We start from the raw sequence: 288,358 nt of genomic DNA on the forward strand, positions 1-288,358 counted from the left end.
AAAACCCATGGGTTGAGATAAGAACAGTTTAATAATTCATTAATGTACTACTAATATTACTAACAATGGTAATAACAAAAAGGGAAAAAACACAGAGAGAGTTAAAACTAAAAAATGACAAAGGTCAGTGACGTACAGGACAGTTGCTCACCACTAGCTGACCAATGCCCAGCTCATCCACAAGCAGCAATCGGTCCCTTCCAGACAAATCTCCAGTTTATATAGCGGGCATGACTCCCTCCCTGTTTGGAGGGAGTCAGTCAATGCTGGGCTCCAGAATGCTCATAGGCACTGCTGTGCTGAGAAACACCCTGCTGAAAAGCGATCAGTGCCCCTCAAAACCAGGGTTGACCTCCATGGACAACCTGGAAGCCAAATAAGACTTTGATAGTCTTAGTCTCATTAGCCTCACTAGTTTCTTCAGTGTCATTATTAATTTCAAAGCTTATGATACAATATCTACGATTAGAGGCAGGAACTTTAAACAGAATGGCTCTTCAAGTGTGCAAAGGGGACAGCTTATGACCTAGGCTCAAAAGGCAACCACATTCATGCTCAGGTGGGTGACTCCAACTCAGTCTTTTACAGGCAGATTGCTTAGGGAAAATGAGTTTCATTTCTGGCACTACTGTGTGGTGAGCACTCTTGTCAGTACACAGAACTAAATATGTCAGAAATCTTGTATGTCATCAAGATTCAAGGAGAGAATGTTTTACAGTGGCATCTTCCACATCACCAGTGGGAAGAAATAATTCCGTTCTAGCACAGGGTGCGTCACACAGCACACGCCTACATTTTATAGGCACGGGATGATGAACACCCACAGGAGCTAACTTTAAACCAACTGTATGAGCATAATAGCTTTGTGGGGGTTAGCATCATGGTCTATTTCTGCATTTCCAACGGCAGCAGGTAGGCTTCCCAGCCGGAGCTTGCTGTTACCATGGCTACATTGCCAGCCATCCCCAATCTAGTTAGTTTGAAGCTAATTTGGCTAAGCCTGCATTAGGCGCAGACATTTTAGTGGCTGCAGTGTGGACATATTCATAGAAATATGAAGGACTTTCAGAAAGATTGCAAAATAGCCATGTAATTTGTGTTTTAAATGTCTACTATAGCTATTGATGGAATGAGGACAGGTGCTGCGAGGTAGAGGGGTGAGCAACTTTCCTGAGTAAGGCAAAATGTGAGGGAGTGCTGCAAAGCAGCATAGATTGTTTCAGATCAATTTGATACAACAGTAGAGCCAAAACCGCAACAATGAGGATTTTATGTCTTTAAAACTGCATACTGCTTTCTGCATAGTGCATTGTTTATTTAAGTCTAGAGCTTCGTATGAAAAGAACTGATTTCTTTATGTCTGGCAGCACAGATAAGCTTAATTTTCCTTTTCTCAATTAATCATTTGTAGTTATAAAAAAAGGTAACATCATTATACAGAGCAGTTAAATTGTTAGACAATTAAGTTAAATTGTAGGCACAAAAAAATCTATTATTCAGTCTCTATCTGAATTTCTTTTTCTTTCCATGTTATCTTCTCTGATCCTGGAATTCATACAGTGAAGCATCAAGTAACAGTGTCCTATCATTCCCTTGCTCGCTACACGCCACATTTGTACTCATTTCAGCACTACGCTATCTCTGTAGCCTGAAAAATCACTTGACATTGCATATATTCAGGTTGCATTCCCTTGGAAATAAATAATTTATTGTTACCTACTCTATAAATATCTGCTGCACCAGCCACACAGTAACCATAATGGTAAGCTGCTTTAATTGAAGAAGAGACCAATGGTCTCAACTGTATTATAACGTCTCTTAATAGATTACCTTAACAGCTCTGACAGACTGCTTAAGAGTGAAATATTTTCAAATTAAGATTACTCGTAAGTGCATTTCCTTCAAAACGATTATACAGCCAGATTAATCTCTGTGGTCACGCTCATTGAAACTACCCCAAAAGGCAGTGTTATGACTTTGTCTTTAATGGGAAATAGGGCACTGAAGATGCTCTCTCTTTATCCACACATTTCCCGTTACCAAGAATTAATTGGAAGGCTTTGAAGAATGAAAGCTGCTTGGCAATGTTTCCAGGGGGTCCATTTTCTGTACGCTGCACTTACAGGAATAAATTCCCTTCCTCACTCAAAAGACAGAATGCTCACACACACCTTCTCAGCTAGAATTACTGTGAGACTGAAAAAAAGAGGAGGTGCCAAAACCCACCACAGAGCTGCTCCCAAAACCAGGTGTTAAACATGAGGTGAACCAGCATGAGGAAGTTAACGTGTGGATTTCTCCACACAGTACATTTCACACATCCTAACAGAGAATTAAATCATAGCAGCTGATACACTTTTCAAGTCACATCCATACTTATTGTGTAGCTTAAATCTGCAGATGCACTAAAGAAATGAATTAATTAAAGTCCATGGAAATTCCCGATGCAGTGTCTGAACATACTTTTAGAATTTTGAAATACAAAGATATCTAAATGCCCATAACACCATGAAAGAAAGGGAAGAACTGTTTGGATACTACCCCTCAGTCTTTAAGAGCCAAGAAAATACTGGGGCTTATGTTAAAGGTAGAGCGGAAATTTGTATCTCTAATATCAGTGAACAGAACAACTTAAAGTAAATGTCAACTGAAACACAGATGGTCTCTCCCTCGGAAACAGATTTTGCTGCCATGCAGTTTGTTCAGACATCATGACTAGTTAATCTAGTTACTAATGTGTTCTCCATGAGCCTCACCTTTGCTATTACTTGAATGTCTCAATTTATACGATTTTAAATTCATAATGCATGGCAAATTTCTATAGTTGCCCAGTGATTTTATGTCCATTGATTTTTAATTTATTAATATTATTTTTCTTTATATTATCACTATCAAGTAACATCCTATACTGCCTGTACAGTTTTATATTTGCACCTTGTTGTCAACAGGCAGAATTTTACAACTAGAGGGTGCTGGAGGACCATAATGTGGTATGGTGCGCAAAACTCTCAATGACCTTTAGTGGAGAGAAGGAAAGCAAAATAAATCAATTATTACTGCTCAGTAGGACAAGCTAATATATTCTGAGGTAATACAGATACTGCAATATTATCTAGTGTAAGTGAAAAGAAAATTAATACTTTACAGCTGACACTGTTCTATTTTAAATTTTGCTTCAAATTTGCTGTTAAACTTTGCTTCTGTCCTTAGGTTTTGTGCTGTAATGAACGAAAAGCCTTTATCTTAACAAGACACATTCCTTTTGCTTCCTTTTGTGTGAGTTGGAAAGCAATTACAGTATATTATTGATTAAATGTTTTATGATAAAACACAAAAGCCATCAAGTAAGCAGGAAAGCAAGAAGGAACAAAGATTAATTTAACAATAAAATCTATAATTGCGATTATACAGATAGAATGTGAACATTAATTACAGATAAACCATTTAATAAGAGTTCTAACAAGAAAATTATCTTCCAAAATTCATATAGTTTCCAGCACAGGGTAATTATTTTCTTGCCTTCCAGTATCGTAAGAAAAAATACAAGTATGAGAATAAATAATGTCTATAAATATAGCACTCTGATTGTATGTATAAAAATTACCCTCCCCTTTCTTCATCTCCGTGACTTAGCATTATTGCTTCTTACAGTCTCTTACAAGTCATCTTCAACAGAAACATTGAAACTTTGAACTAAACAGCAAAGATATCACTCCCCCCCGCCTTGTGCAACATGGCTCAGTAACATCTGGGATTTCCTTTCCATTTCCTCGGATCAGAAAGAAACCCAAAGAACAAATTGTGGCCACCTTGTAAAGTGACTCCCTAAAATCTCCATGAGAAAGTGGCCGGGAGGCTGCTGGAAAGCATGTGACCATAATTCCAAGAGCGAATCTCTTCAACCCAAACAAGAATCATTGCAGCCAGGCTGTTGATCACAAGGTGGCAGAGATTAGAAGAAAACCCTGGGCACATGCAGATCCTCCAGATGCCCAGTGAAGCAAGCATAGTGCGCTTCCCTCTTTTGACAGTTTCAGTTCTGACCTTCTGGTTGTGCAGGCTCACCATTTGTAGACAGCATTCACATGGTGGGCAATATCCAAATGATGCAACAGTCCACTTGTGCCCTGTATTGGCTCAACACATCCTGGATGAGCCAGAAATGCAGCACAAGTGGATTGTGTCTATGTAAAACACAATCCCACTATATAAGGGATTGTGCTATAGAAGGTTTCACACATTTCAGTCAATCCTTTCCTAGCCTATGAGGAGCCAATAATTCATATTTCCTATTATGAAATGCTGTCTTATTTTCAGATTTTAAGTAACTGTGGTGCCTCAGCTTAACAAGTGGAGACGTATTTTCCTATGGCACGCTTTCAAGGGTTGAGGCCCAGTCCTTTCCCGGTGAATACACACTGCTCGGATGTCCACATACAAGTAACTTTCTTTTGGCTGCATTTCACCTCATGACTCCCTTTACAAAGGCACGCACCCTGGCACCCACAGGACACCCCAGGTCCTGCCTTACACACCCCTGGGAGATCAAGTTTAGGTAGTCTCCACATCATAGGGTTTCCTCTGGAAAATGGAAAGCAGTCTCCTATCAGGATTGTTTCACGCATAGGACCGTATCGTTCAAAAAGTAGCAGCCAAATCAATGAGTTGGTGAGGCCAGCCACCAATTAACACATAGATACAGGGGCTCATAATATATTTGAGTCTCAGACCCTTAGACATCTGGACACATCTTCACTTCTGCTGGCTAGGTGTTTGTTTTGGTTATCTGTGCTACAACAGGCAAACAAAAAACATATAAATAATGGTAAAAATGAGATTTAATCTTGACAACAACTGATTTGTTTAAACTGAAAACTTTCAAAGGGATAAACAAAACAAATCAAGTAAGATGTATCCAACACAACAATAAAAAAATGGTGACATATATTGCAGGCTTGCCAGGCACTACAGAAGACGAGCCAGAGGCCAGAGTATTGTAGAAAAGGGTAACATAACCTGATGCTGAACTTCATGTTGTGATGTTTGTCCAAAACTCCTAATACCTTTAGTCTAGAAAGTAGCCTGTTTGGTTTTAACATATTGTGTCTAGTTTGTGTCTAAGGAAACAGAAGTCAAGATTTGGCCCAATGTTTTATTGTCAGCATATCCTCACACACTTAAGTGTGCCTGCGTGATGGATACAATTGTCTTTTCCTTTTTACCCCTAAATGAGCTGATTTTACAAAATTAGTAATTCTCTGACCTTTATTTTTCCACATAGACAAGATCAGCTTATTCAATGCTGCCTTCACTTACAAAGCCTAAATAATATGAATTACATTTTAGCTTTTCCTTCAACAGTGCCTTCTAAAATTATACAAGAACAGGATTTTTTTTTTGTTTCCCTCTGGAAGTCAGCAAAAAAGCTGTTAAATACTACATATACTAGAATACTGATTTTAGTAATACTCAACGTGCACATCAGTTTCATTTTCAGAAACACTTTAAATCTTTGTATGTTACTAATAACTGAAGAGCATTATTCAGCATTATAATGCAGTATGCGTTGTCCTTCATATATATTCCTAAAGCAGGATGTATGCTGTACATTTATATACAACGTTGGTCGGAGCACAGACATTGCAGTGTCATGCTTTCATTCAAATTTCAGATGCCATATGTTCAGTACAATCGCATGGCATCAAGATGCAACATATTGCTTTGAAAATGCAAATTATTTCACGCAGTGGCCTCCATGACTGGGAAGGGGTAATGAAATGGGATATATTTTACACATATGAAAAAATAAAGATTTATCATAAATATATGGACCAGTATATGACGTTGAAGAACAAGAAGCAAAAAGGGAACAGTGCTCTTGCATAAAGATCAATTCTCTTTGCTGCCGATGGAATGACAGGTTTGGGAGGAGGAGGCTTCTTGTTGTTCTTGGCTTGAGATTTCCCGAGCCCATTGTTGACTTCAATGGGCTTCCCGTAACAGTCATAATTCGACAATTCAAAATCCCTTGGCAAGCTTCCAACAATGCTGAAATCATTGGATCTCAGATCAGATTTCGAAGTGCAAACTTTTTTGCATCTGGTCTCACCAACCTATGAAATAAAGAGTGGGGGAATCATGATCTACTCACCATATTTCATTAACAAACTTAATGTAGCTACTAGAGAACACTGCAAACAAACATACAGGAAATTACTTGTTGATAGAGATACATTACATCAGCCTAATTTGCTGAATGGTTGCATTATAAAGTACTTAAGGATGATCAGTCAATCATATAAACTAATCCAAACATTCATAATTGTGTAATTTTTCATGCACAAGGTGCCTCATGCTGTGCAACCTGCTATAGTTAGACTCCTTCATTTTAAGGTGATAGAAAGGGGGAAAATACTTCTGTAGAGAGTATTCTTGGAAATCGGCCCTGTGCTGTTGAACCTGCAGGACAGATACTATTCAACACTTACATTTTTCTGGAAGCCACAGTAGGAATTTACCCCAAAGACCAGTGTTAGATGCAGTAATTGAAGTCTGTTCTGATTGTACATAGTAGCCAGCTCAATATCCTCTATCTGATCCTAGGGTCACAACCTTGCATGATGAGAAGGCACTTTCTTTGGACTTGCAGTCGTTGGTGCCTTTCTAGAGATAGGTAACAAGAATGCAACTCACTTCCCATGAGTACACTGAGGAATAGAGTAACTGGGAATTCTAAATCCAACAGATTCATACCTGTCTTTCAACAGCTCCGTCAGTGCTTTTGGGGATCAAGTACCTCTGTGCTATGAGGTAACCACAGGTGAATCACTCTTTTATAGACCAGACAACCATACTGGCACAGACAATGAACACTTAAAAGAAAAAAAGTATTTGGTGCCTTTCCACCTGAAGTGTTTTGGGGAAAAATAAAGTTCCTATACTCCCTTCCTTGGATTTTGTAAAGTTTATATTTCAGGTACAACAAATCACGCCCACACAGTTCAGGGAGCTTGAAGAGATTTGGAGTGCAAGACACTGTACTTTGTGACTTGGGCAAATCTCTCCCAAAGTTTCTTTTCAATTAGACTATACAGTAAAGCGGGGGGGGGGGGGGGGAATAGAGGGAAAAAAAAAAGAAAATGGGGAAGAAAAAAAGAATACAAGTTATGAAACTTAATTGCATTATTAATAATGCTGTTTGTTCACATATAATAACCTGAGAGTTAGTTGGAAAAAACAGTGGTTCACAGTGAGGTTATACACATGGGCAACTACCATTAGCATAAGTTTCACTAGGGCTACCTGAGGCACCAATTCATGGAAACTTGGTTCTTCCAAAAGCTGCCTGTCCCTCCTTCCCAGAAGCCTGTCTCTCCTCCACAATGCCCTCAGGCATCTTACTCTCAGCTCTCTCCACCTTTGGCTTTTTGCAGTCTCAGGCTGATAGTTTGGGCTATTTGCATCATCGCATTTTGTTACTAAAATAGTAATAATGAAGTACAATACCAGCCTTACAGAGGAATTAAAAACATTTGGGAGAATATTATTAGCTTCTCTGTGACAACTGAGAAAGTATCTTTGATGAAAAGAACTGAGGCAGCCAAGAAGAGACCTAAAATTCAACTGAAGCTTTTACTGTCACTGCTGACATTGCTGATTCTAGTGCAAGGTGGAAGAGAAGCACGGCACTATTCCCTCAGCAAAGACCGGATACACCTCCCCAGATTTGCCAGACTTACAGTTCTCAGGAAAACAGCACATTTCGAAACCAGTGCACTAAAACTGAGGTGCAGGTTACACAGCAAAACCAAGTTTACAGGTTATAAAAATAAAAACAAGATAGGTATTCCATGGTGGTAAGGCAAAACTATACATACAAAATCCCTGCAACTGTTTCCCAGTAATCAAAGTGCTGACAGCCTGGGACAGTGCTCAGTATTGGACCAGCAGTGGCAAACTGTCCAGTCAGGTGGTGACAGAGACATGTATGACCACGATTATGTGACCCTGGGTAACATGGGGGCTGTCAGTCAGTGATCCAAGAAGTTCATTTCAATTGGATCATACCCAATGATATGGCTAATAAAGACATAAAACAGAGCCTTGTGCAATGAAAGGATAACTTGCAGGACATGTTAGCTGAAGCGTCCCAGAGTGTTACAATTTTCCATGGTAAAAATGAGTAAGATTTAATATGGCCATTACAAGAACTAGAATCATGTATGAAATTATAAGACTCCTTTTGGATTTGCAAACTTGTAGTCCATTTCTCATACTGCCAGAGATGTATTTTAAAACTCAGTGACACTAATTGTAGTCTAAGCCATCTCATTTACAATACAGAATATTCCTGTTCCAACTGCAGTGTCTAGAGAGTGCTCCCCTGAAGGCAGCTGTAAGTCAGTTCTCATTCACTTTCAGGAGAGAGAATGGAGGGAGCTGCTTCTAGGTCACCTCTGCCTTATAAGCAGAGGACTGTTCTCAGTATGTTCACATAGAGCTCTGCTTAGTTTAGTACTGATTTATCAGGGTGACACAATTTCCCTTGTAAGAGCAACCTGGCCCACATTTTTCTTTAAGAAGTATGTGTTACTTTTAAAGATAATCCCATTTCCCTAGGTTTACAAATCTAATGCACCTCTATTATCTACATTCAGTTTCTGCCTACACGTATTGTTGAAACTTCTTTTCATACATCTCTTCAACTATTCAATTATTCTGTTGCTTTAATCTAAATTTGCTTCAGTTGACCTACAACTTTCCTGAAATAAAGTGAGATAATACATATTGATATATATAATCTGCTTTTTATTATTTCAGTAATATATATTAATATACTTTTTATTCATCCTGTCTTGGTTTGTGCTAGAAGTGTAACAATATTCCTGACACTTACCAAAGTCTACAGGAATACAGGAACCCTTTTGTGGAAAATGATACCCCAGGACTTTATTTTAGAGTACTATACTGAAGACTTGCAGAGAAAGTAAAACACTGTTAAATGTTTGACTTTATCTTGACACAGAACTTGGCCCTGGAAAATATTTGCTTTCATTTGCCTTATCCTGCCGCAGCATCACGACCCATGGGCCAGACCCAGCCCACAGGGTGCTTCTACCGGCTTTTCCCCTGTAGGGGATGAGGAGCAGCTGTTTGGGACAGGAAGGCTACTGGAATAGTGCAGCACACCCCCCATCCCTGATGGAACTGGGCAGCTGTTTTTTATCCCTCTGGTGCAGAGATGGGGGGGGGGGGGGGCAAGGAGGGCATGGGAAAGCAACATGGCTCTCGGGGCTTGGCCCCAAACACAGACCTAGTTCCTGTTTCTGCCAGGACCGGGCCACCTTGTCTAGGTTTATATGTTGGGCAGTACACTTGCCTTTCAATGAACAGCTCAAAATACCTACAAATGGCTTCTAGAAGCCAGGAGGCCCCTGCGATGATCCCTTCTCACCTTTTACAACATCCAGGCTGACCAGTGCTCACTGCCAAGATCAGCACCTGCTACTGCTGCTGCTGCAGAGCTGCAGTGTGATAAGAAGAGCTGCTTGTGCATGCAGACTGGCAGGAAGGGGGAACTAAGTCCCCATCACTGACTCTGCTGTTTCTGGTGCTCTTCTCACTCTCCACATTTACGGCCCAAACTAGTTACACTAGATTTTCCTTTAAAAACATCCAGGATGGAGAATTTTTTCCATGACCTTATTCCCCACAAACATATGTACCTTATTTCTAACCTGAATTTATTTGGCTTCAATTTCCAGTCACAAGGCATGACTATAGTTACTCTGATTAACTGCTGGTACTTACAGATGGTAACAAATCTAACCTTGATTTTGCATAACTCAGATGATGTAACCAGGCCAACATACGAAGCCAAGTCAAATGTTCTTAAGAGTTTTTTTACCTCCACGTCATTACCGCTGTCAACCTAATTCATGATATTTTAAGAAATTCTATTCAGTTTGATTAAATCAATAAACACAGATCAGCTTTAATTTCACTGACCCTTTTGAATCTATTAGCTAACATGGGGCTGAATTGTGAATAATATTAGTGATAACACTTATGAATACTAATTATTAGTCAGCCCTCTGTTAGCTATGCAATATTTTCCACTGATTGATGTCAGGCTTATAATTATTCAAGTAATGCCACTTAGCCTCTAAAAGTACTGGCACAAAGTTAGCTACTTGCTGTCTTCTGGAGCCCTCCCAGTTTTAGAGGATTTATTAAAAAATCAACATTAAGGTTTCACAGCACTCATGGACTAAGCTATTTAAAAAATCCTAGATGCAACTTAAGCTGAAATCTTGATTGTAAAATGTCTAACATTAATAGCTGCTGTTTAACATCCTCATTAGCTCCTGTCAATGAAAGCTATTTCATCATCTGATTGAATATATCTGGCTTTTCCCCAAACACAGAGCAGAATGTTTGTTCAACACTTTTTGCCTTTTCTGCTAATTCTTGATACTTACAATATCTCTATCTAGTATTGGACCAATAGTCCTGTTGCTGTTTTTTGTATTCTTCTTATACATACAAAGTAACTTCCTATTGCTCTCAGTTATGCTAACTATATATCCCTTTCGTTACCTACACCTATTATCTACACCTATTTTCTGGATTTTAACTTATATTAATTGCTATCAAAGAGAAATGCCTGAAGTTGAGTTAGTTTTCAGTCTTTGGGGAGTTTTTTTTCAGTTGTGCTGGGCTTTTTTGTTTTTTAATTAGTGTGGCTTCTCTTCTGGTCTGTATCTGCTTTAGATGTTGTTAGATAGCATCAGCATCACCAGCATAATTAATATCCTTTTGTTTAAATTCTTCCACCCAAAATAGAAAAAACAGTTCTCAAATTGGTGAAATCTGTCCTTTCACAGCACCAAAAATACCACGACTAGAATAAAACTGTTTTGTGCAAATAGAACAAAGATCTTTTTCAATGGACTGTTCATCCTGTGATCAAGCCCTCTTTATCCATAACAACAAAGTGTAATATAAAATGCATCATTTTGAAATCAAGAATTTCCAAGAGCAGATATGTATTGCCCATACTTTCGAGCAAAGCTTCAAAGACGCGATAGCACTGGCAGCCCTTCATGCTCAGCATGTGTCCTGCAGGCTGAAATGCCTCTCTACTGTAATGCAGCATTCTCTGTCCTACACAACACGTTTTCTCTGCCATAATCACCTTGTCTTTTGCACCCAAACTCCTTTTGGCATGCAGATTTGCCACTAGTGCTACCAGTTGTATGAATCTTCCATACAAGATGAAGGAGGAGTTTTCTAACAAACTCTTGTCATTAATCTTCCTTGCACTTGTTTTGTGCTCTTCTCTTGCTCTTGCCATAATGATAGGTGTGTATCATCAATAAAGTAACGATTGTTTAGCATTAGTGTATATTAAGACTAAGCACGTTTTCTGGGGCAGCTCAGCAGAAATCTATTATTCAATTTTTCTTGCAAATATTATTCAATATTCCTTGCAAAGTAGAGCACAAAAATATTTATACATAAAGCATCACAGAACCACAGCATGGCTAAGGTTGGCAGGGACCTTGAGATCATCTAGACCAACGCCCTGCTCAAAGCAGATTGCTCAGGGTCTTTTTACAGTCATGTTCTGAATTCTCTCCAGGGATGGATACGTGAGTCACTAGAGCAGAAAGCACCTACTCTGTACCTGAAATGCTGTCAGAAACTATTAAAATAGACTACATCCTGTGGTTTTGTATACAAAATAAAATATAAACTGGGTTTTTGATGTTTCTACAATAAAAATATGAGTCTGGAGTGCCACTAGAAGAGAAAAGACAGTATGGGAAGACTAGGTCACCACAGTTCACCACCAGTGGTCAGGTGCATTATAAATCAGTAGAGATGAACATAGCCCATGTCACATTTCAGTCTAGACATGGCTCTGACAAGGTAAGGCAAGCAATAAAACTACTTTTATTTTTCAAAAATAGCTGGGTTTATAGCTATTACCACCACTTGCATGGCACTATTCATCATCTGCCATCCTTTTAGCAATGTTCTCTCCAGTCAGCATCACATTATCTGTGGGGGACAGCTTCTATAAATGGGCTTGATGAAAATGTGACTTTTGAAATTGAGGGGTGCTGTTATAGTTAACAGTGCAATCTCCCCTTCTAATCACACCAACAGTGAAAGCAAAAATAAGCTGATTCATCTTCAAAACATTTCCCTTTTAGCTTGTTTTTCTCACCGTATGATGTTGCATTGCTAGGAAACACACACAAACTCCTACTGAGGATTCCCAATAAAACCCCAGTGCCAGCAGTTACCACCAGGTTGCATAATTTTCTCCTCTGATTGGAACAGCATCTCCTTGCAGCCGCTATGAGCTAAGGGAGCCAAGCTGTATTTTCTCATGGCTTTTTGCCTGTAAATATATAGCCATTGACAGTCCCAGAAAAACACATCAGAAGTGCTTACGTCGATTTTACTCTTCTTTCCTACAGATTCAGGGTGATCTTGCCAGATGGACCACTTTAATCAGACAGTCATAATGATAGAGCATCTGGGCTTAAAATGGCACTGACATTTTGAGGGGTTTTATTGGAGGGGGCATGAGTCATAAATCATGGATTCAGGGGTTTGGCGTATGCTGGCACTATGCAGCTTTTACGTCATGGAGCTGTGCATCCATAGAAGCTTTTCTCCATCTTTGGATCATTGGCAAATTTTTAGCATTGGTTTCATCTTTGCATCTTCACTGTGGCTGTTGGTGGCTATCAGTCATCATCACTGACATGGTGACAAAAAAGATTTCCACTGAAAACTTCCAGGTGAGCCCTTACAGGTTCTGTTACAGGGGATCTCTTCTCCTTATCTTCAATTATGAATGCCAACAAGCTTTTAATATTTAGGGTGTACAGAAAAGTTTACCCCTTTACCCAATTTCTTATCATAAAAAAACCAGCAATAGCTGCTTGTACTTTTAAGTATGATCACGTGTTTTTGTTATGGCTTGTTTTCATTAATAACAAACAGACCAGATGCTCTTTTTATCTTTCGTGAATGGAGCAAGCACATGAAAACAAATTGCTCCATGAGGGCTGGTGCTTGGGATGCCTGACAGACCCACTTGCTTCCCTGTGTTCCCTCTGATCCTTCCCAGACCTGGACTTTTCCACCCCAGCAACCCCTATGTACCTTACATACTGGCCCCTTCTCCAAATTTCCTGGAGAGACATCACTGCTGCAATACTGCATGGCTGCAAGAGGCAGCAAGAATTCAACTCGCTTCTCAGAGAACACTGGCAAACTGGCCTGGCATCAGGATTAGGGGCATCTTAAAGTGAAATAAAGTAATGTACCTTTTTAAGCTCAATTCCCCTCTAATAACTTATAGGTAACTATCAGCACTATTCATTTAATGTCTCATAGTAAGTAAGTGCTTCATTTAAACTGGAGAAACACTTATAAATGCAATTATTCATGCTCTGTTTTTTCTCACTCAGAGTTTTCTGCTTTCAGGTCTTTCCTGTTGGCTTTTCCATTGAGTCCCATCTGCTTTATACACTGTTTCAAGCCTAGTTATGGTGAAATTTACAGCTACACCCTCGGCAACTTTTGCTTTATCATCACCTCCTGTGTGGAAAGAGAACTTCCTCAAACATTTCTACAGGATGTACACTCCTTGTAGGAATGCAGTTCTAAGTTGTGCTTTCCTCCTAAAGCTATACCTTGGTTTGCCTAAGTATTTCCAGACATTTAGCACAGTATTTGCTCTCTCCTCACACACGATCCTACACAAGCCTGATGAGAAACAGCTTCTGAAGTTTTGGGACAGCACTCTGGCCTCTTTTTGTTTCATATTCTTTATGCCTTTCAAAAGACAGTTTTTTCCATTACCTGTTTCTTTAATGTTTCCCTCCCCTGCATACTTGCCATATGACAAACGCATTCTCTACTTGATCGTTACTAGGTCTGTATGGAAACAATCCAAATTTTGTGGGGCAGGACTAGTTCTGCATTAGGAGACAGAGCTACTGAAAGATTTAGATCTTTTCTGATTTAGGAGTTTAGTACAGGTTTCTCCAGGGCTGAGAACTTTGAAAGTACTCCTGCATGGTAGCTGGTTCAGAAAGAGGGTTTTCAGCTGGGCAGATTTATAGCATTCGTGTATCTAAAATCTATAAATATGAATAGATATATACAGTCCTACCACATCCCAATGTCAAATGATTCATCAGTCTGGGACTTTTTTTATTTCTTATGACCTTCCCAGAAATTACCAGCCCTTGGGTAGGCTGTATTTCAAAGCAGGTGGCTGGATCCAAACTGAATCACTAGCCATGAGGCAAAGTGACCACTCAGCCAGCTTTTAAAGCAATGAATACCTATTTCTAATATGTCTCAGTAAACAAATGTTTTGTAAGTCTCTGTATGAATATCGTCAGAAGCTACGCATGCCCATACAAATCCAACACAGACTATTGCTGCACAGATTATAGATATTGGAATGCTAAAGGTCTCTGATAACAAATTGGGAAACCCTGAAATGTGCATGTCAAACATGAGATGCTGGAGCTGACACTGCAAGATCTTGGAGGGGAAACACTGCAAGTTCTTGGAAGGCTGACTGAGGTCTGAATCCCCGGAACCTTCAGCCTACCACTAGATATCATTTATGGGGAACATTGCTTAGTTTCTGTGGACAGTAACTCCCCTTCCTGTAAGTCTTAAAATGCACTGTACACCAAACTTGAATTCTTGAAAAAAAAAGTATTAAAAGGATAGCATAGGCAATAAAAGCTATCATTTTATTCTTTTTAAGGCTACGACAATGACAAGCCCCTTAAAGGGTGTACGTGCTGAGGAGGGTCAGCAGTTTAGCAATTTGGGTTTGTTCACACTACTGAAAAAGTGTACTTCTTTTTTTTAATCTTGTTGTGGATCAAACTGAATTCTTACACTTGTTAATTACTTGAAATAGGAATAAACAGTCTTTATGCTGCTCTTCTGGACTGTTGCAGCTATTTTGTCCCAAGAAACACCTGAATTTGGGACCAGGAAATTGCTGAACACAAAAATATCACGTTTAGTTCAGTGGAAGCAAAACTTCTTTCTACTTAGTTCCCATATTGAGTGGGTTTGGGGAATTACTTGTGACATAAATCAAAGAAGTTATTGGGTTGCTCTAAATTGAGCCTGGTTGCCAGCCAAAACAGCTCCCCAGAGACTGCTACCAAGTGAGAATCATGGTAGTTAAGTGCATTGCTCTGCAATATCTTCAGCTCCTCTGGACTGGGGGTAATTAGTTATGAGGCAATGTCAGAATTATACTACAACAGGGTTTCTGCCATTCTGGCATAAACTACTCCCTCCTTAAAGAAATCTTAAGGTTACATTGTATGCTACCAATATTATTTCTTGGATCTGGTCTAATAGCTTTATTTTATACATAAAAAACACAAAACTATAAGCCAAATTAATATTTCACATATTGTAGCATAATGTGTTTTCTTCTGCAGCATAAATGTCAATTAAATATCACTTATGACCAAGGGCAGTTGGCTTGGGATGTCTGGTAACAATTTGAGCACAAAAAAGGGGTTTTACAACACCAGGAATTTGGCAACATGATGGAAAACTTTGGCCTAAGTGAACACGTACATCTCATCTTTATCCATATAAAGACATCTGACTAATTTGACCCTAAACTCTTTCTAACCCTAAACTACAGAAATGCAGGAACTGTTTGACAGACAAACAGACCTGTCTTTTGTTTACAAATGCCAAGACTTCTGGATCCCTGCTTCAGAGATGCTTGACATGCAATGCAGTGCAGCTGTGGCCATCCCCAGGGAAAGCAATGAGAGGGGGGAAAGCAATGAGAGGGGTGTTATTTGAGTATGCTCTCAGCAAATACTGTCCGAGAGTCCTGTCCTCTGAATAGTTACTGTTTGACAGCTGCTATTTATGATGAGAAGAACACCAACTGTAAATTGGCTTGCTACTGTATTTACCTGAAGCTCAGCAGCAACCACGGTGCTAGGATATTAAAAGGCAAATTTTTCATTTAGTACGTATGACCTCAAATTGCTAGGGACCAATTGGTCAGATTGCTGGCCATTAATTACCAGCATGTTTGTAATGTCTTGGCTACTTCCAAGATTAAGCACTATCTAAAACTGTTAAGACAGTATGTTCCTGGAATTGAATTAATAGTGGATAATGCTGATTTTGCATACACAGCTTCACAGCTCCTACCTGTAAAGTGCTGATGTGGACAGGAGTCCCTGTACCATTCACAGTGTTCTTCTTGGCTGTATTTCCACCCTTCCCTTCCGCTTGCTCTGCCTTGGCAATCTTTGCTTTTTCAGCTTCAATTCTCTTTGGATTGTTTAGCATTACCTGAACCACAGCATACTCCACCAGGGATGCAAACCCAAAGAGAAGGCAAACAATCAGCCAGACATCTAAGGCCTTCACATAAGACACTTTGGGAAGTTCAGCAGCAAGAGTGGTACATTCAGATGCCAAGCTGAGCACTGAGAAAATACCTATGAGAAAAAAAACAAAGTATTGATTAAAGAGAGCTTGCATTTACTGCCACTGGCTGTGCTCTCTGAAACAGACAATACTGAATGATGTTTCATAAAAGGAATGGGACTTCGCAATGTGGTTCGTGCAGCAGAAGTGTGAAGTGCACATGCCTTCAGTTAATGAACAAGTTAAACTGAATACTTAGGTAGGATTTGCAGTTAATAATGAATTATTAATAACGAGTACCTTCACTTTAAAAACAAAGAAACAAATAAATGACGCTAAATTGGTTGACGTGGCTTTCCTGTCCTGTCACACATCACACAGGTTTGACATGCGCCTTCCAAAGACTTATCTTACAACATGTATGTAAGTCTGGGAAGGTGGAAGAGAAACACATGATACTTAAACAAAAAGACTCCAAGTCCCTTAAATTACACTACTGCTGTCCTGGAAATCTGAACTGTGCTACAGCAGGAGTGACTCTCTGCATGACCTGTCCACAAATGTGCTATGAAAGCCTTAGATGAAAGAGAAGCTTTTGCTGAAGAGCAAAGCTGTAACAGCACATTAAAAGTCTGTGTTCTCGATTCACTGTGAAGATAAAAACACAGAGGTGACTGAGGGCCTACCATCATTCCCTACTGGAGCTTCAAGGATTTAGAGGAAGCTTTCTAGATACAGGGCATTTCAGGAAGCCCTTATCATGATAAAACAAACACATCTGCAAAGGCTGTTGAAAGGTCACACTCATCATCAAACTGGGTTTCAACAAATGTTTCTTCTAACAAGACTTCCAAATGTTCACATCACAAGAGACAAAATAGAAGCCTGATCTCACAAGAAGATTTCCCACAGGCTGCTATGAAATGGAAACAGTAGCAAGAACAGCTACATTTGGAAAAAGACAACTTCAGAAATGGCTGTAATGTGGGGAAAACTTAGTCCCATTTTGGTTTTCTGAAAGTTAATGATAAAAATCTTTAGTTATGAGTGGGCAGCTTCATGAAATGTAATTGATGTCTATAGAAAATGTTGGCAAAAGGAGATACTCAGTCTCAACTACGTTTCTTGTATTTCTGACATGCTATTCAAAGCCTGAAAAGTTTTTTAATTCATGGAAGATAATTTTCTTCAGATTCATTTTAAGTAACTGAGGATGTGAAAATGTTACTAATATTGAAAGTATCTGTACTGTCTTATAAAAGTATTCAATTCTAATTGATCATAAATAACACGTCATTCTATTGCTACTGTTTCCATTTGGATTTTAATGAGATTGGTATGTTACTTTATTTGATTTTGGGGTTGTTTTTTTTTTTGGTCCACTGGGATAACAGAATTGCCAGATGTGTTAGATCAGAATGACATGGCAAATACTGAACACAGACAATATTCGCTGTCCGCTCTGGCTTATGTTTCATGTACTGTATCTGAAGCATCCAAGTACACACATTCCCGTAAGGACAGAAAGCACAGAATAGTCCCCTTTTTAGAAAACTTATTTTCACTGACCAACACCAGCTGTCTGGGGATGAAAACTAATTATGGACCATAAGGATCTACAATAACAAGTACAAACAAGGCTGTACTGCCTCTTAACATATATATACCTCTGCTTATGCCTAGCTTGCTGTTCATTCCCTATCGGTGTACTGTATCAAGCACCATGTATCAAACACTGTATCAAGTCTAGCATGTCTATGCTAGACTTGAAAGGCAGCCTCTACCCTTACCCTGAATAACCAAATTATCCAATGATAAGGATTGGCTCAACATCTTGGATATTGTAATTTTTTCCCACTAATTTTAATAGTGTTCACTATCTTAATATGTGCGTATTATTATCATGCCTGGTGCTGAAAAAAATTGTACAATTACTTTGTAGAGCTTAAAATAGTAGACCTTACAGTCTTGGACTTAATCCTACAAAACTAATTTACAAATTCTACCAGCTGAGAAGATGTTAGTGGATCTTTCATCTATTTGCTCAGTAGAGCAATTGAGGTTGTGGTGACCTGATGCTAATTTCCACTTGTCTGGATTCCTAGGATGGAAAGTTTATTCTCAGAGTCTGAGAAACTTCTAAGTTTTCAAGGTAACAATGAAGGGAGATAGAAGTATAGAAATAGTCTATTAAGCAATTCTTTGCTGCCAGACCAGAGTTGGTACGGCCTCCGAGACCCTAGCACCAGAGTTGTAAGTCACACATCTGGCAGCAGCTGCACTAGATACCTATCTAACACAGTCCAAAGCTCAAGGCTCAAACATGAGTGAGAATGAACAAACAAACTGCAAGATTATTTATTAAAAATAAAAATAAAGGGACAAGAAATTCCCCCTTTTCGTCTCAGGAAGCTCTAAAGAGAAGGGACATACTTGCAAAGTAAAGGGAGCGTTAGCATTTCTAGGAAATATCTCTGCATTTTTGCCCCTAGTGTGGCATCCTTCTCAATGGAAAAGTTTAGCTTATCAGTGAGGTTAGTTAACTCCCAGCCTAAAACATGACTACAGAGAGCTACTATTTTAAAAATACTACCTAGGTTACATGTGGATAATATCTGGAAATGCCAGTCCAGCAAAGGATTTCAGCACAAGCTGCCAGATAAATAAATCTCCCATTTTTTGAATCCATCAAACTCTCTAGCCTCAGCACTACCTCTTGGCAGTGAATTCCACAGGTGAATTATGCACTGTATATGTATAAAAAATATTATCTGGTTTATATTACTGCTTTAAAAATGTCTGACTTCATCTCACTAATGGTATTGAAAAAAGTAATATTCTGTCTTCCTTATAACTTGATACCTCTAACATGTTATGCCATTAAACTTCATAAACTAAACCACAAAATCTCGTTAACCTTCTTCATACTACAGTTTTAGCATAAACCTTTATTTTTTCCTTTGAGACCCTACATTTGTTGCATTTTATAAAATGAAACGTCTAAAACTGAGGACAGGAGTGATGGGGGTGCCATGTCTGCTGCAGAGCTAGCTGTCCTTTCTACGTGGGGAATATATCACTGATCACTACTCCAGGCTTTCAGCTACCTGCTGTGCCCCTGCCTGCACCCTGGATTAATGCTCCACCCTTTAAGGCCACTGTGAGGGGACAGAAGTCTGACATCCACCCAGTCCTTACAGCTCCAGGGAAGATCTCACTCCACTTGGGGATCACAAAGCGGTGAGGGAAGGACAAGAATTTTTTAAATGGATGATAGCACACTTTCCAACTGAAAAGAACTTGTGAGTCTTCTGTTGGGCTCATTAAAAGGCAAAACACCAGCATTTAATTTGACAGAAGCATTTAGTGGTATCAGTCTTCATGTTGCTTAGCCACAGCTGTTCTTAGATATGTCGCTTGGCCAGATACCAGACCTTTGTGGACTTCCTTACCACCAGATGACCTAATTGGTTGTAATGATACAGGTATCAATAAAGCTTAGTAACTTATTTTGTTCCTACATAGACACAGGTTTTTCTTCAAACAAACATACACTCTTTTCCTAGAACACTGATCAGTCTACAAAAATATCTGCATACTGGCATTCAGAGTGTCTTGTATTCCTAAATCACCTGGAAACTTTTGGGATGCCTTGCCATGGGGAGTAGTAGCCCACTATATTTAAGTCTACATACAACTGCATTAAGATATTTGTAAGCAAATGAAGTAGCTTCTCGTCTGATGAGATCTGTATCTAGATATTGAGAGTGCAGTGGCCATTGGGAACACTTGGGATTAGGTCTCATTCACTTTACACACAACAACTGTTAATCTTGTTAAATTTCAAGGTCAACTCCCTCCAAGGATGTAGCGAGAATAGTTAGCTTGTTGCACGCCTGCAAACTGCAGAAACATAAATCTTACCCAGTGACAAGCTTAACAACTTGCGTTACTAAATAACAACTCATGATTAAAGCATGGTGAGATTTAGAGGTCTTGTCTTCTCTGGGAATTCAGGAAAAGCCACATAACCAGGCCAATGGTTAGTATTGTTGAAAATGTATTATTGCAGAAATGCTAATACAGAAAAGGAACCAATAAACACTTATAATAGATGACGCAAATAAACAATAAATAAGCATGCATGTTTAGTCACAAAGACATCCATGTTACATAAATCAGCACTATGCCTCATATAGATCTAATGTCTAACTAATAAGCCTGTCTGGTTGACTCCTGGAAGTACAGGATTATAAAAGCTCAGGGTTTTATCATATTGCAGCTCACTGTGTGAAAAGTATTTCCAGTTTGCATTTCTATCATCTTTCTAATTTAATGCATGCTACATTTTCGCCACACTTTCTTTTCCTTACACTGTGTTATGTTTCACATTCTAGAATGTACCCTTGCTACTTTTCAAGGTTACAGATTTCATTTGTTACTTGCTATCAAGTTAATACAGATTGTGACCCCTCCCCAGGTAACTGTTAATATCTGTAAAGGTCCACAGGGGGAAAAAAAAAAAAAAAAAAGGCAAAAAAAAGCAGGCTTGTGTTCTAAAATAGACCAATAGGAAAAAGATACAATAAACAAAATGGTTTTGTTACATTTAAGTAGAGCAAGGTAGCCAGCTGGGGCTCACAAGCCGCAAGTAGCACTCCAGTCACAGTTCTCCAGATTTTAAAACTGATGAGACTGTTTCATCTGCAAAGGACCTATAATGATCATCTAGTCCAACTGCCTGACCAATTCAGGGCTTACCATAAGCTGAAACATATTGTAAAGGGCATTGTCCATTTGCCTCTGAAATACTGACAGGCTTGGGGCATTGATGACCTCTCTAGGAAGCCTATTCTTGTGCTTGAGCACCCTCTTGGTAAAGAAATGCTTCCTAATGCCCAGTCTGAATCTCCCCTGGTGCAGCTTTCAGCCATTGACATGTGTCCTGTCACCATATACCAGGGAGAAGAGACACCTCCCTCTCCACTTCTCAGGAAGCTGTAGAGAGCAATGGGGTCACCCCTCAGCCTCCTTTTCTCCAAACTAGACAAGCCTAAAGTCCTTCTCATAGGACATGCCTTCTAGCCCTTTCACCAGCTTCCTCTGGATGCATTCAAGAACCTTCACGACTTTCTTAAACTGTGAGGGATTTATGGCTGTCATTTTATTTTGCCTGTCATACCACAGGAGGAAGAGGCATGGTAGATGACCTGAGACTGGCTCAGGCCAGGAGGTGTGTGGATGCTTTTCCAGGTAACAAAACTTGGCATCGTATCTGCTCCAGCTGGCTCTCAACACACCAATTTCAGCTACCAGATGATGTGGCAAGTCCTGACTCCAAGGGTCTCTGGTGCTTATTGACACACGTTCATGCAGTTGAGACTGCACAGGAGTCATGTCCTGTGGGGGTGCGGAGGTTAAAGTCTGGGTGAGATGTTTCTGAGGAAGACAGGTGGCTGGAGGGACTCTGAAACTGCATCACTGGGGTCTGACAAAAGGTGCGCTGAAACTCCTGGGACGTGGAAACGATTTGGAAAGTATGGACTTGGGGAGGTGGGATGCCAGGGAAAGGGGAGCATGGGGAGGCCAGAGCATGGGAAAGGGGAGGTCATGGCATGGGGAAAGGAATGCAAATAGGTGAAGTGTCAGGATGCAAGAGCCTGCCTCTGCATTTCATTGAACTCTTGGGGTCAGCAGGTTTGGCCACCCCAGAGCTGGAGAACCACGTATAATCCAATTAGTCAAGATAATATTGTTTTGATTAACTCTGTCCCCTACTATTTCATAATAAGTGAAGGGCCTGCCTACTGTGTTGTGCTCAGCAGCACAAGCACACAAGCCTGAAGCACTCTCATGAACTGAGTCTCTAATGAAATAAAACCAATCAGGTAACAAGGATGCTAATTCTTTTCCAGACATCACTCTGTTTCTATTTATCTTCAGAAACACTGCTTCAAGAAGTAGCTGTTTACACCCTTGCTCATTATCCTGCTTTCTAAGTCATTATTCAATTGTTCAAATTCCTATAACCTGCATATTGCCAAAGTGTCTGCAGCATCACCCATACATGGATGAGATGTTTTTATCTGGATTGAGAGGCGCAGAGACAGTGTGCTTATTACACAAGCACTGTAACCATTATCAAGTGAAGTCTTAGTGAGGAGGTGGATTTTACAGGACTAGAAATGAGGACGTTTCAGTGAAAGTGATGAGCAGATAATGGAAGTGAAGTTGCTTTCAGTGTCCAGTGTCATGTTGTCAAAGCAACTGAGAATGACTCAATGGCGTTAAAGTGGATTGTGACAGTATGCATAAACGCAGGTTACCCAGTGGGACTCTTGCAGCACTTGCATCAGGATTGATCCAAAATGACAGCCAGGACAGAACAACAATTAGCAGTGTAGGAGCATAAACACCCATCATGTAAAATCCAACTTGTCTTCTTAAAGTGAAGATTACTTCTACACAAGTGTAATAACCTTCAAAGAAATAAATGCATTAATGTTTAATGTGCTTTGCAGGTCAACCTCTTCCGATCCTTATCTTCCAGGCCTTTTTCTATGTAAGTTAAGAGCAAAAGTTCAATGACTTGATTTTCTTTATAATGGCAAAGGGTTCAATTTGGAAAAAAATGTTCAAAACACTGTAAAACATCTGTATAACCACCAAGTGTAGTCAGGCATATACTACTCTCTGTGCTCTGTAGGGCTCCCTCTGTCTTTTCACAGCACATCAGTAACAGGCAGTTAAAGTGACCCTCATCTTGATGTTGGCTTCAAGATGCAGTCCAGATAAAATAAATGGGGTCTGGCAGTCATACTAGCTGAAGCTCATCTGAAAAGCCTACTTAGCAGTAATTTGTGCAAAAGATGGAATTAAGAAATATTAGTGTAGAAAGTTCAGAATGGAAAGAGGTGATCTGAATGTGACTCTAAGCAGATACTCCCCCAGTACTGAAAGTTGGTATAGGAGACTTCTAAAATTGGTACAGTCTTTTAAAATTCAAAAAGACTTTAAAGACACTGTAAATTTTGAAAACAAGGAATACTGCCTCAAATCTTTTAAAATAAGGATTTAAAGCACACAAACATTTCCCAAGGTATCTGTTAAGATGAATTCAATAAAAAAAAAGCTGCAGACAATAGAGGTTTTACTGGAGGTAACAGACGGATCAGGAAGTGTGACAACCAAAAAACAAATTCTGTTCATATTTTTATTCAATTAGCAGAACTGGCATTGCAAAAACAATGTCATAAACTACTGTATCACAAGAAAAATACATTCCTGTGTTTTATTACAACTTCAAAATTCAGATAAGTCTATATCTGTAAATAAAGCTGGTGCAAAGCTGAGTTAGAAGATAGAATCTGTCTAAAATATATCTATTTCTCTTCTAAATTTTATCAACTAAGTGCCATAAAGTGACAAGTCATCTTAAAAGTGCTGTTTGGGCACACAATAGCAAAAAAAACCAAACTTAAGGAAACATTTCCTTGTGTAAAAGGCTATACCAAATGGTATTTTATAGTTAATTCTATTCTATTCAATGATCTTTTGTCTGATAAAGTTTCCCTCTATAATTTCTTAATAGTTTCCAGATACCTTTAGGTTTTATTTTCAAAATGAGGGATGATCTTCAAAATCATTATGTCTGCCTTAGACCAGAAATGCATTCTGTATGGCTTTGAATAATCATTCATCAGGCAGAGAACAGTATCTATTGCTCTCAAGGGCTTGCAAGGACCTATTTGCTTCTGTCCCACATATTGGTAAACAAATAGGCAATTTGCAAACTTAAATATTCAACTTTTTGCCACAAAAAGTCACTCCAAATTTGTTGACCCTCTTCCTTCTTAGGTAAGTATGATAAAATGTCAGTTGACGTAAACAGTCAGTAAAGATTAAGTACTTTGAAATTGGCAGGAATCTCTTCCATATGCTATAATTTTGAGTATTTGCTTCTTGATTACCTGACAAAATCCTTAGGAGAATTAATTTTAACTATGTGTGCAAAACCTGTAATATACCTTCAATGTAAGAACTTAGAGTAAATGAAACAACTGCTAACTACTCAAAAAAAACTCTAAAATACATCAGAGTACCAAAATATTCCATTCACATTAATGAAGAAATAATTCCAGTCTTGATTATGAGATTAACAAGGATATTCTTAATTTTTAAACAGAAAAGGATTTGCAATTATAGAATTAGGAAGGAAAACATTTTCAAATTTCATGTTGTTACTGCACTCCTCTGATGATTCTTTCATGTTCCTCCTTTAACGTTCAAATCACATACATACACACAACATGTGACCATTTTACTGAGTACGGTGTCATTTCAACTTGTGGTCAAAAGGTGCTTAAATTTGAGAGAACACTACTGATTTTCTTTCCTGCTTAATAGTAAAATGTAGAATTATTTTCTTTAAGGCTTCTAAAATGCCTAAAATACCTTCAGATTTTTTAGATATTTAATTTTAGATTTAGGGCAAAACTCAAAATGATCACAATTAACTTCCGTAACAAGAAGCAATTCTGAGTAAGTGTTTTGGTTTTCCCTCAAATACGAGGAAAAAGTAAGTTTTCCAACTTTCCTATTTGTATTAATTTTATTTGGGAATTGAAAGATCCATTCCTTTAATTTTTCACTACTTTGTAGCCTATTTCTTTCAGTGAATTCATTGTTTAATTAAGAATAAAATATTTCTTACTGATAAACAAGTTTCTGCAATATCCTAACCTAGATTTTAATGTAGTCATTGTCAGTTGGTTGTGTTTTCACAAATGCAAAACTTTCCTAATGAGAGACAATTTCTTATTATTTACAAATGGTATATCACCTGACATGCTGAACTACGGAGTTAGGATAAGAACTCACTCATTTTGCTGTCAAAAAACAAGCCTAATTTCAATTTTCATTATCCTTTTCAAGCTAAATCCCTTAACTCTGATATCTGCTAAGGTTACTTGAGATCTCTTCAGACTTGGGAAATAGTTTAGGAACAACTACAAGTAACAGACCCTAAACTTCAGCTGGATAGTAAATAAGAAACTTGGACAGCATCCTCAGAAGATGCAGCACTACAGCCATCTTCGTTGAGTTTTAATGGAAGATTTATTCATATGATGCAAAAGCACTGACTAAAATATATCCTGCTGCTTTCTGTTGTCGTAGAAATTCTTGCAGTTGCCACAATATGTGAGTAGTTTGGATATAATTATAGCAGGAATCAAAGTAGAAAATAAAAAGATATTTTTGAGATATTTTTTATTTCAAAATTAATGAGATAATATTTATGTCATTGAAAGCCAGAGTACAGAAATAGTTGGATAAATTTGTGCCCACACTCAGAAAATAATCATAGGATTAAATTAATACAGGGCTGAGGATTGTAAGCAGCTTTCTATAATGACAGACTTTCCACGACACTGAAGAGAAGAACCTGCAGGGTGAAGCACCTGAAGTTATACTTTATCGCTATCCACTTCTGCAATAAAAGTTGAACTAGAAAACCGAAATTATCTTACTTTACTTCAACTGGCATAATTCAGTGTGAATATCCTTTCAGAAAAGTTAGACACTCACAAGGTCTATTGGTATTGGGACTATATGGTATTGGTCTCTAGATATTGGGACTACAGAAACACCTTGGTGACAGTAAGAACACAAGACATGTAAGCAAAACCAAGGCAAACATTTAATCTCATCTTCAACCTAGATGATTCCATATTTTAATTAGTCTGCAGTAATCACATATGACAGTTACTATTATATGAACTACTTGTTAGTTAATCTATTTTATCACATGAAATGTAAGACAAGAACTGGAATATTAACCATTAACTATAAACAGTAATTGAAGAAAACTTCAAGTTTTTTACCAAGGTAATAATTTTTATTACCTACCTGTGCCTTTATAGTACTTGGTACAGTTACCATATTCAATATCCTCCTTTTTAATATCGAATTGAGGCAGAGCAATTTTCTCTAGCTGTACAGGATCTCCAGACTGCCAGATAAACCGTAAGTCATCAGTTGTGTAACCAACTACAAGAACAAAATAACAGTAGTTTAAAGAACTCTCTCAGAGCAAACTCTGCAAGGAAATCTAGCATAAAAGCATTATATTTCTTTCACTTTTATTTTCTATTTCCTATTAAAAAATTAAATACAAAAACTAAATAATCATCCACATTTTTTTAAATGTAGGCCTAAATTAGGACTTGGTGGGTGAAACTCTACATTATCTGCTATATTACACTGATTAAAAGGTGTTTGTTACAGTGCTTACTGTTTAAACAAAGAAAGCAAAGCTCTATTCTCTGCAGCTTTGAAGCCTCCCTATTCATTCAAACTCTACTTCAGCAAAGCATGAAAAATATACTGAACTTTAACAGCACTCACAAGTCCTAGTAACTTCAAAAGAATTTAACAACTCAATTACTGTGATGAATCTTTTTTTGTGTGTAAAACAACCTTTCTGCTTAATTGTTGAGATTAAAGGCCCTGGTTCATGAAAGCACTGCCATTCAGGAAATACTTGACCAGGAAATTAAGTAGATGTGTAGTCCCACTGAAATCAGTTCAGTGGCTTCACCATCTCCTGAGTATTGACAGACTTCATCATACATCTGAGTGTCTGAATCATGATATATAGAACACCACCAAGTTAAAGGCAGTGAAAGTTAGGCTCACAGTATTCAAGCATAAAGCAATATTGATTAAATAGGGATAAAATAATAATGATTTTACATGCCTTTTTTTTCTGCTACCTTCTGTTTATTAAGGATTAAATTAATTCAGAGATACTGTGGGTTAAATGGAAACAAATATGGGGAAACATGAAGAAGATGGAGTTGGAATGCATTTCAGTCTCTGACAGAAGAACCATTCTTTTCCCAGAGGCATTAGACAGTTGTGGGGGTTTAATCTTTGAAAAACAGCTGTGATGAAAAAAGGTGAAATGGTCATAAGCTTCTCTAAGATTCAGAAAAACTTAATAAAAATCACAATTTGTCAAAGCTCCATGAAGGAAAATAATGCAAAAAAAATAAAATCCGTTGTTTTAAAGCTTCATTCATAAAATCCGTCTCACCCCCTTACAACACACATCAAATCACAAGTCTGCCAAGATCTTTTATGATATCAATTACTGGACAGTGAAAATTTTGTCTATACGGAATGTGTAGAACTGGGGATCATAACTATAGATAAGAGAGAAGCCCAGCAAAAGCTGATGGTCTTTTTTGATTTGAAAATCTAGCAACTAGAAACAAAATATTGATTTGAAAATAGGTAAAATTAAACTGCCAATGGCTAACAGGGAAAGCACTGCTGGATCTGGAGGGTTCTTATTTTTGACAAAATTCTTCCTTTTGACAACTGAATTAAAAGGTAGAAGAAAATTTAGTGCACGTTGTGTTTCTAAAGGAAAAAATTCCTCCTGAATTTGAATATAGGATAGCAATTTAGCATGGAGAGAGACAGTTGTTAAACTGTCATTGTTAAATTAACATTTAAAAGTGTTTAAATAACAGTTATTGAGATTTTTTTGAGCAATTCTTCCATTAGTATTACTGCCTAATTCCAGTTTAACCCCAAACATATTTGTGTTTACTGTAAGAGTTTACTTCAGTTAACATATATATATATATTAGTGATGGGCTAAACTGCTACGGACATACTACGATTCTAGAGGTAAATGCTGGCAATCAAAAACTAAATTGTACAGCTCTGATATCATTATTATTACCCTTATTCCTACTGGGATGCCCTGCTCAGCTTTGATTAAATTTCCTCTTTCTTCTCATTTGTCTTGCCTTCCCTAACCTCCTTTTTCCCCACCAGAACTGGTGGATTTAACAACTCGACAAAGTTTTTGTATTATAGCAGGAATGGGCTGGAGCAAGCCACCTTCCTTCTCCCTGCTTCACATTTGTCCTTACTCAGGAAATCAGAATTGCCATGAAAGTGGGATTATCAGGGATCAGTGTTGGGAAAAGGCTGTACTTGTGCAGGCACCCTTCTACTTGGGTGCAAGAAAACAGATGGTTTTCAGAAACATTCTGGTTGCAACTTCCAGCATGGCATGAAGCCCTTCACAGACAAGATCTGGCTGCCCCTTTGTAAGATCAAATCACCTAGAGACCAGACTGGTAAAGGAGAGATACCTGACTACATCTACAATACATCTTGAAACCACTTTCAAAAGGTTTCATACTAAATGTTCTGAATGCATTGGCATCATATACTTTTCCTTCAGCACCATATCAAAAGAGTTTCAAACAATGCAATACGTTCTCAGTGCAAGGGGATAATAGAGAGCAGCACAAGTTGTGGAAGTTAAAACTACTTAGGGAAACCATGGATTCGTTTTCCCAAATGACGCGTGTTTCCATTTTACTAACTTTATTGTAAAAGTTTCTGTAAAAGTCATCAGTTGTCATTATGTTTGATAGCAAAAGCTAAAAACAGAGTGCATGGTGCCATAACCATAAAAGCCATTTTTGATAGGGAAATCTATGTTGGTAGGAACCAGTGAAGATTATTTTCAAGACTATTTTAATTTAAAATGTTGACACAAACAATACAGAATTGATCAATTTTTGTTTGATTCTCACACATTTTTAGAAGGCAACTGGTTTCATGCATAGACTGATTTACTTACAGCTTTCCAATTGCATCTTGCAGCGCTGTGTATCCATAGGAAACAAGGTCAAGTCCAAAGGGCATGATAGAGTAATAGACAATCTGAAAATACAGAAACAGAATTTAAAAACAGTGTGAGCTGCCATGCAAACAGTAGACAGCAGTAAGAAAACAAAATTCAGGTATTTGATTTTCAGCTTCTAAAATAGCAGAAAAAATTAAACTTATGATAAGTAACAGTTTAAAATTGAGCTACCTCTATTAGTCTGAGAATAAAATTTTATACAGACTTTTAAACATATAGTAGTTCACAAATCAGAGACCTACTAATACGTGACAAAAATACATATAGGTCATAAGAATAACCAAACCAAAGGTCCATACAAAAGAGAGTCCTGTCTCCAACAGTGGCCAGTGGCAGACTCTTGAAGAAGAATATGAGACTACAGCAATCAGGAATAATATTGTGCTAGATATCCAGCAGCCTACCAGAAGTTACATCTCATGGACTTCCTAAACTGGAAGTGATGCATCTCTATTTAAAGGACCTTGAAAAATTTTATTCCTGTCCAATAAGATGCTTTGCTTCCAGTTGCTTTTTGCTATCCATGTATGCTTTAATCACTCACCGCTTCCTGCAGCAAGGAGTGCCATGGCTAAGCTGCACGCACTCTATCATGACTAAGTAACCACCTCTTTCTTTGGCTGATGTAGAAATTCGAGTTCAAGTGATGTGCAAATTATATTATTTTGCTGAAGGCTTTACTTCAGATAGCCTACATACATTTCAAATTTCTAATACCTGCTATGCTATCAAATGACATGCTTTAAAACATCTTCATCTGATTTCTTTACACACATTTAATTTATTGTGGTACTGTTTACAAACTGTCATATAAATTGAAATATTAGTCATAAACTGTATTATATTACTAACGCAGCATATATATCTGATATCAATTCACTTAAAAGAGTAGAAATAGGTCAATAAAATACCTCATGCTGACTAGGACATCTCCATCCCGAAATATAAAAAGAAGGATATTTTCTTGTGTGACATCATGGAAGTTAGCATTCTTTTCATTTGCAAAGAATAAGTCTGGCTTCCAGAGGCATTTAAACATAGTTGGATCCACTGTCAGTGTATCTGAACCTCTCCAATCATTGGGAAGTTTGAGTCTGGGGTCATTCCACTTCTGTCTTAGAAAGATGTTGACTCTATAATCCTGACAGGAAGAATAAATAAATATTAGACTAGCTGAAGTCTAGCCAAAAACCCATGGAGAAAGAAAACCATTCTATCAGACTCTGAAGAGAAAAACAATTTATGCCCTGATATTTTCTACACAAAGATAATAATCGCTATTCAAACAACATTAATAAGTGCTAAGTTTAATAGGTTTTAGTACAGTTAGGTAGATTATGTCTCACTCATGTTTTGAATACAATTTTCTTTTTTTTAAAAGGACCAAATTGTCCCCCTGAATGATTTATGCATCCCTTTGACAGTAGCCCCCTTTTACCTAGGCATAGAGAAAAACATGCAGCAGGGCAGAGAGAGGCCATAGCTTGACTACATGAAATTGCTGCAGGCAGCAGGCATGATACCACTTCAATAAGGATATCCTGTGAGTGTAAATTCCATCTTATTCTCCATCTGGTTAAGTGGCACACTGATAGGAAAATATCACACTATAAAAGCAGAAAATAGACCAGGTAGATAGATAACAGGTTTTACAATACACACCCAGAATATGGCTTCAGACTTTGTAACAGCGATTTGGGACTCTTTTAGAAACCGAGGAAAACTGATACCAGTTTGCAACACAAGTACTGAGGCATCATGTATGAAAGCAGTAAAAGAATGGGCCTTAAACAGAGACAAAATCCAGGCTTCACACAGAGAAAACTTCCTTCCAGATTCTGCAGGACTCTTGCTCAAGGATGGACAGTAGCAGAGCCATGCTCAATGAGAACCTGATTTTGCCTTTGGGAATTGAAGTAGCATGTGTCTCAGGGCAAAATGATACCCACACGTGTTCTATCCTTAGTGAAAGCTCTGTGCACCCAAAGGAAAAATCTGACCCAGTATGTCAGTTATGATTTTTCAGTCTTACCTCTAAGTCTTTTTTCTTTTTACATTTACATTTAAGCCAGTGCCTCTTTTTAATGTATATATAAACAAGGCAGATTGCATACAGAAAAGGAATAAAGGTATTGCTGAAGTATTATTGTTAGGTATTTATTGTTGCAGGTATTTATTGTTGAAATAAAATAAGGAAAGTCCTACAAACAAACCAAAATTCTATGTGTAAGATAACTTCTATCTATCTGCAGTCTTCCTAGTTGTCTTCTATAGTGTGTTCTGTTCTTTTCCTTTTGTCAGGTACAAAGCATCCAGAGAAAGGGCTGTGTTCTTTACAGCACTGAAAACACTGCTGCTGCTATACATTTATATCAAAATGTTAGAAATCTGTGGGTGAAGGTTCTCAACATATGTTTTGTTTGTCAATGGGTTCTGCATATCAAGATAATTTTATAAAGTTGTTTATTTTACATGTCATTAACATGTTTATTTTACATGTTAATGTAACACGTTTATTTTACATGTCTTACACATTTTTCTGCTGATACAATGTGACTTCTCATCTGTTGCACTTACTACAATGTACACATTTACAGTCCAACACAAGTGCCATGTTGAGACAGGCATGCTAACTTCAACAGGAAGGCATTCACTTGTCTAAGACCTCATGCAGAACAACTTACCCTGTTGATTTACCCTGTTTCTCAGAATACAATGCCCACTTTCCCATGTCCAGTCCACCAGTCAGATCAGCCCAGGCATTACTTTATTACACTATACTGCTTAATATTTTTCCTACTGCATTGTAAGGAAAAGCAAAGCATCAAAACCAAGTAGAAAGAACTGAAGCAATATTTATTAATATGCATGGTTCTTAGAGACATGTTACTTGTTGGCAGTCTGGTTTTGAAAAAATATATGTAGTGTGACTCTTATTTATACAAAGTCCTATATTATCTTGTCAAAGTAAAGATGAAGCATAAAACGGTAGTTAATATGAAGTGACTTTGTACTGGAAGCCTCTCACAGCAAAGCTTCATAACAGGAGGGAATTCAGGTAATTATCTCGGAAAGTGTATTTTCAATTACATGTATATCATTGAAAATTTACTTTACTTGCTTCTTGCTGAAGTTCCCATTCCAAATGCACTTCTTGTCTCAGCTAAAACAATTACTTTAAACCTTATGAGATAAATACTGCATATTGTGCATGCTCACAAGCATGACATTATTCATCACACCAAAATTAATATCCCCATAAACAAATGCGTTACCCTAATTCTAAGAAAATAAGATGCCTTCTCAAAGCCATAGGCAAATGATAAGCAGTGTCCAGCACTTGCTTTCAGCTTACCCATTCAGAAGGAGATGTTTACATCACTGAAAAGCAGAATGCACTGGCAAAATAAGAATTGGAAGTAAGATCAGGTGGATGCTATTTTATTTTCTTCCATGCTCTATTACAAATGAACTTAAAATATACCAAACAATGGGATGTTGCAATATTTTAAGAACTTGAACTTTTCCAATTTAAGTCAATAGAAGAAAAATCCCCTTAACGTGAAATAGGTAGGTTCAGACCTACCTAAATGACTAGAGGCTTGTCATGGTTTAAACTCAGACACTCAGCTCACTACTCCCCCCCTTCCTCCCTCAGCTTCCAGAGGGATGGGGAGGAGAATCGAAAGAATGTAACTCCCACAGGTTGAGATAAGAACAGCCCAGTAACAAAGGTATAACATAAAACCACTACTGCTACCATCAATAATAATAATGAAAAGGGAAATAACAAGGAGAGAGAATACAACCACTCACCACCGATACTGCCAACCGATACCCAGCCCGCCCGAGCAGTGATATAGCCCTTCCGGGTAACTGTCCCCAGTTTATATACTGGGCATGATGTGCTGTGGTATGGAATACCTCTTTGGCTAGTTTGGGTCAGGTGTCCTGTCTCTGCTTCCTCCTGGCTTCCCCTCCTCCTTGGCAGAGCATGAGACTCACAAAGTCCTTGGTCAGAGTAAACATTACTGAGCAACAACTAAAAACATCGGTGTTATCAGTGCTGTTCCCAGTCCAAAAGTCAAAACCACAGCACTGCACCAGCTACTAAGAAGGAGAAAACTGACTGCTACTGCTGAAGCCAGGACAAGGCTTCTGACAGAGGGTACTTGGATAGGAAGGCTGCCACATACCTGAGACAACACAGAAAATGCAGAAGGAAGCAAAGAGATGTCAGGATACAAAACTGTGGCTAGCCAAAGATGTGCAGAAGGGCTTCTTCTTGAAGAACATGAACTAGTACAGCATCTGGCAGCAGTATAGACTAATATCTGGAATACATCTATTTTGAAAGATGTCTGCTACCAGTTCTCTCAAATTTGGGCAATGAATTTTAAGATTCAGAACGTACACTACAGTTAGGCTCAAGAGGGGCAGAAGTGATCTGTATGAAGCATATAGTCTTCTTCCTATGCATTTTACAAACATTCTTTGAATATTGCAGAATAACCAGCATTTTATAATAAAGGAGGGTCAAATAGCAATCAAAAAGCCTGAAACCAGGGGAGGGAATGAAGGAGGTATTCATCACATTAGAGCTAGGAGGACCTGGCAGATAAAAAGAATCAGAGAAGTATTCTACAGGGCTTTGTTTTCCCATTAAACTCCAACAGAAGGCAAGCTGTTTGCAGGGAGGTTGAAAGATGAGGCATTCTAGGAAGTGTTTCAAATTCAACCTACTAAACAGTGGACGTGCAGCCAGAACCACTCCTTGGGCCAGCAACTCAACATAGCCAATAGATCTCTCTCTGCAAACTGGAGCAAACAGGAAATCATGAAAGGTTTTTTCTACATGAACTGCACTCATTCAAAGAAAGGAAGCACAATAGTAGTCTTCAAATAAAGTAGAAAATGGCATTCTTAAGATTAAAATAAGGAAACCAAATTTTCCTTTATACACATAAATATTAAAAAGACCCTTCTGCAGGGTTTTAAAGTAAAGGAGAAGGAGGAATTGCTGTTTTGCCATTTGAGTCAGTGACAAAAGGTTACACTGAAATTACAAGCTTGAATATAGATTCTGTAGGCAGAGGGTCAGATCATCAACACAGCTAAAATACTGTAGCCCTGTGGATATTTATCCCAGAAAGGATTTATCCCCAGGAATCCTATACTAGTCATGCAGACTATCGCAGTTTGTAAATGTGACATAATCACCATATTATTCCACAAACCTACAGTCTAAAAAAACATCTGCAAAATCAGAAGAAGAGGATCCTAGACAAGCAATCTAATGAGCTAGAAGAAAACAAGTTAGTCAAGATAAAGGGAGCTTACTAGAAGGTAGCAGCTCTGGTGTAAGCTCTTCATTTTAGCTGTATAAATCCTTATTTTCTCCATAGTTAACTAATTTTTGTGTAGTTTTTCCAGGCAACTTGTCTGATAGGTGTGTGAAAACACCTCTGTTCTCTCAAGTATTTGATGACACAATATGAACATTACTTTTTCTAGACACAGAGCAAATATGTGCCCTTCAGTTTCCTCACAAGGTTTTGATTAACGCAGTACAGGCTTCTGGGCATAGGATCCACACTACAGGTCCTATCTTGCTTCAAACTAATATTATTTCAAACATGTCAATGCTTTCTTATAAAGAAATTCCTTTCTCTCCTAAAAACTAAGTAGGTCCTACCTCAGTGGGAGGTAATCTCTACTCTTTTTTTGTTGAGGATGAGCCAAGTGCATAGCTAAGAACGTAATCAGCATGGGGCCAGAAGCATAATAAGCAAAAACAAAAATAAATTGAAAATAAGTTTTTGGGATTCCTGAAATATGGGAGGAACCATCAGAACCAGCCACCATGATTCAAAGCAAGGAACACTGTGGGAGCCTGCTGACTAGTTAGAAGTTCCAGACATCAAATCCAGAGAAGGGTTTAAGAGTGGGGTAAAGGACATCTTGTTGTAGATATCTCCCTCTGCATTTCTTTTAACATCCTTCTGAACAACAGGAGGTCAGAATGCTGTGTTTTTTTCTCCCTGGCACTCTAAACATTCATTTGTTGGGCCTTCTACCACCATCTCACTTTCAATCACCTGGAACCGACAGATATTTTTCCCCACTGTTCCATCACCAAAAGAAGGAATCATCCCTTTAGCATGGCTCAACCTGGATGCTTTATCCCCACATAGAGTTTTTTGAAAATGTATGAATTCAGCTATTCCAGCCAGAAGTGACTACAGAGCTAAGAATCATCATGATGCTTCATCAATGGAAATACTTGGAAATACATGATTTCACAGATTTTGGTATCAGTAATGACAGAACTCCAAGTGGTTTAGTAGCTTCTGGTCTCTTTAGAGACTGTCAAGAAATCAATGTTCTTCATAATTCACACCAGCGCTGGAGACAGCCCCTCTCTTCGCCAACACTGAGGAACCTTTTTCAGTAGTTCTGTTGCTGCCTGCAAATGTCTCTCCTTTTTGAGTGCAAAAGGCCCTGCTGGTCCTTCACAGACTTGATGCCTCAGCTCCAGGAACCACTTTTCCTGTGATTCTGGAGGTGCAACATTTTTATAGTCTAAGGGACTTGATTCTCCTGTCTGGAGCCTTAGCCAGACATTAGACATACAATCTGGTGGCAAGTACCCGCCTAGCCTCAAGGCAGCAGTGGTTCCTGGATGTTGGCAGGACCCAATGCCTACTGAGGCAGGCAGGGTTTCCCAAGTGATAAAACGAAGAACAGATAGACTGTTTCTTTTGTCAGTTCTTCCTCTGATACACTGAGGCAGCCAAAAAGTAATCCAAACCTCACATGAACATGCTTAGCTATCATGGTGATCAGCTGGATGTAGAAGTCTAAATAAAAGCATACATTAAAGTAAGGATGCTGTCTGAAGTTTTGAAATACGGAGGAGAGCATGACTTCTCTTACAGAAGATCCTAGTAAACTTGTGAGTGACCATATCAGGAATTCACAGACAAGCATGCATACATTACTGTAGTGAGTATACCTAATTTTGAGGTGGGGAAGAACACCCCTTACATTCATGTTTTGTTACTGTTTGGATCTGGGTGAATTGTAAAAAAGCCTCTGTAAAAGTCACTTTTTAAAGCATGCAATAAATTTCAGAAACTTGAAAGGGCCATCTGGCCTAATATACCTGCCATCTTAGACACTTATCTCACTCCTACTTTCCTGCTCTTCCTCCTGCCCTTCTTTAAACTTTCGTCCCCTTTTACTTTTCAGAAATAAATCTCAGGGCATCTTCAGCATACTTACAGTCTTTGTTTTAATATCACTTCTCACTAATGCCATTAGTTGACTTGCTATCATTTGCAATCACATCTAAATCTTTATTTCATTCTTAGCTGAAGAAACAGAAATTTCTGGCCAAGCAGTTCAAAAGCTGTTTCAACCATCATGTATGTTTAGTGCTGAGCAGCTCCATAACGCTACTGAAATGTCATAGGGTATCATAAGCTGGTTCTGAATTTTAAGTGGGTATTTACTTCCACCAGCAACAAACAGTGTTTTATTATATATTAACTGTATTATGGTTCATTTCTTCTGTGCCATTATGAGTATGAATGCTGCCTTACTCACAGTATTTAAAAAGGCAGCTTGATTTTAAGAAAAGCCTCAGTGCTTTGGTTGCAGCAGATCACCAATGTTATTTCCAAATGGGATGCTGAGGGAGCACCTCAGAATTCCCACTCTGAGTGCATGCTCTGGCTGTAGCTTCCCACATGCTGGCAAGACATGGTGTACTCCCTTCGTTTTTGCACAAAAGAAAAGCCCTGATCAGGTCAGAACATCTTCAACAATCAAATGCAACTTTTTGGGCAATATTTTTTTGGTATTTATTGGAAATACTGTTGCAAAAAAGATCTTTGAGTCCCAAGACATTGGGAAGTGTTTCGCTGAAATTACTTCTTATTTTGAAATAGATTTATTTCCTAAAAAACAAAAATTATCAAAACTATACTGAGGATTATTTGGAGCTGCTATTGACATTCTGAAATTTTCTGGTGGAACTGGAAACACATTTTTAGAATGTTCATTCCTCGGTTTCTCTCTCTTACACAGTAAATAAACACAAGTAACAGTATCGTCGTTGATGGTCTACACCTGTACTCCTCGTCCTTCTATTCCTCCATTATTTACTTCTATCCTCAGAACTACATAAAACAGAGAACCTGTATACTTCAGCTTTATGCATATATGCTCTTTTTCTCTCATATACAGTCTCATTATTTTCTTTAGTAATACACTAAGCAACCTATATATTAACCGTCTGGAAGATTACCTAATTCGTACTACCAAATTCCCTGAACTTAATAACTTATGGAAATAAGTGCATTTCTTGCATCTTAGAAACCTTGCATGCCCTTTCATGTACATCAGATCCTAAAAGCTGTAACAATCTGTGGACAAATATAGAGTGAAATAGATTAGTAGGTTTATGGCATAAAGCACAATCAGTCACTAACCCCATTAACTCAGTTCTCAGGGTCTACAATCATAACAATCATTTCTACTTTACAATTCATAATCCTCAGTCTGAAATTTAATTTAATGAGAAAATCTCCATGTGTGTGATAATAATTTAATTTGCCTTACCATAGTTGTTTCTTGAATTGACCCAAAGCTGTTAATGAAGATGTTGACTGCAACATCGACTGGAATTCCTGAAAAAAAAAAAAAAGAAAGAAAGAAAAATAGAAAAAGATTTCTGGTGCACAGTCCAGTAAAGGTACGTTATCTTTCACTTAAAGCTCCTTTATACTGATATCACAATGTGAAATGTTTTTTTTTATAGGGTCATACAACTTTATCTTTTCAAGTTAGTATATACACAGTTTTCAAAAGCTATGGTATAATTTGTTTCCATCGAAAGCCAATAGAAATCACAGAAACTCTTCTCAACCTAGTGATAAGAAAACAGAAAAAAAAAACTTAGTCCAGAGTGCTAAACTTAAAGCGTATCACAGATCATAAATCTGAGTAATTTTCAAATTCCATGATTTTCTGTTACTACAGAATGCACAATCCACTATTATTTTTGCACACACGATAATGGATAGAGGCAATTCCCATTTCTAGCAGCAGACACTTATAACTGTCAAGATCAATCATCCCAAATTACCTGTTTATGATTTACGATGAGACGTTTACCTATATGGTAAGAGGTTACTTCTTTGTGCAAGTGAAATACATAACTATGAAGTATGAATACAGAGAAAGAAAAATTGTTTTGTTCAGCCTTCACAGCTATCTAGCCTTAGTGCAAGAGAGCTGGAAAGTTGCTCCATTTTACAATGGTTACCAATTAGCCAAGAAAAAGTTCCAGAAGCCAGCAGCTGTGAAGATACTAAAATGGCCTGGATTTTTTCCTCTTTTCCACAGCCAGGATTCCTGTAGTTGAAGAGGGATGGTGTGACAGCTGCTATATCTGCCCTCCATCACCCTGAGGGAACTGACTGGCAGTCATTTAATCTGGTGTTAACAGAGAGTTATCATGAAGCAAGGAGAAGTGGCCTGATGGTTGTGAGAACTAACTATGGCCCACTAGTTTTATTTAGCACCTATATATTGAGTGTCAGTATGTGCACTAGATGCATGTATCTGATCTCATTTACACTATTACAAATACTTAATTCAGTGGGTTTCTTCCTAATTTCAGCAACAAAAGAGATATAAGAATATATGAAGAATATTTTGACAGGGTAAGCAAAACAATACAAAGTAATATGTGCCTCATCTAATAGTTTGCTTGCCTGCATAAAATATTTTGGTGCACATTTAATACATAAATTCAACCTCGTTCTCTTGGGTCGCCAGAAGAGCATTAAGATAAAATTTCATTTTTTTCAGGTAAACCAGGTGTTGGGTTTTTTTTCTTTTAAATCAGACTAGTTATGTGTGATGTTTTTGATTATGAAATAAACATAATACTTTGTTTATTGCCTGATGCATGTAACAGAGCACCCACCACATCACTGGTAGCCAAGAGTGTATTATTATCTCTTCAAGATTTGAATAGGAAGTACCCACCAAGAAAATCAGTCATGTGTGGGGAACGTTTTAACACGAGCAAACCACTTGTCAGAAAATGTTCTTTTCCTTCCACTTCCCTGGAGTTAATGTTGAATGTCCTTCCTTTTCCTTCTGTCTTGATTCTTAAAGACTGCCAGCAGGGTTATCAAAAATACAAGGAAATTTGCAGCATGCTTTGCAATTACAAGCTGATCATGCTGAAGAATAGGTAAAGGCTGGATGTTTATTCTTTGTGACAAGGCTCTGTGCTGAAAACATAAATGATTCTACAGAGAATTAGAAATAAGACACTTGCTGGGAAGTGAGTCTAATACATTTAGAAAAGTTAGTTAAATACAACATCTGAAAACGGTCTCTTCAGAAGCCCAGTAAAAATTATGGATTACCAAATACTCCATACTATTAATACACGTTAAAATATCTCTTAATGCACACACAATTCAATGGAAGTTCTAAACCAAAAGGACTGATTTATGTAAACTGCAGTGTCTGTAATGTAAGAAAATGGCCTATGTCTTTTTCCAGCTGTAGGAGTTATTAGAGGCTTTGCAAGGAAGATGTAGTCCAATCTTCTCTGCATATGTAAGGAAATTAAATTTTCCTACACAGAAGATTCCTACAAGATCTGACTACCACAGAGATGTTTTAAGGGCAAAGAATGCATTTAAATTCTTTGAAACCTACTTGAAACCCCAAAGTGTGTAACCTGTATTATAATATATCTTTAAAGGATTTAGTAACCATATAGGTTCCAAAGAGTGATACTGCTGATCCCCATTTTTATAAAGCCATCTTAAATAATGCTGATAGTGAATATTTTTAGTTTTAAAATACTGAAAACTTGAGATACTACAAAAGTCTAACTAAAATGTAGGGATAAAAAGACATTTAAAAAACTCATTCTATAGAACCTAATTCTAATTTCAAAAAGTCTTTTATAAAATAATAGTAATAGTATTAGTAATAATAAAGAATCACATGCTATTATGATCATGAAATCCTAACATATTACCTTTCAGCTCATAAGGGTAAATATCTTCTGCAGTTTCACACTACCTAGGGGTACTTCCATTAAAAAGAAAAAAACACACTACCAAACAAAATCTACCAAACAAACTGAAATTTAGGTTGTGAATATTAGCACTGTATAAATATTCTACGTGTGAAAAGAGCAAAAGTTAAATTCCAAAAATTAAAACAAAGGCTAAAATATCTGACTAACCTTTGAAATTAGGCCTTATCCTGGGATCATAACTGAGCAATAGCCTATTCAAGATATTGCTGGTAGAATTAGCAGGTACTCTTGCAAGGTCTTCAGCTGATTGCTGGCTGTAACAAAAAGTGCATTAATTACTATTAAGACAGAAACAACTGCGTGCTTAAACTTAAGTCATTTTAAAGTCATGCCATAAATGCCATTTCACCAGCAAAATATGTTCAGTATTTTCAGGTTCCACACTGTTCAGTCTTCTTTTTGCTGTGATGCTTCCGTAGTTTTCCAGAAACTAAAAAATATGTGAAAGCTTTCCTTTATACTCTTAACTGTAAACGTGGAAGTAAATAAAGCAGAATTCATTAATTGTTCCCTTCTTTTCTAATGTAAGTATCCAGAGGAACATGATTTCTTCATCAGTAGAAAGCAGCCACCTGAACTATTTTTAGTGACTGTCAGATTAGGGCCATAAGCAAACTGACAGCCACTTTGCGGGTGCCAAGCCACACAGAGGCTTTTGGCAGTCTCCTGCTCTCCCACGCCAGCACCAGCTATTCCACTGAGAGCTGGAGCCATTGCAGACTCTCATTGTCAAGTGCTAATGAAAGCTTTGTTACAGAAAAGAAGGCCTTGGACTCCTCTGGTTTGCAGGGGGAATTTAAACATCTCTATTTACCTTGCCGTTATGGCGTTGGGTGTTAAATTAAACCCATCACTGAAATTGAAAAGAACCTTTGACAGGTAAATGTAGCTACAAGAGCAAAACAAAATTGAGTGTAATGTAAAGCAATAAGGGTGCATCAGTCCCCACCCCATGTATTTAAGCACCTAGCAGGTGGATAATATCATGTAAATAAACTTGTATGCTGTCTGTAAAACCTCCTCAGTGATGTTTTCCAATTTTGATTCTTGTCTTGTAATCACTTTCCCATCCATTTTATGATTACTCTGCTGACTTTCTGTCATGTAAAAGTAAGACAAACACCCCACAGAGACTTGTCATATGCATCGACAACATCACCTCTAGCAAACAAATGCATGAGCATATTTTTAAAAATTATCCTGGTTTTGAAAGGATCATTTTAAAAATGATCCTTCCTAAATGTTTTCCATAATCACTATCAGCTGCTGTTGCCTCCTTCACCCTGCTTAATTACTTTTGTTTTCATTGTTCTTTCCCCTATCAATGTCTGCTTGACAGACCTACAAGTTATTCTTTATGATATCTTGGTTCACTGCTAAGTTTTCTTCTCATCCTTCAGTTTCCTTCACGTCCTCTTGGATTTCTGCATTATCTAAACATTCATTCAAGGCTTTTGGAGTTTAAAATGAAAGTTGTATGAATGTATCACATCTCCTGATTTTAAGATGTCCAATTTATATTCTATGGGATAAAGCTCTAGAAGGCAGGGAGGGAATGCTGATTGATATTCATGGATCAGCCACTCAAAGCTTGTGTTGTGTCATAACAAGAAGGAGATGGAGCAAGAAGTCCAGGAGGCTTCCACAGATGGATAAGGAGTTGCTGAGGAAACTTAGAAGGGTAAAAGAAGCTTGTAGAAGGTGGAAGCAAGGACAGGCAGCCTGGGAAGAATACAGGGCCATTGTCCATGAATCTAGGAATCAGTCTGGAAAGCTAAGACCCAGACAGAATTGAGTTTGGCCAGGGATGTCAAAGATAACAGGAAGGGCTTCTCTAGGCATGTTACAAACATGGATTATACAAAGTTCATGAAATAGCAATGATGGGAATCTGAACTACAAGGATAATATGGACACATAAATTAAATACAGATGCTTGTAAAATGCAATGAGGAAAAGAGGAAAAAAGTCTGAGAAATTAAATGAGTGAACATCAACATCAAAGAGAAAGCCAAACACAGCTGACAGGTTTATTTGTCTCTTCAAGTAAGAGGAATAAAGTGGTAGTTTTGCGAGATCTGAGTCGCACTGCAGAAGTATGTTAACACAAATATCTGTTCAGGCTGTTTGTTCAAAGGTCACCCATGAATTAGACAAAGGAGACTTACTGCACTGGGAAGACAGTGATGGGAAGAACGTGTGGCAGCACTGCTTTCTGGTAAAGAACTTCACAGTCATATCTCCTGCAAGTTGTTGGGTAGTGTTTTGAATTTATACAAGTATAAGGTGCACACATTTATCCTCATTTATATAAGAACGAAGTGAATTACAATAACATTGTTAGGAGCTGGGAGAAGAAGAGAGAGTCAGTAAATGCTGCTTTCTAAAGGTGACTTTGAATGAAGCAATTGGAATAGTTACTGGAAAAAAAAGCTCTGCTGGGTATCAGTTATATTTTTATTTTTACAGCATGCTGTCATTGAGCTACCACCATTGAATAGCACTCATGCGACTAAAACATCGTCACAAGGACTGGATTTCCTTCAGAGAACCTTGCTGATCAAAATGCCTAAATGCCAGCTGCAAATCAATAAATCATACGTGTTTCGGTGAGTTAAGAGGTTACGTCACTTTCAGAGTGACAGATGAGCAGAATGACTTAAAAAACCAATGAAAGTTGCTTGGGGAAACAGGCTAGGATTATGTATGCCACTAAGACATTTACCCAAAGCCACTACTACCCCGCTTAATTGACCATTCTGGAATGAATTAACAATAGGCAAAAGTGTAGACTACAGAAGAGAAAAATAATTTGAGCCAAGACCTCCCTTCCTAAGAAAAGAAGTACCTCAATTTGCTGAAGGCTGTCTGATTCCAGTATAACAACACTCACACCAACTGAGAAGTTACCAATTTCTCTTACTTAACCTACAATTTTCACATTTGTGAAAAGCTGACAACTAGCCTAAGATTTCCCTTAGATTTCCACCAGCTGCAGCATGTGTTGTAATTTTAATACACTTATTTCAACTTGTGTTAAATGTATGTGGAGCTGCTGGAAAGCATTAAGAAATGCAGATGCAGTAGCAATCCTCACAGTAATTGATGAGTCCTAAGCAAGATATGGTGAATGCCAGAGGGAATGGTAACAGAATTCTCACAGCGAATTTAAAAGCAAGTAATTAACAATTGTGTTAATTGCCTTTTTTTTTCTGGGAAAAAAATAAAAATAGAAACTAAAAGAAACCAAACAGTATTCTCAAAAAAATCATTTGAAGTGTCCTCACTTCTACAGTGTTCTCAAAAGCCAGGAAAAAAACAAAGTACAGTTAGCCTTTTGGCATGACATCTCTGTGTGATATGACTGGCCTCTCTCCAGTCTTTGGGAGGCTACTTCTGATATCACTGATCAATAAAAGAATTACTTCAAATTCTGTATTTCATAGGATATGCAGTAAGGTACCCATTTCCTCTTCTACTGCAGCTCTACACATTTTACCACTGACCTTGACATGATTTACATTTTCAGTTGATGACAATGGGTAATTATTTTTTAATTCACTAATCAAAATCCAGCAGTTCATATAAGCAGATATGCAAGGCAAAAGGAAGCATATATTACACTTGGTTTGAAATTTATACAGCTATGTTACATTTATGTTAAGCAAATGTTTCAGAAGACATTATATCTCTGCAGGTTATCATGACATTTATTCTCCTGGAGTTCACTGAAGTTACAAGGGATCCTTATCGCATGCAGGGCTAAAGAAGGATGTTGGCAATAAAGACTATATACAATATTCTACACAAATGAGAAGGAAAACCTTTGCTGTTCTATTAATTCACCTAGTGCTCTGATCCCTAGTCTTAGGATCACATTATGCTAAAGAATCTCTAACTTTATAAAAGAACATGAGTGTATTTATTACTTATGGCATGACAATCAGGAAAAAAACAGTCATGTCACAGGGATGTATTCACACACTGTAGTCCAGACAGTCAGGTAGTGTGCTTGTTCTATTGCTTGTGCTTGCTTAGAAAGCATAGCTTGGATAACCTTAGCATTAAGCTTTGCCTTTGCATTGTTCTAGATTATTATGTGACAGATAAAAATAAATAATCCTACTCACAGTTATCTCAGGAGACTTTTCAGATATATGATGCTGAAAACAACAGATTTTAGTACACTTTATATAATCTATGTAATGGAAACTGACATTTTAGTCATACAATACAGCAGCGTATGTATAAGAATGGTAAAAATAAGCTTTGGGAATCACAGTATCTGTTATCTCAGCATATATTGCAAGTATAATTTCCCTGATGTAAACTATAAGTGCTCTTATTCGCAGGCATTTGATTTTTAGCGTGCAATAAGTCAAAGCATAAAAGCAGGTTAACACAAAATGACAAGATACTATGTAATTCTCCTTAGTGATCTCTTTGATCTCTAGTATGCTTAATAACTGCATTTTCAAACCATACTGGGTGACACATCTATTACTGGGAAGAATACTTACAATGTTTCCAATGCAAAGTGGTATCAGAACTATGGAACTCTAAGCAACTGTTTATGTGTCTACAAATGCAGTTGACATCCGAACACCTAAAATTAGATATGTAACTCTGGTATCTAAATTTGGAGGTAATGCACTGTGGTGAACAAAAAGATTCCTTCATAGCAGAATTTGAGACAGAAACCCAGACTGGGCAACCCAAATTGTGAACCCTGAACTGTAGGGCTGAAATATCTTTCATCTCCTGCCATAGCTAGACCAGAGAGCATAGTAGTCTCCTGATGTGGGCATGTACGGAACCTTCCTGAAGGTGGGTGGTGTGAATAGCTCAGTAGTGTCACTACTTCAGTTTTTGTCTATCAGAAACCTGTAAGTCCAGCTTTGGTTTCACATTTAACATTGCCAGTGTTAGAAATCTTAGAAGTGTTTATATAGCAAACTGAAGTGCCTTGTTATTCCCTAAGCTTCAGAAAAGCAAGCTGATTCATCTGCCCACCACAGAGATGACAGCCCCTGAATCAGTAGAACCTGGTTAGTATGGTACTTCATCCACCCTGACTTGTACTGCTCACAGCAAGCTCACAGCAGTGGTTCCACTTATTAAAATTAGCTCTGCCCCTGGTTTAGGCACCTCTGCATCCTACCGAAGTCACCACGTAAGTGACCCTTGTGCATAATGGGTGGCCTGCTGTGTCTCAATATCACACACAGACACAAAACACAATCAGCATCCAGATATTTAAGCAGAACCATGAACATTAAAAAAATTATTTATTTATCCACATCAGTTCCTTGTCCCAGTCTTTTTTTCCTACTGCAATGTAAGTACTAAGACAGTGCATGGATCTTTGTAAAATCTAACGACCTGTATGGTGGTATAAGTGGAGATGCAAGTGGAAAGTTTAAGTGGAGATACATTTTATATAATTTGTCTTTCAAAGATTCATTTGGGGAGCTTAGACTTAAGATTTTCCTTGGGTTTAGGTTTAGGGGGTTTAATAAATCCTGCAGCTCTAACTTGGTTTTTAGTGTGGAAGTCTGTAACTCTTCCAGAAGACTGCAGTGTCTCATCGCTTCAGTGTTCAGAATCGAGTAAAAGCTGTTCACTGAGACAGTGAATTACTGAACAAGAACCAGGCTACCACACTTAACTACTGTTTTACAAGAAAACTTCAGGTTTGCTTATACACTGTTATCTTTTACTCCCTATCACATTCAGCCACTCTGAAAACAAATTCCCGAACCCCCTCGAATCTGGCCCTATCTGTCTGGGATCATGGCTTTCCATGAGAGTTACATAATACAGAGTAATTAAACCATTGACCAACTGCTGCTACCATGGGGCAAAAGAATTTTTATAGGAACCAGACATGGGGTCTGCAATGTACTTCAGAACCACTGTGAGATGAAATTGCCTCCACAACCAAATTCAAGGTTTTCTGCCAACTTCATTCCGTCTTCTCCAACAAATTGTAGCAGCCCTCTCATCGCACTTACAAATTAAAATGTCCACAGACTATCAGCAGTGTCTTCTATGACATGGGAATGAAGACAGAGATGATTCCACTTTCCCAACATTTACATTTTGGGGATGATCACATATTACAGATAGAGAGGCCATGTATACCCAAATGCTTGATAAAATTTAAAAGCACTTGTTTATGGGAAGGTGGAGAGGATTCTCTTTGAACTTCTACTTTAGTCTTTATGGGAAGAAGGTGGCAGAAGCTGAAAGTTAACCAAGATAAATTTTAGGACAGACTTTCAAACAACTTTGTTTTTTCTCCAGTTCCACTGTCTTTTCTTGTTATTTTTTAAAAGAAGCTGTTTATTGAATGTTGGCATTTGTGACCTTTCTATACCTCTGCCCTGGCAGATGGCACAAGCCATGTTTTCTGGAGGGCTTAGAGGGCCATTTCACAGCTTCTGAAGTAGCTGATACGCTTCACTGAATACAAGCCAAAATATGATTTTGAATACCAGCTTGACAGGTAAAAAAGTATCTATAGCTATCATACAATATTTAGTTAATCATCTACATGGATATAAATCTCCGCGTGGACAAACGCTCAAAGATGAGAACGGACAAGAAGAGACACTATTTTAAAAGCAGAGTCTTGGTAACCAGACAAAAGAATGAGATTTAGTGATACAGGTTATCCTGCTTGACATTGTTGTAGTATTAGAGATACTCTGGGATCTTCAGAAATTAACACTGCGCAAGTGGACAGCTGAGTCATAGTCAAACTACAATTAATAGGGATAGTTGCAATTATGAGCACAGTCATAACTGATTTTGTTAGCTGTTGTTCAAATCTCTTACATCTCTATGTCTTCTATAACACTGTCATAACCAAACTTCCCTTTCCTTATAATTTAATTTGCCTAGAGAACTTGCAAGTATTTTTTTAGTAGAGACCTTCTGGGCTACTAAGGATTTTGGGGATAACATCATAAAATAACTGAAGTATTTACTATGATGTAACAAAAGGAAAAATGTTTACCAGCAGTGCTCTTGGAAACATTCACAGCTAAATGTCCAAGATTTTTACCAGAAACAGGTATTATGAGGAATTATGAGAAGTTAATAAGAAGTAACAGTGGGTGGGTAGTCTATGATCAAGTGACTAAATCCATTTGTCATATGGAAATCATCTGTATTCAGCATAGTGAATTTCAAAACAAGCTTTGTAAACAGAAGACTGCAATCCACAAAATTATTTTCTTGAAGAGGTAGACCTGTTTTCTTTATATTTTCCATGGAGACAAGAGAAGTGTTACACTAAAGCTTTATATTTTATTGCACTAACCATCTGTGGAAGACAGCTTCTCAGATTTACACTGCAGAACTCCCTATTATGAGATTTTAGGCCTAATATATCAATCTCTCTGTTAATCAACGAACATTCAGGACTCAGACATAATTATGTTTCATTTGGAAAGCCTGAGGTAAGAAGGAAAATGATCTGAATGTAGGATATGAAATCTTGCATCTGTTCTGAGAAAGCATTAAATCAAAGTACGAACCAAGTGCTTAAGCATCAACTTCGTGAAACCCCTCAATAATAAGCTGAGAAAAACAGTTTCAGAAATCAATGAAGCTATGATGGGCAATCAAGCCAAAATCACACAATGCACTGAGAAGTACAGTGTTATGAATAATCACAAGAGGTTTTGCTCCAAGATACCAAATAGAATTTCTCTAATTGAAGGAAGCAAATATCTATTTATGAGACAATAATGAACTTTTTATGGGGTTTCTAATCAGCTTGTTTTCAGCTTATTCTAATAGTATTTAATTCACGCCAGAGGGGAACATTTGGTGAAAGGCTTGTATTATGGAGTGCCATAAAGGAAAGTTCAAGTATGCTCGGTTTTCATACAAACAAATTTATTCTAAAGTCCCAAACCAGTCTTATAACCCTTCATTTCTTAGCATCAAACTAAAGAACTCAGGCAGTAACATCAGATTCAGTAAAAATCTTTCCTGGGAAGTTACTTGCATACATTTGTATTTCATTATAAAGCTTGTAAAGAGAATATTTTTCCTTATATAATTACTAGTGTGTTTTTTTGGGCTCTTGAGAAGGTAAAATTTAGCTCATCATAAGTTTTAAGGAAACAGAAGGCAATAATTTGTTACAATTAAGCTTTAAATTTTATTGCACCAATAACCAAATCAGATTAAAGGCAGATTAAGATTTTAACTTCTAATTATATGTTTTCATTAGGAAGTTGTACCATTCAATTTTATAAATAATGCAAAATCCTATTTATTGTTTTTAAAAATATACAATGCATTCTTCTAAAAGATTTCTTTCATAATTTGCTAGTAAATTTTTCATTCAACCACTTCCTTTGAGACCATTTTTTCTCAACCCCCATGGTGTCACTTCATTCCCAATCCACTGCATTGTGTTTTGGTTTGTTTCTGAGGAAAGAGTCCTTCCTACTTTTTTCCACAGGAAAAAATACATATTAAGAGCAGGCAGCCTATTGTATAATGCAGAGTGCCACCAAGTCAAGAAGTTTTGTGGAAGACTGTTAAAAATATGCTGATGGTTGAAAGTTTGCCATTGGTAGCCTGAGTCAAGAGGGCATTAGTTTCTCTGCAAGAGAGAACTGATTTTCATTGCTCATTCACATGAGACGTCTTCTAGATGCCAGCCACAAAAATAGCAGTCCCACAATCCTGCTATTACAAATGGTTGTCTCTCAAGCTGTGAACTTTAGCCAAGTAAGATACAGACAACCTTTCCATTATTCAGAAAATCCAACAGGGCTTATTGCTATGACAATTAATTCCAGCTAGCAATCCTTCACAAGTGATACATCAGGCGAATACGGGATTCCACTAATATTTTCACAGAAAGCTTCAACTGGTTGGTATGTAAAAGTATCATATCAGAAATTAGAGCATTTATTCAATGCTTTTCAAGTTTTTTGGTGACAAATGACATCATGTTTAATGGTTGTAATGTCAACTGGTGTCCAAAAGCATAAGGTACCTTAAGAGGTGCTTAAGAGAAAAATAAAAATTAAATCCAACCCTTTATCAATAAAAATGACATTAATTTTTTAAATTCTAATTAAGACCAGGTCAAGCAGACCATGTAAGACCTGGACTCAGTTCCCAGCTGTGTAAATCACTTTCTGAGGACTTCTGTGCTGACACCTGTCCTGGGAACTCTTGACATTTCTCTCCTAGCTACAAATCCTCATGGTAGCTCAGATCAAAAGCTAATTCAGAGCTCAACTTAACTAGTCAAAAGGGACAGAATGGGTAGGGGTCATTGTCATTATCACATTTGTATCTTAATGTACTCAAATCCAAAGATGGATCTCATTTTTAGGTTTGATATAAAAAAATGAAGCAAAATACTCACTGTTACTAGAAACTTTCTAAAAATGTTGGGTTAGAAATAAATATCACTGGCAATATTTAAAAAGAGCGAGAACTTAAAAAAGTATTATTCAGGCATTGCTTCCAGTCTATTCATGTTAAATAGCCAGTCTCATCTTTCACTCTTCTTCTTTTATGGTCAAAGAAGAAATGTGTTTTAAATTTGTCTAAACAAATTGTATCATTTCAGGCATAGCTCTATTCTACGCTTCTTGGCAACTTAGTATATTCCATCAATCTTTTCCTTGGATATTTACACCATAACACTATAAAGATCAGCAAGGCTGGCCAAGAAAATGACAAAGGCGGCACTCACAAATTGAACTTTTGCATTGTCCTATAGATCACAACCTAAGACGTGGTATGCATTAGAAAGATGGAGTATTTTTAACACCAAGTAATCATGGGTCTCCAGAATATGTTCTTGGTTCAGCTGGCCAATGACAGATTTTAATTTCTGCATTTTTACAGAGACATTGTTCCATAACAGCATGCTTTATAGCAACGATCAACCTTCCTTCATAAAAGTTACAGTGCTGTAAATCACTGATGGAAGATGCTGAAGTCCTTAGTTCTATTCAGTATGAATTAAGATCTGCAAGCCTTCTCTTACGGAACTAAGATAACCAGAAACTGCATTACGACAGTTTTGCATCTTCCTTGCTTTTCCCAGTACACCCGCAACACAATGCCAGGGAGCACAGCACTATGGAACCACACTACTATGACCCCATAAATAGCAAGACACTGGGTTGGATACTCCCCAAAGAAAGAAACTGTTTACTATGGCTTTGATATTTCCTTCTGTTAAAGCAGAGGACCTGCTGCAGCAGAAACACACTCACTGGGAGAACTTAACTACAATGCTGGTCAAACCCTCTTGCTTCCATCCCCACCCCAAGTGCCTTTCTTTCAGCAGAAAACATCACCTTCTACTTCAATTGCCAAGTAATTACCACTGTGAAAAAAATGGCAGGATCACCATCATACAAAAGCATAATAGAAACAAGGAACATACGATGGACATAGGTATTGCTTCTTTTTCCCCTTTCCTTTCTTTGAAGACTTCTCTTTGGAACAGACTTCTTCAACCCATAAGGAGAATGAGACGAAAAAGAAAACTGCTACTAAGAGCTTCATCTTGAAGATTAAGCTTCAGAGAAACCTTCAGTCTGTGGCAAAAGAGAAGGAAGAGGTTTATGTTAGTAGTGTTGGATATTTCAGATGGGATCACATACCCCCGAAAAGGAAGCAAATACACAAATGCTTTTGTTGTGTTTTGGTTTGGGTTTTATTTTTTTAGTTTGATCTTAGTTGCCTGGAGAGACACAGTCTGTTGAGGTGTACCTGTGATACGGAACCCACACTGGCAATTTTCTGACAGTCAAGCTTCCTAAAGTTGAGAGACTGACAGTGAGGAACAGGTTTAAAATGCAAGTTTGCTCCAGTTTGTTTAAGAAATAATCTGAAGGGGGCCTATAGGGATGCTGGGGAGGGACTGCTCATTAGGGACTGTAGTGATAGGACAAGGGGTAATGAGTTAAAACTTAAACAGAGGAAGTTTAGATTGGATATAAGGAGGAAATTCTTTACTGTTAGGGTGGTGAGGCACTGGAATGGGTTACCCAGGGAGGTTGTGAATGCGCCATCCCTGGGAGTGTTCAAGACCAGGCTGGACGAGGCCTTGGGTGACATGGTTTAGTGTGAGGTGTCTCTGCCCATGGCAGGGGGGGTTGGAACTTGATGATCTTGAGGTCCTTTCCAACTCTAACTATTCTATGATTCTATGATGTCCTTCAAAAGCTGTCTAACACTCCTCAGAAACTTGCAAACAGAATTCCTCACCAAAAATATCCTGTCTAACCTGCATTAAAGATGGTTAGTGATCATCTAACAAGGCAGGGAACTGCAAAGCCTCTATGATCTTGCACAGACAAAATAGCAATCATTTCAGTGCTGGCTATGAGAAAGGGTTGCAAATTTCATTTTACGTACAGAATTTAAACACAATTTACTACTTTGCACAAAGTGTTCTCGCTGCAGACCAACTTTGCAAGGGCCTTGCAAAGATGACTAAACAGAACCCCTGATACTGTGCTTTATTGCATTGTATTCAGTTCAATATTTTAACTTCTCACTGGCACAAAGCGCGTACCCCAGGGGCCAGGCACTGAATTTGTGCTGGGCCAGAGACAGCTCCACTGCTCCTGGTTGCAGACACACAATGCCTAGGCATTTCCCATTTGTTTCCCATCCTACAGGTAATTCCCAGGCATCTGCTTTGCCCAGCACAGACATCCCAGACTCCTCAGCTGCATTTCCCACTTTCATTTTAATTTTGTTTAATTCTTTCCAAGGAGCTGCCTCTCCCTCCTCCCCCCCCCCCCCCCCCACCTCCCGAGGGCACCGGGATGCTTCAGCGTCCCTGGGAGCCGCAGCCCCACACCCCCCCGGCAGGTAACGATCGCGGAGCTGCCCCCTCCGACCGCTACGCCTCGCCGGTTTCTTCTCCTCCCCAGCCCGGCTCCAGGCCTCCCACTGACCCCGGCACCACGGCAGGGAGCGGCCTCCGTGCTGCGGGCGCACCTTGGGAACAGCGGGCGGAGGACACGAGAGGGGCTCCCGAAGCGACTGGACGGGCCCGTTGCTCCCCTCAGGGCAGCAACCCCCTCTCCCCGCCGCCGTCCGTCACGGCCCCGCCGCCGCGGCACTGCCGGCGCTGGCCGAGGTGCTGACGGGGCCTCGGATGTGCCCGCCCGGTGGTAATGGGGCGGTCGGGCCGGCCCCTTACTCCTCCGCGGCCCCTTCCCCAGGGAAGACGGGCCCCGCACGCACCCGCAGCCCCGCCACCGCCACGGCCCAGCGCTCACCGACAGACGCTCAGCCGCGGCCTCCCCTTTTCCTCGCGATTAGGACCGATGGCGACCGGGGAACCGGCGGCGGGGCATGTCGCGGCCCGCGCGGAGCGAAAGCGTGGCTGCTCCGCTAGAGAACCGAACCCCTAGCTCCGGCGGTGCCCTCCGCGGCCAGTGAGCATGTGCGGTAGCCGCGGAGCTCTCCCAGTGAGCATGTCCCGGCAGCCCGCCCATAAACGGGAGCTGGGCGGGAGAGCGGTGGCGGGAGCGTCGGGGTGAGCACAGGGGCTGAGCACAAGGGGTCGGACTGGGTGCCGATGAGTACACACCTCCCTTCCCCTCCCCTCCCGTCGCCAGCGGTACCTGATGACCTCCTTCCTTACATCAGTTATTTGGCCTAAATATTGGACAGACAACATCCTACAGCAGAGTAGTCCTGTGCTAGCAAATGCCTACCCTGCCATTACAGTTCAAAGGCATCATCCCCATATGTTTCACATTTTTGTTAATGACCAAGTCACTGAAAGTCATGACCTTTCCAAGTGTTTATCTTCCAGACTTTATTTTGTGTCACTGTTAGTATACACTGCCAGAACTTTAGTCTGCAGTGTGATGAAAGAGCAGCATCACCTGAAGACCCCTTTATATTCTTCAGAATGGACCCAGTGATTGTAATACACCAACGTATGCTTCCTGTAACATCCTGTAATCCTCATCACGTTTCTTTGTGAAACTCTGTTTGGGGTTTCGACCATAATATAATGACAGATAAAAAGTGAGGAAAGCCACACTTTTAGCAAATGAGAAGGAAGTGGGCACAGGACCTGGTGCACATGCCGTAGCAGGTTGTAAGCAGTGTGTATATTCTGTAATACCCAAATGTTGAGTACCCCCATCTGTCCTCTGAGCAATGTTCCTGTTTTAGCTGAATTATAGACACGCACTGAAAATAATTCCATGCCCTTCAGAATTTGCTTCCATATGGTATACATATACTGCCATATACCTGCATACATGTGTACACATACGTGCATGCAGACACAAAAATCTATTGCCACGGGTCAGTTTAAGGCCACTGGTCTTTCACGACACAGTTTTCCAGCTCAAACACAGGAACTTGCAAATTAAACAAAGCAAAGTTGTTTCTTGAAACAGAAAGCAAAGCCCGGAGGCTTCCCATAACGCTGTCTCCCTGAAGGAAAAAAGGTAAGCTTACTCTTTTAAAAACTGTATGAAGATATCTCAGGAATAGAGAACAGGATGCTGTAGTTGTCCTAGAAGGACTGGCACAAACGTGTCTGAGAACACGTAGCCACTGATTGCCATTTCCATTTTTCTGCAGTTTTGTTGCGATACTGGTGATAAGGGCATGAAAAATAGACAGCAACATGCTTAAGAAATGTGGACAGGCGCGTCCCCTGTCTGTGTTAAGAAATCCTTAACGCAGCAGAACAGAACAAGCACCTGCAATGTGCCATGGTAGCAACAGCAGAGGAACAAATGACTGTCAGCACACCAGCAGCCTGAGCTACTGCAGCTGTCTTCATTCTGCTTCCTGCAGCCACCCAGCCTGGCTGCTTGGTGCCTTCTCCTGCACACAAAGTACCTACTTCCCTCCTTTGTGCTGTCTGCAAAGCCACCTGCATTTTCAAGTGCTCCCTGATGCAGCTCTGGTTGTAAACACCTAAGGATAAATGTGTATCTGTGGTAACTCAACAGGCCAGTGTATAAAATAGAAATGAATACCACACACCCCTCAGGTTCATATTAAATAAGAACATACAGCTAATATCTTTCTGTAATTAAAAAGTAAGATATATATGACAAAGACAAGAAAAGGGAGCTGCTTCGGTAAGATCTCTCTGTAGTATCTTTAGGTGTCTTTCACCTCACAAATACTGTTCAATAAATAGTTTGATAACACTTGATTTATTCTTCTTAAGTGCGCTTCAGTGGAATAGGTGTCAACTCTCAAGCCGGTGCTGGCAGTAAGGGGGGTTTGGGAAAAGTCCTCTTCAGACTTTCACCATGTAAAAGCTGGCCAAGGTCACAATCAGCTGTTTTCTTACCTTCAGCACCTTCTTGGCAGGCCAGCAGAGACAGAACAGCTGTGTTGCTCAAGCCACCCTGTCACTTTGCACTGCCAGAAGAGGCCAGAGTGCCACCATGCAGGACTTTGAAGGACAGCCCCCACACCATTCAGATGTGCAACTGTAGCACCAGCTGACCTAGCAGTGCCGTCCAAATGGGAAGGGATGGGGCAGAAAGCCTCCTATAAAAGCTTTGTACCAGAAAGCCATATGATAAGTTCTGGTTCTGCTGATTAATTTTGGTTGTATTTTGTATTTCAGAGATCCTACTGAATAGAAATAAGTAAATAAAATAGATTTTTTACTAGTAAGTGAATGTGTAAAGGTAGACACAGCTCGCTCTCAGCCCAAGTTGTATTTCAGACAACATGGGGGGGTCTTAAGCTATCTTTCCTCTGCTTTCAACTGCTGCTGTGCTCACCATTGGCAATATCTAACCATGTTCATTTGTTTGATTCTGGAATAATTCCCAGAAATTCCTGATCTTAGTTATTATATTGATCATTAGAAAATAGTTAAGTGAAGCATATGCAAAATATAACAAGACCTTTCCTAGTGATCAGCCCAGGGACATTAATCCTGTGTCTAGTTTACAGTAGCAGAACAAAGATATCTGGAGATCCACCTCTGCTGTTCAGTCACACAAGGGACACTTTGCAGCTGTATATGATAGAATTTCTTTGGGTTTATTGCTCTTTTTAGTCTATTTTCTTAAGGAATTGCTTTTGTGTAATAACATTCTGTATGTGTGAATGTTTCAAACAGCTTATTGAAAACTTGGTTATTTTGAAATGATTGATACCACATGTTAAAAGAAAGCAGCAGAGCGCTCACTCAGAGATACTGCATGTTTTGTAAAGAGAGCTGGCTGGGAGCACAGACTGAGCTAATGTTCCTGCAGAAGGAAGAACAGTGAGAGAGAAAGCAAGCAGACTGGCATGAGTGACTACTAGACAACAGAAAGACCACCTGTGAAAAAATAATTATAAATCCTTTAAATACAAATATATTTAATTCATAAAGCATCTGCTTTCCTAGGGGAGAAATTATGACCGAAACCCAGAACTTCTAATGTCAAATACCTGGCAAAACTTGATTAAAGCCTTTACTGAGCTTTTTTCAGGAAAATGAGAATGTATTTTTAAATTTCTATAGACACAAGACCCCATGCCTTAGCTTTAAGGGTAATTCAGTCCAAAAGCCAGGCAGCTACAAAACCCACATCGATTGGAAATCAGATTTCATTATTTTCAAAGCTTGCCAAAGTAGTTCTTATAAATTGAGTTGATTTAATTCACACAGTTGTAAAACACAATTTTAAATAGGAATTAATGATCTGCAACCTTTTTAAGTATAGATGTTTTTATTTTAACCACCTGTCACATCTTGATGGCTTTGGTGATCACCCAGAAGGGGTAGAGGTTTATAGGGCTCCTAAGACAGACTGATTTCTAAAGGATGCTGAAAGCTCTTTGCTATTCTTTGCTTTCCTACTATTGTAAAGAGGTATATATCCTCAGGTTGTTGTAGAATATAGGGACAAGATAGGTGTTTGGTATAAAATGTTTCTCCTTCTGTACCAGTGCCAGAACTGTGGAAGGTACCTGATTTTCTTCCTTCTGAAAAGACTAGTAATTTTCATTCTATTTTGAAATACAGAAACTTGAAGTAGAAACCCAGCAGTGTACAAAATAACAAACAGGTGAATCATCACATAAAGAAAATTATAGTCTGTCCTTCTTAATGTTCCAGTTCTTTCATCTCTCTCTTCTTTATGGATACTGAATGTGACAGATGATCCTTACAGGGTTTATCTGAATGCTGGCAAATTCAGACTCTTCTGCCTTAGTGGAGGCTCTAAAAGAAGACTTTTGAGAGACCTGCAAGCACAATGGAGTGTATAGTTTATTAAAATTACATGACAAAACAATTAGAAACATGTGATGGTAAGTATAATAAACCGGGGCTGTATTAGGCTTTATGTATCTGACAGATAACTAGCTTGTCAAAACAGTGATGGTATATATTGATCATAACGGGCATAATCATATTAATAGTGCCTGTACTTCACAGGAAGAAGTCACATGTTTTATCACCGTCATGGATGGGAAACTGGGATTGTGCAAGATACCCAAAACATATGTTCATGTCAGTCTTATGCATTTTACTACTGCATTTCCTATGTAGCTATGCCTTTGCTGACACATCTCTGTGTTCAAAACACTGTCCAGATGTGTGTATGACTTCAGGATTTTTTCCGCCTGCTCTCTGATTTCTAAAATTAAAGTACTGTAGCAATGACCCCAAAGCTGGAAAGGAGAACCAACAGAAAGGAGCGTAATCCTGTAATCCCTGAAAGGATTGACCAATATTGGAAGCAGAGGTATCCATGTCAGAGTACAGATATCCACATCTTGTATGGAAGGACCAAAGAGGGAGGTGTATGTGAGTCGTAGTTGATTCTATAGTTCTCTAATGTCATTGCCAAAGAGATTAAAATTTAATCCAAGGTCATTGGTGCCAGTAAGATTTGCATTGCTGATATCAGCAGGTGAAAAAGTCTATAAGAGGGTTTAACCTAAGAAAAACGGCCTCCAAAGTGATTAAATTCATAGTTCCTGTTGTTACGCTAATAAATCTAGGACCTGTTATTAATATTGCTTTGTGAAGTTCTGTATGTTCCTAAAAGATTGCTTAATCAGCCTGAGAAATATGCTGTCAAAAAGGGTGTTTTCTGATCTGAAACACCTGTCCTTGTGTTGGAGTATTTTAGTAGTGATGTTGAAGTGACTTTAAACTTTTGTTGCACCATGCAACACCCACAGTCAGCGTAGAGTCCTTGAAAAGAAGTTTTGAACACAATCATATGCCTATACTGGTGTTAAAAGGCTTATTAAACCTCTATTTAAAGTTACCCAGGTTTGTTTTCTACCAGTAAAATAATCTTTTGGAAAGTTCAGAAAGATTCTCACACCAGTTTTGGGATGAAAAAAAAAAATCATTAAAAAAAAAGATGCCTCTCATATGCACATTTAATCCATGTGCTCCCATTGAGCCCCTATGTTTCAATAAAACTGTATGACTGTGTAATTAATTGGCTGAACACAGTTTAGTGCCCACATAATTTCTTTTGTGGATTACATTGGCATTTAAGAATTGAGATACAAGTCAGTGGTGAAAAGGATTAGCCTGTCAGCTTCTAAGTTCTTAGAGGCAGTGTTTGTTCATGCATAAATGGTAGATATAAATGACTTGTGAAGAGTTAATGCATGATTAGTAATTGTTATCAACATGCTACAGGCATGAACTGCGTACCTCATAAATAACTGTACCACAGCTATGTATGTACAAATCAGTAAAGAATATAGCTGTAACTTTGAAAAGAACCAGAAAGACAGTTATTATAGAAATGTCATTCAACAACACTTTCTATACTTTCTGCAACAGAAACACTTTCTAAAGGCACTTATTGCATGTAAAGTGCTACGGAGGATTAAGTACCTGTCTTTCTTACATAATGAAACGAAGACACAGATGCCTTGTGCAAGTCAAGGCAATTCCAGCTAACAAGAGTTGTAAGTATGATTCAGGATTCCTCCTGGCTGACTGTGTTGGAAAGATACCTGTGTGTTCCCAAGGACAGAAGTTAAGGACAGCTTGCAATGTCACATGCAGATTTACTTTTCGCCCGCCATAGTGCACCCGTTCTGCCTAAATCACACTGCTGATGTGCTTTACTATAATAGCTGCTCTTTACTTAAATTCTTCTTGATTTGCACGCAGTCTGGGCAGCTGTTAGCTACCTGCTAGACATATGGTGCCAAAGGCCTGCAGGGCCAATTTCTTACAGCCCACAAGATGCTCAGTCACAGTCTTTGGAACACTTCCAGCACACTGTCATAGTGTTGTAAGGAATTGTGCCCATCCCTGGGCTCCAACTCCAAACAGAATTTGAACCCCAAAATTCTCCATGTGGCTGCTACCTAAAGAAAACAGATCCTTTCTGCCTTTCAAACAGCTATTTCGTCAGAATCTCAGTGTAAAGGCTTAGTTTGGTTCATAGTCTAAAAAATTGTATTCTCCTCATTTGTGCCATAATAAGTCATAACTTTAGGATCTCTACCTTCATCCAGATTTAACAATTCAGAAAAGCATTATAATAAATGAAGTTTTCAGGATAATGTCTGCTGACAACACCAGTGTGGAGGATCCTTGCAGGTTAAAGGATCTGCCTTAGAAGATGCTAAAAGGCGCTATTAAATTTGCCTTGAAATTAAAGTTCTGTTACTTTTCTTTCAGAAAACCCAAATAACTAGTGATGCCCAACTGCTCATTCTTTGGGTAAGGAGTGAAACAAAGACTACATGCTGTAGAAGAACAGTTATCTATACAGCAGTGGAAGTCCTGGAGAGTGAACACAATCAGCAAGAACAGGTGCCTGAAGCACAAAGGCAGGTATGTGACACACTATTTAAGGAGACATTTTTCAAGAACAGGGAATGTTGGAGAAAATTAGGGATTGAAGAATTACTGTTCTATGAACCCTCTTGACTGAACATACTTCTGAGAGGTTTGAATACAATTAAGCATGCAAGAAAGGCTGTGTCCTCCTAGTTTAAAAAACACACTTCAGAGTAATCATAATTATATACTTGGTGCCTAGTTATTACACAACGTGGCTTCTCAGAAATCATAATAGCAATTAATAATTTCCAAAGTAGAAACTTCCAAAAATATGTCAACCAGAAATCCCTGTAGAAGTCCCATTCTTCCTACAATGACAGCTTAATATGGAAACAAGTATTTTACACATTGTGCCTGAAATGTACAGTGTAAATTACATACCTTACATCAACATTAAGAATAAATCTAGCTCTGAAAGTTCAAGAAGTTGTGGTGAAAGCTCCTGTGCTGTTAATTCTTCCTTTTGGTTTTCATATCCCGCTGTAAACAGAGATGCCAGAGGTTTTAGCATTTGTGGTCATTCTTTATTAAAGAATGTACTGACCTTTTACTGCATCCTTAGCATAATTTTCTCTCTTCTAAGACATCATCCTTCCTGTCTTGAACTAGGAGAGACTCATACATGCTAATGGAGCTGACGTCAGTGCTGCTAGACAGAACTATTCTTTACCTGAAAACAACCTGGCTGTTGAAAAAATATTTTCTCTTTTTCAGTTTATATCAAATTATTGTTGTACTTTCACCTTTACACCAGTTAACTATGTACAATTTAGGCCAGTCAGCAGAGCCATTGCCTTCAGCAGAACTATTAATGTCCTTAAGTTTGATTTGAAATGCTTTGTTTCACTGAGGATCTGTATTTTATGTTAGTGCTTATCTTGAATGCAGTAGTTAAAATCACAGATCCTGCAGTCATTCTGAATATAGAACTCAATGGAAATGTTCCATTTTGAACATCTAAAGGGTTAGGAGAGGGATTTGCCTGCCCAGACAGATATATTGTGTCATAGTACCATTCTGGGGTTCTGTATGCAATATAATTGCAGCGCTCTTCACATGAAGACCACGCAGTCATTAAATATTTGATGAAGACTGTCAAATGACTGCATAAAAGCAGTCATGCTACTTCAAACCACTGGATCCTATAGCACAGCATTCTCTCTCGGGCAGTGGCCATAGGCAGATGCCTAGGGAAGAGCCTGAACAGAACCAGCAGATGTAATACTTTACCCAAATACTTTTCCAAACTTCAACTGTTTTTAACTCAGAGGGTTTCTTCATATCACTTTGAAAGTACATAGAACTTAGTTTACTACAACAAGGCACGTATCAAGGGCACTGCTGTACTGCCCTCCAAGACTAGAAAAAGAAGAATAAGGGGCAGCCTGGGTGCACAGAGGAACTGTCAGACTGCAGAGAAATAGTCTGAGAGTGGCCGTCTCGGCTGTCAAGTCTAGCATGATGGCTCAGCTCCAAGGACCGAATTCCTGTTGCTGTATGGCAGAAGAACTGGATAAATAAGAGCCATCAAGCCTGGGTTCTTTATGTCATTGCTTTCCCTTGGTTAGCAGAATACGTGCATAAGTATTTGCCCTATTGTGCACAGGAACACAATTCTTCCATTTTTTTCCTATTTTCCTTGTTTCAGAAAACCAAAAATCATTCAGGCTCACAAGCAGAAGTGATTTTCCAATCCTTATCCTAATCCTTCCCTGCTTCACCTGTGGTCTGCTCAATAACAGCTTGTGAAGAAAGGTCTTAGGATAGAACAGCTGTGTCTGGATCCAGGCATATATGCTTCCAGTGAAGATCTGTCTGAAGACAGGGCCTATTTCTGGTTTCAAGTCTAATGTCCAGGGACTGACTGTGAAGCTGCCCTGAGTACCTCTCAGACATCAGTCTCCAGAGGATACTTTCTTCTGTGGTATGGTGCGATACTGTCCTGGATTCAGCAGTAGCAGTCATTTTTCTCCTTCTTAATACCTCGTGCAGTGCTGTGGTTTTGACTTTCAGCCTGGGAATGATGCTGATAACACCGATGTTTTTAGCTGTTGCTCAGTAATGTTTACCCTGACCGAGGACCTTGTGAGTCTCATGCTCTGCCAGGGAGGAGGGGAAGCTGGGAGGAAGCAGAGACAGGACACCTGACCCAAACTAGCCAAAGGGGTATTCCACACTACAGCACGTCATACCCAGTATATAAACTGGGGGCAGTTACCCAGAAGGGCTGGATCACTGGTCAGGGTGGGCTGGGTATCGGTTGGCGGGTGGTGAGTGGTTGTATTCTCTTCCCTTGTTATTTCCCTTATCATTATTATTATTGGTGGTGGCAGCAGTTGTTTGTGTTATACCTTAGATACTGGACTGTTCTTATCTCAACCCATGGGAGTTACATAACGGCTTGCTGTTGTGTACACAACAGTTTGCTGTCCAGAACTGTTTCAAGGCTTTACATCCCTACATCTCAGGTACACATCCCCAGCTAGGCCCTGGTCTGTGTGACCCCACATTGTCTAGACCTTGTCTGCTACACAAATTGTCCTTCCTTTAGCCTTTGCTTCAGTTGCTGTGGTCTCACTTTATACCTCAGTTCCTATTATGGAGTTTCCCAGTCCAGCCTCTCAGCTCTAATCTAATCTTAATGACTACTGTCAGCCAGTCCAATCCCACTTTTCAATTCCTGCACAAGGGCCTGTACATTAATGCAGAGCATGTGGGAGATGTCAGGGCTCTTTCACCCATTGCCAGCATGGGGGACTCAGTTCCAAACTGCCTGGGTGGGCTCCTCAGTGAAGGCTCCACTGGAATTAAGGACCTCTAGATAAAACAGTTTTAGACAACTGGCATAAGGGAGATGAGTAACACCACTTAGGTTAGATGCTTAGGCTGGCAGATCTAACATATTTAGAGATCTTCCCAGTTGGATGGTGACTGAAGCTCACTGGGCATTAGGAATGCTGCCTAAGGGAGAGCAAACAAATTGTGGTGTTATGTTGAGCTAAGAGCAGATGATAAGAAGGTTAAATTAGCACTCATAAGGCTCAAACTAGACCACATTTCCTTGTTTGTTTATGCTGAGATAGATAACAAAGCCCAGTCCTACTAAAGTCAAATTATTTCACACGTACTTTATCCACTTACAGAGTAGGCTGGCTGCCCTGTCAAAGAAGGGTTGACTTGGTGTGTTTTGACAAGCCCATATTGTATGCTTCTTAGCACCTCATCTTTTAGGTGTATACAATTTGATGAAACTAATATGTAACACCCTTTCCCTTTTTGTAATTTCACATACTTCCTTTCCTTTCTTTTTATGATAGTTTAATAGAATTGAACCAGCATGTATATTTTTTCTCTAGAACTAGCCACTGATGTTTCCTGATGGTTCAGTCCAAATATGAGCTGCATTTGAACTTTGACAAAACACCCAAACTCAGCCCACACCTTGGCCTGGTCTGACCATGTGGCAGTTGTGTGGAAGGAGACCCAGCTATCCAAGGAAGCTCCAGCTCTTTCAACCCAGGCATCTTCCATCCAGACCTGCTGGGACACAGTGCTGCTGGCTGCTGACTTTTAGTAAGACATGATTCCTAGCTCTCAAAGTACAGCTTCTTTCCTCTGTCCCAGGGTACAGCCACACAAAGCTAAGCATTTTGACTTTGCCTTGGGACAGAGTTGCAACACTCAGATACCCCAGCAGTGAATTCAGCTCAGAAGTGAGGTCAGGTTTTGTCATGTCCTAAATGAACTTGAACACTGGTTGGGATCTGATTTAGACAGTAAAGAAAAAAAAGGGAAAATAACACCAAAACCATAAAAGCACAACAACAACAAATGGAACTACAAATATTTTTATATGCAAAAGTAGCACATAAAAATAAAAGAATAAAAGAAAAAAGGAAAAGAAAGAAAAAAAAGCAAAAAAAATCATCTTTCCAGAAATATAAATGGAGCCCCTATAGTTGCCCTTTTCTCCCTTGACTTCTGTGGCTGTCCACATCAATGGGAAGAGGCTCAGGCCCCTTTCAAACCTTTTTAATTTTTCTGAGGTGATCTAGCAATGAAGTTACCATCAGCGTTTTCTCTACTAAAATCTCCCCGGCACTTCTGTGAGACTCACCTTGCTTTCACTGCCTCAGTGAGCATGAATTCTTCAAAAGCCATTAAACTCTGTGACATAAGAACATTGTGTTGCTGGAGAAAAAAGTTAAAATCGTGCCTTTCCTGTAACATATCTGTCCATAGACTCCTGTCTCTTTAAGGAACTGAGGCATTTGCTTAAATCTGATGAAGTATCAATCTCCATTCATGGATTAGGCTGAGATTTGGGCTTCCCTCTTTGGCTGGTGCAAAGTGGAGACATTCTTTAGACATGCTCCTCTCTGGTACCTGAAGAGGCAATCCCATTTTAAGGGACACTAGGGTTGCATTGACATTAATGATTGGTGCAGAGCAAACCAGAAGGAACAAGGGTTTGATGTATTGTAGTTCTGTATGGTCCTAGGACTGTATATGGCCAAGTTTGTCTTTATCAAAAATTATAGTTGCCTAAACACCTGACGGTAGGCATGCACCATGCATGCATGAAGAGGTAATGCTGAAGTGAGGTGAGTTAGGGGCACTCCAATGAGTGCCTTCAACCTTGGTTCCACCAGGAGGGAAACCATTTCCCAGCACATCAGTCACATGCTCTGGCACATCCTCCAAGACTCCAATTGTAAGTGCAAGGGAAATTCAACCCCTCTGGTACTGTAGATCACAAGTGTACAGCTATTCTTCCCCCAGAGCAAAACAGTCATTCTGAGTTAACTTCACATTAGCCATTTAGTGACAGTAAAAGAGAATATCTGCTTTTCTGTTCATTTCTTCCCAGTCTATGGGATGGGAGTAATCTATTAGAAGTCTACCACAGCTAATGCTTTTCTCATTGGTTAGTGCAGCCACAGTGACCAATATGTTGGAAATGTAATCCAAGTCTCTGCAAATACTTTTCCTCTCAATTGATAACCAAGAGACACATCATAGTCCTGCAGCAGTGTTGCTCAGTAAGAAAAACATGACTGTGCAAAGGCACTAGCTTCATTTTGAATTAATTTTCAACAAGTTTATTTCTTTTGAGTTTGTATTGAAGTTGTGAAAATATGTTCTTTTGGTCTGCAAATGATTACACCCTTTCCAGCTTACACAGAAATTGTCACTACCCTGACGTGAAACTCTTTTTTCCTAATGGGCTCAATCCACTGTCAGTGAAATCAGCAAAGGGCATTTTTCATCAGTCTTAATGGGATCTGGACAAGGGCCTGTATTTCTAAAACCAAACACTGGGCTGATTCTGTATTCAGTTATACCCATATAAACTGGAAATCAGCCAGTTGGCAACTTCTTTTTTCTTTCGTTCTTTTTCTGTGCTTTGCAGCATCAAAAAAAAAAAAATTAAAAAAGAGAAAAATCCCACTTTATGAGGGTGGAAGGGGTACAAGAGCAGGATTACAAGGATGAAACTGCAATTCTGTCTTCAAATGATGTTACACTTGATAGCTTGGCTCAGCTCAAAAAGGAGATATGTAAATTATCCTGAGTTCAGCATCTTGAATAATTTGCAGCAGCCTTAGGGTTGATATGACTTAAATCCAGCTGCCCACATACTAAAAGAGGCTTTTCTATTGCTGACTTAGCTAAGTGTAGCAACACTCAGACTGTGCCTCTTACATGGCACCTATGTATGAGGCAGAGTGAATGTGAAGTAAAGCTAACACATCTGTTCTATTCACCCCTTGCCCTCGGGACTTTTCCTTCATTTATTTGGTTTGGCAAAGTAAAGAGATTTTTGCACAGTCCCTGGCATCTCCATGTATCTAAAGATACTATAACGCAATCCCTGAATTAGACAAACAGGTGGATTATGACAATGGCTTACACAGCAGACAGCTCTTAAAGCAAGAATGACAGTCTGTGTAGTTTTCAAATAATGTCACTATTCTACACAATTCTTCACACATAAAAATGACAGAAAACCTCTGTGGTTGAGAACACAGTGAGCACAGCCAATGAGCTCTCTCCAGCTACCTCAAAAAAACAGGGAAAAGATAGTCCAATGCCTGGTAAAATTTCCTTTGTCTTCAATTCTCTCCCAAAATTGCTTCACATCTTTAGGAAATGTTTAGTACTCATATTTTGTATTTAAAAAGCTTGATAATAAGTATCCCCACTTTATAAACTTTATAAGATTTAATCATTAGCAACAGACTGATAAAGTACGGTTCATCCTCTGAGGTCATCTTTGAAAAATGACGATTGCCATAAAAAAATACGACATCTCACAGGAAAAATAATGGCATTATGTATTGTTAAGTCTCTCCCATATATGAACATAAAGAGATCGGTTTTGACTGTCTCTTGCATAACTGTTTATACAATGAGGAATGATAAAAGGGTTTAAAGAAATGACCACTTACATGAAAAAGGATATGATAGAAATCACATGTAAAATGGAAACTGGCGTGGCAGGTGAGCAGACAGAGAAGAGCAGGCCTCCAAGACAGGCAGCAATGATTAATCCTGTAATCTTTTCACTTAGTAAAGAGACAGAAGGAAATATCTTCTTCCATCCTTAAAACGTATCTCCACTGACAGATTCTCCCCGTATTGTTCTGCATTTATTTGTTAAAGTGTTCTCGAAGTGCAATGTGTAAGTGCCTGTTTTCAAGCAGGGATAAATGAAATAAGACAAAAATAAGCCCCTAACTCTTCCCTCACCGCTCTGTTCCCTGCTGCTGAGCTAACAGGCAATCCTATTGGTTTCTGTGGGAGTTGTAAGCATACTAAAGCAATCAGAAACAGTATACACAGAGGAGATGACCTTTTCTTCACCACACTTCACAGCCCAACCAATCCCTCTGTGTGGACAACAAGAATGGATTTTATTAAAGAAAGCCAGGCCTGCTCAGGACACCGTTCACGTAACTCTACTGACAATACCTGCTCCTGCCATAGGGCCGGTGTGCAGCCCCTGTCCTCTGGATGGGTTCAGTTCAAACCTTCCAGGCTCCAGCAAATCCAGTTATGACATTTCTGAGACAACCCCAGCCACCTTTTAGCAATTTCCAAAGTGGGACTGCGCAAGAGGCTCTGATGAAATCCTTGCAAGAGGTCAGAGCATGTTTGACAAGGCTCCTGGAAGTATTTCTTTTAGTTGCGTTTCAAAGGATTTTAATGATGAAATAAGTTACAGAACAAACGGTTTGAAAAATCAGTTGTGGGATCCCCTCCTCTGGGTATGAATCACTAGTTAATTAAACCCTAAGGAATAAACACTGCATACCTTTCCCAGGAAGAGAATGAGAAAAAGTTTTGACAGAAGCACAGTTTATAAATACTTTTCAGTATACCTTCCTACAGGACTGCAGGCTGAGAAAGACATTTTCAGGCAGTTGTCATGATGGTGATAAGATATGTCATTGACCTTCAACATGGGAGTTTACCCATTCAAGTTACCAAATTTTCTGACTTCTGTCTTGAATGGAATTCAAGAGAAACCAGACCCCAATTAGAGATAAGTCCTACCCAGGCAGAAAGCATTATTGTTCAGGCTGTCATCCTGGCTGATGGATTTTCTCACTTGCAAGAGTTGTGTTTCATCAGCTAGTTAATTCTTCCAGTGATAATTCACTTTTTAATGGTGTTATAGTTTCTTTTGAGTCCTTAACTGTTTCTCCTTCATTTCTAACCTATTTCTTCTCCTTAAAATTAAAACCATTTTGCTTGCTATTAGAACCGACTTTCATTGCACATATCTAATGTACAGTACATATTAGACATTATATGTTGTATCAGTATATGTCTCACCTCTTTCTTATTTGGGATATAACACTTATCCTTTCCTCCTATTTAGACAAATCAATCCTCCTTACCTCTTCTCGTTTTCCACAGAAAAAAAAGAAAGTGATGAATGATGCAAGGTCCCACCAGTGACAGAACTTTTCCATATGGAAATACTATCTCATTCCAGTGCTTTCTAAGCTACAAGGTAACATTTTCAAAGGCACACAGAGAATTTTCTGTGCTTATAAGCTAAAAGAGTTTTTGAAAGATTACAGTGATGGACATTTCCTTATGAAGCCTAATTTTCGACTTAACATGACTTGATTTTCTTTATTCAAAAGCTTACAAATTCTGAAGAAAAGCTTCTACTGATATGGGAATTTAAAGTATCCTTTTGTCTGTAGCTTCCTGATTATCTTTAATTGAGATCACATACACAAATAATAAAATAATTGTTCAGTCCTTAAATTCTATACAAATTATTTTTAAAATAAATTTAAAAGAAAAACCCCAAGGTCACTTTTATCACACATGCATTTTAGAGATCCTCATTGGCATGAATCTTTGAATTTAAATTATTTGAAAGTACTAGATAAATTATAATCTCAGATTTCTGTTGTATTGGAGGCTGACTGACTTTGTAACCTTGATAAATAGCAGTGTGTGCTGAACAGCCCACTCTGGTATTAACTACTGGTCTTGGACTTGGTGCCAAGCAAAATCTTTAATCCAAGTTTAAATGTTGTGAGGAACTTCAGGGAAATTTTGCTCGGGAGTTCTTTATGAGCAAGTCCCAAAGGAACATCATGAAAGGAAAAGGATGTGAAAAAAATGAAAGGTCTTTGCCAAAATCCCGTCACTAGTGACTAAAATTGAGTATATTCCTGATATCCATGTACATGAGTACTCTGCACTTCCCCACTTTTAGTATTGAGCTCCTGCATCATTGTGCTTTCACAGCTAATTATTATTTACTTTCTGGGCCCTAAAACAAGCAATGACTTTAAAAGTGAAAATAAATCTCTCAGCCATGTTTTGCCCCTACACAAGAAACACCAGCCACATGAAGCTTCATGAAAGGTTACTATAAAAGCTAAAACCAAACAAGGATTACTCAAAAATGCAATTGCTCAATATACTCAGAACTGCCAGCAGCGGTTTCCTCTTTAGGCTACTGACTTCATAACCTTACCCAACCCTTCAGAAATTTCCTGGTCAACAAGACTTTTCGGAAGCTTTGTGAAGAAAAAAAAAACCCAACAAAACATTGCTTTTAATACATTTCCTTAAGACTGAATCACTTCACAAGAACTCAGACTAAACAATTGTAAAAGTTACTAAAAGTACCAGTTTATCCTTGTAGAGCAATAAAAGTAAACAAGCAGACAAGAAAGCTTGTTGGAAAACAACCTCTTTAAAATACCGACTAGAAGGAATATTCAGATATCTGCTGAATATCTTTTTTTCTGTATTGATAGAAAAAGTTTTGCAGTTCCTTTTCTTTTTTTTTTTATTTTAAGTAAGAGTTTCAGAGATACCAGTATAAAGCAGATGACAGGTTTCTGGCTGAAAGGGTTAATTCTTCATGAAAGTTTGGGTCATGGTTATTCCTTCTCTAATTAAGTATTATATTTACAATTGTGAATATTTAAACTTGTAAATATGATTCTCTATGTAAAAGCATAAAGTGCATTTTTAGAGTATTCAAATCAGAGAGGGAAAGTACTTTGTGAGAATACATTGGCTCTGCATTACTGCTGTTAGCATATTCCTGCATTTAGTGATGGTGGGATTACTTGCATAAACTAGTTCATACACACATATCAGTCTTAGCAGTACTGGACTATGTATCTATAACAGAGTCCCATCTCACTCCTAGTTATAGTTAGTGGTTAAAATTTCAGGGAGAGACAGAAATTAACAAAGCAGTGTCCAGAGGATTGATAAGGATTAGATGAGAAAGTTGAGCTCCTGTCTGAGTAAGTATGCTGCTGGATCTTTGTTTACATAGAAACTTGGACTGCTGCAATCTATTTTAGAATTTTAAGGCACATTATACAAATCATCTCATAATTTCAGACCTAGGTCTTATGAGATTTGCCTTGCGAGGTCTATATGGAAGAAGACACAGGAGTGTTCTGTTTCAAATGTTTAACTTCCTTTTACAAGTTTTCCCATTCTTCAGTGAAAACCAGCACCTCACACTGAAGTAACTCACAGGTTCTGCTTTCCAGATTTTAAAACCATAGACTCAACTGAAATTTGAATTATTTTTTTTTTAATTTATCTCATTACTTTTGCCATTAGAAATGCTTGCAACTCAAAATTTCTATGAGAGCATTATTTTCTTAAGCAGAGGCTTACAGACCTTCAGTCATGGAAGAGGCTTCCACCGTGCTGCATAGGCACATAATAGAAAATGCACCATCATATGGTACTTAAAATCTAATGGAGACTAAGCTTCTTTTTTTCTTTTTTCTGTTTTAGTAGGCTTTTGGAGGGATTGCAAAAGAGCCAATAACTCCCTTTGCATACTTTGTGAAGAACTGAGAGCACATGATGCAGAACTTCCTTCTCCAGAGAGTTACCTTTGAGGGTGCTGATGGAAGGCAGCATCAAGCCAGGCTTTGGCTCCCTCCTCAAAGTCAGATACAAGCACATAGCACATAGCACAAACAAGTGCTCCCAGTTGCTTTTATTTTTACTTTTTTTCTTTTGTTTTTTGTTTCAGTACTGGAGTTTACTACCTTTTTCTTTTTTTCCTTTTTTCACTTGAGAGCAAAATTAGGATGTTTCTAATCAAAGAAAATAGCAATTAACATAAACATAAGGTAAGATCCAAACAGCAGCTTTCAAACAGAACTGAAGTTAAATTTGTGCATTTATGTTAAAAATGCATGTCCTATTCTGACTCATGCTGGGTTTAACAGTTACAAATTGTTAGGTATGCTTAGAAGACTTCAAAGTAGATCACTTTAAGAAAGTCAGGTCTGGGACTCACTTTTTCTAGGATTTTCATTTTAAAAAATACTTGACATTGTGGTTTGAGAACACAAAGCAATTTCTTCCTGGTATTTCAAATGACAGACATAGCTAATCTCTCCTTCTGACTTCTCATTCCTCTCCCGACAGCAGGGATGGCTGCAGAGCCATCAACCCCCAGAGTGCTGATTGAGCTACAATAGGTGCTGCTCCTTAATACACACTGAAAAAGTCTTGTTTTTCTTTAAACTTTAAGGTCTTTTTCTTGCTGCTTGTGCTTTGATGAGCTATTGCAAGTTTCCTGTCTACCTGCAACAGGCAGTTGATTATAGCTTTTCCACCCATCCAAAGTATAATGAAATTCCTGCCCTGCAAAGCAGGGGTTGGGAGATGAAGGAAGAAAACAAGCTATTGTTTTCCTGCCTGGAAGTGGCTGTGGCCAAGAACAACACGGATTCTTCTGGTGCCACATCTGTCACCAGCAGTCCTGCTCCTGCCTAAGACACACTAACCGCCTTGTGCTTTGGTTTGGAACAGGGGAGTCCTCAACAAATAAATGAACAGATGAAGTCAGAGGGGCACCACTGGCTGCAGGAGGTCGGGAAGGGATCTCCTGGCAGAGCAGGCTGGACACAAACAGATGTTACTTAAACACAATTTTTCCAGAATCATTTTATCAAGACAGGGCATTGGCCCTGGCAGCCCTGGGGCATTTGATCAGTCAACGTTTCTATAAAAAAACATGCAATTTAATTTTAAATGTCATTTCATTCCAGGACTCAGTATCAGGTTGCTATCACACAGGTCTCTTCCTGTGAGAGAAGAGATTTTTTTCAAGGATGATTTCTGAATGCACAAGAAGCGAAAGAGGACAAAAAGTTCACTTAATCTCGAAAAGAACAGACCTGTGTTGAATAGCAAACCATGAATGAGGGGAGGACAAGGATGTTTTTTAACAGTCTGGACTGAATGGCAAGCCTTATTCTATAACCAGGTAGAATATTCCCTGCAAAACTTTTAATTAGCCATGAAATTTGTTTTCTGCAGTCTTACAATTCTCTGCTGCGGACCCAAGAATATTTGAGGAATTGAATTGCAAATAGTGACAGAGTACAATAAAACACTGCAACTAGAATAAAATATCTTCAAATATGGAAGAACAAATGCTGGTATCGAAGCTGAGGAGTGACAATCCTTCTCTCACTTTTGTAAAACAAACCTGTTCCTGCTGAGAGAATTTGAGTTCATAGGCTCGATGTTAGAAATGCAAGAAGACCTCATACTGATACACATCCTTCTCCATTTTCCTTCCAATTCAAGGGCATCACAAAAAGAACGGGTTTGGTTTCCTCAGCTGGAAATTCCTAGAACACATGCTTATTATCTGCCAAGCATCCTCCTTTTTCCTTTATTTGCCTTTTGGAATCTACTTTTGGGCAACTAGAAGCAAGACACTAAAGCTGAGAGCTGATACCAAACCCATTTATGGTTAGCACTGAGTTTGTCTCCATATGTGGTACCTGGCTACATAACTGTCCTCATAAGCATTCATTCTGCCTATGTTAAATTATCCTATAATGCAAAGTGACTTTTTACCAGGCAAAGTTAGAAAATAAGAAAGACATTAAGAACACAACTAGATTAAAACAACATGAAAGGCATTATGGAGATTGCCTATAAATATGCTCAAATTAGGTAAACTATCTGAAGAGTGTTACATCCCAGCAAAGTTTCTCTTTCCCAGTAGAACTGGTTTTCAGGTAAAATTCAGGCACGTCCTAAAGAGAAATAAAGGCATTTTCTGGTCATTTGAACATCTTGATCCAAGAAGGGAAAAAGAAAATCTGGCTGCCACCTCTGTTTCTGTTTGTGCTTTCGTTTTAAGTTTTGATACCAATTACATGTTACATATAACCTCATTCTTTCATGAATGGGTCAGTACATAGCTGCGATTGTGTTTTACAGCTTCCCCAGATACATAGAGTAACTCAGTATCACTTCATAATCAGGTATTTTGGCAAAATTAGGAGAGATTCAGACAGGATTTAAGAATGCTATAATCAGGGCCATTGCTGCGGGTGGAAAGGAAGGAAGTCTGGAGATATTTTTAACATAACATGCTAACTTCAAGTTGTTGTGAGTGCAATACTCTCACTGCAGTCATGTTTGACTCAGAACAGAATAGATTCAAAGTAATTTCCCTGGATACTGGTCAGTGCAATTAATACCCCCAAACAGAGAATCATCTAGTATTAGTTTCCAGAATACATTTTTCCTAGGCAGTTTTAAGGAGGTTCAAAGTGTTTAACTTGGAGAAGTGGGCTTATTTGAAGCTTACTTAAATTGACAAAGGTTGTGCAAATTGATATGGGCTAAAAAGCTGTGGGAACAGCTTTTCATTATTTCGCCAGCATTTATGCCACATTTCTCTGATGCAATTACAGTGTCTTTCTTTCCATTTTTTCAGGGTAAAAAAAATTCTATTCTTAACCTAGAGATGGAAATGAAACAAAACACAAAAAATATGTTAAAAAAAAAAATGTGCCTTGAAATCATAATTATGCCCATCCATAATCTCAAAGGGTCATATTTACAGTCATATAAAATTGGCACTGCCTAGTGTAAAGATGTGTTCCCAGGTGTAATCAGAATTAAAACATACATTTACTTTTCTGTCTGCATGTTAACCTGCTTAGTATAAGAGACCAACTTGAGAGAGTAAATTAGATTTTCCTCTGACAGCTATTCCATCCACAGAATTAGTTTAACAGTTTATTCATGCTTACCAACACTTCAAACTTGGAGATAATTCTGTTTCATTCTTTAATGATGATGTCTGGGCCAAAAATACCACTCAGCTCCAGTCCTTGCGGGATTTGGTGAGAGGTTGAATGGGGAAATTCCCATATTAGCAAACAGTTTGAACATCAAGGCACTGATATAGCACTTCACTGTTGTATTTTGGAACCCATTAAGGTGTCCAGTTCTAGAGAGTCCTCAAAATGTCAGAGCCATTCCCCTTAAGGGTACTGCCCTATAGCTGATGTACTAGAAACCTCCTGAGCTAGCAATACGAGCTCAGTCTGGAACGACGCTTTATTCTCAATATAGGAAGGAACCTATGGACATTCAATAGCACATTAGAAAGAGTCACTTATATATCCTCTACGTATCAGTCTAGTATACAGTAAATCTGAGGAAGTAATTTATTTTGCCTACATAGAAATGAATGTTTATGCCTGCATTTAAAATTTCCCAGGGGTTTTCAATTGCAGAGCATCAAAGAAAGATGCATGTAAACCAAGATTGTTTTGTGTGGGTTTGAGTTTTTGTTTAGTTTTTGTGAAGGAGCTAGAGGTGTCTTTTCTGTCCAAAATTAATTCTTAGTTCTTAGGAAATTCTTAGGAAGCCTCTGATGGAAAAAGGAGACAGATTTCTGCTACTTTGAGACAGCAGCAGGTTTGCTGAAAAATAAAATATGAGAATGTCAGACAGTATGCTTTTGGAAAGGCCATGTCTACCTTAGAAAGAGGTCATGTTAAAATCAACAAAACAAAGATTTACATCTTTAAAAAGCCGTCAGCACTCATTTTTCTCTCAATTTTGCTCCTCTTTATTTTTTTATTTTTAATTCTGAATAGTCCTGCAAGATTGTTGCAGATCAGGATGTAATTAATGTTAATGCTTTTCTTGTGACATCTCTAAAGACTCCTTTTCAGTATAAAACCAAAGGAGTATCATACTACTTTTCAATGTATAAATGTGAGAGGATCCTTTCCCTAGAGGAGCTAAAAGCAGAGTCAGTTCATATTAGTTATGATTCCATTCTGGCAAGAAGTTAGATCATTTCACTCTGGACGTCTCTTTCTAGCTCAAGTAATAAAGACAGGTCTGGAAATATGATCACCATCTCTTCTCTGAAATCTTTTAAATAACTTAGAAAAGGTCTCAGTGAGAGCAGGACAGGCAGAAAACATATTTCTAAAGTTCTATACGTAAAGTTTATGCTTGTAGCCTTATTGCTTAGAGCTCAGAGTCTAAGTGATGTGGTTACCAACATAAATGCATAGTATGTTATGACTGCTAAGTCACTTACTGATTTGTTTTTTCTGGCTACAGCACCAGAGAAACAACCTATAGGTTTTATGCATTTCATTTGCAGCTCTGTAATGATTTGCATCTCAGTCCCAAAGGCAATGCAAATAAAGAAAAAAGAAAAAAAAGCTGTCAAGAACAGCAGCTAAAGATAAGCATTAGTTCACAAAAATTAGTTTTGCCCCTACATATACCTCCTTTGCTTTTATTCTTTCAAAAATAAGAGTAAAGGTGTGTGTCAAGAACAGGTGTAGAAATGCGGGTTTTTAAAAAGGGTATGGAAGGCCAGTATCAAACCACAGCAGGGAAAAACATCCCTTCCTGAGAAGGAAGGCATACAAACTCAGGTATCAGGTCTGTTGACCTGCAGCAGAGGATCTGTGCCCATGTGTCTGAGATCACAAGGAAGTGTCCAGACCCTTAGGTCGCAGATTCCTGCAAAACCTGGTGTTTTGAAAAGCAGTCTCCATAAAACCCAGGCTTAGAATAGGAGACTTGCAGATCTGTGAAACAAAAGCAAAGACAAATGAAACCAAATACACCAAGGACAAGTCCAATGGGTCACCCTCTGCTCATTTGCATACCAAGGGTTACTCACATGGAGACAAGAGTAATAATCATAGACAGACATTAACCAGACCATGGAGCCTGTACTGTGTCAGAAAGATATAATTGCCAGTATTTGCACAAAACAGCCCAGTTCTACAGAATTTTGGCTTTTAAGCAAAACCTACTCTGTCAGAAGACTCCTGATGACCTATACGCATAACAAGGTTATTTGCAGCAGTCCCTAGCACCAGTGCTCCCACAGCCTTCCTCACTAGAAAGGTTTATTGCAGGATATATTTTATACAAAGTAAATTTCACAATTCTGAATCTTGAGGGTTCTCAAAGTGTTGAGAAGGTATTCAAAAAATACCAGAAAATGCTTGCAAAGTTGTTTAACATAAAAGTAAAGAAAAATGTACTCTGATTTATTTTTAAATCCTATTACACAATAGACAAGATCTTGAGCAGAACTAGAGAATAAGAGAATCAGGACTGATGAAAAGTAAGTACTCCACCAGTAATCTAGCATCTGGCCAGGAGGTAATGCCATTTCCAGGCTGAGCTTAGTCAAGAGACCGCATGTAGGTGCTAATGTGGAGCCCAAATTCTTACTAATCTTTCAGCTCCAAGTGTCTATGTAGCATTTTTATTTATTGACATACGGGGTAGGGTCATGTTTTACTAGCAAATACTGCAAAAGGTTTCTTTCTAAATGCAAATTACTTTTGGGATCTGCTTTTGACTCATACTGTAAGAAAAAGTGGGAAATTCCAATATTTTGTAACTTCAGTTTCATCCCAGTGACCTGCAACAAGAAATTTCAGAGAAGTTTCCTATTGGAAACTGTGTTTGTGGTGTTCAATAACAAGCTGCATCATGAGCCAGCTGCACCTATTTTTGTTCCCTGACTGAGCCTGTGTGTGGGACTAGGCTTTCAGAATGGTTGTTCAGAGGCAGAGGTGACAGAGTCTATTGCTCCTCATGCATCCACCTACTCATTTCCACGACGAGCAGAGTGTCTGGACCTTAATGCAGAGGTACGTCTGACCTCCTGCAGACTACAGCTGAAGATTAAGCCAAACTGGCACCAGTTTGTAGTGTAACCTGCCTGCATTTGTGAGATACAGCTTTCTGATTCCCTCTTTAAAGCCAAGATATTAACAGCTGTACTCAGGTTTTACGGCTGTATGGCACTTGAACACAGCCTGGCGAGATCTCCTTCAGAACTCTGGGCCATGGAAACCCAATACCTCTTTGAAAGTATCAGGGATACGTATTGCTATTGCCAGTCTGCCTGCCTGGCAAGCCCTGTAGGAACACGATTAGCTCTACCTACTTGTTTAAAGTTCAGTTCAGTGTATATGCTTTCATCAAAAAGTTAGAAAATTTGCTTAGTTTTGGTGAGAAAATATCAAATAAAAGTTAAATACCTAAATCATGTTTCTGCCTCCCTTCAAAGTAGCGGGTAAAAGACAATTTGGTCCCTCCGAAGGATTTCCTCAGCTTCTTTCAGTTCTCCCTGAAACACCTTTCCAGTAGCATAAGCAGTGAGTTTCTAGTTAGGCAGATGAGTTCATTATTGGCTTGGCTTTTTAAGAATGACTCTATCATGCAGCAGTTATGACACTACTTTTCCAGACTTTTGACTAACCCAGTTTTGCTTCTTATTAAATTGCAAGCACTTCAGGACTGACATTTGTTTTTTTTTTTTTTTGTTCTTCTATATTTGTAGTTATATATGGGTTTCAATGTAATAATCTGTTATACACTGCTGTGTTTGGGTTCGTTGTTTTTTTTGTTGTGTTTTGTTTTGTTGTTTGAGGGTTTATTTCCCAAACAAGAAGTATTCAAATATACCCTCTTGACCAGCAGTTTGGAGCTCCTGGAATATTAATTATGTGTAGCTCATTTCAAGATTCCAAGATATTGTTGTATCCATCCTAATTAAATCCATCCCACAAGTGGAACACAGTCTAGTAAGTGGAAAGAGGTTAAAGAGATAATTATCTATCCTACACTGTCTTAAACTAACTTTGGAGATGCGCTTCAACTGGATTTTTAATTAATATTTTCCTTAAGTGGTCTCTATTTCCTTAATGACTTTGGGTATGCGTTAGCAGAGTTTTCTGATGATGGAGCTGCGGGAAATTATTAAGAAAGGAAAGAATAGCTTATTATACATGAGGAATGATTTTGAGGCTGAGAAAAATAATAGTGAAATGGAAAATAGTATGAAACTTAAAGTCAGAGAAAAAATATTAATAAGAATTTCTGCTATGACCCTATTAGGATTAGGCCTATTAGAATTTGCAACACAGATGAGGTCTGAATACACTAGTGGTATGGAAGACTCACAGTTGATAAGGTTTCCAACTAGATTTAGTGTTTCAAACAGCGATGAAGAAGTATTAAAACAAGTGAAAATCTCATCTGGAATACTGTGGGCAATATTCCAGAAAAAAAAATTCTAACATACAGCCCTCAGGTAAGTGATGATGCAGAAGTCTCTTCTAGGTATACATTTCTGTGCTTCTTGGCAAACTTCACTGTGTAATTTCATTGTTTAATCCTCACTGAAAGCCTGTCCAGAAAGCAGGGAAAAACACATTTGGCCTTTTGACTTGAGGTAGGGAGCAGGGAACACTGATACTAAAATAACTCCTTATGTTCCTTATGCATCAGTTTCCCCATCTGAGAAACAACAAAGTTATTTTCCCAGTTTTGTAAACATAATTAAGCTAATTAAATACTCATCAGTCTGAATGATGAATTAAGCACACTTTGCTCTGCCTCTGCCCAATACCATGACTCATGATGCTGCCTAATACTACAACTGAAGAAGACAAAAACATCTAACTTTAATCTAGGGACTGGCAGCATTTAAACTTACTGCTGCCTCTTTTTATGAGCCTTTAAAATGCTTCAGATGCCTAAGGTACCTTTTCTATACAGAACCACACTGGACAGCAGATATTGCTGGGCTCCCAGGAGAAGAGTCAGACTAAGTGTTTCTCCAGCAAAACTGGAAAGTACCCAGGACATAGGATGGCTTTAGAGAATTCCCAGTCTATACTTACAATATGAGTCCTTGCCAATAAGAAACCATAGAAACTACTGAAACATCCAAAGCCTTTCCTGTTGAATACTTGTCACTATTAAAAGGATGCAAGATTACATGAGAGAAAACAATCAACCAACCACCCAAAACAAAACAGGAACATGATCCTACTATCTACTTGTTAGGGCACTGAAGAGAGAAAACAGAGCTGGAAAATCCTGGTTTGATGCTTGCAGTTTCCACTAACCTCTATAGCAAGAGATACGCAAGTAGGGGTTTAATACTCCCTTGTCCACAATAAGCAATGTTAACTAGACTGAAGGAGCCAGTGCTTTTTTCTTGTCCTCCAGTGAAACTGGGATTTGCTCCTAAACACTGATATCACTTTAATAGGTCATGTAGGGAACGTTTCTTGCTCATAGCCTCTCAGAAGAGGAGATGTGATTAGGCCACCATTGGCTTGAGAAGATAATTAAACCCAAATGTTCTGTTTGCTACGTACTCAAACCACTAAGCCATCAGTGGAGGGGGGTCTCTACAGGGAAAGCCAGCTAGGCACATCCTTTATGAGTGATTCATATGGTAGGAGGATACCTGATGTACCAGGGAGGGATCTTATATATGGAGACAAAGAGCCTCCAACTTGAATGATGCAGTGCCTGAAGAGTCCTTCAGTCTTCAGCTAGAAAGTATGATAGGATAATATCGTGAATAAATAGCCAATTCATGAATCATGTATATATCACTCTTTTTCTCAATTTTCCAGACATACTTTTGGAAATTTTCCAGTCACTGGAGAGTCTTTTTATCCCCAAATACCACAAAAGATTAAGATGATTGAGAAATCCTCTCTGCAAAGGGGGAGCTTATTTTTAGAAAAGCCTTCGGATGTCAGCTTTAATAAGTAGATGATGCCTGATCTTCATGGTCACATCGTGCTGCAACTTAAAATGGCCTGCTAATCTGAGAAAGTGTTATTTTTAGGAAAAGATTCATAACAGAATTGAGTATTGCAGTATCTTATTTAAATGTTCTGTCATCTGGTGGTCTTTACAGCTTGGAGTTAAGTTCAAAGGCTCCCCTGAATGATACAGGAGAAGAACTGCACATAGAATTTGGATTCTCAACAGTACGTGTTCTGAGAAATAAATTGCCATAGATAGCTCGAAGGTAAATCCACAGAGTCACATATGACTTCCTCTCTGCCTGCACATAGTATGCCAGATAGGTGTGTTTACAGCTGAAAATAAAAAGGAAGTCTTACTGGGGCCTAGAATCTCTCTGTTTTAACTGCACATACATTTAAATGATAGATGGAAGAGCAGTTGCGTCTGCTTTCTACTCAGTAACTCAGTGGTTACTACATGGAGATCCAGGTTCACTGTGTTTCTCAGCCTTATGGAGTTTGATCTATGCCTTCTTCTATAGAGCTTTAAATACTAGGCAAGGCTTTTTTGGCAAAGGAGTTTTTTTTTCTCATCAAGGTGGTCTTGAGAGGTGAACTCAAGTCTGTATTCTGGACTAAAGGGCTTCTGGGTATTGTGAGAAAGGACACCAAATTTGTTAATTGTCCACTCACTCTTTGAGTCCAAAGTAGCAAGATTCATAGTCAGCCATACAATCAGCCATACAGCCAAACTCAGGTCTGAAGGATTTCATTGAGTGTGTAGGATAACAGAGGTGGCTCATCATAATAAGCCTTCTATTAGCTGGTGAGACGGCTGTCTTTTGATGAGTACTCTTGATGAGGCACTCTTTTGATGAGTAGATCTTTAGTAGGAAGCTTCACTCTCCTAATTTGGATGGCTATTATGATTCCAATTAATTAAAATTTGCCAGCTGGTTTGTATTATATTCTGTTTGTAAATGTGCACTGGGACACATCCCGTCTTCATTTCACAGCGGTAAATAAATCAATACTAGCTTTTTAGTAGTGTCAGCGAAAGCAAGATTACTCTCTGACTCTTTCAAAGGTCAGATTTTAAATGTCATTATGTAGTACTGTTCCTCAGGGTTCTTACACATCTACTGAATCATGAAACTGAGCACTTATTCTGATACTGTTCTTGCCTTCAGCCCCTAAGGCTCCGAACAGCTCTACCTTCCATTCCTTATTGATTTTATATTCCAGTCTTTTAATCAACATGCTATGTTGTACCACATCATACACTCACATTTCTATGAGGCATTCTGCATTTGTTTACATATTACATAATATTTACACTATCACTTTCAGCAACTGTGTAATTTCAAGTAAAAAAAAAGAAGCCAAGTTCTATCTGCCATAAATTGTGCTGAATGATTTCAATTAATGGACGGAAATATAACCACCTTTAGTTCTCCATTAATTTATTAATTTATCACTTGCCTTTCCCAGTTTTTCAAACACCTCTGTTTGTCCAAGCTTTACCAAAAATTAACAAAAATATTGAAAATCCCTTGAGACAAATTTCTTGGGTTGGGCGCAAATCACTAAGACCTGCTTATATATAATCTCCATAGGAGATGCTGTATTAACACAGACTTCTCCATAATTGCAGAAGCATCTACTTTTCAGCTGACATGAGTATCAGGAGAATTTAATAGGCTGAAATTAAAGCATTTTGCAGCATAATTTTGATTACATAAACTAAAGTTACATTGAATGGACAAAATGTATGATTCTAAAATCCTGTTAGTGGAGCACTGTGTAGGAAAACCTAAACCAGAGCCAAAGAAGTCAGACACACAGACTGACAGGTACAGCCCTAAGCGCACAGCACTCTTCCCCAGATGAAAAGTCTCGATCTCAAGCAAAGTGCTGGCTGGACCCAATTCCATTGTTCCCATAAGTTTAGATAATTTATTAGCATGATGCTTAAAAGTCCCATGTTGATGTTCCAAACAAGCCGTTACCTCCCCACACAGTGCTGCCATGTACCATGTAGGACTATGGACTGCCCCACAATGGCACTATCATTGTAATCTTCAAACCAGGGATCCAGAGGAGCCTGCTGTGGAGAGGCATATGATTAGGCTGGTTTTAAGTTGAACTGGGCCAGAGGGACTGATACCTCCTGAAGGCAGATTGCAGCACTGCAAATATATACAAGCTAATATCCTAAAAGTAGCATGGGATGCTAGCACAACTTTGCACGCAATCAGTTAGCCCTTGGTTAATCCCCAAAGTGATTTCTCTGGAATGAAATTTTCCATTCTGCTTTCATTTTTGCAGCTGTTCCAGCAGTTCTTAGTGCATCGATGTTAGATGTCACATGGTAGTTCTTATACTTCACTTTCTGTCCCTGATATACCAGGGATGAGTGATGAGTGACTACAGAAAAGGGAATGTGTTGCTGGAAGGTTTTTTGTTTCCTTCTGGATGTTGCAACCAGCTATATATTAAAATGAACAAGTTCACATCTGCAAAGTGAGGTGTGAATGTTTATTTTATACAGTGAATACTTGACAGATTCCCAAGCTTATTAATTTCCAAAACATTATATAGTTTATTATATTGCTTATTTTGTTTGTATGGTGCCATTACAAGTTAGAACCTGATTTAATAACCTTGAAAATCAAAATAGTATTACTTAGCAGCTGTAAACATTGTTCCATGAGCAGATTCACCTAAAATAACTCATAATACTGCCCTAAGTTATAAATGCACTTTGTCCTGCAAAAGAAATGCACTTAGTATTAGATAAAACCCCTACAGATCAAAACTAACAACCTTGGAAAAAGAAATGGAACAGGTTTTCAAAAATCATTTAGAATTTTCTACTGTTTCAACATGAAGCAGCTATTCTTAATACCATAATATTCACATGAGAACTGATACAACAAATCTGACTTCAGTCTGATAACTGGATTAGCAGTTTTGAATTAGTCTGTGCAATGAATAACATTCTTCTTATCTATTCAATTAGCATTAAACTCTCTAAATTTCTTAAAATCATATATTAATCTCAACTAAAATTGCAGGTATTAAAAGTACATTTACAATGGCTGGGTGCTTGTCGTACAAGGACGTTTAACTGCCCATGGTTTGCAGAAAGAAAGAGCATGATGACTAAATTATCTCTCAGTGACTAAAGTAGTCCTAATTTGGATGAATTGCCCTCACAAACAGCTCTCTCATAAATACGAGCATCTAATAGCGCTGGCAGAATAAATATGATCCATGCCTATAAAACTGGTAGAAGAGATTATTACCTTAAAATAATAATTTGTCTCAAAATAATAGTCTCTACTCCAAAACCAGCAGTGATTTCTCTATCCATCAGCAGAATTCTGCTGCACTAAGCATATACACTAGGATAAAATGGATAGTCGACTGGCTGTCCTCTGTTGCCTTTATCAAAGTAAAATTCCTATTGTTTTCATAAGATATAAGACACTCATGGAAAAGCTATCACTATAGTCACTTATTAAAACTTAACCACACACAAAACTTTTCTTCTTGAAATATATGAAACATAACAAATGGGGTTACATGACAAATATTATTGTAGGCAATAATAAGTACACAGGCTTGCAGTTAAGAAGATGGGCGACAAAGAGTATCTCCTGAACACTGAAGAGGGAGATACAAACTAGACCACAAAAAAGGTGTTAGCTCAGTGTCTGTAGCTTTACCCAGCTCTCAGGATGACCTGCTTGATCATGGCCAGGTGTGGCACTCAAAACAGAGCTGTCATTATATCCTTCATCCAAAAAGATCAAAATTAATTAATCAGGCTGTAAACGGGACAGTTGAATTGAATGCAGAGAACCCACTGTTGAACTTTCTCATTAATTTCCAGTTACATAAAGGCCAGAGCACTCTTTATTAGCTTTTTTCTTTTTAATTTTATAATGAATATAATGGAATTAATATTTCTCAGTTCAGTGGTTCACAGGACTGAAATGTACTCAGCTACAGAGGATCAAGTCATATTTGCTTTCTTTAGGCACGAACAAGCTTACACATTCTATGTGTGTGATAACACTCCTCATGCAGAAGAGTTTTAGGCTCTCATCCAATAGTGTAGTGGGCAGGATTAGGAATCTGATCCTACAAATCCATTTAGATTAGCACCCTTTGTGCAGATTAAGAACTGTCATCTCAAAACTGGTTTACACTTTCAAAACGCGTCCCTGTAATAACATTCATATTTTGCATTGATTAAGGGCTTCTTCAGGTCCACCCCTATTCATGCAATTCATTCTGGGCATTGCTGATGTGCTTTCTGAATGGGAGCCTAATCCCGTGAGGTGCTGAGTTGCACCCGAAAAGACCATGTCACCCAAGGCTCTGTCCAACCTGGCCTTGAATGCTGCCAGGGATGGAGTATTCACAACTTCCTTGGGCAGCCCATTCCAGTGCCTCAGCACCCTCACAGTAAAGAACTTCTTCCTTATATCTAACCTGAACTTCCACTATTTAAGTTTAAACCCATTGCCCCTTGTCCTATCACTACAGTCCCTAATGAAGAGTCCATCCCCAGCATCCTTATAGGCTCCCTTCAGATACTGGAAGGCTGCTATGAGGTTTCCACACAGCCTTCTCTTCTCCAGCACTTTCAGCTCCTGGTTAAGTTGAAGACTGTTGACAGTGACCAGCAGGCTGAGGGAACACTGTGGAACAACAGTATCATGGTTTATGTCTACAAATCCACTCTAAATACCTAACTAGATATAGATTATTGTCTAAAAAGAACACGGTATTTTTTATAAATTCAAACATTAATGGAGTGGTATTCTTTTCAAAATAGATAGATTGTGACAGGGCACAACACATAATGGTATCAGAAACATAATATGAAATACGTACTTCAAAGAACTACTGTCAACCTGAGTACATTTTATGGGATGATCTGTGATCCAGATGGTAGTGAAACTGATTTCTTATTTTTTCACAGTGTTGAGGAATGAAATACTGTGATTTGATGCCAGTGTTTGATCAATAAAGAAAAATGTTGGCAATACTTCGGAATATTGTGCATTCTTAACTGGATGACGTGAACTCCAGTGATTAATAGTGGGACAGGCTTGAAAAATTACTGGAAAAAGCTTTAAAATTATTTTCCTTTGTAGTATATTTCCATTCAGTGGATTGGCAAGGAAATAACAATGAGAATTTACTGGTATGAATAATCTATCATTCGTACATTCTTTATACTCCTGTCCAACTGGCAGTCCTTGAGTCCCTTTTTAAGTTCACTGCAGCATTACCTGGATCTCTAGATATAAAAACTAATGTATGATTTGAAATATTAATAATAAAGTAGGTTTTTGACTATGTTCTTCTGCAGTGCTCTTCACTATCTCATATTATTCTAATTTATTTATAATCTGCAGAAATTCTACCTATATTTATGAAGAGGAATGGGCAGAAAGAATTTGGTAGAATCAAGCTCCTAAACCCTTGTCAATAACAATTTTTTCTCATAAAAAAAAAATCCTACAGAATCTATACCTACTTTTGAAACATATTAATAAATGAAGGGTTTAAATGAGATCTGTTTAAGATTTCTAAAAATATTAGAACTGTTGCTGTCTACTAAGCTGACTTTATATTTTCAAAGAGTTTTCCTATTTCTGATTTTGGAAAAACGCATGGGATGAAAGCCTCCAAGTTCCATCTTGAACCTTATTTCTGCCAAAATGATTCAGATAGTTCTGTGAATGATGAGTGACTCAGTGTTTATGATTTTCTATGCCCCCCATGTTAAATCTTTTTTCCAGATTTTTACTGACTCCAGGTTTTAGAAAGTGACATTAACTATTATGGTGAACATGTGCCTGCTGCTTTTTTATTTTACATAAATTACTCAAATTCAAGAAACTTGGAAAATTACAATTTGCACATGATCAGTAAAGTCTTAAATTTTACAGATCAGTTCCTTGGAAGCTCTTTGCCTCTTCTCTGGGAATGCTCCAGATGGCCTGAATAAAACTTTGGTGTGCTTCTGTAGATGATGCCAAGCCTATATTCAGCTGAATTGTTAGCATACATTCTCTCCAGTTGGCTCCATGCAATATGGAGCAGGGAAGCTGCCTCATTCAGAGGTAGATTTTGTCAATAACTAGATGTACGCACCATAGATTGAAATAAGAGAGACCCGGGAAAAACTTTATAACTAATGTGGCAGACAAGACAGTGGGTATGTTTACATTAGGGTTTTAGTCTGGATAAGAAGGACACTTTTTGCAGCACATCTCTTGCCATTGATTATCATCTCATAGTTCTCTTGCAGAATTTCATGCATACCGATAGAACTGAAGACATTATTGGTGATGTCATTCTGGTTAAAAAGCAGCCAGAAAACTTATCTGGCTTTTGACAGAAGCAAAACCATTGCACATGTAGTCATAAATAAGCTATTTGATGTGTACCTAAGCAAGCCTGTCATCAGGGCACAGTAGACCTTCATGCACCTACTCAAGTGTGTTCTTAAGAGCATATACATTTGAATACTGAGGGGCATCTGAACTGCGGTGTAAATCTTAGAGATTATAGGTGTGTTCTACATTGAATGAATACAGAAGAAAGTGAATGCCTTGAGAGAGTGCACGTGCATCCAGAGCACTCCTATATATGCCATGGAAAAATACTGACTTAAAGATGCGTAGTCCATGCAAAGTTTAGCAAACATGTTACAGGCCCTAAATGATTTAGCTACGTTCCTTTTTACATATTAACTTTGGAAGTTTATCAAGACCCCAGTGAGCTACCAGGTGCCAGAAGTAGCATTATTTTAAATAGTTTGGGAGACCTCTAGTGGGCCTCCTTCCTGTTATAGCTCTCACAACCTACCTAAAGTCAAGTTGCATTGGCATGTAGCTTGGACTATGTACATGTATGTAGTTGACAAAATAAATAGAATTATTAAATGTGACTGCTCTAAAGCAATGCTTGTATATAGAAATCACACAAAAGTACAGTAAGGACTTTGGTTCTCAAGTGTTTGAGTCAATTTGAAAACTTATTGTTTAAGCTATGCAATGTTGAGCAGAACAACATCAATACGATTAGAAGTCTACATTCAAAAGGTTATCTTCAGGTGTATTTATAAGTACCAAGTCTCATTTTAGATTTGAAAAACAGAAATGGCATTTTATTTAGAGTTGTAATTCAAGTGACCAAAGCATGTTCAGAGAACCTTCTTGTCCGGTTGTGTTTGCGCAGTCCACGCTGTATAAGCATCAACATAATTGAAGCCTTGTGAGACTTCTTCTTCATTATATTTTTGAATGTAAGATAGAAACAGGACCATAAATCTTCAACTTGTTTACAAATGCAGTATGAATGAATATTAAACCTGAAATACTAAAATTTAGTGCTACCTCATTTACAAGAGTACTTTCTAATGCAGGAATGAGTTTCTGGTCAATTCCATATGCAGCTTCTTCACATTAGTAAGATTACAAGAAATCATGTTTATTTGCACAAATGCCTGTTGTTTTGTGATCACGAGAGCTGAATAGGCTTTTCTAAAAGACAGTCAATGTTGCTAATCCAATTTCTGTTTTCATATTGATCACTTATCCATAAAGGATTTTGTGCAAACATAATACTTAATAACTGCTTAAGACATTGCCTGGTTAAAAATAACTCCATAATATCAACATAAGCATTTAACCCTGTTATACCAGCAACAAATTCACATCACTACACTGATATCAAGAGCACCTTGCACATTTGCCCAAGTGCCAGGATGAGCAGATATTTATTAGTTTTACACTACATGCTAAGGTTTGCAAAATACTTTTATTTCTTCACAAGGATTATACAGGTACATTCAGAACACATGAGAATATAAAAGTACATATGTATCAATTCCTTTTATTTCCCCATTCATACTAGGAAGTGAAACAAGCCATGAGGAGAGAACGGAATCTATCTTTTCCTAACACTGGTCTTAATCTTGCAAAGGTACATAAATGCCTACTAACTCTTGTGAGACATGAATTTGGCAGAAATAACTGCTTTTGTGGAGCTACACGTCTCCAGAAGCATTTCCCTTTGGTTGTCCATCATGCATAAAAATGGATTTATATCTCAGCCTTTTCCTGTTTTCCCCCAGATACTCTATTCCTCACCTCATTACACCTCATGAGAGGAGACATCATGTACAAAAAGGAAATATGCTTCCTTGCAGAACTTGTTTGGGATACCTACAGACCCCTGAAGACAGTCAAGATCTCTTGGTACCAGGTCAAATCATAAAGGCCAGTCTGTGGGGAATCTTTGTTTTTGTAAAGTGGTGAAGGGAGTAGGGCTAGAGTGTGTATAAACTGTCCACCTCTGTCAGTGCTCTGATGATGTGATTTTGACTTTGGTGAGAGGAGTTCTTTTTGTCCATGTAAGAGAAGTTTGTGGAAATCGTGTATGTATGTATATTTTAAGTTAATAATAATCACAGAGAAAGCCTTTTCATTTCAAGGACATTTATAGCTCAGGAGTACAAAAGCTATACCTCACCAGAGTAGGAAGTCTCTAGTGTCCTAACAGGTCACATTTCCACTGCATTCTCTGGTGGCTAGGTCTCAGTAACAATAAATTCCTGTGGGATACTCCAGATAATTCAAATTTTATTCAAGTACAATAAAAATTGCTTCAAAAAGTTCTAAATGAATATGATGAAAAAAACAGAGCTATAAACTGATCTGAAAATGTGTCAAATGAGCACGGGTATCCTACAAAGCGAAGTCACTGTCTCAAACTACTTGAAGATGGCAGTTAATGGAGAAGTCTCTTGCAATATTTAAATTAAAGAATATGTGATACACATCTTTATTACAGACTATATTACAAAACCTTTGGAAAGAAACATCTTTGACACACCATCAAAAAGACTATATAGTGTTAACTAAGTAGTGAGATGAGATACGGTGTGGTGACTGGTACAAAAGACAAAGACTGAAGAGCAATTCTCAGCACAGAGAAATGTTAGAAATACAAAGCTTTGTGTAGTTAAAAATATTTATTATGGGTGTAGAAAAGAATGTGAACGTTGTGGTAGCAAAATACAGGTAAGTCTTAACAACATCCAGAGAAACGTGTATCAGGCATTGGAGTCACCAGAAACTTAGAGTCATCAACACCACGGCCCCATGAGAAATTTGGTATTGGCAGTGCAATGTGCACTAGCAGGAATGATCTGAAGCACACAGACATTAGTTTGTCATAGTTATCTAACCATTCAGAATGTTTAAAAAATGGCAATACTTCTGTGGATCATTGAATAAGTAGATCAAATAAAAAGAGAAAGGCATGCATAAGAAATACAATAAAAGACAATATAAGACAATAAAATGTTGTCTCTTCACTATATATGTTAAGATTAGGCCTTCACTGGAATGTCATGTTCTGTTTGTCCCACCCCAAGTAAAAAGTAATGAAAATAGATGGGACTCTGAAAAACTTAGAGGTATAGAGATATTCACATTAAAAATATAGCAAAAATGCCTATCTGGGAAAGGGACGTGATAGAGCTATAACACAGGAATAGGTAGAGAAGTTAAGTCATTTATATTTACCTGTTTCCTAATTTAAACACATACATATATCTGGATGAAACTGGAGAGCCATTCAAAAATAGGCAAAGTTGGTGATAAATGCTTACCATAAATTTCAAAGAAGACAGGATGCTTGTAAGTATAAGGATTACTGCACACAAGATTTTGGATGGGAATAACAACAAAAGCATTTCTGAAAAGCAGTAGAGCCTTAATGATCAAAAATATATCCTGACCTTTTATTACAGGAGGTTTAGAATGAAAGCTTCCTCTCCTGGCACTGTTATTCCACATTCACCCACTATGGGGATTCTTGCATTTTCCTTTGAAAAGTGAAAGCAAGGATCATAGAATCATAGAATCATTTGGGCTGGAAAAGACCTGTAAGATCATCCAGTCCAACCGCTAACCTACCACTGCCAAGTCCACCACTAAACCATGTCCCTAAGTGCCACATCTACATGTCTTAAATACCTCCAGGGATGGTGACTCAAACACTTCCCTGGGCACCCTGTTCCAGTGCCTGACTGCATGAAGAAATATTTCCTAATATCCAATCTAAACTTCCCCTGGCACAACTTGAAGTCATTTCTTGTCCAGTCTCTTGCTACTTGTGAGAAAAGACTGACACCCACCACATCGCTACAACCTCCTTTCAGGTGGAGGCTGATAAGGTCCCACTTGACCTTCTTTTCTTTAGGTTAAACAACCCCAGTTCCTCCTCATCTGCTTCTCACAAAATGTGCTCTAGACCCTTCACCAGCTTTGTTGCCCTTCTTTAGACATGCTCCAGCACCTCCAGATGAAACATTGTCTGACGAAGCCTAGATTTTTAAAAGCTATGGGAGACATCAGATGCTTTACTTTTCATGTGCACAGTGAGAGACATTAGGTCCAGGTTTTTCAGAGGGAACTTGTCATCAATTCCCCAAAATACAAAGAATCCCATAAAATCTCAGACAGTGGAGGTTAAGTTATAGTACAATACTTCATTTATTTGATTAAAACCCTCCATGGCTCGTAATCAGCATTTATTTCTATTTTTATTTCTATTTCTTTTTTTTATTTCTATTTAAAAATAAAAACTGTGAAACCTGAAAAATAATAATCATGGCAACAATAATAAAAGTAAGCACATACTCTGCTTTGTGCAGTACATTTCTTCATGCTCTGTAAGGGAAGGGTTGCTATTTGTGGTATGCTCCAAGTCTGCCTTTCAGAAGACAGCCCAGCTTGGCTGGATAGCTTTCAGTTGCTACTAGAAATATGTCACTTATTAGGAACAGAGGGGATGTTTATCACTGTCTCAAGGGTTACTTTGGCTGAAGCAAAGAAACAGCTCAGTTATATAATGGAAAGAGCTGGGTCAAAGGATAAGAATTTTATGTAGTGTGTGCTCAGGACTCCAACAATGCAGGCTGGGTTTCTCTCTCGTGTATCTTGCACAGACAGTGAGTATGACAATGGCTATACAGGGTGATCTATCTAGTGCTTAGTTTTGTTACCCAGACCCATCACATAGTCATGGTTCAAACCCTCTTCCAAGTAACCTAGAAACACCAGCTCCAGTAGAGAAGCTTGAACACAGCACCATCTTAATTGGTGCTGAGTATCAGCTATCCTTTCAGTCCTCACCAGCATTAACAGGGGTATACTCCTTGCCATAAATTTGGTTGTGATTTCTGGTGAAACAGCAAAAATAAACCCAACCGTGCCTCCTTTATGGATACCACCTCACTGAGCACTGCACAGCATTTCAACAAGAGAGGGACAGTTATAAAAAGTTGAACCTGTGTTTCCATCTGTTCATATAAATGCTAGAGGTCTCATTTTAGGGTAGCCAAAAACCTACATCCAGAGCCTTTATAAAGCCTCCTCCCCGTGTTTTACTCCCCAGTGCCAAGGTCATGCTGCAGATGAAATGTTGAACTAAGCATCAAATTGTCAAGCACAAACCCAATTACCACGATAACAACCCAGAAAACAAATACCGGGAAGCCAGCATCACGTCTCACCCTAATTACCAAACCCAGCTGGCCCCGGACCACAGTGACCTCAGGTCCTCATCGGGTGGGGGGCGCTCCTTCGTGAGGCAGCCGGGGGCTGGGGCGGCTTTAAGCGGACTGCCTCAGCCCCCTGCGGGGAAGAAGCTCTGAGGCAGCCCACGTACCCTCACCCCAACACCTGCTGCGCCGCCATTTGGCCGTGAGACAGGGGGCAGCGGCCGTGCACTGCCCCGCTAGCCTCTTCTCCCCCCACCAACTTCCCGGGGTGTAAACAGCCGCGCCAGGTGCCGCCCTCGCCGCAAGGGGATCGCTGGCGGACGAGGAGAGCCAGGCGGCGCGGCCCGACTTGGCAGCACAGACCCGGAGTCGCGGGCGCGGAAGGTATTTCAGTGGGAGCGCGGCCTGCCCTCCCGCCAGCCCGCCCCGACGGCTGGCCCGCCCCTCTCCCCAGCGCCCTCCCTCGCCCCGCCGCCGGCTGACAGGTGCGCGCTCTTCCGCGGCAGCACCGGACCCGCGCCCCCTCGCCTGAGCCGGCCCCTCTGCGCGCCCCGCGCCCGCACCAGACCCGGCTCGGCCCCGGATTGTTTAGTCCTTGGGAAGCTGGTCTGGGTCCAGATTTTGCTTTGATCCTTCTTTATTTATTTTATTTTTTTTATTTCTTTTTGAGAGAGAAAAAAAAAAGTCAAAGAAAAACAAAACCTGGAGACACAGAAAAGGGCTCTAGGAAAAAGTTTTGGATGGGATTATGTGGAAACTACCCTGCAATTCTCTGCTGCCAGAGCAGGCTCAGTGCTGCCTTCTCCCCAGCGGCGCAGCCCGCGCCGGGCGCTGCTGAGAGACGCCCGGGCCTCGGTGCCGCGCCACCAGTGCCTGCAGTGCCGGAGCCCCTCGCCCCGCCGGCCCAATGCTCCTCCTCGGGCTGCTCCTGCTGACATCTGCCCTGGCCGGCCGGAGGCAGGGGGCCGCCGCGGAGTCCGACCTCAGCAGCAAGTTCGCCTTCTCCGGCGCCAAGGAGCAGAACGGTAAGGAGCAGCAGCTACAGCCGCTGCCGCTGCCGGCGGGTAGCCCGGGGCAGGGCTGGGGCAGGCGCCCGGCCGGCGCGGAGCGGAGCAGCGCAGCGCTGAGCTCTCTGGTTTGCGGTGCTGCCCGGCGCCGCGGAGAGAGCGCGGCCGCGGGAGGGGAAGCCGGCGAGCCGGGCAGAGCGACTGGGGCTCGGCAGCTGGGGAATCGCCCGCCGCCGTCAGGGGTGTGCTGTGGGTAAAAGGGCAGCGGTTCGCGGCCAGCAGGGAGCTCGGAGTCTCTCCTGCCGTCGGAGGTGCAAAATGACCCCCCACCGTCCTTCCCCCCCCCCAAGCAAGATCCCGCGCACCTTTGTACCCTAAATGCTTATCTGGGGGGGGGGTGTGGGGGGGTGTGGGGTGCGTGTGTGTCTGTGCTTGAATGAGTGGTATTTGTGCAGGCTGGAAACGAGCTAATCCTGCATAGGAAATGAGAATTACTTTCAACTTTCAAGTGTACCTGAAATGTTTAGAAAACTCTCAAATGCAAGTTCCCTTGGGCTGGATCTGTGCGGAGCTGGAGAAAGACTCCTTTCATACAGCAAGGGCAGCTTCGGGGTGTGTAATTTGCTTAGCCTCTGAACTGCATATGATTTACATTATTCAGATTTTTAAGCTCTTTTCCTCTTGATCTGCTATTATGAAGTAATTTTAAAGAATATTTTACAAACTGAAACGTTATATACTGCATGAAACCACACTTAGTGTAGAATATCTAAAATTAAGGCCGTTAGCATGCATTCATGGAAACCCTGGTGCTTAATGTATGGGGAGGGGTGGTTTGAAAAATTGAGTACTTTGCATGTCAGCTAGAGCAAGCTCTCTCCCTGGGCACAAACCAACACAAAAGGGCGAACTGGGAGCTCTCAAAACTCTCTGAACTGTAATGAAATAAAGCAGAAACACAGTTTTGAGGCTAATTCAATTCTCTCAACTTTGAACTTGGGACTCCCCAGATATAAGTATTCTACGTCATATCTTTTAATAGAAAGCAAAGTTTGAGACCACCACCAGTGCTTTGAATGGGTAGAATATGCAGTGCACTAGCAAATTTAGCAGGGGGAGATTAATACTGCTGTGGCCTGCTAATGTGATGATATATGGCACCTGTGGATTGCCAGAGCTGCTGATCAAAGAGCAGCATGGGGATCAATCTCTAATCAGAGCAACTGCGAAGGGCCAGAGGAAAGTGATCAAAAGGCTCGGAGACCCAGCTATTCTGACAGGAAACCAATCAGACTTTGTTCACAGTACAGGAAATTATCTGCTCTGTGTGAGAAATCACTCACTTTCTACCCCTTCCCTGCTTACCTGGCAGTTACAGGCTTTAGGGCACCAGTTTGAAACAAAATAGACTTGGCACTAATATACTGAAGTCTCATGCTGTTATGGTGCCTTCTGTTAAATTTGCATGGAGTGCATATGAAGCCAATTGACACACAGAGGATCACCATTGCTGTGGTTTAACTTCATCAGAACTGGAAAGAAACCTGCTATGCTGTCAGTCTGCCCTTGGAGATTTGTTACAGGGTCTGTTACAGCATAAGGCAGCTGGGCCCTGAAGGGCCTCCAGGGTCCAACAATGGGAAGCACAACAGTGTAAAAGGTAGATCGTATGGCACAGAAGCAAAACTGATGTAAGTAAGTATACGTGACAACACAGACTAGATTCTATTCACATTCTATCAGAAATGCAGCTGCCTTAGGTCAGGCTTCAACTGGTTTGTAGTGCAATTTGGCATGCTCCAAGACAGAGTCACTACATCTTAGAACAGATGCAAAGCCGGGAGAATTATATTTTTTAACATGCCCTGAAACTGTGTTCTGTGGTAGTTTACACTTACAACACTCCAGGAGGTTCTTATAGCTTACATGAAGTTTGCTTTCTAGTTGTTCAATTGCAAAACTTACTTTAAAAATTAGCACAAGTTTAGGTATAACTAAGTACCAACCCTTGACTTTTCTTAAATGATACTAATTATTTGGGGGATCAGTAACACTGGTCAAACCAGTTCTTACTTGATTTAATTAGGGTGATTTTTACACTCTGCTGCAATCTAAAGATTGTATAGCTTTTAGCTAGAGGCAGGTTAAAATTCTCTAGAGTATGAGAATGAGCTATTGCTGTTCACATGCCAAATAATCTTTGGTCAGGAGAAAGGGAGATTTTTCACTCACGCATTCTACAAATAAAAAAAAAAACCTGTCCTCTACTTGTAAAATTGCTAAATGGCCAAAATTTTTGCAGTAGAATGGATTAGTGTTACTCAGCTGCACACGTTGGTGCTGTAGCTATTGCTTCAAGGTGATACTGAAGATGTCTATGACCAGTTATTAAATCGATGGGACTGCTTGTGTTACAAAGGGTAAGCACGTGCTTAAGGATTTTTTCACCATAAATGATGTTTATTTATTAGCCAAGTGATTATTAACTTCAAAATTACAGTTTGTCTCGATTTATTTGCTAGATGTAGCCATAAGGAGTTCTCTTGTTTCTGGTGTATATGGAGTGTCATTTTAGGTGGCAATTTCCTAGTGTAAATATTTCTTTGTAACTGTAAATTAGTTATTCTTAGAACACAGTATTTTGCTGCCACCTCCTAGGAATTCAGTGTGATGGTTGTTGTGGGGCCAGTGTAGCTCCATTTAAAATCAGTTAAAACTACCTCCTTGTTTTTACTGGCCCTCTGTTACATTCAGATTTTTTTTAAGAACAGGTTGTATTTGTAACTCTGCTTGACAGTAAGGGGTTTTATGTGATTTCTTTGATAAATTCATATTAATGTTTTTGTTTTGTTCAACTGAGTAAATATTCATCTAGAGGATCAAAGAAGTTTGCGCAACAATTTATGGAAGCTGAAGTAACAGTAAATGGTTTGTGTAGTGATGGCTCCCATTTATCTGGGTAGATTTAATATCCACTATTCTTTGTCATGTTGAAAAGCAGATTATGCTTTGAAGGGTTTTTCATACTTAGGTGGCCTTATCAGTTCTGTTATGGCTGTCTGATGTACTCGCTACCATTTTTCCATACTGAAGTAGAGTCAAGAAAAATTCATCACTCCTTCTCTTTTGAGGAGAAAACTGTATCTCTTGCATATTGAATTTGATTACTTGTATGATTTACTTGTTTCTTTTTTCTATTATAGTTCTTGCTGGTTTTGAATCTACTTTTGACTGCTGGTTTTATATCTTCATCCTGTTTCTGTAGTTTGGGGAATTCCTGAGGGAGCTGTTGGTCAATGGAGTATTGTGAATGACAGTTCTAATGACTGGACTCTGGTGGTCTGAGCATGCCTGCTTATTTGATATTATTAGTTTAATTTAGATTTGATTACAACATGAAATGGCAAGAGAATCGAAGTCCTGTTTGCTTGGCTGTCTTAGGACAAGACATGATAAATTTTTAAAGTAATTTTGCTAAGCTGTCAGCTGTTCTGATTTCTGTGAGAAAGATGAGGATATCTTTACAGAAAATAACACAAAAAAACCCCTACTTTTGGGTGCAGTGAAGTGTATAGCTTATGTGGCATGTGCATTTAAATGGAGCAGTGCATGGCTTCAGAAAGTCAAGAAACTAAGGTCAGTTAGCAACTCACCAGGACCAAGCAGTTGAGAGAGGTTAACTTTCCTGTAGGCAGTTTCAAGTGTAAATGAGCAGTGGTAAATAGAGTTGCTGAAGTAAATTTTAGAAAACCAAAGCATTTACTTGATTTCTGTTAATCCTGCAGCACAGGTAATGTACTGGTGATGGTGTAGCTTTTGACAGATCTTTCTTTTAAGTTACTTGTGTATCTCAGGCTACCCTTGGGAAAAGTTGGTGACTACAGCTGGAACTGAAGTGAGTAGCTGAAGTGCCAGAGGAGGCTTCTCTCATCATGTTGGTGTGTGTGTGGCCTCAGCTCCTCCTCACAGCCACCAAGAGGATTTCCATGTTCATATATCTCCAGAGGAAGTTTCCAGATTATTCAGGGATGGGGACAGGAGAATTTCTGATTAAGGTCATTTGACTCAGGCTGAACACCTGAAAGAAGCTGTGGATATCCAAGTGATGCCGTGCATTGAATTCTTGCAGATAGGAATGTTGGTGCTTTTGCTTGAGTGCAGTCATTTGACTGCAAAATTATCTCTTATAAACCAGCATACTTCAAAGCAGTGGGAATAGATGCCACCTCTGCTCACTCTTCTTGAATTGATGAGTGCCACTACAGTCTGTTGACTGCTGCTGGGCAGCAGCAGTTTTCTTCATTTCGAGAAGATGAGGAAGTATAAAATACGAGCACGTGTTATCTGAAGGGAAACTTGATAGCAGTGCAATTTTTCTCAAGTTTAATCTACTTCTGTTTAGTCCAAGGCTTGTTTTGAAATGTTTTAAGGCCCTTTTCCTGGAAAGTGAAGAATTGCACCACATCCTCTTTCGACTTTAAGCAAAAGCTTGTGGCAAGTTAGAGAAGCTCTTCGACACTGTGATAAATAGCAGTGGAAGAGAGTTCTAAATTTATTTTTTCTGCCTTTGTAGTTGACTTCTGGCATATTGTGTGCTGTCATTCAGCAGAGTGCTGCTTGGGACTTTTCCTTAGTCCTGCTGCTTCCCTCAGTTTCTTCTGGTAGACAAAAGTCAGGGATTTAAAAGCACAGACCATTTGCAACTTGTCCCATGTAGTCATTTCATCCTTCCCATCCTTCCTGTATCTTTGTTAAGTATCTTTAGTGGAGTTTAAGGGAGAAACATGTAAAATCTTATTTTTGCCTTAACAGACTTTAAAGCTTTATGTCATGTTGGCCGGGGGTTTCTAGCTTGTCTTTCAGTCAGATACAGAGTTTTATAATGGAGAAGAAACACAGGGCATACCTTTAAACACTGACAGCTATACTGCCAAAGGGCTTATGTTTAACTTTGTCTTCACATAAACATAATGTCTTTTATATCTTAAAACTTTATCCAAACCTTTTAAATTTAATTATTATGTAGTCAACATGTAATAGCAAAGGACTGGTTTGCATCCTATAGCAGTGGCTGCTCATTATAGCAGAGTGGTTTGGGGAGGGGGGTTGTTGCTGTTGGGTAGCTGCTGCTTTTGTTTTTTGCTGTGTCTGGCAGTTCCTGATTACTAGAAAGAGGACACTCTGTGCAAGTCCACTTCCCATAGCTGGAAACAAGCCTCTTCAGTTGCTTTCTAGATAGTTCTTGGCTTTACCAGAGAACCGTGCCTTTGCTTTTTTAGTCACAAAGTGCGTGCCATGGAAACCTGGTGTGTAAGTGTCTTAGAAACTGGCCTTTTAGCTGAAACCTGTGGGACTTAGCAAAAGTTACACAACAGAAAATGAATAGAGCTAACATGCAGAAATGCAGTTGTTTTAGTAGTAGTAGTAGTAGTAGTTTTAGCACTTAGGTATCTATGAGTGCTTAGTTGTTTTGGAATTTCTGAGAAACTAATTGTACCTTAAAACTTACTCAACCCTGTTATTCCCTTTTGGGGAAAACTTTTGCAGCTTGTGTTTGAATGTGAAATGCTTTTATTTAAGTAGGTGAGTGAAAATGCATAATGTGTTATTGTGAAGCTAAAATCCAAATTTTTCTAGCGATTTCATTAAATTGTAGGATGTTATTTTAAAGTGGCAATGCCAGGAAAATTTATTCATGACTCCATCCATAGACATCCTAGCCTTGGGGTTCATCTGTCTTCTGATCTTCATTTCTTGACATCTTTCTGCTGAGATTTTATAAACATATCCTAAGTGTTACACTGGATTATTTGGGCTTAATTTCATCATCCTATAGCATACAAACCAGTTTTATGTGAAGATACCCATTTTACAAAGCATGTGTACCAAAGCATCTCTAGTCATTTTCATAACCTAATCAGTTTCTACAGTTGACTGGATGAGACAAGGCAGGACTCCAAACCCTCATGGACAGAGTGTAGGAACTACTAAAAAAACTTAATGTAAGCTAAAGGAGAGAGCCCCCTAATTCCCTGGTCTCTGCATTAGGGTTAGCAAGGACTTACTTTCTTCTGAGCTTAATTAGTTCTGTTCCAAATGCTACATCTTTGTTAAGCGTGTCCACAATTTGGACTTTGACGTTCGTCTTGCATAGCCGTGACCATACATTTACACTGGGCTTGTGGTCTGCTTGACTTCTTGTCACTGTGGATTCCTCTGAAGTGCTGCTAGTGTGTACCACTTGTCAACCCCTGTTAGTATGCTTTTACCTTCTCTGACTAGACTATCATGAGCTGGCTGCAACTCATGTTAAAAGAACTCATCAGCTGTTTAGTTAAGTCTCTTTGAGCCGCTGACTTATTATTTCCCTGTGTGGCTGTTCTCTTTCAAGCTGGGCTGATTTGAGGCTATACTTCCCTGCAGTTTAACTCTGCAGTGAAGATGTTCATGGTGCTGGTTGCTACTTTTTTTTTTTTTTTTTTTTTTTTCCCTCCTTGTTTCCATTTTCATATGCAGGTGTTTAGGGCTGGAGAAGGAGAATGTGAATTAACCTTCCATGTACTTCAGTCCAACATGATTCAGGCAGAAAAAGCATTTGCACATGAAGTAAGAAAGTGTTCAAAGGTTATTTATCATGTAGTGGCATCCTTTTATAGTAGTGAGACTTGAAGAGTTGCAGAGGAGTAACCAGTAACAGTTTCTTCCATGGCAGTGTGCCTTTTTGTGAATTAATCCTCATAAATTATTCATTAATCTTGCTCTTCACGGTGAATTTATTTAAGGTCTCATTATAAAACCAGACATTTTAAGGAGATTCTTTAGGATGAAGAGCATCTCTGTTCCTCTATTCCCTGAAAGCTCAAAACATGTAAATTTCTCGTGGAGTTTGTTAAAACTGATCAGTAACTATTGGAATAGTATGCAGGCATGGCTCAGTTTGATCACCGTTGCATGGGTTTCTTCACATGAAATGCAAGGTATACTCTGGTTCTGAATGTAAAGCCAGGTGAAGGTGGTGGCAGGAACGCTGAGGCTTTTCTCTGGTTACGCTCCTTGCACCCTAAGGCTGGAGGTAAAAATCTTTGTTTAGTACTGTGTTTTCAAGAACAGTGGTGCTAATTGGGTAACTATCCCTTTACAGTCTCTGTGACACTATAGTTTTACTAAAGGAAAGCATGGGAGGTTTTCCAAGCTTTCAGTTGTAGCTGGTGATAACTGAGTGCTGGATTAAAACTCCCTTATCACCCTTATGTGGCTTTTCTTGACATGTTCAGTCTGTCTGTCTCAGAAAAGGCAAAGAATGCCATGGGCAAAGTAAATAATGCTGCTTGTGTTTCCTGTACATCTAATTCCTTTTTGCAGTGCTTCTGCTGTAATATTCTTACCTTCTTACAGAATTTATTGCCAATTCATAGTAAGAATTGTGATGGCAGTTAGATGCTGCAGTTAATTAGGGAATTGGTCTGTAACTGATAAAGTGGGCTTCAAACCAGGTTCAGGCAGTAAAAGGTAAAGGAGTGGTGTTCTTCTCATAGTTTCCATATTCTAAATCTTTAAGCTGTTACTCAGTTTGGCACATATCAGCAAAGTTGTAATTTTCTGTGAAGAAGTCCATGTGTAAAATACCGGGAGTGTCATATTTGAAGAGTAGCTTACCTGGAAAAATGGTTTGGGAAGTTCTCTTAGCACATCTTCCAAGTCAATCCATAGCTGGTAATGTCTCTATGCTACCTTTTAAGCATGATTTGTATGAAAGCATGTGAAATGGGGGAAATGCCTTTGCTGGAAGAGGTACTGATTTGTGAAATAACGCATAATATCACTTGTTTTAATTGTTAGCTGTAGTCTTTTCCACATCATTCAGTTGTCTAGTCTTTTATTAAGTTGTCATTTGAGGAGCTTTGTTGGATGAGCCATTGCATGGTAGCAATGAACCCTTCTTCAAAACAGAAGCACAAGTCCTAGGAGCTCCACGTTCCTTCTCAGATTGACAGGAAACCAGCACTCATTTTATGCAATAGTTAAACATGAAAAAAAACATATGGCACAGGAAATTCTTTTGCTGTGTGTGAAGGTATGGCATTTCCAAACTGAAAGTGTTGTTCTGACTACTTCACCGGTAGTGGTGAGTTATATGAGGCCACTTCCATCTGCAGACAGTCTGTTTCACTTGCTTGTGGTTCTGGGGCTCATTCAAATGCTCTAAAACAAAATAAAAGCAATGGATGTAATAACTTCTTTATGGAAAAGTCATAAAAAGCTACAGGGCCGTGTAAACAAATTGGATCATTTACAAGATGTTTAAGTGATGGATATTCAGTCCAAATTCAAAGGTGTGGATTAGGTTTTACAGTCATCTTGACTGAATTTTACCCTCAACAAGACTTCCTTTTTCTGCTAGGAATGCCTTTGACACTACAGATGACAAATTCTCTGAAACTGTGTTTTCAAACATTTCAGTGCATTCAGGGTAAAAGCTGAGAAACAGGAGAACAATTCAGTAGTATAATTTGATCTTTTTCTAGGTGAATGAGAGGCCTTTCTTGATCCACATGGTTACACTGTAAAGCCATAGTGGAACTTTGTAGTATTCCCCAGGAAAATAAACTAAAAGAGTTTCCTTTCTGGATTCAAACATGCCTGAACTAATTACAAAGCAACCGTTTTGGCTCTCTGCTCTGTTCGTATAAATAGGTTTGCACAGAGCCACAGCAACTGTGATCCAAGTTAAACTGCACTAGAGGAACTAGTCAGAGAAACTTATGTCAGCTCTAATTGAAGCATTGAACATTATGGTGTGTCAACTCACAAGACCCTTGTGGCTCATTTCATCATTTGTCAGAGAGTACTGAAAAAGTGGAATGGAAAAGAGGATAACTTAATAATTCTGTCTGTTAAAATACATTCTGCAGGGTTATTTATGTGCTTCAATGTAAATGTAAGCTTACGTATAGACAATTTTTTTGAGTTTGGGGAAAGGGAGTTGGTGTTAGCTACTATGAGGTGCTTTTCTTCTCATGAGATTTGGTTATTCAGCTTTGCTATTACCAGTGCAATTTCAACTACCTTTCAAAACTCTTCATGCACTAAAATCCACAGATCATTTCAGAATGAAAATAACTGTACTCAGTGCAAGTTTGGAGTTAGTTTTAATGAACTGTACATGGGTAAGGCTACCTATTTGTATGTACAGTGCTAAATAATGAGCTGTTGACTCATCTTCTAGATGCTTGATACCATGCCTGTGAAAATAATAGCTGTTACTTGGAAAGCATTTCTGTGTAATAATAGTATTTGAAATATTATGTGTACATAAAGGCCTTCAGAAAGTGATTCAAGTGAGTGTTGCATTGTACAGTGTCAATGTAAAAGGTTTTTATGTATATTGTTGGCAAGCTGCATGTTAAAAATACGATTTGGGGAAGTGGTCTATCTTAAGATCTCAAGGCTTCAGTGTTGTACTACTGTTTGTTGCATAGGGAGATCCATACCTGCAAATATTTCTGTTGCTTGTGTAACTGTTATGTACCTGAAAGTGAAGTAAAGCCTTGTAATTGGCAGCCAAGAAGTAATGTGTCAACACCAAACATGATTTCTGGATGAGGAGATGAAATATTGCATATGACCTTACCTAAATGCTACTTCATGAAATACGGCTAAGGATTCTTGTGAGGGCTGCTTCCTTTTCTTTGTGTCATTCAAAAATACCCAGCCCTCAAAGCACTGCATATCTCTAGTCAGACTAGAGCCTAAAACTTGAAATGCTCTAAAAGTTTCTAAGCACTCTCTGTATTCCTTAACAGTACTTGCTGGTATAAGAATTCACAAAGTAGTTACCATTAGTGTTAATACAGCCTTGTAGCCATTCCTTCTGAAGTGTTTGTGAGGATCAGTGTATTAGTGCTAAGGGTCTTGGCCAGTAGAGTCTTTTCGGCAATCTTTACTTATTCTTGTAAGATTCTTTGTAAAAATTGGCATGAGATATTGAGAACAGCCATCTCTTTGGTTTCTTCATTGGGAATCTTTATTCTATACCTGTTCTCGGTGCCTGTGAGAAGTAGTATGTGAGTGGGTGTCCTAGGCTGAGTCCAGATAGCAGAGGGTTTTTGAGCTCATCAGCTTTCATCTCAGGAGAGACCATTGAGATCATCTTCAATCTTACCTAACACTTCAAGAGTGCCACACCTCAGTAAAGTGAGTGTACCAGTAAAGAGGGTTCTGTTACTTAAATATCTACCTGATCTGCAAAATTATCTTACTGCTTGTGGGGGAAAAGATGGTTTTGTGTGGTTGTCACGTAGAGATATAAACATGTTTCTAAAGCATGTTCTTGCCTTATCAGCAAGAATCTTGCAAAACTCTTGATTGGTCTCATTAATCAAGATGCATGGGAAGGTACTGTGCAATGATAATACCTAATTGAATAGCTGTAAGATATTTTTGTGCTGTTACTGCTTTTAAAGTAATTATATTATCAAAATTTGCACCTGGTTAGCTCTTTGCATTAGGGAAAGTAGTGGATGATGTACCCATAGCAGATCTAACATTGTCAGTTTTGTAGGATCTGTAGCTCCTCTTTGAGATAAAGTTTGAGAATCTACAACATTATCGTTAAGAATACTGTTTCAAGGTTGCATCAATGGCTTTGCCTAAAGCTGTTTTCCCTTGCACGTTATTAAAAAAAAAAAAAAAGCCAAATCTTGTTAGTGGTTCTGATTCATCTGAAATAGTTTAAAATATTTCACAATAGAATGGGGGTTTAGTTTTCTTATGGGCAATTTTAAGAGTACAGCATTTATTTCTAGCAGCAGTTGCTTAGTAGATGGTCTTTAATTACTCGAGATTCTACTTACGTGCACTTGTATGTGAGTTATTCTGACACTTTTATGTATGTGGATGTTTAGTGTATGTTTTGTTCTGGTTCTGTTTATTGAGGTATAATATTGGGATAGATTGACTGTTCAGGTTTTTTCCCTTTCAGGAAGTACTTGGTAACTGTGTTCAGTATTTGCATTACAGATGAGAACATGTTCTCTGTAGTTTCTTAAAACACACAAATGTTTTGAGTTGGCTTGGGCAAGCCATGGAGAATATTGGAGCTAAAACTGTTTTGACTGAATTAAAAGTGGGTTAGCAGAATGTTAAACGGGTTCCCAAATGTCCAATAAATGAAATAGCATATAGTTTAAGTACTAATCTTGTATGTATATATGAAGATCAGCTAAAGCTAGGTAACATGACAAATAATATTTACATTTCACTTTCATTTTCTTTTGTTTGGGAAGGAAGGACTCTTCCGTGCTTTTCTACATGTCAGATGTTCCTACATTCACTTAATTCCAGGCAACAGGGACTGCTGAACATGTGGATTGTAGCCCAACATACAGCTTGGATGTGGCTGATACACACCGCAGAGGGATAATGTCTGATCTGTGTGGCTGCAGCTGGTTCATGCCATCTGGTTTTGGAATGTGCATGTGCACCCAGATGTTGCCAGTGGATACAGAATAGAGTAGCTATTGATTTCTAAGTCCTGTCACCCCAGCCCTTCTTTGGGATCATAGAAGGCAACTCTGTAACAAGCTCTTTTCTTTTTTTGTTTGTTTGTTTGTTTGTTTTAAGTGACTGGTTTTACTGATGTGTTGCAGCACCCTTTATTTTTTGTTTGATATTACTGCCTTTACTGCATTCCCTTGGCTGGTTTAAGACTTCAGGGACAGCTACAGTGTAATGATGTTAGTTTTTAGTCACAAGTATCTGTTTTTTCAGTTGTATTTTCTCCTTTCTATCATCATTTTTCAGGATATCTATTGCTTTGAAGCTTGAAGTCTATCCTAAAGGCCTTTGTAAAATACTTAGTATTTGTGGTAATAGATTGCTCCTACTTCTACTTTAGCCAAATCCTTAATATAAAGGCAATTCTAAACTTGCTGCTTACTACAATGCATGCTGTTCTCTGTACTAGCAATTTGTTGTATTTACTGTTCCCTTATGCATGAATACTTCCTTATACATAATGTGTTACTAGCTCTGATCCCTAAACTTCCCCACTGACAGTACTTTGGATAGTTATAAAAGAGGCAAAGATATATTGAGGAGTTGTTCACTAAGGTATGCAAAAACTTTCACTGTGTATTCCGCAGTGAAATTCAGAGGAATTCCAGTGAAGTTGAGTTATGATTGGATATAGTTACAAGGAGAAAAATTGCGTGATACACATTTGCAAAATCAAGCTGTTGTCATTAACTGAAAACTTAGAAAAAAGAAATATCTAGCAAGATGACTACTTTTTTAGACTTCTGATTGTGTCTATAATATGTGAAATTAAGTTCAGAAGCTGTATTCATGTTTGCTACAGTGGTTGTGGCTGTCTAGCTATAAAAATAACTTGCTGCATGTGAATTGCTTTCTTACCTGAAGAAAATGAAATCAATAATGTTTCAAGTGTAATAAAGCTTATTTTTGGAAAGTAGTATTTGAAAGATAAAAGCTAATCATACATTTGTGTTTCAAGCATTATTTTCTTTTCTAGTTTTTCATTCAGTGCCTTTTCTCAGCTAAGGAATCCAAGCTGTATGTAGAATATCAAGAGTTCTACCACTTTTACTGTAAATCTTGACAGATATGGACAGATATGGAAATCTGTGCTGTAGAAAAATAATTTAATAAGAACTGTAAGAAAAAAAAGATGCTTCTTCCTTTCTGCCAAGAGATAAATGGTCTTTTCCACAGTTCACAGAATAGTTGAACAATGTTGGGTGTATTTTAGTATAAAGAAGTTGTATACATACAGAGGTAAAGACAGAAATATGAAAAGGAAATCAGTGTTGAAAGCCATCTGTGGAAAAAAAAAAGATGTTAGCACAGAAGTTATCTTTCTTTGTATCTTTTTTCTTTCTGTGGTAGAGGGCTGAATAAAAGGGCTCCAGCATAGTTACACTTCCTTTGATTACCAGATGTGGTTGCATTTTTTTTTTTTATTTTTATTTATTTAATTTTTATTCTGTTCTGCATGGGTATATTATTTGATAAGTACAGGGATTTTAAGATAGTTATAATCTAATTTTTACATCATACAAAGATACTGACAAGCGGAGTTTGGAAGACTTTCCACTGTAACAATCAGGACATGAAGCAAACAGTGAAGACTGCCATCTAGTTGTCATAACCACTACAATATACTGGCTTCATTTGTCCTGCAACATGCCTAAGAACTCTTTTTTGCGGTGCTGTTCCTCAAAGTACAGGATGTGTATGGCGGTACTGGTTGTTTAAACCAGTAGGTCTTGATTGTCATTCAGCTAAATTCTGGTAAGGCAAGCTTCTAATGCTTTGTTAACTATGTCCTGAGGCTGCTTTGTTACAAAGCGACATTGGTAAGTCATTGGCTTTTTATTGATGTTATCTTGTAATGATCAATGTGAGTGGAGGCTTTACTTTTTCAGAGAAAGGCATGAATACCTTGCCATTATCTCTTGCACTTCGTGTTAATCAGAGTTCACCTTCAGGGAGTGAAGAGAGAAACCAATACTTTCAGCTGTTTTTCATTCTAGAACATTCTTCAATGTCATATAAGCATTTATATGTCTAGCGAAGTACAGATAAAAGTAGCAGATTCATAGTTTTTTTTTTTGTTAGTACTGGATTATCAACTTAAGCAATTTCTGTTTTTCTCTGTTTTATCCTTGTGCACTGAAATCAATGTCAGACATAGCCTTTTGACTCGCTTTTGTGTGGCTAGCAAGTGTGGCTTAAAGAGAAAGCTTTTACTAATAATTTTCATTACTTTAACGAAAGCCTAATAACCCTAACCCTAATACTTTTAAAAAGCAAGATCAAAGTAGAAAAAAAAAAATTGTATATGTCTCTGAAAATTCTCAGTATACTTTCTTTCCTGGCACATTCTGATGTTGCCAGTAGGAACTCGATCCTTAAAGCACAGAGAGAACGTAACAAACTGTGTAGTGGCACCTTTGTGCCAAGATAGATTCAGTGTAGCCGTATTTTAGGTTGTTGGGTTGTGGGTTTTTTTTGTTTTTTTGGTGTTATACATCATACTGGTAAGCAGTAGTTTTGGTATACTTAAAAAAACCCTGTGAGGAACATAATGCCTTGATTCAGGAGTTGTGTTTACAGTTAAGGGTGCCTTTGTTCACAAACCATGGGGAGACATGGAAGTAAATAATTGCTGTTCGTAGGGCGCAGAGGCATTGATGAGGAGGTAAGTCAAGCTAACTGCCTGCGGAAAATGTTAACAGTAGCTCGTTTGTCAAAGTGAATGTTCAGTGTCCGTTGCATGGGTATCCTGATAGGCACAGTACTCTAGAGTTTCTGGATAGGTAGGCAGGCAATTCATCCAACTCCCTGTATTATATCTTGTGTCTTTTTCTGAAAGTGAACAAGGGTATCTATAGAAAGTTTTAAATTATGATCTCTCAAAAGAAGGACCAATTTAATCTTGACTTCATCTGTGATTGAAAGCTGTCTCCTGGTTGTGATGTACCAAATGAGTATAAAAGTCAGTGGGTGGTTTGGTTAAAGGAGTAGCGGAAAACAAATGCATTCCTGTGGTAAGATGATGGGAGAAGGGAATCGAAGTAGAAGAAATGCAAGGGGAGCCATTTTGCGGCTGTTGGAAAAACAATGACTTTAGCCTTAATGAATTCCTTGTTTTTGAGGTTTTTTTTGTGTGGGGATTTTGGTTTTTTAAAATAAACTGAGCCCTAGGGGAAACGGGTGTGATCCAGACAGTGGTTACCACATTGACTTTTTGAGTAGAAAGGTCATCAGCTTGCACCTGCCAAAAAGATGTTGGTCAGTAGTGGTTAGATATGTCTTCATGTATGGATGGGAAAAGCAGGAGGAAGAGGAGCTTTGGTAACTTCTCCGTTTGAACAGTCCTGGAGCCCCAGGAATCACCTTTCGCAGAAATAAAAGCTAAAGTGATCAACACAAGGCTTTGAGTGCTCACCTAGCATGTGCTTTCTGTCACAGAGAAGAGGGAATGATCTTGCATGTAGGTTCAGCTCTGAAAAACTGAACCAAAAAGCCCCAAAACAAAGTCGCATCAAAATCAAGTCAGTCCTTCCCTTCAAAGTCGCTTGATTACACAGAACACACAACAGGTATAATGGGATTATTTGCTCAAAGGACTTTTATAGCAAGCAATAGAGATTTTTTCCATGGAAGATACTGATGGTTTTCACCTAGGTAATGTAAATAGGTAATTTCTCTGCAGTGTACGGTTATTAAGATGTTGTCTTCTGCAGTTCCATAAGTACTGTATTGGAATAGAAGTGACAGAAGCAAGGCAGAAGTAATAATATTACACAAAATTTAAGAATGTTTTAAAGTAAACAAGATCCAACTTGAAGAATCTGCTTTCATTCTCTGACAATCATGTTTGTGTTTTAAGATGTGTGTCCTTGTCGTAAAATTCTTGCTGCTCTTTCCCTTCCAGAACCAGCATACTTGGTTCAATGATCCTGGTTTTTGTTGTTTGTTGTTTTTTTTTTTTCTTTTTTTCCCCCTCACTTCAAATGTCTTTTTAAGCATACCCATTCAAATAAGCAATATTACACTCAGATTATGTCCAGAAAATAATTCTCTAAATAGCTTCAGATACCTCATTATCTTTCTTACAGTGAAAAGTATTTTTATGTTGTTACTTTCTTGGGCTTGGTATGTTTCTGTTTTCTTTCCATAGTTTTCTCAAAAATACTTAATGAATTACTTAAAGACCTCATTTAAAAAGTTTAAAACCTTAATCTAATTGCAGAGGGTTACCTAATGATGTTAATGCCACCTCCAACAATTACTTTGTCACTCTTCATGCTGTAGCTGTGTAATGAGGCTTTAGGCAGTGTTCGCTTTCTTGAAGTACCTGCAGAAATCTTCCAGGATCATGAAATATATATTTTTTTTAATTGTTTCCTTGATGCAAAAATATTTTCAGGGACTTCAGTCAGTGGCAGTCTAACAGTAGAACAGTTCAGTTACATTTCTGAAGATCATGACATCATTCAGGTAGCAATAAAGCATGAGAAATTGAAAGTACAAGGTCTAGCTGTTAATCCTGTTCTGTTCTTGTAACTTACTTGAAATTAGGTTTAGCCACTGCTTGACTAGGTTATCAAAGAAATGTAAAGTGGTATATGGAGAGGATTTGGAGGCTGTTGTAGCCTTCCATCTGTATTGGTACTGAATGTGGCATAATGGTGCTTCTATAGTTTGTTGTTGTTTTATTTGCTCTTCCTTTTTTTAAATTACTCTCCCCTTACTTTTGCTGGAGGGTTGAGATGGTGACTGGGATCATCTCTCACTTGCTGCAGGAATAACACACTCCTGTGACCAAATTCAAATTGGAGGATTGCTCTTGCTCCCCATAAATTCTTTCTTAAACACTAAATTTTCTTGCTCTATAATAATATCTTTGCTTTAGAGAAGTTGCTAATTAACTGCTTCTTGAGTTTTGTTCCCCATTTTGATCTGTAGGAATGTAATTGCTGTTATTTTACCCAGCCTTGCAACTTTGGATATATTTTAGTATTGTTTGGGATATTTACATGAAATGTGTGACTGTCCATTTATTATGCTTCATTTTTAACTTGTGGAAACTGTAGGAAGAAAGCTGTAGCAATTGTGGCACTGGAGGTTGAGAGCACAGCAGAAATCTTAACAAAGAGAAGGAAATCAGAACAGTTATGGGTAGAACAATTACAAAGCTCACTCTCACGTGTCTCCTGCTGACCAGGAAAAATTACCAAGAATTACCAGATTACCTTCTAAATATGAAAATTTCTAAAGATGTAAAATTTAGGGTTAATTAGCTTATTAAATGTTAGGCTGAGGAGAAGTCAAGAAATACATTCTTGATGGTACTCAAAAGAAGTGCTTTGTATTTGAGATGAAACCATTTTATTAAAAGTAGGCAAAGAGAGGTAATTAACAATATGGAATAATATGTGCATTTTGAATATCATCAATGGTAATGAGGCCAAAAGGAAGAGATAAGGTTAAGTGTAATGCTCTGATCTACAGTACAGCAGATTAAAGAAAGCACTAGCAATGTAACCTGTGTGCCAAGGCAACTCTCTGAGAAATATCTAGAAGGTAATAGCAGCCATTCCTGGCCAAATGAAAGGTCTAGTTAGTTCAGTGTGCTGTGTCTTGACAGTACCTGTTAAAGAACATAATGATGATTATCCAAACTATTTTCCTGCCTTTAGTAGTAGTCAGATTTTTGTATTTTTTTTTTTTCAAGTGCAGGCAGAATTTTTTTGGGTTTGGTGGCCCAGTAGCTTTTTGATACTTTGTACAGTTTCTAGTGGTGTGAAAGTTTAACCACATAAGAGATGAGTATCTTCTGTTGGATGCTTTACATGTGTTATTGGATCATTTTATTCAGTATCATCTAGTTTTCTGGTGCCTATGATTTTTAGATTTGACCTGCTATTGTGAAGCTGCTCCAGTGTTTGAGTCTGCCACATTGTTCTGTTGTATAGTGTTTGTGAGGATGTCTATTGTAAATATGCACATATGTATGTGTGTAGGTATAGGAGAATGAATAAAAATGCACATGAAGTAGGTATCTTCTGGTATTCCAAGTATAAAAAAAGTATTGACAAGCAGTATTTGAGATACGAGAACACCATGGATTTATGCAGTGATGGTGATTTGTCTGGTTCGCTGTGCTTTTGCCACAGGTTCTTACTATTCAAGTTTTCCTTTTAGCAGTGTAATGCAGAGAGTTCTGCACATGGGAAAGACACTAAGAAGTTGCTTTTCTGTTGTGCTCAGATCTGAGAATGATGAGAAACACAGTGAGATGAAGCCATAAATTTCACAGGAGCAAGCTGTTTCAGTATTCAACTTGAAGTGTATCATTGTTCATACAAGTAAAAAATGTTGTCATTGAGGTGCTGATTATACAAATGCGAAGTAAACTTGCATAAGTGTTCTTTCCTAAGCATTAGGTTGTGGTGTCAAGTGGTGTTCTGTTTGTTTTGGCCTTGGTTTTCTTCCCATAGGCTTTTTTTTGTTTGTTTGTAAACCTTCAGGACCAGGATCTACTCCTGCATTAGGCTTCTGCCTAAGAGGAGCAGAGACTTTTTGTTTTATTTTAGCTCTCCCAAGGGGAGAGGGAAGGGGAACCCACCCTAGCAGTAAGCAGGTTCTTCAGTGTAGCCAATGATATTTAGATCTTGCAAAGGAATTGCTGGTCTCCCATCCTTTTCCATGCCATCTTTCTCACTTGAATTTTATTTGTAAGGTATTTTACCAGTAAGTTTAACAAGTAACTTTGTATCTTTGTGTATCTTGTGTGTGATAGTGATTGATTTATTTTTTTTTTCCCCTCTGCCCTCCTTTTAAAACAGAGTATGTTGTAGGGTTTCTTGGTTATTTTTACATGAAGAAAAACATAGCCTTCAGAGTACCAAATGCTTCACCTGGCTACCTTTTTAGTTTCCCTCAAGTCAGTGTTTGGATGCCATTCTGCATTTAAGAATGTGGTTTTTGACTGCAAGAATAAAAAAAAACCCTTGTTCTTTGAAATGTCTATGAAAGTGTCAACTTGTATGCCTCTGGCTTCTGTGCTCTGAAGTTCTGGTTATTGTGCATGCAGTCAATAACACTTAGTCAGTAATCCTCATTAACCTCTTCAGGTACAAATGAGAAGCACTAGGTAGTAGCAGCTACTTGTTTTCTGGTAGTATTCTTATAGTTTGCAGATCTAGAGTTAATGTTGATGACACGCCACTTTTATGTTTAAACTGTAGAATTGAAAGTCATCTTTAAGCTTACCTTGGGAAGTTATTTTGTTAAGCGTTTTTGTGTTTGAGATGACTAGGAAAAAATAACTTTCAAGGTTGCCTTCTGTGTTTAAAGATAGCCTAGCAGTTGAACTATTAGTTGTCTGTTTGTTTGGATTCTGAGAGGACAAATGAATTCTGTAGTCATGGTCAGCCTAATGCATGCTCTACTGAATTTTTCTTGTTTTTCCTCAGTAGTATTGGATGACTGTTAAGTAAACCCTGTAGTGATACAAGCCTCGTTCTTTGTGGACAGCATTAACAGCAGGGACCAGAGTCCCTGAGGATGGTGTCAGTGGCTCATCGCTTGCCAGTAGTTCTCATCTGCAGGAAACCCTTTCAGAGGGAAAAGGTGCTTGCTGCGAGATGTGTTTCTTGGTTGCTGGTGGATCCAGTACACGTCACGTGGGCCTTTTCTCCCAGTTTCTTGTCAATGCCTTAGAGGGCCTAAAGGTACTGAGGAAAGAAAGAAGGAAAATGTATGTTTGGTGCACAAACTGAAAAAAAATGCTTATAAGTATGTTCCATATTTTTCTTTATTTGGAGCATATTATGTGCCTATAGTCACTAAAATGACTAGACTTTTATGAAAACTTAGGCTGAAGTGATACCATGCTAGGTGAAATGTAATAGAAATCCCACATCGAGTTGCTGGTACTTCTTTTTCTGGCTCACTTTCAAATGTGCCTGTGAGCGCAAAGGAATGGCATGTATTTATACATTTGTAAATAAGATCCCACACATTTTCCGCTTGAGAACATGCACTCAGACCTTTTATGGTCAGGAAGGGGTGTTTCCCTCTGTCTGTGAGCTACCCAGAGAACCACAAGTTTCCAAGCATGCAGTTCAGAAACTTGAAGATAATGCTTTTGTAAACTTGAATTTAAATGAAGAAGTTTGGAGGATTGAAGGCAGAAAAAGTAATTTTTCTCTTTTTCCAGTAGGAATATACTTCAGGATAAACAAACAGGTTTTGAAGTCGATGTTTTTGCTAAACTGAATTTCCTCATTCAGCTTTTCTTCTAAAAATAACACTTAGATCAAGCTTTCATGACTGTGTTTCTTGCTTGCAAAATGACTGCTTATCAAGAGAGGTTCAGTTGATAACGGCTTATTAGGATATCCAGAATTTATCCAGAACACTTTCTGGATATTTAGTGTCAGTTGATTATAGTGGATCAATGTACTCTAGCAATAATATTCTTAGAATAATTGATTTTGTGCGTAAAAAACCCCAAACTAAAAACAATTAACAAAACCTCACCCAGGTGACTTCTGGAAATACTTCAAAAATAGTAGCTTTCAGGCCTATTTCGCTTATCAAAGAAACTTCTGATTCAATTTGATCTCCAGCCCCTGTCACTGCTGGTAAAAAGTACTGTTGTATTGAGTAGTGTAGAAGGCACAAATGCAATAGTTTGCTTGTGAATTAATTTAGCTGCAGAGAGTATAATGAATGTTATCTTTTATGTGAAACGGTGAGCTGGTTCAGAGAAGCTGTAGCATGCAGGACAAAATATGGCCAGGTGGGGTTTAATTTTCCACCAACTGTATCACTTCTGATAATCAGAGTTTTGAAGACTGCACATAATCTGAAGTAGGACAATTTGAAACATTGGGAATACACTAGGAAGAGCATTTTAAGCTATTATTTCCAGTACTTAAATCACGATGCACACAGTACTCCGCTCTGGCTTCTATACTGAAAGGTTTTAAATAGGTTTTCTTTAAACCAGTTGCTTGCTGTCTTCAGATTAAGCAGAAAAGGCTTTTATGCTTGCTGAAAAAGAAGAATGTCTGCAGGAAGAACAATCACTTGCTGGTTATGAAAGAGGATAGGTTTCAAAATTTTCATTTTGTTTCCCCAAAATACATCACACTGAAATATGAAGAGATTTGCTATTGAAAGGTTTTTCAATTTCTGGACTGATTAATTATTTCAAAATAAAATCACAGCACGGTGAGCATTAGAATAGCGGTATGTGTCATTATAAGTGACAAGAATATATTTTGGATTATAGTACTTTTATGTTCAAGGTAATTTTAAAGTGTTTGGGAACCTTTCTTTTTTCTGCTCGGAAAGCATGGATTGTATGTGATAGCCAGTTCACTTAGGCTGCTTTTGGTCATATAGTTCTGCAAATGCAAAATTGGTGCATCCTTCAATTTAGATCACAGAAGTCTAAACTTGAAGTCAGTGGATTTGGCTTAAAATTTCATGGTGAAATGTGTGTAAGTTCTCTGAAGCAGTCCCTACAAGTAGGAATTCAGACAATAATTAAGTCTACCTTGTAGGTGTTCTCGCACCATAGTAAGCTTTCCCTCCAAGATCATGTTCTTGCATTATCCAGCGTTTATGTAATCCTTGAAAACAGGTAGTAAAACAATTCTCATGATTTAGGTAGTAATTGTATTTATTAGTTCTTGCACAGGCAAACTCTAAAGTTTTGTGGTACTGTAGGTTTTTTATTTTTAAAAAGGAATAAAGAATTGGCTGTAAAATTAACTTTTTTGGGAAACATCACTGGGGGTTTACTGAACTGGGGGGGGGAAGGCAGTGGGGGCAGACAGGTGATGATATGACCAACAAGAATGATTATGCAAATCTATGCTGTTTATGCTTTACTTTCAGGTGAACCTGCCACTTGCTGTATTGTATTTACAAAGGAGTTGGTAACTTCTTTTCTTGCCTAATTTACATGTGTGGAAATCAGGAAGGTTTAATGAGTGAGAAAACAGTTATGTGATCATCTCTTGCATGAAGATGAGCCAAGAAGATGCCAAAGAAGTAAAAACCAGTGGCATAATAGACTTCCTAGAAGCTTTCTCAATTTAGCTCTTCGTTACTTTGTATAGGCCTAGAAATCCCACTGCCACTAGTTAATTAGCGGCATAATCCTGAACTTTACTCAGCCAGAGGCAAGCAAAGCTATTACTTAAGTGGAAATAGGTGAGTAGGATTAAAACAGAAAACTGGGCCTTAAGGGAATGAAGTGTATTCTTAGAACTCAGTTGTTGTCAGTTACTGTGTTTAATTATCTCTTGATTCACAGGGCATGCCATGTGCAATTGTCTGGAGTTACAAAGAGCTAGTCTGCAAATTTTTTTAGTTGAAGCTGCCTTTTTGTTGATGTTAGTCTAAAACATGTCTTCTGTGAAGTCTTACTCTATGAACCAGGACACCATTTTTCTATTTTCTTTTTTTAATAGTTTTCCTCTCTCTTGTCTCCTCGTATCAAATCAATTACCTTTTGTACTGTTTTCCATGGAACTAAAATTGTTATTGGTAGCCCATTGTAGGAGTTATTTTCTCTTCCGTGTTATTTTGTAGATGATGTTGGTTAATGTCACTGCTGAGGGCAGGAGGATGACCTAGGTGACTTCTCAGAGGTCTTACCCTTTCCTGTGATTACATATTAAATGTTCTCCCTAGTTAGCCATACACAGTATCATAGAGCTAATTAATGTGTTAAGTGAGACTCTCATCTGTGACTTACTAGATAGGAGGCAATACTCATATGTTGGATATAGTGAGAACTTTGATCCTGACCAGAAAGCTCTTGAGAGACACGCTGTGCTATAAGAAGCTGCTGCTCGTGTGCTTTGCTTTTAAATCAGGGTCAAAATGTTGTATATCTTGTGAGTTCAGATCTGTTTCTTCTGATGCAGTGAGTACTGATGTTTAAAATACGAAGGTTTGTTACAGGAAGGTGTTTTGAAATAGAAACGTGCATTATACCTGCATAGTCAAATATATCACAAATTGAGGATACAAAACAGTAATTTCAACCTGACTACCTGTGCAAAGTATTAGACTGCTTATTAAACTGGAGAGCTCTGCTGCATCTTATCTGTGCTTTTTTTTGGTTTTTTTATGGTCTGTCTGCATGTAGCATCAGTTGTTGCTCTGAACCACACATAAGTATGTTTGGACACTTAAAACCCACCTCTCACTTTGCGTGATAATGAAGCCGATGGCATCCTCTATTACCACTGAAGCTGAAAACATGGTATATAGAGAATAAAGGAACAAAACTCTGCATTAGCGAAGTCATCAATGAAAAGCTCTGAAGACAAAACCTTTCAAAGCCCTATTAAAAAATCCCATGGCTCTTTCCAGCCTTAGCTGATAGGAAGGCTATATATGTAAGCCTGGGATATTTGTGGGAGCTGTGGTTGTGGTGGCACCAAAGTGCTAAAGTTCAGTCTTTATTTTCAGATCTCTTCACCTTAAAAGCAGCAGGTCATTAGTTTTTATGTTCCATGGTGGTTGTTTTTTACCTGGAGTTAAGAGAAATAATTCTTAGCTCTCAGTTCCCTGAAATTTTTTGCACCATCAAAAAAGCTTAATGCAATTTTTGTGATGACCGTGTGTATAATTTTATTGTTCTTTCCAACAGCAATGTGAACTGCTTTTTAGTTCAGCTTCAGGATCATTTTAATGGTCTTTTTATTGTCATTGTTGCTAGCTATCACAAGTCTTGCTTTTGAGTCAGGAGAAGGCAATCCAAAACCTTCCTTAATAATGGGAAATATTTGCCATTTCACCTCCAATACAAAAGAATTCATGTTTGCTGAAAAGCTGGGTCCTTCTAAAGGTCAGAACTGTGGAGCTGTTGCATCCTTTGCTTTAACAACTCCTTTCAGTTTTGTCTGTTTAGAGTCAACCTTTCTTGCATTCCCAGAAGATAGCAATTGGTTTTGGGTTTTGTGCTGTGGGTGGGCTTTTGTGGTGTTTACTGTTTTTTACAGGATACAGAAAAACTGTATGAAAATAAAGTTTTAAAGCTTTTAGACAAAAAAAAAAGAAGTGGTTGTTTGGTTTTTTTTTTTCTGATGAAGTGGAGAATATGACACTGAGTTTGGGTGTTAGTAAATTATACTTGACTAAAGTAGATTTTATTGCCAATTTTATGTTTGTAATAGTATCCTCAGTTACTGCTCAAGTTCAGGGCCAAGGTTGTTAATGTATTAAAATTGTAAGAGTATTTTTGAACTGACATAATTCAAAGTTGAAGTAACTTATGGAGGCTTTTTCTTTGTCCTTCTTTGTTAAAGTGCATACACTGCACAGAATGTGCATGAGGAAAAGTGAAGTTTTGTTGTATTTAAGGGATTTGACCTTGTTTTGAAAGTGTACTTCAGTCTCTTGGTTTACCAGGGTTTTGCTCCTGTGGTTCTGGGCTGGGCACTTGTGGCATTTTTGAATATCATCTTTGCCATCATAAAATGATTGTTCTGCATTTGCCTTCTGAGACATAATCTAACCCTGGAAAAGAGCTAACATCTCTTGACACTCTTCCTATTAGCTGCTGACTACCTAAAAAAACTCAGGTCTTGGCTTCATCCAGAAGTACTGTGCTCCTGGCAAGCTGATGCTTTGTCATCTTGTGAGCTGCCTCCAAATGAGATATGTTCTTCTGCTGGACTTCCCAACTGGTCTTTAACTGGGAATTGGACTGTACTTTATTCACACTTACATAAATGTGCTCCCCATGAAACACAGTGGCAATGCCTCTTGCTTGCACTAAGGAAATCTATTCTTTCTTCAAGCTTAGTTTGTCATAGGAAAGGCCCAGGATTTTTCCTTTCTCTGAGGGATTTCAAGCCTTGTCTGACATTCCCAGAGAAAAGCTGAAGTGTGGCATTTAAGGATTCCTCCAGGAGTATGTCATTTGATGAACTTGGGCAGGTTCCTGGCTGAGTTGAATTGAACCAAGGCTTAAGAATTAAGTCCAGGTGGTTAGTTATGAGTCTGTTGCAGTAAGTGGGGTAGCAGAATTGCCCGTTTCTTTTCCATTCTGTGTCTTAAAAGAAATGAGTGCCTTTGGACCTTCAAAAGTAGACTTCGACTTGCCGATCCAAGTAGATCAGCTTTGAGCAGGGCACTGAGGCCTTTGGAAGAAGAGGAACTTCTTTCAAACCCCACCTACCTCCCTGCCCCTCCAGAAAAACCCCAACAAAACACCCTACCAAAAAAGCACATCTTCCTCCGCCAAAGTGTTTCATTTTCTTTCCAGGAGCATAATGCAGGTTTCCAGATTCCCTTGGAAACCATGAGCCCAATAATTAGGTATGGCAGAGCCCATGGGAATTTTTTTTTTTTTTTATTTCCTTTTGTATTTCTTACTGTGAAATTCTGATTATTTTTTTGTATGGTTCTTTTAAAAAATGGTAAATGTCTTCGTTTAAAAACAGCACAAAACCAAGAGATACTGAAACCCAAAGCACATGCACTTGTCTGGCATTATTGTGGATAAAATGAAAGTCTACACAATTTCATTTATATTGCTCTGTAAGTGAATGCTAATCTGTTGGAAGAGCCATCTGTAACAAGAAAAGTGCAGATCTGTGGAACATGGCTTTAAGATTATTTTCCAGAAGTTTGTGAAAATATACAGTAGGATTTATTGTATTTAAAATTTTAGACTTTCATAATTCACATTTCAGTATTAGTAGGTAGTTATTATTGCTGTTGATGGCTGGATTTTTTTATTATCTTATTCCATGTGATAAATACAAACTTGAGAAAAGAGCTGTACTCTAGTCAGAGATTGTCAGTCAATTTAGCTTCTTGAGTTCCTCATTTTGCCACTATTTCTTTTTCCTCCAACCCCCCCCCCTTTTTTTTTTTGTTTGTTTTCTCTTGTTTGAATAAAGCCTACAGTGAACTGTAACCTGAGGCCCATTGGCTGAAAGTTTTCCAGAAATCTGTTTTACAGCTGAGCCATTATGCTTTATTAAGATGAAAGCTGAAGTACAAAACTTAGAGAATGTTGCCTGTGCAACAGGTAATAAGTATAAACATTACCTGATGCTTAAAGTTTTTTCATATCTTCAGAAACTCATTACTTGTCTCAAGAATTCATCAAATTTGCAAGAGAATTTAATAGAGGTTTGGTATCTAGAAACATGCAAGCAAAATAAATCTATGAAATACTGTAAGTGTATTTACAACAATTTGAATGCTATTATGACAGTATGAAATAATAATTCTGTATTTAATATTAGGATGCATCTGATACCTTTTTAAGAGGCATTATAAGTTTGAGTGTAAAATAATGTGGTCATGCTCTTGCTCAGACATCTAGTGGAGATGAAGCAACGAATGTTCTGTTGTATGAACATATTGGAATACAATTTGTGAGTCTAGTAACTCACAAATGTAAATGTGGATAAGCAGCGTTATACCCTATCAACTTCAGTATGCACACTAGCCGGAGGATAGACCTATTTTTGGTGATCTGTTTTCATTCTGCAAAAAAGCATTTTTAACCTTTCGTAGGCAGAAAGTAAACTGAGACAGTTCTGATTAAGGCTTCTAGAGTTTAATTTTGTAGACAATGTGAGGTTAGAAACCCACACAGTTCAGCTGAACTCTAGGTTACAGTTGATTGTCATAGTGTTATCACGATTCAAAGCTGAAATTGGTTGCCAGAAATTTGGAAAGCTCAGTGTATATATAAGAGAGTTGCCACTTCTAGTAAAGGTGATACGTAACTCCGAGTTCCAGTTGTTGCTTTCACATTGTTTACTTTGTCTTGGTGAAAATATCACTGGCTTCTAAGATACTTCTACATTGTTTCTTCTCTCCTTTTTTTCCCACATACTAGTCTCTACCAATATCATTGGCTTGTTTGGTCTATTTTGTAAGTATGAAAGTGTACTGTTAGTATGTTGGTCCTATTAAGAACTGTAGTGTGGATAAACATGTAGGTCTTCAGTGACCACAAAACTCTAATTTCATGACAAGTATATGAAAAATTGGATTTCTGTGTAAGCAACTTGTTGAAGGCCATTATAGCCAAGTTCTTATGGAAGCATAAGAATGCATAAATCCATTGTATCATACCATAAAAGGAGAGTTCTTTTGCTTTAAATTGTGGAGATGTTAAACCAGAGAGATAAAACTTGTAAAACATTCTGGGATATGCATGGGATACAAGATCAGTCAGCAGCACAAATTTTCCTGTGAAGGGTATGTTTCTAAGGTACCTGGCAAATTGCTTCATCAATCTTTGCTGTTTACCCTTTAATAATGGTGATGGTTTACTTTACATATTATTTCTTTGGGTAAAGCTTGTTGAACAGTCCCCAGGATCATGTAACCAGTGACTGATGGAGTTCCATTTCCAGCCTTAACAGCTTTTCTGGCTTAAAAGTAGAGTTTGGAACTTGTGGAGATATAAATTTGTCCTGCTCATTCACTTTAAACTGTTGCTTTAATTAATAACATACTTATCTTATAATGTGTGTATGCTGTGGCCCATGAGCTTATGTTAAAAAAATCTGGTTTTGTGTTCCTACATTTTTACTGTCAGTGAAGTTTATATTTTTAAAAATCAACTCATTGTGGAAGAAGCTATTGGACATCTTCTGAAAACTGCTCTTCACAAATGCTGAAAATAATGGGAGATTAAGAAACTGCTGATGGAGTGGTCTTTCAATGTGGAATATATTGGATAAATGAAAGATCAAGGATACTCTGCAGGTATTTAAAGTTTATAAAACTGGTAACATTAGCAGACCTTGCTACTTTGCTTTTATGGAGTGTCTTGTCTTGAGTGTAGGTACATCAGGAGGCACTGTTACAGTTGCCTAACTGATGGAGCCTCAGAGACAGAGATAAGTTTTGAAGCTGACACCCAACAGAAAATAAAGCAAGAGATATTCTTAAGCATAACTGTCCTGAAAAGAATAAAAATCCATTTTTAGTTAGTTCTTAGAAGCAGTATTTTATTTTTGAAAAAAAAGTAATAAAACAAGGCCTGGATTTTTTTTTTTCCCACTTGAGAAGCGTTTGTGTGTGTGTGTGTGTGTGTGTGTGTGTGTATGTGTGTGTATGTGTGTGTATATATATATATGGCATAAATATATGTATATAATATATTTAAATAGAAAATGCTATAGCAGCAAAACTTGAGGTTTAGCTGATGATTTTCATAGAATGATAGAGAGGTTTGGGTTGGAAGGGATGTTATACATCATCAAGTTCCAACACCCCTGCTATGGGCAAGGACACCTTCCACTAGACCAGATTGCTCCAAGCCCCATTCAAACTGGCCTTGAACACTGCCAGGGGTGGGGCAGCCACAGCTTCTCTGGGCAGCCTGTGCCAGTTTCTTATCACCCTGATAGTGAAGAACTTCTTATATCTACTGTAAATTTACCCTTTTTCATAATAAAGCCATTAATTACCCCTTGTCCTATTCTCTCCAGGTTTCTTGTAGGTCCCCTTTAGGTACCGGAAGGCTGCTCTGTCATCTCCCCAGAGCCTTCTCTTCTCCAGGCCAAACAAGCTGAACTCTCTTAGCCTGTCCTTGTAGGTGAGGTGATCCAGCCCTCAGAGCATCATTTGAAGGAAAATAAGTATGGCTAGAACAAGAAAAGCTTTCAAAAAATAACAAGTGTTGTGATGTGTAATGTACTACAAATTTTGGGACACATACATTTAAATTTATGCATAAGGTTAAATGCTTAACCCTATAAATATGTAAACACACAAAACTAGTAATGCTTTTGAAATTAAACATCGTAAACCATTCCATTCCAGATTGGTTACAAAATATTGATCTGTATCCCTGTAAAAACAGGAATTTAATGGAAGAGCATGAACAGATCTTTAGTGCTGGAAAGCTGAGCAGTGTCCGTGTAATATTGTGCATGCTATTGAAACAATCTTTGAATTAGTCACACATTTATCAGCTTAATGTTTCTTTATTCAAAGCTTCACACTGGCCTGCAAATGTTGAGTCCCACAAATGCTTTTCCTAAAAGCTACTATGAAAAGCCTTACTGCCTTTTTTTTTTTTTTTTCTAAAGGGAAAAAGGAAAGGAAAAAAAAACCACCCACAAAATCCAGCAAAATAGCAAGAGGTTCATTAAGAATATTTTGAACAGGTTCTATTTTTTTTATATGTCTGCCTTAATCTCAGCTTTCAGTAAAGTGCTGCTGTCGCATTATGTTCTCCATTATTTGGGATTTACATCCGATACTGATTTGACGTGGAAAATGTGGAGATGACCCTTTCCCAGGAAATTAAAGAACAGGGTTTTTTTCCCCTCACATGCTGCTCTGCTTGTGTAAAATTGCTCTGGCCACAAAACAGTGGTTTCACCGTTTACCTAGCCCAATCCTGTAGTTTTATGGCTGTGTCTGATCTGACACAAATAGTCTCATCAATTATGGCAGGCAAAAAGAGTTGCAGGTCTGTGCCAAGTACTCATAAAACATACTCATTTGCCAGTGGCTGCAAAAATCAGTTCTTCTCTCAATCTCTTTAGTGGCTGTGGTTGTATTCTGCATGTGTTCTGTGTGAGGATCTCAAAAATCAGTTCTTCTCTCAATCTCTTTAGTGGCTGTGGTTGTATTCTGCATGTGTTCTGTGTGAGGATCTCTTTACAGCACTGAACTCATCCTAATGACTTCAGAACACCTGCTCTGTCATCAGATAATCATCGTGATGGACTCTGTTAGGTTTAAGGCTTAATGAGGTGCCATGAAAAGTACAGATCTCATAATTAATGTCTATGACATCAAATCTGCAAAGCTTGACAGATACAATAATGGGTATTTATCTGTTTTGAGCTGGTACTATTGTACTCTGACCTAGCTCCTGAGCAGCCTTTCCCTGAAGGGTTTAAATGACAAAGGCCAGAAGCAGTGTCAGGGACACCTGGCTTGACCTTGTTGTCGCAGCAACTAAATCACAGTGAACAAACAGCATCCTTCTCACCTTTGCAGAATAAACCATGGATCCTGTGTCTTAGTTGGATGGTTTGTTTTTTTTTTTTTTGTTTGTTATTTTTTTTTGTTTGTCATTTTAGAATTAAACCTGGTTTCAGCATACTTTCAGGCTTGTGACAATTACAGAGTTGCAGTGCTTTGGTGTTTATAGTTTGGTTTTTGTTTTTAATTGAATGCTTTGACTTTCTTCTGGAAGTAGCAGGCATGATAACTTCAGTATCACCCACTGTAACAGTGCCTGTAGTGTATCTCCTGCTAATGATAAAATGCTCCTAATTGTGTACACAATATAAATTAATTACAAACTGCATTTAATCTCTGCATAAATCTGAAGTTCTGTAGATAATCCTTTTGGCTAAAGAGCATGTTAAGCTGCAGCCTCTGTGCTCTCCTCGTGCAAACATAGGATTCTTTCTCTCTGCTTCATCAGATGTATGTTTGTGTTGTTCCTCGCTAGTGTAGCCATAGGTCCAATGTTAAGCTGCTAAATAATTTAATTTGTTTTGTTTCTTCGTAAAACTGTATTCTCATCCATCCTGGTTCCCACTGCTCATTTACTCATTTCCAATGGTCATAGCACAGAATCTGAAGGATGACTTTGTCTCTTTGTTACACTAGATGAAGGTTAAAAAAAAGTAATAATATACTGGGAAGTTTTGGTGTGCAGTAGAGGAATTGCTTGAAGAATTTTGTGAGATTGCTTACTAGAATCTTGGTTCTGAATCCAAAAGTGCTTTAGAAGAACTAATTTGAATTCATAGCAGGAAAATTTTCTAGAGAAAATTATCTTAGAAAGTGGTAATGTGGTTATTGTGTGTGGTTCCTCTGCCTTCGCATATCGAAGGATGTAGACAGATAGGGAATAGATAAGAAACTGAAATGGAAAGGAATGTAAGACCTGATTGGAGTGGATGTGGAAATAGGAGGAAAGGGAAGGTTTATCAGTTCCTCTCCTGTAGAGGAATAGAAAAATGAAAGAAATGTCAGACACAGAAGAGCAGATGCAAAAGAAGAATGCATCTGCTTTGGAAAGGTAAACTAGATAAACTGTGATGGCTAGAATAAGACTGCAACTGATTGAAATAATTTGGTATCATTCATTCTAAGCTTGTGGTTAGGGTAAGCCAAAACATTTAGTCTGGAAGAAGCAGGTATGCTGCTATGCCACAAAGCAGCTCATTGTCAGGGCCTGTCTTAAGAAGACAAAATACACTGTGCTGTGCTATGAAGGCATTTTACACATTGTGTAATACTTCAGTGTCTTCGTATTGCAAATACTGTTAAGCCTGCTTTTTCTTTTTTGTTTAGACCTTTTTGCAGAAACAAAAGACCAGCCAAGAGCTATGATTGGGACATGTACTACATTTATTATATTATTATTACTGTGTTATTCAGTATTTTTAAACAATGTTATTTTCTCTGTGTTGTGGTACATACAAAGAAGTTTTCTGAATGACAGAGATTTTAAAAATGGAATACAGTTTATAATTTCCTCAGAATGTCAAACATAAGCTAGTTATTCTCAGCAGTAAGAAAATGGGGTTTTGGCACTGGAACGTTTCTGTTAAACTTTCTGTAATGCAGACCACCTGCTATTCCAGTGTATCTGTATTTTTGCTAGATACACCTGGTATGCAGAGGAAATGTACTCGTGTAGGTTGTGTGACACTGTAAACTTAAATTTCCTCTCATTCAAAGCTGCAGTTTGAGAAGCAGTTGTTTTTTGGCAACACTGGAATCAATCTGGTTTGGGTTTTTTTTGACATCTCCAGGAACATGGGATACTGGGATACAGTGATATTTCTTGTGAGGTCAGGTGCACTTGTCCAGTGCTCACGTTATTTTAAACAATTTCTTTTTTCCTCTTGGAAGCCTATAAATATGACTGTACTGAGGGGGAATTTGTGTCATTTAGTTTACCGTGTTCTCAATTATTTTTCTTTGTGTGGGTTAGGTCTGCAGTCCGGAGATTACAAAAGTAGCTACTGTAGGACAAGGATAATGACACTCCAGTAAAGTAAGAATGTGGAGACTTGAGCAAATTTCTGGGTTATTCAAAATTGTATGGTACAATTGCAAGTTCTAATTTTGGATTAATGCAAAATGTTATCTCAGAGTGGATTTATTTGTGGCTTTAGTCTTGAAAGGCTTGAAAGTATGTGTGTGTGTGTGTGTGTGTGTGTGTATACACATGTGTATGTATAAATGTATGTATAAATGCTCCGTCCCTGAATGCTCCATCCCTAGCAGTGTTCAAGGCCAGGTTGGACAGAGCCTTGGGTGACATGGTTTAGTGTGAGGTGTCCCTGCCCATAGCAGGGGGGTTGGAACTAGAGGATCTTAAGGTCCTTTATAACCCTAACTATTCTATGATTTTATATATATAAATATATATAATATATATAAAAACACATCTAAAATTTTCCTTAAAGTTGTTTCCATAGGATGAATTTTCTTTCAAAGCAGAAGTTGCTATTGAGAATATAATATTCTGTCGGGGTTTTTCTATGAAGCCCTTAGGATTTATGAAAAGAAATTTGGTAACCTGTAAATACAGGTTATTATGGTGCCTTCTGTCATCTTTTCTGGTGGAGTGTTGTCAGTCACAACAGAATTTTAAATGAATGGTTTTAAAACTGTGAGTACTGAAGTATTGCTCAGTCCTAATGCCACACAGTCCCATGTGAAGTCAACTGATAAATTTATAGTCTATAACTGTAGAAATAGCTATATCTAGTTGTGGACATATGAATGACATAATGATATTTTCTGATACTTTTTAAATCCATTTTTACTCCTAGTTAAGAAAAATGCTGGAATAGGAAGAATACCAGTAGAGCAAAAAGGAACAAATAAAAGATTTTTCTTTGTATTGTGAATTCTTGGGTTTTAAATGTGCAGTCTCCACATGTATTCTTAGAGACTAAATTATAGCTTGTTTGGGGCAGAGCTTGTTCGTGATACCTTTCAGAATTCATCCTCATTCTCGTTGTGGTGTAGAGCATTAGAAAAAGTATTTCTAGCCAAGAACAAGGAATATGGGTAGAAGATAACGTCACTTTGATACCAGGGGAACATGGCAATTCAATCCAAGGAAGAACTAGTGAAAATAGTGGTGTCAGAGAAGACTGTGAAGAATGAAGTAAAACCCTGTGTATCCATGTGGTAGCAAAGAAACTCTTTCAACTTACTATATGGAAACCAGAGATGCTGGGCAGTTGTAACTTTCTCTCCTCTAACGTATATGACTTGAGTGAGCTTGATTTTGGAGCTAGATATTATTATGACTTGGATAAAGCTCAAAGGAAAGTTGGAGAGTTTATTTATAGGGAATTATGAGCTGAATATGTGTATTTTAGCTAAGCAATACCTAAGGCAAATGTAATAAACCTTAAAACAATTGAAATTGCTTAAGTTCTAAGGAAAAAAGGAAATTTATTTAGGTGGGTGTGAGAAGAAGTTGGTACTTAGGCATTCAAAGGGGGGGGGAAGAAATATTGATTTTGAGAAATAAAGCTCAATTTGCAAAAATACATGAAATATGGTAGTTTTCTGAGTGATGTGGAAAAAATATGGAAAAACTATTTACTGGAAAGATGAAAAGCATGTGCAGCTTCAAATCAGTTTTTTTCTCCTTGCTTTCATTTTGGTTAAAAATAAATGAGGGCAACTGTGTTCTACCCTCTGAACTTGCAGAGGTGCAAGTTCAGTTAACTGTATCTCAAAATGTAATGATGTGTTAATACTTGGCACTTCACTTTCTGTCTGCACAATAAGGCATAGCTATTTAAAAAGGCCCAGAGAACTTAAGAGATCTTAAACAAATGTAGTTAATTCTATCAGTGTGATAGTTTAGTAGCTGGAGAAGGGTCATCTTACCCAGTTCATCTGCTGAATCCACCTGGGAAGAACTGAGATTGGTGAGTGGCAGAGTGATGCATGCCTGGGTTCAGTGACTTTGCCTGTCCTTAAACCCTCATTGATTTCCCCTCCCACTCCCATTGATTTCTAAACATTTCTTATTCATTAAAATGCAGGATAATTTACATGAGTCCACATCAAAGTTCTCTCTGTTTAGGTAAAAATGAACTGGTGCCTATGAGCTGTTTTAACTTGTGCAGTAGTACCATGAAATTTTTAAGCTCCCCTACTGGCGTATTTGCTCCCACAACACTGCTTTCCCCTGCTGTATGCAGCTCAAAATTGGTCCTGAGTCAGCTAGCAGACCAATAGAGAATTCTTGGTTTGATTATCTAGTATAGGATTGTTTTAACCCTTTTGATTATCATTGCCAATTTCGTCTGTTGCAAGTTCCTTGGGAGCTGCAGTAGGAGAATAAGGGAGTTGCAAACAAGCAGAAAAGCTTACACAAATGTGTTTTTAAATGGGGAAATTATAATTTTCCTCGGAGCTGCCTCTTAGACCTTGAAGGTTCAGGAAATCTTGTGCTATTAAATTGATTTTGTGTGAATTAATTGATTTAAGATGAAGATGGTAATGGGACCTTACAGAGAATTTGTAAAATAGTGGAATATACATTAGCTTGCTTTTTTTTTTTTTCCAATCAACTGCTGTTTTCAGTGAAAATGTTGATAATTATTTAGGTATCTCATATTAGGACAGGGGTATGTCATCTGAGAGATTACTAGCTTATGTGCTTTCCTTGAGATTCTTGTTAATAGTGGGAATTACCTAGCATTCTACATTAGTATACATTTTAGAAATGCGGAATGTGAGAGTCTTCATCAAAGCAAACCTATACACAATTATACTGAGTCTTTTGAATACCATGTTACAGTGTCTGGCCTAAGATTGATGTTTTCACCATTATCTTCTAAATTGGGGAAAATTTAAAATATGTTTATTAAAGAGTTCAAAATGGTATTTGCCCATACATCATAGGCAGTACAGGCAGCTGAGCATCTTTTAACCTGTCCCTTTTAGAGATTTGGTAAAAGATGTTGTAGAATGTAAGAAGGTCAAATACTGAAAGAAAAGAGAATCAGAAGCAACAAGGCACAGTATCTGAAGAACCAACAGCTTTCCTTGCTGTGTAAGTTACATCTGTTGACGCCTTGGTCCCTAGGGCACTGTGAAAGAATTACAACTTTCTGTTTAGTTCAATCTTATGTCACTCAGTATTAAAATACAGTTAAGTAGAAAAATGCAAAATACTATGTTGTTGCTCTTTATCCATCCTTGATGTTATCAATAAGATTGAGCAATTATAGTCACTGCAGTTTCAGTAGTCATCAGCTGATAGTGCTGGCACTACTCATGATCCAAGCAAGCAGCACATTGTCTTTTTGTAGGAAAACAGCAGCAGAAAGAACTTGAAGTTCATCCTCTCTCTGTGTTCCCTGAATGATGTGTCAGGTGAATTTGAACACTTGTTGAATGTAGTTACACAAAAATTGATATAAGAAATCCTGCCTTGTAGAAACTGGCAACTGACAATTCCATTTTTCTAACTCATAAGATGATTTCAGGAATGTTTTAAAGCTGGGCAATAGCTGAACTGATTTCTGTAACATTTTTCAAAAGTGATAGGATGAATTGCTGCACATAGAAAATCTGTTTAAGGAAGGTTTAGCCCCTTTTCCTACTGCAAAAATAATTTAAAATTATATATGCTTTACATATAAACCATTATATACAAACCATTAGATACAGTTATTAAAAGCACAATCCTGAAAAAAAAAGTTAAGTAATATAGTTAGTGTAAAAAAATAAGGTAGGTGTGCATTAGAATTTAGAGTGCGTTATCTGTAGTATATAGCTATATAGATTCTCTTACTGTCTGCTAAGTAAGCTGAAGCTTTCAATAAAAAAAATTATGTTAGTATCACCTGTCTAGGAAACTTCATTGCAAAGCCTATGCCTATAATGGAAACTGTTGATATTTAGATACTCCCTTCTTTTTTCTCTTTTCAAGAGCAGGTGAAGTCATGGTAGTCTGGAATAAATTCTGATAGGGTTGTTACAGTATTCCAGCACCCAAATATGCACAGGGTATATTTGTATTTTCCTCTTTTGAGCAATGCTGCCTTTAATTTTTTCTCCAGAAGCATTAAAATGAGAGTTTCTTGGGTGAAATCAAGTAATATTAGTAAGTAAGTAGTAAAATATATGTTCTGGGTTAATTTAGTTGTGTGCTTTTCAGTTTTATGAGCTGTTAACTGGTGGAGTAAAGGCAATTTTGCCTTTAAAGAAGTGTGTAATTTTGATTGTTGCTTATGCTCCATGTGTAGGCACATACATGAATTCAAATCTATCTATGAATTAAGTGGTTCTCTACTTTTTGAAATGTGAAGTTTTCTAAAGAAGATGGTTAATAATGCAAATATAGTTTGTGACTAGACTGGTTTGAATATTTTAACACTGCACTCACAAAATTACTCAGAAGGTTTTCAATTGGAAAACTTTTTTTTTAATTCTTTTTGCAGATATTCTGATTCTGGTAATGCTAATTAATAATTATAAATATTTCAAGGGAATGTTTTATCAAATATATATTTAAATAATGACAAAAGCTTCATGTGCATAAAGCATTATTTTTCATTTTCAGGAATTATAAGTGGAATTTTCAGGAATTATAAGTGGAATTATTCCCTACTTTTTTTTTCCTGGTTTTAAGTTGGATCCGGTTGCTCTCTTGTTCTCAATTTCTTTGAGACTTAAGAAGCTTCCCAGGCGTATTTGAAAGTAGTCTTTTCAACAGCCTTTTGGAAAGTACATGCACAATCTCAAAAAGGAAGGGATTAGACATCATTAAGGGTTCAGTGGACCATTCAAATTTAATTTGAACAATTTCAGGTTATCCTACCTTTTATCAGTAAAATGCTTAGATAAGCTAAGAGTGACTTGTAAGAATTATATAACTGCTTATAGCAAAGCAGGAGTTATTGAAGTCAGTGTTGAAGTGACATCTGCATTCCTCAAACTTCAAAGAAAAACCTTTGTCCTCCTCTCAAGATTTAATAACTATAAATCAACTCATCTTTTCTGTATTTTCCGCACAACTACTTATGATAATTATCATGCATCTGAGTTTAAAAAATGTACCTTGCTTCTTACCTTTTCCATTTAGAAATTAGTGATGGTTGTGTGGAGCTGGCTACTACCTGGGTTGTTGTGAATGGCTGTTTCCATTTTTGAATATACAAAATTTGTGGAAGTATTTTGATAGAAATTTAATATTTAAAAATATGGAATTTTTAGTCTCAAATATATTTGTGATTCTAAGGAAAAAGCTTTGTAGACTTGCAGATTTTTTTGAAATACAGATATGTTAGGGGGATGAGCTGGTACTTCTGTGTGAGGACAGAAACACTTGGTCTTTTGGATACCTAATTCTCCTGGTAATGCTGTAATCCTCACTACTGATAAGTCTGCAGAACGACTGTGCTTTCCTTCCTGTGAGTGAGACTGGCAGCAATTTTTAAACTGTGTCTCAACTTGTTTGGAGGCAGGAAAGTGTTTTCAGCTTCCCAAAAGACAGTTTGGTTTTATAAAATATTTCCTGTCAATTTTTGTGCTTTGTGAATTTATTGTGGGTTTTACAACTAATTCCTGAATATATTTATAGATGCTAAGCTAAGCTTAGGAGGTAACAGACATCACATCCTGCTTAAGATTCAGTGCTTCAGGTAGCACTGGAAGTTACATGTTTGACCAGTGACCAGGACCAAAAGATCAGTGACCTCGGGGAAATTCGAGGCACATTTCCAGGATAAGGGTGTGTAAAATACACCTCTCCCTTCAGAAATTGCATCCTGTAAGGAGGAGCATTTCTTTGCATGTAAATGAAATGAAATGGATAAACAATGTGACTGATAACAAAATGAGGCTATAAGATCAGTCAAGAGCTCAATGTAGAAAGAAGCAGTTTAAAAGGCATCATATTAAGGATTCTGTATCATGGTATATAGTTGAAAACTGATAATCCAACTGTAAACCTTTTATTGATAATGTATTTCTTTTCTTTGATCTGTCCATAACAACTATGTTTCAAGTACTCTGCCTGATCCAAGCAGTCGGTTTAAAACTTCCCAGTGTACTTGTTTTTCTTTCAGACTTAAAAGTTTAGCAGATATGCTCTTTAATTCTTTTTTTTTTTTTTGAGGAAAGTTCTGTCATACAAATTGATTTATTTTTTTTTTACATAATTCTTTCTTTGTCTGAGGTGTGGAGATACAGTGGCAGCTCTTAAATTAAAAATTGTATGTCACAAATCATGTTGATAGGTTATATGAGGAGAATAAGCAGGTGTTTTAACATACACCCGCAAACAAATCTTCCCGAGAAATTTGAAAACTGTTTTTCAGGTAAGTTACAAACAATCTAAAGTATGGTGCAGTGCTTGCCACTAATTCCATTTTTATTCTAATTTTTTTAAATGAGAACAGATTTTCTGATGGGTGGTTCCCTGCAGACAGAGGAGGTAGAGCTTTCTGAAGTTGTGTTACTGACTTCACTGGGGGGATGCGAGAGTTGTGTGCCCTGGCTGGAGGCTGTGGACATGACTGGAATGCCCCTGGGGCCAGAATTACTGTTCCTAACTCCAGCCTTCCCTGTTAAATTTAGGCAGTGGGTTAGTTTTGTCCTCTAATTAGAAGTATCTGTGATGGGCAAGTTTATTGTTTGAAGAGTGTGTGGTAATGTAGTCATTCCTTACGGTGAAAAGGAGGGCTTCAGTAGTTTAGACTAAGAATGGATGTTTATGGCCAGGGTGTATAGGCTTAATATGTTTGAAAATTGCATGCTGAATCTTACTGGCTGTAAGCAAGTTGTTTATATTAAATGTTATTGTATGTGTTTATAGCAAATCTTAATTTGATGCTTCTTTTAACTGTTTAAATTAGAAAGTAAAATAATACATTAGCATTCAAGAAAATCACTTTGCTTTCTTCAGACTCTGGTTTCTGTGACTTCTTAGGGACATGTAGATAATGTTCTCTAGAAGGAAATACCTCCTTTTATGGAGACAAGCAAAAAATAAGAAAGCACACTGTTTCCCATGCCTATTGGCAGAGTTAAATCTCTTTGGTGTAGTTGGATGGCAAAAAGGGGTTTTGGGCTGTTTTGTTGCTTTTTTGTTTGTTTGTTTTAAAGCAATGTGAATTTATGGAGCACTTCAGTAAGGTTACAGTGGCTGTATTTCCACCCTGTGCAGTGTTATCCCAGAGTCTCAGGACCAGCATTTTCTGTACAGGCTAGTTTGCTCTTCTGAGAAGTTAATACAGGGCTCTGTATGCTCAGCTACCAGAGCAGACATAGTCTGTTCTGTATAAAAGGAGGCTGTGTATTCCTGAGAATACTTTGAACCCAGGATCAGATATTAAGTTTGCACAGGAGACCCCCACCCCTAGTAGTCAAACATTTGTTGAAGGAGAAGAGTTAAGACTGTTTGTTGTCCCCCTTCCCCCATTCAGAGGAGGTTTGAAATATCCTTATCTTCAAAGCTCGGAATAGGTTTGAGGCAAACTCTGTGAAGGGCTGTATTTCCATCTGCACTGTTCTTCAACACCTGCATTCCTCACATTGCTACCAATCACTTGGTGCTGCAGTGGTAAAAGTGCAGAGGTTGCAAGCCTGTAGGATTTATTTTGAATTGGTTTTGAATTAAATAATTGATTTTAAACAACTGCTGGTTAAAAACCCTATAAATGCTGATCCAGGGCTATCTGCCTGAAATTAGTAGGCTATAAATAAAGTGAGTTTTTAAAACAGATGTTTTTTGGCCTACAGTTTCTGTAGTTGGTTTTTAGGACCTTTTCGTATACTGGTGGCTTAATGTCAGTGAAGGGAGCCAAAGTCATGTGTATCACATTTTGTTTGTAAATTGTATCTCAGTTTCTTGCCAACACTGGATATATTTTTGTGGTTAAGTAATGTGGGGTTTTTATCATAGGAAGCAGAAACTATGGAGTTAGTTATCTGCATCAAATCGAAAAAGAATAGGCACTGTCTGCCCTGCCTGGGTAAAAATAGGAGTAATGAATTACTTCTTTTAGTGTTCCTGATCTTCCTTCTCATTAGAGTTAAAAACTTAGAGCCTTGATCTTCCAAGAATGATATCCTATGTAAAAATTAGCAGTGGTTGGATGCCTGCTTTGGCATGGAAGCAGTCTTATATGCAGGTTACCTTAGTTCTTCCTGAAAGGTAGAAGGCTGGAAGAAGTGGTCCTGCTTCTCACTTTTTGCCCTGGTAGCCTACTGTTCAACCTAGAATGAGGGAGGTAGTTCTGAGCCCTCCTCAGCTGTTTTTGCATCCCAGAAGATACCAGGCTATATACAAGTTGGAATAGGAGGGCTCCCCATTCCTCTTCCTGAGAATGTGGAATGGGCAATAAAGAATTCAACATTACAGCACTTGGAGGGAGAATAGATAAGAAGGAGCTCTGCTGGACAAGTGTGGAAGGAGGTCCTGAGGAAGGGTAAAGAAAACGCTCTTTGAAGGGAGTGTTCAGGTAGTTTGTATTAAAAACTTAGTAGGCTTCTAATTTCTGTGTTTAAACATCCTATATTCATGTTAGGAAACTTAAATTGCAAAACACTTGTTTCAAAATACTCTTCTGGAGTCTTGGAGAATGTCTAGTCATAGAGCTTGGGTAGACTATGCTTTAGCCTGTCAGAGTATCAAGATGAAAATTACTATTACTGCTAGCAACGTAGTATTTTGTGTTTTAAATATTAAAATTATTTCACTGTGTTTATTGTAATGTGCAGGTTGGGCAAATTGGGTATTTTTGATAATTCAAGATTAGATTGATCTGTATGCCTTGGAGGAACTTCACCGTGATTAGGTAATTATGTCTTTAACTGTGCAGCTTAGAAGACATTCTTTACTAACCAAATATTCATCCTTTTTCTGAACTGTGCTATGTTACTGTTATACTGGACAAAGTACTCTTTAACTACAGTTTGATCTGAAGCAATTACTAATGTAAAGATCAATGCAATTCTTATCCATTATGTTAGCCTGTCATTTAGGATAAGATTTTTGATACTGGAAATATGGAATATTGGAATAAATTAAAAGAAAAGCCTGCAAATATGCATGTAACTTCATTTTCTGTAAAAGACAAGCACAGGCATGTTCGGCAGTCTGTGTAGGCCAGTTGTCCCTGTCTGAGAAGTGGCCAAAAGTAAACGAATTGGTAAATGTGTAAGAGAATAAGCATATAGTATCGCTGAATTCACACGCAGGCTGCAGTTGTCTGTCGTACAGAGACTTCATGAGTCGGAGACAGTTTCTGTGCTCAATGGGCTTCTGGTAACATGTCCTCTTCCCCTTGTCTCTGTGTATATTTTCAGTATTCACAATAATCTGTTGAAAAAATGTTTACAGGTTAGCCATGGATTTCTGTAAAGAATTACTTTCTTTTGTTTTGAGCCCACTGCCTGCTGGTTGCACTTGTGGTCCCTCAGTAATTGGACGTATCCCCCTCCACACCTTTTCTCTGTGAAGCATGTGCTACGACAAAGTCCCGTGAAACTACCCCTTTGTTCTGTTGTTTCCAGGCTGAAGAACTGTAGATTATTTTCTTGTTACTTGCATAGTAGATATTCCCTACCCTCGTCAGTCTTCTTGTCTTTATTTAAACCTTGGTGTGACTTGAAGCACACTGGTACAACAGGAGCCACAGCGGACTCTGGCTCCCAGCTGGGGGTATGGCCCAGAAAAAGCCAGCATGTGTGCTGCTTATGTAGGCTGAATGTAGTTCTTACACAGGAGTGGTGGGTTGACTCTGGCTGGATGTCCATTCACCAAGCCACTCTGTTACTCCCCTCTTCAGATAGGTGGACAAGGGCTGAAAAATGCAACAAAAGGCTTGTGGATTGAGGTGAGGACAGGGAGAGATCACTCACCAGTTATTGTCATGGACAAACCAGACTTGACTTGGGGAAAATAAGTAAACTTACTGCCAATCAAATCAGAGTAGACTAATGAGAAATGAACCAAAAATCTTAAAAACACCTGTCCTTTCCTTCTTCCCAGGCTCAACTTAGGCTGCAGTTTTGATACCTCCTCCCCACCAATGGTGCAGGGGGATGGGGAACGGGGGTTTGGTCAGTTCATCACATGTTGTCTCTGCTGCTCCTTCCTCCTCAGGAAGGGGACTCCTCACACGCTTCCTCTGCTCCAGCATGGAGTCTCTCCCATGGGAGACAGTCCTCCACAAACATATCCAACATGAGTCCTTCTCATGAGAAGGCTGCAGTTCTTTGTGTACTGCTCCAGTGTGGGCCCCTTCCATGGGGTGCAGTCCTTCAGGAACAGACTGTTCCAGTGTGGGTCCCCCATGGGGTCACCAGTCCTGCCAGGAAACCTGCTCCAGCATGGGCTTCTGTCTCTATGGGGTTACAGGTCCTACCAGGGGTCTGCTCCACTGTGGGCTTCCCACAGGGTTACCAGCCTCCTTCAAGGTACATCCACCTGCTCTGGTGTGGGATCCTCCATGGATTGCAGGTGGATATTTGCTCCGCCATTAACTCCCATGGGCTGCAGGGGACAGTGTGCCTCACTGTGGGCTTCACCACAGACTGTGTGGGAATGTTTCTGCACCTCCTCCCCTCTTTCTTCAGTGACCTTGGTGTCTGCAGGGCTGTTTCTCTCACATTTTCTAACTCCTCTCTCGAGCTACTGTTGTGCAGTAACTTTTCCCCCTTCTTAATTGTCTGTTAGCCCAGAGGCGCTATCACTGTAGCTGATGGGCGCAGTCTTGGCCACCAGTGGGTCTGTCTTGGAGCCATCTGGCATTGGCTCTTTCAGACATGGGGGAAGCCTCTATCAGCTTCTCACCTGTAATCCCCTGCTACCAAAACCTTGCCACACAAACGTAATACTGGTAAGGACTGTGGCTGTAGAAAGGGGAGTGCTTGAAGGACACAAACCCTGCTATCCTCTTAACTGGTGATGTGGCGTTCCTGTGTTTGGCTCTGCTCTGCATAATTTTGATCACTTCAGGCTTAACCTTTGAAGTGACTGACCTAATGTGGCCTTTGGACGGGGGAAGAGAAACACTTGGGTGTTTTGTTTTGTTTTGTTTTTTCTTCTTGCAGGCTTCTTTGTCAATCTGGTTGGACATGCAGAAAGAAGTGAATGTGTTTTGTGGGTTGTTGGGAAGGAATGTGAGGTTAGTGAAAAATGTATGTTAACATAAGAGGCCTGATCTGTGGAACAGCAAATGGAGATGCTGTGAAGAGTGAATGTAGGAGTAAACGTCCTTGAAAGCTTCCTGCTTACTTTGGGCAAGAATGACTGAAGCCCTGTAGTGGTAATTTTGCAGAGGAAATTTTTTTGTTTGCAATATATATGTATTAAAAGTGGGGTTTGTGGATGATTTGTGTGGACTGTTGTATGCATGCATTGGCTGGTCCTTTTCTTTAGTCATTCATAGCAGAAAATTTGATGGAAATGGTTTTACTGCAGTGCTGATGCCAGGAGGAAGCATTTTGGGGAAGCATGTTTAAAGTCAGAATCATTACTCTTACTTGGCCATCCCACTGCAGGACAGCTTGAAGAGCTCTCTACTTTGTAGTGCTGCAAAATTGCAGTTTCCATTCCTTCTCTTAGCCCTTTCACTAATATGGTATGAAGGCATTGAATGTCTGTGGGACGACAGATGCCTTCCTGCTGTAATCCTTTAAAGTTACCTCACTTTGTCTTTTTTATGACCAATTTGATTTCAAGGAAGCAGAAATTTAACAAAAGCTTATTGAACAGAATTAAACTCTTCATGTGTTTAATGAAGCGTAGTTTACTATAGCTGCCTCCCTTAGCCAGTTTGTTTTGTCTACCTTTTGGAGTGCTACCCTCTAAAGAAATCTAACACTTTGCAGTTTCCTGTTACTCTTTTCATTTAATTTTGGCTATAAATTACCTTTGGCTCTATTACAAAGCTTTCAGAAGATAATCAGAAGAAAACAAGAGTCAGGAAGAAATAATACTGATTTGTTTTTATTCTATAAATCTGCTTTACTGCCAGCTAGCTGGGCATAGCATAGGAAAAGAGAGGAGTCCAAAGAAAGATACTGTTTCTGGTTGGCAGCACGTGGGAGTTAATTTAGTACGGTCAATCTAGAGGACTTCCTCAGCCACCATTGCCACATAATTTGCTGAGTTAGTAAAGAGAATCTTCTGTTACTTTACACTTATATTGCTGTTTCCATTTTTCTTCAGTCCCATTTTCTGTATTTTCAGTGATAAGTCACATGATTACTGATTCATTGATTATTCCTAACACTGCCTAGAGAGTCATTAAGTTTATGGCACTGTACAATTACTTGACGATTTGTCATTGTTATCTAAGGACCCATTGTGGTAGAAATTAACCTGTGAGAGTAGTGCTGCAGCACTTGCTGGCAGTAAATGTTTGCGCTGGTAGGTGTTAAATTAGGTATAAGCAATTGGAGGAAATAAGATAAATGGAATAGGATGGAGAATTTAAATTCAAGTAACTAATTGAGCCATTAAGTTTTGTAGGTGTTTCACCTAGAATCGACTGGATTTGCATAGCTACTTTGGTCACAGCTCTAGGGTCTATGAAATAAGAAGTTAATATCTGCTAGTATCACTTTCCAATTTGTGGTGGTTTAAGCCCAGCAGTTTTTTCTCAACAAAAAATTGAGCATAAAAAGATGACAGCTTATGCAAACTGAGATTATTTTGTTTTTATGCTTTACTCCCATTTCAGCTCAAGAAGCTGCATGCTTAATATCAAACAACAAAGAGAAATAGAGCCACTGTGTCTCCTTTTATACGATTTTGAGTGCAACTTTTTGTAGTTGGGCCCAGTTTAATGTAAAAGCCATACAGAGAATGAGCAGAAAAGTACAGTAACTTTAAAATAAAGAAAAAAGCATATTTAGATCACATCACAGTAAAACAAAACCAGAGAAAAAAATAAACCCAAAACACTAATATTTGTTCTTTTGGGTGGAGTTGTAGTGGTGGCAGGAAAGGCCAAGTTAGGTGTACTCGTTTCTTCTGCTGTCTTACTGAATACCCGTTTATGCAACCAGCCTTTTGGGAATGTTTTACTATTGTTATGTAGGTAGAAGTCTTTGGGCTGGTGCAACTGTGACAGCTGTTGATTTCAATAATATGTATTTTTAGCAGTTTCTTTACTGTTTATGACAACTACCAAGTATCCTGTAGGACATCCATGCATGTAGCTGCATGAGATAGCATCATTTTGAATGGGAATGACTGTCTTGCACTTGCCAGTTTAAAAGTTGTCTTTATGTGACACATGTTTTTATATCTTTCTCTGTACTTGGTCCTATTGTAAATCCTGTTCTTGCAGAATTGTATACACCAGTATTGAAGCAGAATGCTATCAATATAGGAAATATTCCTCTGTCATTCAAATAGCATAAGTAACGCCTGCTTTTCTTATCAGAGGGATAGGTATGTTTAATAATATATATATATTTAGCAAAAGATATATATTTAGCAAAAGCAACTTCTGTATCTTATATTTATGTCCAAAAGCTATCTCAAACTTGTTGTTGTGTAGAGTTACAAAACAGAGAAGGAGAGAGTGTGGTTCCAGTTTTTTTTTAAAAAGTGGCCCTAATTTTTTTGCCACTTTTTTTATTTCTGTGAGGAAAATTTTGGAAAAAACTGGAATTGAGGTTTTTCTTTTTTTCTTTTAAAGTACATTTCTGTTAAAGACTTGAAATTCCTTTCATGAGCACATAATAATTTTAACAGATTGTCTTTAGTATGGGCAAAAGCTGTGATCTTATGTAGTTGGGGTTGTTTTTACATGTAGGTAATATTAGTGTATACATCAGAAATGCTTTCAATTCTGCTCAGTCTGTCTGTATAGTGAGAAGCTGGAACACTCCAGATTCCTGAAAAGAAACTGCATTTGGTGGTTGCTAGTACATACCATTAATATGTAGACATAGATTTTCTAGATATATTCAGCAGTTACAACTTTTTATTGCTTATAAGGGTAAAAGAATCAGTAACCATGGTACACGGTCTTCTTGGTATCTTGATTTCTGGGATTCACTACTTGAATTCGCTGTGTGTGGGTTTTAGATTTGTCTGTTAAAATATGTCTTGTTCTCTTCGAGTGAAGTTATCCTTATGTTTAGAAAAACACAAGTTACCAAGTTTTACTTTTCATTATACTTTGTTTTTTGATTCATTATGTTATGTTTTGTGTGAAGAAATTATATCAGTTGAACTTGAAACCATTTTAAACTTCACAAGATTAATGTCAAAGGTAATCTCTCTATATATTAATCTTAAACAGATTTTTCTCTGCACATACACAGAAGTATCATTTCTGAATTCTATTTTTTGTGTGTGTTCTGGATTACTTTCAGTACTCCAGGTACTTACCATAAAAGAGTACACAAGAAAAGCACACAACAAAAGATCTGGTCTTGCATACCATTACTTAATTAACCCCCCAAACATTGCTGATCTTTGTCCCTGTGCCTGGAGCATTTTGTTAGTTAGGAGCCAGCCTGCATCTGCATGGAGGTAATGCCAAGATGTTCTGTAGAGTGCAGATCAAGGATAGACTTTAAGTGCAACCGTGCTCAGGGCTCGTTGTTTAGAGTATCTGGAGTTTAAAGAAGTCACTGTGTTTTATTAATGAGTATGACAAGTCCATTTGTAGCCTTTGGACATGCAATATGACTGCTTCCCAGCTTCACTGAATCTTATTGAAGCTGTTGTATGCCACTCATCCTGGTTTCATACAGTAATTTAGTCTGGAGGGGAACTCTGGAGGTCACCTCTTCCACCCTCTCCTCCTTACAGTAAGGCTGTAAGGGTCTTACACAGCTGGATTCTGAGTCTCTAAGGATGGAGATTCACAGCCTGCCTGGGAGCCTGTCCTGTTAATTTGTGCCCAAATCAGCCCATCTCCTCTATGACCCTTTGTACGGTGGAAGAGTGCTCTGAGATGTATCCGTGGCCTTCTTTTCTCCAGGCTAAACAAACCCAGGTTCTTCAGTCTCTCCTCCTGCATCATTTGCTGCAAACACTTTGAGTGGCCGTCCATTGAACTTCCTCCAGTTTGTCATCTCTCACGCTGAGCACGGGTCTCTTGATGAAGCCTCAGGAGTGGAGTTCCAACACCTGGTGGCTTGTGCAGCTGTCTGTGTGTTTAGCCCTTGTTGCCGCAAGGGTGCACTGCTGTCTTGTACATTTTGCTGCCCACCAGGACCCCCCAGGACCTTGTCCGCAGAGCTGCCACCTATCAGCGACTGCCCCCGTTCACGGAGGATGCTTCTTTTCCCAGGGCTGACCTTCTGCAGTCTTCTGGGAGGCCACTCTGGCAGCTAGCAGAGGTCTCACTGGGGAGCAGCCCCGCTCTCCAGCCTGTCAACACTGTCCCCCTTTCTCTTTCCACTTTCAGACCTCTTGAGTCTGTGCTGCTTCCTCTTCCTAGGTGATTGGTAAAAGTATCAGCCTCAGTAAAAACTCTTTCAAACCATTGGTCACCTTTTGAGTCTGACGTTCCAGCCAGGTTTTACCCACTTTGTAGTCCACCTGATGAGTTCATATCTCCGGGGCTGTGAGGAGAAGTGATGTATTTGTTGTTGGGGAGTGTTGAAAGCCTTGCTGAAGTCAAGGCAGAAGAAATGTGCTACTGTCCGCTCATCCACGAATAGAGGGAAGGTGGGTTGCTCTAGAGCAAATAAGTGGTAGCTTCTGTATGTCACCTTCTTGCTGTTCTTGTGCCTGAGGATAGTTTCTGTTAGGAATTGCTCTGTCTGTTGCCTGGGAATTGAACTGAGACTGACTGCCATGCTCCTAAATCCTTCTCCTTGGCTGTTTTTTTCAGCATAACAGTCCTTAAGTTCTGTTTCTGATCAGAGCTGAAGTTGACCTGATAGTGTCAAAAAGTCTCTGTAGTGATACCAATGCTTTGTTCCTGAGCATGCCTTGGAGCTTTTTAAAAGGCAATTGTATCGGTTGCCATTGTGAGCTCTTCTCTCAGCTTCTTATGTTTGTTGGTTGGTTGTTTTTTTTTTTCCAGAGATGACTGTTCTAATTAACTTCTTTGTGGTTTCACTTTCTGCCACTTTCTAAAATCACTAATACATCAGCAACAGTATTCCCAGCGCTGTTTCTTGAAGGACTACATTGATTGTCTCTTAATTAAAAAACAACAAAAAGAAAACCAACAAAAAACCTGCAGACAAAAACACCCACAAAACACATACCTGTCCTTCATTTTCTGTATTTTACCAGTTATTAACCTTTGGGCAAACCGCTCCTGACCTAAGGCACTCCTATAAATGTCTTCTGAAAATAATAAAAAATAGAGGTTTCTACATACATTCTATTAAAACAAGGATTTCCATTAAAAACACTTCAGTCATTTATGTGCATGCTTTTTGTGTGGATATAAATTTACTTGTATGATTTCATTGACCTTTGTGGTACTAACGTCAGTCTTTAACATTAAGCACATGAATAAGTGTTTTCAAAATTGAGGTTGTAAATAATAAGCTGTTTCACAGGGAGAAATGTGTCTCATTGATGTGGTTTTTTGTTTGTTTGTCTTGAGGGATTTTGTAAATTTACAGTTCACATAAATAACCAATTAAAGTTGCCATTAACATACCAAGGCATTGCAACACTGTTTTCTTATTTCAGAATGATCAAAATTAAAAGCACAGAATAATCTTCAAAGAACAAAAACCTGCGCTGCCTTTTGCTCATGCTGACTTTAGAGAAATAAGACTGCAAATAAGGATCCCTTACTAAGTACCAGACTTCCCTAGCTGCTGCATGACTCAATTCATTTCAGTACCTTTGAAAGACATTGTTTGGTATCTTATATATAAGTGAAATGTTTCCAGTAATGTTGGATATAACTGTTCTTTGTGTTTTGGTCTCCTCTTAATAGTTATTTTGTGCTGGAGATGTTACAATACTGATTTGTCTGTAAAGAGTTTGATGATGGGCTGCTGGTGCATGTTTGCATGTTTTTCAGCTAGTTTGCGAATTCTGATCTTTACTGTGGGTCTGTGCTGGTTTATGAATGTCCACCAGAAATCTTAGTGAAGTAGTGTTAAGAATGTTGCAATAAGATCAGTAAGTTTTGTGGCAATGTGGGCATAATTGCTGGAAGGTCAAACTAAACCCTTCACTCGAAGGGGAAAGGAGTAGGAACAGGAGGGAAGCTCACAGAACGTTGTCATTAACCATTCTTTTTGTATAGCAAGCTCATTAAAAATTAATTGCCAATTAATGACTTTTGTAATTAATGACTTTTCTTGAATTCTTATGCTGTATATTTATGTGCTGATTCTCAAAGATAATACGCGGCATGATGCTAGTCCTTAGGATGTGGTAGTAGTAACCAGCACCACTGTTAACTTTTTTTTTTATTTATTTTATTTTTTATTTTTTTGGTTTAAGCAATTGTCCAGAGCTCCTAAGAAAACCTAGGTTGCTGCAGCTCTTCCACCTGGCATTATTCTGTCAGCCCAGTTCCAGTTTCAACAAAGTGGATTGTACTGTTATTTCCTTTGGTATTGAGAAGAGAGAAGAACGACTTTGAAAGTACCTCCTTTACACGGCATATAACATCCATTATGTTATGTCATGGTGTCATGAAACTGAGGTCTTCGCTGCTTTTAATGCAAATGTATACAGTGCTTAAATTCTGGCATTAGGCTCTGACATTCAGGTCCTCTTTAGACAGTAACTAGGTAACTTTTGGAGGCTTTTGTAGAGAGCTGGGTGCTTTTACTTAAAATAATGCTTACCAATGAGACAAAGCAGGTAGAATAGAGTATTCTTACAGCTCTGCTAGCATTAGCTTGAATTATCTGGGAACCCGAGGTTTTCAGAGTTGCAACTGACAAGACAAGGTTGGAGTGCATATTACCTGCAAAATCTAATTTTCAATTGTGTATTTGTTTAGAATTTTAATATAGATACGGTATTGATTTTAACTTATTCTGCTGCCTAACTACATATAAATTGCGTTTGAAGACTGAAGAGTTATTAAACAAAACCCAGTCTGCCTGTGTCATCTCCAAGCATGTAACCTTTTTGTAGTGGAAATATTACTTTGGTCAGAAGTAGGTTTTCAATATGGAAAATAACAATTTTTTAATGCTGTTGTGCCAGCCAGTAGGACCAGGACTAGAAGAACCTCTGAATAGTGCCATCTGGTGCTCCTGAAGTCTGCCTCAGAAGTATTTTGCTGTTGAATGCATCAGGTCATAATGTCATTCTCAGATCAGTAGAGTGGAAAAAAAAATTGGGCTTCTTCCAAAATTCTGTCTTTTGGTTTGGAAACAGTATTTGTATCTGTTGCATTTTTTTTTCCAGAACTAGTAAAGTAGGATGAACCTTTGTCAGATGTGCCTGCCACTCTGGTAGAAGCTTGGCAAATACTTAAAGATGGTTTCTTAAATTTCTTTTTCCCTTTGAAGATTGTGACGTACCCAGTAAATCATGGTCTTTTCAAGTGGAACACCATCTGAATGTACTGGAGAAAAAGATAATTGCAGTGTAAAGAAGTTACTGACTTTGGTAATTTAGGAAACAAGATTAGAAGAAGAGATGGTGGCATTCCCTTCCCTTTGCTTTAACAGACTTGCACGGGATTTAGGAAACTGATCAATTCCTAGCTCAAGGAGATTTTTCCAGGATTTTAAAAATCTCCATTTTCCTGTGAGGAAGGTAGCCCTTTGATACTGATAGAAGTACATGATGCTTAGCTCTGATTCAGGCAGGAGCCTAGGTTTGGCTGTATAATGGTGTGCTACATGCCTCCCTTGGTGAGCTATAGGCAGTGACCTCCTCCATGGAGAAGGACCACTCTTCAAGACAATCTGATTTTCTCCACGGCCTCATGCTTAGTGTGGCTGTACTGGCACCTGTGGGCATTGCAGTGATCAAACCTGCATGAGGCAGATGAATAATGCTCGTTGAAGGTTTGCTTCATGGTGTTTGCTCTCATTTTAGCCCATTTCTTTTGTGCCTGGAGTCTCTGTGGGCAGGTAGCTGGTCTGTCCAGCTCACCATAGAACAGAATTGCAGAATGATTTGGCTGAAGCTGGATCTAGAGTAGAAGAATACTACAGGGTTTAGTGTGAGAGCTTGTTTATCATCCATGGTCCAAGAAAGAAATCCCTCCTCCCCCTTCATTTAGGGTACTTTTGAACTTGTGCTTTTTTTTGTGACTTGAAAGCTCAAAACAGATTAATTACTTGGGTATGCTTACTCTCAGAAGCCTCAGCTGCTGCGGAGCGAATGCCAGCCTGCTTGCTGATGGGCACATCTGTTATATTTTATCTGTTTTGTAATCTAAATCTTTCTGAGACCATTTCTGTCCATATACAGTCACTCCAGTTGCGCCATCAGTGTTTGAGTACAGATGGCAAGTGTGCTCATAATGTTTCTGACTGTAACTTGGATTCTGTGAGACGAAAGTTGACTCTTAGCATTTGTGAGCCATGGAAACACAGAATCATTTTATTTTGTTAGACTTATGCTGGGCTTTGGGCAGATATAGTCTGAAAAAACAGGTTTAATCTGAAGAGTTCTTTTCTTTGAAGATGCTGCTAAAAATCAGTCTGTTCTATATTCCTGTGGAGGACTAGACTTAATCATTATGAATAATGTGTTATTCTGACAGCAGTCCCCAGGGAGATGGCAGAAGCTGTCTCTTTGTGCATCATTCAGATCTTTGTAACAGTTGTAAGTTGCAAAAGTGATTACAAAAATCAGAAACCTTACAAATAGTAGTGAGAATAAATACTGGGGTTGTATTTAGACTGGAAAAGCTCTTAGATATTTTATACAGATATTTTTTAAAAAGTGTATTTACATAATAGAGCTATCAAAAACTGCGCATATTTCCATATAGTCTGACAGAAAATAGGAGGCAACAGCAGGATGTTAGAATCCAACTAGGTTTACCCCCCTTAGAACATAGGAACATCACCAATGCAGAACATAAGTATCCTCAATCTTTAAAGTTTGGGTGTTGGGGGGGTTCTGCTAGGAACTATGTAAGAAAAAATAAATACAAGAGATCTCTTCTGATAGTGATGCAGCCAAAATAGAAATGAGATTTGCTGAGAGTAATTTGTCGCTAGGAGCAGACATTAGTTAACACTGTAAGCTCCACTATCATTCTGACTAAATAGCACTTGTTAAGTTTGGTTTAATTGCTATAGTAGTAATTATACTTACAAGCTTCAGCATAAAAGTGGCTGATTATATGCCTTTTATAGAGGAGATGAAAAGTGAAAGCAAAATAGTTAATTATGATGTAAACTTTTCATGGCTTGCACAGCTGTACTAAGAGAATGAAGACAGCTGCAAGAATAGGCTTTAAAAATAGTTTGCTTAGCTTGCCTGTTACCTAACTGCACACACATGGTAGCCTGTCCTTCTGGAAGGAGACACCTGGTACAGAAACATTTCATCTTTGTGTGTCTCCAAAAAGCACTTCATAGCACCTTCTTGGTGGAAGCACCCAGATAGTATTAAATTGAGAAATATTGAACACCTGTACACATGCATGTGTGCTGTAATCCTTCATTCTGACACTGCAAGATACCTATGCTAATATTTCTTTTTCTTATAAATAGTTCTGCTTTACTACAGTTTTAGATTGTAATAGTGGTAGTTACATAGAAGGAAGAAACAATGTGAACTTGAAAGAAATCTGTGTAAAAACACCATTCTGAAAGCAAGACACAGTGAATAAAAGTGGAGTGTTACTGTTTTATGAGCCATAATTTGAAGTTGTTTATGACAGGCAATGGCTTTTTGATCTGTATCCTGCTGTTGACTAGATTTTTATCTTTCTGTAGAGATGAAAGTAGCTTAAATGAATCTGCTAAGAGAATGGAAAGCAACTTGAGGGTTTTTCTATTTTGGAAAACATGGTTAATCTGCAGAAGATAGGATAATAGAACTCTCCCTTTGCTTGCATAAGTTTGCTTAGAGAAAAAAGGGTCTTTAACCTCTGATCTTAAATGAGAATATCTGTGGTTCTTCCATGTTTTTTGCAGAAGAGCTTCTATTTTGTCCATGTAAGTAGAAAACATCAAATGTAAGATTTATACCTGAAGTTTAAAGCAGTCGTCCTCGGAGTCAGCAATGTGTCAGCCTGTAAAAATGACTAATTACTTATTGTAAGGATTGCATTTATTATTGTTTCATTAGAGGAGGAAAGGAAGAAGGAAAAATGTTTGGTGAAATATTTTTTAAAGTATTCTCTCCCCTCCTCCAGAGGGGAGTCAGTTTTTCCAGAACTGACTTTTATTCCTCCTCGTTCACATCAACATTTTTCAAAATTGAAAGGTGGGGAAAATCGTAAGCATAATAGAGTAAGGAGAAAGTTTAAAGCTTCATCTTTGGTATGTAAGAAGTTCAAACTCCTGCTTTTGGAAATGGAAGTGAAAAGTTTTAGTAATGGGTTATGAAGAAGTGTAATTTAGGGAGGAAAAGAAGGCCTTTTATTTAGGATGCCTGTACTGAAAATTTTGGCCACTTGTTATGTAGCAACTGACTGCTGTTGATATGGAATTATGTCATGTAAAATGGCATTTTGGTGTAAAAAAAGCCAAAAAGAATCAAAAAGCCTAGCTAATACAGAATGAAAGCATAAGTTATTTTTCACAGTTAAAATTCATGAATAGTCATGAAAACGGAAACTTATGAATGCTGAATTAGGTTTTCACACTACTCTCTTTCTGGAATACAATCATCAATAAAGCACTACTCTATAAACTAAACTGGTGTACATTTTGGTAACTGCATTTATATTTTATAGTAATAATAATCCAGTCTGTAATCACTTACAAAACATGGCCAGTTAGTACTTGTTAAGCAGTGTCCTGGAAGAGCACTACCCAGTTTTGCTGCTGTGGTGGGAAAATTGAAAACCCTCAATATCCATGGAATAGTTTTCCCAGTTGAAAATCTTTGCAGTTGACTGCTGCAAACCCAAACCAACCCAATGAAGTTATAGTCTCATAGAGGAAAAAAAAACAAAACAAAACAAAACTTGAGACAAATTACATCCGTGTTCCTTGCACAGTCCTACTGCATGGGGACCTGTGGAAACTGGAAACTGTAGGTGGCTATTACCATGGCTGTGTCAGCACTGTACTGTCAGCTTCTTTCTGCTTTGTGATACATTATACTCTTAACTTACAGGAAGCATTTATTCTTTCTTACATCCCTATTAATCAGGGGATAGATATGTACCTAAGACAATCTTCTTTAATGTTCTATCAGATCTTAGTCACTTAGTAGTGAATACTGTAGTAGTCCATTTGTAGAAAAACCTTCAGTATTTTCTTCCTGAAATCTTACACCAGTTCTGAGAGCTTCTCTTCAGCCTCATACTGAGGTTTGTTGTTCTTTGCATTCATGCTCACACCTTTATTATTCAGCTGGGTCAGACTGGGCTCAGTGGCTTCTGCTAAAATTGTGCAAGACCATCCCCCAGTAAAAAAAGGGAACTGATGATACAGAGTTGGGCAGCTAGCTGCTGTTGTGATATGGAGAGTCCTTGCATAACTCGCTCAGAATTTATCCTGGGTAGAAGCATGCTGTAGACAGGTAGGTCATCCTTCCTCAGATAGAATTTAGGCAGAACTGGGTGCTTTTCCCAGGACACAGTAAATCCCCACAGGCATTCTCACAAGCACGATTATTGAGAATTATGTATAGAATGTCTTTTTGTGTGTTTTTTTTTTTATATGCATATGCGCATATGTATATGGTTAGATGTAAATAAAAGGAATATCTCTTAATTTGGGCAAAGTAACTTGCTGGGTTCTGCATCATATATGGCAGAAAATGTTTACTGGTTGCTAACCCGCTTTTCCTTGCAAAGGCACCAGTACTGGGAACAAGCCTTGTATGATGACTAATGATTAAAATTGGACAGCTGTGTAGGTAGTTAAAAAGAGGATTCCATAGTGCCTTTCAGGATGAAATTGCTTAATCAAAAGTGGAAATGTTTTTCTTCTATCATCTTTCATGGCAACAGAAGTATGGGAGTATCATTTTGTGTGTGAGCTTGGAGATAAAAATTGGAGTAGTTTTTTACTGTTTGGATATAGACTGTCAAATATACCAGGTTTAACAGGATCATTTCAAAACTTGACATCAGTTTAGTTTTTAATTCAATGTTAATGTGATTCTGTGTTAAAACAATGGAATGGGAGAAAAAAATAGGGCTTTCATTTTCATTAATAAAGTAGGACTGCAGATTTAGCGGAGACTTTGAGCCTCAGGAGAGAACAGATCACCAGCTCTCATATAGTGCTGTTATGTATGTATGGACCAGAATGAAAAAATACAATGCAATGAATAATGAATTTGTAGGAAAAAATACACAAAACCCAACACAAAACTGATACACAAAATATTACATTCTGTCATTAAATGAATAACTTGATAGCCAACTGGTATCCAAATTTAATTCAAGAGCTGGGTTTGGCTGGGGGTTCTTTTGACTTTTGTTAATGAGGCATAGCAGCTGACAATTCAGTGAACTGATCTCACAGCCATTGACAGAATAAGCATTTTCTGTGCATGAGTAAGAGCACTGGAGGCTTAGGTATAGAAGCACATATTTGCAGCTGGTTTACATAACATCTGGATTTTATCCATGTTACCAGCTGTAATGTACATGGAATAAAAGAGGGAAAGTGCAGATGAGAAGGATTCCAGTAGATTGTGTTATCAAATGACTATGGCTAATTTAAACACCCAGGTATTAATAATGGTACAAGTACTCTGAATTTAAAGGGGAGAGAAAAAAGTAACTACCTGCCCTCACCCCTGTGATAATGATGTTAGTAATAATAATAAAAATAATGCAAGATTTAATGAATTTCTGGTGGTGTGATGTTTCAGTACTAGTAAAATCTAAACTTTAATGCTGAACTTTTTAGTGCACTTCAAAGCTGTTTAATGGGTTTTCTTTAGCTTTGGAGGTCGTTAAATGTTTTAAGCTAATTTTTTGCTTTGGCTGAGGATAAATTCCATTGTATTAAAGGTGTAAGATTTTGTTATGTTAGCAATCTAAGACTGATCGTCTAGCCCAGACTGGTTGGTAACATGAGCCTGGTGAAAAGATAATTACATGCTCTGTTGAAAAAGGGGATGGTTCTCATCATCTTTCAGGATTTATCTCCATGACTAGATAGACACAGCAAGTATTTATATCACAAGTTGCTTTTTTTTTTTTTTTTCATTTATATTTACACAGAATGCCCTTAAACTTGTTATTTTAACTCTTGCCTTTTCACATCAAGACACAATTATTTTGGCTTGTAACAAGAATTTGAATAAATATTAATACCATATTTATAACTCAAGGAAATGTTGTTTGGTTTGTTTCTGGTTTGGTTTTTTTTTTTTTTTTTTTTGGTGGTTTTTTTTTTTTTCCCTCTCCTCTTCTTACAGTAACTGTAAAAGTTAAAGCTTTAGGAGATGAATTAAAGAAGTCTCTGGGCTGTTTAATTGGGTATTTCTGGTAAGTATCAATGCTGCTCAGTATTTAGGTGATGTTATTTTCCAATAGCACTAACGGGAAAAGAAGTTGCCCTGTGAAGGGAATTATCAGAATAGGAAAACAGATCAGGTATAACTAAATGCCTTCAGTGAGTCTAGGATATTGTGTGAATGAACACCTTTGGGGTGAGCTGTGAGTGTATGTCTGGGTTTGCTGACTTCTTATTCCGTCCTGCACCATGCATTAGAGCTCGAGGAGTATGTGCTGGGAAAGTGGTGTGTATGTCTCTGAGTAAGGGGGTGAGTTTGTTGTCGACTTGAATTTTAACAGCACTCTCAAGGAAAGCAAGTGGTTTTGCAAATTGATAAAACAGGTTTACCGTTGTCTGCAGGATATACCAGAAAACGGAATGGAACCCAATTTTCCGACTTTTGGGGGTGGAAAGAGTTGTATGTGAAAAATTGCCAAAAAAAAGAAAACGCGCTTCCAGTCCCTTTATTAATCCTATTTTTACTTTATTAATCCCTATTTTTACTTTGCAAAGGTTACTTTGTTTCGATTGGGCTTTTGCTTAACATATTCCTAGATCCTTCTTTAGCAGTAGTAATGATAATAAGCAACACTGGACAAAGTGCAAATGCAGACCCTTGTGGAAACTTACAGTGCTTGTAGGAAGTCTTCCAAAGGAAGTCCTATCAGTACAGCAAATGTCAGAAATGCCCTAATATATACTTATCTTCTGTCAGTTATCTCACAGTTAAGTACCATTCTTTTAATACATTAGATTAATAGGATGTAATTGAGGACAACCGCACCCAGAATAGCCTATTTGCTCTGTGCCTGAGCGAGCAAATACCTGTATAAATCAACATGTTCTGTTTACTCCACTTTGACCAGGAAGCTTAAACAAATTGCTTTTTGTAAGTGTATGGAAAGGATTATATTGACCAGAATATTATTGGCTTTCTGATGGTGTGCGTATCACAGAGACATGAGAACGACTGTAAAGGCAGAAGTCCCCTGGTGCAACTGGTGCCAGGCTTCACCCTAATAAAGATGATGTGAGAAAGCAGCACCAGCAGCACTGTGCCAGGTGGACTCGCTTCCCTCACACTAGCGAAGGGCCCCACCATTGGGACTCTCAGAGGTGCAGTAAACCCTGGTAAAATGACGGTGCAAATGGGAAATTAAACTTGCAGGAGGCAGGGAGGACTCTTTCCATGTACGTGATGCATGGAATCACTTGGGTTCCTGGTGGTGACATCCTTACTTGTTCTTTTTGTCATTCTGTAAGTCCATTTAGGGTCTCTTAGAGTCCCTGCTGAGCTAGAGCAAATACTTCCACACTGAGATAGTGGAATAATTAGACTGGTTAATGTTGATCTGAGGATATCCCTGAGTTGTAATTTGAAAAATCCTGGGGAATGTGCCAGTCTGAATCTGGCACATTTTAATTTTTTACCCTTAGTTGGCTTTTATTTTTTTTTGGTTTTTTTTGTTGGTTTTTTTTCTGTTATTGATGATTCTAATAGTATGGACTCATTATAACATGGCTGTTAGCATTGTTGATTTCATGTGTGCCTCTGATATTTGATATATTTCACATGCATCTCTTCTGAAGTGGTCACAGAGACTTTCATCTTTATTAGTTTTAGGTCTGCAGCTGGTCTTCAGAGGTATCAGAAACTGTTTCAGCTTTCCTCTTCCAATTTGGGAAGACAAGACTCTTCCAGCAGCAGATCTGCATTCGCATAAGCTGAGAGTGTGGGATCACTTTAACCTTCATCACAATTGGCCAGTTCAAAATGAGATGCTGACTTTATTTTGTTGTTGTTCTTTTTAATTATTTTCTCACTTTCACTTTAGCTGTGAATTCCCTGGATCGGACAAGTAAATTTGACGTTACTTCCAGAAGAGCACTTAGCAGTAATTAGACATGCCATAAAAATTGAAAAGGTCAGCATGAGATTCTTTTCCAAGAATTTTTTTTTTATTGTAAACCACAGAGTGAAATCTGAAAAAAACTTCACAGACCACAGAGCTATTTCTGCTGAACTGTGAAGTAACAGATATTAGAATCATAGAATCATAGAATAGTTAGGGTTGGAAAGGACCTTAAGATCATCAAGTTCCAACCCCCCTGCCATGGGCAGGGACACCTCGCTCTAAACCATATCACCCAAGGCCTCATCCAACCTGGCCTTGAACACTGCCAGGGATGGAGCATTCACAACCTCCTTGGGCAACCCATTCCAGTGCCTCACCACCCTAACAGGAAAGAATTTCCTCATTATATGCAATCTGAACTTCCCCTCTTGAAGTTTTAACCTGTTACCCCTTGTCCTATCAGTACAGTCCCTAATGAAGAGTCCCTCCCCAGCGTCCCTATAGGCCCCCTTCTCAATTGATGGAAAAGCTTAAGGTTTTTTTTATTGTTGTATATGGATGCATGTCAACTCATTCTGCTTTCTGTTCTTCATGTTTAAATAGTTTAAATGAAAGTTGTGTATGTAGGGATTTTTTTCTACTTCATGATTCTAATAATAGTAAAAAATATCAATTCCTGGTGTGTCAGCATGTGTGTCTTACTGCAGCATAGTTCATAAAGAGTTGGTCTCATTAATTTTAATAGAATCATAGAATAGTTAAGGTTGGAAAGGACCTTAAGATCACCTAGTTCCAGCCCTCTTGCCATGGGCTGGGACACCTCACAGTAGACCATGTCACCCAAGACTCTGTCCAACCTGGCCTTGAACGCTGCCAGGGATGGAGTGAACTCTAATTCTCTCTAAAATAATATTCTGATGGAAATAAGATTGGAAACCAAAGTAAAGTTAGTACTATATGAAGGGATGTGTATCTGTTACCAAGTCTTTATTTACTAATTTTTAAAAAAAGAAGTCCTGTTTTTGAAGAGAAATGTTTGTTCAGCCTTTCTTCTTGTAGGAGTGACACCTCAACTTGCACACTGTTTTGAAAACTTTTCTCACTACAGAGACACATAAAAAAATACGCTCCAATTCAGAAAGGAAGCACAAGTCCAGCTAATTGCAGTGAAATCAACTGTTTCAGTAACATTCAGTTCTGTGTAAATGAATAATACCATGAAATACCAATCCTCCTCTTTCTGCTCTTCACCCTCTCATGCCCTAAGGCTTGCTGAAGACCTCCACCTAAACATTGTGAGCTTCAGACATCTTCTAGATTTAAAAAGTTACTCTGAACCTTGTTTGATTTTTTTTTTTTTTTTGAGCATTCTTAGGAAAACTGCATGTAATGCCCATATTTTAAAATAGTCTTTTGAGAGCATATTGTTGTCAGCAGCTAACCTCATCATTCTGTCACTACACAAACAGATTGTGTTAATTTAAATTGCAACCAGCAAGAGCCAAAACAATTTCTTCCCTCAAGTCTGGTCAGTGAAGGAGTCCCTCAAACAGTGAACTCGCCAGTCATCAAGACATGTTTACCACGCACATTATTTAACTTGTGTGCTTTTGCAGTAGACCAAGGCTGTTTGCTATAGTTAATACCTGAAATATTTAAAAAATGTTAATAGGCTGTATTAAAAAACAACAACAAAACTAACAAGACCACCAACCCCCCCCCCAAAAGAAAAACCGAACAAACAACCCCAAAACAACACAACATGTTCTCCGTTGGTTTTCACTAAGGAATCTGTTCTCTTTTACTCAGCTTCACAGTGGAGGCAGTCAACATTTGGCATCCAGCACTTTGTATTTCTTTACATTGATGGGGCTTTGATGTGCTGATAATACTTTACCTGTGGCATATTATAATCTTAACTTCAACCTTTCAGTTTCAAACAGCCTCTGTAGCACTTTGGGCTTTTTTTTTTTTTTTCTAATAGTGCAAGATTTTCATAAAATAGGCTTCAGCTAAGGTGCCTGGAATTAAGACCACTTGGCTAGAAATCCTAATAAGCACTGAATTAACAAGTTTCAGTTTCATCTTAAATATTCTGTGTATATAGAATTCTATACACAGTGCTATGGTGGACTACATAAACATAATTATGGATCATCACTGGTATTGCTGAAATTCTGCAGAGTGGAACTGATTAGATATGAGAAATATTTACTTTCTTCTTCAGCCATCATGTGCTTCAGATAGGCACGTTTAACTATTACACCATTTATCACCAAGCGATCCAAACACACCATTAATTGTGCCACTGGATTAGATTATTCATATATTAATTGTTTTGTTCCTTCTAATTTATATGACAGCATAAGCTGGAGGGCTTGATGTTCCTATCTTGTTTGGTTTGCAATTAAATTACCAGCTTCACCTATTAGTGTTGAAACGGTTGATAAATGCCTTGTGTTGGAATACATTGGAATTCTTAGGCATAAAATTATAAATGAAATGTTCATCAAGAGGTAGTTACTTATAAAAGCTGTTCTCTGCTGTATAGTAAGCTGCTGCTATACCATGGAAAAATGCTGTGCCTTAATACAAGGCACAATTTCAACTTACTGAAATTGCTATGGTTTTCTTCTATTTGAAAGGATATAATTCTCTTTTACGATTGCAGCATGGAGATTAACACTCAAGTAATTCTGTAGTGATTCCAAATGTAACTAGGCTGAAATCCTTTTTGTTTCACTTGTTTTAGTAGAGTCCTGAGTTTTGATTTCTTCCTTATCTTGAGACTCAGGCAATAGGAAGTGAACTTTGAATTCAACTTGTCCAAACTGCAGTTAACAAGTGCACTTCTGTGCCCGTGAAATTATTAGTTCTACCTTCCACCACACGGACTTCAAGTGAAGATACAGACTCAGCCATAACAGTGATCCAAAACACCTGAAACGTGTGAAAAGACTGGGACATGTTTTTCATCAGACATCCTGACCGAGCTTACAGCTGACCTAGGATAAATTATCAGTGAAACAGCTTGTATTTATTGATGGGCAGATGGGCTTTCAATATCCATATGGGACAAGAGAGCACTATTGAGGTATATCACTATTTGTTCTGCCACTGAATCTTAAACCTTGTTGTCTCAATTAATGTCCCCTTGGGCAGTCATCAAGTTGTGCCATTGAGGGTCTTATTTCATTTTGTGCTGTTTACTTGTTCTCCAGAAGTTCAGGGGAATTGTGTGAAATGCAGTTTAACCATTAATTTCTCCCAACTATCACATATGCCCATGTGTGTTTTCCACAGAATTTGAGCAATGCTCAAGAATCTCATGGATGGTGTGACAAGGGTTAAAGTTTAAAAAACCCATAAAGTGACAGATCTGGCTGAACACTGATCTGTTACTTACACATGATCCTGAATACCACTGAGTATGACACTGTTGTGGAAAGCAGCCTACCTGGCATGTTGGATTTCAAACTGACTGTAGCTTTTGATGCAGTGCTGTGATTGAGCAAATTATGTCAAAATAATATATCGCTGTACAGGATTGCAAAACCCTTGGAACAGCACAAACAGTTTTAAACTGGGTAGTTTTAAAAGAGTTGGCTAATGGGAAGCTTACCTGAAACTAGGGATAGTGGAGTGACTTGAGAATTTCAAATCTCACTTTTTATTTTACACCTGTGGAGCTTTTTTCAGATGAGCCCAGGTAAGGCTTCTTCATTTTGGGTTAAACATAATTCTAGAAGAAGATTTTGATATTAAAGGTAGGCCAAATAAAATGTCAGAAGATCTAGTGATAAAGGCTTGAGCTTCATAATGGAAAATGGGATAATTTGTGACTGTGATGGTTCCCAGGGCCCTGCTATTAGTCCTACTCAAGGACACCTGCTATAAGAGATTAGTAAAAGGGTCTTCTGAGAGCAGTTTTACTTAAAATAGAATCACAGAATAGTTAGGGTTGGAAAGGACCTTAAGATCATCTAGTTCCAGCCCCCCTGCCATGGGCAGGGACACCTTGCACTAAACGATGTCATCTAAGAATCCATCCAATCTGGCCCTAAACACTGCCAGGGATGAAGTATTTGCAGCTTCTTTGGGCAACCCGTTCCAGTGCATCACCACCCTCACAGTAAAGAACTTCTTCCTTATATCTAATCTGAACTTCCCCTGTTTAAGTTTGAACCCATTATGTACTACTGTATTGCACATGCTATGGGACATAGGTCTCTTGCTGCTTACTATGCCTTTATGGTCCATTTTAGGAAAAATAGGGCAGGGTAGAGAAAGGATAAATTGTGTACATACATGAGGAGATTGTTCATCTGACTTCCTTGAAGTCTTTGATGTGAATAGGGCTGAAGATTAGGTAGGCTTGTACCACTTGCTGTTAACTGAAAACGACATTATTTTAATTAGCTGAAGTTAGAATAGCAAGAGTTCTCTCACTGAAGCTAGAAATCTCCTATCCTAAGAAAATTCTCATCCATCAGTTAGTCTAAATATTGATTGCTTCTCATTTTGGTGTCTGTAAAAATATCCTTGTATTCATGTACTACTGAGTTTAATAACCCAACAGGATCAGAGATGCAGGTTAGCAGAAGGAGTTGAGAGAATTATTATTCCTCCATATGACATTTTTAAACTATACAAAACCTATTTGTTTTCTCCTTGCAGAAAGATAGAATGTCTTTTGTAGATGGACTTGTGCTTCCTTTCTGAATTGCTTCTAGACATGCAAATCCTTTTCTGGAAAAGTACTTTTCTAAAGTCTTGCATGATTTAATCTTCCATGTAAACTCACTAGAAATGAGTGTTTCAAGTTTGATTGTGTACTTAGTTCTGCCTGCTTGAAGTTCTTCCAGTTCAATAACAGTTGCATTGTATTCATTTCTGCAGATCAGTATTGATATTGCATGACCACCTTCTGCCAAATCATCTTCTAGCAATCAAATTTTAATGAGATGAAGGCATTTTATTTGTCCAGAAGCTTTGTTTTAGAAGGCTAACACCAGCTAAAATCTTTTTGCTCTAATGGATATTAAAAATATAATGTTTTTTTTGTCTCTGAATTCGGAAGTATAGTGTAGTCCAGAAAATACATAAAACAGGTGCCAAATAATTTCTTTCTAGTACTTTGTTCCTCTTGCCTTTTTTACATAAGGATATGCTGGAGGTGCGTTTTCTGTGTACGTAATGCAAGCCTGAGGCACCTTTAAGCTGCCTTTTAGAGTTTCCAGTTGCAATGTTATTTCTGTACCAGAGTCTGGCACAAACTGTAGTAATGTGCTACAGTGAACTGAATGCCACGTTGAGTTCATTGTTACAGTTGTTTGCTCAGTAGTTAAAACTAGCCCTACCTGTGTGTAGTCACACATCAATTGTAGTGTACAAACCCCTTAAACCTTTGGTTTTCTTTTATGCCTTCTCTTAACATAAATACATCACTATAATTTTCTGTCTAAAAATGTTAACCAGAGTTATATTTTCATGTAGCTAAGCAGTAATGCTTTTCAAAATTGTCTTGAAAAACCCTTTCTTTTCAGAACTGAAAATATGACTGGTGGTCATCTTAAATATTTGAATAGTTCTCTACTTTGTGAAGAATTAAAAAAAAATAAAATCCACACAAATAGCAAAACAATGGAAAAGCAAACCAAGCCATTTCAGGACCGGTGTTTCTAAAGGTAGTGTTGGTTTGTTTTTGCTTTCCTGCCTCTGGAAATGTGATCAGGTCAAGGTTATATTTTTCATTGTGAATAATATCTAAAATGAGTTGTAGCTGTTTAATACATACCGTATCCATAGAGTCTATTTATTCAGACTGAATACCACATGGACCATAATCTTTTTCCCAAATGTTTACTAGTATCTGCTCTTAACAAGTGCTGCATAAGATAAACTGAAGGAACCATAAAGAAAAGGGGTGTAATAGAATTAAGCCTTGCTTTTCAGCAGAGTCTGACTTAAGCTCAAGAAGTGGAATTTTCAAATGGGTCAGCTTTTAAAGATTTTTTTTCCTCTAAAGGACATGAATTGCATGTATTTAAAATCAGGGAGTCATAGCTAGTATTAAAAAATGAGATACAAGCAGGATTTAAGAGATGGCATTGAGACTAATGCTTTTAAGTGAGGTGAAAGGCAATCCAGGTTAATTTCATGGTTTTGTTAAAGTTACCTTCTTGCACTTGTAATTGCTCTGTGCTATGCATAGTCTGGAAAATCAGGGTAATACTGGTCTGTTTCCCTGTCCCTACCTTGGTGGGTATGTACAGTCTTTCAAGACAGACTGACTGATAGCATTGTGGGCATGTGTGTGGTCTCTAGTACTAACAAAGCTGATTTTGGATTTAGCTTGTAAGTGCTGCCATAAAAAAATTGAAAACAAATTTCAAGTGCTGGGTTTGAGCATTTGTATGTGATGTTTTTCACATTTACTTGAGTTTCTGTTATTGCCTCAGATACTATTTTTAGCTGTAATTTCTGTTAGTGTTTGTTTACCTCTAAGAATTTCATTAAGTTTCTTCAAAGCTTTGCTAAATCAAGTTTCCTGTAGGAAAAAAATCCCCAAACAACACAACTCCTATTTGAGTAGGAGAAGAACTGGAAAGATTACATGTTTGAAAATAATCACTTTTTCCCACCCAAACACATAAGATTTTTTTTTTTGGTCTTTATAAAGGAGATAACTTTGCTCTCTCCTAGCAGGTATAAATATCTCCAGCTGGGGAACCCTTTTCCTGGTTTAATGTTTGTTCTTGCTTCCTGGTCTCTCTCACCGTTAAATCTTACAGCAGGCCTTTTCTACTGACAACTTTTTTCATGTATAGTAAGTTGTACTTTTCCAAGGAGACTTGCAATTCTTTTTGTCCCAGACCACTTTAATCATGTGTTTGTTAAAACTTGGATAAGTAGCTTTCAAAAGCCTGTCCCTTTCTGAGCTTCATTATCCCTGTGGGTTACTCATTTTACCTGTTCATTTTTTAAATGAGACTGAACCTCCTGCTGTTCTGGTCTTCTACAAGATACACCTGGAAAATACATCCGTTGCTGTATACTGTTAGGCTTAGTTTCAGCTTTTCAGTATCTGTTCACATAATTTTGTGAGTGCAGGGTATGTAAAACACTTCTCCCTTCTGCAGGGGAAGAGGAAATAGGATACAGAAAACATCAATAATATGTTGTCTGCTCTTGATACTGTTGATCATGGAGCTGTTTACTGTCTGCCAGCCCTTGAAAAGACAAGGGGAGTGATTCACTCAGAATGGTGTTTTTTTCCTTTTCTTCTTTTTTCTCCTTTCCCTCTTTCTGTTCTTTTCCCCCACATCCTTCCACTCTTAGGAATAAAACCCACAATACTTTGAGTAATTACATATTTTGTTATGGCTTTTTTGGTCATCACAGTTCCAGATACTACTTTGTGCTGTAGAGACCATACTGTAAATGTAAATGAATTGTAAATCACTTAAAATGAAGGAAAATAAAAAAGAAACAACTGTTCTTTTGCTGTGCATATAACAGGTATTTTTAGTTCTATCTCATTCATCCTGGCTGGTGAACTTTGAATGATTCTTCTGCTTTATCTAATACAGTAATGGCATATAGATGAGAGTCAAATGCTCAGATGTTATCCAAACCATGTACTACTAATGAAAAGTAGAGAATAAGAATTATTCTTCTATTGAAAAATATATCTTCAGACAATAGCATTAAAAATTAAAATTTCATGCATCAGTGGTAGCCTGATGTCTTTTCTTCTTGCTAACAAAGTACAGGTGTGAAATCATATTAGTTTCTCAGTGATTTATTCTGTTTGTATTTGGCAAGGAGTTTCTAGTCTGTAATCTTTTAAATATGTATGCTCTTACAGTTATCAATTCTTTGGCATTTCTGTATAGCAGTGCACCTACAAATAATTCTATTCTCACTAGAATTAACTGTAATTTAGTGCATATAAAACTTCCACAGCACTCTGTATTAGAAATGTTATGTCCTTGCCTCATCATTTGCACCTCCAGAACAAGTCATGATTCTAAATTAATTTATTTAATATCTAAATAGTTTTGATTGGGAAAGAGGCCAGGATTTTTTTCCTTAAATAAAGCCTTTTCTGTCTGAGATGACACAGGTCAGTCAAGCTTGAAGTTTAATGGAAGAGGAGGGAGATAGGGAGCAGCTGCTGCATAGAGCCTGTATGTTAGGTGATGGTTACTTATAGTATAATATTGTTATTAGGAAAAGAACCCCTGAGGCAAGCAAAAATATGAAAAAATGTTATCAAAAGGACCAGCTTGATACTTATTTTATCCATAAAAGGATATTTTTATAATAAGTTTAACTGCTAATTGTTGTATTGCAGAGCTCTTAGTTATTTTTTAATTAATGGAATGTATATTTATTAATATGCAGCATACTAATCATCCTGTTTATTTCACGATAATTAGCACATGACTGAAAAAAGCAGATGATATCATTATCAGTGCATCATCAAATAATTATTCCAACTGCTTTATATATTCAATATAGATGGAATTCCTTTCATATTCAAGTCAACAGGACCTTTAATATTAATTCCAGTGCAGCCAAGACTTTACCTGTGGACATTGGAATAAATGCCTATTAAAATACTCTCAAACAGTTAGATCTTAGAGCATGTGATAACACCAAAAGTTTACCTCATCTAACATTTAGCAAAAGGAATTCTTTGTCTTGGCTAAAATGTAGTATTTATCTAAGTTTTAAAAGATATTGAGAGGTTGAGGACCAGGACTGCCTTCCAAAAGAGTTTGGTCTGAAAACAGACCTCAATAGAGGTTACTTTTATAGCAAGAAGATTTACCGTGCACAAAACCTCCTGTTTAATTGCCATCCTCTTTGAGCAGAAGCCAGAGGACTAGGCAAAGTGCTGGCAGAATGCTTGAAGGTTATAAAGTATAAACTTGTAAAGTAAAAGTATAAACTCATTTTTGTTTCTTGATGCTATTTGGAATCAGAGAAGGTTTGTTAGTGTATGATTAGTCATGATTATCTTCTGCAAGACATTAAGTCATGCAGCTGTTTGGAAACTTTATTAAATCTGTTTCTACAGTTCACGCTCTGTTCTCCAATGATGTCTTCCCCCCACCACCACCGCCACTTTCTCTCCCCCCCCCACCTCCCCCCACCGCTTTCTTTTTCTTCCTTTGTCCTTCCCTGTTGGGACAACTGCCAAAACCGAGCATTCCTGAAGATCAATTAGAAAGCTCTTGCTTCTCTCCTCACTTCATCAGTGTACAGTCCTTTGCATAATGCTCTTTACATAGGTTCAGCAGAAAGACCTTTAGCCAGCAGTTAAAAACTGTATGCTATTCAGTGCCTAAGTTAACAGTACAAGTTTGAACTCAAAATAGTAACTGTAGAAAAAAATAACAGGTTACATTGTAGGGTTTTAAAAAAACAAAAGACAATCCTCTATACATTTATATTGAATTGTGTGAACTGGAATTATTTAATGTACCTTTCAAAGTGTGTGGGGTAAGTGTGTCAGAGGGAGGAGTAATCTAAGCAAGATGTAATAGTTCTAGGTTTCTACTTTGTTACTTTACATCCATATACTACTTTATATGCTGTACTTGTTACATTTGCTGATTTAGGTAACAAGTACTGGTGCAGAAGAAAAGATTTCTAGTTAGAAGTTGAATTCTGCAGTAGCTGACAGGTTGTATGTGTATATTGTGTGTGTGTGCAGTGGGTATGTGCATTTCTCTATATTTTATTTTTTACTAATACCTAAAGAACCATTTCAAGATTTCAGACATGCAGCTATATCAAAGCATAGAAGCAACGTAAAATGGAAAACCCACAGGCGGCTAGATATGTCTTAGAGATATAACTCCAAAAAGGCCATAAACTGTAGCACTTAGGAAAGCTATTTTAGGAGATATAGTAAGCCTGTATGAAGTTTTCCTTTCTCACTACTTGAAAAGTGGATGATGAAAACAAACCCTGAGTGCTTCAAAAGCATTTCTTGCAGTACTTGAAGCACAATGGTTGGGAAGAACAAACTACTTGTTAGGTAAGTTGAAAATTGGCTCGATGGCCAGTCTTTTGAAGGCTCAGCATCTTACTGGTGGCAGGCAGTGAGTGGAGGGTGAGGAGGCTGGGCTTGCTTTATCTGGGGAAGTGAAGGCTCTGGGGCAGTCTGATAGCAGACCCCCAATTGCCTGAAGAGTAGTTTGTGGGAGTGACCAAGTTAAATTCTTCATGGTAGAGGCACAGAGTGTAAAAGCAAACCTCCAGACCCATGGCTAGAAATTGCAGCTTGAGGGATTCAAATTGGATGCTAGGAAGAACATGTTAACTTGGGGGATAGTACAGCATTAGAGCAGGTTATCCCAAGGCATTGTGGAGTTTCCATTCATGAGAGGGGCTGAGTATTGGCTAAAAAATGCCAAGCCTCAAGCAGTGACCAGCTGTGGTGCGAGCAGGAATTGTAACCCAAGCATGAGCTGGGACTGCAAGCCTCCAGAGGTTTCTTCAAAGCAGCATTTGTTTGATTTTAAGTGGCTTTGCCGTGATCCCCATTTTATATACAAACAGCACTGAACAGAGCTATTTGTTTTCAATTTTCTGCCAATAACAGGCGATTTCCTGACTTTTCCTTTGTACCAGTAAGAGTTAAATTTCATTTTGACTGTTACATAGCAAAGAATTGCCCAGAGGCAACTGAACTGGTGACAGAGGACGGAAAGACATACCCCTGTATGCCTGTCAAAAGTAAGCTTACCGCTTCTTGAAAGTTGGTGAAAGAGGAAGAAATGGCATGTTATGTCACATTTCAAGTCATTTCTTCTGCAATGAAATTCTTCTGTACATACGTGGGGTGTTGTAAAAATTATATGGGAATGTTGTCAGGAAATCTTTTTGATTAACTAAAAAACCCTGTGTCCCTCTGAAGTTCTGTGGTAATGAACAACTAGTTGCTGTCACCTTTTGTTCCTGAGTTCTAAAGCAGAGGATGTGCACATGCATCAGCATTACTGTATAGCTTGAAAAGCTCTAATATTAATTGGTAAATATTTAGAGTTGAAACTTTTCTTATGTTTGAATATTTGTTTTAAACCAGTGGTATCCACACATGAGCTAATGTAGTTTCTGAAGGCCTAAAAGGTGATTAAGAGCTATTGAATGAAATGAACCAAATAATACGTTAACAGTGCATGATTAGCAGTGTTCTCATCTTGTCCTGTTGTAAAATTGGTGTAGGTTTAGCAAAAAGTTTTAAAAATCAAGTTTACCAGTGCTATGCAACCTCTTAACGTAAATCAGCCTTTTTAAGTGAATCAATGCTGAGGCCGTGGCTCCACCTGTGGTGTTCCTCTCTTCTTCTGCAGCTCTTTGTATCCTGAACCATATGTGATTTGCCTGAGTTTTACCCATGACCCTCACTAAAATGTAGTGATTATGTAGGTGTACTAAGAAAGAGGTATTTGCTATATTTAATAAGTGTCAGTGCTGATCTTTGCGAAATGTGTTGTGCCCATGGGGAAGGAGACCTACTTTGAAGTAGGCAGGAATGAGCTTGCCTAGTCGGTGGGTTTAATTTCAGTTTACAGTGGCATCTGCTGATCTGTTTGGTGATACCGTGGTTTTTCATCTGTGTTACCATGTTGGTGGAAGGGTTAGGCACTGCTGTGCTTTCAGAATGCCTGGAATCTTGCAGTTTTCAGGGGCAGACTTTCTACATTGATAGATATATAAATCTGGTGATAGCATCTTGTACTACATCAAAGACGATTCTGTGGCGACTCATTCTTCAACTTCAGGCTATGTTAGGCTTGTCCTGTCCTTCCTAATAAACATGACCGTGTCGCATCCCTGGGTCAGCCTAAGGATTTTCCCCATCTAGTGTGCCCTGTTTCCAGGCCTTCATCCTGCAGATGACCTCAGTTGCCCATCTTCTGTTGAAGCTTTTAAATAAACATTCAAATACATTGTTTGGTCCTGGTCTGTCCCCATTTCCCTTGTGTGGTTTTGTTATCCCCTGGCTGATATGGTGCCTTGCCTGCCTCAGTCCTTGCCGAAACTGATTCTTCAGGGTTGTTCAATGCTGTTTGTGCAGTAATGATCTTCTTTTTTTTTTTTCTTCTGTTTTGTTGGTTTTTTTTGGAGGGAGGTTGGGGAGGACGGTTGTTAGTAGAAAGGCAGACAGATCACAGCAGCAGTGCATATAGCTTTGGAGTTACACAGCTGACAGCTGTAAATCTGGCTGAACTTGTTGCTCCCTTTTCAGTGTAACTTGGACTGATTTACCCCTAAAATAAAGCCAGGAATTGCAAAGTGAATGACAAAGGATAGAGACTGTGGTCTCAGCTGCTTTCGGGTTGCTGTGCTCTTCACACAGTTTACTCAAGAGAAAATTTCAGAACATGCATGAACTCTGCAGGAAAAAGCTAGCTTTTTGGGGTACAGTGGTACAATTGATGTTGAACAGTTAAAAGGAATATTGTGGCTTATCTGAAGAGAAATAACAAGCTTCATTATCCAGTGATGGCAATTACTTTGCTTTGTAGTCATACAAAATAATTCTTTTATAAGAGAAGAAATTCCACTGTGCAAGAGCAAATATTTGAAATGGAGCAAGTGATATGTGTGGGAATTCGATATGTTCGTGGAACACTGTTATGTGCTAAAGTAAATAGATATTTTTTCTTTACAAATAGAGGAGCTGAAGGTGCTGGAGATGCCACAACTTCTGTTCACTAATTTGCCACATGCTTCCTCTTTCCCTGGCCCCTTTTTTTTTTTGACTTCTCATTTGGTATGCCTGGACTATTTACAGTCCTTACTTGCAGTGCTGTTGTTACCATTGTCCTGATGATACAAAGAAAATACTTTCTTAATATGTTGTGAAACATAACATGATTTATAATCCTGTGTGTACTTTTAAAGAGAAAATGAGCCACTGAATATAGTGTGGTCAGACACCACGCTTCGATATGTTTGTCTGAAATGGTGGACCTTCGCATACTTTGGAAATAACATTCTGGTGTACTAATCTCTGGGAAAGTCATTTCTATTATTGTTGGCTCCTGTGTTTAGCACGCAGCTCTCAGTTGACATACTATACATTATAGAAAAATGCTTGTGACTCAGCTAACAAAAACCCAATGAAGCGTCTAAATTAAGAATCCTGGTTTTGTGCCTTTTGGCATGTGTGCTTCTTTTCTTATTACTGCATGCTGTCCTCTCTTACTTGTACACAATGCAGTCAGGCCTCTGCAGCAGTGTGTGGATACTGGCAAGACCACACTCCATCAGTTTTATATAAGCAGCAGTTCTGTTTAAAAGAAAATTTACCATTTTCATGCCACAAGTAGAAGGCACAAATCCAAAAGAGTAGAAGGCAAAAATATGTCAGACTTTAAATTATATTTAAGTATAGATTAATTCTTTTAAAATAGCAATGCTGTTTCTGTGGCCCTCTTTTCTTGCACTACATTCATTTAGCTGTCAGCCTTTACATGTAGCTATAATAAGGTACAATTGCAGTGTATATTTTCATTGTAGAATGGGGCATATATAGCTTTAGATGAATGTCCATCATAATGCTAGGTATAAAACAATCACAAAAATAAGATTAAGTATCTAACTGAAAAAGGCTATGAATACCTGAAAACAGGGCCTACAAGAAGCCTGGTGAGGGACTTTTTACAAGGGCATGTTGTGATAGGGCAAGGGAGAATGGTTTTAAACTAAAAGGCTAGATTTAGATTAGATACTAGGAAGAAGTCTTTTACTGCAAGGGTGGCGAGACATTGCAACAGGTTGCCCAGACAAGTTGCAGATGCCCCATCCCTGAAGTGTTCAAGGCCAGGTTGGACAGGGCTTTGAACAACCTGATGTAGGGAGCTGACCCCTGCCCATGACAGGGAGGTTGGAACTGGATGATCTTTAAGATTCCTTCCAGCCCAAACCATTCTATGATTCTGTGAAAACAAAGTATTAATAACTGCCCAGTACAAAACTACAAACTTGTTTTGTTACTAAAGTTATTAATAGGAAATTGAGAATTCCTGTGTTCTACTGACTGAAATGTCAAACTGACACTGTGCAGGTTTTTAGAAAAAGCCAAAGATAATAAAAGTAATGTGCTGTAGCATAAAGAGGCTTTTATTCATTTGATGTGCTTATGGAATTAAATTTTACAGTCTAGAGATCTCATCATCGTATGTCACAATGTTAAAGTGTATCCAGATTAGGTCAGTGCCTGTTTTTTTGAAGCTAAATACCCAATATAAGCTGATTCCGGCTGCTGAGCGTGAATATTGGGTGCTTGAGAATGAGGTTCCTTGAGTTGCTCAAGGAAGAGAGTGATTGGGGCTCTGAAAGGCATAGCTCTTACCAGAGGAGTCTTTTCTTTTTTGTAACTCCTCATAGTTATGAATTCATAACCTGAAGAGTTTTGAAAGGCTTATATAGACTTCATAAGTCTACAAAGAAAGACTTCAGGTATAATAGCTGAAGTTATGCCTGAATACCTTTTCAGGGGTTTCAAGTGTTACTGTGTGCTTTAAAAATCAAATGTTGTTGGCTTATTTCTTCTGGATTCATTTGCTGCCACCTTGTAAAACATTAATTTAATTTTACATGTGTTTAGCCTAACAATGCTGTGAAGAAATTTGAAGAATGCCCTTGGTTGAAGCTTCTCAGTAAACAACTAATTTCTTATACTTGGTGACTTTCCAAGTTTCCCAAGCATGTCCCAGTTTCTTTTCCTGTACTGGGATAACATCGTTATGACACAGCCTTCAGGAAGGAGGCAGTCATCAAAATCCTTATCACCAGACTCAATAAGTGGGGCAGTCTCCATTAACAAGAGGCAAATTTGGACCATCCTGTTTGTGGTAGGTGAGAGCAGACCTCTCCCTGTATCCTCATGTGATTTCTGTGCAGTCTTCAGTAATAACTGAATCTGCATGACGTAGTCCCTTGGGCTGCTGGGCTTCTGTGAGGATTCCGGTGTTTACAGTCACATTGCTTTTATCTCCAGTTGAACTTCTGTTCGGCTTTCTGAACAGCATTTGAGGCTTGGGTCTGAATAACATTTGGCCAGCAAATACCGCTTTTGGGTTATTGTTGCTATACAGATTTTCCAAGCAGAAATTTCTTGCAAGGTGAAGAAAAGCAAAACAAAACTGTCCTTATCTGTGCGTCCTATACAAACACTTTAGGAAAAGAAGAAATGAGTATTGATACATCTGTTTTCTGTCTTTACTATAGGGGTGCAGGATCCTCAGCATGAGAAGATAATTACTGTGACTACTAATGGAAGTATTCACAGCCCCAAGTTTCCTCACACATACCCACGTAATACTGTACTAGTATGGAGATTAGTAGCAGTAGATGAAAATGTATGGATACAGCTTACTTTTGATGAAAGATTTGGGCTTGAGGACCCAGAAGATGACATTTGCAAGTAAGTTACTTTTCCTTTAACTTAAAAAATCTGAAGAGAGGTGTGGGGGTTGGAACAAAAGTGTTGTTTGAGTTTCGCAAAAATGACGCCTGTATGACAATATCTTTTTAAAATGTAGCTTTTAAAGTATTGGTTTATGACTTTGTTTTGCAGTGCTAGAGAAGGATTTAATGATTGAAAGATTTGGGATCCCCCAGTTTTTCCTTCTGCATAGTGTATCTGCACCACAGATATTTTATGGTACAAAAAAAAAGTGAAATATTAAATATCTCACTCAAAAGTTTTGACATCTGGAAAAATATTCTTGACAGAATGTTAAAGGAATGAGTGTCTAATTTTTACGGGGAAGATTTGGGTAAGCAAGATACCTGAAGTAGAATTCAGGTCACGACACAAAGTACTACATCCCTGTTCAAAAGAACAACTACCCTGCTGTACAATATTTTAATGGCCTTTAATGGTCAAGTTCTCAGTTTTCTATGGAAAAACACCAATTATGGCATTAATTGACATTCTTGAATGGTATTGTTATTTTCTGGACTTCAATAACTCAATATTCTGTCTGCTCAGTTGCTGGTGTGGGTTTCTGTAGGACCTGTGGAATCTGTTTTTCCTTTTTATGACTCACAGCTGAAGGCTTTGTAGCTTGAGTGAGAAACAACTATGGCATAGCAGCTACCAGAATGGATGTGGTTCTGAACCAGATCATCTGATTGATCAAGTTTTGGATATTTTGTGAGGTAGTAGAGGCTGACAGGATATATGCTTTCTGTGGGTGGGTGAAAAGGGAGAGATCCTAAACTCTTGTATCCTGTATCTGTCTGCCGTCAGAGCAACACATCGTAAAAAAACCCCAATGTGTGAACAGTGGTATGTTGCCTGAGCTCTTTTCAGTAAATTAAGTAACAGATAAAATTTGAATGGTAGATCCTCCTTTGATGTGTTCCTGGAGAGGTACTTCACACAAGATTTTCCTTTCAAAGTAGTTGTTTGTTTTCTTTTCTTCTCTGTTTCTGGTTTTATTTTTTAGTACTTTATATACACATTTGATTTGATTTTTTATTTTAGTTTTTCTAATTGAGTGATACTTGGCTTGTTTTATATTTTTGAATCAACTTTTCATTTCAAATCTGAATTTCCTGAATGTTACTTCTGCACTTACCCTTAGTTAGGGAGATGAAGCTCATAAAAGATGGGAATATGTCTTCCTTTGGTAATTCTGGCAGGAGTAATTTTTAAGGCTATGTCAGATAAGTACTACAACCGTATGTTTGCTCAGATGAGTGTCTTAGCTTTGCACAATAATTCTTTTCTCTAAATGAAAACTTAGCTTCCTTTTTCTTTTCTTTGCATGTGGCAGAGTGAAGGGGCAAGTGAAAGAAAATCCAGGTAGGGTGACTCGCTCATCCACTTGCAAAGAAAAAAGTAAGATAAGCTAAAATATTTTTAATATTACAACTAGACTAGTATTTTCATGGGAGTACATTTATTTTAAGTAAACAGTGTGCTGAATACAGACGTACTGATCAAATTAAGAAACAGTAATAAGTCACTCATAATCTTCATTGAGCTGTTATCTTATCATGCTCATACTTGTTCAGGGATACCAGGAAGTTCTGTGAATGCAATTCCTGATACATGCACCTTTGAGGACACATTGGGGTTTTTGGCTTGGAAGATAATGATCTTCTGGAAAAGGGAATTATACTGTTGTTTTAGACAAAAGAAGAAAACATAGCTAGGATACCTATGAAATTTAAATTCAGTAACAAACTCAGTAAAGGAAGAGAATATGTACCTTGTTTGATGTGAAGGGTGTATAAATAATTGACCAGTTGATGAAATAACTAAAATACAGATAAGTTAACTACACAAAACAATTCCTCACAGGCCAGGTAAGCTACCAGTTATCAGAGTAATCGCTCTTTATAAGTCATGTCTTACATTTCTTATCTCCTGTAGTTCCTAATAAAATTATTTGTTCTTCCAGTACCTTCTGTAGAAAAGCTAAAGGGTTTTATTAACTGCAGCATGTACTCTTTATTGCTCCACTGTTTCTGCCATCTTTAAACACACAATCTGTAATGTTGCTGTAGAGTACTTAACAGTTTCTCCAAAGGCAAGCTTGTATGTCAAAGGACAGAACAAAATCAGACATTCAATTTAATGTATTATAACTCTGTACTTAGTGACTTGATCCTTTAGTTCTTACCTGTGACTGAAACTGGGTTAAAAACTGCAGCCTAGTAATGTTAAACTTCCTGTGCAACAGTGTGCAGTTTGTACTAGGATATCTTTCTATCCTGTCTGTAGTGTACCAGAAGACCTCAGGAGCTGCCTGTGGTGGTCATTCTCGCAGTTTTTAATTCCTCTACCTGCTACTTAAGCTGCGTGTTCTATTCAGTGCCAGAGCTTTCTCCATCGCTGTAGGCTGTAATGGCCTGAAGTGTCAGCTCACTGGGCTGATGAGAATACACTGGAGTATTAGTTTGAGATAATTAGCAGCTTTTAAATGTCATAGGAATTCAAATATTGCTCACACATTGGGGAAAAAAATGAAACAAAACCAGATCCAGCTATACATAAAGACTGTTTCTTCTTAACATAGTTCTGTAACAGAAAAACAGCAGTAGTGCTGAATGAGAAATGTCCTAGATGTATCCTGAAGCCATGGGAAGTTTCTGCCTGTATCTGGCTAACCTGACCTCCACACTTGGATTTCTCCAAAATCAGTTTTGACACCTCAAGCTGTTCTGTGAGGTCTTTTCATCTAGCATGAATATACAGCTACACTGAAGGTACTAACCTAGTCTCCACTTTAAATACTTTCCTGAATCTGAATCAGAGTGACCCTGCATGCCTTTTTCTCAAGTCCATTTTTTCCTGCAGTTCAGTTCACAGTATCTACTAAGGTAGACCATTTGCATTAAAGCAAATTCTGTGTTTAAGAACAGCAATCCTGACCCAGCCTTACCTGCAGCAGCATTAGCATGCGTTGATTGTTATACTAATTCTCACTAGTTCTAAGCAGAATTGTGTTGTTCTGTAAGTTTTGGAAACAAAGTTTCAATTCTGTTTTTTAGAATAAACTTATGATATTTTGTGTCTGTTTCTCCAGGTGATTTTTTTTCCTGGTTTTACAATTGTGATTTGCTTGAAATTTAGGAAGTTCATCTCTACATAACTTAAAATACAGTTAATGATTTTTAACAATAGCTCTGTTTCATCTGCACAGGATCCTTTCTATGGGCTAAATGTTAAGAATACACTGTGTCCTTTACAAAGTGAACAACAAACGTCAAACTACATGGAAGCTAAATCCGTGCATGTATCTCAGGACAGATTCAGGTTATTTGGTTGATAATACAGATATATAAATCTTTGCAATATTGCAGTATTTTCAGCCTTGTATACTTTGATTAGTTTCAGTTGTGATTTGTGAAAGAAAAAGGTTACAAACAAAAGAAATCTCCCAGCAAATGAAACAAACAGGAAAGGAGAAGGATGCAGTCTCCTGGCTGTTTTGTGCAGTGCTGTTCACGTGATTAGAACTGGTAGTGAATTTTCCCTATATAAGATAATTTCTAGCTAACAGAAGGATATTAGGTTTACATTCTGGATGCCCACCCATTCTGATGGCGAGAAGCAGAAGCTTTTCTTCTGCTGATACAGCAGCTGAGAAGATAGGTCATTATATTCATGATGTTAGCCCCTCAGTGCTGTTTTAATCATGAAGCCATTAGATTTCTGTGCCTGACAGCTGCTGTCATCAAGGAGGTGCCATAACTCTGTCAGACCAGGAGGGACTGATTTTTGCTCAGTTGTTGCTTGTTGTCCAGATCTGTTGCTTTCTGTTGTTTTTGCTGCTGTGTGATCAACTCCTCTGTGACAGAAAGAGCATGGCTGTTAGAGTTGTCTGTAAAAGGTAGTCTGATGCTGTGAGTAGGTTGAACGCTGGAGCATTACATACAAAGCTGCAGTAGGAGAAGAAAAAAATATTTTGTGGGAATTTTGGGTCTTGGTTGTTTTCTTTTTTTGTAGTAGCAAAGGAGACTTTTAGCAGCTGCATATTTGAATGTTTATATAGTAGTATAAGTGAAGCATTTATCTATAATGTTTAGAAAGATTTCCCAAAGCTTGCCCAATTAATATGTATAATGCGTACAACTTTAGCCTGAAGAAAATTAATTAAGCCAAAGGCAGCTGTCAGTGCTAACATGGAGCAAAATATATGTGAGCAGTACTTTTTTTTGCTCTTCACATCAAATTAAATACATAACTCTTAATACTAGGAATGTGCTTCCTCTGAGGGAAGGATGATGTTTCTTAGGACGATGCTTTATACAGAGCCACATGCATTAAATTCACTACTTCCCTTTCCTATAATGTCTCTGTAAGCAACTTGCCTTCACTTCAGATCTGTCGTGACTGAACTGTGCCCAAGCTATTTCCTTCCACCCAGGGAACATCAAGGTTCTGTGGCAGAAAACATAACCCAGCCACCTTCAACAGTCCTATGTGTTCCTAATGAATGTATTGCTAGGAAACTGTTGTGAAAGGTTAAAAAAATAGAAGATTTGGTTCAGTCTGACAAGACTGAAACAAATGTATTAAGAGGAAACATACAGACACTGTCTTTAGTCAGTGGCTATGAAAAAGGAAAATATTTGCTTAGCTGTCTTTTTCTTTTTTTTTTGACATACATTGTGTCAAATGCAAACTATGCAGTGATAAGTTATGGTGAACACAAAAAAGCTAAACATTTTGTTATGTAATTTTCTAAAGAGACCTTTCTGTGTAGTGTAAGATATAGTGAGTAACTTGCACCACATGGAGCTTCCTTTCTGTAATTATTACAAATCTGTACATCCAGCATGTAGAGTGACTGCATGGATGAATGACTGCAACTCCTAAGTGCTTTGGTAAAAAAAGAGGACGGATACTTTGTTTCTGTTTGGCCCCTTTTTATGGAAGTACCTTGGAGCATAACAGATCACATATATGAAAGAATAATGTCAGCATCTTTTTCTTATAGAAAGATGAAAATCCACCCCAAAACATGGCCTCAGGGGAAAAAGAAAGGGTTTGGGATAGTTTGGTTGGGTTTTTTTGAGTGCATTATTGAGGCAATATTGATATATGTGTGGAGAACATACTAAAATCGAGCACAGATTCAGGAAAAAATGTAACAGTTCAAATAAATTATTAGTTCTGGGGCTTTTGAGGCCAGTGAGTTCCTTATCAAGGTCTAGTTCCCAAGAAAATTGTTTTCTAGACAACTGATGGACTGTCCTTACTGTCAGACCGTCTTAAATGCTTCTCATGGACTGTGATTACAGAAGGTGAAGTTATCTCTTGGGTAAGCACAAAGTTCACGTTGGCTTTGAATAACTGGACAAAGACCTTTCAATGAACTCTGTATTTAAAGAAGAACTGGTGCAGACAAGTCTCATGGTGGCTTGTTTGGCTAAGTAGCTGGACTGCTGGGATTTGGGCAGCTTCTCCCTCTTCCATCCCCCATTCTGAAGATGCAGGGGTTGCAGCTGCCACCTCTCTTTGAAAATTCAGAAAGCGGTGAGGAGTCCCCCAGAATTTCTAAGGCTTCAAACGGAAAACAGGAAAAAGAGTCAGGACCAAACCCCACAGACTCTCAGAACAAAGATGAATGTTACAGTGAAGACCAGTCCTTAATGCTCTCCTCTTACAGCTGTTGCCTTAGAATTTCAGTGTGTTTAATTTTAGCCACCTGGTTTTTATTAGATGCTATGTGTATAGGTGGGCTGGGTCTGTTTAGATGACTATGTATCAGTGATACGTCAATGTCTCTTTCATTATTGGCTTTAACTTCTTCAGCAAAAATGAAATCATACTAAAGTTAAAAATTACTATAGCTCTGCTCTGCAAGTCAGATCCATTTGGATTCCATTTATAATTCCATATATTAATGGAATCAAAAAGCATGTGAACTCTCATTCATCGATGCACAATTTCTTTCTTACTTTTTTTCTTTTCCCAACACACTAATTATTTGTTAATCGCTTTTATTCAAAGCCTGAAAGGGGGTCTTATAATTTAAAAGGCTGGGATGAGTTCTAGCGTTCAAGTGCCTTAGATTAATTGAAATTACTGATAGGAAAGAATTACTATGAAATAGCTAATTTATGACCTGGGTAGCAACATTGGTGTTTTACTGGTGGCATAAAAGTGGCATTTTTGGTGAAGTGCGTAGAAAGTGCTATAAAACTTGTGTTAAGGCAGCTGGTGGAATACTTCCCATGTTTCTGGGATTGTTTTGATTTGGATTGGTTTTGATTTTCAGTTGCTCAGTCCACTTGCAAGACAACTGAATGGTGCCACCAGTTCAAGAGAGGTTTAAATGTTGAATGAATTTAAATGGAGGATGAGAATGAGGGCTGGGTTTCAAAGTTTTTAAGAAGTTAGATTAATTTTGGGACAGTCCTTGTTATCTAAAAATTGTTCTTTTACATATAATGAAAAAAATATTAAAACTACAAAAGTTATTTTTCTTCACGTGAGTTCAGTTGTAGCAATATTATTTTGATTTAATGAACACAGAAGGTTCCAATAGACCTGTGCATCCTGCTGTCTGTGCTTTGGAAAAACAAAAAGGTTGGGTCTTTCATGAGAAGCAATATCTGGATCTGTTCCTGTTCTGATATCACTGAACAAAATTGTGGTTCCTTTTATTTTTTATTATTATTTTATGTAAGAGAGCTCTTTTTTCTTTTTTTAATTAATTTTTTATTTTCCACGATTCCAGAACAAATTGATTCTTTGATTACCAAGTAATTCAAGCACTACCTCATCATCCAGCTGGTCCCATTTTGCTAGTTTAGCTACTGTCCACGGTTCACACTGGCAGAGGTGTGTGCTGTACCCAGAAGTATACTCATTCCTTTGGGTTCTCTACTGCTTATTAAAATTTGTTTTAATATCATTCTCATGATAACAGATTTGTAAATGTCACCAAGTAGATAATGCAGGCAGTAAAAGAAGGTAAAAAATTAGAAGACCAAAGCACAGTGCAGTTATAACTGATGCTACTCTGTAACAAACATTTTTGAAGCTTCAAAAAGAGTAAACTCAGTTCTGCAGAAGGGGGTTAGAGCTGCAAAACTGTACTCTCTAAGCAAATCAAAGTGCAATATAAAATGGGGAAAGAGAAGGAGATGTTTCTCTGAGCAGAATGAGAGGACAGCATAGCCTACATGATATGATCAGAAGGACATGCTGCACAAACAGGGCCTGTCACCGCATTCTTGCCCTCCCATATTTCCCTTCCTTACAATAAATCCAGCAGTCATTTGTTGTACCCACTGTTGCTATGGGTCACTCTAATGGGTATTATTTTGCAAGTAATCTAAAACCTATTTTCACAGCCCAGATGAGTGTTAGGAGTGCGATTGCTGATGAGTGGGCAGTTGACATAATCCATTACTCCTTTTTCACATCAGAGACTACACTCATTGGCTTAGAAAACATTTTAGGCTCCTTACAATTCCTTCCTGGTCCCCTCAGTCTCAAGCAAGCTGTTTGAATAAAGTAAACTATGTCCACAGTATCAAAATATTTTTGTAAATGGTCCTAATCCTAATTTATTGCTTCTAAAATCATTCCGTGTTATCGTAGTTGGCAGTTTCTAATGGTGTACACTGAAGTAATTTTCTTCAGAAATGTGTGGCACTGCTGGCTCTTGCTTCTGTCTAGTATGCTCTGAGAACAGCTGTTACTGATGCAGATCCCCAGCTCCCTTGCCACCACTTGTTAAAAGTTAGAAGGAAATGTCCACTATAAGGAGGCACAGAAACACACTGTGAACCATCACCACCTGGGCTTAGGGGTCTAGACAGACCTTGTAGCCACCTTCAGTTTCTGGTATGGCTCTTGCAGGTCCTGATGTCAAGAGAAACGCAAGCTGCAAAGGCAGGCCCAGCAACATAATCTAAAATTACCCTGTGTAGTATCTAAATATCCCAGTTTATACATAGTATGCACTCCTTTCCCAGTGCTTTCTGGTTACTGAAAGTCCCAGTACAGTTAAGCCCGTAGGCTCACCATCAGGTTTATAAGCAGCTTTCTCCTGTTTGATCAGCAGGAATAGCAAACATACCAACAGTCCTATTCCTAGATGGATGGTTGTATTTCTTCACCTGTTATGCAGCTTTTCTTTCTTCTTTTCCTCCCCTGTCCTGTTCCTTTCCTCTTTCCCTCTCACTAGATGCTGTGGTCACTTTGATTGCTTCTTTATGTGCATCATCAACGTTTTAACAAAGTATGCTGCTCGCATGAAATTGTAGCTAGGCAGGCTTACCAGCAAATAGTGTCAATCAGTAACAGTCCTGGCTTCACTTGATGCTACTCCATTAGGATAAATTGAAATGTAATGCAGTTTACATTAATCTGTTCTCACCTGATCATGAGAAGATGTATGTGGATGAGAAATTGCAGAAAGGAAAATAACCTTTTATAAAAAAGGTTAGATGGTCATGTGGAAGTGTCGTAGGGGTTTTAGAAGGTAAAATTAATAGATTTTTTTCCTTTTCTGACTGTAATATAGGAAGAGAGAAACCAGTAAACTAGCAGCAATTATTAAGTAGTACCACTTCATGCTAGCCTTTAATTCATTTGCTGTGACTGGATTAAAAATAGGCTTGCATAATTTTATGACCACTAACTTTCAGCTAGATGAACTGAAGTGAGAAGAAACTCTTTACACTGATCTCCTGCTAGGGTTGGGAACACACTTTTTTTCTGCCTCATGTGGTCTTATGTGACTGCTTGGTTACATTATAGGGATTTTCCACTTTCTGTTGAAGTAGCAATTACTAGCCTGTCCTGAAGCAGGATATTGGCCTTCATGGCAAATGGTCTGTCCAGGATTGGTAAATCCTGTGTGCTAGCTTAGCAGCCAAGAGACCATATGTTATTGTATTGCTGAACTAAAGAAATAAAGTTGTTTTCATTTAAATAAACATACATGGAGCCCCAGCCTCTATTGAGGTAGACAAAAGGGAGAGTAAAGGGAGAGGGGAGACAACCATAATGATGCCATGATGATGCTGTATCATTGAAGTATGCTTGAGGGGAAAGGGTGCTGTCTGCACTGCCATGGGTGAATCTTTGCACTCTGAAAATGCCCCTTGGCCATTTTCTATTTGTTTTCCAAAATATGCTTTTGAATATTGTTATGAAATTTCTTAACCAGTAGTTTTCACATTGTGGATTGGAGTCGTTGCTACATTCCAGGTTATAAGAAATGTGCATAAGGAAAAAATTACTATTTGGGATACTAGAATAAATATTTTAAATTCTGCTTGAAAAACAGTGGTAAAAACATGGAACTTCCACAGCAGCTGGAACAGATATATTGACTACTGTGTCAGTAGTGTTAGAAATTTTATAGTGAATTAGCAAGGCTTCTTTACAACCTTGGCTTGTTGATGTGAGCTCAGAGCTCTACTGATGATTTTGGTTTTATACAAAATATTGATCTTTACAGTAAGAACATGTGACTTACTATGAGCACTGTAATTTCCAAGATAAAATGTACCAGACTTTACAGGGAAGTACTGGGAAAAAGCTGGTCAGGCACTTCCCTATCCAAAATCCGGAGAGGGTAGTACTGTATGGTGTAGGATACTTACTGAGCTGGTATGCTGTCTGGGAGCAATGGACTGACTCTTTATGAATGGAAATATGATTTAGAGAGTACAATGTCCAGTGCAGCAGGCCTCTGATTTCTGATGGCTGTTTCCACATGGTGTACTGTAAGTACATAGTAATAATAACAACTTGTACAGGTATTACTTCAGGGGGCTGGGGACCACATAGTGACAAAGAATAGGAGTACTGGCAACAATAATCCATCTTACTGTTACTTTTGTTACATGCATTATTACTTCGTAACATGCAGGATGCTGAAGAAATCTATGGTCCACATATGAAGTCAGTAGCAGAAAGCAGACAGATTGGAGGCAAAACAGAGAAAGAAAATGTTTCGTGTAAATGTTACCCATTTTCTAGTCCTTGAAAAATAACCTTTCCAAGTGACTTTGATTTTGTAGCAAATCTTTTTTATTCACTGTATTTTATGTGGCTACAGGAGAATATGTAGTCAAATAGGAAAAAGGTAAGCGTAGCATAGTAACCCTGAGCGATGGAAACTCATGGAAACTTACTCCCTGTGGAACTTCTTCTTTGCATTTTAAGATGAAGGCCAAGGTAAGTAAATGGACTGAGGTATCATTTGCAAGTGGATTCGTGTTAGTGTGTTTTTCCAAGCTCTGCAATTTTCCCAAATTCATCTTTGTCTTTAATATGTAGTAAAAATAATGTTGGTATGAATTTTCATGTGCTGTTTTGCTTTGTATCTCTGTTCTACTCATAAAGCTATTTTCAGACCAAACTTAATCCTTGTTTAAAGAGAGCTAAACATGTTTCTTATCCTGATTGACACTGGGGATAGCTACCATTCTGTGGCACAAAGAAGAGAAGTATAGGTAGGTTCTAAGAAGTTTGGCAATCAGCCTTTTAAAAGGAAGGGTTTAGTAAACCATCTTCGTTCCTTCTTACCTCCACTTTTGATCTGCAGGATTACAGTGTCTTTTTCTATAAGATTCTTATTATATTGCTTGCAATAATGTACCAGTAGAAGTTACAACAGTATTAATTAGTTTGTAGTACAGGCTGTCAAGGGCTGAATTCTGTGGTTGCTGTATTCCTGGAAATACTTCCTTACATGCTTTATCTGTATCAGTAGTTTAACATTTGCATCAATAATTACAGGCTCACTGCCTGAATATAGAGTTTTGTTTTAGAGCCTGAAGTACATTTACCAATGTATCTAGTTTACAATTTCTTGTGGAAAAGTCAATTTCCCGTTCACCCTACAAGGCAGAAGTTACTTTCAGAGACTACAGGATGTTCACATGCTTAAGGTGGAGATACTTAAATGCTTAGCAGTGCACCTAGATACCAGTCATGATGATTTATTTCCTAGAGGTGTTTGAGTGCCAGTGTACTAGTCATCAGGGAAATAATATGTTTTCAGCAAGATTAGATTTCTTGATTGGCACTGAAATAAACTTTTGATACAGAGGGGAGTTTGAGGAGGAGGGTGAAGAGATGCATGTCTTAGGGTTTCTTGTCTCTGTATGCAGTGCTTTCACTCTGGTTCACCAAGTGGCAAACCGATTATGCAAAGTGTATAGGTCTCAGCTTCACATGGTGCCTCAGTTTTTCTGCAGATCCACAGAAAATGGAAATCTGTTTTCTGGTGGACTGCAGAGTAACGATCTGACAGTTAATTTCTCCAAATCAAACCACCAGTGCATCCTTTTATTTTCATGAAAATGTTCAAATGTCTGAAGATTAGAATTCTGGGGTTTGAACTCTGTCTTGTTTTTCACTTTCACTTGTAGCATTGTAAATGTACGTTTATGATCAAATTGGCTTACAGTGAATAAAGGGGAAGAAAACTGAAGTGTAAGGATTAAACTTTTTTTTCATGTGTCCTAAATACCAAGGTAGAAAGAGTTGTGCCGTTGTCTTAGAAGCCTCAGGCTGTTACTAATCACTACAAGGAAAGATTAAATAGAGAGAACCATGGCAACCATCTAACATTTGTGAATGAATCTGTGTTTCCATAGGGCAGTTCCTAATGTACAGTACTGTATATTCTAAAATAGATGTATTCAGAGTAGGTTGGCACAGAAACTACAACCCGTATTTGGTGAGTGGCAGTTAAAAATGTTCTCTGTTTATACGTCGAGTATCTTTATTTTATGAAAAATGTAGACATGGCAGGATACTTGGGGTTTTTATGCTCATGTATTGGCTGGGAGTGATGTCTATTGCTGGAAAAGATGTTTGTGTATAATTAAACATAATTTTCTGAGTACAGAAAGCTGACCTCATCAGTTATTTATTTGGATTATATCTGGGTATGCTGTTTCTTTCCAGTGACTGTTATAACACAGTGTGTGTAGGATCAGCAGATACAGGTACTACGATGGAAATTTATGCATATCATTGCTGTTCCATCATCTTTTCTCTGGTTTTATCTTAAAACATAAAGTGTGACAGAAAATACAGAACGTAACTCTCAAATGTTGGATAATCTGCAATGATATCCAAAGGAGTTTCCTCTAACAGCAGAAGGCACTGCCGAACCCTCCTAAAGTGGACAAACGCTATGGATAAATTGCCCATGCAGTGAGTCTCAGGAACTGGAGTCAAATGACTCTGTGTTACTTGTTTCAGAAATTCCTATTGGAATGACAAAATTCAGAGGGAATATTTTAAATATGTAAACTTTTACATAGGGTATTTTTGAAAACCAGTTTTTCAGTATTCAGGCTTCACTGTCACTCAAATGAGCCCAGCCAAATATTTCTGATAATGTTGAATGGAACCATGTTCACTGAACTTTCACCCTGTGTAGACTATTTACTGGTGCTGTCACCGTTTCAGCCAAGGTGCCCTCTCTGTTCCTCCGGGAAACTTGCTTTCTGTATAATTTAAGGTTTTTGATCTGATGCCTGACTGGCAAGTGGAGTTGTTAATGACTAACTTTTACTGGTGTGCAGTGGTAGTGGTTTGTGATTTCAGGAATCTTGTATTTACTGGCTAAATAGAGGACGGGACTGAACAGGCCAGTCTTTCCTAGTCTGAGATTCATATAGGTACTGCTATCTGGCAACAAATACAAAACAGTATAATGTAAATTAACACATTTGAAAGGCAAATGAATTAGTTAAACATCTGAAGCTGGCAAACTTGAGTGATACATGGTTATATTAGCTGGCCTGGCTGTGTTGGAGGGGAAAAAAATACTAAAAGTAAGATTTCTTCTTCCATAAACTAAATAGTGCATGAGTACCTGAAGTTTCATTTTTAACAATTACTTAATTTTTTGTGTCATTTTGATTTTCATTGGTCTTTGAGGAAAGCTTGCTGAAGTCTCAGTGAGAGGAGCAGAAAAGAAGAAAGTTCTCCACTTGTTCAATGAATGATGCAGTACACTCTTGATTTTACAACTGTAATACTACATCTTTAGGCTTGTAGTTTGCCTGACATCCACTTCTCTAATCCAGTATGCCATATTCTCCTGTTTTCTTCCTCCTTGGGGTGCTCCCATTTTCCAACTATCCTTTGTCATAAGCTTTGCATTCCCTTTTGAACTCCACTAGTCCCATCATGTAGTTTTGCTGGATCTGCCATCAGATGCCATGGATTCAAGTGCCGATGTCATGCTCCAGTGTTCCCTTCTCCACTCAGATAAACATGATCAGGACATTACTGGAGAGCTGATTTGACTGGAGGAGGCCTTCAGAATCTATTGCAAGTGAGGTTGACAAGCTTTGAAAAACATGTCTTCAACCTAAACAGTTGGTCTTATTTTTCTCTATATGTAAATACAGTGTTTATGTCACAAAGAGCAACATGGTTACTTTCAGATGTGATTTAACTGCTGTCTAAGAGGTGAAAACTAAGGTGTCAGCCATACTTGTGCAGATTTTTTTTCCTATACAAATACACAGCTAAGTTAAATAATGGAAACCATTTTTTTTCATAGAAAATTTACATATTTCAGTAGCAAAAATTAAAATTATTTCAAATGGAGGCAGAAGAGGGAGAGAAAATTTTCCTTTAGAATGTTGGTGATAAAAGTTTGTTTAGAAAAAAAGATCAAAATGGTATTTTTATTATGACAGTTTGTGGTAATTCAGAATGTGTCAAAAATTGAAGCTGTCCAAATATAAATGATTTACGTTGTATTTCAATAGTAGTTTGTCTGGTGAACTGCCAGGGGACCTTGAATGCTTTTGATCTGCAGCTGAGGTAGGTATTCTGGTGTGCTATGCCAGCATCAGGAAAACCTTGGAATTCCATGTACTTTAAAACAAGTTGGAGTGGAAATATTATATCATCCCACAGGATGCTGTCAAGAAAGAAGGGGGGAAAAAAAAAGGGACAGGGATTGATATCAACTTCCCATTTCTTCATTTAAAAATAATTAATTGCAGTGGTTCTTATCAAAGGAGGAAGGAAAAATACATTTCACCTTTTGCAAACTGATTTAATGGGTGTGCTAGATTTTTGTCTAGCGTGCATCTACATACAGATGAAAAGGTCCAACATCATTGATGTAACCCTGTGGGCTTATTCTTACTCTCATTGATATATTTGTGGAGTTCCAAAGGCAGAGGTGAGCCACAAAAAAGTCACAGCACCACAAGCCAAGGTAAACAGCCTGCCAGAATGTGTTTAGCTAATGACAGAAAAAATATAGAAAGGAGAGGAAAACCTATTCCCTCGGAAAATACATTTCCTGGCTGGAAAGGAATTGAAGTTTAAAGTTGCTTACATTGCTTCCTTGCTCTTTTCCAGTAAATTGGCTTCGTTATTTCAATCCACAGTCCCAAGCACCTTAGCCATTCGGAAGAGGAATACGTGTTCTGCAACAGGTCTAATGGAGGGCATTGTGGGAATTAACAGCAAAAGCATCTTTCATCCCAGGAAAGAAGACTGGACTACCTCTTTGTCATAAATTTTACTTAGCAATATTTAAATAATATATTGCACGTAGATACAGCACCCAAGGATTTCTTTAGCCATTGTCAAACAGGGTTATGTTTTCTCCTTTGTACACAGCACAGAAAATAAGGATTCTTTGGTTCATTGTACATTTTACTTTTTTTATTTTTTTCTGTATTGCAGATGGAAAATAGCTTCTCAGTTCTTGGTTATTTATGCCATTTTCCTTGCATTTCAATTACAAGCTTCTCTTGATGGGGAAATAATTTTAGATGGCTATGCTATTGTCCCTGCTGCTCTTTAGCCCTGTGACGTGAAGCTGCAGAATTATTTAGCACAATCTTGTAAATGCTAAAGCATCTGAACCACTTTGTTTTGTTACTGTTCACAACAAGTTCAGACTTCAGTCCAGATATACAATGTGAGGAATTTTAGTTGCATAGAAGATTCTTTCATCAGGCTTCTGCAGCACATTCAGCCTAGATAACTGACAGGAATAAAGTTACTGGCTAAAAATGTCATTATGCCCAGGAAACGTGAGGAACTTTCTTCTGTTGATATAGACAGGATTTCTAAAGATTCCCCTTGCTGATGGTGAAGCTTCTGTATTGTGCAGGGAGCTCCTGTGTTCAGCAGTAACAAGCCAACACTCACATAGTTGCTTATGAAAACAGACTTTTTTTTTTTCTACATCACCAGACTTGTTTGTTGAGCATAAAAGAACAGAAATTGGTCCTGAGGGAGACTTTGCAGTAAGGGAGTGGTCATTACAAACCACGCATGTACTCTGCCATGTTGCCATGAGAAAATTACATTTGATTGGCTTATAAAATAGCTTTACTAAATCCCTTAAATAGTGATACCGGTAACTGTGCACACTGGAGTTCAGTACTAGTACTATATAATGATTAGAGTGTTTCCAGATTGATCACTTGGAAACAAGTGGATTTCTGATAATCAGAAGGGCATTAGGTGTGTGGGAAAGGTGACTGAGAAACCTCTCAATCAGGGTAACACTGATAACCCACAGAAAAAACAGAAATTATTCTGATTACAAATGGCAGCTTGTTTTCAGATACCACATGCAAAGATCAAGGAGAACAGAACTGAATATAGAAGGAACACCCCAACAAACAGAATTATCTGGATCTATCATGTAAATAAGAAAGATGATTTTTTTGGGGGGTGGATCAGAATATTTATTTCCCTCTATTTTTCCTCTCAACTAATGGAATTAATTAGCATTTATTCTAAGGGTCTAGGATTTAAACTGTGGCTTTTGAGTTTCTCCTTTACTTCAGGGGTACCAGGAGACCAAAAGGTGCAATAGAAAGTACTCTGTGAGTTACCTAGAAGCACTGACTATGTCTGACTTGTCAGGTATCTTAAGCCTAAGTCAATAAATGTAATGATTAACTTATTCACTCTCTACAAAGCAGAGAATTAGATAATTTCATATTCTTGACTAAAAAAAAGAAAATAAAGGTTGTTTTTAGAAACTTAATAGGCTGATCTTAAAAAAAAAAAAACAAAAACAAAACAAAAGTCAGTGCTCAAAATCAATTTGATAAATGTGTGAGCCTGGAAGTCTTAGTCCAGTTAATGCACACATTGCCTTTGTAGTAAGTTGAACACCTGATCAGAAAGTAAAACCACTAGTGGATCAGTTAAAGGAATTAGTGTCTGGAAGGAAAAAAAGAGGGTGATAAAGTAATTAGTATCATAGGTTCAACAAAGATTTAAAACTGTGGTACATGGCAGTAATGGATTTTGAACACAGTTAATGAGCATATTCAGTGCATTCATTTTTAATTAAGTGGAAAAAATACTGGTCCTTTAAATTGAGATAATAAATGTGCAAGTCAGTCTTACACAAACATGCAACACAAGAATTTATTGCCTGCTGTCTAACTGGGGAACTGGAAATCATTATAAAGACTCGCTTTACTGAAAAAAAAATCCAGAAAAAGCTTCAGTAGAAAACATTTATGAGGTAATAATTTTCACATTAAATATTGCTTGGCACCATTTGGTATATTGTATATGTGTTTTATAAATAGGAGTATTTGCTGTCATTGGAGGTAGGAGTGTTTGTACCCTTGAAAAGGATTCAATGCTATTTACCGATTTAGATTCTGTGAGACGTATTTAGTGTATGACTACACGTGTAAGAGAACACAAAAATATGAGAAACCTTGAAACTTCCTCAGAGGTATATGGTTGTGCTTAGAGAACAAGTTGTGGTTTAAAATGACAACTGTGAAAGCTGCAGCTGTGAATTTCCACATGCTTGCCGTGCTTTAACTGATGCACTCGCGCCTTCCGAAAGCAGCAGGCTGGGCTGCTGCTGGGGCTCGGGGGGTTTCAGACTGCAGCAGGGGAAATCCACCTAAATTGTGTAGTGTTTATTCTGTCAGAGGGCAGCTGGGGAACTGACATGAAACAGGTTGAAGCACTGAAAGCAGAAGTACCTTCTAGAGCAGTGGCTTTCAATGTTTGTATGACTTGGGAACCCCATAAACATTTCCAGTGGAATCAAGGACCATTGTGTGGCATATTGAAGCTTACTGAGGACAAGTGACTGGCATTTCTTAGTTACCTTTTATGGATCCATTTGAAATCACTCACAGATCCCCAGGGATACCCAGACGTTAAAACCCAACAAACCTAAATTGAGCTTAATACGTTTCATTCTCTCAAAGCTCCCAACCCGTATCTTTCCTGTCAGTATTACCAAAATACCAGGTTCTTGCTGACACACAGTATGTCTCAACAAATTTTTCACTGGGGTATGCATAAACTCAGAATGTGCTTTCAAGCCACCTTTAACCTCCCAAAGCTTATTAGCTACTGGTGTTACAAGAGGGCAAGTCTTCTGTGCCAGAAAGCCCCAAAATTTCACTGGTGTCATGCAGAATATTGATGGTGATGTTGCAGTACGAATTACTGTGCCACACTTAGGCAACTTCAGTCTTTTTTTCTCTGACTTTGTTCTGCCCTATCCCACATGTTGTAATTGCTTTCCATAAAAGGAGCAAACAAAACCATACTCATGGGTCTCTTCAAAATGCTAACTCTGCTTTTATTTTTTTAACCTCACTGCATGATTTTATTACGCCAGTAGCAACTTGGAAGTAAAGTTTAAAATAGCTGGCTTTGGTAGCATGCTTTTAGCATTGAAAAAATGAAAATAAAAACTTGCAAATTGCAGAGTAACTTTGTTGATTTAAGCAGGAATTTTATAGAAAAATAAACATTTGATTTTCTTTTCTGTTCAGGTATGACTTCGTAGAAGTTGAAGAGCCTAGTGATGGCACTGTTTTAGGGCGCTGGTGTGGTTCCAGTAGTGTGCCAAGCAGACAAATCTCCAAAGGAAACCAGATCAGAATAAGATTTGTGTCTGATGAATATTTTCCTTCTGAACCTGGATTCTGCATCCATTATACACTTCTTATGCCAGTAAGTAACATGTTTCAGATTGGAACATTTCAGGAAAACAAAATCTTTTGAAGTGGTAGCTCAAAAGAATCTTTTAATAGCTTAGGATTAATTACTGTTTATTTCTTAATAATAATAATGAGCAGTCTGTCTACCAGAACAGTACATTTTGATTCTGTTTTTTAACTGAGTGTTCTTGTGGTTCTTGCTGGATGGTTTTGGACTGGGAAGTTGTGGGCTCACTTGTTTGTGAGGAAACTTCAATAAAATGTTTGCATTCCTAATGCAGTACTGCAGGGGGAAATAAAAAGGTTGTAACTTTGATGAGAAGAATCATCATAAGGATTAGCTCTGTGACACTGGGGAAGTTACAAAAAAGAGTGAAGAAATTAATGTTTTTATTAGTCATCTGCCATTAGACAAACAGAGCCACATGAGTATACCTTTTTCAGAACATAAGAACACAGAAGTTCTTATGCTTCTAAATTGTTTCATTACAGTGGCAAAGCAGACAATGCATAATACTCATTTTTCCACTGCATTTTCCCTGGAAACTCTACTTCAGACTTCTTAGGAGTGTTGCTTCACACTTGTAAATTGCAGGTATTAAACAAAATTTATTGTCAAAAATGTGGCTATTTTCACTGTCGAGAGATTTCTGTTACTTTTCTTCACCAAATGAAAGATCTATGATAGCAAAGTATGTTTATAGATTTTTAAGGATGAGATAATGTTCTGAAGCATTAAGAGTGGAGCAGAACAGGGGTTTACTTGTTTTAGAATAGGTGTTCCATATTTAAAGAGAGTAAGGAGTATTTTTGTGAAAGTCCTCATAACTAAGTTTGTGAATCTCCTGAGTACTCTTGTGGTCTGGGTGTGCTGTTTGGTTGGTGGAAACTCTATGCAAGCTCAATAAAAAGCTGATCTAAAGAATCTATGTTGTAACCCCAGTGACGTGCACTACACTTAGAATGCATTTGGCATGCTTTTTGGTTTTGCCATTTTTGCCTTTTCTCCCCATTTGCAAAACTGGTTACTGAGAAGCAGCAAATAACAGTCTCACATACCTTTTCAACAGTCTGTACTCTTCTACATAATATATCTGTCAGTGAATGCAGTGTTGTGTTGTCTATGTGTACATATATATATGTGTGTTTTCTGTTGTTTTCCTATGAATATTTGTAAATATTTAGGCCTGACTAATGACTATTCCTAAAGTGATAAAAGGTTTGATCTGCGTATTTGACTCTTTTGTGAGTTAGACTCTTTTGTTAGTAGAATAGTAAGACCTGATAATGGTGAATTTTGAAATTAAATGTCAGTCTCCACACCAACTTGAAATATGGCCAGGTTTAAAATTTCATACACCTGAGGGCAGAATGCAATAAGTATGTTTACTTTTGAAAAATGGTAAAAGAAAATCCCTAAATAGATGTGTTGTGGGCTGATGCCAGATTTCATTGTTTCAGCTCTAGTATTGTGTCCTACCTGCTACATATCTATCTGACTTATGTATGATCCAATTTCTGTGGAATGGATTAAACAAAGGCACCTAAAAATACCAGAGTATATGTAAAATTATCTGTATGCAGTGCTGTACAAAAGGACTGAGTTTGTTCCTTGACATTTGGGGAAAACTAGTTATAACCTTTGAATCATCAATCCTTGCAAAACAATTCTTTAATCTTAAAAATACTTGTTTCTTGTTCAATAGACAAAACCAGAGCTGACATCATAACATGCATTTTTAGTTCCTTGTTTTTCTCCATTTAACAAAGCTCTTATAGCATAAGAACTATACATACGAAGTGGTTTAGAAACCAAGCATGTTGTCTGTCACGATACGCAGCAGGCAACAGCAGCATCCTTCACATCATTAGAATTCAGATCTAGCCCCAGGATGGTCAGTGTGACAACTCCTTATTGGTTTGTGAGGATTGATTTCCAAATCTCTCTTTAAAAGGGCTGGGATCTTTTTCATCAAAAAAATTGTTTTAATAAGCTATGAAAAATACAATTTTACATTTCAGACTGCAGATTGCAAGTGAAAGCTATATTGCTGAGTTTCAGGATTAAACCTGCTTCTTCTACCTGAAGCAACTGAAAGTCGATGCCAAAAATGTCCGTCTTTAAAACTATAATGCTCTCTCATCCAACATGTCAAGGGAAACTAAAATTTACAGCCCTCCCCCCCATTTCCCTGCAAAAAAAATCAGCTATAGAAATGAGTGTAAATTCTAAATTCTTACAAAAACATAACTGATTCACTTAGTGATTCACGTCAATGAATTGGTCCTAAACAGTTAAATTTTGGGGTTTTCCCCCTCATTTTTTGAAAAGGGGGAAGGGGGAGATGCCTGGTAGACTAGCAATGAGAGTTTGTTTGGGGAGAAATGAAGCAAAACTGAAATAAAACAGTGCAAGCTTGTGTCTGTATTTGGAGGCCACACACAGTGAGGAGCAATGGACACATTTTCGAGTCTCTTAAAGAGCAAGAGAAATGCCTTTGTTTAAGTCTGCTGTAATTTATCGTATATATAAATTTTTTTTTCCTTTGTATATTATATTTCAAACCAACTTTTCACATGATGAATAAGTCGGGGGAGAATGGCTGGTGATCTGATTACTTCTAAGAGTTAGTCACTCAAAAGGACTCGCAGCAGTTCCAGTCAATAGATGCAACAACATTTTCTAGGAAGGTTTCCCATGGGATTGTAAGGCACTGCATAAAAACAGTGCACATACTGTGTGCAAACATAATGCTCCCTGAAAAAAATCCATGAAGACTTTCTTCAGATTTTAGCTAATTGCAGTTCAATATTCTGAATTTCTTCCATTTTAAATTGTGTATCCTGGGTACCCCTAGAACTTTAATTCTGGTCCAATTTCACTGTCCTCTGTTGTATAGCTGCAAGCTAATTTTGTCTGGAATATCGTAAAGTGGAAGGAAGTGTTGGAAAAACCTACTATAAGAAAAAGTAGTGTGTGTGTTATTTCAAAATGATTATACTACTTTCAGCACAGCTGTTGGTCACTCTTTTCATGCTCTGCCCTGTCACTTATTAGTCTGTCCTTAATGGTGAGCTGTTTTATTCACTAAGGGCTGCTTAGCGGTTGTTCTGCATTTTGACTGTTCAGCTATCCATTTATTACAAGTCATGTTTTTGGCAGTGCTATACCACCTAAACCCTCCTAGAATTTTATTGCAAAACCAATCCATATTTCATTTCTTTTTCACTTCTTCTCACTTGCTCCCAGTTAGAGCTCTAATCTGTATAGTAGCCACATGCAATTGAGGGAAAACTTGTATACTCTTATAATACATGTTTGGGCTTCAGTCTTCTAGTGACTTGTTTAAACTATGTCAGTTGTAAGTTTGGCAGAGAAAACTTGATGTAATAAAGTCCATTGTTACTTGGGGAGTGGGTGAATGGGATACTTGATGCCTGAGGTGCCATTAAGGAATGCATGACTGATTGCCAAAGTAGTTATTAATTATTCAGGGCACTCTGAACAAAGCCGCTCCAGTTAAAGTTGAAGCTGGGGGTGACTGTATTCCCCTTCTTTTTTGGCATATGGTAGCATGTCATTTGTCATCAACGATCATGCCAAAGATCTTTGCAGACAGACTTAACCCTCTTCTATGCAAGTGAAGATGAAGAGGAAAATCCGAGAAGCTGCTTAAAGACTGACCAGGTTTAAAAGTGATTTGGCAGGTGTTTTCTGATTTTGGTGCAGTACCTGCATGCCTACCTGGATTACAGTCCGAGAGAGGTTGGATTTTTTTTTTTTCTTTAGATACAGAGATGGTGTTAGGAATCCTCTTGTTGTTAACAGTAATGAAGATTAAATTTAATACTGTGCAGGTAATCTGTTTAGGGCTATCTAATAATTCCTTTATTTCATTCAAATTGGCTAGGTTTTGCTCTTTTAGTGCTAGTTTTATTTGTGGAACCTTCTCAATTGAGCTGGTTTGACAAAAAAGGTTAATAAAATTTAAATACTAATAGAAAAAGTGCATATTAATAGAACAGAGGAAGGAATGCCCTCCCTTTACATTCCCTTCCTTTGAGAAGTCCACAGATTTCACAGATATCGGGTGTGTATCTCACATGTCTGTTCCAAAGCTCAAGAAGGCTTAACTAAGGCTGCAATAACTGAAAATCCATCCAGAAACATCATAAAGGACATCAGTGATCACCTAAACAAAGGGGTTTCCTACACTTCCTTAAGAAACAATCAAAAGATTTTGGAAATAACACGATTTCAGGGGTGTTTAAGCCAAGGTAGTATGAAGCAGCAGGAGAGTGTGTTATTTAGCATTTTGCAATGCTAAATGAAGTGATAAAGGAGTGTGAAAATCCTTTATATGACTGGAAGGACTCTTACATCAAAACCTTTGTGTTCAAAGTTTCCACTAATTAGGTATAGTGAAACCTAAGTCTGGATAAATCACCAAACTCCTAAAGGTGGTCAGGCGTGCAAGTTCAGTCGTTCTTTTGTGTGTGTGTGTGTGTGTGTGTGTGTGTGTGTGTGTGTGTGTGTGTGGCAAAAAATCCATTGTAAATCAGAGAAGTTTTGGGACAAATTCTTTTCTTGGAGGTTTCATTTTGCTTTACATTTGAGTTTGAAATCTAGAGAGAAATTCCTTTTAAATTTCTTAAATGAGACATTAAGGATAACTCCAGAATACTTAGACCGGAGTGATACACTTGAGGTTAGTAAAAAAGCCACAAGAAGTACAAAACTAAGTTTCTATTATCTAGCTATTATCCATGGGACTAAAATGAAAGGGGAAGCAAAAGAGCCTCTGAATTATATTTCCTAATCAAAACATAACATCTTGTTTTCCTTTGACTGTATCTCATTCTGTCACTTGAACATCATAAAAAAATAAAATCTGTGTACATGAAGCAGACTTGCAGAGGCAGGGTTAGAAAGTAATCCAGCAACATTGTGGGCCTGCACAAAAGCCCATCAAAGAATGGCCTTGACCTGCACAACTTGAGTTGTCAGCATGGATTTCCCAAGACTCTAAAAGGAAGAGAGACATTTTGAACCAAACTGGCTGTCATTTAGTTCTCAAAAGGAATTAATATGTTTGTATGATAGCAAATTTTGTACTCTCAAGGACTGCGTCTTTCCCTCTGGCCAAAATTTGAATGTAGTTTCTTGTGTAGTGTTGTGTAGTGTATGTAGTATATGCCATTTCTGTTATATTTTTTTCTGTGATGTTAGATTTACGGTAGCTCAGGCAGAAAAGAATCAGAAATCACTTCATTGACTATTTGCAGGATGAATTAATTTTGTTGTCTTGGACAGATATTTTCATTGTATATTTGACTAAGAGTTAAATTCATTTATTTCAGAAGTTTATTGCATATCCCACCCTGTTTCACTGTGGCAAAATACATAATAACATCAACTGATACAAATAACCAACAATACTTTCAAAATTAAATGCATTCATGTTACCACATCTCTAATGTCACGCTTTAGTTTTATTCTATTTAACAACCTCTGTAGAGCTTCTTCCTGAAAATTTCAGGAGCGTTGAACAAGTAACACAACTGATTCTGGTTATGGGGCATAAGTCTACAAATTGTATTTGCTGAAAGACCTTACTTAGGGGAAGTCAGAACAAGTAAGGTGGAGACAAGTTTGTGAAAACTGCTTTCCTTTTAGTCATCAATAGCATTATGTACAAGTTGGATCAGTCTGGCAACCTGTTTCAAGCAAAAATTATTGCCGCAAACAAGAGATGGGGTAGTGCAACTGTCAAGAAAGAGCAGGCAGCCCTCTTGCTCCTTTGCTCAAATCATGTCTTTGACCACATAATAACCTTCTCCTCCCACTTGAAAGCAGATAGTATGATGATTCAGTGCAAACACTGTTTCACCTCTTTAAATGCCCTAAAAAGTGGAAAAGTTTTGAAAATATGTGGGAAGTAGTTCAAATGCATGAGACAATCTCTTTTCTTCAATCTCTGGAAGTTGCTAATGGCTTTTATTAGGTTTCCATTTAGTAATAAATATTTATATTGTAGGGGCTCTAGTGTTTGGAAACTTTATTAGCGTGTCTCATAGTATTTTAATCAGAAGTTTATGTATGCATATTTATTTAATTTGAAAATGAGTATTACTTTTACATGGTTTATCAGTTGCTTTATTGTAGTGTTCTGCAATAAATCTTACATATGTAAGATTTAATGTTGTGTGCTCTGCTCTCCAGGAGAAGTTAAAGATAGAACAAAGAGTGTTTTTTGTCTTCTCTTGAGCAATTTTAAGTCTCCTGGAATGTCATGACTCCAGGAGTGGTCTGACTGGTCCATGTGGGATCCTAAGTAACACTATTTTTATTTGGGAACAATCTAAAAGAACTGTATTTTGCCAACTGATGAGAAAATAGTTAAAAAAAAAAAAAAAGTGTACAAATCCAGGCAAAGGAGTAATGTGGAAAATCCAGTCTGCATTAATGATTCAAGGAAGAGAATACACAGTGCATAGGGAAGGTGAACGGTGGTGAATTACCAGCCTTTTGGTGTTTCTTTTGTCATTCAGCTTAATAGACAGTGAAGCTTACACGTGCTAATAAGCAGGGAACACATCACTAATTAACACATTACTTTCAACCATTTTAATACTGTAGTCCTGAGTATATTCTGGAGTATATTAAGAGTCCTGAGTATATTCTGAAGTCCTCCTTATGGAATTGTATTAAAAATAAGTATATGTCTTTTACTGCGTTTTCACGTCAGAATTTGAAGGACATTTCATAGAATCATAGAATAGTTAGGGTTGGAAAGGACCTTAAGATCATCAAGTTCCAACCCCCCTGCCATGGGCAGGAACACCTCACACTAAACCATATCATCCAAGGCCTCATCCAACCTGGCCTTGAACACTGCTAGGGATGGAACATTCACAACCTCCCTGGGCAACCTATTCCAGTGCCTCACCACCCTAACAGTAAAGAATTTCCTCCTTATATCCAATCTAAATGTCCCCTGTTAAAGTTTTAACCCATTACCCCTTGTCCTATCACTACAGTCGCTTAATGAAGAGTCCCTCCCCAGCACCCCTATAGGCCCCCTTCAGATACTGGAAGGCTGCTACGAGGTCTCCACGCAGCCTTCTCTTCTCCAGGCTGAACAGCCCCAACTTTCTCAGCCTATCTTCATATGGGAGGTGCTTCAGTCCCCTGATCATCCTCGTGGCCCTCCTCTGGACTTGTTCCAACAGTTCCATGTCCTTTTTATGTTGAGGACACCAGAACTGTACTCAATACTCCAAGTGAGGTCTCATGAGAGCAGAGTAAAGGGGCAGGATCACCTCCTTCGACCTGCTGGTCATGCTCCTTTTGATGCAGCCCAGGATACGGTTGGCTTTCTGGGCTGTGAGCAGACACTGAAGCCAGCACATTTTCATTTTCTCATTGACCAACACCCCCAGGTCCTTCTCTGCAGGGCTGCTCTGAATCTCTTCTCTGCCCAACCTGTAGCTGTGTCTGGGATTGCTCCGACCCAGGTGTAGGACCTTGCACCTGGCATGGTTAAACTTCATCAGGTTGGCATCAGCCCACCTCACAAGCGTGTCAAGGTCCCTCTGGATGGCATTCCTTCCCTCCAGCATATCAACCAAACCACACAGCTTGGTGTCATCGGCAAACTTGCTGAGGGCGCACCCAATCCCACTGTCCATGTCAGCGACGAAGATGTTAAACAAGACCGGTCCCAACACTGATCCCTGAGGGACACCACTTGTTACTGGTCTCCAGCTGGACATTGAGCCATTGACCATAACTCTTTGTGTGCGGCCATCCAGCCAGTTCTTTATCCACCGAGTGGTCCATCCATCAAATTGATGTCTCTCCAATTTAGAGACAAGGATGCTGTGTGGGACAGTATCAAACGCTTTACACAAATCCAGGTAGATGACATCAACTGCTTTGCCACTGTCCATCAGTTCTGTAGCTCCATCATAGAAGGCCACCAAATTGGTCAGGCAGGATTTCCCCTTAGTGAAGCCATGCTGGCTGTCACCGAGCACCTTGATGTTTTTCATGTGCCTTAGCATGCCTTCCAGGACAATCTGCTCCAAGATTTTGCCAGGCACAGAGTTGAGACTGACTGGTCTGTAATTCCCTGGGTCATCCATTTTCCCTTTCTTAAAAATGGGGGTTATATTTCCATTTTTCCAGTTGTCGGGAACTTCACGTGACTGCCATGATTTTTGAAATATGATGGCGAGCAGCTTAGAAACTTCATTCACCAGCTCCTTCAGGACCCGCGGATGGATTTCATCAGGACCCATGGACTTGTGCACATTCAGATTTTAAGATGGTCTCGAACCAGGTCCTCTCCTACAGTGGGCCCAAGGTCTTCATTCTCATAGTCCCTGTGTCTGCCTTCCAAGACTTGGGTGGTGTGGTCAGAGCCTTTGCAAGTGAAGACCGAGGTAAAGAAGTCATTCAGAACCTCAGCCTTCTCCAAATCCTGTGTAGCTAGTGCTCCTGAGAGCTTTCGGAGGGAGCCTGTGTTCTCCCTAATCTGTTTTTTATTTGCTATGTACCTGTAGAATCCCTGCTTGTTATCCTTAACATCCCTAGCCAGGTTTAATTCTAACTCGGCCTTAGCTTTCCTAATCTGGTCCCTAGCTTTCCAGACAACATCCATATACTCTTCCCAGGCTGCCTGTCCTTGCTTTTACTTTCTATAAGACTCTTTTTTTCATTTCAGTTTTCCTGAGCAGCTCCTTATCCATCCAAGGAGGTCTCCTGGCCCTCCTGCTGCACTTCCTTTTAGGTGGGATGCAACACTCCTAAGCTTGTAGCAGCTGATCCAAGAGATCAACCAAGAGTCTTGTGCTCCCCTGCTTTCTAGGGCTATTTCCCATGGAACTTTACTAAGCAGGTTCCTGAAGAGGCCAAAGTCTGCTCTTTTGAAGTCCAGGGCAGTGAGCTTGCTGCACGCTCTTCTCACTGTCCTGAGGATCTCAAATTTGACCATCTCGTGGTCGCTGCATCCAAGGCTGCCCTGGAGTGCCACATTTCCAACGAGCCCTTCCCCGTTGGTGAACACAATGTCAAGCATGGCACCTCTCCTTGTCGGTTCCTCTATTACTTGCAGAAGGAAGTTGTCTTCCACACAATCGAGGAACCTCCTGGATTGCTTGTGCCAGGCTATACCGTCATTCCAACAGATGTCAGGGTGGTTGAAGTCACCCATGAGAACGAGGGCCTGTGAGCATGAGGCTTTTCCTATCTGTCTATAGAGTGCTTCATCCACAGATTCCTCTTGATCAGGTGGTCTATAACATACCCCCACAGTAATGTCTCCCATCGCTATTTTCCCTTTAACCCTGACCCACAAACTCTCCGTTATCTGCTCACCTGTCCCCAGACAGAGTTCCATACTCTCCAGCCTATCCCTAACATAAAGGGCAACTCCCCCTCCGCACCTGCCAGGCCTGTCTTTTTTAAAGAGCCTGTAACCTTCCATTCCAACAATCCAGTCATAGGAGCCATCCCACCATGTTTCTGCAATGCCTGTTATATCATACTCCCGTAGACATGCACACATCTCTAATTCCTCTTGTTTGTTCCCCATGCTATGGGCATTTGTACAGAGGCATCTGAGCCGAGCTCCAAATGAAGCTAGCTCATTGGCTGGAGCAGCTGGAATATCTTTATATTGCTCTGATCATTTATTATAGGTGCTGGCAACTGACTGGGTGTGTTGGGATGGAATGATGCCACCTCCCCCAGCACATCTAGTTTGAAGCGTCCTTGACCAGTCTGGCAAGCCTCTTACCAAAACTGCTCTTCCCCTTCTTTATCGGACCAGCTCCACCAGCCCCTGCTACACCTGGCCTACAAACTTGGGTCCCATGTTCAAGACACCCAAACCCCTGACAATGCACCACCCTTCTTCTAACCATTTATTAACCTGGCTAATCCTCCTAGCTTTTTTTAGGGCCTCCCCTGTATCCTGGAGAATAGGTGAAAAGACTATCTGAGCTCCAAAGCCCTTAACCACCTCTTCCAGGGCTCTGTAGTTCTTCTTTATGTTCCCCAGGCTACTACTGTCTATATCCCTAGCACCCACATCTATCACCAGAGGTAGGTAATAATCCATGGGGCTTACTAGAGCAGGCAGCCCCTCTGCAACATCCGTGATTCATGCCCCAAGTAGGCAACACACCTCCCTTGAGACTGGCTCAGGCCGATAGACGAGTGCTTCTGTCCCTTTCAAAGTAGAATGCCCTGCTACTATTACCCACCACTTTTTCCTGGCAGCACCAGTAGAGATGATCTTTACCAGTGCATCAGCTGGCTGTTTCTGGCGCGAGTGCATTTCCTCATGAGCCCCCTGCAGGACACCAAAGCGGTTTTGCATGCGGACAACAGATTTAGGAGGAAGCCCCTTGCTTTTAATTGTTCTTTTCCTCCTTTTTGTTTTTTCTTTTTTGTTGTTGTTACTATTTCCCAGCTTCCCGGGTTAACAGCCTCTTTCTTTTCTCCATCAGCTAGAGGGAAAGCTTGAGGACCCTGCAGCTTGGGTCGGGAGCAAGCACTCCTGCTTCCTCTCAGCTTCCCTGGCATCTTGTAGCCTATTAATAGCATCTTGCAGCTCAGCCCCTGCTGCAGGAGGGCCTCCACCAGGGAGCACCCAGTGCAGCCCTGCCCATTGTGCACCTTTCCCTCACCAGACCAGTGCAGGCACTCTCTACACCCCGAAGTCTGCCCTGCAGCCTCCCCTCTCATCGGCTCTGTCTGGGTGCCTACGCTGGCCACCGCCGGGACAGGCAGAGCAGCACTCCCAGACTGGGCCCTGGTCATAAGACGAGTGCTCACCATCCCGCGCAAGCTGCCTCGACCCGCTCCGGCCGCTCACGCTCCCTGGGGCAGGTTTTTAACCACTCAGGGCTGGTGCCGCTCCTCCTGGCTCCGCCCCCTGTGAGTCAGCTGCTCGCGTCAGCTGAGCTGCCGGCTCCTGGGCAGGGCCTGTCGAGGACTGGAGGCTCCCTCGGTGGCTCTCGCTGCTCTGAGTTGAGGCTCCTGGACGCCGATGTCCTCCCCGCTCCGGTGTTCAAGACGTCCTCTCTCGAGGTACTCACCTCAGCAATTCATTTCAGATTGTGAGGTTTTACTTAATGAAATAGCTACCATTATACTATCTGATAAACTTTTTTCAAGTAATATTTGAGTCTTTTGATTGGTTTTGGCTTGGGTTTTGGTGTGTTGGGGGGGGGACGACTTTTTGTTGCTTTTTATTTTTCATCCAGTTCACTCAAAAAAGACTGAATTAGGTCTAATTCAGAGAGATTACACGTAAGAAACTAATGGAAGAATAATACTGCCACTCTGTAGCAACTATGAATATTAGCCTAAAATCTATTCTCTACTTGTACCAGCTTTCCTTTAACTGATCTTCAAAGAGATATTCTCTCTTCTTTCACAAAAAAATGATACTTCTAAAATGGTTCTTTACAAATGAATCATATCAAGCTGATTTTTCTTTATCAGTCAGTAGTAATACATTAAAGTTTTTAGTGCGTGTTCTGTATACTGGCATGTGAATTTGAAAATTTATTATTCAGCATAATTAGCAGTAATGTCAAGTTTCTAAGCCTTTCTATTGCCTTCCTAGTTTTCCAGATGTCAAGCTGTCTAAAGGATGTCTAGCCCTGTAGCCCGCAGCCAGTGCTGGTCATAAATGAGTGGTAGAGAGCACTAGGAAGAGGTCATGCAGAGGGGATGCTTCACCACCCCTTTACCCCACTTACCAGCTATATTCTGAAGAAGAGGGGGATTCCCTGAGCCTACGTTCTTTGTCTGTTTAGTAATCTGTTAACAGAAGTTCCTTGTGAATAATTATCCACGTACCCCTTGAACTCAGGTTAACTTTATGCCTTCACAACATCCTTTGCTAAAACCAGATTGTACAGGTACTGCATAGAAAAGAAGCTTCAAAAAACTCCTTTACTTGAGAAGAATATGTATGTGTATAAAAACATGTCACTCTTAAGCTGAGAACTTGTTGATCCCAAGTAATTGGAGCTGTTGTATGCTGCCTCAGCAGGTGTTTCACAGTGATATCCAAATGTTCCTTTAGTTTTTTTAAATTATTCTGTAGTCATGGTTCAAATTTATTTGTTCAATCTTATTGATCATATCTATTAAAAAAATTGTAGTGTCTCAGTGTGTATGATTTCTTTTTAATTTAATCATTTTGCTAAATGTTCTATAAGCAACTTTTCACTTAACACATTTGGTTAAAAAAAACCCAAGCCATCCCCACAAATCCCCCCCCAGAAAACACCAACACCACCTTCCTGTTCTCCCAGGTCCCTTTAGCTCCACTGGGTTTGGTTTTGTTTGGTGGGTTGGTTTTATTTTTTTTTATTCCTTTATTTTTTGTGGTTAAATATTACCTAATTGTCTAGTTGACTATCCCTTTTCCAATTTCCAGGATCAACATGTTATTCACAGCTTTTTGAGAAAGCACGCTGATGGCTTCTCTACAAATTCCAAAGCAAAGTGACTCTATCCCATTCTCAAAGTTAATCCCCTGTGTAACTGGCACAGTCCTAGATTTTTTGTGCTTTCAAATACTGAGACGTTGTGTCTGACATGCTTGCTAGTGGAAAAAAAAGGTAAGCAAATGTACATTTAATACTAGGTTTCAGGCAGCACCATAATTTTCACTTATGCTATTTTAGATGCATTCATGTCGTGTCCCTATCCACTATTAATATCTTAGTCATGCCACAGTCCTGTCCATTCCCACACTCCAACAAAGCAGTCAGTAACTAGTTAGTGGAGTGCATTATGCTGTTTTTTCTTCCTTCTGGTTGGAAAAGATGAGAACAGGAACAAAAGGGAAGAATTTGGGACAGAACGAAGTTAGTGCAACTACTTTAGTTTTATATATGGTCCAGATCTGAAAGGCTCCTAGGAGCAGCAGAATTGTGCAGGGAAAAAAAAAGAATGATGGGTGCAGCTCTATACAGTTGAGATCAAATCATCTGTGGAGCCCCTTCTGTAGGTGACTGACAACACATTTCAACTCCACAGACTGATGGACGCACCACTTCAAAATCAGGAGGAAGAATCCTTGACAGAGTAATGATACTGTATAGTAGCTTCAGGGTTAAAGTTTGCTTATGGAAAGATTAATGTGGCGTATTGGTAGTGGTGTTAAGAGAAATCCTTTTAGTTCTAAAAAGGAATAGATAATAAGCACTGTGGGAATACCAGAATTTTTACCTGTCTTGTCTTCACAGTACCTGGCCTCTGGTCTTACAGATGGGGATTATGAGCTGTCATCTGTTAGATCCTCATCACTACTCAAAACCTTTTTTAATGATGATGATGAAAGGTTTGGCTGAAGAAGCCAGGATTTTTGTTAAGGTTTTAGTTTTGTTTTCATGGGAAAGTCCAGATAATCACAAAGCTGGTGCGTCTGTTCTTTCCATTATCTCTGGCTAGGCTGGTGGAGAAAGAATTCAGTAGGGTTTTGAATTTGTGTTTGCTCCTGATAGCTGGTGTATGTTGTTAAAGAACTGTAATTGTTTAAAAAACAAAAGGAGATAAATAAAACCTTGCACGTGGAAAAGGTCAAAAGACATTTCCAGAGGCAGAATGCTCAGGCTGCTTGAGTATTCGTTTCACTCTGGTTCTGAGTTAGGCAATAAATCGTAGCAAGAGAAATGAGAATTATATATGATGAGAGATAAAATGTCAGTCTTTAAGTTGAAGGGAGTGATTTAGTGCATGGAAGACCAGGTTCAAAGGCACTTGAAAAGTAGAGGTACGAAAGCAGATGGCACAGCCTTTGCAGGAAATTTTGCATGCAGTCCCACAGACATTGTGAACTTGGTGGTTCCTAAAAGCCCTTCCCTTGCAGCTGCAAAAGAATTCCTTGGGGGAAATCCATAATAACTCTACCCTGACACCATGTGCAAGTTCTTGAATCTCAGATAAGTGTGAGTCTGTTCAGGTGGTGAGGTGAATTTCAATGTAGTGGTGTAGATAATTAAATCAATCTGACACTTTATTTTCCAGTATGTAGCCTTTTCGTAGCACTTAGTGAATGCAATAGTTTCTTGGTAGACACCCCATGTTCTAAATGTTTTTCTAACAGTGTGACACCCTTTAAACATCATAACTGTCTTTAAGAAGACAGATGCTGTGTTAAGGTGATTTTGTTAGATATTAGCATCCCAGTGGCTTTGTGAATAGTTGGCATTATAAATAAAATATTTTAAATTTGAATTTTCACTCATTTTATTTTCAGTATTTTTGTTTGCCTCTTGTGCGTGCCTGAGAATGTAAAAAAAAACTTTTATGAGACTTCAAAACATCTAAAATCATTCTGAAGAAAAATCCTGCTAACTCTGGCCTTGAGCTTCCCTGCTGGCTAATATGACCAAAAGGACTAGGTAGCCAAGGAGGGTAAGATGACTGAGTTGAGCCAAATCAGTCCAAGTCACTCGGTCACAATCTGCATTTCTTGCAATGCTGAATCATTTTTAACTTGCTAAATGGTAGGACAGCTAGCCACATATATGTAGGCTTTTAATATGTAAGCTGTTAATAGGGTTGCCCTTGCTTATCTTCTGAAAATCACTCTGATCTTCTGAACAGTTCTGGCTTGTGTGTGTATATTTGTCTTCAGGCTTTTCAATGCGAGGTGTTCTGGGTAATCAAAAGTTAATAATAAAATACTTCCCGTGCGAGTCATCTGTATAATGCCTTTTTGCCTTGGAATTCTTGTCTTTTAGTCAAGGTAAATTCTGTCATTGATCTCTTCTTGTTTGCACTCTGTCAATATATATAACTTTAAATATGGTATTTACTTTTTTTAATTGCCTCTCCGCTTAAGTAAGTCATAGGTGCCTTTCATGTGGAAAAACCCCATGCAATTTAGATGTATCTAAAATAGCAGTACATCTTTTGATGCAATATAATTGTAGAATTGAGGTTCATTGAAGTGTTTTGAAACTGTCTGCCAGTATATGACACTTCAGAGTACAGCCTACCTTTTCACCAAAAATCAAAGATAGGTGGTCGAGTCAACAGTGCAGAGACAAATGAGAAATTGTCAATTTCAATTATGTTTCTAATTCTCATAAAGAATAAAAAAAAATAGTTACTCTTTCAGCTAGGTATTTCCATGGATGAAAGACAATGTGAAATTTGGAAATCATTTGCTACTTTGCTAACAAAATATATCTAAAAATATTAGAACTTAAGGAACAAATTGGCATACCACTAATGTGGTAGAAGTGAACGAATTGAATGCCCAACAGTTTGCAAACGTCAGACAGAGGTGACCCTCAACCTTGTGCAAAGCCTGCTGTATGGAGGCAAAGCCCAAGTGCAGGTCTGGGCAACTGTCAACCCCACGGCAGCCTTCTGCTCTGCTGTAGTAAACCACACTGATCTGGTTATGTACTGCAGAGCAGCACTGTACTCCTGCTTAATTTACAGCCTAAGAACACCTTTGAGGTGATGTCATTGCTGAAGAAGAGCAAAGTAAAATCAGCTGTTATTTTTGCAAGTCATTAGCATGTATCTCTGTGTAGTTAAGGATTTATTTATACATTTTCTTAGAATTAAAACAAAACAGGAAAAGATAAATTAACACCTAATATTTGTAGGTAACAGTGCTAGTAAATAGAGGGTTTTGCAGATTTTCATTTAGATAGCAGGCACACATTCAGGGACTTTTATGATTGTTTTCTGAGACTGTGGTTGCTGTCCATTGTTTTAAGTAGGCAGCCTTTATATTTTGTCATTTATTGCCTCCTTTTCAATGAGCTATGTCTCTATTACTAGTGCATCTAACATATTTAAAACTACATTATGAAGGTGCTGCTTTAAATTGGCCAAGAGACTTGTCATGCTGTTAAAGAAGAGGAAGAAATTTCCATGATAATGTTTGATATTTCATTACCTGGAACGGCTTATAGGGGACTTTGGAAAATCAATAATTTGAAAGCTTCCCAAGTGTGAACAGAATCACCTCTTCTCTGCAGGCTGTTTTAGAAAAGTTAATGATAATTTTACAAACTTAATATGAGCCTAAGGAGCATCATTAAGCAAGCCGTACAAAGCTGTAATTTACAAAGCTAGTTCCATACAAAACTGACAGTGGATAATTTATAGATAGGGAATGGACTAAATTTTGTGGTTAATACTTGGAAGAGTGGCAAAATACTAAGTTGATGTCATCATAAAAATCTGAAACTAGAGGGGAATTATTTTAACAACACAGTTTTAAGCAAAAGGCATTACTTCCATGCTTAATTTTTCTGTAAATCTAACTTCCTAATAAAGTGTAAGAGTATACTCACTTATTAAGGCTCTACACTGTCCTGTCTTTAAATACTTAGAAAAAGTAATCACCTAATCAAGCAATTAGAGAATCCCCAGAGAGAACCAGGAAGGCACACAACTGGCACAGGGCACAGCATAGGAGCGTTTCAGTATGGATATTTCATACCCTGCTCTGACTCTGACGTGTACAGTGCTCTCATGCAATAACGAACAGTCTGTCCTGGGCCATGGCTTCCCTACCATAAGTCGCTGGTACCTTCCACTGATATTTTCTGATGAAGTAAAAAAATGACAGCTCTTTTCTGTTTTATTGAGATTTAGAGGAGAAAAAGAAAATAATAGGTTACATGAGGGGACATAACTGACAATGATTATAGTGCCAAATTGTCATGGTTCGATCATTCTGTTTACAAATGGGATTCCTGTGTTTTTTTGTCAGGAGAGCAATTGTATTTTAAAGTCATTCTAACAATACATCAGCTTGGATTTATTAATGCATGCAATTTTAATGTTCATTATTTCTATTCAAACAGTGATAAGCACTCTATTGAAATTGCAGTAATAAATAATGTTAAACTTTATAATTTGTAGGCTTTTGAGATCTTTGGATGTTATTAATCTAGTTGTTACTGGTCAAACAGTATGGTTGGTGACAGATATGTTTTTTTAAACAAGCAGTTCCCATTGCCTTCAATAGTAAATACTAGGTATTGGAGTCTGAAAAGGAATGTCCACATAGAATTGTAGAATAGTTAGGGTTGGAAAGGACCTTAAGATCATCTAGTTCCAACCCCTGCTATGGGCAGGGATTCCTCACACTAGAAGATGTCATCTAGGGCTCTGCCCAACCTGCCCTTGAATGCTGCCAAGGATGGAGCACTTAAGTCTTCTTTGGGCAACCTGTACCAGTGCCTCTCAAGATAAGGGCCACATTATCCAAATTTAAATAGATTATTTTTTTAATATATTGATTAATTGGCAAATAATTGTTTCTCTGTATGCATTTATTACACTGAGAATAAAGTTCTGCCCAGTGAGACCTTATTTCACAGTTGCTATCTTTTCCTCTAATTTCCTAATTGAGTGAATTGTACACCATGGACCAGTTTCAGCAATGAAGTAAAGATTGCCTGGAAGAATTTAATTCTCATGGTAATTGGGTTAAAACCAGTACTGATCTTATCAATCTGAGATCACAATCAGTGTTCATCTCAGAGAAAAAAGAAAAAAAAGTTTAATTTTCTATGGGAGAAGTGGAACAGTGGAGAAAAAAAGAAGAGTTGTCTATATTGTAGTCTCTTAGTAAAACATCCTTGCTTCTAAGAATTCTCTTTTACAAGATGTAATAGTTGCTAAGGAAGCCTTTACCTAATACTAAACTATTGTTTGAGGAGAATCATAGAATGGTTTGGGTTGGAAGGGGTCTTAAAGCTCAATCAGTTCCAACCCCCTGCAGTGGGACACCTTCCACTAGACCAGGTTGCTGAAAGCCACATCAAGCCAGGCCTTAAAGACTGGCAGGGATGGGGCAGCCACAGCTTCTCTGGGCACCCTGTGCCAGTGCCTCACCACCCTCATAGTGAATATAACCTTAATTGTTAAATAGCAAAATGCCCTCCTTTGACTTTTTAACTGAAATATAAACTTGCAAGGGGAATTTTTACTCCTCTAAATTCAGTCAAATTACATTAAGCTTATGGTGATATACTTGAAATGACAACTTTTTTGCCCTCCCATTCCACAAGTGGTTTGTGAAACCAGGACATGTTCACACATCATGAATCGTTCATTCAGTTCCTCATGTTAGCAAGTGAGACTGCACAGATAATCCAAATGATACAAACCAGCTTCAAATTAAACAGGAAATAGTGGAAGGTGGCTAAGAATACAATAGTACCATATTCTTGGCAATTAGGTATCTTAAACGTATACTCATTTACAAAACCGGAAAAGATTTTCTCCAGATACTATGTTGACTCTTTTCTGCAAAGCATGGCAGTCATAGCAGTCCATTTACTTGACTTTGTCATTGCTTTATAAGCGGGACTTATGCAATATGTGTTAATTATGTTTCATTTTTCTTACTGAGAAACTTCAGAACAAGTAGCTTTTCTTTAAACAAACAGATAATAGCATGGGGCTTCACTGTGTAGGGCAGGTGTAAGAAATTCCACCAGAAACAGCCACACAGATCTCTTACATGTTTGTTATGATCAGTGAGTATTCATAATCAGAGTTTCCTTGCAAATTTGCCTTTTACTTTTCCCCTTTTTTAGTTCCGTCTTCTGCAGCAGATTGTAATAACTGTCCCTTATGCCCAGGAAAAAACATACTCAAGTGATTGATGCTTGTAAATAATGCCTTTTTAATATCATCTTAATTTATCTTCTTATTTGACTTATTTGCGAAACTGTTTTGTCAAGCATTCAAATAGGCATAATCCATCATAAGGTTTTGAGGCACGCTTTCCGTCTTGATCAAAGGATAAGCTTGTGGTTAGCCAGTATCTTTCGGTTTAGTAGGCTAATGCAAAAAAAAACCCTTTGTGTAATGTTGGGTTCAACAGAAGGAAAATTGTGTCTGCAGTTCACAGAAAATCATATTTTTGTATTGGCTGGAAAATTCAGGTGGAACCAGTGCCTCACACTCTGGGTCTTTATTTAAACTGATAATAAACCCCACATCTAACCACTTCCTAGGCTGCAGTGAATAGCAGCCTGTGAAACCACAATTAAAGCATGGAAAACCACAGTTTTAGATGTCTGTGTTCTGTAATTAGTTCCATATATTCTACATGAAATCATCAGAAACGCCCAGTATTCCTGAATCAGTGAATGGGGAAATTAGAGAATGAGGGAGAAAATATTTCAAGGATAAATACAACCAGAAAAGTATGTTTCACTGTGTAATTATTCATTTTTAAACAGGTATTAAAAAGCCCCTTTTTCTGATAAAAAAGAGTACATGTGAGAAATAGAATCAGTAGGCTTTACAAATATCTTAAAATTATGCTTTGAAATAAAAATCTTTCACATTCTTTAAAGGTAAAAGTAACTTAGGCGAGTAGTTTGTATAAATGGGTTAAGATTAGTGCAGTGTTAGTGTATGGCATTTCCTTTCTTGTGCAGGTGTTTTGACTTTGTACCCTTACAGCACAGTGAATATTTAAAAACAGAGAAGTAATGTGAAAGGAGATGCAGCTGTGTGCGTGCACAGGGAGATCCCTTTAAGTCGGTGTGGTAGTGTTAGTCCTGGCCGCAGGAGTGGGGCCATAATCAATGCCTGAACAGACTTGTTTAGCACATTACAAGGAATATTAATGGCCTAGTTGAAAACATAAGTCAGCGTGATTTTTTCCCTTATTTCTGCTACAAAGAGTGCCACCCTTACTCATATTATGGTAACAAGCTGCAATTTATATAATAAAATATATATATGTATCAAAAGGCTTGATCTAGTTGACCAGATTAGTCAGAGATAATTTGCCCACATCTGTGGACAGTGACAGTATTATAACTGAAGTTCTTTCAGGCTTAATGGAAGTCAACTGCTCTACCAACAGTCTTCAGGAAAAATATTTGCTCCACAACACACTGGATTTGTTAATAGTATGGGTTTATTACTTGGCAGATTTCATCTTTCCTTCTTTTCTTCTTTTTCTTTTTACATGTGTCAGGGAAGGGGCTGGGAAGAAATTGCACGCACAAAGCAAAACATATTTATAAATTCTAATAAAAGTAATTAGACTGATTCAAGTATTTATTTTTTCATAAAAAGGCAGTTACTTGTAATGGTGCTTTAAAATTCAACCTGTTCTATTTTAATACATTTGTTCATGCTGTAAGCAGCATAAAATTTCATGGGAGTCTACTTTAAATAGAATGAAGTAGTCTGCCTTCAAACCATCTTTGAAGGATCCATTTTAAATAGCAGCCATAGAGACTGAAAAAGCAAAGCATGGCAGAAATGTGTCTACTTTTATTTTGTAGCTTATGGTAAAACTGTCATCTTAAATGGGTTATATTACATACTGTTTTGAGGCTTAAAAGAAATCATAAATGATACCGCCAAAGGAACTTCTGCTCCCATGGAGCCAACTTTCATTAAAAGCCCGTGACTCCTTACTTTTCTTTGAGAGAAAGTAGCTAAATTGTCCAAAATTGGAGCAGTTCCATTAATTTCAATATTCTCATATGAGTTAAGGGCTTGTGGGTGGCATGCAACAAAACCCCCAAAGCATATATTTCTATCAAATATTCTATATTTAGGTACACAGGCATACAAGTCTTGACTTTTAATACAGCCTTGATAGAGTAAATCTAAAAAATGAAAATGTACAAATGGAGAAATTATCACTGAGGAAAAAGGTGTATTAGAGTTTGGTTATGTACACAGAGCAGTTTTGGGTGCATAGCTAGTCAATAGCACAGATTTTAAAATGATTTAGCATTAATTTGTCTCTAGAATTCGGCATTTCCCTCAGCATTTTGCATGTTTTCTAGAAACAGCAAGGTTACCAGAGAGATACTATGCAGTGCAATCACAGAAATTCAAGGCTGCAAGGGAACTCAGTGGGATCTATTCTGAGCCATTGTCCTGCTCTGAGCGTTCTTGCTAGGTGTTTCTACTGCTCCTGAAGTTAAGTGACAAAGATTTCAGAGAGTTCTCCAATCATCTCTTGTACTGCTTTACATAGTATGAAATTCTTTTCTAATATGTAACATAAATCTTTCTTGTCATCAGTGGACTAGGGAACAGCTGATCATCTGCTGTTCTCTTACATGTTTGTTATCGCATCTCCTGTCAGCCTCATCTTGTCAAGATTAAAGAAACTTGTATCACTAAATCTTTTATCATAGTGTATGTTTTCTTTTTTTTCTTGCTCTTTCCTCTAAATGTTAAACATTAAATGTTCTTTCTCTCTGCATATATCTTACAAGCGCTGGAGATAGACCTCAACATTATTCCAGCCGAGACTTAGTTGGGAGCTCAGTAACCTGGCTTTATGGTGCTGTTCTGAATACATATGAATAAGATTTGCCTTTTTTGTGAAAGGATCACATTACTTCCTATTCAGGTTTTGGTCCCCTGTAACACCATTTATTCGAATTCAGGACTTCTGTACTCATGATTTTGCATTTATGCTTTTAATGTTTTACTCCTAAATGCAAGGATTTTAAAAATGTTTTTCACTACTTTCTCTTATTAAGCATACTTTCCCAATTAATTTTGCCTTTTAGTTGTTGTATAATCATGTATACTATACTTGTGTTATATATGAAAGTATAATGAGATGGGAATTAAAGAGATATAGATAGTGGAAAATATGTAGGTAGAAGTGATACAGCTGAACGTTGAGAGTATGTCAGGACAACATTATGGTTAGCAGTATAGGGTTGTAAAATCTAGCTTACAAATTATAAATCTGGCTTGTTCAGACAGTGTGAGAATCTTGGTGGGCAATGTAGCTATAGTCTCTACCGCTCTGAGTTTTGACAAGTATGGTACATATAAAACAAATTTAAAGTAAAAATGTAAAATATTTGTCTTCACAAATCTTAAAATATGGTAATTTCTCACATTTGATGGCACTAAGAATGGATACATGAAGACAGAAATGAAGTTCCTTCCTATAATGTTTTCTTCAAGGCCTTTCTGCCTTCAAAGGAGGACAAGCTCTGATTTGCAGTGTTTGCTGTTCAGGAATGTTGGGTGTGTTCCTTTTATTGTGATATGAAATGTACAGAAACCTGTTGTGGAATGCAATTTAACATGTATACTGAAGGATCAAATTAAAATTGCATGCACTGTAGAAGTAATTTTCATTGTCCTTGCCAAATGCACTTTCCAATGGTAATAAACAGTTATTCTTAGTGTTTAATGTTGATGAACCTCCTGTGAACCTACTGGGATAAGTAAACATTTTCTTAACAACAGCTACCCATTTTTAATACCTAGAGGGAACTTAAAGAACAGTTCATTCCCTGACTCCAAAAACTTGCTGTTGTTCCCTTTGGTTAAGCTTTCTATAAGTATTCATATATTTTGAGTAAAATGAGTAATTTAAAAAAAGGGCTGCAAACACGATGCCCTTTAATTATGGCTGACCACATCCCCTGTCATAGAAGAGCATACAAAAACTTTCTTCTGTTCAGAACAGCTGCACTTATGTTGACTGTTTATTCCTCATAAAGTGATCTGTCGTGTAAGAACTAGAGCTTTGTGTGCAGAACAACAAAAAATCCTTCTGTAAATCATAAATGTAAGAGATCCAAGGGTGTTTCCTGTATCAATTTTGGGGGTGTTTGTAAACTTAGTGGTTAATAATCCCTGTAACCCCATTTGCAACAAGATCTGAGCAAAGATTTGTTGGACCCTATCTACATGCTCACTGCAGGCTGATTGTGGGAATCTCCTTTTGCATTGACTTGTTTGTGGCTTTAGCATTACTGCTTGTTCAGTTATGATGGTATTACTCCTTTTAGATGATAATTTTGCATTTTAAGCATAATTCAGATTGTTCTGTTGCAAATCCTTCTCCTAACTGAAGTATAATCTATTCCACATGGGAGCCTACAACAGGTGTGTATACAGGACTTTCATAGTATCAAGTTTCAAGGAAAACTGAATCTGTGGTGGAATTCTTTTCTTCCTTTCTGTTAAAGTTCAGCTAACTCTTGGAGCCTGGGGTCTCCGTACACTAAATATCACTTGTGATCTGAACTGTAAAAAAATGTAGTAGGATCTCACAAATACTGATAAAATAGATTATCTTTCTTGCTTCTGGTATTTGTAATATAATTCTTTATAAAGTTCCTGTCCTAGAAAGGAATTGTAGGCTGTAACACAACATTAATCCAAATAGGACATTCTAGAAAATATCATTTAATGGACAAAAATATATCAAATGTAATGCAATTGTACTATATATATAAGGAAACAATAATCAGGTTCATCCAACAGAATTGCTTGATAGGGTATATAATATTTATACATCTTTATTATTGATCCTGTGCATTTTTGCATTTAATTTTATATTCACAAAAATAAAGGTAAAGGTTTCATTTACACCAGCATTTTAAAAACAGTTCCTACTCAGCTGTCTACTCATACATGCATTCAAGTATCTTGGACATCCATGAAAGAGTATTTTAGTGCAAAGTGTTGTTATTACTGTTAAAAAAAGTCATGAGGTACCCTACTGCCTTAAACACAAGCACAATTCAAGCACAAAACAAAAACCAGGTTAGCTCAAGCTTGTGGCTGAAATGTAAAAAGGTGATAGTGGATATATTCAGAAAACTGTGAAGTAGTGGAATAATGAAGAAGTAGTTTTAGAAGGGTCTCTGTAGAATTTTACTTTAGCTCCTCAGTGAGAGAAGTGTGAGGGGAAAATGTCTCATTCATTGGAAAATACAGCCAGTGATTAAAATAGAGTTCTGCCCTGGAAATGGGTGTAAAGACTGCAGATGGCCCTTTAACAATGAGAAGATAGAAAAGCAGAGGATAAACTTTAAATGTCCTTAGGATGAGTAGTTTGTTGTATAGTAAGAAAGAGTTGATAGAAAGGTGCTCAGATAGGGAGGACAGAGTTACTATTTAGGAAAATACTCTGTGTTTTCAAACCTTAACATTGAGGAATCAGTCACAGTCCCAGGTGGTGTGAATAGTTAAGCAGCTGTCCTGAACCGAGGTTTGCCAAGGTGGAAGACTGCTGCCAACATCTGCTACAAGCTATTTAACCAAACTTATAGCAAGTGCTTATAAAAGACGTGCATTCCCTCGCATGTTCCACACATTCAAATGGTTCATTGCAGCTGTTAATTTGTTTAGGACAGTTCTGTGCATATAAAAAGCTTCTGTCAGACTTGGAGATGATGATTTCTTAGACATCGGGGGGGTTTTGCTTCTTTTAGCACCATAATGCAAGCACAAGAAACATCACAGGACTTTCTCCAAAGATTTGACGATTTCTTGGTGAAAGAAGCTGTACTTCAGTAAATTATTTTGGGGCTTCATTTTGCCTATACACAGTCTAGTTTTAGGGTTTTTCAGCAGGTACTTTGTACAAACACACACACTTTGTATTCTTTGAAATGTGTGTATAGACATTACTGTTGCCTGTGGTCTGAATTAGACTAAATATTTTATTAAACATTCATATAATACAAGAAAGAAAATTATCTACTGCATTTTATTAAATTGCACTTATAGTCCTTTCTAGGTGCACATGCATGAGGTACATAAACGTCTAATTAGTTTTAAATGTATTTCATGTTTGTTTTGAGAATATTGTAAGTCAAGTTTCTCTGGAGTTCAGAAATCTAAATATTTTGCCATAGTTACTAGGATACAGAAGGTAGACTTTTTCTTATGGCATATGTATACACTTGCATGGAGTAGGGAGAGCTCACTGTAAATTGTCTTTAAAGCCTCATTTAGAAGAGAGTGATGCATAAACAAGAAGACAGTGCTCACTAAAAATTAAAGTTTTCCAAGTAGTTACGGGTAAGATACTATTCAGCTGCAAGTACTCCATAGGAACCAAAACTCAGGGATTATGTACTATGAGACCTTATTCATTTAAGACTAAATGTTTGCTTTTAAGTGCTTCCTGTTCAACTCAATGCGTCAGGACATGCTTTCAGAATAAAGCTGAATCTTTGGCTACTAAGTCTAAATTTGTCCAAGTCATGAGAGGTCGTTGAGTTTTCTCTCTAGAATCTTATTCAGGACAACATCCACAAATCCCTAATGTAAGCAAATATAATAAAAACCCATGTAAAGGTAAAAAGGCACCAAAACTTGACTTCTCTTGCAACTAGCAACCTGAATCTGCAAGCTTTATGGATTCTAGAGGTTGCAGAGATTGTACGCTTCATGTTTTGAGACTCCTGCAGTTGCCAGAGATGCTCATGACAGAGCTGGGAAGCAGAATGTATTTTTATGCATATATAAACACACATATATGTGTATGCATATGTGATTATAGATATTTACGATGAGAACTAATGAAATTACTAAAGTGTTTTGAAAATGGCTCCCAGAGGTTATTGGTATTGATAGCATTCTCTAAGCATTTATGAGCTTCCTCTAGATACGTGTCATCTTTGTCTTCACAGAAGTGACACACCTCTGTTCTGTATTTTGACGGGTGTCAGCATGCGCAGGCTTCAGGCAAAAAGCTGTAATTTGCTAGTAGAAAGCTGATGATTAGTGACATCCTGTGCTATTTCCATGCTGTTCATTTCCTTGAGAGCATCTCCCCATTGCTTCCAGCACAATTAGAGTAACAGGCCTTAGCTGTGAACTGCACAGAAACTCTGTCCAGGGCAATATTTAAAACTTTTCCAAAATGTATTTTATCTCAAAACTTTAACCTGAGGAAATGTCAGGGTGCTCCCACCACTACTTCTACACATCTTTATTCCTTTATTCACACCTGTCACAAGCAGAGACAGAAAGGCATGAACATACTCATTTCCCTTGTGACATTTCTCCTGTTGGTGGTTATGGAGAGTAGAAATTATGCACAATTTGGGAAACAACCCTCAAAGTGCTGTAACAAAAATACCTATGTAGAGTTTGGAAAGCTGTCTCTGGTTTTAAGGTATAGTCTGGTGCAAGCGCATGGATACCCAGTAAATAAGGTCCTCAGTGAGATAAAAGTGAAGTCTTGCATGTATATGAAGGGAAGCTAAACAAACTTTTGATAATCAGTGTTAGCAAAATGTAAGAACAGAAAATTCCTGTGAAAGCAAAAGAGCTGGAGGTTCAGTTAAGTAAAGAGGGGGTTGTCACCCTGCATTCCAGATCTCGTGCAGAAGATGATTAGATTGAGGAGAGTTGCTGTCCCTACCTGTATTTCATGTGACCAGAAAAGGTTAAGTCTCTGAAGTGAGGAGAGTTGAATAGATGCATGTTTATTTCAGTGCCAGTGGAGCTTAATTTACCATACCTACATGCTTAGCAGCCCTGGGGCTGCAGTGCCTCTCATGCAACCATCCCCACTGCTGTGGCAGTTATTGTAGCTAAAGAAGTAAGAAGTGCTGAAATGGATGGGAACTGTGCTGGCCTTCCTGGCTTCCATCTCTGTCACATGCAAGTAAACATCCGTGCCTGGTTCCTGGGCTTTGCAGTCTAAATAGATTATCTGCCTTTGCTCCTTCTCTTTTTTTATTCCCTTGCTGGAGGCACAAGAAAAGGATCCTGGAACTTGATTTCTCTGCTTAGGTGGTTGCTCACCAGCCCAGCTACAGATCGTCTCCACTTCCTTCTACATTACTACTTGAGCAGGACTCGCATTTTGCATGGCAGTGGTGCAGGTTAATGTTGCACAGAGAAGATGTCTTTGCAAGTCACAGACTTTCACAAACGGGTTAGCTGTTTTGTACAGCATACATTCCAGCAAGTAGACGTTTGTGCTTTTTCAGGTAGGTCAGGATTTCTAAAGGCTTTTCAGTTATTACTGCATGTACTTACGTGAGAAAAGAAAGACCTGTTGTTATGCCAAGAAGCTTCTATGTCCTCGGGGCAAACTCAGGAAGAGCTGGATATCTGCTCTCCTTCATAGCTTCTAATGATGCTAATAGGAGGGCTACCTGTGATTATAAAGGCAGAAAACAGGCTTTATTGTGAGTGCTACAAGAATGTGCATGTACTATTAGTTTTAAGAGCATATCTTTAAATCTAAGCAGGACTTGGAGTGTTCCTGTATAATAATTATAAAAAAAAAAAAAAACCAACAACAAAAAACCAACTGTCAGGATATTTCATTAGAAGAAATATTTTACTTCTTTCAAGGTACTGATCCTAGTTTGTTTTCAGAGGTTCCTCTAAGGTTTTCTTTGTTATAAAGTCCCTTCTAGTCTGATTAAACAATACCAATGTTTGATAGTTTCGCCAACCTATGCCAACTGATAAATAGGTTTTCACTCAGAAAACTGCTTTACAATGTTTTCTTGAAGACAAGAAATTAAGAAAATGGGGATTTCTTTTGTGGGCAGGGAATTATTTTAGATGTATTATTCACTGCTTGTAAGTGTCTTGTCATGCCAAGTATTTGACTCACTTGTTTTTGTTGTGCCAGTCTTAGCTAAGTGATTGCATTATTAAACATGAAATTCCTCACTCCTGGCTCCAGCAAACTAGCAAAATTACTTTTCGCCTCACCTTTAACTGGAAGAGGGTAATAGCAGTACTTTGACAGTGCTGTCCTTATCAGACACGAGAAAAAGAGAGGTTTTGCTTGGCTTACGATGGTGCTTAAGAACTGATTTTGTGTGGATTGTAGTTGAGTGCTGTTTTGTTCTGAATTTGTTTATCCTTGGAGCAGGTTCAGTGCAAGGAAAGAACAGATGGATAGTGGAAGAATGGGAATGGTTATAACATACAGTCTCATATCCAAAGTTTATCCTTTATCTGTCTAAAATACTTCTGATTCTTCAGATAAACCAATAATGAGCATTCAGTAAATGATTATTGTATTCATACTTTCATAGAACTTGTGAGGTCGAGGAATTGATCATTTTACTGATCTGATCAGGCTGTCACAAACCTGCATGCTATGAAATCCCTGGTGCCAGAGTGGATCTAAAAATGTTTCTGTTAGCAGCTGCTGTGCTTTTGGTTGTGACAGCTTAGCTGTTGGAGGTCTGTGCTGTGTGAATAAGATTGTGATTAAAGAGAAAAGGAAATGAGAAATACTCTTGCAGAAAGATTATTTCTTGTTTGTGATACAGCCGTATACACAGTCATGCTGGCGTAACAAGGAGATGTTACTGCCAGATGCTTAACACCATGAAGCTGTGGCCTAAATACTGTGCTCAGGATCACACAGGCTGTATGTGTCAGAACAAGAAATTACAAGTCTTCAAGTTAGGCTACTTACTAAATCATCCTTTAGGTTTGAGCTTCAACTAGGTAATTTCAAATTCATTTGTTGCAGCTTTTGTTCAGATTTACTGCTTCACTGATGGTTGTCTTCTTATTTTACTTCTGTAAGAAGTAATATTTCTTATATTTCTATAATACTTCTTATTTTACACTATAAGAGCATCCTACACTTTCCCCTTTGAGAAAGAGACAAGATGTACTTTTGATTCTTTTAATAAGGCAAAACTAACATTGTGAGCACCGTAAAATGCTTTTTATTCCATAATTTTCTTTGGGGTACTGTTGTTATGTATAATCTTCAGGGCTGGATAGTTTTGTGAAGTTAGTCTTTATATATTACCTTCTTAATTTTTTCCAAGCCCATATCTTGAACTTTTGCCTACATTTGGCCTATTGGCCTGTCTTTCACACTTGTAAACTCCATAGGGCATTTCTATGAGGGATTTATTTTGATAGAGTGAAGTATACCTACAGAAATACAGTATAAACAGGCCTAATCAAAATTCTGTTTGATCCAACACTAATTGTCATTCTTGGCTGTTCTGCCGGGCAGCAGAAGCCCTGTGTTTTCCTGAATCATTTTAAATGACAAAAAAGATGCAACTGTTTGGCTCTATCTTGGTTTTAAACATGTTTATTCCTATTAAAATAAATTGAAATAGTTTGCTGGGCCCAAAACAAAACCCGTAGTGTTCTGTTTACGAGAAGAATCACATTAAAATAAAGAACTTGTTGATGTATTTTTGAAACTGTCTCAACAGAAATTACTCATGCATTGTCAAACAAATAAAAAAGTGGTCTCAAGCCTAAAACACTGGTACTAATTGAGTATGTGCTGCTGTGACAGAAAAAATGTTTTACTCTCACTTAGTAGTTATTGTAGAAAGTCTTGGAGAACACCACTTCCCAGCAATGTCTCCATCAGGAAAGTCATTTGAATAGCTGCTATACTTAAGCAAGTGTCTGCTGTCTTCAGGTATATCTCCCCTGTCAGATAAAGAGATTTCTGTTATATCGGAAGTTGCTTGTGTGCTAGCTGACCTGTTAGGGGAGATACAATACAGTTCTGTGGAGTAAGCTAGGTGATGCCAGCTATAGATGTATAGCTCCATCAACTCTGTGCCGTAAAAGAGCTAGACTTTATTGGTGGTCCTCTTGTGAGTCATTCACACCGCTGTCCTGCAGTGAAATTGCATCTCTGAGACACACTGAGTACTGATGTCAGTAGCAGTGCACAGTGAGTGGCTTGACACCAGTCTGTGTCAGGCATGTAGGTGGGTGCAAGGGGCAGAGTAGGAATGTTGAGATGTAGATTACATTCTAGACATGTAGACTTTTATCTGAGATTATTTAGTTGGAAAGGGTTGTAACAGAAGTGATAGACTTTCTATATAATGTGAGGGAAAGCTCCGTTTAATGAACATTTAAGTATTTTGAAGTTTCTGTTATGATACTGCATTTCAGAGTTATGCTGCAGTTTTGTATTTGCTTGCTCTAAAAAGTATGTCACATCAATGAAGCTGAGTTTTAATTTCTTGCATTGAGTCATTTCTCCTGATACTGTCTCTGAGAGTAAAACCTTACTGCATGTGTAAACATTTCCTATGTAGTGCAAAAAAAAACCCGATTTTGAGAAAGCCAAGTGAAATTATAAATTGTATAAAATTTCAAGATACAATTTTAGTCGAAGAGTACCATTTATGCTGCCCTGGACATTCTGTCAAAAAGGTCTAAGTTATAAAATAATATCTGTTAGCAAGTAAAAGCAATGTAGAGTATAATTTGAATTGCCATTTATATTAAACAATTTACTGAATTGAGATTTCATAAATGTCGTTACTATGTTATAAATATAAATTACTGCTTTTATAGCTATATGATACCAATTACCTTTACTCTTTGGTACATTTTATCTGTCATTTAAATTGATTAAATTAAGAGATTATTGGGAAAAACATTCTTAATCTTGAGATTTTAATTACTTTTTTTCTAAAACATTCACCTTCAAAGTTGTGCAATTTTGCTGTTTTGGTTCACTGTAAGAATGATTAGAAAGTGATGACAACTTTAATTGCATTACCATTAAGTGCAATGATTCACCATATCCTCATAACATTTTAACTCAGGTAAATGCTGATTGGATCCAGAATAACGTAAATCGATGAGTTAGTTCTTGCGAAGTGTGCATGTCCCAAATTGTAAAGGTGGAAATAGATTCTAGACCAATGGGTTTTCATCTGGAATCCATCTATTACATTGGCAACAAAAAATCCCTGTAGAAGTGAGACACTGAAGTAAATTCTTTAGCTGGAAATGAAACGGAAGACAATTTTAATTATTTTTCTTTTTCATCAGTCACTAGTTCTGCCATTTGATCCTTGTTTTGTTTTTCACCTTAGCAAAACCCTTCACCTTCAAACCAGGAAATGTGACTGTTACAAATACATCCTGGTGGAGAAAAACAGGAAGAAAATTTTTGGAATTTTTGCTTTTTTGACCATCTGAATTATAGTGTCCAGCAGTATTTTGAAACTTGCTGAGTATAATATTTTGCTAAAAGCAAATATTTAACTTATGGATCAGATTCTGTTACTTTATTATCATAACCTAATGGATAGATCAACATGTTTTTAATGTGGGCACTAAAGAGATGAAGGAAAGAAATACTTTTAAATTTTTTGAAAACCACCTTCATTCAGAATGGGAAGCAACTACTTCACTCACCCTATTGGAAATGATGCTAGATTAGCAAGATAAAAATACAATAAAATTAATAGTGGTTGCACAGTAGATCTGTGTTTTTAATTGCTTTTGCAAGACTCCCTGTTAAAAAGCAGCACAAATTATTCTAGTGACTGCATTTCTGGAAGATGGAGAGAGAAAAAAGCTTGAAGCAAAAATTAAGAAGGGCATGGTGGTTACTTCCATTTGCTGCCCTTTCAACCACACAATTAGCTGAAACCTAAGATGCATATTTAATATAATTGAGAGCACAGAAAGGAAAATATAATTTTTGGTATCAAATACAGCTATCACAGGCATATGTATTTCAGAAAACTGCTGTTTAGTGTGTACTGTTGCAAGGATTATTTCATTATTTTTCTTGCATAACTGTTACATTTCATATAAATTTCTGTGAGCATTTCATAAAGGTAAATGAATGCAATTGATCTGACTACAGATGAAAAAAATACAGTGTATGCACTTCATATTAGAGTACTGAGAGTGCCATTTTTGACACTAAGTTTCATGAGGATTTTTAAATAGATATGTGTATATATATATAAATGCATAATAGACAAATATATAAATATATATGGAAATATTGTACACTACTAACAGGCAGTGCACAGGGAAGGGACAAGAAGCATGCTAGCTCACTTATTGGAAGAACATTCAGTCCTTCGTTCTTAATTATGTTGTAGGATTGTGGTAGGAAAATTCAGGGCTAATCGATGCTAATTTTAAAATTGGCTGTAGAGTAAGCAAAGCCCTAATTCTCACATTGTTTGAATTGCGTTTGACTGAGTACCCCATGTCCGTGAGTTTCTCAATGAGATCTGTGCTGTGGAAAAGTACATAGACTCTTTCAGTGCTCAATTTCAGCATTTAAGTACTTTTGATATCCTTGGGGAATGTGTTTTACTTCTTTTTAAGGGAGAAATAATTATAGTAATGTCAGATGTTGTTAATACTTCATTATTGTTTAACCAGAAACCTAAGTGCTGTGTGAAACATCTGTTAAATGGAAGTGGGGCTATTTGCAATCTTTGTACTAGGGTACATTCATATTTTACATTGAAAGATCAGAAGACAAAATTGTGGCTGATTTCAGAGGAAAGGCAGCATGTGAAATATATGTTTCCTCAGATTTCTTGAGTGTTACAGTAATTACCATTAATGGGGCCGTATTTTCAAATGACTCTTTGTTCTGTTTCTAAAATAGAAATATGGTCTGTCACTCAGTGAACTTCTTCAAAGAACAGGTATAGTGGCATGCTATCCTCAAAGCTAGGAATGTAAGAAGTGGGAAAACTGTCTAGTGGAAGTTTGTTTACAGTTATTGCTGAAGAGTAATTAGGTACTTTTTGACTCGTGTCATTTGTCTTATAAGGTAAACTGTACATTGGAAACAGTCGAGCCACTTACAAACTTTCCCAGATACATAACTTCATAAAGTATAGCACTTCATCAAAGCAGATCCATTAATCCTCTGATTGGTACTCTTCTCTTGGCTTTGATTGCAGCACCACACGGAAGCACCTAGCCCATCATTGCTTCCCCCATCATCTTTACCATTAGATGTATTAAACAATGCCGTTGCTGGATTTAGTACAGTGGAAGAGCTTATCCGGTACCTTGAACCAGATCGTTGGCAACTGGATTTGGAAGATTTATACAGGCCAACGTGGCAACTTCTTGGAAAGGCATATATTCATGGGAGGAAATCAAGAGGTAAATTACTCTTCTTTCTGGCCTTGCAGCTTTCTCCGGGTATGTTTTCTTAAGAAACAAATTAAAATGTTAACAAATTAGCAGTAATTAAGAGCATTGTATTTTGGTTCTGAACTTTGTATTTTGGTTCCAAGAGAGGAATATGTTAGAAATACAGCAGAGATCATTGTTGTTAGCTGTTCTCACTGTTACATGATTTGAAAAAGGACAATTAACTAAACTCAGAACGTAAAGGAATTTAGCAGGATAAAGTAACACAGGGATTAAAAAAAGCAGGCAGGGTAGTCTTCTGCAGGGAACCTGAGAGATCTTCTCCGCAAAGTAGGAGGGCATCTTAGCTGGGTGACAATATCTAACTTTGTGAGGTTTTTTTCTTGTGGAGGGGAAAAACTTTATTTTGTGTTTGAGGTAGGGAATTTCTTACACTTCCTGTATCATTGAGTGACTGGTTTATTTATTTATACCGTATGAATTGAGAGCCATTAGCTGAGCCTTTCTCTTCTATGATACCTTATGAAATCCCTGTGTCCATGTCCAGTTGGATCATGTATTATCAACTTAATCATATATAAAGTAGGTTACATATTTTGAGACGTGTGGAGCTATTTCTTGTTCAGCAAGACATTTTCTTCCATCTGCATTTGGCACTCATGAATTTTCTATACCATATCATCCAGATGTTGCCCAGTACTTCATGTTTATGGATACCATGTGGATGGATAGCATGCAGGCAACACCACCTTCCTTGCCCATCATACAGCATGAAAATGAAAACATATGAGCATAAATTAATAGACTCCTGTATTGACAAACATAAGCTAGGTTATCATCTGATCTGCAAGAAAAAGGGAGGAAGTAAACCCTTCCATAACTGAAATGTAAGTTTTTGATAGCTAATTCTTGGATCAGAGAGTAAAAATCAACCTTCTACCCTACCTGTTGCTACAGCGATATGCACAGCAACTGAATCAAGAGCCAAAGAGGAGAAAATCTATTTAAAAGCTTTCAGCAATGGACTGTGCCTTTCAGATAGTCATGTAACACTTTCCTACTTAAAGGGATTCAGTATTTGCCAAATGCATGCCATAAGCCTACAGTAAGTGGGAGAAAAACAAAATGTAATTTCTGAAACCTTACATAAACTAAAATGCAGGTGTTGGATAACATCTATATAGACAAACGCAACTCCCTGCAAGACATATCTTAGAAAGAAACTATCAGAGTAAATCTTTTAAAGACTCCTAATTAGATGCTGAAATAGATTTTTCCACTGAATAAACATATCATGGCATTGCCACATTTATCGTTAAGAGACCACCCTCAGACTACATTACTGAGTGTGTAATGTAATTGCCTGAGGTGGAAAATATGTCCAGTTGAGATGACATAGTCTGAACTGTTAGGTCTCTCCAGTAAATAGGGAGAGCAAACCTGCAAACATTTTTTTGTTCTTTTCTTCTTTTTTAGTGCATGTTACTTCTTCCAGTAGCATTCTTTCTGTATTTTAGAAGTTTTTAAGGAATGTTTGGGAGAAGTGCATGCCCTAAAATTTTTGGGTTTTATCAAAGTCTTTGATTCTGTAATCAGATCAGTTTTATTATTGCAGTATTTAGTAAAAGCTAAATAACTGTCCTGCACTGTCCTGCTTTCATAGACAAACATCAGTTTATGTCTAGATTAAATGAAAATGTAATTAATAGTATATGTTACTTTATGTAGAGAATTTTCCTTTACTCCTACTTAATAATTATGTGAAAAAGACTGTATTTAGACAGCCTGAATTCCATAGAACTTCTGTATCTGATGTTTTCTCTGGATAAAATGCTTCCAAAAACTTCTAGCCAAGAAAGAAGAAACACTAAGTTCAGAGGCTTTGATGTCTAAATATAGTTCTAAATTCTTTTATAATATTAAGCATACTTAAAATACATTTTGCTGTGCAAAAAAAAATCATCCCATCACTTCCCACAGAAATCTATGCGTAATCATTACAGCATATTTTGAATTCTGCTTAAGAAGAAGAAAGGAGTCACAATACAGCCATAGTCCTTATTAGATGCTTTTCTCATATAACTGTGTGTCTTTTTCACTCGTCTGGGGCTTTGCCCTGTCCTATTGTAGGAGCCAGTGAGAAACTTACACTCCCAGGAATACCTCCAAGGTGCTTAGGAATAAAAATCAACCTGCTGCTAGCTGTGCCCACACACAAGTGCCCCGGTCAGTATTTGTTTTGGCGAATTTGGGAGCAGCACCCAGCTGGAAAAATGTTCTGGGAGAGCTCCCCATGGTACTCCGTAGCGGTCCCAGAGGGTGCCAGACCATTGCATTGCCAATTGCAGAACACAGTTACTTTCAGACTGGTGTGAAAATGGATTACTTCAGTTGCACATGCCAGTGAAAGCTCACTTTTGTAATAGACTTTACTGTAGTCCTACCTGCATCTACATTTTTTTTCTCCTTTTTTTCCCTTCTCCTCTTATTTTAGTGTTTCCCATTCATGTGCTACTGCAGAGCCTCCCATTCCTCCCAAGCTAGTGCTAGACAAAAATAACTTTGACTGTTGTGTCAAACATGATACATGAGTGGAAGCCAAGTTGAAGGAGTGTTTAAATGTTCACATTATAACAGGTACTGTAACTCAGTGCACTTGGGAAATCCACATAACCTTTTATTGTGGTTAAGTAAACACTTTTAAGGGAATATATACATTCTCTCATCTAGCTTTGTGCCCACAGTGTGTTAAAATAAATTTTGGACAGACAGATACTCTTTGAAAAAATAACAGCTTCATTCACACACTTCAAAGAAGTGATTATATAAGCACTAGATAAATTTGCCACAGACCTTTTAATGAAACTGAATTACACAAGGTAGGGTGAGGGTTCACTGTGAGGTAGAATAGCAATATACCTTAGTGCATTGTAAAACACGGAAACCAAACATGGCATTTTTCATCTCTCCTGAAGCCTGTTATAACAGCAAGGCACACTAAAAGACACTTACAAAGAGCTGATTGTGTGTTCTTCCACAGAACTTTTTTAAAAATTAAAAAAAAATTAAAATTAAAATTTAAAATCAGGTCTGCAGGGTTCAAATTCATTTCAGTTTTGAGACAAATTGCGTAATGCAGTTGCTGGTCATTTTAGTGTATTGCTCTTTTCTCTATGTTATACATACAACTAGTGCAACTATACATTTCCCTAGTACAACTAGGGAAATAAATGCATTACTCCACTGCTTTCATTACTCCACTGCTTACGTTCCTCCACTGTTGCCAGTAGGCAGGAGGTAATGCAGAAGCACACAGCCACACAGGCATATGTCTGCCACTGGTTGTTGGGCTTACTGGAAGAGGCATCAGCTCCCAGCTTCTGTTTTCAGTTCCTCATGGTGAAGAGCTGAGCAGCAATTGTGTTAGGCCGCATAGGCTTAGCTTCTTGAAATTCACTGTACCAAGCGTGTCAGTCTCTGTAGAAATCTACCAGATTAGCAAAACTAGCATTTCTCTCATTATGCATTAGGCATTTTATCTTAATTTAGACAGTTGACTTACTATATGTTTAAAAACATAACGGGAGAAAGTACTCCTCCATTCCTGTCCACAGTCCATGATTAATGGAAGTAGACATGTCCACTGTCTAAATGACTCAGCCTGCAGCTATTAGTTGATCAGAAGAGCTTAAATAACTTCTAATTTTCAGAGAGAATCTCTCCCCCGGAAGTTTTGTCTCTCTTTTCCTCTGCTCCCTTCTCAGCTTTCTCCAAGGAATGCTGTTGCAGTGTGGGAGGCAGGCTGGCATCCTATCAGTAATTTTATTGGAGTTATTACAGACTCCTTGCTCTTAAAAATGTGATTGTTTATTTAGGAGCCTATGTTAACCTGATAGTGATGGAATGAAGTGCCCCAGCTTGGCATTCGCTGTAAGTGCAAGCAGAAAAAAGGCTTCAGTGTGTTTAACTGACCTTCACAACAATAAGCCCTTACTTATGGATACCAGTATATGAATATGGTCTGCAAAAGAAATCTTTGAAGAAATCTGGAATGAAACTGCTACCCAAAGATCTGCTCCTGGGACAATACTACTGAGCATCTCTACTAGAGAAATACAGCTTCTAAATTCTCTTTGTTTCTTACATGTTTAGCTAGAATTGAAAGGTGTTGTCTTGCCTTGGTAGGGTGAAGTTCTCCTTTGTGATCTCTAGCGGCTCTTCACACAGTAGAGGGAAAAAGTATTTCTCTAGAGGGTGATTCAGATCAGGAAAATATTTTAGTTTTATTTTATATCTTTTTGTTTACAAACTGCTAGCAATAACGGCAAAGTGTTTGACAAGTAATATCAATGCACTTGAGTAATTTTTTCCCCTAGTTTCTTCTCGGTTTAGCTCAAACCCAGTTGTTTTTAAGGGCTTTGCTCTGTTCAAAACCTCTATTTCAGTTACTTCAGTAGCCATATTATCATCAGGTTTTCTTTTTCTTTTTTTTTTTTTTTTTTTACCAGATAAAGTACCCCTGTGAATTAGACATGACTTCTGTTACTTATTGGCTGTAGGTTTGGAGAGGACAAATGATCCCAGATTGTGATCATTCTAGTCTGGCTTTTCTGAAATGCATTGCTTTTCACCAAAAAGAAAAAGAAAAAAAAAAGGCTAAAAAGTATTCATTTTTTTCACTAAACAAGTCCAGTGTTTTTCAGTCTGAACTGAAGACCTGTTATTTCTCAGCTATGCAGCTAATGTGAACCTAAAGGAGCTTGGCCTGTTTCAGATCTTTTCATGAGCTTGGTGTTCAGCCAGTGGCATAGTGAAACTTTAGTGTGATACAGTGGAACCAGTTTATAGGGAAACAAGTGCCAAATATTAATATCTTTAACTTGCACTTCAAGTTAGGTGCTTACAAGGAGAAGCTGTATTTTATTTAAAGCACATTAAGTGAAAATAAAACTTAGAGAAGCAACAAAAATACGTATCTATGCTGCTGTGATGGAAGAGGGGAAAATGGAACCTACCAATAGTTATACAGATACACATATTTGTGCTTTTATTTGTTGTTTGTACATTACTCACTGATTATGACTTCTTGAAGTCCATGGAAGTGTGTTCCTCTTAGATATGAATTGTTTCATTCTTATACTTACATCATCCTTGCAGGGAAGCAGTAATTCAAATTTCAGCAGGGAAGAAGTTTGAATGCTTTCTGCAAATGAATTTAAAATGTGTTTGGAGGTTTTCAGGATTCTTAATTGCTATGTGTGTTTTTCCAATCCAAAATTAATATAGAATAGCAACACGAGAGTTCAGCATATGAACATGAACAAAGGGAACTCCATTATGGTTGATTTGATAAAACACACATTGGAACATAGTAGCCAAAGCTTGCTTTGTTTTATTTGAACCAACTCTACCAGACTTATAAAATAAATGGTGAATATTCCTATACAACAATAATTCCATTTAGGTTACATGGTATTCCTATAACTGCAGTATTAGACTTGTGTGCTGAACCTGTACCACCTGCACAAAAATGAACTTTCCTCGAGTATTCTGCGCTGCTGAAGTTGGTTTGCCACCAATGAAGTTTGGTTAAGAGTCTGAAAATCACCAGTTTGTTTGTCTTTTTGCAGTGGTTGATCTCAACCTCCTAAAGGAGGAGGTGCGGCTGTATAGTTGTACTCCTCGCAACTTCTCAGTGTCACTGAGGGAGGAGCTGAAGCGAACAGACACCATCTTCTGGCCATTGTGTCTTCTGGTTAAACGTTGCGGTGGAAACTGTGCCTGTTGTCATCAGAGTTGCAATGAATGCCAATGTGTACCAACAAAAGTCACCAAAAAGTACCATGAGGTAAGTGCTTTTTTTACATTTGCATGTTTGGAAATACTGAAAGCGAATTAAGGAATTTATTTTTACTATAGGAGTGCACCACTATATTTTCAAATTTTATATATTGTGCTTATAGTAATTTTTTTTTACCATTTTTATGAAGTGTTACATAAAAAAAGGCAATATCTCCCTTGTTAAAATACTTTTCTGTGGGACTATTAAGTCATTCCTGAGGTATTTGTTTACTGGTGTAGTTCAGATTCACCACAGCCACACCTCCTTGTTCAGCTCTCTCTAGTGGTAGATGTGAACTTTATGAAGGAACAAACACCTGTCCATTTCCATTATAAATATATAAATAAAAGCATTTATTGTAGAATTATCTATTAATTCCATTAGGTTAAGTATGCTATTAGTCCTTAAATAAATAGAAATATGAAACTGCAAGACTCTTCTTTGATAGAAGCAAGTATCTGCTCAACACGTTTTAATTGGTTTTGGAAAGGCTTGAGGTAGAAGCAAAAATAATAATTAGTGGGTGGAATAAATTAATAAATTCATCTGAATAAACCTATTTCTTTTAATGTGCTTTCTGTCACCTAGTGTGTTTCCCGTGCTATCTAACTCCTAGACTAGGTGTATGATGAAGCATTTTCTGTTTTCTTAATGTTTGGGTTCTTCACCTTCAGGTTCTTCAGCTGAAGCCAAGGATTGGTGTTCGAGGATTGCATAAATCATTGACAGATGTACCCTTGGAGCACCACGAGGAGTGTGACTGTGTGTGCAAAGGGAATACTGAAGGATAAACATGATTCAATTGTGCTGTTTTCTTTCAAAGCACATTCAATCAATGGCTGATTCTATTATGGGGCTTGTGCATTATCTCCTTCTATAATCTCAGTTGTTTGCTTCGGGGATCTTCCATCTTCAAGATTTACAGTGAGCTCTAAAAAGAGGAGAAGCCAGACTGGGATTATATGTTGTGTGACAGCTCTGTTTGGAGGCCCACTAAAAGGATGGGAGAAAGGCATCAATGAGGGATTTAAAATAAATGTATTGTTTTTGTTTCCCCACAGTTTTCTTAACAACACATGGATTTAAATTTAGGAGTAAAAACAAAGTTAGAAGGCTCACATCATGGAGACTTGATCCTGCTGGTGGTCTCATTTCTACAGCTTCAGTGCATCTGGCCTCTGAAAACACCCAAAATCTATCTTTTTGTGTTCAACTACTCCTATGTACTCTAAATCAAAGCATTCTCTGTTGTATAAACTTGGGTTAAAACAGACTGCCTTGTTCTGAATTAAACATAATTTGCCTAATGCTGGTAGGAAGGACTGGATTTTTCCATAAGCTCTAGTAAAGCTCCTGCCTTTTAGAAAGAAGACTGGACAACAACATGAGCTAAGGAAGCAAACATTGAAAAGAACAGCGCCTTTATTCTTACTACTATGGCTGATGATTTTTTGTTATTTTTTATCGTGTACATTTTTATACTCTCCTTTTGACAACATAACTATTTGCTTTTTCTAAACTTGTTAAATATATCTATTTTTACCAAAGGTATTTAATATTCTTTTTTTTATTACAACCTAGATCAATTATTTTTTAGTTTTGTGAGACTTTAAAGCCAGATTTGTACAGTTGGAGGAACAGAGATGTGGTAACAATGGGAAAAGGAGCATCATCTCTTTGCAGTTGGTCACTCACAGTGAAAAAAACACCAGTTTTTACCTGAATGCACAGGAATAATGCAGAGACATGTGGATGAAGCTCTAAGCTTGCTAGCTGCATGACACTGAAAATATGAGAGACAGATGTTACTATAAGAGGTTTCAGAAGCTGACTTTGAAAATTCCCTCTCTTGATACTGGCCTTTGTTCAGGCAGAAAAGAAATGAGCATAGATAGATGCATTCTGGCTTGTTTAACTTCTTTTAATTTCTTGAAAGTAGAATGATCTACAACATAAGAAGCCCAGTGGCTTGCAGTCTTCATGATGCATCATGGTCATGAGAAGGCGGCCTTGTTAATGTTGAAGTGTATGGTTTTCCGCTGACAGTTATAACTGTTTAAGTACTGTTCACTCACAGGATCATAACACTCTTCACAACAGTTCGATGAACTATGGGTTTGTTCTTCTGTACATTATATTCCTTAACCAATACCCTTATTCTGCCCTATGCAAATTGAAAAGGAAACAGTAAAGTATTTTGCTTGTAAAATGCTTTAACATTATGCCTAGTTTATTTTTTTGACTATTGGATTTGCAGATTGTAATGAATCACCAAATAAAGTAATAATGCTAATTTTGGGAGAATAGGTGTTTCTGTGTGGTTGCATATTTGTATCTGTTCAATATACAGTAATGGGAGAAGTTAAAGGTGATTTTCTATTTACCATTTTAAAAATCAGTTATGAAAACAGGTCTTCTGTTACCAAGGCTTCCACTTATTAAATCTGCTTTACTGTAAATCCACAAGAAGAAAAAGAGGAAGGAATGTGATGCTATTAGCATAAACATTAAGAATGTTCAAAATTGTGTCGATGTGAAGCCATCAAAGTGAAATAACATCTGTTATTGTTTCCACCTTGAAAATGAGTTCTAATGAAAATGTGAAGGTTTTTGCAAGTTGGTATGAATTTCTGATATCAGTTCTGGAAAATTCTCAGGTGGCTTCTGATTCTGTCATAGATGGTGTGTTTTGCCCACCCTCAACCTCCTACTGATTAAGAAAAATACCTGGTGTAAATGTGGCGTAAAGTAATCGAGTCTGAATATTAGCCCTGTATCAGAATGCAGAATTACAGATACATGAGAAACCTGGTTTACTTGAATTTTGAGTCTTTGACCAGAATAAAGAGTGCTTTGCAGGGATGCTGGGGATTTTGTTACAGTTAATATTGTCCTTTTCTTGTCATTTAAAGAGCTTTTGAAAAGCAAGTTGAGATAAAATCAGAAATCATAGTTTCTGGCATCCTAATTCAGCAGAAGAATTGAAAAATGTGATTCCATTACAGAATTTTTTTGCCATAGAAAATACAGAAGGTATTGTCATCTCTGTAGACTTGGTAGTGGAAGAAGGCAAAACATGCACTTTAGGGTGGGTATTTAAGGGTATGGGAGGTAATGTTTTCCAAATGTCACAAGTATTTCTTCTGTTGCCCCTCTGGCTTTAGCTCCTTTCCTTCCTTAACAATTTCTTGTACCAGTTTCCTTCCCAATTGCTTGCTGTAGACCTCCATCTGAACTCTGTATCCCTTTGCTCTTTACATCCCTGTGCTTCACAGTGCTGTGTATCTCACCTAATCCAAAATCACCATCCCTCCTGTTTGCCATCTTCTTGCCAAGCATCATTAAGCCCATCCCCTCCTCCATGGCTCTGTGCTGAAGCTGCCACTGCCCAGACTTGGTTTTTCCACTTCCCCTCAGATATTCAGGGCATTCAGCACTCCACCTCTTTAGTAGCTTAAAGAGTATGGACAGGCTCGACTGTTCTAAAGGTTGGGATTTGGAAAAGATGCCAGCCAAGCAAGGCAATGAAGGGTTCTCCTGCTCTGTGCTGCTGGGTAGAGCAGCTGCCCCTGGTAGTGGTAACCTCTGCTGGTGCTCTGGTGGGGTGCACCCATACGGTGTCCTGCCGAGCTGCGGTAGGCTTGGTCTAGAGATCCTGCCATGTTTTCTGTGGTCTTGGCATCCAGAAGAGTCTTTAAATGTTGTGAAGGTGCCTCCTGACAGTGCAGGGGAGCTGCTGTCAGTACAATAAATCGAGTTGGTGACCTCCCCTTGGGCTGGAAAGGGTGAGGTGATGTGAGGTAAAATGTGCCGGAGGAGGCCATGAAGAGTGAGAGGATGAGGGAGGGCTGAGCCAGGCTGGACCCCTGGGGCAGATACAGCAGAAAAGGGCAAGAGAAAAGCAGTGCTAATGACCTAATGACCATGGTCTCCTAATTTGCTGCCAGCTGCCCCATGGTGAGGTGAAGCCCATAGTTCCCTGACATCTTGCTCTCCCAGAGGTTTTGTCAGCCCCAGGTACAAGGCTGTCTGCAGCAGGCAGTGCAGGGGTGGTGCCAGCCCACAGAAGGGATGGAACAGGGAGATGCACGGCCCTGGGCTTAGTTGGGATGCCTTGAACATTACCAGTCTTTGGTCTTAAACTTTAAAAAATATACATCAGAATTGCATGTATTAAGTGTAGAGATTACAATAGGTACAGTTTTAGCATAAAGGTATTATTTCACACTGTGCTTAAGACCAACAATTGCCTAACAACACCTCTCCTAATTTGCTTAAAAATCCCCCACTGAGGGGTTTTAATTTCTTCCTCACAAAATTTTCTTACCGGAAGATGATTTTTTTCAGTCAGGTGATCCTGAGGGATGTTAACTTCTTGTGGCCCTAAGGTGAGCCAAGGCTTGTTATATACCTATGGTTACACACAGCAGCACCCAGGAAATGCTCCTGAGGGTTTTATTTCATTACTTATGTTCTGTTGTTTCTAAGCAGAATGTGTGGTAAAACTAGGAGAAGATACTAATCATGAATTGCTAACAAGCAAACATTGCATTCACAGTTACAGGTTATCACAGCTAAATGTCAAGGATGCTGTGTGCATGGAAAAGAGATTTATCAAAACTGGGTAGAAAGCCCATGATTTTCACTGTGGAACAGAAATTGCAAGTTTTGATCTTACATCTTTGTGGGGATTTTTTTAAATTGTTGATGCCTATTTTAAGACCTGAGCTGCTGGACTGCATTAATGTAAGCATCAGTGTTTGGGAACAAAGCGGGAAATGACTCTTTCCAATGGGCCTAAGCAGTGGAAACAGCTGAGTGGAATAAAGTAGCTCCTGTAAACAGACAAATCCCAAATTGTCTAGGCTGCGTTTTGTAGGTCTTGTTGTAATCCGAATAAATGGCTTCAGCTAAAAGTAATTATTCCCGCTAGAGGAATAGGTGGGGAGCTGCCAACTGATGGTGAGCCTTGTTTTTATGGATTCTGTAGATGTTCACATTCCTGGAACCCTCCTGTCAGCTGTGGCCGGCATGGGAGTGCTGTGGAGCAACACCAAAACTTTAGTCACCAAGGGCGTTAACTGCAGATCCGTTTGCTTTTAAACTCTTAAGTTTCCTTGTTCTTTGTCTGCCTGGTTGCACAGGCTCACCGCTCCCTTTCAGCAGACGGGAGAAGGAAAAATTATGGATGTTACAACAGAGTGTGCAGAGGGAAAAGACAGAAGCACAAAGTTAGCTTATTTAGCAGCTACTGCATCAGCTGCTGTACGCTGTTACCCAATTTCCTTTCTAATGGAGGATTGTGTTGAAAGTCTTTTAAATTTGCAATTCAGATACCAGCTGTTTAAATAGTCTCATTTTGATTGCACCAAATTCTGGAAATAAAAATTGGAAACATTGCTTTCTGTTTGACTTCTCAAAATACAGTAGTAGTGCTACTGTTTAAACGCTCTCATAAAACCTCATGGAGAGATGCTGAAAGAGTCATGATTGCAAGATTCTCATTCAAACCAAGCTCTGACGATCAGAAGGTGACCTTACTTTTCTGATGCTATTTGTGATATGATGCTTAAATTAGTTTCAGTAAGCTTGCGCTTCATATAATTTTTTGCATGGGATGCTTTATCAGACGACTTGCCTTTCAAAGTCCTTTAAACCCAGGGACAGTTTGCTTGTCTGCCAAAATCACAGAGTAAAAACATGGCTCCTTTTTTCAGCATAAATTGGACAGAGCTTCTCAGAGAAGACAGTTTGCAGTTGCCTCACTGGAACTCCCCTGAAATGTAGAAAGAAAAATAAGTTTACAGCTCAGTCATGGGGGAAAAATGACAGCTTCTTGAATATGTGATTCAGAGCACGTAAGCTCTGAATTCCTGCTGTGAATCATGATCTGTGTCAGTCTTCATGACACTCATCTTTCTTCATCAAGTATAGAGTGAAAGTCTGGCCCTCCCAGTTGAGGCAGTTCTGTTAGATGCCTGAGGTTAATCGATGTGAATACCTCATTTACAGGCTTGTTTTCTGAGCAAAACACTTCTTTCTCAAAGAAAAGTCTTAAGGAGCTGTATGGCCTGGATTGTCTTTTGATATAGCCAATTTGACAAGCATTTTTTTGCCTAGTAAAGACACAAGTGCTAGTTCAACTCAAGCCTATGCTGCCTTCCTCAGATTCTGCAGTGCTGTAGACAATTCCAAGCCAGCTTGCTTCTGGTGTCTCTCCTGTTCAGAATGAGTGACAAACCATATCTCTCTTAGTAAACTAGCTTTTCTTTCACTCTGCAGAATCCTGATAAGTTAACAAGATTAGCAAGAAAACTTGTTCAACTGTCTCACTTTGTCCTGTTTCACTCATATCTGTGGCATGTGCCTTGGGATCTGCTACATGAAACTCATTGAAGAGAGAACGCCAGTGAAGGCCATGATGTTTTTGTGGTTCCCAAAGAACAGCATCATATGATGATCAGTACAATTATCCACCTTTTGAATCAAAGGATGGTAAAATTAACTGCACCACTTTGTTTAAAAGGTTTAATTTAGAGACTGACAAGAAGAAAATAACATTGAAGCCTTGATTTCACTCTTTTCAAGGTTCCATGCAATTTCAGAAGAGGGGCTGCTTTTCACCCTCACTAATTGCTTTTTATTCTTTTGTCATAGATTGAGTGATTTCCCTAAGAACAGTAAAATAAACACATCACTCTAATGCCTCAAGTAAAAGAGACAAAATTATGTCCTAAACCACAATGGAAATCTGTGGCTGTGAGGAATTCCTTTCAGTCACCTTGGCAATTTTACATTTCCAGTAGTTTAGCAGTGTGGCACATGAACAGCAAAGTAATATAACTCTTTTTCTATGTGTAAAAATAAGGATTATTCCATGCAGTTTGTGAAACTAAGCTAAACAGCTACATTTGAGAAGTGATGAAACATGGGCTGGATGAGCCAACAGTGAGGTGGATTGAAAAGTGGGTGAAGGGTCAGGCCCAGAAGGTGATGATCATTGGAACATGTTCTAGTTGGAGACCAGCAATTAGCAGTGTACCCCTGGGGTCAGTAGTGGGTCCAACCCTGTTCAGCATCTTCATTAATAATCTGGATGCTGGGGTGGAGTGAGTGCACCCTCAGCAAGTTTGCTGATGACACAGAACTGGCAGGAGTGGTTGATACAACACAAGGTTGCATTGCCACCCAGAGGGGACTTTACAGGCTGGAGAAATGGGCTGACAGGAAGCTCATCAAGTTCCACAAAGTGAAGTGCAAATTCCTGCATCTGGGAATGAACAATCCCAGGCACCAGTATGTGCTGGGGGCCACCCAGCTGGGAAGAAGCTCTGAGGAAAAGGACCTGGGGGTCCTGGTGAGGACACCAAGATGGACATAAGCCAACAATGTGTACCTGTAGCAAAGAAGGCTTAAGGGTGACCTGGCCTGCACTAGAAGGTCTGTTGCCAGCAGGTCAAGGGAGGTGAGTCTTTACTCAGCATTGGTGAAGCCATGCCTAGAGTACTGTATCCAGTTCTGGGCTACTCAGTGCAATAAAGACATGGGCACACTGGAGAGTACATCAAAAGTCCACTAAATTGATTAAGGGACTGGAGAATCTCTTGTATGAGAAAAGGCTGAGAGGGCTGGGACTGTTCAGCCTGAGAAGAGAAGGCTAGGGAGGATCTCGTCAGTGTTTATAAACACCTGAAGGGAAAGTACAAAGAAGATGGAGCCAGGCTCCTTCTGGTGTTTATCAGTGACAGGACCAGAGGCAATGGGGACAAAGTGAAAATCTGGAGGTTCCCACTGAACACTAGGAAACACTTTCTTAGTGCAAGGGTGACTGAGGACTGGCACAATTTGTCCAGAGCAATTGTGCAGTCTTCATCCTTATAGATGTTCAAAAGCTGTCTGGACATGGCCTGGAGCCACTGGCTGTAGGAGGCCCAGCCTTAGCAGGGCAGTTGGACCAAATGACTTCCAGAGGTCCCTTCCAATCTCAGCTGTTCTGCGATTAGAACACATACAATTTCCACCAACATTAAATTTACATCTTAGCGCTGAGATACTCAAAGCATCATAGAAGTAAAAATTAACAAGCACAGAGTCAAATATTTCCTTACACCATAAAGATATACCTAGGCATCAACTTTCCTCATAATGTTTATGATCTGATAGATTACAAGTTCTTTTGCTTAATTTTCTCCCAGAATAGGCTTCTAAGGGTTCATATCTGCTTTGTTAATCATTGCTTTCAAGTTATAACTGAAGATAAGGATGTGAAATAATCATATGTTACGTGATAGGAAAAGGCCTATATCTATGCCAATATCCTGTGTGAAATCACACCTTTATTTTTCAAGTAAGATCAAGTTTCTTGTATAAGTGATAGCTTTTGAACTCTTACCAAATATCTTACCTAACAGTTCTACTGCATTTTAGTTCTGCTTTACACAGCTCATAAAAACATAGCCATTTTCCTCTCAAACTTGTTAACGGTACTTTGCCCTGACAAAAAGCAACTCATAAGTGCAAATAATGATCAGGAGTTGTTAGTAATTTAGGAAATTACATCAGATCAGAGTAATTTTATGGCATGTTGTCCAGAGGCAGCACTACCAGGAATGGTTCCACACAGATTGATGATAACCACAGATAGGCCAGTATGTGAATACACACAGGAGGTAGGGTTGGGGAGCAGTATCCCTGGGAGTCAACTGTGGAAAACATCCACTCCCTCAAAAACCGATTTGTCCTTGTTATTCTATTTCAGAGAATATGTACAGGCAAATAACACCATCCTAGTCTCTTCCTGGAAAAAAAGAGAAGGAATGAAGAGCTAGTTAAGCTATCCCAATACTTAGAAATTCTTTTTGCCCCATGGGAATTTGAAACAACAAATAAAATATTTATTTAAGCAGTGCTGCAGTTCCCCTAACCCATACTCCAGGGTGGCATTTAAACCAGTAAGGGCAGCATTCTTTCCAGTGTGAAAGCAGCGAACAAGATCCTCTATATAAATAATTTACTCTATAAAGTACCTACATTAACACATCACCGCTACGCTAAACACACTCAATCATGTCAGACCACTTTTTGTGGTGGGGTAAAATTGTTGCCTTGAATATGGTAGCTTAGTTTTCAACTATTTTAAGCAGTCTTAACAGATTTTAGACTTTTGGCTGCCCTCATAGTCTCCTTGAAGGTCGCTCTGAGTGATGGTGGCAGTGAAAAATTTCTTCTCTGTGACCTGTGGGACAGTTTTAAGCAGTGAGGTCATGAAAACACTCTTATTTAAATGCAAGAGAAGAGGCCAGGCACAGGCTTATTTTTACATTTCAGGAAAACAGCTAGAGAAATCATTCCCAATTGGCAGAAAGGGGACTCCCATTCCTCAGCTAGGATTATGTTGTCTCTTAAAACTTAAATTTCCTTCCTTCCTTCTCATAGGAAAAATGTAAGAAGATTAAAATAAGGATCTTATAATCTAATATTTAGCTTTATTCACTTTCATATATTCTTTTTGTACATGTCCTTCCGCAATACAAGCATTAATCTAGACTGCCTGAGCCTATGCAATTTCTCCCTGCCTTCAAGCTGTATGAATGGGCCGCAGCAAGTAGGAACACTCAGTCCTTTTGGATGTTTCAGATCAGTGCAGTTAAGCAGCAGAATCAGTAAGCAGAGAACAGCAGTTAGTCCATGCAAATTAAAAAGCTCAGGATCTCTGCAGATGAAAAATGAAAAAGCCAGGGGAACTTTTTTCATGGACACGAAGGTAAGCACCTGGCACCTCTTGGGAGGCAGTGAGCTGTAGGGTCTGACTTTATTACCACCTTTGAAAATCTTCCCTTTGAGCAACAGGAAAATGAGGGCAGGAACATATTTTTGGAAAGGGACCTGGGTGTCGGAAGACTGAAGAAACTAAGCACAAGGCTAAGGGTGGTGTTTATAAAGGAAGATAGCCATGTTTGGGAACTAATGGTGTTCATTGTTTGAGGAGCTCTGAAGGGCTAGGGTGTGCCTCTCGATTGCAGGCAAATGAGTTGAGTTTTGCCCTGCTCTGAGTCTGCCTGGCAGTGTAAGATGCTGAAAACAAGCATGGCAGAGACCTGCCTGTTACTGGCTTTGCAGGAGTATGCCCTCAGGGATAAAGAGGATCCTGGCAGAGGCTAACCTGTAGTATGAGAGACCTCCTGTGCCTTCACACCTGCGTATCAATGTACTGCCTTGTGTGATGGTTTTCTGGATGTGTTGTGAGGTATGGCGTCTCTCAGGCTGAAGAAGGAAACTCAGCTCCCACAGTTCTCTCTGGTTGTTGTTACTTTATGAAGTCATAAAAGTAGAAGGTTTTGTCAGTACATTTCCTTGCCCTTTTCTTCTTTTCATTGTATGTTTTAGTGTCTTTGCTGTTCTGCCATCAGCAAGAGTACATAACTGGTCTGAGCTGCAGCTACCAGTGGTATTCCTTAGCTCTAATAGTGGCTCTGCATCAGTGCTAGCTACAGGTGTATCCAGGGTCTGCTCTAACTCACTTGATGGATATCAATTTGTGTGTTGGTAATTTGCCCAGTTGCCAAGACCTGATTGCTTTCTCAGGCAGTGTAAAAAGAGTGCAGGAAGAGGGTTAGCAATTGCAAGCTGGGGTATGGAGGGACTGAACTCTTAAGACAGTGAAATGAAAGAGGGTTTAGTAGGACTAAGCTGTGGTGTGCTGCTTCTGGGGATGAGATGTTCAGAGACCTGTCAGGAAGTCAACTGCTTTTTTGGAGTTGAATGGCAAAGTTTGTAGCTCAGAGACAACAGTCAGTTTCGACTGTGGAGAAAGAGTTTGGAGGGGAAGTCTACAGCCTGGAAATGACACCCCATCCGTGAAGCAGTGGATGGTTACTTCCATCTTAAAGAAATGTAGTAGTGGGAGTTACTACCACTTTGATACTTGAAAATCTTAATTTTGTCATGTTATGCAAGTTTCTGACTCTGAGATTATATAGTGGGATTATAGGCAAGATTTATTGTTTGATTTTTGGTTGCTACAACCTGACTTTTGACCAAGTAAATTAGAAAGCGAACTTTTCTATACTTATAGCAATATTTTTTGATCCATGAGTCTTAGCAAGGGTACTGTTAGAGGAGGAGTTAGAGTGGGTTCATTATGTCTGTAGGCATAAAGCTTTCACAGCCTCTGAGCAGAAACACTTTGTCCTGTGTGAGCAGGTTTACTTTGGAGAGTGTAAGCTGTAATTCTTGGAGGCCTGGACAAAGTATTGTTTCTTTGGCTTGAAAAGCTGTATACTGGGTACCTGAACTGCAGCAAGGAAAAAAGTGAACAGCTTGTGTAGCAGATTCAAGCTGACTGTGGAATGTGCATTTAATAGATTAAAAGGAGACATGTGTTGTGTTTAAAATCAGTGAACCAAATACTCTGACTGTTCCCATTTTGTGTTGTGTTTTGCCTATTAATCTGCAGAGCATAGGGGGAAACGTTGCAACGTAGAGCAGGGATTTGCAGTGGCTGGTTGCTGTTTTCTGAAAAGCCATTCAAGAGTGTAATGACAAGAGCCGGTTGCGGTTGCACATGGCTGAGGATGACTTCAAGAGACTGAGCATTTCCTTCAAACATATGATACACATTAAAACTTAGGATCAGGCCTGTGATAGGCTTACTGTAATTTCAGCAGTCACTGAGCTAATATTTAGCTTAAGCAAGCAAAAAAATAAATGTTTGAATATATCAGCTATTTCCTAATTCTTGTAGCTTGTCTTCTTCAGCTACAGTCCCTCACTATTTAGTTCAGCAAATCCTAAACTGGAGCTGCTGCAGTTGCCATTTATGTGACATACGTACTATGAAACTCACATCTAGCAAGTGGAAAATTAGTTGTTAAAAAAAACAGACTAGCTTGGGTACATCTCTTAGCAATCTTCTCCCACTGTGAGGATATCTTTTCTTTGGAAGTTTAGTCTTCTCTTTGCTGTGTTAAGTTCCTTGGTGTTCCCTTAATGTATTGTGTTTGATTTCATTTTTACTGTGGGTGTAGTATTTTCAGTAATTGGAGGCATTAAATTTAATTCTCTACAGTTTTAAACTTCTTCATTTTATTGGAAATACAGCAAAGTTGTTTACCAGGGGTACGTTCTGTGAAATATATTTTCCTGAGCTTTCTATGGGTGAAATAAATGGCTTCATGTGGGAAGAGCAGGAAAATAACATGATACATTCAACCTGCAAGTGGTCTTTAAAATTAATTTTTTGTTTATTGTAGAATATTCACCTTTTTGCCTAACGTTGGAAAACTTATTGACATATGCCTTTCCCTCTCCCCCCACTCCGCAGCACCTTCCCTTCCTCCCAGTCCCTTTGTCCTTTTAGGATACACTAGAAGAGAACTTAAGACCATTTACAAGTATGTTAACTGTCAGTTTAGTTGTATCTCCTATATGAATATGGATTCATTCACCCAGTAGCAAACACAAACAGATCCTCTTTACTGCTGGGGAGGCACACTGGGGAGCCACTGAGGGAAGGGCTGTGTGTTGTGCAGTGCTGCCTGACTCACGCACTTCTTCACCTCTGGTGCATGACACCACTGAAGCAAAGTGAAATTTTAGTGCTATTACCCTGTGCTTCTTCAGTCTGTAGCACAGACTCCAGACTGACTCCATTCTTTATGCTTTTGCTGTCCCTCTGTACTGACATTTTTCCTAATGTGTGGATATCCAGATCATCTTATTTTCTTCAGTTTTTAGGTGGATGGTTCCATCAAAGTCTGTCAGCAGCTCAGTTTTCCATGTTGGTCTTCTATGGATAAGTCTGTATAGTGTTCAGAGCAGAGTGCACTGCTGAAGCCAGAATGCATGTAAATACCTAAATATACAGATTGCATACAGCAGATCACACTGTTTGCATCTTGCTACACCTGCGTAGCTCCTTCACAAATGTATGTCCACAAAAGATTGAAGATTACCAGTATGAATATTTGCTGCAAAGAGCTCACTTTAATGGTAATGTTTTCTTACCAGCATGATAAAGGAAGAATTGTCCAAATTAATACTGATCTTTGCTTAATGTACTCTCTGCTAAGGTTGCAGTTAAATTATGAGCTCTAAGTGATTTTAAAATTGAATTTTCTTTGATGATAGGAGCATATTCTATTAAAAGCAGGCTGTGCTCCCAGGTTTAACGCAGTAACACCATCTCCTCCTTCCCTTCCTTCAAGTTAGTAACCTATTGGACTGGAAATTAGTGTTACACTTCTGGCACCAATGCCTGATGTAATGTTGAGCAAGTCACTCTCCCTGTAATAATTTAGCCTCTTGGATCTAAGTGATAATATCTTCTTTTTACAAGGCAGTTTGAATGCCGAACATGGAACACAAGATGCTATTTTAAATATAACTTTTTTACAAGGTGGTTTGGAATGATATCATGTGGATGAACCCATGGGTATACAGAATGAAAAAGAAATGGAATTGTAGAAGTTTCTGGCATGTAATTGCATTGGTACATAAGGGGAGGACTGTGGTTCACCCGAGTAATTATTCCACAGTGCTGGAACGATGCACACAGCATTCATAATGCTGAAACTTCTGCTTTCTCACAGTAACCCAGGCATGCATTAAAACCTTTCATTATTGAAGCTTCCTTTCCAAATCAGCAGTCACTAGTGTTGTGCCATTTAAAGATTACAGTGGATTCCACAATTTGTGTTTTTGTCTGTCTGCACTGCTTTGGAGACCATATAGTCCAGCAAAGCCTGGGGATTCAAGTGTGAATTACTTGAAAACACAGGATTTCAGGAATAATTATTCTTTCAGAGGTTGTGTCTTCCTTGCAGTTGTTTCTTGCCACCAGCCAGAAGGATAATAAGGGAGTAATTTTGATGCCTATAAATAATTTGGACAGGTGAGGGTTAATGGGACTGAAATGAATTGTTTCTCATCTGGTCATCCCTCATAATTGTGAAAGAAGCCAGGTCAGGTGTCTTTCCTCTGCTTTTCCATGTATTTGATATATTAGAAATCCAAGCTTAATATTTCACTAACAGCAATTGTAATTTTTGGCTGAATTTGCTAATGGCATTTGTTTCCATTCTTAAGGACTGTTACTGCAGTAACTGGAAGAATTTTATACTTCTTAGTCTTCTCTATAGATATCACAAGTGCTTCTTACTAATCTAAATCACTGTATAGTATTCAAATGCTTTTCTGAATATTTTTTTTCCCTCTTCCTCACTCCCCATATTGCAAGAAATCCCACTTTACACTTCTTTTGGCAGCTACAGATGTAAAACCTATCAGTAAAAATATAAAATTTGAAGCTGGTTATCTCAATTGGTGTAATTCAAAAGAGGCCTAAACAATGCTGAGTTTAAATACCAAATGAAATTAGTAATATGGCTCCAATTGGCACTGGGTTACTGAAAATCTCTAGGGTCTAGTATTGATGTTTCAAAATTAAAATTGATACTTCTTTATCTGTATATACACATTTCCTTATTTGTGGATTCATAGTCTAAACTTTGTCCATTTAATATAAAAACATCTCTGGTTGCATCTGTGTCTATTTCTGCTGCTACCTTTTATATGAAATCAGCTCTTTCTGCCTACCATATGTTCATGTGTATTATATGCATATTTTCATTAATTTACTATGCTGTCATTCTCATCATGTTGGTATTTCCATGAAAACAAAAAACCGTATAAATAGTAACAAAAGAATGAGTGGTAAAGAGTGCAAATTGCATGGAAAGTAATGTCTCAAACATGGAAGCCTTCAGTGCTGTGTATTTTACGCTTACGCTGAGTGACAAAAGGAAAGCTGCTCCCTACCCCCATCTAATTACCGTGGGCTCTTACAACACCTGGTTTCTTCTCTCCTTTCAAAGTTAGCATTTCTGAAGCAAATCCATAAATCCAGCAAGTATTAACTCAAAACCTTTGAACATTGCTTTGTTCCTGTGCAACATCACATTTGCTGTTGTTGCAGTGCATAGAAGGCACATATGGTAGAACAGAAAAGGATGGTACGTCCATGCTCATACCATTTATGCCATTTAATCTGCTTCTGCAGATGTAGGAGGACCATTTTCTTCTTCATCTCCCACACTAATCATAGAGTCTCATTTTTCAAACGGGGACCAAAAAATATTTTAACAGGCATGAGTAAAAACCAAAACAAACCAAAAATCAAACAACCCCCCCTCACAATCTTCTTCACAGAAAGAATGTGGGTGGTGATGCATTAAATTATAAAAGGAAACAAGACAACCAAGTAAAAAAGAACAAGCCAATGTTACATGTTTTAAAATTCAAATGCAATTTTGCAAAACCAAAGTTTAATAATAAAGCAATAAGCTTATTTTCTCTCTTTGTTAATTTTTGTTAATCAAGACCTTTGTTTGTGTAAATTCAGTAATGTCACTGCAACAATGCTATACTGTGGGACAATAATATTTTGACTTATTCAGGAATAAAATGGGGCATGCAGTATTTATAGAGACAAGTTACGAACTCTTTAAAACAAGATTTTATAATGGAAGTGTTGACACAAGATTAATTCAGTTGGCATAATAAATTCCATTATAGTATTCATTATAGGAATTTCCAGTCCTTTTATAGACTATGGAATCTCTGGAAAGCAAATGAAGTAAAGAATAACAAGGCTATCGCACAAACTTCTCACAGTAATTGCTTCTTAAAAGTGGCGTATGTTTTTAGAGTGTTACTTTTGTTTCCAGGAATCTTCTCCTTTTCTCAGGAGATGTTCTCTGTCCCCCCTCTCCCACTTGTTTTGCCATGAACTCATTGTTGAACAGACATAGATAAAGACATTTTCTAGGTGATTTCACTAAGTTGAAAGAAAAGTAGAAATCTCAAGACCATTCAAGTGAGTCTACTAATTCAGTATGGTACCAGTCACGTATTTTGTATCCCTTCTTTGACTGATGAGGCTCACATTTGTACTAGGAAACTGATGAAAGGTAAATTCCAAAGATGGAAGTGAACCAGACCACTTTCAGAAATTGTGTAAGACCACATCCACAAAAGGATTCAGCATCAGGTCCCCAGTGTTAGTTACTTGACATTGTCGACCCATTTTATGATAGGCATGGTAGGAAAAGACCACTTAGGTCTGATTTAGCACGCAACCGGCCATATGATGTCAGTGCAGTCACTGGTTTGGGTCTTGAAACAGTGTAAGTACGTTAATGTGATGCTATGTGTGAGCTTCTATGGCCAGAGGTAGGGTTTGTTACCTAAGACAGGGCTGTGCTGATACAGCTACATTATTTTTGAAAAAAAAAAAGGTAATTCAACCAAAAATAGGAGCCTAGATCCCACATCTTACTGAACATAAATGGTTTCAGCTACTTTATCCTTCCTGATACCATCAGCTTCTCTGACGTTGCCCTGTATTTCCAGGCTAATGGCAAAAACAGGATGAAGTTGACCTTTGCTATTTCAGCCAAATCTATATTCCCATTCAATTAAAGAAAAAAACTCATGTTCTACAGATTAAAACTAAATACAAGAGCAATGCTGTGGCATTTTGATAGGAAGATGGGAGTCCTGGATTTGTATTGCTGCCTTTAGCCTTTTGTGAAATCACTTTTGCCTCAGAGTAGGCAGCTCCCAGCCCTGATAGGTGAGCATCCTCAAGAGCAGAGGAGACAGAGCCTCTGCTTTGTGGCTCTGGTGTGGCCTGTGGGAGAGATGTACCTGAGGCTCTGCCACAGTGCATGCCTGTGCACTGCTGTGCAGGCTGAGCCTAGGGTCTTTGTGTCCAGCGGGAATGCTGGAAAATTTGGGTTCACTTCAACAGGTTGTTGTCTTAAGGAAGCCCACGGCAAGGCTTCTCTCTTCAGCGGGGATTCTGCTTTTTATGGCTGTTAAACAAGTGGGAGGGTTAAGCTTGTACAAAGAGAGAGGGGAGATAAGTAGAGTGTTCTTTCCTGCTGCTTTTAATTTCCAGAGCTGCCTTTTTAAGAGTTATTTCAAGAAATGACTCAAGGAATACTGGGCTATAAATTCTTTCAGCACATAGGATACAAGAAGACGGAAGAGGGAGTAGGTGTTTAGATGATTTGCTTGATCCTGGGGCTGTTCAAGTCTTCATTTCCAAGCTGTGAGAATTGGCTGAATTTAATTAGGGACAGAGAGCTGACAATTCGTGAGTTGTACATGCAGGCCATCTTTAGCTCACTGAATAGCACTCATATTTGTTCGACTTGGCAAATACAATATTCCTTTCACCATTTCATAATACACACCCCTTGCCCATTTACGTGTGCAGACACAATAACTGAACAAGGAAAGTACACCATAAGTAATATGAATTACGTGGTTGCACTGCAAAGAAATACTAACCAGCAGAACAACCAGCAAATATATTTCTGTGGACATTATTGCATGTTCCTTTTTCATCAACTGCTAATATTATAGTCCTGAAATTTCAGGGAAGTGTTTAAAGTTGTTGATTCTTGGTTTAACATGTGCTAAAGCCTGAAGGTCACACAGGATTTTCAATGTATTCAGTTTATTAATAAATACAAGGATATTATAAAGGTACCCTTCAAGCTACTAACATCAGGCCTCTTTGGAGATTGAGTCGGTGATGTAGGTTGTCGTTGTGTCAGAGTGTTATATATTCAGATTTTTAAGACTGATTGCTTATCTTCCTATATTTTCGTAAATGTATAGGTAATCAGACTAAAGTACTTGATAACCTTGATATATACTGAAGTGCACATTTCAGTGAACCACTTCAAGGGAAAAATAACACAGGACCTGACTGCAGATTCTGCTTTCTTGTTTTCCTCTTTTGAAGAGAAAATCAGGAATTTAGGGGTCCAGGGAAGATTGATGGGTACCTTGAAGCAACTGAGAGAAAGCTTAAATGACACCAAAATATATACACCAGATTTCACAGATGTATATCATATATTAATAATTGCTGTGATCAGTGAACACCAAGGAACTTTTAAGAGACATTCAGTAAATTAATTGTTGAATACATTATTTAAGTAAGCATGTGTGTGAATGTGGTTTGTAAAGGTTTTTATCACTAAATATTTGAGCAAAGGAGTGAAATTCCTTTTGTAGGGAATCAGAGCAGGTCATAATTTATGCATGTAATTTATGTTGTCATTGTGATCATGACCTTTAACATTTGTTTAGCTATAAATGTATCTAATATGTTTTTCTCTATTTAAATTGAAAAGTTACCCATCAATAAGATATGGGAGAAGTCTTAAGAGAAATTGAGGGGTTTTTTTTTCTACTCATTCAGTTATTTTGTGAAGAGATTGGAATTATTACAGGCTTTGATTAGAAAACTCTATTTGCAAAGAAGAATTTGGTAAGAGTTTATGATGGATTATTTCCTTTCCTTTCACACTTATTTTTGTCACTCCTTAGGAGAAATTACTTTGAGAGAAGAGAAAAAACTAATTATAAGAGCTTCTTGCTTCAGGAGTGAAAAATGCTTTAACCACTCTGAGTTATGATTAGATTCTGCTGCACCTACATGATACATCAGTGCCATGCCAATACCTTTTTCCTATCAAAGTGATAGGAAATCAGAGGCAACTGATTTCTTGTGACTGCAGTATTGCAAATTGCAACCCAGACATTGACAATCCCACCTACACCAAAAACTTAATAGAATATCTGACTCATTCATAACCACGAACAGCAGGCATTAGATGTGAATACTCCACCCACAGTTCTGTTTACAGTTTCACAGGGTTTTGAAGAAATTGGATGGAAAGCTGAGGATCTGTACTGCTGTTTCTTGAACTTCTGTTCCAGGGAACATCAATTTGTGATATAAGTAACTAATGCTACATAACAATTATCATGCTTGTGCTTGTGTGCCATTTCATACCCAGCAATCGAATTAAATTAAGGCTGAACATTTGATTGTTGAAGTAACAGGTATTCACATCCCTTTAAGATGGGGATGTGTCATTGGGTGAGTCATAAAATCTTTGTGTTTTTACATCTATTTTCTACATTGGCTTTTATTAGGATTATTTGTGTCAGGGTGGAGGTTTTGTTGTTTTTTAAGTCACTGAAATTAAGTTTATCAGTAACTGTTCAATTAAGCTCATCCATGTAACACCTGAGCACTTTATACACAAAATTATTAGGAAAGTCTTATGAGGACCTTAAAGTAATTCAGTTATTATTGACAGTAGCAGAACACTATTTTGTATTTTTTTGTTTTGTTTTCATAGGACAGGGTGACAGACCTGTCACATGGTGGTAATAAATCAAGTACTTGAATTGTGAGCATCATCGATGTTGGCAAGGCATTCTCAAAGAAGTCTGAGCAATATTTTCTAAAGACGATCAGGTCTAGATCTGCCTGCTGTCCTCTGACAGAGGCTTTGCTTTGTTCCCTGCATGCAAAAGATGATGGTGCTAATGATAATGGATCCACCTTGATTTGTTGTGCAGTCTCCCTAAGGATCGCAATTTTAGCACTTTACTAATTTATCTGGTGTTTTTCTTCAAAGATTCTCTAATTGTTTATCCTGAGGTGGAGGAAAATCAAAGTAGCCACTGACACCAAGCTTCCCAGGTCAGTTTTAAGCCCCTTGTAAGAACTATGTGTGGGTTTTAGTGAACCTCCTTATACAGCAGAATTTTTGCAGCTCTGTTAGCTCTATAAAGCCATTATTAATGGAAGAATATACTTTCAAGGTTTTCCACTCTGTGTCCTTCTCTTCTGATATTTCAGGCTTTATGCCAAGTGATTGATGCTACAGCAGTAGCTGCCAAATACCTGTCTTTGGTACCAAGTGTTGGCTTTTTCTGCACTTGTTAGTTACTAGCAAATTAAGAAGGACAGAAAAAACCCTCTCTTATGAGGTCATTGTTATTTATGGAAAATTTCATAGGAACTTGTCCTGCCACTTTGCTTCCATGCTTTTGTTACCTGTGTTCCCTTTTCTGCTGCCAGTTCTCACTGTAGCATTGTAAAAGCTGCTTTGTGTGCCAGGACTGCTACCCATCTGTTGGTAGCAGCTGGGTAGTATGGCATTTGGTCACCAGTCCTTTCCCCAGTGAATTTCAACCAGTGCTCAGTTCCGATCCAAGTTTCTTAAAGAACTTCACTGTCAGCAGCTCATTGTCACCAGCATATTTCACATATGTGCCAAGAGCTTTCTTCTGGAAAGGCTTACAGATAGGCTCAGTTTAACATACATAAGTAGTCCTACTATCATCAATGGCACCTCTTACATAGATGAAGTACCTGTATAGACTTCTGAAGAAGATTACTTCAAAAATTATCTGAATATAGGTGTATTTATATACAGCATTTTTGTTTGCAAGGGCCACTGCTGTGAGGGAGCTTATCTGGCTCATGTTGCTTACTGGAAGATACCCAGACCCTTGCATATCTGTCTGCTCTTTCACAGATCTTTGTCCTGTCCACCCAGGCAGATAAGTGAGATGCTTCTCCTAGCTGTTCATGTATTTCAGTGAGATCTGCAAGGGGGATGAGCACTGTTAAGAGCTATTCTCACATCACACATACTGTGGACCTCCATTCCCACAGGTTAAGGGGATTTATAGGCAATTGCACCTCTCCACCCCATGTTAAAAAGCTAAATTTCTGCTAACACACCTTGATCCTGTGTGCTACCTCATGCCTGGTATCCTTGGACAGTTTGCAAAAGGAGAAACACGAGTATCTTCTGTCCCATGATTTCTTGGGAACCAGTGGGGTTTTGTTCAGATTTAAATCTTTCCCAGTTCTTTCTCCTATAGAAGTTATGTAACCCTTAACTTATTCAAAGATAGCTTGCCCCTTCTTCTAACTGAATCCTTAATTGTTCCTTTTGCTTTGGAAAAACATATTAATGTCACCTAGACACGGCCAAATACAGTTATTGTCTGCTCAAATAGTAAGCACAATGGATTGGATAAACTTGTCTGGTTTACCATTTCTAGAACTGAACATTCTTTCCAGACCAAACATAACAGCAAACAAATCACTTTGTGATGAAAATGTGGCCAAGCATTGGTGACCCCTACTTGCATCTTTAGGTCAGTAAGGTTTTCAAGGAAGCCCCTGTGGTTTGCTTGGTCTTCTTATTGCAGATTGTGCTGTAAATGCATCTATAAAATTATCTATTAATAGTAATGATGAAGAGCAAGATTAAAACTGTCCTCCAGTGCTTTCAGGTATTTATCATACTCTTATACATCTGCTGAAGTACATTCCCAGAAGTCTTTAATTTTAACGCATTATTGGCTGAGATTCAGTTTCATTGCCTCCTTTTGCTGCCTTTGACATCATTCCTTTGTGCTTTTATGCATTTGGTCTTTATGTATAGCTAGTAAGTGTTCACAGTATTTTCAAGGCTAACCAAAGACCATTCAGTACTAAAAAAAAAAAAAAAAAGCTAGAGGTCAAAAATTAGGATAAGTAAGGAAAAAAGAAAGAGGGAACCAACACTAAGCCAATGTTACAGGCAGAGAAACTGAAGTTGCTGTCCCATGCAGTGTAACTAAGCCTCAGACCCGTAACTGTTCCTGTTTGTCTTAGCTGGCAAGCCAGCAATCCTCTCTTCTCTCTACCTCTTATGTTTGTCCAACCTTGCTTTGGGCTGTTTTAGTGCCTTATAGCTATAGAAAACTAACCTGAAAAGCAAGGAGGGGAGAACAAAACCCTTTCATATAGCTTTTCATACTAAAATGGCACAGCAGGGTTAGAGCTGAGATGGGGAGGATGGAAGGACTGAGGCAGGCAGCAGGCAGATCAGCTTTAGAAGCTACTGCCTCAGGCAGAAAGGAGATTAGATAGCTCATCTCTTATCAAGTCTGCCCACAGCCAAGAATGAATCAAAATCTGAGCCTGAGCTCAGTGCCTAACACATAGAAATAACTCACCTCTTTATTTTCCATTTAGTGTTCTTTGTCACTAACTGACATTTCAGTATATAACTCTGCTCACAAAAAGTACCTTATTTCTTTCTCTCTTTGGTTTTTATTTGTAAACAGGTTTGTGTGCTTTTGTTTTTATCTCCGTATGTACATCTTGTAAATTTAGATCAGAAATAAGACTGGAACATAGTTGTTCAGATAAAAAAATGCAGTACCTGTTTTCAAGCACACAATTGATAGCTCGGCTTTAAGGATACTTTTTATAATTTTTGAAAAATCCAATAAAAATATGTAATTAAAAGAGTATAAAAACTGGAAGTGTTTCAGTTTAAAAGGGTTATTTTTTGGATAGAGAAAGCTTATGTACAGAGTTCTGTGTGTCCAAAAGTGTAGAGGCACCACATAAATAGTTATGTATCAAAGGAAAGATACTATATAATATACTTGTGCAAAAGAAAACACCATCACTAGAAAGCTGATAATAAATGGCTGGCTGGAGTGTTTAAAAAATGGTGAAGTCTAGACTTCAAAAATATGTTAATTGAAACAGGTCTTTTTATACAAAATACAGACAAATGTGTAAGAGAGTTGGCATTTACTTGCAAAACAATGCTAAAAAGTATTCCAAGTTAAATGATTTAGAAAGAATGGCTCTGGATTATGTGGCTATCGGAGTAATAAAAGGAGAATACTGATTAGTGTGCCAAATCTTTAACACTGTACCAACCCAGTTCTCCCCTTTGGTAATTCTTTATTGTAGCCATGGTTACAAATGAAGGAAACTTAAGTCACCCAGGCATTTGCAGTTCCTTTTATTTTTCTTAAATAAGACTTAACTTCTGTATCCAAGAGGCTCTGTTTTCTGCTTGTAGAACTTGTAATTATCCTTTCCTACATTTAAATATGACAGAATATCCTTAAGCATTAACTCATTTCTACACAGCTCATATAGATTTCATTTTAAAAGGCTTGCTCTAGCTTTCATTATGTATTTTATGAAGAGGCCTTCTAAATAAGGTCCAGTATTCAGTACTTAAACATATATAGTGAAAGTACTTATATAGAATAGACTAGTTATTTTGAGGAATGGACTTTTAGAAATAGATTTTCATGCTAAAGCAAAAGAAAGAAGAAAAAGAAAAACAGAATGTAGTGCTCAGGAAACTTCAGGAGAAGTCTTAAAACATATAATGAATCATAGATTAATTCAGGTTGGAAATGGCCCCAGGAGGTCTCTAGTCCAACCTGCTGCTCAAAACAGTTGGTCCTGAGATCAGCCCGGGTTGCTCAGGGCTTGATCCAATTGGGTCTTGCAAGCCTCCAAGCTTGGAGACTGTGCAGCCTCTTTGGCAGCCTGTTCCACTGCTTGACTACCATTTTCCTATTTCCACTGGGACCTCCCCTGTTTCACTCTATGTCTGTTGTCTCACACCTTCCTACCAGGAACTGCTTCGGCTAAACTTATCATAGGCACTGGGGGGCTGCTGTTGGTTCCCCCTGACACCATTTCCTCCAGCTGAATAAGCCTCAGCCTCTCCTCAGAGGATACTTGCACACCTGCTCTAGCCCCCTACTGATTTAGCAGTCCTTCATCCAGTTTATCAGTGTCTTCACTTCCTGTTCAAGAGGCCCAAAATTGGACACAATGTTCTACATAAGGTCTAACAAGTGCTAAGTAAAGGAAATACAGCTCCCTTGCCACCGTGAATGTTCCTGATGATACAGTTCCAAATACTGCTACCCTTCATTACTGCCAGAGCATGTTCATCTTTAGCTTATGCTCCACTCTCTACAGAGCTGTTCCACAGCCAGTCAGTCCGCAGCCTGTACCCCTGCAAGGGGTTCATCCATTGGAGGTGCTCAACTTTGCATTTGTCCTTGCTTTGTCTCTCATGGCTCCCACCAGCCCATCTCTCCACCCTGCCGAGTTGCTTCCGGATGAAGGCCAAGACACCAACTATGTGTCATCTGCAAGTCCAATGAATGTGAACTCTGACCTCTCCTTCAGGTCACTGAAAAAGATATTATGCAAAGAGGTCCTAGGGTAAACCCCAGAAAAAAATCATAACTGGCCTCCAGGTAGTGCACACACCATTAACCACCCACCCTCTGGGCCTCAGGGCCCAGGCAGGTTTTCACACATCTATTAGACCATCCATCAAACCCACCATCTATCTGTAATGATCCAACTTGGAAATGAAGATGCTGTGGGAAAGGAAGAAATACTTCTAGATTTTTTGGACCAGAATATATAATTTTATATATATATATATATATATATATATATATATATATATAGTGTATAGCATTCTATATATAGTATAAAATGCAGTTTGTTGATTTCTGTACAATAAATAGTGTTTCTTCTCTTTCTAGCTAGTATAGCAATGAGTGAGAAATAGCAGAAGTGCACTCGATATGTCATTATCATAATTTAAAGCTCCCATAAAAAAATCAATCATCCTGTCATTGATTGTAGCTGTTTTGAGAATGTCTATTAAAATCTATTTCTTTTATTCCTATCATCGTCTGTGAAACTGCATAGGTATGTAGAACAGAAGGGGTTGGGGAATGTAATTTTGGGTTGTGAGATAACCTGAGCAGCTTCTGAGGTGAGAGCTTTAGAATATTTGGTATGAAAGGATGGGTTTTCCAAGTTACAAAGAGACATATCTCCTTCTTGCCTTCTTAAAGGCTGTTACCCTTAGCTGATTTGGTGTCAAGGACGCACAGAAATGTGTTCCTATTACATTTTAGGAATCATCTCCATCCTTATACAATTTTCTTCACTACCCTTTAAAGACACTTGCTGTTGTGACCTGGAGCCAGGCTTCAGTGAGTGGCCCAAGAGCCATTTTTCTCAGTGCAGACAAATTTGGGCCACTATGTCATATGTTCATACTGAGCCCCTTCTGCAATGTGCTTGTTTTAGAGCAAGTAACTAGAAACTTGGAAAATACCCTCTCTTTCCTACCCTCCCCTCAAAAAAGAGCCGATACCTGCATAGCTGAGTCATGTAGGCTCAGCAGCATTCCACAAACAACTGAGAAGCACAAGTGCTGCTGCCCATTCTTCAGAGGTCCCAGTTCATCAGTCTCAGATTCCAATCACCCTAAATGTTTGTCTGCTTCAAGGCACTGTGAAATCCACAGGAGAGAGATTTCTGAACACTGACCATGCTTTCTTTAACACATCTCTTATTCTCCTTTTTTTTTCATGAGTACTCTCTACGTTTGCACCACTGTTTCCTTCCTAACGCTTGTCTGTGTTTTCACATGATATAAGTTGCTACCTGAAATGGCTTTTCTTTTTTAACAAAATACTTCAACTGGGGCAGCAAACCTGGCACAGATTATGTCAAAATGAAGGAATGCAAAATTACATGACAAATGCAGGTATATCAATTTTGAAAATCCTCAGTTTGAGGTAAAAATTTCTTTATATGAAAACTCCTAAACAAAATCTCTCACTGGTGGCTGAAGAACTGTATCAAAAGAAAAATCTCATGTTACCATTTACATACCACACAAATATTTATGTGTGTGTTCGTATCTTTTTTCATGTAGAGAATCACTTGATTATTCTTTCTTAACGTCATTTCCGATCTTATATTTTGTCTTCTTAAAAAGCTTTCCAAATGTTGGGATTGACCATTTTCACAGTGAAGTCCACATAAATACTTCCACTGAACCTCCAGTAGATTTTCAGGCCTTCTCCTCTACATCCTTAGATTGAGTCTGTTTAGACTTCAGACTGTCTTTTCATTGCAGGAGCACGTATTTCTCCTTTTCCATCCTTTGATCACTTCTGACAGGTTGCTCTTTTCCACACCACCATGTTTTACAGTCTGACTGTGTAATTTTTTCCTTTGGGTCATTTGAAGTCATTTGAAATTTCCTCCCTAAAGTTTTGAATTTCTTTTAACACGTTTTTCCAATGTATGAATAATCTGAAGAAAGTCAAGGGAGGAAAAATCTGAAAAATCAAAGGTATCTAATACTCGCTATAAGGATCTGTGTCCTGAACTGTATGCAGCCTTTATAACTTCCCTAAGTGGCCACGTAACTGTAGAGCCATCTCAGTTCATTAGTTGTTGTGTATTTTTCCGAGCCCTCAGCATGTTGCCAAGATGGTATGCCTGTCCTACTTCTCAAATGGAGCAGGCTTAGCTGGAGCTGGGTTGGAGGAAGTGCAAACTGAACATACAGCTGTTTTTAGCCATTGCTCCATGTAAAAAAACCCCAGTATTTCCTGAAAGCTTTGAATTCCTTTTTCCTGGGCATCCCAGAACTAGCTTGGTGTGGAGTGGCCCAGCTGTAATTTACATTTAAGCCTAATTTGGATTCATAAGCAAGGAATTCCTCAGTCTGTTTCACCTGAGGGGCTTTATCCAGCTGGCATGCTCTTAGTATGACTAATGGTACAGGCTGTGTATGAAGTACAGCAGCAGGAGGTGATGGGAGTCCTCAAACATTCCTCCAAGTGGAGTATAGGTAGGCATTGTAAGGAGCCTGGGTTGCAATCTCTGCCTGGTAGAAGGATGTTATGCCCATCTTTGACCCCAGTCTTCCACTTAAAAGCTATTATAATGTGGCTTTCCTCTGTGAAATAGCTCCACATTTTAAAGGAATATGTAATTATTTCCTAAGTAAATGGGAAGAGGTGATGGGAAGTGTGCACAGAATTTGTGCCAAAAATAGTCGTGTTATTTTGGTGTCCCGAGGCAGTTAAGTTAGAGCTCTTGCCTGGGAAAAGGAGAGGGAGGACTTCTAGTCCTTGCTAGTGGTTATTTAAAAGCTTTACCTGATGACTGATTAACAAAAAAATTCATGAACGTTAGCCTCCTGGCTATTTTAAATCTCAACTGGATGCATAATTTTACTCACAGGTTGAAGAGGAAAGGGATGTACCTTCCTTGGTAGGAAGTATACTCGCTTGCTTGCCTCTCTGCCCCCCCTTTCCCTCCTACTCTCCTTCTAACAGGTCCTTTATGCTTTTTTTCTGGATTTATACCCTTCATTGCCTTCTCAAACTATACCAAAGAACATAAAAGGAGATTTGCCCTAAGGCACAGAACCCAGCATATGCATTAAAAAGCTTTGCACACAACTGGCTATTACAGTGGTATTTGAAAATGAGCAGAAATGGATGTCATTACGTGTTTGACAGCAGCGGGTATACCGCATGCAAAGAAGAACAGGTGTTGTAACTTGTGTTTCTCAATCAGAATGCAAAGCAGTGAATAGCAGGGGCTAAATCAAGATAATTTGGACATTTCAGAGTGTTTGCACACCATTTGGTAGAATCACTTAAGACTTTTAAATGTAAGTGTTCTTGAAAGGCAAAAGGCACTTGAATTACTAATATGTGTATAAAGGTAAATCTTGGCTTAACAGAATGTGTGTATTGTTTGCTTTTTTAAAAATGCTTTTTAATAAATATTGATAGTAAAGATGTACACTCAGTACATGGAGCATAAAAGGAGTGCCTAATCTTCATAATTCTTCCAGCGTAAAACTTGAGCAAGTAAGATATTTCTGCAAAGTAGCTACACCAGAAAAAAATGGTAGGGGTTAGAGTAGCGTTACTCTAGGCCTCCGAATAAGGCATAGCTTAAGTTATTCTTTACACAGTTCAGAGCATTAGCAAATCTTTATACCACTGACTTCAGTTATAGTTTGGATGGGTATGTGGTGGTTGAGAGTATACATAGTGTGGTGGCAAACTAAGGGCAGATTTTTGTGCTGTTTGTGCAAAGCAAAGTCAGCACATGATCTAGAATCTTAGTGTTGTGATGAGGTGACCACCGCTTTCAAAACACTTTCAAAAGTGACTATTCTTTCATTAAAGCAAGACTACACATGTGAAAACTCAAAACATACAGGAAATCTGTAGGTTGTAACAGAGTAATTTAGCCAACAAATTGTTTCTGCTCAGGTTAAAGCACAAAAGCTGGGAATTGTGAGAAAGTGGAGGGGACGAACAAGATGTTGAGAGATTAGGATTTATCACCAAAGTATATTTTCCCAGATTTGAAAAAAACAGAAAAGTCCTTTTTTTTTTTTTTTTCCCACTTATAACACTGTTGTAAAAGTATCTAAGAAGACAGTCCATTTACTAGATTATCTTGAAACCTCAGAATCTTGAAAGCGTGCTATATGGGAAGCATAGTCCTGCATAAGCCCTCAGACTTCAGCCAGCAAAATAAAAGGGAAATTTAATACTCCAATAGTATTAACATTGTATTTACAGCTGCTGCTGCTGCCCACATGAAAAAATGTTTCCCAGGGGCTGAGATCAAAGGTACTGCCACAGTGTGACATACTATGGGACTACACTATAACAATTTTACAGATTTAACAGATTGTTTCCAGTGAAAATGTGTGTGATATAAACTGCAGGTGTTCATAAACAGCGAGTGAAGGATTTCAGTTATTTATATTTTTTAATACAGGTTAAATTTGTAGTCAGGTCCTTGCTTCTGTTGTGCAACAGCCTCATATTTAATCCTGGAAATGTCCCTCCTATAGCTGTAATTTTCAAGGAGCAAGTATAATCCAAATATCCTAGAATTTTGACCTTGAATCCCTGGTAGCTGCTAGCCTACTCTTTCATGTTAAGCCATTAGCTTTCTAGCAGGCTGTGTTTGCTATGGCTTTCCTTAATTAGTTTTTATAATGCTGTTAGATACCTTGTAAGTAAGGAAGTTTATAAGCAAGTGGAGGGTTCTTTATTAAAACTGAGGCAACCCCCTCCAGTTACTGCACTTTGCACAATGTCTCAGCTGAACAAGACTAGGCTGTCTTTGTTTTATCTTGCCACCCTGATATAGATGAGGGAAGCATCATATCCAAAAGGACTTAGAAATGGCAGCAGGCTAGTTGCCAGGAGCTGTGGGTATGTCATCAGAATGGTGTGTAGGCAGTTAGCCTCCTGACTCTGTTAATGTTAATGGGAGTCAGGCAGTTCAACCTCCATATACCATGCTCCAAACATATCCATTGAAGTCTGAAAAACAAGCCCTGAGGCTTCCTTGTAAAAGTCTTTGAAACTGCTGCTCTTCTGTGAGATTTGTGATGAAAAACAAGCCAGAAAGCTGCCTGCTATACAGGGGTTTCTATGCAAAAGCTGTGCCTGAATATAGATAGGCCTGGTGGTTTTTTTTCATACTACTAAAATCAAAGCACTCTGAAGGGAAGAAGGGTGATATGAGAGGTCCCTGCTTCCCAGGGGCAATGAACTGGCTAGCTTTGTAGATGCATCTTCAGGCAGGCCTTTTCTTTACATATTGTATTGAAAGCTACTGAGAAACACCTGAACCAGGCACCACAGTTCACATCCCCTGCCCTGACAAAGCACTGCTGATTTATTGTGTTGTTCTGGTCTGGTGCGAAGTGGCTGTAGAACCAGTTCATCTTTCTTCTGGGAATGTGGAAAGTTATTACTGTATTACAGAAGGCTGACCATAAAAATCTCCCTTTCAGCTCCTCTGTCAGTAGGGAGACTCTCTGTCCCCAGCTGTGGGGAGCAGGAATTGGGGAAGCTGCCCTTGCAGCAGCTGATCAGTTGGTTACCCATCAGAGGACAAGACTCAGCCACATCTGGAAATAGGGCCCCAGGGAACTCATTCTTCATGCCTTCTGCCATGTGTGGTCTTATCTACGATAAAGTCTGAATGTAATATTTATTCCCATGTATATATTGCAACAGGATGACAGATGCTGCAAAAATAGTTTCTGGAATGCAAATATAAAGGGTCAGGAAGCCAGAATCCATTGCTTTCTTAGATGTACCACCATAAGCTTCAAATAATATTACTCCCATCATCAGAGCTACTTGCTATCAAGATGCTAGGGGAAGAGAGTCGAGTTCTTTCTCACTTCCAGATGCCTTAAATTCCTTGACTTTTCAAATGGATAAGTGAGGATAGATGTTTCCAGGTTAAGCTAGTTTGCAGTTACTCTCATGTATGTTCAAAATCAACAAGTTTTTAACAGTGGCCTATTTTTTCACTTCCTGTATTTCTGCAGCTGTGGGGTCCCCTGCAGACTGGGCTGCCTTCCACAAGCCATAAACCAATTTGAGGACTGGCTGATTTAGGCTTTCTGTAAAAATTCTCCTTGACTGCAGTCATTGGCCAGAAGTGCGGCAACGCAGGGCTGTAAAATACAGCTATATCACAGCTGAGAATCTGCCTCCAAACTGCTTGATTTTAATCAGGTGCAATGCAAGATATGTCAGGTAACAAATTTTCTGTTAGGAGAATTTGTTCCAATTTTTCATGGTTGCATGGAGGGATATTTCATTGTTTATGTCTTTGTCCTCATTAATACAAAGTATCTTGCAGAGGAAATATGTGTCTGCGTAAGGGAAACTGAACTTCATGCTTTAGGCTATAATTTGGTCTGTGCAGACAAAGAGGTCTCTCTGCCCTTGCTGCCTGGGCCATTGCAGAAGCAATCATGTTGTGCATTAGCAGTGTTGTGTGTGTGCTGAGACAGGAGCCAACAAGAGTGAGTTTGCTGGTCTTTTCACCTCACTCACTGACTGCAACAGGGAGCTGGAGGATAGACAAGAACAAATGTGTAGAGGTCCATGTGACATACTGTGTCCCTAGCCGCCATAGCAGCCCAGGTTTCTACCTCTGCTACTCTAACCTGCAGGATTTGTTTGGCTGCTGCTGAAAGCAAGCTTTATTTGTTTCACCAGCAGTTTTGCTCTCTGGAGAAATGCCATCTGCTGCTTCATCCTTTTTTCTGGCTGCTATGAGAAATGTGGTGAACTAATAAATATTTCAATGAATAATATTTATAATACTTCAGGAGACCAGCTAGGTGTTTTCAGAGGTCTCTAAGCTTTACATGTGGCTTTCAAGGATGGTCATAGCTTTCTGTGCATGTTTCAGAAGTGTAAGCTTTCCCTTCCAGGGTAAATAAAATCCAATTCAAAAAAACCCAGACAAACACTTTATTAGCAAGAGCAACTGCAATGAAACTTTTTACCTGACTTCCTAATGTCTGGATTATTGAAATTAAACTGAAACATCGCACAGACTTAAAAATGAAAGATTACAAAGCTAAAAATTGACTTGATTTGTTTATGCTGTCTTTTAGCAAACTGTGTTTATTAATCTGAGAGGCAGTAGCATGATTTTAAGATTGCTTTTAAAATACATTTCCATCGTTTTTGCTAAGGATACTGGTTGGCAAGGTGTACACACTCAAAATAATACTAATATGTTGTTTTTACGGCAAATAATGCAATAAAAGCCACCTGTGGCCATATGTTGTCTGTTGATCCACTTCTTATTCATAAATGGCACATTTTACAGTCTGATTCCAACTAGTAAGATTAATTTTTTATTAATCAAAACATAGCAGTCCTGAAGCTTTGGATCATGTTTGGATCTCAGCATTTTTTCTTGCTAGAGCATGTTACTGCCATTGCTGTGCATTGCAGGCTACTCGCATCTTCTATTCGGTTCTGCAATAGTTTGTATTTTCAGAAGGCTTTCAGCTGTCTTTTCTGATTTGTTTACTGACATGTTGAAAAGATGAAGGAGTTTCCACTGGCTCAGTGACCCCAGGTTTTTTCCCAGTGTTGTTGAAAGTAGGCACTCTGTTGGAAAGGCTTATTCCATTTGATTGTAGGAGAAGGCTTTCAGAAATGCGTAACTGTGTTTTGTGCATGGTTTCCTCTATGTTCAGTTTGGCTTATTGACAAAATTGACAAAGGGTCAAGATTCTGTTATCAAATTAAATCCTGCTGTTTATTTGGGCTAAACGGAAGTTCATTGGTAACATAAGTTCTAAAAATTGAAAACCTGAAGTAAAAGTTAAAAGATTCCCACGTTCTTAAAATCATAGCAATGATTGTGAGAAAAAACCCAAACCAAAGCAAATAAAGCCAAAACAAATTATTTGCTTGTTCTTTCTGGCAATATACAGTAACAATGTAAAATACAGGATGCAGTAACAGTTCTGGGGTTTAATTTTGCTTCTTGCAAAGTTATTCTTCTTTGTTTCTTGCAAAGTCTTGTTCTTTCTTAAGTTATTGCAACTGCTCTTTGTACAAACTGTTTTTCCTTTTCTTGGAAATCAGTATTATTACCTTGTTTTACTGCTTTATCATATGAAGCAGAAATTTTCCTGTATCAGATTTTCAGTTTTGAAAAATTGTATGACTTTACAGCTTTCATGAGTATAACAAAGCAGGCTAATTTACCAAAGCTGGAAGATGCAGAATAATGTAATTTTAACTATATTTCAGCAACTATATTTTTAAAACAGAAAATTGAGTCATCAATCAGTGCCAAAAATCTGTCACAAAAATATGCATCTTCTGCGATTCCTAGCACCTATGAAACTAAGAGGTATTAATTCCACCACTTCTAAGGAGAACCCCCACCTATTTGCCTTACAATTGCTAGTTAGTACATGGCATAAGAGTTTATGGATCCATACTCATGTCTATTTTAAAGTACTGGAATATTAAGCCATAAATACACTAATTTCATAAGAAGTTGGTAGGTTGGCATTGGGATTTTCCAATATGTAAATAGTTCAGGATTGCATTTAACTCTTAAAACAGGTATACCTAGCAGCCATACCCAAAGACATAGGAGCATGTGAGTGAACAGCAAATGGGGAAGAGATATAGTAAAACTGTTTGCTAAAATAAAATGTTTACAAAGTGCAAGGTGAGCAGGAATTCCTCTTCCCCAATTTTTAAGACTTGCTTCTTACATATTTTTAGGATCATATAAGGATATCTAGGATATATAAGATACAAAAAAGTGTAACTTTTATGTAAATAATTCATTGTCTGTGTAGGAAAAAAACTCAACATCGCAGATACTTCTTGTCACATCTCTGATAAGTAAGGAGGTTTGTATACCTATTTTCTGCAGTTCATATTTCCCCCTGTTGATCAGAAAACAAATTGAGTAAGTTTTCTAATTGTAGCCCACTCCAGAGAAGACCCTCAAACGATTTAAGGTGTTTGAAGTATTTATCAGAAAGCAAGAAAAATCCTCTTTCAGTGGCACCTAAGGCTGAATTTGCGACACCTGCCTGTTCCCCCCAGGTGTTTCTTAGGGCCCTGATTAGGGCCTGTTTCTAGGCTGGGCTGTCCTTGCATGGGGAATGTAAGCAGCCAGGCACTTCACCTCCTGGGCCCTGGCTGCAGAGCTCCTGTTTGTACTGCTGACCTGTTGCATGCAGACATGGAGTGCCTGCAGGCACTGACAAATCTCAGAAGGGCTTAGTTTCTGATTAAATTATTCATATCACTGCAGGGGCAAGGTCATTGTTGTTTTTTTGTTTGTTTGGGAATATTTTGAAACAAAGGTGGTGCCAGAATTGGTGCCCACCTGATATAATAGTAATTAATATACTAATCTAGTAAGAAAACATGTTGATAATCACTCCCTATGCTATCCTATCCCCTCACTTTGCAGGAGTATGTGTTTCGGAGGCCTGCACTTTTAAAGAGCTGGACAGAGGCAAGTTGGAGCTCTGGAGTAGTTATCCAGCAGTTGGATGCAATTATGTTTTGGTGCTGCTCTTCAGCTGATAACAATTTCAATCACCTGTTGTGCTTTCAGCTCATGCAATTACTGCAAGCTGAGCCCTCAGCATACATTTTGGTGTGCTTGCAGTAGCAGAAAGAGTTGTGAGCTTCTTATTTTTCTCTTCCTTTGTGTTCCTGTGGCAGTAAGGTGTTCTTGTTTTAAGGAAGCAAGTTGCTGAGCTGTGATCTTCATTGTCACAAAGGGTAAGAGTATTTATTTTTTGAAAGTAAGAAAATCTGCCATATGTAGAAGGCTAGGAAAAAAACACAGTAGGCTGTAAATGTTTTAATATATTTATGTAACCTTTGCGAAAATTAAGAGGTTATTTAGCGTTTTTTAGGTTTTATGTCTTGTGGGGTCTGAGGGCTAAAGAATGTTGCTAGAGTTATGCACAGGCTATCCATGACCTGTATCAAAAGGCAGCAAATGCAGCTATATAATATTTCTATGGGTTTTTTTTTGTTTGTTTGTTTTGTTCCTGTGCATCCCATATCCGAGTGATCTGTGTGCATGGCAATTTTGAAAAGAATGTTCTGTGGCCAAGATCCAGAAAGTTTTGAAATGGCAATTTTAAAAGTGCAGCAGCCTCCGGTTGCTCTTAAGAAAGAAGCACTGTAAGACACAGGCAGGTACTGTTTTCTGGCACTCCTTTTCCAGCCTCCTTTTTTGTTTTCTTTTTGATTTCATCAGACTTAATAGATCCAGTGTCACTAAATGTGATAATCTGGCAAGCACAGCTAATCAAACACTTGATGAGATACTGAGCTGTGTTTAAATTCAGGTCCGTTCCCAAGACAGCTTGTTTTAAACGAACAGAAATGTGGCTGCAGTGCATCCATCTCATCAGTAGTGTGTGCCTCTCATAAGCTTCTCGGAAAGAAAACATTGTTGGAATAATAGCTTCCTAAAAGAAAAGTAAAAATCTAGTTAGAGGTTAGAATATTTGCTCAAGTTCCAAAAAACTAAGGCTGAAGCCCCTCCTCTAATGGAAAGGTTTGAACCCTACTTAATTATCTCTAGCAGAAATGGTTTAATCAAAGGAGTGGCAAAGTTTCTGTGATGGAGCATTCTAAGTTTTGCATGTGGTTTTGTTCAGTTAGCCATTTAGTTGATGGCATGTTCAATGTGATTGGCCAGTTGTCCCTATCCTGAATAAATGCTCTAAGTTTATACTGTTACATTTGTACTCTCTAGACCCGATTATCTAACATTGACTATAAGACGGCTTATGATCTCTTTCTTTCTTGCTCTTGCTGACCTGGGAAGCTCTCCACGAAAGCAAAGTTCTTCCTGTGGAGAAAGATGCCAAAGAGCTCTGTAACCCTGTTACTCCTTTTCATGTTCTATCGCCTTCAGCAGAACTGGGACTTTAAAAGCCATGTTTTCTTCCTTGGCCTGTGCCTCAGTAGTGGTGCTGCTTGGGTAGAAGAGAAGCCTGACTTCTCTCCCAGATTGGTAGGATTTAAAGTGGGGATTGGTGTTTTTTTTCTCTGAAGTACTTAAGTAAGAATGATAAGAAAGAAGATGACTTTGTAGGCTGAAAAAACCTGGCAAGGAAGGGGATCATCACCTCCGTAGGTCCTGGCAAGGCTTGGGACTATGCTCTTTGTTCAGCTCTGCCAAGGTTTGGGCAGTTATGAGCAAGCCCAGAAGCAAATCTTTCCCTTTCTGCAGAAAGAGTCTCAGCCACCTCCTTAACCCCTTCAAGAAATATAGGTACCTTGGAGGGTAGGTGAGAGCTGAACAAGGTTTGAGAGAATGAAACTTTTGGGCTGATATGTTCAAGTTGTCTGAATACCTTTATGCTAACTAAACTGTCATCACTAACTGTGGTCTTCTAAATGAGAGTGGATGAGTAAAAACATTTCTGCAAACATTTATTCCTTTACTATTGCCAGGAGCCTTTTCCAGCTCAATAGGGATTTTTTTCATGTTAGTTACTGGTTAAGCATAGGAACATTGGAGCCTATAAATGCACGGCTATTTGTAAGCTGCTCCTGTTCTACAAGCAAAATACTTCTACCTTCAGATTTGATGTGCCATGTTGTGTACAGCATTAAATAATTGAAATGATTTGTCTGCTGGTATTTCAGGAGAAAGTAATCAATCACCAGCTGAAACTGCAAATGGTGCTTTTTCAGGCGTAGTTATTTCAATCCCTGACTTCAGATTTATCTACAGACTCATATGTTTTATTAGGCACAATAAACCCCCATCTTTTAAATGTGCAAATTGTCATTACATTTTGGACACTACAGCAATATAACAAGGATGCCAAGAAAAACTATGTGCAAACATGACTTGAATACTATTCAAATGAGACAAAATAACTTGGCAAAGTTGTTTTTCTAAAGAAAAAAATGTTTTTATTCTCTAGTATCAAAATCTGGAATAATATTTCATTTTAAATATTTAAAGGCAGCTTTTCAAATCCAAGACTGAAATTACAAGGAGTAAATTCATAAGGCATGCTTTACTTTTTTTCTTTTTGCCCTTTTTTTTTAAATGATGGATAATTAAGATAATACCTGTTTCCAAGTAAGTGGAAAGAAAAATGAGTTTTGCTGAATTAGTACTTCTTGCAGTCGTTTCAACCTACCTGTACATTAGTATAATTTTAATTGCCTGGGATGGTATTCTCTTTTAGTATAGTCAAATTAGGTACAAAATTATAGTGTTTTTTGTTTTTTTTTTTTTTTTAACATCAGCTGTAAAGTAGGTGCATACATATGTATTTTTCTAAAAGGAATAGAAGGTCTGCTTCCTAAATCATCTGCTAAATAATAATCATTCCTAAATAATCTGCTTCCTAAACAAGCATCTTCCATCTGTTATGTAGGTGGTTTTATATTTGCCTTGTATTTTTTTTCCAACCAAAGGGGTTGAAAAAACTCCTTGAACCAGCAGTGTGATGAAGGGGGGTGTGATTTGGCCTCTATCCTCATGCTCTAGTGAACCATAATGACATGGGTATATACTGTTTGGAGCCAACATCAACATCACAGTCATATGTACAAAAAGTTATCTGCAATCTTAAGTACCGCTGTTAGAATTTTTATTAGAAAGGAAAAGAGAAATTTATTGCTTTGTTTTACAAAATCTTGCATGAGTAAAGTCTGTCCATTCAGTGATGTCTATTATTAGCAGTCAAACTTCAGATGCTTGGTGCAACAGAACGACATGCTGTTTGAAAACTACCTGAAGTAGTTTCAATTCCTTTCTACTTATTTTACGTGGCTTTACTTAGAAAATGTCAAAATGTGCAAGAGAGGAAGCACTGTTAATCTTCTGACTTTTTAAATAGTGTTAGGGTCAACTGATATGTCTAATGCTGTCCTCACCTGAATGCAAGCATTTCATAGCATCAAAGGCCTGGGCAAGTCAAAAGAATGGATAAACAATGGATTAACTTGAGTGAAAATACATATAAGAATTTTTCCTTACCAAGCAGCACCAAAACAACAAGACTTAAGGTCACCTATAAAGCTCTAGGCCAACCAGGACATTAGGTGGGAAAAGAACCTGAGCCATGGCAAGCAAGACAGGTTAAAAGTTCTGAAATAGTCAATAGCCAGGAGAAGGTGCTTGCAGGACTGAGGCAACCTCAACATTTTTATCACCTGTGTCTCGAGCTTCCCCTGCATCAGCAACTGATGAACCTTTTGCTGCTTAACACCAAAGTTATGCTGGTAGGGGAGACTGCAACATGTATTTGCCTGATTATTTAGAAACCATTGGCAGCTTTGTCTCCCTCCTTCCATCTCCTCCTCTCCCCACACCACCCCTGCTGCCGTGTATGTTACACCCACATTTTGTAAGAACTAAGATGCATCTTTTCTGAATGTAACTCCCTGAAGACTCTGTCTGTGTGGTAGCAATAGAAAGGTGCAAATGTGATGTTGAAATATATTTTCAGCAAACATAATTAGATTTTAATGAGTCCACTTATTTAGTCATGGCTTATTTCACTTTCTTACTGCTTAGTATTTTTGCCCTACCTACAATATTTCCTTTGTTAATTGGATGCTTTTTATAGTAAATTTCATGATACTGTCCTTGATAGCTGACTGACATATTTTCCTTGGACTTTCAAATACAGAATTCCTGTTCTTTATCTGTGTGAATGAGGGGAGGAAAAAATACCCTGTGTTCTAGCACAAAGCTACCAGTGTGGAAAAGTAGTCAGGGAGCATAGTGCCAGCACGTTGGGCTCCTGCTTCTATGGTCCCGTGTTCCAGGATTGTGTATTGTGTATAGTGTCATCTCCAGTACATGGCTTCAAGTAGCCAAAACTCCATGCAAATATACTGATCAAAACCAGGTGTGAGTGAAATAGAGGGCCACTCTGGCTTTCCCAGCAAGTATAATTTTGTGGTCTATTGTGAACTTCAATACTGGCTATATTTGATTACTGTGGGATCTATAATGAAGGGCTAGGATAGTGGTTTCCATGCTCTGGAATATGAGGTTGTGGTACATGGCCTTCACAACTATGTTAAACAAAATATGATTATGGATTCACAAGGACTGAGCTTAATGTGACCATTTGGTTTCCCTGACTTGCTCATGTGTCTACTGTTCCATAGGAGATAATGAAAAATTAAGTTAAGCAAGGAAAATATAATTTGTCTGGTAGCTTCAAGAATGTGAGATGCAAGAATAATGTAATGATGAATTTCAGTCCCACTGAAGTGAAAAGGAAACTTGCCACACCCTGTCATTTTTATAGAGCCTAAATCATAGAATGGTTGGAGTTGGAAAGGACCTTAAGATCATCTAGCTCCAAACCCCCCCTGCCATGGGGCAGGTATGCCTCACAGTAGACTGTGTTGTCCAAGCTTCTGTCCAGCCTGGCCTTGATCACTGCCAGGAATGGAGCATTTACCACTTCTTTGGGTAACCTGTTCCAGTGCCTCACTACCTTCACAGTCATGTCACTTATTTTCTTTCCTTGACTTTTTTCTTCCTGCAAGATATGTAGGTCCTATATTAGCAGTCAGGATGGGCAAAATGAGTGATGATTTCCACAAAAACACAATGAAATGTCTTCAGTTTGGCACCAAATATGTATCTCTTTTCCCCCAAGGCTGCTGCAAAGCTAAACATGTATGAAGACTTATCTTCACTTGTGTAAATATTCATTTTGGGAATTTCATTAACATAAGCACATGTTTTAACCTCTTTCATTCCAGAGAATATTTTGTATATTGAAACAGAATTTCTGTTTTGCAACGCATACAGTCCTCTAAACTGCCAAAGAGCTTTTGTGCTGGAATAATTGAAGGTTACTACTGCTCTGTTAACAGGGAAGGAAAAAGAGGAGGGAGTCCTATATTTCTGGGAAGTTTTATTCTGTTGCAATGTGCCCAGCACATACTTCTCATGCTTTCCTTGTTCAAGGGTTTTTTCCATGTCTAGGGAGAAAAACAGGATATGAAGTGTTTGCGATGGCACTAAAATGGATTGTATGTCTATTGAAAAAAAAATAAATAAATCCAAAACTAAACAACCAAACCCTGGAATAATAATGGTGTGATTCTTGCACCTACATGCAAACATGACACCAACCCTAGAGGCTTTCTGGGAACTGGGCATGGGATTTCCCTGATATAGGTGCCTGTCTTTTAGCTGTTTGTCAAGTTCCTTTTAAAATCTTTACAGAGAAAGAGAAAACTTTAGGATGTAATTGTTCTGACCTGTTTCGGATGCCTTGTTCATGGCAAAATGAAGTATTCTCTAGTAGTTATTTCTGTAAAGGGAGACCATTTAAAATCTAGACAGGTACATTTAGTGACTGTAGCCACCCAGGGTCCTTCACTGCCACTTTAACGCTTTATTTAAAAAAGAAAATAAAATGTAAGTTGATTAAACCCTCATTACAGGCTAACTCCATGTTAACGCATTACAGTGTTTGTCAAAGTAACAGTATCATTATGGTGTTTTAGCTGCAAGTGGGTATCTAAAATGCAGAAAGATTAAGACCAAAACCTTTGCTGATTTTAAGGTGTTTCAGTGGCTGAAGATGTCATCAAATATAGCTACAAACATTGAAGGACTACTGAAAGAAAAAGGGGGGTCTTTTTTCGAGTAATTTCTGAACATGCTGCTTGTGCATATCACTGGTAACGGGGAACACTGGTAATGTGAATCTAGCAAGTTCCTTATACAGTCAATCAGGTTAAAAAAAAAAGTTTGTCTTGATATGTAGGTTGCTACCACTGGAAGTAGGGTGCTTGCATAAATAGTTCAGTTTGAAGTTTTGGTCTTCCAATTAAATGGCATGTTCTTGCTGTTTGCTCACCCTACTCTCCATCAAAATATTAGAAATGGTTAGAATGATCAGGACAATTAGATAGTTTGCTAAATCATTCAAAGTATTGTGTTTTCTTTGGGTTTTGGCGGTTTTTGCCCTTCATTCTTTTTTTGCACATATGGCCAGGCTGTTTCAGACTGGATATTTTTTTGTTTGCTTTAAATAGCATTAACAAGAGTAATAACAAATCCCAAAGTTTTCCTAATCTACAAAGTTCTGAAGAAGTCAGTAGCTAACAAAAAGCTCAACACATTCTTGAAACCCTTAAAAACTAATAGGGTTTCACCTAAATATGTATTTTTGTTTTGTCTTTTCTTTTTTGGAAGTTTACTCAAGAACTTGCTTGAAATCATAACTTCTTTGCAAAAGCAAAAGACATCTTTGCAACATCTTCATTAACATTATGACTTGAATTTCATCTGTGCTTTAGCTACTTTTCCTACATATTCACTGAGTTGTGAACCTCCAGCCAACTTCCTAACCCTGATGCCAGTATTTTGGGTTCATTCCTATCCTGCCCCCAGTCAAACTTCAATGTGCTGTTACAGCCATTCTGTAACAAAATAGATGCCAGTGTCTGTCTTCCTAGAAGAGCTCCGCTCATTGCTACTTCACAGACCTGGTGGGTGATAGAGATTAAAGCTTCACTGTAGTTTATAGTTTCCTGATCACCTCAGGGAAGTTTCAGTAGGACCTGTTCCAGAGGCTTTTAAGTTTTGTTCCATGAATGCTACCTCTTTACAGAGGAATCCGTATATATTTCAGGCTTTGTAGCAACACGTGATTAATTCCAATACTACAAGTTGGATGTGGGCAAACACTGTTACAGCTTGTATAGATCTGCAGTACTGGGCAATGAACTATGCTTTGTAAAATAAATGCCCATCACAACCATGTTCACTTAAGCAGTAGGATGCTGAAGACCAGCATTTTTGACTAATCTGTATTTAGTGCATAATGCAGGTGCACAAGGAGCATATACCATTTGTGTATAAAGATTCAGTTAACTGGAGCTGTAGATTTGTGTGCCACTGTGTAGCTCACAGTTTGTTTTTCCAGCTGATGGAATCTTTGAAGTTATATGGTACATGTAAGATTGTCATGAACCTGATGGGTCGCATTAATTATTTGCATTGTATTTGCAATTATTTGCATTGTATCATTTGCATTGTATATGTGTGCAGGAGTTCAGAAGACTTCACAGACATCATGGTGGATTGTCCACTATACGCATAAGAATTGTGCAGTTATGGTTACCAGTAAGGCTTTTAATTTATATCTGTCATGCCTCTGTTGTTAAGGTAGTGGCAAGGAGGCTAAAGCAAAAAGAGGCGAGGCTGGAGCATTCCCTGTATGCTTCTGTTACTAGGTCTATCTGGGTCCTGCAGATACAAATACCATCTTGTTCTAAGCCTGCTCAAGAGGAAGCAGTCCTGTTGCCAAATTACTGTATTTTTCCCCTGCTACAAGAGCTCTAATAATTTTACAAGTATAATTGTTTTTATGCTGCTGTTGAATTTGCATAGGTTGTGTGATGTGACAGTTATCTGTGTCAGAGAAACACTGATCATCAGTCAGGGAAATAAAAGAAAACTGTTGCACAATTTCTTTTTCTTACAGCTGGTATTGTAAAAACCATTATGAAAGGGGTTGTTCTGTAAATATCTACAGTATCATTCTCCTATAATTTAATGATAGAAATGTGTTTTCAAGGTTTTATAGCTATTTACTGCTCTTTTCTGTTTAGCCAGGAATACTTGTAATTTCTCCGGATGTTTCTGAGAGTGATGTTAATGCTCTGTTGTAATGTCAGCCTAAGTGTCTATGCTGATGACTGATTTAAACCTCTGACTCTCCTTGGTGTATTTCCAAGAGCCTTAGCTGGTCCATAGAAGCAGGGTGCTTTTGCAGCTTGTCACCTTAGTGGAGTCATATTGGGCATGTGGTGAGGCAGCTCTCTTCTCACCAGATGCTCGGCTCCGCCATGTTCATAAGCACTGCTGGGAATGGAATTGGGAATTTAATGAGCTCAGAGACAGTGGTTTTGACGGAAGTAAGTGCACAGGGTTTAAAAGAAAATAAATTACTTTGGGTAATTGAAGTATGCATTGTACTCAACACTTCAGTTTCTCTTTCATTAAAAAGAAAAGCAGAATCTTTCTCACATAGAACCTAAAAAAAAACAACAAACAAATTATTGTAACTTTATTCACAAATGACACGCATTACCAAACCCCAGAATTTCACGTGACTTGGTAGTAAACCTAAATTGCCATTCCAATACTTCATATATTTACAGCCTCATTGGGTTATAATGTTCTTGTGATTTGTTTGGCCATTGGATAATTCCATGTGACTTAATGCTAAGTCCCGGAATGTGAAAAAATGTTAAACCACTGTGTCCACCCTGCAGAGTAATGGAAGAGATTGCCCTATTTCTGAGTTCCTTACTTTGGATTAAATCACTTATTTCAGCACTATAAAAAAAATCTTGTGTCTCAAACAATAATTACCAAATAGACACTGTAACACCCAGAACAAACATCTGGATCGTGTTGACTTTCTTTTCACCATGGCAAAAAGGGTGAATGAAATATAATTCCTGCTTTCTGGTGTCATGAGGTTTCCTTCATTCTCACAGCAGCTGGGGCTCCAAATACACATTAGCATTTATATATTATTATTTTTTTAAGTGTTGCAGATGTTGTGTGTTTTAAAAAATAATTGACACAGCTTACTATGAACTGGCTTCTGTGTCAAATGGAGTATGAATTATTCTTTATGTGCAGCCTTTGTTAATCATTATTTTGAGCAAAATAGAAAATGTTTATGTCCTTGTTGGATATATTAGTACTATCAGAATGAAGTTATAATTCCTAATTGCTTATGAATAGAATAAGCTGTTCTATTTTCATCTTCTGCACGTGTTTGTGTTTTGGGGTGAGGTTTTTTTGGCATTCATAAGTTTCTTGGATCTGGATGTATGTTTGATTTTTCTTAAGTATTTCTAATGCTCTATTATTTCAAGAATAATATTCTTAATATAGCATAATCTTCTGTGATAAACTGTAGCAGACTGGTCCTGGGACAGAAAAAAAGCTATGCTAAATCTTGGTCTGAATTTTAGGCCCTTTGTTAGGTTTTAAAAGAAAAAGCCTGCATTAAAAATAGTTTGACTCTTTTATGTGGTGGATTAGCCTGGGTTTAGCTGCTTTGAAATCTGGTAATCAGATAAAGTTCTGGACAAAGCAACTGCAGCTATTTGCTCTAGTGCTTATGGTATGGACCAGCTTGAGGTCAGTGATCAAGATGAAGGTACATTTCAAAGAACTTCCCTTGGGAATGTGCGCCGACCACTGCTGATGGATCAAAAGCACTGATCTGTGGCGATGAAAAGGAGCAGAGAAGCACTTACTGTCATGGAAGTACAAACTGTGTTTGCAATAGCACTTGGCATCTATTGTAAAGTGCATGGCTATCAGGACAGCGGAAAGCATGACAGCCTGTGTTACGTACTTAATCTTCTGAACGGAATTATTTAACCAGCTGTGGCACTTCTCTTTCATGTCTGGACAAGGAGGCCTAGGCACTGGTGTAGGTTTTCTGAGAGTGACACTGGTCCATTTTCCCTGACAGTGGAACTGATTCAGTTTTGCTGAACTGAATGTCTTCATCAATGGGGCTGACCCTGGCTGCCCTGTTGTTGGGCGCAAGTAGGGTTGTGATGCACCCAGGCAGAAAGGAGAGACCCCTAAAATAGCAAAAATAAGGTTTCTGTTGCCATTCTGGAGCAAGAGGAAAGATTTTCCTACTTGCTTCATATGTTTTCCCAAAATTGCAGGCATTCCTCTTAGTTGGACTCTGTATCCTGGTAGAGGTGAACATGAATAATACCCTCGCACTTCCTTTGTGATAAAATCATATACATTCCAGCCTAGGTTCCACTGAAACTTGCAGACAGGCACACACAAGCAAAAGGCAATAAAGCTGTTTAATTTGATTTTTTTCCTTCTCTACATCAATTTAAGAGAGAGGAGAATTGGCTTACCATTTCTTGCAGTTCAAAACAAGCATATGAGCTTGCTGGCATATAAATATACCCAGAGAATGCAGTAAGTCTTGTTCAGTGGGATTGATGCAGGCCTGTAAAATGAACGTCTTGGATAGCTTTTGTTATCGCAGCTGCTAGTTGTAGAAGGAAAGAGTCTGAATGTCCTCTCCTTGCTGCCTGTATGAAATTGTTAGTGAGCAAACATGCCAGCAAAGTTCTTACCCAGAAGTCCTGGAACTGTTATGAAGTATGTGAAGAAGTAACTGCTGTGTTTTGGAAATTACATAGCAGAGTTAGGAACTGTCCAATATAGAGGATTGTATTCTGTCTTCCCACCTATTTCAAGAACAGTTCCTGCATAAAAGGTTTGTTGGGGTTTTTGCCCTCTAAATACTGAAGTGAACACACTGTCATGTTGGTGACGAAATTTTTTGTAGGCACTCTGAATTTCTTGCCTTCACTGCATGTCCTGTTGTGGTGGTATACCTTGAACTTGTTCTGCCATAACAACTGTGTATAGTGACTGCAGACCTGAGTGACTCGGAAATAGTCTGGCAACCAGTCTCTAGTTACAGTGTTTTAAGAAGATAGGTACGAATACAGGAGGATTTGCTGTGCTTAATGACAAATGTGATAAATAAGTGTAAAATGTAGTAAGTGTAATAAAACAGAGCATGCATTAAATTTAATGTAACTGGAGTGATTTTAGGAGAGAGTTGCTCTAATATGTCTTACTCATGCAGTAGGCCCAGGATGACAGCCAAAATTAAGAACTGCCTATAAAGCCTTATATCAGTGAGGAGGAAGATGATTATAAGTAGCAGTTTGTGTCTTGGGACTGTTAAGACTTCTGTTTATCTTCCCGTTCTGTGAATACCGGAAAGGACAATTCCTTCTGTATGGGGTACTCGTGTTTCCTTTGCTTCTGTATGTGTTTTGATGGCTCTTTCCTCATGACTGATGCTGTGTACTAGGATTTACCTCTGTGAATGCATAGATTGCCTTCTTGGAAACCACTTGGAAAATTACACCAAGGCTGGAGTGAATTCATGTGTGAAATTTCAAAAGTCTCTTTTTGTGTCTGAAGCACTGATGAGAGCACTACAAATTAACAATGAGAACATTAGTGTAGTTATGATGTCTCAGATTCCGTTACAGCTGAAATGTTTTCAGCTAACAAACACAGCTGCAGCTGTTGTTGTCATGTTGATCTCCAGAACCAAATGGAGAAAGAGGAGACAGGAGCACCATGAAGAGCAAGATGATGTTATGGGAGTTAGGCTGATATTGGCACTCTCCTTAGGTGGCAAAAAGTGATGGTAAAAAAGGAGGAAGGAGATATGGGGTGCAAAAAGAGACAAATGTGGTCAGGTGGCTGCTGGTGCAGCACACTGCTTGAGTTGTTTGCAAGCATTTTTGACAGGTTCTCTCTAATCTTTTCATTAGAGACTGGAAACTCATTAATCTGGAAAGTATCCAGCAGCTTTGCTTTAGCTCATACTCAGGTATGAAAGTGCCAGAGGTACTTGGCAAAGGGGCACAGAGCAGAAATTATTTAGGTTTTAGGTGCTGAAATGTTAATGGGCCCTAGGGAAAGTCTTCTGTTGTGAACATGCTATTCAGTAAGCATTCAGTTTGTACCTTCCTTGGAAACGTTCAGTTTTAGTCATCAGTAGGAAAAATGCTGGCTACTACCCTGATTAAAGACGGTAATGTTTGTTAAATGCTCTCTGAAGTTATTCTGCCAGATACTTTCAGATTATGGTTAAGCGGCTATAGACATTGAAATATTGCTCAGTACTGGTTTAAAGTGCAAGAAAAAATCTTATCCAATTTCCTTTAAAACACTAACCTTAATACAAGCCAGAAAAGAACCAAAAAGTTCACCTTCTATTTTTGCTTGTCTTTCCCAATGTCCTCTTTGACATTGGGACAATTGACATATTTTCACTCCTTTGCTGCTGGAGATCAGAGTATTCCTAAAAGAACAATGATTTTGTACCTGTCTGTGTTTGCTGAGGCTATTTTAGTGTACACCACAGAATATGCCTGCTCCTAGTCTTGCTTCATGGCTGTTTGAACGCAAAATGCAAGAACCAGGTAAGAGAACAGCAGTGGCTGGGTTTGCTAGTGTGTCTGAGCTGGTTCACTATTATTTAAATAGTACAGTTTTGTGCACTCTAACCCCTTCCTTATTTTTTTTTTTTTCCAGTCCTGTCTTATGATGCTGATGTGGCCTATTGAACTGCCCTTGCATTAGCATTTTAGCTGAAGTTAGGGATGTGCTTTTGAAGCAAATCTCTGGACTGGTCCCTATTTTCTCTGGACTGTATTATGAAGAGTTCTGCAAGCACATAAAATAGGTTCCCATCAGATTAATTTAAAGTGAGAAATGCCATCTAAAAGGGCACATTAATCAGTGTCCAAATGTTAATGGGAAATTAGTTCCTGGACCATGACTAGACTTGCACTGAAGTAGATGTGATGGAAAATGTTGACATGCATATTGCATGGCGGCCAGGTTTTCCGTAGTAGCTGTGCCGTACTGTTTGCTCATAAAATGCAAGAAATTATAATCTGGGTTATGATTACTGGAATGTTGGTGAGTTAAACTCCTAGAGTTGTATTCAGTGGGTACTACAGCCAGCACAAGGTGTGTTGTGGAAGCATGTATCTGGTAGTGGGAAAACGAAGGGAAACTGTTATTACAGCTTTCCCTATAACTTGCCTTACTTTGGGTGAAACTGAAAGTAATTTCTGTTATGTATCGTACAATCGGTTGTCTTGTCTTTTGCTTCCCTGCATTACATGGAAATCTGTTAATCGCTTGCTGATCAGTGGCAGCACTTTTTTTCTTTTTTAAGAAAAAGCTTTGTATTGACCTCTTTTGACTTGCCACAGGCAGTGACTATCATAGCGAACAAAAGAGACTTTGTTTCCTTCTTTAATGTGACCTCAATGTGAAATATTCAATCCTTTTGTAACCCAGAGAAACATACAGAGGTTCAGGATCTGGAACAGAGATAGAGCCCCAGCAAATGATGGTGCTTATTCAGGTATAGTAGTGAACCTTATTTAGGTATAGTAGTAAACAGTGTAGTTTACAGGAAAATGTTACTAATTTTGAGACTTACAAAGAATTTTGAATTACTTACAAGGAATTATATTCTAGATCAATTTTTAAGTACAAGAGAATATATCTTCTGTAGCGTGTTTTTTTCTGCTTCAGTAGACAACATCAGTCTGTGATAAAGCTTCAGGGAATCTCCTGTGAATTAAGGTTTCCTGCAATGCAATTTGCCAAGATGTACGTTATCTTTGATTTTATAACTATTTTGGTAATTTGGATGGTATGGTTAATTTGGTAACTTGTAATGGTTAACCAAGATGCATAAACTGTTACAAAAGAAGAAAATTTGCTGTGATTCTGTTGTTTCACTGGGGAAAGAAAGGGTGGTGGTTGCACATTATTCAGCTGCCTGTAGCGTGAGCCATCTTAATTTGACAGTTAAGAGCAAATGGTAGGAAAAAAGGAAACATTAGTAATAAATGGTTAAGATGATGCAAGTAACTGATGTTCCTTAAGAATTTTGCTTGAGTAAGGAGCTTTCAACTTGTTGATTTATATTTTTGGAAATGTCCTCTAGTGAAAGTGCACTTTCCTTTGCATAGGTCTGCTGACAGCTAGTTTACAGTGACCAACATTTCCAGAGTGAACCAGAGTTGTGTCAAACTTGTTATTCTCTCCCTCAGAACATCAGTATGGGAAAATACCGGAGCAGAGCACAGTGGTGCTGGTTGTATTTCCATGAATACTCCCCCAGATTTGGAAAAGATGTGGTTCACGAGCTAAACAAAACAAAGGGAGTGTGGTTTCTTTTGTATTTAATCTATTTTCTTAGAGGAAGCAGGACTGCTTGCTCCAGGCCCAGACTGTGCAGGTACCTTAAGCATCCCCTGTAGCTGATGGAGGAAAGAAGGAGGCCATTAACCCTGGAAGCTGGGAAATAGTAACAAAAAAAAAACCAAAAACAAAAACAAAACAAAACCCCCCAAAAGGAGGAAAAGGAGCAAACAAGAGGAATTAGAGATGTGTGCACATCTATGGGGGTATGATATAGGCATCACAGAAACATGGTGGGATGGCTCCTATGACTGGAGTGTTGAATGGAAGGTTACAGACTCTTTAGAAAAGATAGGCTGGAAGGAGGGGAGGAGGAGTTGCTGTTTATGTTAGGGATAGATTGAAGAGTATGGAACTCTGTCTGGGGACAGGTGAGCAGTTAACAGAGAGTTTGTGGGTCAGGGTTAAAGGGAAAACAGTGATGGGAGACATTACTGTGGGGATCTGTTACAGACCACCTGATCAAGAGGAATCTGTGAATGAAGCACTCTATAGACAGATAAGAACAGCCTAACACTCACAGGACCTTGTCCTCATGGGGGACCTCAACCACCCTAATATCTGTTGGAGCGACAGTATGTCCTGGCACAAGCAATCCAGGAGGTTCCTCGATTGTGTGGAAGACAACTTCCTTCTGCAAGTAATAGAGGGACCGACAGGAGAAGTGCCATGCTTGACCTCGTCCTCACCAACAGTGAAGGGCTGGTTAGAAATGTGATACTCCAGGGCAGCCTTGGTTGTAGTGATCATGAGATGGTAGAATTTGAGATCCTCAGGACAGTGAGAAGAGCATGCAGCAAACTCACAGCTCTGGACTTCAAGAGAGCAGACTTTGGGGTCTTCTTCAGGAACCTGCTTGGTAAGGTTCCATGGGAAATAGCCCTAGAGGGCAGGGGAGCACAAGACTCTTGGTTGATCTCTTGGATCAGCTGCTACAAGCTCAGGAGTGTTGCATCCCAGCTAGAAGGAAGTGCAGCAGGAGGGCCAGGAGACCTCCTTGGATGGATAAGGAGCTGCTGAGGAAAATTCAAATGAAGAAAGAGTCTTATAGAAAGTACAAGCAAGGACAGGCGGCTTGGAAAGAGTACAGGGATGTTGTCTGGGAAGCTAGGGACCAGGTTAGGAAAGCTAAGGCCGAGTTAGAATTAAACTTTGCTAGGGATATTAAGGATAACAGGAAGGGATTCTACAGATACATAGCAAATAAAAAACAGACGAGGGAGAACGTAGGCTCCCTCTGGAAGCTACCAGGAGAAGGCTGAGGTTCTTAATGACTTCTTTGCCTCAGTCTTCACTGGCAAATGCTCTGACCACACCACTCAAGTCTTGGGTGTGAGAATGAAGACCTTGGGCCCACTGTAGGAGAGGATCTAGTTCAAGACCATCTTAAGAACCTGAACATGCACAAATCTGTGGGACCTGATGAAACCCATCCGCGGGTCCTGAAGGAGCTGGTGAATGAAGTTGCTAAGACACTGGCCATCTTATTTGAAAAATCATGGCAGTCAGGTGAAGTTCCCAACCACTGGAAGAAGGGAAATATAACCCCCATTTTCAAGAAGGGGAAAATGGATGACCCGGGGAATTACAGACCAGTCAGTCTCACATCTGTGCCTGGCAAAATCTTGGAGCACATTCTCCTGGAAGGCATGCTAAGGCACATGAAAATCAACAAGGTGCTTGGTGACAGCCAGCATGGCTTCACTAAGGGGAAATCCTGCCTCACCAATTTGGTGGCCTTCTATGATGGGGCTACGGAACTGGTGGACAGTGGTAGAGCAGCTTATGTCATCTACCTGGGTTTGTGTAAAGCGTTTGACACTGTCCCACACAACATGCTTGTCTCTAAATTGGAGAGACATCAATTTGATGGATGGACCACTCAGTGTGGACCAAACAGTTGTGGTCAATGGCTCAATGTCCAGCTGGAGATCAGTAACGAGTGGTGTCCCTCAGGGATCAGTGTTGGAACCGGTCTTGTTCAACATCTTTGTTGGTGACATGGACAGTGGGATTGAGTGTGCCCTCAACACGTTTGCTGATGACACCAAGCTGTGTGGTTTGGTTGATATGCTGGAGGGAAGGAATGCCATCCAGAGGGACTTTGACATGTTTGTGAGGTGGGCTGATGCCAACCTTATGGAGCTTAACCATGACAAGTGCGAGGTCCTACCCCGGGTCGGAGCAATCCCAGGCACAGCTACAGGCTGGGCAGAGAAGAGATTCAGAGCAGCCCTGCAGAAAAGGACTTGGGGGTGTTGGTCAATGAGAAAATGAACATGAGCTGGCTTCAGTGTCTGCTCACAGCCCAGAAAGCCAACTGTATCCTGGGCTGCAACAAAAAGAGCACGACCAGCAGGTCAAAGGAGGTGATCCTGCCCCTCTACTCTGCTCTTGTGAGACCTCACCTGCAATATTGTGTGCACTTCTGGTGTCCTCAACATGAAAAGGACATGGATCTGTTGGAACAAGTCTAGAGGAGGGCCACAAGGACGATTAGGGGACTGGAGCATGTCCCATATGAAGATAAGCTGAGAAAGTTGGGGCTGTTCAGGCTGGAGAAGAGAAAGCTGCGTGGAGACCTCATAGCAGCCTTCCAGCATCTGCAGGGGGCCTATAAGGATGCTGGGGATGGACTCTTCATTAGGGACTGTAGTGATAGGACAAGGGCTAATGAGTTAAAACTTCAACAGGGGAAGTTCAGATTGAATATAAGGAAATTCTTCCCTGTTAGGGTGGTGGGGCACTGGAATGTGTTGCTCAGGGAAGTTGTGAATGCTTCATCTCTGGTGGTGTTCAAGGCCAGGTTGGACAGAGCCTTGGGTGGCATGGTTTAGTGTGAGGTGTTCCTGCCCATGGCAGGGGGGTTGGAACTTGATGTCCTTTCCAACCCTAACTACTCTGCGATTCTTGCGCATTTTTTTTCCAACTGAGTATAAAAAAAAAAAACAAAACAAAACAAACCAACCACAAACACAGCATCCAACCAAGGAACCAACAAAGAAATCCAATCCAAGAAGATAAAAAACCCTTAACAAAACAAGCAAACAAAAAAACCCCAAACCAAAATGACAACAAAAAAATCCCCAGTCAAACCAAAACAAATATCTGTGTGCGTAAGTTGTTGCATTGTTTGGTGGTATAAGCTTAACTATCCCGCATTGTAAAACGAGCCCCATTTCTGTTTGTTCCGACTACTCTGAGCCTGGTAGCCTCATCTGATGTCATCTGAATATCTGTCACACACTACATTTCAATCTTATCTTTGCTAGGATTAAAATTATTTAGTTATTTCTTGTGTGGAAACAAATTTTGATAATCCTTGTTAAATTAAATTTATGTCTTACTAATTCTACTATTCCCTTCAGAATGCTGTGCATCCCTTGTACTCCCACTAGAAAATGAAAATATAGGCTTGTTTTATAATGAGATGATGTCTTAAGGGTACAGTAAATAATCCTATGAAGATGCTGGCTTGCTTCTTTTCACCTTACTGCGTTTAATAGAATTATACCATGAAATAATTTTACTGCCAATGTAAATAATCAGTGCTACTCTCATCACTGTCCTGCGTCAGAACTGTGAGCTGCTTTTACTTGCTAGTATAAAAGGAAACCATGCTAAAGAAACTGAAAAGTCATTTTACTCAACATAGAATCAGAGAATGGTTTGGGTTGGAAAGGATCTTAGGATTATCTAGTTCCAGCCCCCCTGCGATGGGCAGGTTGCTCATGGCCCTGTCCAATGTGGCCTTGAATACTGCCAGGGGTGGGGCTTCCACAATTTCCTTAGGCATCCTTTTTCAATGCCTCTCTACATCTTAGTGATTCATGGAGGGGAGTAATGGGAACCCAAGCTGTCTAAAGGGAAGGAGCAAGTCCCTTTTGATTGTAGAGTTGGCTAATCCAGTGACTCATGAGAATAAAACTATAGCCATGGTTATCCTATGCATGTCTTCTACTCCTAATTTAGGGACTGTCAGTGGTCTGTAGGCAGCAAGTTTAAACTGTATCAAAGGAGGCACTTAAAAGAGTAAAATGATGTTTATTTTGCTGCTTCTTTCAGTGTGGAGATTATTCTAATCACAGTTATGCTGGTTTCCCTCCAAGTACGTGAAAGGAACATTATTTTAAATGTAAGGCAGGGATTCTAACTGGGGCTTAGAAAACTTGCCCAACCAAGTGATCATGAGTCTGTAGTTTTTTTGTAAAAGGCTCTAAAAACTGATGGCTTTAAACAAGGGTGGTTTGACTTGTCAGTAACAGGTGATCCAGTCAAGTGGATGTCTGCTAGTTAGGATGGATTTGCCATGAGTGTATTGCATCTTTTTAAAAGAACAATAATAATAATATATGCAATGAAGCAAGATACAAGCTTAGTTCAATGGTAGAATTATAGTGATGGGCTCTCTCAAGATAATTAATGGATTGCATGTAAGAAAAAATACCCTAAGCTACCTCAAAGTTTTTTCATTAAAACCTTTTTGTGTGTGGAACAGAAGCAAAAAGGCCAAGATTTCAAGAACTTAGGTTTCAGATTATTTTCTTGAGAGCTTAATGTAGCAGTGTTTCACTTTAGAGTTGGGAAGCTTTTTGTCAAGCTGAAATTTGGTTAAATAGCCAAATCTGTTGCAACTTAAATATTCAGTAGCTCTTGGATTTTGAGGTATGTAGTGACTGCGGGAAGCTGTGATAAAATCATAGGAGTATACAAATATGTATCTGTTTATTCCTAGCAGTTTGTTGCTATCAGCAGTCTGTTATCAAAAATTCATCATATGGAATAGATTAAGGATAGAAGGAACCTTAGGATGCAATAATTATCCTTATTGGGGTTTTTTTTCTTCTTTATTTTAGTATTTTTAGAGACAAAATAATTTCTTTGGCAGAGTAATTGGGCGTGCCCAGTCATGTTATATGGTGTCTATCTTCTTCCTGTTGAAGGGCCCATACAAATAACAAACTATATAGAGATCTTCAGTACAAAGATTGCTCACTTGACAGGAAAAATATGAAGCGACTTTCTCAGGGGGAAGGGGCCTAACTGAAGGCACTTCTGAACTGCCTTTGGAAAAAGGATGTAAACTTGAATGGCCTTAGAGTTTTATTTTGTTTATATGTATAAATGACTTCTAGTCTTACAGGCTGAGAATAACTAACATGGTAAGGACTAGCACATTGTGCATTGTAGTCTGCATGGACTTGGATATGTCTTGCAGTTTCTGTAAGTAAATGCTTTGGGTTTCACGAATATGAACAGTCAGGTACTGACAGCAGAGCTTTTGACAAGAAGGAGCAAATGCTGCAAAGGAGAAATATGTTGGCTAAAGAACAGGATAAGATGAGCAAGTTATGGCTGGGCTTTCCTTAAAGAGAAACTGACTGGGATAGTTCATGGCTGGTAGTTTCTGAGAAAATTTAAGTGTTTTACATTTAAAATATTTATGTTGAAGTCCTGACTATTCCAAGTGGAAATAGGTGGTTCTGAGATGTGTTATGTGTTTGAGCGCTTGTTAATTCCTGATAATCTATTATGAATAATTAGTATTGGCCTAAAAGTCAATATAGGTTTGTTTAATATTTCTCTGCTTCTGTATAAACAATGTTTGCTTGCCAAAAGCTATCACTGCTGTTAACCAACCCTACGTAAAGCCTTTAGCAGTGTCAATTTGTTGTGTCCCCTCTGTATTTATAGTGTCAGTAGATCTGTGTTAGAAATTTTGTTCATTGAATCACTTTAGTAGTGGAAGATAAAACGATTTCTCATGAGGAGCTTAATAATCTCATGGAAGATCATTGTGTTTAAATACATTTCAATGTGCAGTTCTTCCTGTTATAGGGCTGGTTTGGGGGAGTTAGCACCTGCCTGTAATCTCAATAATTTTTGTGTAGTTTTGTGGAGAAACTGGAGGAGTAGTAGATTATATAAAGGGTTGGATTTCAGGTGGCCATGTGGATAGGTTTGCTGCCTGGCTCTGTTTTATGAACAAAATGTAATGTTATACTGAGTCTAAATGTTGAAGAGGCAGACAGTAAATATTACCCTTCCATGCTAATTTGACACCTGAAACAAGTCTTTATATTTGCTTTGAGGTTACTGGAAAACATTTTAACAGCCAGCACACTTGATTTCTTCTTTTTAAAACTGGGGGTAGCCTGGGAACTATTAAGTGCCAAATGCTTTCATCAAAGCCATAAACAAAAGGGGATTCTATAGGAAATCCATTTACTCCCAGGAGGTTTCAACAAAACACATTTTCACTTATTCAAAGTGGAGGAATAAATCTGTAGCTCCTTTTAAAGAGACTTACTTCATGGTTCTAGGGGGCAGGCACAGTACTGGATTTAAAACAAAAGCTGTAACAAAAGCATCCTCAACAGGCTCAGCAAACTGGTCATATTTTATAAGTCAGTAATGTATCTGCATGTGAGAGCTATTCAGTCACTGCCCAACCCAGCAACATAGCCTATGAATGGAAAAATATGTGCTGTAGGGATGCTGATTTTTGATTAAATAAAGTAACATTGAGTGAATCAGCTTCTAGGCTAAAAGAAAAAGCTGTGCTCCCATAGCTGTGCTCATGAGATAGAAAATAACTTCTAAAGCAATGGAAAGCTTGAACAACCAATCTTGTGTTTTACCTGTATTTAATTAGACTGTGTTTTCCTGAGTTGTCTTCCTCATTGCAGATCATCTTTATACATAAACACTCTGGTAATTAACCACATAAACACACTAGTAATTAACCTTGCCTGACTTATTTAACAATGACACAGTTGTTACCACAGTAGAGGATCCTAACTCAAGCATGGGGCTGACATTACTGAATAAATACAGCAAAGGGAAGCTGGCTAGCTCTGGAGGTTGGCTCTTCCACCACATTATAACTGTGAATGGCAGGCAACAGGGAATGTATCTATATGCATCCATCTGTTGTCTTATATCTTGGGTATATGAAGTACTATATGGCTTTTGGTGGCACAGACTACTTCTGCACGTATTTCTACCAAGTATCGGGGTGTCAGAGGCTGACCAACTGTGTTTATTTAGCACAGCATATGGAAATATCCCCTCAGATGTATTTTCTGAAAAGACCAGGCTACAGCATCTATCAGAAGTCAGTCTGGGGGGTTTTAGTCAGTCGGGTAACTTACAGAGCATATTGGCACTTGTTAGACAATTCACAATCATCCCTTTTGCCACAGTGAGAGGGAACAGTCACAGAAAAATACTTCGTCAAATCCGCACTGCTACAGTCATTTGACCAGTGGTGTGTGGATCTGTGATGCAGTATGCTACAGCAGAACAAGCAAGTCTTTCATCACAGTTATCACAGTATCACAGTATGTTAGAGATTGGAAGGGATCTCAAAAGATCATCTAGTCCAATCCCCCTGCCGGAGCAGGAACACATAGATAAGGTTACACAGGAACGTGTCCAGGCAGGTTTTGAATGTCTCCAGAGAAGGAGACTCCACAACCTCCCTGGGCAGCCTGTTCCAGTGTTCTGTCACCCTCACTGAGAAGAAGTTTCTTCTCAAGTTTAAGTGGAACCTCTTGTGTTCCAGTTTGTACCCATTGCTCCTTGTCCTATCATTGTTTGCCACTGAGAAGAGCCTGGCTCCATCCTCATGACACTCCCCCTTTATATATTTATATACACTAATAAGGTCGCCCCTCAATCTCCTCTTCTCCAAACCATAGAGACCCAGCTCCCTCAGTCTTTCCTCATAAGGGAGATGCTCCACTCCCTTAATCATCTTAGTTGCCATGTGGTTATCAGTGTTGTTCCTCCTCAGTCACAGCATTTGCTAGTGGAAATTAATCTTTGCTTGCCATCCTGATCTTACAGTTTAGGAATAAAACATACTCTGAAACAGTACCAGAAAGAATAAGGAAACTGGCTGGATTTCTTTTTCCTCTGTCACTTATAAGTTAGGTGAAAATAAGGACCTTTCTGTGATTTACGTTTCAGCTATTTTAATGAAAAGTTATTTTGTAAAGAATCACTATAAACTGCAATTTTTATCATTTAAGGTCTGTATTACTTAAAAAACATTTTTTTTCCTGATTGAAAATTGTGGTGTGAGTTTCAGGTTGTTAAAATAGAGAGTTTGAATCAGTATTGTACATAGTATATAAATCAACAGGAATGAACTGCAAAGCTAGCAGTGTAAATTTTATATATAAAATTACTTTTAAACATATAGTACATATGACCCAATAAAATTAGTACTGAGAGTTCTGGGTTGATTTTGTGTGTTTTTTGTTTTTGGCTGGGGTTTTGGTTTTTTTGGTATTGTGTGTAGTTTTGTTTGGGTTTGTTTGTTTGTTTTGTTTTGTTTTGGTGGCTTTTCTTTGTGTGTGTGTGTTTTGGCTTTTTTTGTTTGTTTTTTTTTTCCTGAAGCTATGGTTTCCAGATGTGTGGGACCAATAATAGCCTTGCCAGGTTTGATGGTATGTTGTGGCTGAAGACGAGGCTTTAAAGATGCATGTTGTGTGCAGCAAACAGAACAGCAAGGAAGGCTGAGAATGGCAGAACACATTAATGCTTACAGCTCAAAAATCAAACTCACAAAGGTTTCTGACAATGGAATAGGAATAGTTATATTTACTGTAAGGACTATTTGAAACTGGCAACATTATGAGAAGGTAGTATATAAAATTTGCATTGCTTGAAAATGTGTTACTCTGGGTTCATTTATAGTATGTGGGCTGAACTGAGAGGATCCATTCTAATGGATATTGCTTCATCAAAATTCATGGTTTCTATGATTTCCTGATATTCTGCAGCTTGTATGTAAATGACTTTACAGTTTTACCTGCAAACAAAAAACTGTATGCTTGTAAAAAAAAAAACCAAAAAAACAAAAAACCAAACAACCCACCCCAAAACAAATAATTGCCAATATGAATGGAAGATTTAGCACATCGTGTAGACATGTCATACTAGGATTCTAACCAGCTAACTCCACAAAAAATGCTGTAGACCTTTTTTATGTACTATTTACTTGAAAATGACTTTAGACTTTGTTGTTTGATTCTGATAATGCAGCCCAGTGCAGCAACTCTAAAGAATGAGAATAGGCACTGAATTTGGAGTCAGTTCTTGCCTAGAAGCTGTCAATGTGACTTCCTCACAGAAGTCACAGGTACAGCACAAGGAACAGCTTTTCAATAAGAAATTACTCTAAGTCCACAGCCAGGAGCTAGGAAGGTTTGATGGGAATGGAAGTAAGACCAGAAAATGATTAATTGCTTGTGTCAGCACTAGACTGAGGAAGGAAAAAAAAAAGCTTCCATACTTGTCTTCAAATTTAAAATGAAATTTCTTCAAAATAGTGGCAATGAATCATTGAGTAAATAGTTTAATTTTCTTAAGCATCAAAAACATTTCGGTGTTGTCTTTGAGGCTTGAAAGGAAAAAGCATGACTTAATTCCAGCAGTGATAAATAACAAGTCAAAGCATAAGTTTCTTAATCACATCTGCAGAGTATTTTCATATACATATTTGGTTAATATCACCTATTTCTAAGGAAGTAAATTTCCTTTCCCCATCCTGTATTGTAATTCTGTTTCTTGTCATACAGAAACAGTAGACAAGCAGTGCTCAGAACATCCTCAGTGCTACTTTGATTATTGTGGGTAAGCTTGTAGATGTGCTTAGGGTTTTGTACTCATCCACCTGTACAAAACAAAAAGAATGCCTTTCTGCATTTACCCCCACTGAAAATCAGTACAAATTGTTGTCCTGAATGATGCTGGTAAAAATAAGCCTGAACTGAGTTCACCACCAGAATTGCCAAATCTTCCAGCAGATCAGGAGATCTTTGACCTGCAGCATAATGTGCAGACCCAAATTCTGCTCATGTAAATAAAATTCCAGACACTGTCGTGATATGTTTAGTTCAGGCTCTTTAGTTCTGCTGCAAAGTGTTAATATATGATCAACCAGGATATAGCTTTAGTAAAACGTGGTGTGATTAAGGCACTTGAATTTGCAGCCCGCCCTTGCCTAGCTTGAAATGTAGATATAACAACAAATAAACTTTTTCCTTCTTTTGCTTTTTAAGATTTGCTGGACTCCAATTGCCAAGGAAGTCCCATTTGTTATAGAATGGTGAAAACGCTTTTTATTTTGTTCCTCAGATTTTTATTATTAGTTTGGTTGTGTCCTGAACCTGGTGATAAATAGAGAATGTATATGGGATACCAGCCATAGGGTAGTCGTTGCCATGTGCTAGTAACTCTTAGTGTCCCAACCCGATCCATATTGGCTTTTGTTTGTTTTTTTTCTTGCAACATTTTAAAATATAACTTGATTTTAAATGCACTTTTTTTTTTCTCTTAGATAGATATTGCTTCATTCTTAATGCAGTAGGTGATCAACTGAAAGTCTCTGAGCTTCTTGCCATAGAAAAATAAAGAAGAAATCTATAACAAAATGTAAGATCAGTATTGTGACTGACAGTTTTCTTAATAAGATGATATGAGAGCAATCTTGGAATTCAGAGCAATAGACTACTAGGGCTCCTGCTCCCTGTGGACAAGACAGACATATAAATCTTAAAAATTAAATTCTTTACATTCTTGAGGCTAAGTTGAAAACAGCAGCTTGTATTGAGGCCTGTTATGGCTTTTACTGATTAAAGAAGTGTTGCATACAGCATTACATGAATACATAAACTAGTGAGCTTTTATCAGTCTTACAGATGTTGCTGCCACCAGTTTCCTATAATATTTTATCAATATGACTTGCTAACCACAATCAGATCAGCTGTGTGTAGCAATAAATATTCATAACCACCCACAGAAATAGAATATAACCTGTCTGAATACCAGGAATGCAGGCATTCTGCATCTTTGTACAGTTGTGTTCTCTAAGTGCAACATAAAATATAGATATAAATGGTAATGGTAATACAAGTAACTATAACTCTACTACTTGGACTGTTTCAGAATAATTCCAGATGTGCTCTCAGCTGAAGTAGAATATCACACTTCTGTCACTTTCAGTCATTTGCATTTGCAACAGCAGAAGATTTAAATCAGTTTCCTGGCTACTTTGAATATTTCAAACATATATCATATGGAGAAATAGCCATATAATAACACCGCAACTTAGTTCCTGGAAAACTCTACAACTGGACTATGAATAATTTCCAAGGAGAAATTACCGAAGAGTTAGGAAGATGTCTTACACACACCCCCCCCCCCCACCCAGCTGCATGCTGTGTTCACTTCAGGGGAGAAAGGATCAGCTTCTGCTGTGTAAAACTATGAAATCTGTTAAATACAGCTTTGCAAAACTTTGGGAAAGAAGCTGAAAATTATGGGTCTTAGGGACTACTATTGTGATCAGTGCTTGCACAGCCAGCAATGAGATTTCTCGTCTTAATCTGCACACATTCATTATAAATGGTCTGAACAGATAATCAAGAGGAGTCTATGCTTTGGTTCAAGAATAGGGAAGTTTAAAAATAGTGGGAAGAATATAATGAATTCTTTCTCCTACATCTCTGATAGTTTCCTTTCAGCTATCAAGGGGACTATGAGCTATCCTTTTCACAAAGTAACTGGGTAATTACATTCCATCTGAATAATTCAGATGCACAGCATGGATTCCAGTATAGGCTTTTCTGACAATTTCAAATCAGAATAAAAGCTACTGGTTTGTTTTGGGTTTCTTTTCCCAACTGTAACTTTTTAACAGTGTGCAAATAGCAATAGGAATCAGCTGTGCATTGCACATGCTATGTGATTTCTTTGGGTGAACAGGGTTGTGATATTTTGCTCAATGTTTCTTCAGTGTTGAACTGCATTACTGTAAACTGAACTGCTTCATCAGTAACTTTGTGTTATTTTCTAAAAGGAGTGCAACTTTAAACAAATGGTATTATTTGAAAGTTTATTTTTTTGTTCACAAATAAAGCAGAGCATCGAGTGCTTAAAAACAGAACTGAGAAAGAGCTACATATTATGGCCCTCACGGCAACACTAGATGGCTAGTACTGGTTTTGAATGTCTCAATAGTAGCATTTCTACTGGATTTCTTTGGTGCCGAAGAGAATGTCTAGTTCAACCAGAACTCGGCAGCAGGACTCTGTGTATGACCACTCTGCCTGGTGGTAGAGTGGCTAATGCTTTCACAGCCCATTGGTAGGTAGAATAAACACTGTAAGTAATCTGCAGAAATAGTCCATGGTAGAAGGAAAATACGGTGACTTTCCCAACCAGGATGACAGAAATTTATGATGTAAGGAATGATTTATACCTTACTAAACAAGGTCTTTGATATTTGAATCCCTTTTCTTGCTTTACCACTTCCTGCTTTCATTTACTCTCGAGGTTCCTCATCTTTCAAGTTTGTTTCTTTTGGGTACACAGCACTTTGGGATAATAGCGTTATTATTGATTTTAAGCAAACAACCAACCAAACCTGTCTGATGCCTCAAGTTAATTAAATTTCCTACTCGCAGTGTTAAGAGTATGCAGCTGCTGGTATCGTTACTATTTCTTCCCTTGCTTTCATGGTTTAAGGTGAGACACTGTCCTTCACCCACTGAATTACAGAGGTAATTATTGCTTAAATGAATAGTCCATTATTTCAGCAAATAAATTTTAATTGGAACCCTGCAGAATTCTGGCCATATACATTGGCTCTTTGCTCAAATAAATGAATATGCATTGATCTTCTGAAAACTAAAGATGGCTGTGTGGTATGTTTCATTTTTATCCACAGTTCATTGGCCCCAAGTTCATATTTGTTAAAACTTTTGAACATGTTTACAACATTAAGTGCCTATAGTTCCATATAAGCTTGCAGACTTTGAATACCTATTCAGAATTGGGTAAGACTCAAGTCCTACTTAAAAACCTTGTTTGATTAGGTTTTGCAAATAATCTTAAGTGTGTATTTATTCTTAAGGCCTGCTCTCTAGACAAAGATTCCTTATAGCTTAGTGATTCATGATGGAAAGAAAAGATCAAAAGACTGCAGAAGAGAAAGTGCTTGACTTTTGAGTCAGTGTTGGATCAAGTCTCAGGAGACCTTGAGTCTTGGCTGGGCCACAGACTTCCTGTATGGACCTTGTATCTTGGTTCTTTCTTCTGTAAAATAGAGATAAGAATATTGCCTTGTCACAAAATCTGGAGGGAAATATTTCTGATAATAAGGAAATAGTCGTTTCAATAGTAAGGAAATAGTCGTTTCAATAGTAAGGAAAAAGGATTCTATGGCAAACAACTGAGCATGGAAGTGAGAACAACTAGTTTGAAATCAGTAGTTTAATAAAGCATTTCTCCAGCTCTGTCACATATTTTTATTTGGCCTGTTGCTGTGGCATGTAAAAATAATGGGAATGACCTTAATTTGAGTTTTGTATTAACTGTGTGGCTTAAAAGGAGGAAAAAGACAATTGTTTTGCATCCCTGGTTAATGCAATTGATGAATTTACAACAGAACTACAGCTCTGTACTTTAATCACAGTGTCCTGGGTTCAGCAGTAGCAGTCATTTTTCTCCTTGGTAGCTGGTGCAGTGCTATGTTTTGACTTTTGGCCTGGGAACAGAGCTGATAACAATGATGTTTTGGTCTGGCCAAGGACTTTGTGAGCCTCATGCTCTGCCAGGGAGGAGGGGAAGCCGGGAGGAAGCAGAGACAGGACACCTGACCCAAACTGACCAAAGAGGCGTTCCATACCACAGCACGTCATGCCCAGGAGGGAACTGGGAGTTACCCGGAAGGGCTCTGGGACTGCAGGGTTGGAGGAGGTATCGGTCGGTGCTTGGTCGGCCTTCGGGGGTGAGTTATTGGTCGCCTGGTGATGAGGTGTTGTATTCTCTTCCCTTGTTATTTCCTTTATCATTACTATTATTGGTGGTAGCAGTAGTGATTTGTGTTATACCTTAGTTACTAAACTGTTCTTATCTCAACCCGTGGGAGTTGCATTCTTTTTGATTTTCCTCTCTGTCCCTCCGGCAGTAGGGGGAGGGAAGGAAGGGATGGAGTGAGTGAATGAGCTGCCTGACTGGTTTTAAACCACAACACACAGCTAGGTTACTTGCTCATGAAAATTTTCTGCCTTGCAACTCTGTTCTTCTTTTTCTGTTCCTAGCTGATATTCCTGAAATAGAGCTAAAAATAAATCTCCCATTTTCCTTTTTGGTGTTTTTCTTTTGTTTGTTTGAGGATTGGGTTGTTTCTTTTCCTTCATTTTTTTCCTTCTGTTCTACAGACATCCTTTTACTTTCAAAGCTCAGCTCAGTCACCTTGGACTAAGCCTCACTGCACTTCATCTTTATACTTGCAGAAATATAGATGATCTTAAGCAATGTAAAATCACTGTTACAGTATATAGAACATGATAGTCAATAGTTTGGAGAGGAGAATTTCAGAGTAACATGGAAATAAAGATGTGAGTGCCTCACAAAGAAGGAACGTGTCTATTCTGTTTCAAATCTGTTTCGGGGGCATTTTGTTCAAGCAGAAGAATGCAATACTGTAATAATGGTAGTCTCACTGCTGGTGGTGTTAGCTTATTTTCTTCTTAGAGGTCAGATAAAGTCAGAATTGAATGTTATTTTTATGTGATGGTCTAGAGCTGTTTTAAAATTAGAGGAAAAACAGTGGACTTCTATAGCAGCATAAATCCAGAGTCCAGATCAGACTTGGCATAACAAGGTGGCTTTGAGAGATGGTCACTAAAAGTACAGTGGAAGTCCAGAGAGGAAGAGCGAGCTTCCTGGGATGGCTCAAGACCTTGCTGAGAGTCCAAGGGTACAGGCACACTGCAATCAGGAAACTAACATTAGCTCGCTCAGACAGGATGCATGAGTCAAGGATATTGAAAGGAGATGAAAATTGTGGTATTTGGGCATCTGTCACTTGCCAATTGCTGAGCACTATTTGTGGTTCATGCTGCTGATCAGAATGTACTGGAAAAGAAACAAAAATACTTTAAATTGGGTTAACAGCTAACATCTGTCATGTGACTTACTGAAAGAGAGAGCTGTTTAGCTGCAAGGACATGACCATAGAGGACAGTAAAGGAAAAGGTTTCCCTTTTCCATCACCCCTAGTCCCCTTCAATCTGTTCATCTTGGATGATAATGTTTACCAGCCTGAAATCATAGAATCATAGGATAGTTAGGGTTGGAAAAGACCTTAAGATCATCAAGTTCCAACCCCCTTGCCATGGGCAGGGACACCTCACACTAAACCATGCCACCCAAGGCTCTGTCCAACCTGGCCTTAAACACCACCAGGGATGGAGCATTCACAGCCTCCCTGGGCAACCCATTCCAGTGCCTCACCACCCTTACAGTAAAGAACTTCTTCCTTATATCCAATCTAAACTTTCCCGGTTTAAGTTTTAACCCATTCCCCCTTGTCCTGTCACTACAGTCCCTAATAAGCAGTCCCTGCCCAGCATCGCTATAGCCCCCTGCAGATACTGGAAGGCTGCTGTGAGGTCTCCACGCAGCCTTCTCTTCTCCAGGCTGAACAGCCCCAACTTTCTCAGCCGATCTTCATATGGGAGGTGCTTCAGTCCCCTGATCATCCTTGTGGCCCTCCTCTGGACTTGTTCCAACAGATCCATGTCCTTTTTATGTTGAGGACACCAGAACTGCACACAATACTCCAAGTGAGGTCTCGCAAGAGCAGAATAAAGGGGCAGGATCACCTCCTTCGACCTGCTGGTCACGCTCCTTTTGATGCAGCCCAGGATACGGTTGGCTTTCTGGGCTGCAAGCTCACAGTGAAGCCGGCTCATGTTCATTTTCTTATTGACCAACACCCCCAAGTCCTTCTCTGCAGGGCTGCTCTGAATCTCTTCTCTGCACAGCCTGTAGCTGTGCCTGGGATTGCTCCGACCCAGGTGTAGGACCTTGCAGTTGGCATGGTTAAACTTCATGAGGTTGGCATCAGCCCACATTACAAGCGTGTCAAGGTCCCTCTGGATGGCATTCCTTCCCTCCAGCATATCAACCGAACCACACAGCTTGGTGTCATCGTCAAACTTGCTGAGGGCGCACTCAATCCCACTGTCCATGTCACCGACAAAGATGTTGAACATGACCTGTCCCAACACCGATCCCTGAGGGACACCACTTGTTACTGGTTACACTGAGTATAACCTGATGTTTGTAGTCCAAAAGCTGCAGCCTACATTTTCTAATTTTATTTTATAATGGGTTGTCTTCTGAATTAGCATCCAAAATATGTAGGTATTCAAACAGACATTGTAACATGGCCCACTTGTGTGGTTTCATTTAGCCTGGCTCCAAAACAAAGGATCCCAGTGACCTTGCTCAGATCCAGTAACGGTAATTCCTCTTTCAAACTGTGCCTTGCTTTAGTTAACAATTCTTACAGCTACTTGCATGGAGAGATGTAGTCAAACAGTGCCGCGGTGCAGAACAGAAACAGTTTCATTTAAGATATGCTGACTAATACACGTTTGGTGTGAGCTTTAAACTGAAGTTCTGTCAGTAGCTGCACATAATGGCTTAGATGTTAATCTATTCTGAGCAGTTTCACTACTTTCCTGGCCCCAAAATCTTTGTCTGAAATCTAGTACCAACTCTGACATTAATTTCAATTTATTTTTTTTAATAATTCGATGGTGTGTATTAAAATACATTTTTCTTTGATGCGTCCTCCCTCTCCCCCCTCCATTCTGTATTTCTCAGATGTGTCAGACAACAAATCTGACTCTTCCCTTGTTACAGTTCCTGTATCAGGAATAAATTAATTGAATTTTTGCTTTCTGAACTGTTTCTGATGTTTTGGCATCTCTGGCATTTTCCAGGAGCAAAGACTTTTCAAACTGTGAGCGATTGTTTATTTCTGTGACGTTTTTATCCTGCTTAAATTCTGTTGGATATATGGAATAATTTTAGAGAATAGTAAGCTGACACTCTGAATATGCTGCAGCTTGTCTCTTGTCATTGAAAAGACCTGTGCAGTGGTGGAATAAGTTGTCTTCTTTTTTTTTCTCTCGCAACTGAAATTTCTTCTCTACAGAGAAGATGGATTTCAGAAGTTTCCAAAATAGCCTGGAAAAACAGTGAAGCAAAACTACTAAGTAAAGAAGTCAGTTATTTTAAGACCTACTGCATGTGTTTCTTTAAAACCAGTCCTCATATTTGCTGTCCAAATATGCTCAGTTCCCTGGTTTATATTTTTTAAAAACCTAAAGCTATTTTTAGTTTTGAAACTTTGCTCCTGTTTTACCTTTTTCTCCCTTAAAGTAGAGTAAATAAAAGCACTGTTTCCATTTATTTGGCCAACAAAGCTTGAATTTGAGGGTAGGATTTATCGACTGGATGAACAGTGAGACAATTTGAATCCATTTATATATATTGTCTCAAATTTATAGGCTCTCAGTTTCTTGGAGCACTTTTGGCTATTGTTTATATAGAAAAAGGCTTATCTGACCTTTGTGTTTACATAGCATAATGGACTTGCCTTTCAAACACTCATTAGTGATGGAGGTTATCTTTGATCTGCTTAACTGTATTGTTATTTTCATCTGGTAAATGAATTCATCCATTTTATGCATAAATTTCCTGACTGGGAACATCCCATTAACGCAGTTAAGGGGTGTTTTAACTGTCCGTTTCATTAAGACAAGCAAAACCTCACAAAAACAAAACTGTGGCACTTTTAGCAGGGTCACATTTCTTGCGTTTATCTCAAAACCAAAACCTAATAGTATATGTGTGTTGCTTATTACACATCTCAAATTGAAGTGTTTTCTTTGCCTTATAAGGCAGATTTTACTTAATAAGTCTGACAATTTATTTAACTAGGTTGGTGCAGCCAAAGCATGTTGCCAAATTACAATTAGGACATCTACTGTCCAGAATATTTATTGTAGTGCAGCTCCGTCATGAAAAACAACTTCTAAATGATGTGTTTGTGACTGGTTTATAGCGCTGTTTTACATTCAGTAGTAGCAGTGTTTCTTTGAAGACTTCTAAGGTTTCCTTTTCATTTCTTCTAAAGCATTTTCTTAAAGCACCCGAACATCCAACCCTTCAACTGAATAAACACAGAAAATGTGTAAAACATTATCCCCTACAGTTCTTTGAATAATGCAGTAATCTGGGAGACACTTCAGGTTTCTGAAAGGCTTTCTGTCTGATTTCTACAATATAGACATCTGTTGCTCTGTGCTGTAATTAATTTGCTAAATATGTTTCCGAAAGATGCATACTTTGGCTCTGCCAGGGTGGTGTCTCGTGCATGTGAGGCATGAAGGCAAAAGCAACATATTCAGCTTAACTGCTTGTCTTTCCAGTCACTGAGAGGAGTTTGTTATGCTGTCTCCAAAAGTTCACTTGGCTGTGTACACCAGCTGACCATCAGCAGGCAGCAGCATTGGCTCAGTGCACCTTCTTCATTCTGATTTTTTTTCCAGCCCCTATTTTTAGGATTTATATCTAGTGACTGAATGGAAATCCTGTATTCAGGATTGAACTTTTGATTCCGATTGACTTTTTTTTCAGAAGGTGCAAAGGAGAGTGGAATTCAGGACTCCTTGCTCTTGTAAAAAGTAAAAGCATGGAATATAATTCAGTAGGTGATTATAGATGTTAGCCACAACTGTCTTCAGTTAGTTCACGGCTGAAATAGGAACTACGGCTGCTTTGTGGTATTTTTATGTAGATGATGGCCCCATTGGCTGACAAGCCTATGTATCGAAAGGATCTGACACTTGTTCAGTCAGTGGCTCCCATGATTGTTTGAATGACTACTCTCTTCCTGGAAATAGTCCAGTATGCATCTAATATTACAGTGATGAGCACAGATTAAAGCTTGGAAGCAAATGTCAGTGGTATCCTCAAGAAAAAGTCACCTGCAGATTATAACAAACTGTCTTTGGTTAGGCCTGAGACCACCCTCTCTCAGATCTACAGCCTGAGAGGTGATCCATAGGGCAGAGCTCGAATGTGGGCCTAAGACTGTTAGTTACTCATCGAAAGCTTTTTCTTATTATTGGTTTTGTTTTGCTCTCTATTTGTGTAGGGTACATGTAAAAATTGAGGTTTTTTTTATATCCATGAATGGTTGTACTTCAGAATTTACTTTTGAACTGATGCTGTTCTAGGAGTCCTTGGGATAAAGATTGAGTCAAGATAAATTTTGTATTTCTTGTATTTCTGCTAGTTGGTTCATTGGCTGGCTTCGTTTGTTTTCCTTCAGAGCTAAGGAAAGTACATTGATGCTGCTATCACCACTATTTGGTATACTATTCAACTCAGAATAGTATTTTTAATAAGTATAATCTAAAGATAATTAAATTTATGAGATATTTGAGTGGATCTGCTCAAGTGTTTGGACAGACTACTTTACATCAGCTATTTCAGTTTATCCTTAATATTTGGGTTTTTTCTTATGATGGAGCTTTTCTGAATTCATCCCCAGCCTCTGATTTAGAAATGCAATATCTGTGTGTGCCTAGTTTTGCTGTGAAAAGCTGATGTCTCTGGCAGACAGACTAGGCAAAAGCTGAGAATGAGCAATTACAAACAAAA

General features: G+C 38.4%; 2 protein-coding genes across 3 annotated transcripts; one reads left to right on the plus strand and one right to left on the minus strand.

Moving 5' to 3' along the window:
- Nucleotides 1-3,373: 3,373 nt before the first annotated feature.
- GLRB (glycine receptor beta) lies at nt 3,374-52,856 on the minus strand. 2 transcript variants are annotated; one of them, XM_061373563.1, is made up of 10 exons: nt 52,634-52,852; nt 50,782-50,935; nt 40,491-40,597; nt 37,832-37,899; nt 30,118-30,347; nt 29,141-29,223; nt 26,380-26,520; nt 22,797-22,949; nt 16,249-16,541; nt 3,374-6,113 (listed from the first exon to the last, which is right to left on the minus strand). In XM_061373563.1, exons 2-10 carry the CDS (start codon nt 50,901-50,903, stop codon nt 5,817-5,819), a joined length of 1,494 nt encoding a protein of 497 aa, XP_061229547.1. In that variant the 5' UTR covers nt 50,904-50,935; nt 52,634-52,852; the 3' UTR covers nt 3,374-5,816. The 2 variants fall into 2 exon arrangements, with proteins under 2 accessions (XP_061229547.1, XP_061229559.1); XM_061373575.1 differs by lacking the exon at nt 22,797-22,949 and having other exon boundaries at nt 52,634-52,856.
- Nucleotides 52,857-90,577: 37,721 nt separating this feature from the next.
- On the plus strand, nt 90,578-223,392 carry PDGFC (platelet derived growth factor C). Its single transcript, XM_061373589.1, has 6 exons — nt 90,578-91,187; nt 164,369-164,564; nt 182,402-182,582; nt 215,048-215,255; nt 220,877-221,094; nt 221,763-223,392. The coding sequence occupies exons 1-6, from the start codon at nt 91,070-91,072 to the stop codon at nt 221,877-221,879; spliced, it is 1,038 nt and encodes a 345-aa protein (XP_061229573.1). The 5' UTR covers nt 90,578-91,069; the 3' UTR covers nt 221,880-223,392.
- Nucleotides 223,393-288,358: the final 64,966 nt, after the last annotated feature.

The sequence above is a fragment of the Neopsephotus bourkii genome, unplaced genomic scaffold (assembly GCF_033783945.1).
Source record: "Neopsephotus bourkii isolate Nb327-2 ecotype Australia unplaced genomic scaffold, CSIRO-AGI_Nbou_v1 NB_168, whole genome shotgun sequence".
In the NCBI taxonomy this organism is placed as follows: Eukaryota; Metazoa; Chordata; class Aves; order Psittaciformes; family Psittacidae; genus Neopsephotus; species Neopsephotus bourkii.

What these genes read in the sequence shown, in the direction of transcription:
- GLRB (XM_061373563.1), bottom strand. Translation starts at nt 50,903, where the DNA reads ATGAAGCTCTTAGTAGCAGTTTTCTTTTTCGTCTCATTCTCCTTATGG. An exon ending in CAAGTACTATAAAGGCACAG is followed by an intron (nt 22,950 to 26,379) that starts GTAGGTAATAAA and finishes ATTTCTTTGAAG; the next exon opens with GTTATTACACTTGTGTAGAA. An exon ending in TGCTGCAAGAGTCCCACTGG is followed by an intron (nt 16,542 to 22,796) that starts GTAACCTGCGTT and finishes TTTTTCTCATAG; the next exon opens with GTATTTTCTCAGTGCTCAGC.
- PDGFC (XM_061373589.1), top strand. Translation starts at nt 91,070, where the DNA reads ATGCTCCTCCTCGGGCTGCTCCTGCTGACATCTGCCCTGGCCGGCCGG. An exon ending in CCAGAAGATGACATTTGCAA is followed by an intron (nt 164,565 to 182,401) that starts GTAAGTTACTTT and finishes TTTTCTGTTCAG; the next exon opens with GTATGACTTCGTAGAAGTTG. An exon ending in TCACCAAAAAGTACCATGAG is followed by an intron (nt 221,095 to 221,762) that starts GTAAGTGCTTTT and finishes CTTCACCTTCAG; the next exon opens with GTTCTTCAGCTGAAGCCAAG.